Source organism: Esox lucius, chromosome 12 (genome assembly GCF_011004845.1).
Source record: "Esox lucius isolate fEsoLuc1 chromosome 12, fEsoLuc1.pri, whole genome shotgun sequence".
In the NCBI taxonomy this organism is placed as follows: domain Eukaryota; kingdom Metazoa; phylum Chordata; class Actinopteri; order Esociformes; family Esocidae; genus Esox; species Esox lucius.
The window spans coordinates 8,529,515-8,774,063 of NC_047580.1; the positions used below are offsets into that span (position 1 = coordinate 8,529,515).

General features: G+C 43.6%; 9 protein-coding genes across 37 annotated transcripts; 5 read left to right on the forward strand and 4 right to left on the reverse strand.

The window, feature by feature from the left end:
* Positions 1-1,198: 1,198 nt before the first annotated feature.
* LOC105024972 (interleukin-17 receptor C) lies at positions 1,199-15,101 on the forward strand. The gene is made up of 17 exons (XM_020051474.3): positions 1,199-1,572; positions 5,049-5,064; positions 5,189-5,287; positions 5,607-5,710; positions 5,823-5,900; positions 6,377-6,485; positions 6,605-6,774; positions 7,352-7,420; positions 8,805-8,871; positions 9,645-9,835; positions 9,951-9,998; positions 10,097-10,142; positions 10,230-10,381; positions 11,864-11,932; positions 12,019-12,070; positions 12,168-12,275; positions 12,723-15,101. The coding sequence occupies exons 1-17, from the start codon at positions 1,474-1,476 to the stop codon at positions 13,547-13,549; spliced, it is 2,304 nt and encodes a 767-aa protein (XP_019907033.1). The 5' UTR covers positions 1,199-1,473; the 3' UTR covers positions 13,550-15,101.
* A 6,226-nt stretch (positions 15,102-21,327) lies between these two features.
* On the forward strand, positions 21,328-32,317 carry wu:fl23c11 (interleukin-17 receptor C). Of its 3 annotated transcripts, none has more exons than XM_029123875.2 (16): positions 21,328-21,829; positions 23,466-23,490; positions 23,615-23,743; positions 23,958-24,068; positions 26,843-26,949; positions 27,099-27,201; positions 27,311-27,352; positions 27,495-27,643; positions 27,794-27,856; positions 29,670-29,727; positions 29,806-30,104; positions 30,214-30,264; positions 30,403-30,454; positions 30,758-30,853; positions 31,039-31,077; positions 31,206-32,317. In XM_029123875.2, exons 1-16 carry the CDS (start codon positions 21,713-21,715, stop codon positions 32,006-32,008), a joined length of 2,244 nt encoding a protein of 747 aa, XP_028979708.1. In that variant the 5' UTR covers positions 21,328-21,712; the 3' UTR covers positions 32,009-32,317. The 3 variants fall into 3 exon arrangements, with proteins under 3 accessions (XP_028979708.1, XP_010893587.2, XP_028979709.1); XM_010895285.3 differs by having other exon boundaries at positions 21,330-21,829; positions 29,806-30,044; positions 31,206-32,316; XM_029123876.1 differs by having other exon boundaries at positions 21,753-21,829; positions 23,438-23,490.
* Positions 32,318-32,377: 60 nt separating this feature from the next.
* On the forward strand, positions 32,378-40,943 carry LOC105024953 (protein disulfide isomerase Creld1). Of its 7 annotated transcripts, none has more exons than XM_010895283.4 (11): positions 32,378-32,542; positions 33,338-33,462; positions 36,085-36,167; positions 38,937-39,047; positions 39,219-39,310; positions 39,378-39,557; positions 39,647-39,742; positions 39,832-39,915; positions 40,080-40,175; positions 40,279-40,419; positions 40,502-40,943. In XM_010895283.4, the coding sequence occupies exons 2-11, from the start codon at positions 33,346-33,348 to the stop codon at positions 40,720-40,722; spliced, it is 1,221 nt and encodes a 406-aa protein (XP_010893585.1). In that variant the 5' UTR covers positions 32,378-32,542; positions 33,338-33,345; the 3' UTR covers positions 40,723-40,943. The 7 variants fall into 7 exon arrangements, with proteins under 7 accessions (XP_010893585.1, XP_010893581.1, XP_010893580.1 ...); XM_010895279.4 differs by having other exon boundaries at positions 32,379-32,542; positions 33,334-33,462; XM_010895278.4 differs by lacking the exon at positions 32,378-32,542 and adding an exon at positions 32,549-33,001 and having other exon boundaries at positions 33,334-33,462.
* An 829-nt stretch (positions 40,944-41,772) lies between these two features.
* LOC105024951 lies at positions 41,773-44,473 on the reverse strand. 3 transcript variants are annotated; one of them, XM_020051671.3, is made up of 7 exons: positions 44,350-44,473; positions 44,097-44,155; positions 43,846-43,976; positions 43,494-43,621; positions 43,295-43,354; positions 43,012-43,201; positions 41,773-42,173 (listed from the first exon to the last, which is right to left on the reverse strand). In XM_020051671.3, the coding sequence occupies exons 2-7, from the start codon at positions 44,104-44,106 to the stop codon at positions 42,063-42,065; spliced, it is 630 nt and encodes a 209-aa protein (XP_019907230.1). In that variant the 5' UTR covers positions 44,107-44,155; positions 44,350-44,473; the 3' UTR covers positions 41,773-42,062. The 3 variants fall into 3 exon arrangements, with proteins under 3 accessions (XP_019907230.1, XP_019907228.1, XP_019907229.1); XM_020051669.3 differs by having other exon boundaries at positions 43,846-44,155; XM_020051670.3 differs by lacking the exon at positions 44,350-44,473 and having other exon boundaries at positions 43,846-44,336.
* Positions 44,474-44,551: 78 nt separating this feature from the next.
* Positions 44,552-48,367, reverse strand: mbd4 (methyl-CpG binding domain protein 4). The gene is made up of 8 exons (XM_020051668.3): positions 48,147-48,367; positions 47,618-48,037; positions 46,467-47,311; positions 46,231-46,290; positions 45,986-46,120; positions 45,751-45,900; positions 45,360-45,463; positions 44,552-45,040 (listed from the first exon to the last, which is right to left on the reverse strand). The coding sequence occupies exons 2-8, from the start codon at positions 48,016-48,018 to the stop codon at positions 44,966-44,968; spliced, it is 1,770 nt and encodes a 589-aa protein (XP_019907227.3). The 5' UTR covers positions 48,019-48,037; positions 48,147-48,367; the 3' UTR covers positions 44,552-44,965.
* A 39-nt stretch (positions 48,368-48,406) lies between these two features.
* Positions 48,407-75,554, forward strand: ift122 (intraflagellar transport 122 homolog (Chlamydomonas)). 4 transcript variants are annotated; one of them, XM_020051666.3, is made up of 30 exons: positions 48,407-48,556; positions 48,964-49,030; positions 49,146-49,230; positions 49,319-49,397; positions 52,634-52,710; positions 52,808-52,874; positions 53,042-53,188; positions 53,656-53,919; positions 54,161-54,236; positions 55,556-55,747; positions 56,194-56,332; positions 56,802-57,004; positions 59,934-60,071; positions 60,420-60,584; positions 60,774-60,971; positions 61,094-61,234; positions 61,434-61,487; positions 63,090-63,251; positions 64,327-64,493; positions 64,800-64,971; positions 65,943-66,045; positions 67,689-67,829; positions 67,930-68,027; positions 71,501-71,601; positions 73,035-73,200; positions 73,281-73,392; positions 73,474-73,602; positions 74,285-74,361; positions 74,480-74,644; positions 74,922-75,554. In XM_020051666.3, the coding sequence occupies exons 1-30, from the start codon at positions 48,498-48,500 to the stop codon at positions 75,006-75,008; spliced, it is 3,831 nt and encodes a 1,276-aa protein (XP_019907225.3). In that variant the 5' UTR covers positions 48,407-48,497; the 3' UTR covers positions 75,009-75,554. The 4 variants fall into 4 exon arrangements, with proteins under 4 accessions (XP_019907225.3, XP_010893578.3, XP_028979707.2 ...); XM_010895276.5 differs by lacking the exon at positions 53,656-53,919; XM_029123874.2 differs by lacking the exons at positions 74,285-74,361; positions 74,480-74,644; positions 74,922-75,554 and adding an exon at positions 74,205-74,259 and having other exon boundaries at positions 73,474-73,621.
* Positions 75,555-76,263: 709 nt separating this feature from the next.
* Positions 76,264-81,662, forward strand: LOC105024950 (rhodopsin). 2 transcript variants are annotated; one of them, XM_010895273.4, is made up of 5 exons: positions 76,264-76,958; positions 77,639-77,807; positions 79,494-79,659; positions 79,915-80,154; positions 80,650-81,662. In XM_010895273.4, exons 1-5 carry the CDS (start codon positions 76,598-76,600, stop codon positions 80,782-80,784), a joined length of 1,071 nt encoding a protein of 356 aa, XP_010893575.3. In that variant the 5' UTR covers positions 76,264-76,597; the 3' UTR covers positions 80,785-81,662. The 2 variants fall into 2 exon arrangements, with proteins under 2 accessions (XP_010893575.3, XP_010893574.3); XM_010895272.4 differs by having other exon boundaries at positions 79,494-79,654.
* Positions 81,663-89,035: 7,373 nt separating this feature from the next.
* On the reverse strand, positions 89,036-158,740 carry plxnd1 (plexin D1). Of its 2 annotated transcripts, XM_010895269.4 has the most exons (36): positions 157,245-158,740; positions 153,753-153,929; positions 147,715-147,846; positions 146,934-147,034; positions 139,714-139,843; positions 138,433-138,610; positions 138,213-138,321; positions 133,369-133,468; positions 130,051-130,149; positions 126,631-126,720; positions 126,400-126,493; positions 125,827-125,984; positions 121,035-121,180; positions 118,171-118,291; positions 116,433-116,572; positions 115,982-116,161; positions 115,341-115,425; positions 114,496-114,768; positions 113,106-113,255; positions 109,300-109,414; positions 108,657-108,764; positions 104,540-104,652; positions 103,366-103,470; positions 100,716-100,846; positions 100,075-100,273; positions 99,738-99,884; positions 97,991-98,147; positions 97,741-97,841; positions 97,053-97,116; positions 96,144-96,178; positions 94,977-95,081; positions 94,506-94,669; positions 94,263-94,410; positions 91,418-91,558; positions 91,165-91,239; positions 89,036-90,211 (listed from the first exon to the last, which is right to left on the reverse strand). In XM_010895269.4, exons 1-36 carry the CDS (start codon positions 158,472-158,474, stop codon positions 90,095-90,097), a joined length of 5,718 nt encoding a protein of 1,905 aa, XP_010893571.2. In that variant the 5' UTR covers positions 158,475-158,740; the 3' UTR covers positions 89,036-90,094. The 2 variants fall into 2 exon arrangements, with proteins under 2 accessions (XP_010893571.2, XP_010893573.1); XM_010895271.4 differs by lacking the exons at positions 146,934-147,034; positions 147,715-147,846; positions 153,753-153,929; positions 157,245-158,740 and adding an exon at positions 140,933-141,035.
* Positions 158,741-162,087: 3,347 nt separating this feature from the next.
* On the reverse strand, positions 162,088-219,740 carry tmcc1a (transmembrane and coiled-coil domain family 1a). Of its 14 annotated transcripts, none has more exons than XM_020051898.3 (8): positions 219,654-219,740; positions 218,108-218,192; positions 211,412-211,459; positions 210,220-210,527; positions 172,443-172,700; positions 171,269-171,963; positions 168,662-168,797; positions 162,088-164,613 (listed from the first exon to the last, which is right to left on the reverse strand). In XM_020051898.3, exons 3-8 carry the CDS (start codon positions 211,416-211,418, stop codon positions 164,299-164,301), a joined length of 1,719 nt encoding a protein of 572 aa, XP_019907457.1. In that variant the 5' UTR covers positions 211,419-211,459; positions 218,108-218,192; positions 219,654-219,740; the 3' UTR covers positions 162,088-164,298. The 14 variants fall into 14 exon arrangements, with proteins under 14 accessions (XP_019907457.1, XP_010893566.1, XP_010893565.1 ...); XM_010895264.4 differs by lacking the exon at positions 219,654-219,740 and adding an exon at positions 219,100-219,201 and having other exon boundaries at positions 211,416-211,459; XM_010895263.4 differs by lacking the exon at positions 219,654-219,740 and adding an exon at positions 219,100-219,201.
* Positions 219,741-244,549: the final 24,809 nt, after the last annotated feature.

Consider the following 244,549-nt stretch of genomic DNA (forward strand, 5'->3'; position numbering starts at 1 on the left):
AATGCAGTTTGGGAAAACCGTGCTGCGCTGCTCCTGTGTATGGAGGACATACGCACACAACAAGGATGGGATGAGGCCACCAAACGTGAGGCATATGGCCTGTCAGGAAAACTCCCGATTGTTTTTTCTTCCTTATGCCAGAAGTTGATGTTTTATACAACACTCTGCAAAAACGTAGCATCGATGTATCTGGGATTAGCAATGCACTCACCCGTTTCAAGGAGAATGTTCAGAATATGCAAACTGATGAATGGACTGCTACCATTCACGATGGAACAGACGAGCCAGGTTGACGAGTAACTAACACAGCGCCAGTGATGAAGGAGGCAAGTGACACAGTCATCTCCCAGGTGGAGCAGAGGTTATCACAAAGTGACCACCTGATCGCTGCCAAGCTGGTTGACAGCTCACTCTTCCCACAATTTGTCCTGTCATTCTCTACATCTGAGCTTGACTGTAGGGTGAAACTATGGCCTCTAGGAAACAAGGAAAGGTTGAAGTCTGAGCTGACCACTCTGTACCACCACACTGAGCTTCACACTGGTAAGACGGCCCTGTCTCTGTTAAGATCCATCCATGAGAACAACCTAGAGGAGGCTTTTGCTGAGACCGTCACTCTGCTGAAAATTATCATAACAACACCTATGACTACATCCAAGTCAGAGAGGAACTTTTCCACTTTGAAGAGGGTAAAAACATTCCCTCGCAATACCATGGGACAGCCACAATTCAATGCATTGCCACACTGTCGTTAAAAGTGTTTTGTGGACCCAAGCTGTTTTGTTGATGAGTTAAATAAACACATCAGTAGCAAGAGGGAGTTTTGTAGCTTTACTGGTATGGATCCTACATTTTGAAATGGTTTGGGTCCTGCCAGTTTTTTACATATAAAAATGCCACTGTACTTATTGTAGCAACCTTTGTACGGCCATTACTCGTTCCACCAAATATGTCACCCCTGCATGGAGCAATGGGAAGGACGCCCATCTGCAGAGCTGAACGTCGCTGGTTTGAAACATTTTGTGCAAATTCGTAATGTATGATATGTTTTAGTAACATTAGTAACATATCATACGTTTTAGTACCATTTATAACATTTGATTAAATCGGGTGTCATTGATTTCCGTAAAATATCTACGTATTCCAATGAGACTAGGTTGCACTAAAAGGCAGGGGAGGTGAAGCTGTGGCAAAAATGAGTCTGCGATTACTGAGTCACCCAGCACAACTTCACGCGTGGAACTATTCGTAACAAGTCATGTTCGTTGAGAACATAACAAAACGACATACACTGCTAAGTTTCGGTTTAATTGGATTATAGTATTTTACTTTACGATGTAGGCTTTTCTAGGTTATGGATCCAGTCTGTTGGCCCGCAGGATTTTGTGCCCCGCAACGTCAGATACGCTGTGACTTTTTCAAGTGTTCATTACATGCTAGGCATCGGCAGCCTGCTTGTAGTGACCAGTGGTCATGAAGCGCTGCGTAAATGGACCATCGTGTTCTGTGCTGCTCCTCTGTCTGCTGCTGCTCCTACGCGCTGCGGATGAGATAACACTTACCGTCAAGGAGGTAAAGGTCTTATCATATACTTTCTGTGGATTGTCTTTGGATATATGTAACTTTAATTAAAAAAAAAAAATCCAGTAAGTAAAATGACGGTATTACATTTTCCAGGAAAAAATAACGTATTTAAAGTTTCTGTCGGTAGAATCTTTTTTTCCTTTATTATGACTAATACGTTATTATTGCACGTTTCGTTTCTATAACGTTCGGTTTCGGGATGATGCATTGAGCGTGCTACTCAATGCATCATCAATGTGATTGTTTGAAGATTAAGTCGAATTGCTTGAGAACACGATACCATTTCTAAAAATCACAATCAATTTGTAGCTAAAGCACTTGTCATCATTTTGATGTCACCAAATACATTTTAGATGTAGTGTAACGCTATTAAGGGGTCATTCCACGAAACGGATGCTTTTTGCGCCGCTCTGATATATTTGGATATAAGTTAAGCATGTTTACTTTCAGGTAACATCACATGTTTTGTTTGTCATTATGTTTGTCATTTATATGATAATTAATAATGTGTTGCCATCATTTGGCATTTAAAACATCTTCAAAACATGCGTTTCGACCTGTCCCATTGAATAATTCTCTCTTCTAAAGACTGGCATATGAATACTTAAATTAATTATTGATTAAATATTTAGTTTTCTTCCTACTTTGTCATCAAACCTGTTACTTTGATAGATCCCCGTTATAATATCAGAATATTGATTAAGTCACATGACTTTCGGGAAGCGCTATTAATGCCTTTTTGATACAGCATGGCCTGTGGGGATGTATTTGTCTCCAATAAGATGTTTGACAGAGGGGGACAAGCTTAACATGTCAACCAGACTTGGGGCAAGGCCGTAAGAGGATTGGGAGCTTACAAAAATAATGGTTATAAAGCTATTGAATAAATAACTTTAGGCGTGTATTTAGTTGACTGTCCCTAACCATAAGCAGACCGCTGTTTACGTAGTTCGATGCACCGGGTTATGTTGTGGCTGAGTCCGGGAAAACAAGAGCTGATTTGATTTAACTAAGCACAAAAAAGTCAGCTAGCTATCTATTGATCAATTATTAAATAGCTAACTAGCTTGCCTACACGTAGTCCGTTCTTGTGTTTCTCAGTTGCGTTCCTGCTAGTGCCTTTAAATTATGTGACGTGTGACGCTGTTTCTAAAATCATCAGTGATATTGATTGGTTGTCCATGGCGAATTCGTCATTCTGTGCAAACTAAGATGTAATTTTAAAGTTTGGTTTAAGACACACTTTACACCTAAACTTACGAACAAACAGACCGACTGCTGACCGTGGGATTTTGACAGTAGCAGGAGCACAAAGACCATGGTGGCCGTAGAGCCTGCAATGATTTCCGTGGAATCACGGCCAGAGCGATGGGCAGTCGCAAGCCTGATGTCAACCCTGTTACCCTGACCATGTGGTCTCATTAAATGTATCACTTGGCTAGTAATGGCTTGTTGAGGCCTAAAATGCTTACCAGCCAGTTACTGTGTCACATGGAAATTCAAAGAGAGATGTGGAAACAAGTAAAGGAACCAGGCAAGCCTAGTTCAGCCGGCGCAATTAGAAGAAATGAATGTTGTTGCCCTTGTTAAATTTGAACCAGGGTCTCCTATGTGACACGCTGTGTCTTTAACCATTACACAACTAAGCAATACATGTGCAGAGTGTTCTGCGTTGTTAAAATAATTATTTGAAACTCTATGCTCTTGAATCTAGTTCCCTACATTAGCAAACATCCAAACCAACAACAGGTATAACAGGGTTGATACACTACATTCAATGTGTTAAATTAGAAAGAGATTACTCTAGGGAACGATTGGGACATACCTCGTCATAAAATTGTGTCTCGACATTAGATCATTTTGTCACGCATTAACATCACGCCAAGTTTGAATATTTAGCTAGACTCCATTATGTATTGTGTTAAACTGACTAATGTTTCTTATTTTATAAGTTTACTTCCACCACAATTAGCATCTATGAACTGTATGGCTTTTGCCACTGGCCGTTTTAACAGCTTATTAGCCAGTAATAGGCCTACTATCAGGGGTGCCGCCATGAATTTTGGGCCCCATGACAAAAATTGGGCCCCCTCTGTGCAGCTGTTACCTATTTTTTGGGGCCTCTGTCAGTGATGGACCCTTGGAATTGTCCTAACTTTTCCCCCCTAAACAGCGCCCCTGCCTACTATCTACTTACTACTTGGAATAGCCATAAGAATTGAGCAATTGCTAGCGAGACTGAAGATTAACTTGACACTGACCATCTGTTTCATTTCATGGTTCATTTTTCTTTCATTCGTGAATGACATTAACAATAACTATCAGTATACAATAGGTGACGATAACTGACTTTTTCATCAAGTGAAAAGACGAGAGAATCGTGGAAACCTCTCCTCTTTTTCTGCGCCAGGGGTTGTTACTTATATCACCCCAAAATCCACAAGGAAATAGTTGCAATACAACCGTACACAATTTTAGGCTTCCTATATAACGTAGCTACTGAAGCGTTTAGCCAGCGAGGTTTCTGTCTATCCTGAATAAATCCTAATGCATACTTTGTTCAGCCCAAAACCTTTGGGGAAAAATAAAAGACCCAGAGTAAGTCTGGGTACACCAATGGCACAAAGGATTTACATTTTTCAAGTAGAGGAACATAACGAATGCAGATGCTTCCATAGAGGTGTGCTGCATGATACATTTAAGCAACATCCTGTCATGCTCTGTGGTGTGTATAGAAATGCTGAGCAGGCCCTGTTGACCTGGATTTAGGATCAAGATTGCAGGAGGATCTAAGTGACCTGAAAAGAGGGTTCATAATTCGGTCTCTTGCAAGATGGCAATGCCTTCATCAACAGGCAACAAGGAGTTACTGAATGGCCTTAGGAATTTTATGTGATCATAAGCTGCAGTATACATAGTCACCAGATCTCAACCCAACTGAAGTCCTATAGGAGATTTTGGATCGAAGTGTTAGAGAGTATAACCACCGTTATAAACAAATCAAATGAGAAGATCTTTTGGAAGACTGGCGTTCCATCCCTCCAGTAGAGTTCCAGAGACAAGTTAGAATCTATGCCTAGGCGCATTGAAGCTGTAAATATAATTATAAAAAGACATGGCACGATACATTTTCACTATAGTTAAGGATGTCCTCTCTCCAACAAAATAACTAAAGGCAAAATGAAAGGGCCCCCGTTTCATAGAGTGACCCAGGGGAGTAGACCAAAATTTAGCAAGCAAATTGAATTGCTAGCTATTCTTGACTAACTGCTACAAGATTGTCAATTTGTACATTTGTTTTTATGATGATGACTTGGTGTTTTCTACTAAACATTAGCATACTTTGGCCATTTTTGTAATTCCAAGCCCATGTTGTGTAATATAAGGAAAAAACAAACTCAAAACAACATTATTTTCTTTCCCACTTTCCCTGTTTGTCTGTGTTCCCTACATTTCATCCATAGGTAATACACCAAAATGGTAAGGATTACTTCAGTTCATGGTCCCGCTGTAGAGCTCATCCTCTACACAGTATAAAGCAGAAATTGTGTATTTCAGCAATTCCAGACTCAGTTTTAACTGTTCAGATTTACTGTTTCTGTAGAGAGTGTTCCCCAGATGGAGCTGTCAACAGTCCGATCTTCTCCATCACAAGGCTCCTGTTCTGTCTGTGTTCGTCTGTTTGTCAGAATGAGACGTGAGGGTAAGGCCTTTAAGTATATTTTCTATGTAAACCAATTACTGCTCCATCTCCTTTTAATCCTGTTTAGAGACCATATGTTATGCCACAGAAATGTCATTTTCTACCTTTTGGACCAGGAACCAAATGAAAGCTTTTTTCACAATATAGAATGTTTGTGTGTGATTTTTGAGCTTTGACTGGACGCAGTGCGAGACAGTTATAATCAATGGTTGAGTTTTGATGGCAATGCCTGATGCCAGTGGCGATAGTGTTGAAAATAGGTGTTTTTCAACTTTTAAGTCACTCCCATTATTCTTTTGTGTCCAATTTTGCTCTCTAGATTTTAATGGGACGCTGAAAATTACCTACCTGAAACTGTCAACTAATACCCTCAGAAAGATCTTCATAACAAAGTCAAAAGGAGTGAAAAATGACACTTTGCAGGTGACATTTTCTGAAGTTCAACTTTTCACGCTTCCACTCTATATTGCTTTAGTTATTAAAGTTACGAGAAGATAATGTAACATTCTTACTCTCTATTTATTTGTATTTCAAGTGGAAGGAGAATAAGCAACGATCAAAAACCATCCAAATCAAACGTTTGTACCGCGTGGGCATTGGTCAACAGATTTTGGTAAGATCTAATAGTTTCACATTTTTTTACACACACACACACACACACACACACATTATGGTGTGTATTTGGGTGTTATCCTGGTTTTACTAGACATGTGAGGACCAGAAGAACCTAATAATAGGGTAAAATTCTCCTCAAGTTTTTTTTAACCAGTTCTCATAAGAATAATTTTTATTTCTGGTTAATGGTTTAGGTAAAATTACATTTTGGATTAGTGTTAGAATTTGGGTTATTACCTTGTATAGACACAGCTGTCATTAGAAAGACTGCTTGTATTTGTATGAGAAATCATTTATTTCTCAGTTAACTCAATTAACTCATGTTCAATTTCTCATTTTATTGTCTTGATGAACCATGTAAATAATAATTACTATAATTTGGGTCAATCGGTTTTCTGGTCCCCATAAAGATAGAAAAACAATTGTATGTGAGATAGTATCTGATTGTTTTTTTGGGTCTCTTGCTGCACCTAGTGGGAGTTGGTGTTAAACTGTTTCCCAGGTGAAGCAGGGGGAGAAGTGGCTGTGTTTTTGTCCTCCATACCTCTGAGAGAAGTTTACGTAGTACAGAACATCTGTCCAGGTACTGAGCCTCACGAACCTGGCCTTTCTACTTCCATTACTCATCCCCTTGCCTCAGCTGTGATTGGCCATTTGTTATAATATTGCTCTTACTGCGACTCCTCTCTGTCTGCACTGCAGATCCAGTGCCAATGTTCAACCTGTCTGTTGATGAGCTGGCTCGATCCTTGACCGTGACAATAACAACTGGGAACCCGATAAACCAGCCTGCTCCTTCGCTTGACGTGGACACCAGGGTGTGCTATAGGCAGGGAGGCTTGGCGTGCTCTGGCATCTTTCCTCTTACTACCGTAAGCTCACTTGTGTGAATGTGTGTGTGTGTGTACATGGGTAGAGCTTTGGAAATCCCTTCTATACCGACCAGAATCCAACCATTTTTGCTTTGATCATGACAGACATTTTGGTCTTAAAGGGGTGAGGGAAATAAATACATGAGAAATAAAAATCCACCTAAAGACTTAGTTGCTATTTCTACATTATCACACACCCTGTAACGGAAAAACAGGGATTGGGTTTTTGTGAATAGTTCTCTGCTGTTTTCAAGGTCAAAGACACTTCCATTGTTTAACCACATTCTTACCATCCGGAAAAAACTATGTACCACTCAATAACAATAAACCTACTTATCAAATAAATCCATCTACTGATGGATCAAAATAAATGTATCTATAAATGCATCTAACTAACACATGCGTATAGATTAGATGCTCGGCAGGTGCGTTGATGTTCGACAGTCTTGTGGAATTCATTACAGCGTGAGATGGTGGTAAATCAGAGGTTGTTGGAAAGGGGACTTATGTTTTATAATTATGTCAGTATGTATCAGAGGGGTAGATAATCAGCTCATGGGTATGTCGTTCTTCCTAGATTGACACCAATAAGTCTCCGTCTGTGAATCTCACGTTCCCCTACCTGTTGCCGTGTGTCTGTGTCCAGGTAAGGCCTCGGAAAACTACCTACACTGGGGAGAACAAGTATTTGATACACTGCCGATTTTGCAGATTTTCCTACTTACAAAGCATGTAGAGGTCTATAGTTTTTATCATAGGTACACTTCAACTGTGAGAGACAGAATCTAAAACAAAAATCCAGAAAATCACATTGTATTTGCATTTTATTGCATGACACACTCAATCAAACAGACTCCAACCTCTCCACAATGGCCAAGAACAGAGAGCTGTGTAAGGACATCAGGGATAAAATTGTAGACCTGCACAAGGCTGGGATGGGCTACAGGACAATAGGCAAGCAGCTTGAGAAGGCAACAACTGTTGGCGCAATTATTAGAAAATGGAAGAAGTTCAAGATGATGATCAATCTCACTACGCCGTCATGGATTAAAATCCTGCAGCGCACGCAAGGTCCCCCTGCTCAAGCCAGCAGTCCAGGCCAGTCTGAAGTTTGCCAATGACCATCTGGATGATCCAGAGGAGGAATGGGAGAAGGTCATGTGGTCTGATGAGACAAAAATAGAGCTTTTTGGTCTAAACTCCACTCGCCGTGTTTTGAGGAAGAAGAAGGATGAGTACAACCCCAAGAACACCATCCCAACCGTGAAGCATGGAGGTGGAAACATCATTCTATGGGGATGCTTTTCTGCAAAGGGGACAGGATGACTGCACCGTATTGAGGGGAGGATGGATGGGGCCATGTATCGCGAGATCGTGGCCAACAACCTCCTTCCCTCAGTAAGAGCATTGAAGATGGGTCGTGGCTGGGTCTTCCAGCATGACAACGACCCGAAACACACAGCCAGGGCAACTAAGGAGTGGCTCCGTAAGAAGCATCTCAAGGTCCTTGAGTGGCCTAGCCAGTCTCCAGACCTGAACCCAATAGAAAATCTTTGGAGGGAGCTGAAAGTCCGTATTGCCCAGCGACAGCCCTGAAACCTGAATGATCTTGAGAAGGTCTGTATGGAGGAGTGGGCCAAAATCCCTGCTGCAGTGTGTGCAAACCTGGCCAAGAACTACAGGAAACGTATGATCTCTGTAATTGCAAACAAAGATTTCTGTACCAAATATTAAGTTCTGCTTTTCTGATAAATCCTGATAAAATGCTAATGAATTACTTAAGAATCATACAATGTGATTTTCCGGATTTTTGTTTTATATTCCGTCACGCACAGTTGAAGAGTACCTATGATAAAAATTACCGACTTCTACATGCTTTGTAAGTGGGAAAACCTGCAAGATCGACAGTGTATCAAATACTTGTTCTCCCCACTATATCATAATGAAAACAGATCACTATCAGATAACGTGCAAAGGACATGGGACCTTACTGCATGGTTTAAACTGTCTCTCTGTATGTCTGTCTTCAGGTATATTACACACATGTAGATGCAAAGAGGACCACAGTTTGCCCCTTTGTAAACAGCTCATTAGATGGTGAGTAGACGTTGGAGGTTGTTCATTTGTTTCTTTTTCTGTGAACCAAGAGAATCAAGAAATGACAGAGTGAAAGCTCAAAGCTGCACACTTACTCTGGGAAAACAAAATCTCACCTCAGTGGGTTACCTAGTTCCCCACTGTCACAGGTTATCCTGGTTAAATCCCCTTAAAATGTCCTAACAATAAATGTCCATAGACAGTTCTATACATGACACCAATATACATAAGCAATTCCATAGCTAAGCTTATTGTGTGTGTTTGATAATCAGTAGTGTCTATGCTTTATGTGTAGTATTAAGAAATCAGTTCCAGTGATGTCGTCACCCAGCTCTCTCTCTTCTGAGAAGTTTTGTCCCAGAAAGTTGGGATTTATCAGGATGGAATCTTTAGAGAGATCCAGCCTCTTTTGGACAGACTACAGAAAACCTAGATAGTATCATAGATATTTAATGAAACATTGATTTCCATAATATTACAAACAGCATTAGTTCTTTGAAAAATACTTAATTTGCAGGTGTTTGCATCTTTCTGATTTTGGAGGGGAAATGTAGCCCATGGACTTGTTGGTAAATTCTAAAGTGGGGGGAGGGGTGCTGTGCGTTTCTGGTTCCGATTTAACCTCTTAACAGCGATGGACTGACATCTTAATTGAGCATCTGAACAATAACGGCAGGCTATACTTCTGACTTCACCAAGGTCATTGAAAACACATCTGTTGGTGCTCAACCCTCACACTACTGTGAGTAACGGTGCGCTTTCTGTGTGACCAGCGGAGAACCGAGACGTGTGGCTCTCCGGAACCGTGACGTTGTATGGCGAGTTGGGTTCCAGCCTGGCTTGGGCCTCCCCTTGTCCCCCGTCTGACCTGAAGCCCTCTGCCTCCCTCTGCTGGAATGACACGACCCACTGCACTCCCATCTTCAACACCACACTGGAGGACACCGTGGAGAAAGGAGTCCTGGTGAGTGACGGATTAGGGTGGTGACGGTGAGGAGGATGACGATGAAGACAATGGAGGTGGCAGGAGAGCGACACCATGGCTGACGATAACGTGATGATTTCTTTCCCTTTGTTAGAGGTATAATGTTTCGGCCGTGGACAGACACCCTCAGATGTGTGTGTGGGTAAGTCTGTTTGAGCAATGATCAACAGTGATCTGACCGCATAATACAGTGCATGGAGGTTATAGTCAGAAGTTTTACTATCTCTCTGCTTTCTGCAGTTCTCCTATCAAGGCAGCCATGATGTCCAATGCCCTTTCCTGTCAGGTAAGAGCCCAGGTCACCACAGTGAAGGAAATGTTGAACTTGATGTTGTTAACAATGTTAACATTTCTTTCTCTCTTTCTCCTTCAGATATGTCTAAATGGGAGGCACATGTTGGTCCTGGTTTGAAGCGTCTCATTGTCTATCTCACCTCCACTATCCCAGCGTCCTTTGCTGCTCAACTCTGTGTCCAGGAAAAGAAGGGATGTGTATCCAGGGGAGCTATCTATTTTGTAAACATGGTGAGGTTAAAGTCTAGCTTCACAGATCTGGTGGGCTTTCTGTCACCCGGTCGAACTCTGAAGAATCAGGATGCACATTAGCCAGGCTAAACCAGGCTGGCATTCTGAAGATTTTTTCATCGATAAAGCAACTGGGGCCATATTCACAAAACATCTTAAAGCTGGAAGTAGCTCCCAACTTGCTGATTTAGGAGAAACTCTGTCCTAAGGCGTGTTTATCCTATGTTTGGGACTAAATCTAGGTAATGTAAGGATTAGTCAAGAGGACTCCCAAGTCACAAAGACCAAGTCACAAACAATCCTAAAAGGACTGCTGCTGCCGGCAGCAGTTCACCTTTCAGCACGACAACGACCCAAAGCACACATCCAAGTCCACAAACGCATGGCTTCACCAGAAGAAGATAAACGTTTTGGAATGACCAAGCCAGAGTCCAGACCTGAGTCCAATTGAACATCTGTGGGGTGATCTGAAGAGGACTGTGCACAGGAGATGTCCTCACAATCTGAAAGATTTGGAGTGCTTTTGCAAAGAAGACTGGGCAAATATTGCCATATCAAGATGTGCAATGCTAATTCACTCCTACCCAAAAAGACTGTGCTGTAATAAAATCAAAGGGTGCTTCAACAAAGTATTAGTTAAAGGGTGTGCACACTTGTGCAACCAGGTTACTGTGAGTTTTTTATTTTTCATTTTCCCCCTTCGAAGACTTCACATTTAGGTCATATTAAGAGTGGAAAAAGTTCTGACATGATTTATATATTTGTCTCATTCTTTTACATCAGAAAAGCCTTCCATTTTAACAGGGGGGTGTATACTTTTTATATCCACTGTAATTACAAGAATTATTGCACCATCAAAAAATTGACATGCATTTATTTATGAGCTGCCAGACATGTAAGAGGCTGATAATTAGCTGAACATATCCTGACCAGTCAGTATATAATTCTTGGTTTCATGTTTGATCAGTAACACTTAGCCTACATTTTTATCTTTATTTCAATATGGCAACATGACACATTCTTCTACAGTATTGCAATGAGGAGTTCATTGACAGAGACCCGTCCCCTATCAGCCAATCACTGTGGGCAAACGGGGTCAACCCCACCCTTTCTCTTAGCTTAACATTTCTCCTCATTCCTTGGTTTTAGCAGCTTTGTGAATAGGATTTAAGAGGGAACTCTTAGCTAAAAAACATTACTGCTGTTTGGGAGGCCTCTTAGTGGTAAGATAAAATGTTTTGTGAATATGGGCCCATATCTCTATAGTTTTCTGTTCAGAAAATGGAATTTGTCAACTGAATGGATTAAGTCGTTTAGGCTTTGTCGAAGTTTGTCTAATAAGTTTGTCAAACTGCAGATTCAGTTGTTACATTCACCTCTTACAGAGTTTTAGTTGTTTACTTATTACAGTTGACCCCTTCATTTAATTGCACTGTAACCACTGTTGTTTGTTTCTGCTAAGTGCGGTTTTCTATTCTGCAGGGTGGGCGCGGTAGAGAGACCCAGCTGGACCTGCCCATATCAGTTCTGGCTGATGGACTCTGTGTGCAGGTATGACATCCTAAACTGGAATGTCTCCATATGATGTATCCTACCTGTAAAGATTCCTTCACACACACTCTTGCTTTTCTCTGAAGGTGTGGCGGTCAGATGTGTTTCAGTTTGGGAGGAGACTACTCTGTCCTGACTGTGAGTTTATCCAAAGACACATGCACACACACGCAACCGCTCTCTGGTGCCAACACGCTCACCTTACACGTGTATTACTGTCTTTATTCCTCCTCAGATTCCCACAGGAGATGGGGTCTCTATGCTGTTACAGCCATGGCTCTTCTGCTTTCTGCGGCTATGCTGGGAAGCCTGCTCTACCATGTGACCATGAAGGGAGTCACGGGTCAGTGTTTCTCATATAAATTAATCCTTTCATTTCACCATGTGTTGCATTTACCTCTTCTATAATAAAATAACTGTCTTTGACCTGTCTTTGTGTCTGGCTGTCTCAATTTATCCTTCAAACTGAAGACTTTGAATTGAATCCATATTTGATTTAGTCTCGATCACTTATTGGCCATCACCAGTGAAATAACACCATAATCAAGCAATATGTTACAATAATTTCCCTCTCTTTTGTATGTCTGTCTGCCTGTCTTTCTTTTACTGTCAACCCACTCTACTCGTTCTCTCTCTGTTTTCATCTGTTTGTCATCTGTGTGTCATTGTGTTCATCTTTATGTGTATATTTGTGTGTCTGTGTGTATGTGTATGTATGTTTTTCTGTCTGCCTTTGTGTCTATCTGTGTATGTGTTTGTCCTTCTCTGTCCCCTCTCTCCCTCCCTGCAGGTTGGCTCTCCATCCAGAGGCCTGTCCTCTTGGTGTGCTCCTCCGGGCATACAGCCCATGTGTCAGCTGTGTGCTCTTTGGCTTCGATCTTACAGGGGGAGTTGGGCGCTGAAGTACGCATGGCTCTGTGGGCCCAGAGCTCTAATGGGGCCAACCCTGGGACTTTGGATAGTTCCAGGACTGGGGTGTCTGAGCTGGGTCCTTTGCCCTGGCTTTATGGACAGTGGGAGGCAGTCAGAGAAGCAGGAGGCCGGGTTCTGATCATCTGGAGCCCAGAAGCTAAGGAGTCCTACAGAATCTGGAGAGAAGAGCGAGAGGTGAGAAAGACCGGATGGGGTACAGGTGATGAAATGAGACAAGAGGAGAGCGGAGAAGATTGGGAAGGACATGAAGAAAGAAGAGGGAAAAAGGAGCGAACAGGAATGAAGAGGGAAGAGGTTTGGAAGGATGATGCCTGGGAGCCTACCTCAGTGACCGGGCCGGTGTTCCGGGCTGCCCTCTCCTGTCTGCAGGGGTCACTACAGGGGGGGGGTAGGGACCACAACTTTGCCCTTGTCTACTTCCAGGGCCTCGGTCATAGCAGAGACATCCCCAAGGACCTCAGAAGTGTCCCCCGATACTGCCTTCCTTGTGATTTTGGGGGTCTAATTCGAGAGCTGGGCGGGTTAGCTAGAGGGGGGAACACTGGGGATGACAGCTGGCACTGTTGGTCCAGACTCTTCTCCAAAACTTTGTCACTTTGGTTGGCTAGGCGACTAACTCACAGGTTGAACTGTCACAGACGAGCCCTCAGAAAGACGAGAGTCCGAAAATGTCCCAGAAGTTGAAGTTGAAGGGAAAACTAATAGGGCATGTATCACACCTGCTTGACTGTCTACATGAGATAGATGATACAGGTGGTGTTGTGACCAGGGGATCCTCTCACATTGCCTGGAACCAAAGTCAACAGAGGATATTCATATAGTATTCACCCCCAAGTATTCATACTTCCCCACTAAGATAACTTACCACTTGATTTGCCAATTACTGTAGAATAGTTCTATATTGTCCTCTGGGCTACAGATGCCATATTTCTATTAGATCATCCTGTAAATTTGTCCCCCACCTGCCTTCAGTTTGCTGTTTGCATAGTATACTTTTAGAATTGATTTGCCCTAATGAAAATCATATTAACCCCCCAAATGTATTTCCATTCATTAAAATATAGTTCATATTTCCTATTGCATTGGGATTCTTTTCCTGGTGTGAGAAACTGGGTCAAATTAAGACACGGCATCTGTAAAAAAAGAAATTATACTAAGTGGGGTGTGGCAAACGAACCATGAAATCACACATCAGTCTAACCTCTGTGTGTTTGCCTGAATGTCAAGCTGTGTAACTCCGGATAGTTTAGTGTACTGTGTAAAATGTAATACCATCAAAGTGTACTCTAAATACTTATTAACTGGAGGGATTGGACATCTTTTAGAGATGCTCCACTTCACCACTAAATATCAAAATAATGTCTTATTTGTTGACAAACTGTTCACAAACATTGTTGGTCCTGGTTAGCCTCCAGTTTAAACATCCATTCCAGATAATTTTATAATAAACCTTGCAACTGAATCCACAGTATTAATATGCCATAACTTAAACCAGCACAGGTCCATTTAACTAGTTGGCTGCACAGCTGGTGTATGTACAGTGCCATAATGGACTAGAGAGATGCTAAACTATGGTTGCCCAAATCTGTTCATGGGGAGCTACCATCCTCTAGGGTTTTTCTACAAACACATTTGTTAGGAGGCTGATTTAACTTCTGATGCAGTTAGATATTAGAATCATCTGTGCTAAATTAGGGTTGGAGCTATCCAGGAACAGGGATGGGCAGCCCTGTTTATACTATGTCCAGGCTCTGTCCCAGACATAGTATACCACTCCCACTCTGCACTGAACTGAACTAAACCAAAATAGGTCCTGACTGTTTGTCTGGACAGTCCTGACTGTTTAATTACCCAAGATTTGCTGCATAGTATTTTTTTTAACAGGTATTATATGCTGAAATATATGGATGAATGGATGTGTCATTTGTTTCATTTATGAGATAATAGATATGATGCCATGGTATTGTTACATCAACCATCTGTTCCAAACTGACTTGAATTGTATATGGCATAGCTGTCAAACCTTTGAATTAAACTGGCATGTTTTATGGTTTCTTTATGTCATTTGGCCATGTTTTGATTGGTGTCATATAAAACTTATTATGTCAAACTGGCATCACAGGGGTATGTGGTATATGGTCACTCTATGGTCCAGGAACTCTGCTATATTGGCCATATACCACATCTCCTTGTCACATATTGCTTAACCCTCATCCTACCAACATGTTTAACATACACAGACTACCAACTGGGGTCCCTGCAGACCCAAAGAATAAACTACTTTAATAAACAACCAAAGTGGTCTTTGGGGGGCAAAGTGGTCTCAGGGGAGGAGCCAGACTAAGAATGGTAAAAAAAAAACCTATGCACAAACGAGGAATAGGAGGAGTTACCCTGCCCGGAGGAAGCCCGGGGCCCCCGTCTGGAGCCAGGCCCAGAGGGAGGGCTCGCCGGCAAGTGCCTGGTGGCCGGGTTTGCCACGGAGCCCAGTCGGGCATAGCCCGAAAAAGCAACGTGGCACCCCCCTCTCCATCCTATGGGCCGACCACTCATGGGAGGAACCGCTGGGGTCGGGTGCGCTGCCATATGGGTGGCAGTGAAGGCCAGGGGCCTCGACGGACCAGACCCGGGTGGCAGGGGCTGGCTCTGGGGACGTGGAACGTCACCTCTCTGTGGGAGAAGGAGCCGGAACTTGTGAGGGAGGTGGAGCGCCATCAGTTAGATCTGGTGGGGCTTACATCCACTCACAGTCTCGGTTCTGGAACTGTACTCCTGGATAGGGGATGGACTTTATTCTTCTCTGGAGTTACCCAGGGTGTGAGACGCCGGGCGGGGGTTGAGATACTCACAAGCCCCTGGCTGAGTGCCGCTATGTTGGAGTTTACCCCAGTGGATGAGAGGGTCGCCTCCCTACGCCTAAGGGTTGTGGTGTGGGGGTATCTGACTGTTGTTTGTGCATATGCCCCGAACAGCAGTTCGGAGTACTTGGCCTTCGTGGAGACCCTGAACGGAGTCCTGTATGGGGCTCCAGTAGGGGACTCCATAATTCTGCTGGGGGACTTCAACGCACACGTGGGCAATGATGGAGACACCTGGAGAGGCGTGAAAGGGAGGAACGGCCTCCCTGATCTGAACTCGAGTGGTCGTTTGTTGTTAGAGTTCTGTTCTAGTCATGGATTATCTATAACGAACACCATGTTCAAACATAAGGATGCTCATAAGTGTACGTGGTACCAGAGCACCCTAGGCCGAAGGTCGATGATCGATTTTGTGATCGTGTCATCGGATCTGAGACCGCATGTTTTGGACACTCAGGTAAAGAGAGGGGCGGAGCTGTCAACCGATCACCATCTGGTGGTGAGTTGGGTCAGGGGGTGGGGGAAGACTCTGGACAGACCGGGAAAACCCAAACGGGTAGTGCGGGTGAACTGGGAACGTCTGGAGGAGGCCCCCGTCCGAAATTTCTTCAACTCACACCTCCGGCTGAGCTTTTCTCACATCCCTGTGGAGGTTGGGGGCATTGAACCTGAGTGGTCGATGTTCAAAGCCTCCATGGAAGGAAATCTTTGAGGAACTCCTAAATCTCACTAACACGCCCTCTATAGTGGAGGCAGAGCTGGAGGCTTATTGGGAAGCATCGTCAATCTCCATGGCAGAAGTCACTGAGGTAGTCAAACAACTCCACAGTGGCAAAGCTCTGGGGATTGATGAAATCCGTCCAGAAATGTTGAAAGCTTTGGGTGTGGAGGGGATGTCTTGGATGACACGCCTCTTCAACATGGGAGTCGGGGAAAGTGCCTAAGGAGTGGCGGACCGGGTTAGTGGTTCCCCTGTTCAAAAAGGGGTGACCAGAGGGTGTGTGCCAATTACAGGGGTATCACACTTCTCAGCCTCCCTGGGAAAGTCTACTCAAAGGTACTGGAAAGGAGGGTTCAGCAGATAGTCAAATCTCAGATTGAAGAGGAACAATGCGGATTCCGTCCTGGTCGCGGAACAACCGACCAGCTCTTTACTCTTGCAAGGATCCTGGAGGGGGCCTGGGAATATGCCCATCCAGTCTACATGTGTTTTGTGGATTTGGAGAAGGTGTATGACCTGGTCACACGGGAGATACTGTGGGAGGTGCTGCCAGAGCCGGCCTGTCCATTAGGCAATATAGGCGGTTGCCTAGGGCCCCACCTTTAAAGGGGGCCCCCCAATCTGATGACATTCATAATAAATATTTTATTAATAATGTTACTAAAAGCTCGGGTGAGCACTTTTAGACGAATCATTGCGTGGACCTTACTAAACATGATACAGTTCACAAAGACGGTAGCTACAAAAATACCCAGACCCACTACATACATTAAAAGGATAGCTCTGTAGGCTATAGTTCATACATGACAAATTTCAGAAAAAGATGATAAATACATAAGAACAGAATGAATAAAATACAAAAGCATAAGAAATATACACAGTAGCGCGTCACACACTAATTTGCATAATGCCACCCGTGATATAGTGGGAGACCTCGAGTACGTAATTATCCCAGTATTCACACAAAAAAGACTCCACCCAAATGCTCACTTATTAGAAACAAGAGACAATTTATTTTAATTTAACTTTAGTAATGCTTTGTTGCTTAGGCCTATATATTAGCCTATATACAAATATTATATTTCTAATATTATATATTAGAAAATTCATCCGAGGAATAAATTACATTTTAAAATATATAAAAATAGAAAAGTCATTTTAAATGATCATAATATTTCACAATATTACTGTTTCTTTTTTTTCTTTCTTTTTAAATGCAGCCTTGGTGAGCAGAAAAGTGTTCTTTTAAAAACATTAAAAATCCTAACCGATCTAAAACTATTGAACAGTGGTGTATATCATTTATATAATTTTTAATTAATAGATTTTATTTTATTTATTTGAGTTTCATGTAAATATTTTTTCATATGTAGTCTATTATGTACAATTCATACATTTTATTGTATGAATTGAGTTTCATCGTGTAAATATTTTTACACGATGAAACTGTTGCTACACTTAATACACATTTATAAACTTAAATATTGAAATTGTCGTCTCATGTGCTTTCTCTTCCTTCATAAAATTGTAATGACAGTTTTTTACTCGAGTGGGGCCAATTGTCATGATCCTGGGAGGTGACTGTGTCGCATGCCTCCTTCCATCGTACAGCGGGGTGGCCTTGGAATGTGTCTCTGTGTTGCCTCAGCAAGTGTCGCAACACGTTTTGGAGTGCCATAGAAAAAGGTGGCAAAAGCAGTTAAATCTGAAAGAAAATAAATATCTGGATGCTCATCCTTGCTGAACAAAGTTGCTGCAAGGTCAGGTTCAGCTGGTGAGCATAGCAGTGAAAAAACTGTGCATGTGGGTATGTCTCTTTCATTTGCGTCTGTACCCCTCGGACGTTTCCACTCATTACAGTTGCACCATCATGAGTCTGAGTGATCAGCTTTTCTCACAGCTTCAGTGGTTAGGGTTAGGGTTATTAGAGAGGCCAAGTCCAGTTTTATCTTTGACTTCCACAAACTCCAAAAACCTCTCTGTCACTGTATTGTCAGGCAACATATATCGCAACATAACCACCCTTTGTGATTTACAGGAGACATCAGTTGTCTCATCTGCCTGTATGATGAGACAACTTCATACATATAGTCTAACAGTTCGTTTTGTAAAGTGCTGGATGTCCCTTTGAAGATGGGCTGAGCGTCATAGTGCCTCTGAAGTCTCAAATCGCCTTCACACATAGTATCGAAAATGCACCTGAATATTCCAGGATTCAGAGAGTCCACTGACTCATCATGCCCCCGCAGTGCGGTATCACATTTTCTACACAGTTTAATACATGTTATGATCCGACTGAGAACGTACCTCTGTTCCTCCACCTGTTTGTTATGCTGCTCATTGGAGCGCCTGTATGCACTGTCAACTTGGGCTGCGACATTTACCCTTCCAAGTAAGTCCAGTTTCACAGCATTGTTATTCATATTTTTTTCAAGTTATCTGGCATTTGTGAAGCTAACAAGCTAGCTCAGACAATCTACCTTCCTCGCTCTTCTTGACGACTAATGTTGGCGCCAGACAGACAGACAGCCAATCAGGTCTGAAATACGAAATGGCGCTGTAGTGGGGCTACCGGCTGTCAGCCCCACTTGGCATAAAATGTGTATGATCTACATTGATCACACTAACATTCTGAGCATACATATTAATATTTTCACACGTACAATGTACATTGCATTGTGAGAGAGGGGCTAGCCCCACATTCACGCTTAGCCTATGACATACTACTGCAAACTCGAATCGGCAGAATGCAGTCTTAAGCAGCAGGGACCAATGAACATGAAATAAAATCCTAACACAAATGATATGCAATTTAGGAAGATTCTATATTCATAGATACAAAATTCTAGGAAGTAATCTTCAAGAAATAAAAATAACATAATTTTGTTGCTGTTGACAGCCCCACCTGCCCCTAATGACCAGTCGCCCCTGGAAAACAACATGAATTGTGTTAATGGTATGGCCTGAACAAACCGATGTTAGGCTAATTGTGTTCAGTGTTTTGAAAATGTGACAATTGCTAGCAATTGTAAAAAAAAAAAAAAACTGTAATACCCTGCTATTGTATATCCTCAGTGTGAATGGAGAAAGAGTGACATGCAGGAGAACCACAAGGGAACCAGTATTATTCAAATTTGCTCAACGGCTCACATTCCTTAGTCAGGCTCCTGGCATTTCCCATCAACCCACTGGAGCCTAGTAAGCAGCACACGCCACAGAGGTTAACGGCAGATGGTATGCAAATCATCATGAATAATACCTAAAAATGCTGCAGGTACAATGGTACATGGTACATTAGCAAAAATTTGAGTTATTTTGTACATTTCATTGATGATTACAATATTGTCTGCTGGCCCCATTAAAAGAAAGTGCATTTCTTATATCTGTTAGATTTAAACTATTTCAGACGTGTATTTCTTGCTAGCCAGTATTACACGAGCACAATGACCCGTGCTTTTCAATTACACAGAACTCAGAGCAGGCCAAATTTCTCCTCTTCACAATCCAATATGTCAGGAAAACAATGAGCTAAAATAGCTGACACTTTGGGTCCACACCCAATGAACTGCAATTCATGTGACAATCCCACAAATGTTCTTAAGTAAATTTAACAAGAACTGTTCAGTTGTGGGAATTATTATATTGATTTATACAATCTGTTCATTAAAGGTCCTCAAAATGTTTAAGTAGGCTATGTGTGAACACGAGTATAAACTGCGGAGGCATCACGGACCTCATCCGTCCGTGCAGAAGTTTGACGTGCGTCATTATGGCCGTCGGACACTCGTCTCCAGTCCGGTAGGCTATCTATTCCAATTCTAACACGTGATCATTATCAGCACCCCCTACTCAAAAGGTTTCCAAGCCGCCATGTTTTTGAGGTGCTTAAATATTTAACACATTTTACTAGAACTTCTCCATATATGGCAAATCCATTATAATTTTGGATTATGAATATTGGCTAGGCTATTGTTCCCTGAGGATAGCAATGAGGTAGCAACAGCTTATCTCAAAACACCAAATATTAATGACATTCATACAATATTAAAATTGCATAAGAAATTGAATTAATGTGAGGATCATATTCGGTAATGAAGGGATAATCAATTATTTTAAAACAGTGTTTTCCCAGGATTGCGTCATAATAACGTGTGTTTTCAGCTACTCTGACAGCACACAAATAAGAGAGTGCAAATACACGGTTACTAAAACATTTCTGTCGCAAATAGGATTGTAAAAATAATTGTTCATAAGAATGCTCTCATGAGCACGCACTGAATGTTGTCTATGTCAACTTTCGACAGGTGATGTTTACATTTAAGTGACGCAAAAGCATAATAATGTGTGCACGTGGGTGCGTGTGTGAATTATTGATATTGGAAAAGCATAGTGTGTGTGGGGGTCGGGGGGGGGGTGTATACAGTGTGCATTGCCTAGAAACATTGAGCATGAAACAGCTGATGAACTATGGCCTCAGTTCTGTTTCTTCTCATGTCAATACCAGGCTCCGGGTTAATGTTTAGCCTACATTACAATGTAAAAAAATTCAACGTTGTTTAATTTCGGGCTGATTTTCCAGACGTTGTTTACCAAAGTGATGAACATTTGATCATAGCATTTACTGGACCGATCCTGGGACGTGATCACAAATTAGTACTTAAAACACTTAGTTAAAGTGTTATTATACCAGGGGTCTGTGGATCAACCGCACAATGTGTAACATAATAATTAACAGGAAAGATACTAACATGGGCCTGCAGTAGCTGAGTCACTAGGGTACGTCACTTATTCCAGTAAAAACAACGACTCCAAAGAATTGAAGCAGCCAAATGTAACTAACGGGTGTTGTTAACTGTTAGATCCCTCACCTGAATCCTAACTGTAATTCCAGCGCAACTGAGATATGCCTACCTTCAGAAAAAACAATCCCCTCCCCTTGTGGTGCTCCTGCCTGTCACTCTTTCCTCATTCACACTGGGAATGTTACGGAGTAGCTAGGCAGCCCACGCATTTTCTTACTTTCAGCCAGGTTTAAACCTGTTTTTTGCTTATTGCCAGTCCAGAATCGTTACCTTTTTCCAGAGAACTGTACGTTCGAAGACTGCCAGTAAACGAGGTGAAGTGACTAATATTGTCATCATACAGCAAGATAATGTGGGAATGAGGTGATTAGCGCAACCAGCTCCCGTGTACTAGAGGGTCTCGTCGGCCTGGGCACCCGCAAGGATTCCTGGATTCAGAAGCGCTGTCCGGGGTGCTGTCGTGGCGATGTCGCAACGGTTAATTTGCTTTCATTTCATCTCCCTCTTATTGATCCAGCTAAAGGCACCATTCGCAGGTGCTCTGGAGATTATAGACGGCAAAAATCAACTTACGTGTGGCCAGGTAAAAGAGGAACCGGATTGACATTATATCAATAATCAGTGGTGGGAAAAGTATCCAACTGTCATAGTCAACTTTAGAAAAGTAAATATAACTTAATAGACATTTTAAGTAAGAGTAAGAGAGTAAGATAAATAAATTCACTCTGCAAAAATACTACTAAGATTAGTTTTTTAATATGAGCTACTTCAGTGTTACTGGTGAAAGGATAAATCCTATAAAATGTATTGTTTTACGCAAAACTGACTTCGTGGTTTTATTCGCGGATAGCCAGTAGCACAATCTAAATAGAAAATAATAACTTCACACCACTGCAAATAATTCGTTGTTTCTTTACAGTAATTTCATTTGGGACTATTGCACAGACTATAATATCAATACTTGGCCTATTTACCACCAGTATGATTAAATAGATAGTTATTTGAATATCTTTATGAGTGAGTGTGGATTTGTACGCTGTTGTGTTACTTTCCTCGCCACATGCAAAAAATGTTGTTCCTGTCTGTGTGTGTCTGTCTGCATGTGTGTTTTTCTGCGTGGGGTGGAGATGCCTCATGCAAAAAGCCATTACACAAACAGGCCATTTGTCTTATCTAACATCGAAGTTGTTTGGTTGGAGAAAGCAAACATTCTAGTACTTGTTTTTTCTGTATTAACCACATTTGTGGTCCCTTCTGGTGTGTATAATATGATCAGTAAATACTGATAGGTCTGTTTGAACAAGCCAGTATATGTTTTGATGGATGCACCAGTTGAGTCTGTTCTCTTGCACACACACTCTCTCTCTCTCACACACACACACACACACATTCACACACACACACACACACACACACACACACACACACACACACACACATGTATGGTTATCCTCATGGGGACCAGAAAATATAAATTGCACGCTCCCTTGCCCTAATCTTAACCCTAAACCTAACCCTAACCTTTACCCTAATCCTAACCTAAACCTAATCTATCCCTAACCCTAACATTAACCTCAATAAATTAACATTTATGCCTAAACTTTACCTAGATGTAATGCCTAACCTTAACCCTAAACATAACCAACAACGCCTGGACCTTAAAGAAACCCCAATTCTAACTCTAAAATGAATTGTAAGTTTGACCCTAAACCTATACCCTGAGCCAGAAATTGACTTTTGCCTCATGGGGACTGGCAAAAGGTCCCCATGAGTCCAATTTCTTCTGGTTTTACTATACTCATGGGGACATTTGGTCCCCATGAGTATAGTTAGACCTAAAACACACACACACACTTGCTGAGCTTTAATGCTCATTACATATAAATGACCAGGCTGGAGAATGACACCTAATCCCAGGGCTCAATTGTTTTATCACCACTGCGGTTAACGGTTTCCAAGGATATGATACTACGAGCATGGTCACGAGAATTGACCTATGGAGTGGTTGTGTTACAGTCAGGGCAGTTCCGCAGTTGACCACAGCTGTGATGGTAATTCCATGTATCGACACTGGAATTACCATCACACAGCACACATATATTCGGTAATACTATTTGTGTTGTGTGTACCTAATGATTACATGTTTACCTAATGTTAGTAAATATAGTACTGTTTAATCTGCATGTTGTAGGACATTCTTCTGTGTTCTCTCTCCTTAGGGCCTGACTGACTGCAGTGTAAAAGGTGAGTCCATGCAATAAAAGCCTTTAGGCCTGTATCATAAGCCAAGACATTGTGGAACACTTATCCTGACATTGGTTTATCCTTTTCTCTCTCTCTGTCTCTTTTGGACGCTTTTGTAAATTAGATGTTGCCCTTCCTGGCATGAAGGGTCCTGTGAATGTTAATCAGCTGGAGCTCAGAGTGTTTCTGTGTTGCACCAACAATAAGGAATGCTTTCCCTGCCTGAGAGTCCAGGTGAACTTCACAATCAAAGGTAACTCCGCAACTTCAAGCATTCAGCTGCACTCATCTGTCATGTCCTAGGTACCGGGATGTCCTGTATCCAGATGGATGTTTCTGCAATACTGAGCCATAACTCTGCCTTAACCTTTAGTGTCTCTGTGGCTGGGACTTATACAAGTCAGACATTGACCTGTTATTTTGAGGTTATGGTTTGGTGTGGCTTTTATTCTCTCTGCTGTTCTCAGATCAAAATGAGGACCAGGAAATGTCCGGTGACCACAGAGAGGAAGATGTCAGCTCTAAGCAGACAGAAGAGGGACAAGGAAGTGCGCTGGGGATGCCACCTAGTCCTACAGGTACCTCAAACAGATTGAGGCAAATGAGATTAGAACACATACACACATTCAGGGACCGTCTAAACATTGAAAATGTGTGTTTTACATGGTTTCCTAACGAATCTTATTAACTCATTATCGTTACCTCTTTTTGCCGGACTGTGTAAGTGGAGGCGGCTAAGAAGAGCAAATGTCTCTTACTGAGTGACTGCCTGACTGAGTGACTGACTGACTGAGCTTTGTTAAATAAAGTAGTGGTTAGAGAAGCGGACTATAGGTCCTGAGTTCATATCTCCTCGCAGGCGAAGCAAAGTATGTGTTGTGAATTATTACATATTGACGAAAACTTTGCTGGCTAAACCTGAAATTGTTTATGGTTATATTGCAACTGTTTCTGGCATGGAAAAGTCCATCTTCAGTCTCGCTAGCAATTGCTCAAATTTTATGATTATTTCTAAGAAGTTAGTAGATACCAGTAAGCCTATTACTGGCTAAGAAGCTGTTCAAATGGCCAGTGGCAAAAGCTAACAGCTCTTAAACACTATTTCTGGTGGAAGTAAACTTAATAATAGTGTTTAGCTACTGGTGAAATGCGTAATGCCGTGATGTTATGGTTAAAGACAGTGCCTCTCACGTGGAAGGCTCAAGTTCAAATCTATTGTGAACAACAGCATTTATTTATTCTATTTCCATGATTCTCTTGTCGTTTCACTTGATGAAAAAGTTAGTTATCGTCACCTTTCTTTATAGTTATTGTATCAATGTCATTCACAAATGAAAGAAAAAAAGTACGTTTTTATGCCATGAAAGAATAAAATACATTCTTAGGCCATGAAATGAAATAGCTTTGTCAGACTCATTAATAATTGCTAAATTCCTATGACTATTCCTGTAAGTTAGTAGATACTGGTAAAGCCTATTACTAACTAATAAGCTGTGCAAATGGCCAGTGGCAAAAGCTAACAGTTCATAGACGCTATTTGTCATGGAGGTAAACTTAGTAAGAAACGTTAGTCAGTTTAACTGTATCAATATCATTCACGAATGGCCAATTAGCTGTTAAAACGGCCAGTGGCAAAAGAGGATTTGTTCATAGACACAAGAGGCTATACTGACATCCATCAAACGTTGAGCTCTGTGGTGTAGTGGTTAGCGACACAGCCTTTTAAGTGGGTGACCTGGGTTTGAATCTCAAGAGGACAATAATTTCTATAATGGTCCGGCTGAACTAGGTTTGCCTGGTTTCTTGTTTCAAAAGTTGTGGAATCCAGTTTATAGTTACAGTCTTGTCTCGTTTAGGAATTAAATATTTGTAATGCCTCCTCTGTTATGCCCCACCTGGCTGTGAGGTCTGTCGCCAGGACGCATCCTCGGCCATGCCCTACATCACCCGAAGACAACCCACTTCCTGCATCACTTGAACACTGCACACTCCATAGAGCACTATCACCAGAATTCTAAATACCTGTGCATGTACTCCTGTCAATCATCCCGGTCCTATATAAGTCTTTCCATTTGCCACGGTTGATTGCAAAGTATTGCCAGTTTATTTGCGTTTCCGAGCGTTCATAGTGATGATCGGTGTTTGAATCTCCTTGTTAGGACTTGTTGTTTATCTGTCTTACGACCTTGTCTCCAATATCTGCTCCTTTTGTACCGTTGCTCTCCGCGGACTAGCTGTGTTTTTGGATTACTACTGCCTGCCTTGTTGAGTTCGACTCCAGCCCCTGTGTTCGGTACCTTTGTTGATTAAACAGCGCTTCTGCGCTTGGATCCAACCTCCAGCTTTCGTATTCATTACACTGGCCATACTGCCTCTAATGATAATGCTTTATTTAATAAACGTATTGTGTATGACGACAGACCAGCCAATATATTGTGGATGAAAAAAATTATTTACATTATTTCAGTTCCCCATTTTATTTCCCGGTAGGAGAATCTGCATATACAGTAGGCCTATCTACTTCACACTGTTTTCATTGTGAGTATAATAGTTTACTACTGATACCATATTTATTGGGACATCAATGATCTGTTCCCAGCTGACTCAACTAAGTTTTGATATGGCCTATATGTCAGATCTTGTCAGACTTATTTTACCATATACAGTTATTTGGCACCGTGCCTAGTCTTTGATTGATGGCAGACCAACAATTCATTCCTATCTCTTTTGCTTAGTTGCCTTTTTCAGTTTTCTAGTAGAGCAGTAATGAGTTGCTTATGGTTTCATATAGAGCATAAATCTCAATATATCTTTGTTATTTGCTTTTGTACCATAATGCTTTTGTAACATAAATCTTTTCTTTTACTATATTATTTTAAAATCATCACACTTCCTGTGTCTGTTTGCTGTATCATTAAATAGTTTAGCCATTTGGTTTTCCTCTAGTACTTGGCTTTCCTCTTCTGTGGGATGAAACCAGCCCTGTAAACTTTTAGACAAGAGGACACTAACAACTGTTTGGTTGTAAATACACAAGAAATCTGCGGTTATATCTATAAGAAGGCAAAAAGCGTTTTCTCACACTGCTTGCTTAGACAAGAAATTAGCTGGACCACCGTGTCCGAAGAGAATGCTCCTATCGCCATCAACTTCAGTCAACTTGCAGGTCTTGAACCGTCACACAGACTCTTATGGGACTCCCAGCAGATACCTGTGTGGCACAGCCAAGGCTAAAACCTAAACTGTAATGGTGCAACCACACTTTAGTGTGCACTACAACAATTTCAAGGCTTTTTTCGCTTTTTAAATAGTAAATTACTTGCTCTGTTGTTTCCTACTTCATGTCTTCCAGAATATTCTGTAAGAGTGTGTTACAGCCACCCAGGCTTCATGGATCGGTGTAAGGAAGTGACATTTACATTGAGCCATTCTGTTCTAGAGGACCTGCAATCTCATGAGGTAGGCTAGATTCCCTCCATAACTTGTAGCTGAACTGTTGTCTATGAAATACACTGGGATAATTTAGTGTGACTTTGGGCAGCTGGGAGTTGTTTAGTGGACAGAATATAATAGTTCTATATGTAATATGTTATGTATGATTTGTGCAGATGTGGCTATTTTTGTTGCTGAATCCAGTAACATATGGCAGTCCAGTCAATGTCAAGTCCTCACCCAGGACAGGAACCATCACTTTCCCCTCCTTAGAAGAGGGTAACATCCAGTCTTACATTATGTAGTGTATATTATAACAATATACCATAAAACACATTTATTAGTACAACAGTTTGACCACCACTTTCTCTTTCTCTCTCTCTCTTAGTTTGTTCCCCAAACCTAGATGTTTTTGTGAAAGACTGTGATGGTAAGTCACCATTGTTTTGTTCTTGTCACCAGGGCACGGTTTTCTATGTCCACTTGTACTGTACTGCTTGCTTTAGCTCTATGCCACAATCTTATTTAATCCTGTATTGACTGGCAATCTAATGAGCTTATTCATGTCTCAGTGCCCATGCTGCGAGCTACGATTGATGAGAAGAGAAGTGTGGCTTTACTCCAACTGGACAGTTCTAACCAGACAGTGGTCATATGCACATTCATGTATACGCCATCCCTGACATTTGGGACTAAAGAGCCTGACAAATGCCATGAGTGGGTCAGTCTATCTGTTACCATTGAAAGTCTGTCAACTAATGAAGATTTTATATCATATCATCTTTCACATGTAGTGTTTTTATAAGGTCAAGCTGTGGCATTGATGTCCGTTGTCATTTTTCCTTTGTCACTTTCATTTTGGTTCTTTAAGCACGCGGGCCAGAGTGAGATGACAGTCCCCCTGAGTACTGTTACACCCTGTCTGTGCTTCAAGGTATAACCATTTTGCAGTCAGCTCATTAACTAACATCCCATTATGAAACAAATTTGAATACATGTTTGTTGATTAGATTAGATTGAACTTTATTGTTATTGAACAAGTACAATACAACAAAATGCAGTTAGCATCCAACCAGAAATGCAGTAGAAGTGGGCAGAAAATGTATTAAGCATATGTATATTACAAGTGGAATATACACTCACCTAAAGGATTATTAGGAACACCTGTTCAACTTCTCATTAATGCAATTATCTAATCAACCAATCACATGGCAGTTGCTTCAATGCATTTAGGGGTGTGGTCCTGGTCAAGACAATCTCCTGAACTCCAAACTGAATGTCAGAATGGGAAAGAAAGGTGATTTAAGCAATTTTGAGTGTGGCATGGTTGTTGGTGCCAGACGGGCCGGTCTGAGTATTTCACAATCTGCTCAGTTACTGGGATTTTCATGCACAACCATTTCTAGGGTTTACAAAGAATGGTGTGAAAAGGGAAAAACATCCAGTATGCGGCAGTCCTGTGGGCAAAAATGCCTTGTTGATGCTAGAGGAGAATGGGCCGACTGATTCAAGCTGATAGAAGAGCAACTTTGACTGAAAAAACCACTCGTTACAACCGAGGTATGCAGCAAAGCATTTGTGAAGCCCCAACACGCACAACCTTGAGGCGGATGGGCTACAACAGCAGAAGACCCCACTGGGTACCACTCATCTCCACTACAAATAGGAATAAGAGGCTACAATTTGCACAAGCTCACCAAAATTGGACAGTTGAAGACTGGAAGAATGTTGCCTGGTCTGATGAGTCTCGATTTCTGTTGAGACATTCAGATGGTAGAGTCAGAATTTGGCATGAACAGAATGAGAACATCATGCCTTGTTACCACTGTGCAGGCTGGTGGTGGTGGTGTAATGGTGTGGGGGATGTTTTCTTGGCACACTTTAGGCCCCTTAGTGCCAATTGGGCATCGTTTAAATGCCACGGCCTACCTGAGCATTGTTTCTGACCATGTTCATCCCTTTATGACCACCATGTACCCATCCTCTGATGGCTACTTCCAGCAGGAGAATACACCATGTCACAAAGCTCGAATCATTTCAAATTGGTTCCTTGAACATGACAATGAGTTCACTGTACTGAAATGGCCCCCACAGTCACCAGAACTCAACCCAATTGAGCATCTTTGGGATGTGGTGGAACGGGAGCTTCATGCCCTGGATGTGCATCCCACAAATCTCCATCAACTGCAAGATGCTATCCTATCAATATGGGCCAACATTTCTAAAGAATGCTTTCAGCACCTTGTTGAATCAATGCCACGTAGAATTAAGGCAGCTCTGAAGGCGAAAGGGGGTCAAACACAGTATTAGTATGGTGTTCCTAATAATCCTTTAGGTGAGTGTATAGATGTGCAATGAAGGCAAATGCAGTACAAATGGCAGTACTAAATGTGCAAATAGAGGAGGACAAAAACATTTGACATATTAACTATAGTGCTTGGTGCAAGTGGGATAGTTGTGAGGATACAAATGGCAATTCTAAATGGCATTCTAGATGTGCAATCAAGGCAAAATAATCGAGTAATGTAGCATGTGCAATCAGGATGCAGAGATAGCAGCACAGTGGGGTTCCCAAGGTAGACACATACCTCTAACTGGTGATGGGCTGGTGATGGGTCACAGAGTTCAGCAGGATTGTAGTAGATGGAAATAAACTGTTCCTTTTGCTACTCCATTCATAAAAAAAAGTTTTTCACATAATCGTCATCATGCCAGAGTTACATTCCTTATCTGTTACTGTACCTCAGGTTTGGTGGAAGGGAAAGAAACTACGAAGAGAGGTCTGCCCCTTTGTGAAAAATAAAGGTAAGGGACCTTCCCAACCACTTCAGCCTTTGTTTTGGTCATTCTAACACACACACATTTCCATATATCTTTTCTCAGAGCTTATCAAGAGGATGTGGCACGACAACGTGTCCATTTCACTGGAGGAGGCACAGACTAATGCGGAAAATGGCACAGCGCTGAGCTGGAAGCTGGCAACCCCCTGTCAACTGGAAGGGGAACTGTGGCTGTGCAGGAAAGCATCTGTAGAGGGGCACTGTGACGAGGTCAATGGAAGCCGCCAGAGGATGTTCAACCAGTCACACGTCAGGGGGACTTCCACGATCAACAGCCTCTGGGTAATGCCAACTATGGTGAAAGCTGACCCATGCCCTTTATTGACGTCCAGTTCAACGCAGGTGTACCTTTTCTTCCGGGTCACCGCAACAGTAATCACACCCACAACTTTAGCAATGATAAGTACCACAGGCTAACAGGGTGTATATGTTTGTACGTGTCTTTTGTCAGCTAGTGGGAGAGTTCTTCGATGTGAAACCCCATCCTGCTCTTTGTTTCCAGGTAAATCCTTTTATTTCCCTTCCCACTTCTCCAACAACCATTATTCAGCAATGCACATTAAAATAAATTCAAATATTTTTGTTATAAATCATAAATGTAAGCGTTTGTTTCTGACACTGTCCACTGCTTCTTGTCTAGATGGAAATACAGGGGATGGATACAAAGCTGGATCCCTTATGTCCATTCACAAGTATGAATTTAAGCCCTGGGGGTCAATATGCCATACATTTTAATTCAGTATGAAAAAATGTATTATTATTAAATGTATTATTATTATTTGGGCGCTAAATTACTCATTATCTGGTCAATCAAAGTTAATCATATTTTTCAGTGTAAATCAGTGTGATGACAATGCTTATTTATTCAATCTAAGAAACAGCACAGAGATTAGTTCTCTATTATCCAAGATGATATCAGACAGAAATAATGGTTCGAGTCATGATGCAGGAACCACTGATCCCTGCTTTTGTAATCAGACAGATTTCTCCTACAGCACCGCGGAACAGATGGAGCCTGATTGTCATGATCGGGATTCTACTTATCTGTCTGGCAATACTTGGTGCCTACGCTGTCCATAGCACTCTCAAAAGTAGGACCCTTAGCTATTATATATTTAAATATTATAAATAATCTCTGATGCTATCATGTGTACAATATGTACAATACCACTAATCTTGTTTCCAACCATAGATTTTAATTTAAAGAGCAAAAATACAAACCAATGAAACAACAGTGCCTTAATTAACAATATAATGATGTCCGTCTTACCCTCAGGATACGTTTGGAGATGGTTGAAGGATGACGACATAAGAGGTAATGGGTGCCCCCTTCTATTAACGGACTCTGATTTGAGTCTAGTTATACATTGTTTTCTCACTTTTCGTTCGCTCTACCTCCTTTCTGTTCCCTTTTCTCTTCCACCCTGTCTCTCTCTCTCTCAGGTGCAGTGGGAGGTGGCCACATTGTGTTGTTGTACCCTCCAGACAGGGACCAGGCTCTACCTGGGCTGGTGTGTCGTCTGGCCACATCCCTGTCCTCTCTGGGCTTCAGCGTGTCTCTGGACCTGTGGAGTCACACTGAGCTCAGTGTCCTGGGACCCGTTCCCTGGCTCCACTCCCGGCTGGACCGCCTGCAGAGACAGGGGGGCAAAGTAGTCCTGGTGCTGACCCAGGCAGCTTGGGAGAAGGCAGAGGAGTGGGGCAGCTGGGGTTGGGAGAGGGACACTCTCCAGAAGAGAGGGTGCATTGAGGATGCGGAGACAGTGAAGGTATGCCGCTCCACGTATTCAGATGTCTTCAGCGCCTCGTTCAGCTGCATTCTGGCAGACTACCTGCAGGGCCGCGCTGGCGAACGCTTCACCCTGGTGCAGTTTGAGTCTCTGCCGCCCCAGCCTCCCGGAGGTGGCCGCCCTCTGCCGGAGCTCTTCAGGGGCTTGCAGCTATTCAGCCTCCCCTCACAGAGCCTGGCCTTTCTGACTGAACTGGCTTTTGGGCGAGGCAGAGGTGCAGTCGCCGGGCGACGGAAACGGGCAGGAGGGCTCAGGGCGGCGTCGCGGGCTCTGGCTGGAGGCCTGAGGGAGTTTGCAGGGCGTTCAGCTGTGTTAAGGCTGACAGGGCTTCCACAGGACTGCGTTGGGGCGAGGGTGGAGGACCCCTGGGAATCTGTGCCTCTGCAACATTGTGTCACCAGCGCACCATCCAGCCCTGACACCTGCCCTATGGCCCGTGGGATGGATTGGGTCTGAGAGGACAGAAGGAGTCAGGGGCCTGTAAATCAGGGGCCGCTAAAAATACTGGACACAAGTGCTTATGGATGTCGGCTTGAAACAGTATCTCATCCTAGGCTTTTGGAGATTCAATAAAGAAAGACTTATTATAACACTACTTTCAATTCCAGCTTGGTGTTCATCTGTGAATGTGTGACATTAATTATTATTATAATGTACATTATGTTATGGTGCGTTATACTGCTGTGATTGGGTTATTCACTAACGTGGATAGGAATATAGTGGTTTCAACCATATGTTGTTGATTATTTATTTTGAAATAAAACATCTGTTGGAAGTGCAATTTATCTATTCTTAAAGAATTGTCCGGTCTATTTGTGCAAATGATTTTTTCACGTCGTTAAAGAACAAAGCACGCTCTTCTTGTCCTTGTCGAAAAACCATTGGTTGATAACTGCGGTCCCAGTGGGATTGGGCGGTCTCCTGCTGGCTGCGCCTCTGCCCCTGGTGCGGGAGACTGGAAGAAGCGACTAGAACCCCTGCACTGGTCAGGTGGGAACATGCTATTAACGGAACTATAGATAAGATAACGGGTAAATTGATGGCACGGTGGAAGAACTAAACCGGTGTACGACCGTGAAATTGCATTACGGTGCTTAGGAAGCATACAGTCTTTTTGCAGACAGCTGAAGGTTTTGCAGACAGCTGAAGGTAGGATGCAGCGCAGCATCATTCAGCTGACAGCTAGTTAGCTAGCTGGCTAATATTTGCTAACGCGTTGTCCAGCTAACGTTAGCGAACAGGCTAGTTATACTGCCATGCATAAAAACAAAATTTCTGTCATGTAATGTATACATGAATAAATAGTTTATTGGAGGTGGTATTTGAATGATTCTGCATTACTTGAATGCCGGTGGGTTATCAGAACAGAAGGGACTGCGAACGGTAATCCCGAGCTAGCAGACTATTCAGATCACTGCCTGGTTTACTGAAGACAGGGCATCGATTTTGGTGAGCTCCATAGCTAGTTACTGTACCTAGATACAATAGCTGAAAAGGTTGTTTGTTTTCTTCTCCAGCGGAAGTGGATTTAAAAAAATTATAATGCCTGACAATAGTTGGTTTATCTTTAACAGGATACTGGATTTGTCAATAGATAATCAGACATTATCAAGAAGTCAGTGACACTGCGTATTTTTAGACATTTAATTCTGTTGTCCATGTTTATACAGATCAGTTCTTAAAGTATTATTAAATACTACATTCAGCTGGCTTTGTATAACTTTTACATTTTTACATTATCCTATTCTGTCTAAATCTCCTGCCTCTGTGCTGAGTGATAGGTAGTCTAAGTCATGTGGTGGTCATGGCCTCTGCTCCCTGCCCTGGTGCTCTTCTCTGTACTGTCTGTGGTCCAAGTACAGACAGCACCATGCCAGACCTGCCGCAAGCTCACTGACAACTTCCTCAAGGTATGTCTTTCTTTCTCTCTATCTGTGTCTGAATCATTTAGGGTTAAAAATCTTACCTAAAATATTGCCAGCAATTACCAACCTTATCGGTATTCATGTTCAAGACATAATTTACATTAAAAGGGCAATACCAGAGAAAAGAACATGATCAAACCTTAGAAAATTGAGAAGTATACACAGTACCGGCCCTAGCATTTTGGGGGCCCTAAGCAACATTTGATTTGGGGGCCCCTCTTCCCTAGTGGTCTAGCAGTCCAGGGCCCTAAGTGACCGCCCTGAATATACACATGGATCAAAAATGTTATTTATTCAATTCAACTCAAATCTATCTTAAATTCTCCAGAGTATTTTGGTTATTTAAGCTTGTTTAAACTTAGAGCATTATTGTCAGTGTAAAGTTCGTCTTCAGTCTCGCTAGCAATTGCTCAATTCTTATGACTTTTCCTAGTAAGATACTAGTAGGCCTATTTCAGGCTAATAAGCTATTAAACGACCAGTGACAACAGCCAAAATAAGAAAATCTTATGTCTTATTGTTGCCGCCGAATGTATAAAATGTTTTACCGCATACTTTACTTTGAAGGCAAAATACAAAAACCGGAGGTCTTATTGCTGCTCCCAAATCTCTAACGTTACCTACATGACGTTAATCCGTAGAGGCTATCGATTTGTGAAAGATAGCTAGCTAACTGAGTGACTGAGAATAAAAACAGTAGACTGAGCATTAATAAATTACTAAATATATATTAAGAAAAATATGTTAGGTGCAAGAATTGTCCAGTTGAGGGTTGTGTGTGTATGTGGGGAGGGGCTATTTATTTGTTTAGTTGAGGGTTGTGTGCGTATGTGGGGAGGGGTTATTTATTTGTTTAGTTGAGGGTTGTGTGCGTATGTGGGGAGGGGTTATTTATTTGTTTAGTTGAGGGTTGTGTGCGTATGTGGGGAGGGGTTATTTATTTGTTTAGTTGAGGGTTATGTGGGTATGTGGGGAGTGGGCTATAGTCAGTTTGACTCTGGGGGGATGTTCATGAGGCCTACTGCTGTAGGAAAGAAACTGTTCTTGTGGTGAGAGGTTTTGGCGCTGATGGACCTCAATCTTCTACCAGAGGGGAGAGTTCTGAATAGTAAATTTCCAGGGTGAGAGGGATCAGCCCCAGTTATTGCCTCTTGCCTCCGCGTCCTGGAGGTGTGTAGGTCTTGTCGAGACGGTAGATTGCAGCCAATCTCTCTCTGCAGAGCGGATGATGCGCTACAGCATGCCCTTGTCATGGGCAGTGGCTGCAGCGTACCAGACGGTGATGGAGGAGGTCAGGATGGACTCTATGATGGCAGTGTAGAAATGCACCATCATAGTCTTTGGCAGGTTGAACTTTTCAGCTGCCACAGGAAGTACATCCTCTGCTGAGATTTCTTGTGAGCGAGGTGTTCAGCTCCAATTTGAGGTCCTGGGCGATGATGGTGCCCAGAAAGTGAAAGGACTCCACATAATTGACTGGGGAGCCACCCAGGGTGATTGGGGTGGGCAGCTGGGTTTCTCCTATCCACTGTCATCTCCACTGTCTTTAGGGCGTTGAGCTCCAAGTTGTTCTGACTGCACCAGGATGGTCAATCTCCCACTGGTTGGTGGACTCCTCTCCATCAGAAATATGTCAGATGAGGTTTGTGTAATCCACAAACTTCAGGAGCTTCACAGAGTGGTGACTAGAGATGCAGCTGTTAGTGCCTTGAGGGGAGCTGGTGCTGATGGTCAGGGGGTCAGACAGGTGCTTCCCCAGCCTCACATGCTGCTTCCTGTTGGACAGGAAGACTGTGATCCACCTGCATGTAGACTCGGGCACTCCCAGTTGGGATAGCTTGTCTTGGAGCAAAGCGGGAATTATGGTGTTGAATGTGGAACTGATGTCCAAAGACAGGATTCTGGCATAGGTTCCAGGGGAGTCCAGATGCTGGAGGAGGAAGTGAAGAGTCAATGTCCTTATACTTTCTGGCATTCATTAACATTTGTCAGCGTAAAGAGTAAATTACATTTCTAGCAATAAAGTCTGTGATTATCTCTTTAAGTGTTGTTACATGTTTATGTTTTATGTTGCAGCACAAAGTAAAAGTGAGCATTCCAGCCACACACACACAAAATGTAATAAATATTCAATAACATCCTTCTGCAGGACGGTCTGTACATTGTATTGCTGCTGTGGCATTCATTTTGGCAAAGTTTTGCCATACCAACATTTTTGGAATTTGTAAACTACCAGTAGCTCAAAAACTGGATCCAATTTTGTTACTGTATTTTAGTGAATTTTTAATTTGCGTGTAAAGTCTCGGAATGAACAGTTATGACAACCTGGTGTAGGTAAATATGATCTTCAACCACCGCACGCACCCTGACAGTTAATGATCATGCAGACAGAGGCAATAGGGAAGACATATTCAGCATTTCCATTATATCTCACACTTCACTTACAGCATTTATTATACATTTGTGCTAGATCTTCATATCCTGGCTGAGGTTAAACTCACTTTCTCACTCATTTTCTTAGTTTTGCTCTTGCTTACTTTCATTTTACTGTCTTTGCTGTTCCGTTACTGCGTTCATCTGTCGTTTTGTTGTTTTTCTTCCACCCAGGGACTGGAGAAAACATCCAACAAAAATTTTGGTGGTGGCAACACTGCTTGGGAGGAGGAGAAGCTGGCAAAATATGCTCGCAGGTACTAATGATTTCCCGTGAAGTCCTTTTAGCCTCTTAGACCAGACGACTATGCTACACTAGGACTGAGAAACTTAACTTGAACAGATGTATTTAGAGGTTGTGGAATGCCAGTGTAAATCAGTTACGTCTCACATGTTAACTCAATCAAATGACCCTTGTGGTTGGAGCTCCAAAAGACGTGGACTGGATTGGTGTTTTAATTTCAATATGTAATTTTCAGTATGTAGCTCCTGTCACACTCTTAAATATAAAACGCCTGGATTCCAACATGATAATGAATACAGTCTGAGCTTCACCTTTCTCCTTGTAGATATGCACAGCAGGGCGTGTACCCCACCCTTCTTGTGTGCCTTGAGGACGTAGTTTATAGCTTCAGTGGAACCTCGCTAATCCTGTATTCCAGCAATTCGGGCCTAAGTGTGACCGATGTCTCCCTGCCCCACACCCGGTCACAAACCTGCGGGCCTCGTTTTCGAAACACACTTAACATAACACTGTTACATAGGCACCATATGATACCTGGCAGTGATTTTACTAGGGCTGAGACATTTAGTTGTCTGGGTGATTTTTTGTTCAGGAACTGTTAGTTGAAGAGCAGTGGAAAATACCTATATTTTATGGTGCAGAAGACAGTAATCCAATTCTGGACTAATTCATTTTGTGTCAGAGAAATACATTGTATTCTGTAGAGAGTGGTAGCTACATTTGGAGTTCCAAATTTCACTCGACTTGCTAAAATAACCCAAAATGCTTGCGTGTATGTGTGTGTAGTATGTTTTACCAAAAAGCTCTGACAGAGTCTGGTGGTCATCCACAGTTGAATGGGTGAAGATGAATATGGTTTTTGGACACAAACATTAGTTGAAGTTGAGACAATTTCATTTACTCTGTAAAAAACCAAAGAAACATTGTGCACTAGGTGCAGAAGCAGGATTCAACTACTCAGTTTAATTAATAATGCATAACATGGAGCAAAGAAAAGTAGGTTTTTACAAAGGCCCATTGTCCTGCATTCTAGAGCAGAGTTCCTCAAATGTTTTGTGCCAAGGACCGGTAGCATAAGACATTTTTAGCATCACTTTTTATAAAAAACACATCACATTATAACAATTTCTCTATGATTTATATTACCCTAACAGTTTGAATTGTTTTGTCATAGTTACTGTTTTAGGACACTACAAAAAGGCTGTTTGGCCTTTGGACTACTCTCATAATGTTAATAAACACACATAAGTAGCATTAAACCAAACTGAAATCTGACTGTTAATAGTTTGTTGTTATTGCAATAATGCAATAAAATGGTTTTGCGATGTTCATGAAAACAAGGGAAGATCATTAAGTAATGATAGTGTAGAAAATATGACATGCAGCCACAGTTACTTTAGCTTGTCCTTCACAGCTATGAGCATTTTATAGGGAAACTGAAGTATTGTGTTCCTGAGAGTCAGGCCTTTAATTTAAGGGGTCATGATAACTAATGGCTCTGACAGTTCTATGTAGGAAGCGTCAATGCACCCAAGGAGCGATTTGCATGGACCGGCAGGCATTTCTCGAAACCTGCAAATCGAGGTTTGACTGTTGACTGTAGAAAACTTTAGAAGGTGTGTTTTGAATACCTTTGGAAGCTAGTCTTTTTTAAATAAACATTTACAGTTTGTGTACATATTGATAGTTTTCACATGATGTCACGGCACATGGGAACACCCACTTGGCGGGCAAAACAAACTCCTTCCATTGCCCTCCATCGACAACTTTTACTAGTTATACTTCAAAATGCCAGATAGTTGCAGTTCCTTTGGATGCGCTAACCCCATATATATTGTATTTGCTATCATATCTACATGTTATCATTGTAATGAATGACATGGTCTGTTTTCGTCTGCACCGATGCAACCAACTCCAATAGCCTGGCTAACGTTAGTGAAGCTAGCTAAAGCTATTGTTAAACATATTAAACATATAGCGTTAGCTAAGTTAATAACAAAGTTAATACAGGAGAAAATCGCACCAATCCAACCTTCTTCACAGTAACCCAGGCTGTCAATGGTTTACCAGACATTGGGAAAATGTTTTACCTGTACTTGTCACAAGATTCTGTGTTATGCTGGCTGCACTACGGTACACTGACCACCCATTGAACTAATGGTCATTTATGTAAATTAGCACTCATCTTCGCTTTGACAATGAAGAATATCCTTAACCTCCCAAACAACTGCAATTGACCCACCCTGGTTGAATGTACAGATAGCTGTCTGTTATTTTGTACGCTTTCATTTTGGTAGCAGTGTAAGGAGATGGATTCTCCACAAGGTATATGTACACATTTCCAAAGTCCAACTCCGGCAGGGATGTCTCTGTTTTTAACCAAACAACGCAGCAGGTGCTGTATATGGGTCACAAGTGCCTAAGACAGACAGTTTCTTGTGCATACCTTTGTTTTTCATGTTTTGTGAGGTGATCTAAACACTCATGGACTGTAAAAGTAGAAAATCTGACTGGCTTGTACTGTAGCTCTATAGAATACAAAAATAAAAAAACTGTGAAAACTATGAGTAGAGAATGCACAGTTTAATATTTTATCCAGTTGTTTGGTTTGAAGAACATTCACACTCATTTGGCCAAGAATAGTTGGGGACAGGCCTAGATGGAACTAATGTATACACACACACACACACACACACAACAAAGGATAACAGGGTCTGTGTTTTTTATTGCTACATTGTCTACGGTGGTGCTGTACGTCACACTAACCCTTCTTCCTTCTCAGTGAAACCAGGCTGCTGGAGATCGTGGAGGCAGCGTGTGAGAAGGCTGACTTTGACTGCAACAGACTCCTGGAGCAGATCGAGGACCAGGTGGAGACGTGGTGGTTCCACAGGTCTGTATCATGTCAGCCTGGTTCCGCGTTCCACCTCACCATGATGTGGCCCCGGGCGGCTGGTGGCACCCTCACTGGGGAGGACAGGCTAATGTGACCACAGCGGTGACGGACTGTATCAAACATATATGTTATGTGTGTGCGTGTGTGCGTGTGTGTGTGTGTGTGTAGGCAGCAGGAGGCACCAGACCTGTTCGAGTGGCTGTGTATAGAGGAGCTCCAACTATGTTGCCCTCCAGGACACTTTGGACCAGAATGCAAAGGTACTGAACGCACACACAGACACGCCCTCCCTGTGTGACGGTATTAACCCGGTGTGTTGCGGTGCAGAGTGTCGGTCCGGCCCCGGGGGAGTTTGTGGCGGTCTGGGCCGCTGTGAGGGAGAGGGCACGCGCCTCGGAGACGGAGAGTGCGTGTGTGACCCGGGGTACTTCGGGCCGCTGTGTCAGAGCTGCGCCGACGGCTACTACCGGGAGAAACGCTCTAATCACAGTGCACCTGCCTGCGCAGGTAACCTAGCAACCACCCACGGTTAGACTGGCCGTTTCGTTCGACCGGGCCACGGACCAGTCATCAGGCTTTTGGTTCTGTCTCCGCAGCGTGCTACCACTCTTGTAAGAAGTGCACCGGGCCAGAGGATGACAAATGCTTGGACTGCAAACCCGGCTGGCTCCTTCACAACAATAAGTGTGTTGGTGAGTACTTGGCATAGGTCAAAGACACAGGTTTCTTCATCGCGCCCTCCATCGCACATAACGCCCATTTTGTGCCGTGTGGTTTTCAGACACGGACGAGTGTGGCACCGAGCTGGCCCGATGTCCCTCTAACACCTACTGTCACAACACAGACGGATCGTACGAGTGCAGAGGTACCGTAAGCAACCCGTCCTCTAAGCAGTAGCAAGGACTCGTCCACAAGGACTCGTGCCCTTGAGCAAGGCACTTCACCCCTAATTTTCTCATGTCAGTCAGCCCTGTTGAGAGCGCGTGTGGCTCGGTAGACCCATGTTCTGACTGTGTCCCATCGTACCAGGCTGTGACCAGGCATGCGTGGGCTGCATGGGCAGCGGTCCTGCCCGGTGTAAGAAGTGCGCCCGGGGATACAAGCTCCGAGGAGCCAAATGTCTTGGTGAGCAAACGCTGCGCTGCCGTCACTCATGTCCGCACAGCTCCTTTTTGAGACGTTCGCCCAAGCGCTTTCTCACCCGCTTTCCGTTCTTTTACCTTCCCAGATGTGGATGAGTGCAGCGAGCGGGCGATAGCGTGCCCGGGGCTGAACGAGGCGTGTTTCAACGAGGAGGGGTCCTTCCGCTGTGAGTGTGCCGACGGCTTCGTCCGCCGGGACAGCATCTGTGTGGAGAACCAGCCGCTAAGTCAGTGAGACGCACTTGATTGGCTGTTTCCGAGCGCCACGCAAGCTCCTTGATGACGCTAACCATCCAGTCTCTCCAACAGGCGGTCCAGAGAAGGGTCTGTTCGACGACATGACGGACGATGAGGTCCTGGTCCTGCAGCAGATGTTCTTCGGCGTGGTCATCTGTGCCCTGGCGACGCTCGCTGCCAAGGGCGACATGGTCTTCACCGCCATCTTCATCGGGGGCGTGGCCGCCATGGCCGGATACTGGCTGTCGGAAAAGGGCGACCGTGTGCTGGACGGCTTCCTGAAGGGACGCTAGCCTGTCGGGAGGCAGGGATACGGGAAAGGGGCAGGAGCTCCTTGAATGCTGAGCCAACGAGGGTGGCAAAGGGGAGAAACGGCTACAGGAATGCTAGCCACCAATCAGGGATGTAACATACTGCTGGGGGGAGGGGCCTATACTGAATATAAACTGGCCGGGTACTAGTTGATTTAAGAACCCTGAAAAAGACACTGAGGACATTGGAGTGTCTGTCTGCACTGGGGGTGGGTGGGGGGGGGGGGGTCAGAGCACTACTGAATGTCACCACATCATTATGCATTTCTTCTATTGGGCTAAACGTCTCTCCAGACTAATGTCTCAACACCCAGACTCCTCCACAGCATCTCCTGTTCTCATTTCACCATACTGGAGAGCAGAGGTGTTTCAGGGTGGATGGGGGCAGGGCTGATGCCTACTGCGGTGATGGACATGGGACATTGTTAGGAAAGGATAAACATGTTTTCCTGCTGTGCCAGTGGTATTCCAGTGGGAATCCGTCCAAAGTTAAAACCTATTTATAATCCTGTCCCTATTTTTGACTTTTTTCTTTTCCTGCACAGACAAATAGTTTTTGTATGGATGCATGTCAGAGGAAACTGAGGAAGGACAGTCTGTCCTGTATTTATTATCCTACTTTGCTGGGCATGAAAGACTGAAACTTTCTAGAGCTGCTAGTTTTAACCGGTATAGAAAGATCAGCATGGCTGCTCCACCCGTAATGGTGTGTCCGTGTGTTTAAGTGAGGGGGAAAGCAAGAATAAAAGGTAGCCTTTGAAAATGTCACTTTCAATTGTTTTGCAATAATGCATTTCTGAATGCCTTTTTGCAAATACAGTACCTGATTTCAATTTGTATTATTTATTGGTGTGCTTGATAGACGGAGTTGGACCAGTACCTGGTAAAACAGATACTGTTGAAACCAACTTATTATATTTTCGCTCTATATTTTGTGTCCCTCTTTCTGAAAAGCTACTAGATCTATTATGGTTAGAATTATGTTTATTCAGGTCTGTTTATATTAAAAAATCCAGATATTGTTTTCAATTATATTCATTTTAATTGTTAATCATGTTGTTAGGTACTGGGCCGTGTGTGTGTGCGTGCGTGTGTGTGTAAGGATGTTTCCGCTGCACTTGGCATTATTAAAGAAGGACAAATTCAGAGTTTCCAGTGTTCAGATTTCTTTTACAGTACCATCTTCCATCAGTTTTCTTTGACATGCCATTGAAAACAGTTTGAACCATCGCTGAGGACCAGACACGGAGACGAAACACCACAGCTGCCAGACGTCCCACACAGAGCCAGCCACTGTAAGGGAGATGGAATTTATCTGACTTCTATTTCAGCGTGCCACTCCAATTGATGGGGTTGTGGCGCAGCAGGTCTCTTTCCCTCTTGGCCTCCAGAGAGCGAATCAGTGCCCTGTCCCTCCAGCTCTGCTCCATAAGCTACACAAACAGGAAAGACACGCGACAGTAAAACATTAGGACTTTGTGTACATTGATGTGCCCTCTGGTTGTTAGATGTGTCTGCGGGGGCGTTGGATGTGTCTGCGGGGTGTGTTTGATGTGTCTGCGGGGTGTGTTTGATGTGTCTGCGGGGGCGTGTTTGATGTGTCTGCGGGGGCGTGTTTGATGTGTCTGCGGGGGCGTGTTTGATGTGTCTGCGGGGGCGTGTTTGATGTGTCTGCGGGGGCGTGTTTGATGTGTCTGCGGGGGCGTGTTTGATGTGTCTGCGGGGGCGTGTTTGATGTGTCTGCGGGGGCGTGTTTGATGTGTCCGTGGTGGGCGTGTTTGATGTGTCCGTGGTGGGCGTGTTTGATGTGTCCGTGGTGGGCGTGTTTGATGTGTCCGTGGTGGGCGTTTGATGTGTCCGTGGTGGGCGTTTGATGTGTCCGTGGTGGGCGTGTTTGATGTGTCCGTGGTGGGCGTGTTTGATGTGTCCGTGGTGGGCGTGTTTGATGTGTCCGTGGTGGGCGTGTTTGATGTGTCCGTGGTGGGCGTGTTTGATGTGTCCGTGGTGGGCGTGTTTGATGTGTCCGTGGTGGGCGTGTTTGGTGTCTCCGTGGTGGGCGTGTTTGATGTGTCCGTGGTGGGCGTGTTTGGTGTCTGCGGGGCGTGTTTGATGTGTCCGTGGTGGGCGTGTTTGGTGTCTGCGGGGTGTGTTTGATGTGTCCGTGGTGGGCGTGTTTGGTGTGTCTGCGGGGGCGTGTTTGATGTGTCCGTGGTGGGCGTGTTTGGTGTGTCCGTGGTGGGCGTTTGATGTGTCTGTGGGCTTGTTTGTTACCTTCTTGTTCTCATCTCTGTAGTGGCTCATCTCTCTGCTGTACTGGATCTTTTGGTGTCTCTCTCTAGACAGAGCCAAGCGATCCACTTCCTGTAAGAGCTCGGCCTCCTCAGCCTTACTGGCTAGCTGCCGCATAAGCTCTGCCCTCTTTTCCTCCATTTGTCTCTTCAGCTGCTGGCGGACCTCTTCCCTGGGAAATGAAGAGAGGATGTATAAAAATGTGACAGAAGCCGGTCTAGGTATTTCAGGGTGGTTGAGGTATAATTAAGATGAAAGCTTTTACTTGTACTCTTCTCTCTCAGTGCAGGAGCCATAGAATGGCCTTCTCCAAACCTGATGATACCTAACACAGACCCGGATAAAGGTCTAATGAATGGATGAAGTTGGACATTCATATTACCGTTGCGCCTTCCAACACAATTGTCATACGTGATTGAAACAGCCCGAGGGCATCTGTGTTAATGGTTTAGTACCAGACTCACCTACAGTGGACCTTCCGCTGCATCACCAGCACCCTCTGGTGGTTGTGATGATGCACAGCAGGGGTCTCCAGGCTGACTGTCCGTTTAGGGACCCGAGGAGGGTGGAGGGGGTCCAGTCTGGGGACCGACTTGCCAACCAAAACAGGACTTTTCAGCTAAAGGCAGGCTACACCTATTATAAACACTTGGATTTGCTGTCTCACTGAGATCCATTTAAGTATGTTATAGCAAAGTTTAGGCAGTGTCTTTATGTACAATATATCGATCCACTTATTTTTCTGAGATGTAAAGGCATACATGTGAGGTATGCTATTCAGATTGAAATGAAACAAGCCTTTGAGTCATTGCACACCTGGCTGACTGTCAGCTCAGAGGCAGGTGAGATGTTTGGTAAAGTCAGGGGAGTGACCATAAGGTAGCGACCGTGGCGGACGGGCGTGTGTTGAGGGATTGAAACAGGTGTGGAATTCAACCGAACAGCAGCTATAGTGATGAATTGAACCAGAATGAAAACATCAAACATGCAGATTACAAACACGGAACAATTGAAACTATCGAATGCGTACAGGATTAAATCCACATTCATACAACTTGTTTGCTTACGAAGTTTCATTTTGTAGTCAGGGCTGTGCCTTGGGTTCCTTGAGCAGTGTTGACAGCTCCTTGTGCATTGAGAAACTCCTATCAGTCTTAACTTCAATAATACTAGTATCTTACAGCTATAACTGTTTAAAATATTTCCATTAGTAATAATGAATTAAACATGCTGCTAAATTGATTATACTGCATTTTTAAATTCAGGCATTTATAATAAAGACGTGGATTTAGATGCTAGAAATAAAACAAATACACTCACTTGGGTCGTTTGCGCTGGCAACGGTTGCCGTTGTCTTGGGAATCAGGTTACTTGCGTGCAGACTAAGAAAGCTGGAGCCAAGCATAGCTCAATGCACCGACGCACTTCTAAAGGAAATGTATTAGCAAGTACAACAGGCCTGGTCTAGCTACTGTCAGAGCACAGCTTCTCAGAGATAGAGACTTCATTCAGTACCAGTAAGAAAAAGGGCTCACGGTTTATTGTTGCAGTTTTGGAGGAATCTAGTCCATTTGAAAGGAAATTAGTCACATGCCTTAAAGAACATGATGATTTTTTTTTATTATATACAAAAGTGTTAAGTACATATTTTTATTAAACACAGAAATAAAAAGACAGAGATAACAGTTGTTATTTAATTATCAAAATGTAATGTTACTTAAGGGAGGTCATTGAATAATTTCCCAAGAAAATATTGGTAAGCTAGTCTGAGTATCAGCCTCTGTAGCTAACTTTCCAATCCCTGGCAGGCCAAAGACATGGTACAGGGAATAGAAGCTAGAGACCCGGCCGAGGTTACCAGTTTGTCAGGTTAAGAACAAGAAGATCAGTGAAACTGAACAGGTTGTGGTCAAATGTGTCATGATGTCGATCTAGTTCAGATTCCCAAGCTCTCACGGTTCTCCCACAGCCAAGCATGGTATTTGTTCAGCTTGTGGTCTTGGGGTTCCACCTAGAAAACAGACAGACAGACGTGTGAACAGTGGGTCTATTACTTATCTTTTCATGTAACGATGTTCGCCATCTTCTTGGCTAACGGGAACCATATTACCTTTATATTAATCTGCCTGCATTATTTCTAATCCCATTTTGGAGAGTGGTGTAATTCCAGCCAGCACGATTGAAACGAAGCATCCTTCTGTTTTGGTAATAGACGTGTAAATGACTTCGCCGTACGCTGAAGCCCTGTGTGCCTAGGTCTGGTGAAACACCTGACTCCCACACTATTTAGGATATGTTGCGACCTAGTATGGGATCTGTGAGTCACTCACCTGTGTCCACTCCTCTACACAGAAGATCCGGTAGGAGTCGTTGCCATACTTCCCAATCCCATGCAGTTCTATAGGGTAACGCCACTCCTTGGTCAGGTATTCGTCTAAGTAAGAAACATGCATCCAAGTTCATAAAAAATTCATCTAAATCCATCTGCGTTGCTTGCTCTTTGGGGGTTCAGGATTAGCAGACAAAAAATAAGTAGTTTGTGACTTATTGTAAAAGGTTGATCATGCAATTGTGGTTAACTGGTTAATGTTTTCTTAGATGCTAGCTAAAAACACACAGCTCTAACACAGGATGGGATTCCCCAGTCGCCATCCTTGATTCAGCTGAATGCTTACATTCTACCCCACCCCCAGGACCCACATGGACAGACAGTAGACTCACCGGAGAACCTGATGATGATTTTGGCTCGGAGTTCATAGAGGCCCAGAGGCTTCAGCAGCTCAGACAGGGGCTTCCACTCAGCCAGCCGTGTCTCCTCCGCTGACGGGTAACGCTCAAAGAACTGCCACAGCACCGGGATGGCCATCTTACCTGAAAAGGAAGAGAGGAGATCCTTTGTTTGTTTCTTCCTGTAAATGTTGCACAATGCTTGGAAAAGTGTGCGTTTGTCTCTCACCGCTGGTCTTGTTGAGGAAGATGGTGGCCACTAAGAGCTTCCAGGGGTCATGGAACAAGGTTTCCTGCACAAGATGGAAGGGGGAACGAGGTGGCGTCCACTTTCGGAAGGCTTTCCTCCTTGGGGGGCTGAGACCTGTGTGAGTGGACAAAAGGGCTTTTCATCATAAATGCCACTCCTCAACTTTTGTTTTCTTCCAAAAACAGCAAATTCTGTTAATTTGTAAGGAACTATAAAATGATTACCTTCTCTCATTGACTTTCTACTAAAGTAAGGACTGGTCTTCCGTTTGTCTCCTATAGGTTCTGGTCAGAACAGAAACAACAGGCTCCTTGGACATCAGTGCTACAATTGAGGTCAATTTACAATGACTATGTGGCTGATTAAGATTTTCTCAATCAGGTCGTCCTAATCAATGCACATTATCCTAACTCAGCACAATGAAGAGTGGAGAGAGTAACTGGAGGAGAATCATACATACTCTGGGAACTTTTCAGTGGTGAACAACAAACTCCAGAATTCTGAGGAGACGATGGCAGCTCTTCTTCCTCTCCCTCTTCCTCAGTCACCCACACACCATTTCCCTCCTCCACTTCCTCCCCCCCAGGCTTCCCCATGCTCTTAGAATCAGACTGCCCCCTAATGGGTGGGATGAGTAACAGTGAAACAGGAAGCTGCTCTATGGGGCCTATACTGTCTTGTAACGTAGTGGGCGGGGCCAGCCTGAGTAGCTTCTCTCTGAGCAGCCCCGGCCTCCTATGGGGGCTCTTCTCTAGTATGACATTATCAGCCACCAGTGCCGTGACCTCCAGGCATCTCTCTTTGTCGTCGTCATCATCATCAACATCCCTTTTTACAGGGGCTTGTATGTCTCCCTTTTTGATGTCCTCATTTGTGTTTGATGGGAGGTCCGTTTCTGTGTTTTTGTCAGCTACCTTTCTGTGATGACCCGTTGCCAAGAGAGTCTTGTCAGGTGTTAGCTGAGTGGATATCGCTTCTTTCTCTCTGGACCTGGTTCTCTGTTTGCAGAATTTGGCAGAAGAGGACCTTTTCGGATTATTTGGAGGCAGGCCTAATATTCTGCCGGCGTTGCCCATATTCTCTCCTGTGTCCTGCCTGTCAACTTTGACACTGGTTTCTGAAATGTGATAAGTGTGTTTCTGGTGAGACATCAACTGACTCTCCTGGCTGGGTAGTGGGGTGACAGCTAAACTGCCATGTCTGGCTGTGGTGAAGTCAAAGTCATCTATCTGTAGATCCCCTGCTCCATCTTTGAGGAGGAACGCTTGAAGAGATGCTCTGGACCGGAACTTCTGTCCCTGGGGACTACAGAGACAGAAAGGTCAGATAGTAATGTAAAAATGTTAGTCCTTTTGGCAGACACTGTTACCTGGAGAAACTAAAAAAAGCAATTATGTTGAAGTGCCTTGATCAATGGCGCAACGACAGATTTGTTTCACCATGATGGCTCGGAAATTGAAACCCAACGATGACAACTACGCTACCTGAAATTCTTAATCATACGACATCACTCCATCTGCAGTGCACTGAGCCTCCACGCCTGACAATTAGATATCGAAACACGAGTGATATTGTTGAATAAAAGTATCAAGTAAAATTAGACAGAATCACCTTGTTATGTATATGTCAATTTTGCCTGCAGTCTTCCCACTTTTCCTCTGCCTCACCACCCTCAGCCAACCTAGTGGGATGTTAGAAGGCTGGCATAACTCCTCGTCATCCTTTCCAGTAAGCGGACTCCTGGATTCAATGGGATTTGTCTCTTTGCATGTGTCTAAACCAGGGTCCACCATAGCGTTTGTGGGAGAAACAGCATTAGGGTGTGAATCATTGATCGTTTTCTCTGGGTTTAGGTTAGTGGTTTGGAGCCTGATCGCGATTGGGTTGTTGACTGGAGCACAGGTTGTTTCAACGGGCTCCGTCTCGCAGTTTGTAGTGATGGTGACTGGCCCCGACAGGGTTTCATTAGACTGAGATAAGGGTTCGCTACTGCCATCTTCATTCATGATCATGATGAGGCCATCAGGGGCTCTATATTGTTGCCAAAAATAAATAGATGGATATAGTCAGCTCGGACAATCTACATTAATAAATAATATAGATGATTATGTTTTGTAAATAACTACAGTAGCTGGATTACCTTCTTGATAGCAGCTGTCCTTGTTTACATGCCTCATCATGTGCTGTTCTGTTTGAATAGTCGCATTTTTTTGTATATTGGTTGAAGATCGACTTAAATAAAGTGATGCTATTTGGCAGACATAAAGTCAACACTGGCTTAAATTGTATCTGCTTTGCATCGATATATGCTAACTAATTTCTAAAACCTCGACTCACGCGTAGAAAGAGCACAAAAACTAGACAGAACAAACAGGAAACAGGATACTGCGTCTGCGCACACGCAGACCCTGTAAACACCACCAAGAAAATATAGCAACTTGAACTACACCGTAATCTAAACGTGAATCAGTTAAAATTGTAAACCGGCAACATGAGAGCCGTTCCTACGTGGATAGATAAAGTTCATGATCGTGACAAAGTTGAACAATGGTAACATTGCCTTCGTTTGCATTTTCTTTTACTGAATAATCAAATGCTCGTACGCTGCTGCACAGTGTGGATAGCAACGGCGGTTACTATGTAAACTATCACAGAGCCTATGTTGTTAGCCAGCTAGCTAATCTAGCTAGCTGGCTAAAATAGCTAACGTAACTTTCCAGCCAATTCCAGCAAACAAAAGCTTTGATTATTTAGACGTCTATCCAGTATGAATGTAAACGAAATTATCTGTCTAAATGACTAAATATACTGATTGAGAATTTATGTAGCTAACGTTAGCTAGATAATGTTTTGAATTTTAGCAGCAGCACACAGCTAGCAATCTATTTCGTTCCTACTCGTAACATCGTTGACATAGGTTTGCATCATATTGTGATTCCACTACATTCTCCCTTCAGTATCTACGATCTCGCCTTCAAACCAGATGGTAGCCAGCTTATTGTGGCAGCTGGGAATCGAGTTTTGGTGAGTTTGTTATTGGTGATGATGATGCTGCTGACAAGCCTGTAAACATTTGATTAAGTGTGGGAACATAAGTTAATCGGATTGATCCAAGAAGCGCTGTCTCTCCTCTTTCCAGGTGTATGACACATCAGATGGTACTCTCATTCAGCCTTTGAAAGGACATAAGGATACAGTATACTGTGTTGCTTATGCCAAAGATGGTGCGTATAGTATAGTCTGAACACAACAGTGTGGAACTTCTCAATAAACAAACGCAAATCCTTCACATCTCACACTGCTTCTCTTTAGGGAAGCGGTTTGCATCAGGGTCTGCGGACAAAAGCATAATCATCTGGACATCTAAACTGGAGGGTATTTTGAAATACACGTAAGTGGATCACGATTGTTCATTTTTGATTGATTGGACTTTTATTAGGTGAAACCATATTGCAACAGCTTTTCCTTCTAGTTTTTTACCCTTAAGGACAAATACATTATAGGCATTATATGTAATATGTATCTTATATGTGCATTTAGGCATTACATACATTAAAAAAAAAAAGCTACTTGAGAGATTACCAATCAGTAATGACATATGCCTGACTAACAAAGAGTAATTTCTATGTGTCTGTACATGGGGTGTCTTTTAGTGTGTCTGTTAGTGTGTTTGAGAGGAACTGTAAAGGGACCAGAGATACAGTACCAGTCAAAAGTTTGGACACACCTACTCATTCTAGGGCTTTCTTTATTTTTACTATTTTACACATTGTAGAATAATAATGAAGACATCATAATTGTGAAATAAAAGATTGAATCATGTAGTAACCAAAAAGTGTTAAACAAATCAGCTCTGGAAAAAATTAAGAGACCACTGCACCTTTTTCTTTCCTTTCCAAAATAGTCAACAAGGGAGATTTTGATTGAGGAACAGAGGGGTTAAAATTAAGAGACTATTGCAAAACTTTCCTTTTCTACTTTTTTGGAAATGATAGAAAAAGATGCAGTGGTCTCTTAATTTTTTCCAGAGCTGTATATTTTGGTTTCTTCAAAGCTAAAGTTTCTCTAAACTAGCTTCATAAGGAAGTCACCAAGAGTTATTTTCCAACAATCTCGAAAGAGTTCCTAAGTATGCTGAGTACCTTTTCGGCTTCTTTTCCTTTATTCTGAGGTTCAACTCATCCCAAACTATCATAATTGGGTTGAGGTTGGGTGATTGTGGAGGCCAAGTCAACTGATGATGCACCATCCCTCTCCTTTTTGGTCAAATTGCTATAAATCAGCCTGGAGGTGTGTTTTGGGTCATTGTCCTGTTGAAAAAAAAAATGATAGTCCTACTAAGCCATCACCAGATGGGATGGCGTATCGCTGCAGATTGCAGTGGTAGTCATGCTGGTTGAGTGTTCCTTGAATTCTAAATAAATCATGGACTGTGTCACCAGCATAGCACCCCCTCGCCATTACACCTCCTCCTCCAGGGTTCACAGTGGGAACCTCACATGCAGAGATCATCCATTCTCAAAGACAGGGTGATTGGATCCAAAAATCGAAAATTCGGACTCATCAAGGACAGATTTCCAATTTCCAGTATTCATGTTTCTTGGCCCAAGCAAGTCTCTTATTGGTGTCCTTCAGTAGTTGTTTCTTGCAGCAATTCGACCATAAAGGAGTCACAAAGTCTCCCCTGAACAGTTGATGTTGAGATGTGTCTGCTTCTTGAACTCTGAAGCTTTTATTTGGGTTGCAATCTTAGTTGCTGATTTCTGAGGCTGGTAACTATAATGAACATCCTCAGCAGCAGAGGTAACTCTGGGTCTTCCTTTCCTGTGGCTGTTCACATGAGAGCCAGTTTCATCATAGCTCTTGATGGTTTTTCTGACTGCTCATGAAACATTTGAAGTTCTTGACATTATCCATATTCACTGACCTTCATGTCTTAAAGTAATTATGGACTTTTTGCTTATTTGAGCTGTCCTTGCCATAATATGGACTACATTTCCTGAGCCTGCTTAATAATATGGACTACTATTCCTGGGCCTACAATCCGCACCAGCAGGCTCAGGAACAATTTCTTCCCATATACCATAACCCTGCTGAACTCTGTGACCCATCACTAAACATACCCCCCTGCCTCTCAGGGACCTTGTTGCACTACTCCCTTGTACTACTCTGACACTGCCTTGCTATTCCTGATAATGGAAGTTTTCAGTTGTTAAAGATACGTGTCTACCTCAGGAACCTCAGTGCTGCTATCCCTGCATTTCAGTTGCACATGCATCTTGTACATTCAATTTGCCTCTTTGCACATTTAGAATTGCCATTGTGCCTGCATTCTTACAGTTGTTACACACGCATGTCTACCTCAGGACCTGCTATCTCTGCATCCCGGGTGCACATGCTACCTTAATACATCACTCCTTCATTTTCCTTGTTTGCACATCTAGAATGCCATTTAGAAATTGCAATTTGTACCCGAATAACTTTTATCCCACTTGTAAAATACACAATACCTAATACTGTAAAATGTCTGCCCTCCTCTATTTGCCGTATTGCACATTTAGTACTGCCATTTGATGTGCATTTGCCTCATTGCACATCTACACATTCCACTGGTAATATACATATACTTAATATTTGTAAATACAGCCCTCCTCTATTTGCACATCTGGTTAGATGCTAGCTGCATTTCGTTCTACTGTACTTGTACTGTTTAATGACAATAAAGTTGAATCTAATCTACTACAGAACAGATATAATGATGGTCTTCTGACCAACCCAACCATGTCACAACACAGCTGATTGGCTCAAACACATTAAGAAGGAAATAATTCCACAAATAAACTTTAAACAAGGTAAACCTGTAAATTGAAATGCATTCCATGTGATTACCTCATGAAGCTGGTGAGAGAATGCAAAGAGTGTGCAAAGCTGTCATCAGGTCAAAGGGTGGCTACTTTGAAGAATCAACAATACGGAATGTATTTTGATCTGTTTAACACTTTTGGTTACTACATGATTCCATAGTTAGTTCATAGTTAGGATGTCTTCACAATTCTTTTACAGTGTGGGATTTAGTAAAAGTAAAGAAACACCCTTGAATGAGTTGGTGTGTCCAAACCTTTGACTGATACTGTATATCTTGTTAATTATGGGCAATTTACCCGAGAGATCCTTTATTGTTTTAGGTTGAGGTCTGGGGACTGTGCACACCACTGAACTGAACTGGGATTTGTCTGAATGATGCCAGAGTTTTCCACTCTCTAATTGTCCATTGTGAATGGCTGCTGTAACAGCCCTTCTGTGACGAAGACCGTCAGGCTATGTGTTCCAAGGTGCCAGTCCGTGCACCACCGTTGGACTGTTGCCATTCTTGTCCTCTTTCTAGCCTGCCTGTTAGTTTGCACAATTTTTGACAGTCTTCTTTGACCTCTGTCATTAGTCCTTTGAGTTGGTTAAATACAGGTTACTGACCGTCAGTAATAACTTCTGTTCAAAAACTGTCAGTTTACCAACAGCCAGCAGCAATGACTGGGTGGCAAATAGAGTGAGCAAGCAGTGGCATTGTATTCCACTTAGGGCACTCCCGTCTCTCTGTCACTACACTGTTGTTTTCCTGTTTCTCCTCAGACATAACGACTCCATCCAGTGTGTTGCCTACAATCCCGTCACCCACCAGCTGGCCTCATGCTCCTCTGGGGACTTTGGTGAGCAGTTCCCAGGTGTTGTCATGTCCTTAAACCGTTCACAGGGATGACATTATAGTGCCGTAGCACACACCATAATGTTTTTATTTGCCTCCAGGTCTTTGGTCCCCAGAGCAGAAATCTGTATCTAAGCACAAAGTCAGCAGCAAAATAACATGCTGTGGGTGAGTACTGAGCCTGTGTTGTTGCCCTCATCCTTTTCTTGTTATTTTCCCTTACTTTAATGTTGCCCTCATCCTTTTATTATTTTCCATTACTGCAAATGTTGCCCTCATCCTTTTCATTTTATTTTCCATTACTGTGACTGTTGCACTCATCCTTTTGACCGCAGATGGACCAATGACGGTCAGTACCTGGCCCTGGGCATGATGAATGGGGTGGTGAGCATCCGAAATAAGAACGGAGAGGAGAAGGTGAAGATAGAGAGACCGGGAGGATCCTCTTCTCCCATTTGGTCTATGGCATGGAACCCCTCCAAGTGAGTCACCCTTCTTCCAGTTCATTTGCCACATGAACCAGTTTGCATGACACAGGTTTTTAAGTGTAAGAGTGTCATTGCAGATAAACCAACTGGAATACATTTTTCAAAGCAAGGTTTCATGAATGTATCAAAGTTATTTTCACTGCCAATTCAAATTGTGAAACGAGAGCAGTCGATCAAACGTAAGTTATAAAGGCTTTTTAACATTAGCAGTTGTTACTAAACGCTTTTACAGATACCAGGCCTTAAACCTCAAATAGCAAGCAACAACAACAGTTGATGAACACAGCTTAGAAAAAGCTCCCTAAGAAACCTAGAGAGGAGCTAGACTTTGATAGGCAGGGTGGAGTGTCGCTAAAATTACTCCAACCTAGATGTGGTGAAATTCAGTGTAGGACGTTAACAGTAGGACGTTCTGTAGACGGCCTGCAGGTGTCAGTGTTTGACCGTGCAAGCTCTGACAGGGACTGGTGGAAGTGGATGCCATTCTGTGAGGGAGAAGATGACCAGGCGGTGGATGTGGACAGCAACTTGTCTGAGTTCCTGTGTCTGTTCACCGGCGCCACCTACAGCCAGGGCAGCGACAGCAGGGTAGAGAGCTTGGAGCCGGGCAGGCAGCTGGAAGTAGAGAGACAGACAGGGAGAAGAGGGACATACAGGTTTGGAGGAGAAGGGGAGTACATGCTTCAAGGAGTGCTCTTGGATCCAGACCTGTGCAGCCAGCTCGGGTACGCGGGGCAGAGAGGGAGGACCGGGGACATGTAGGAAAGGAGCTAGCGTTTTAACTCAGGGTAGATTCTGCTGGGGCTAGGCAGGGTGGCAGGTTGCCCACTGCTTAGTCATTTGTCTTTCGGCACCAATTAGATTTTGTGTAGCATTAATTTGAGAATAAGAAATCTTTTGAAATGCGGAGTTACTGACCGTTGGTTAAAGAGGAGAGACAAACTGTTCTTGATGTGTCTTTCTCAGGGAGGAGCACAATGACATCCTGGCTGTGGCTGATTGGGGTCAGAGGCTGTCCTTCTACCAGCTCAGTGGAAAACAGGTGTGTGTCTGCAGAAAGGCCATGAAACGTCTCCTCCAAACCAGACTTCAACCGTGTGGATTGAAATTCATGTTTATGTTCATTTCTTCTTCTTCCAGCCCATCTGGTTGGTGTGAACATATTAGATAAACATTTTGGGTTTGTTTCCACAGCATGAATAGGATACCTAAAAAAAGCTTTTTGAGTCAGAAAAAAAAAAGCAATGGGTGAAAGATCTAGAAAATGGGCTTTATAGAAAGTGTTACAGAAACTGTGATGATTGACAATCCAAAGTGCACAACCTTGTAGCGCAGTAATATACTCAGGGGTCGTTATATACAGATTAGGAGGCCGAGGTTATGACCGCCAGGGATGTGGCGGAGCTCCCAGGTGGGCACCGGGGATTGGTTAAAGTAACCCCATTGGCCTGGGTGTAATCACTCATCCACGTCGCTGGGGAAACGAATAGCCATAACTCAAATCTCACAAATAGGCCACCGTCTTAATCATATTGTTGTGGTAACACTTCACTAGGACACTAAGGCCTGCATTTCCTGATGCAATAAGCCTGTCAGACGCTATTGAAACCATAACACGGCAATGGAAGTGATCCGGTTTAGCGTTTAATAATGACCCCCCCCCCCCCCATATCCCCGTCATATCCCCCCGGGTAATACTCTAATTACAGAAAATATGCAATGTTTCATTATCCTGCCAGGGTCCTTCAGTCTCATGATGTTACTGGGCTGTTTATCGGTTTAGGCAAACGTGCTGTTTTGATTACCGAGCTAGGAATAGTCTTTATATAAAAAAAACTAGGAGGTTATCCAAAAAGGGTTCTATTTCAGGGCAAAAGAATGGACTGTCAGGCGGTTCTTTTCCCGGGTGAGGAGAAACAGATGTACTGACTAGGGAACTGATATGATGTTGCACAAATGGACTTGAAGTGCCTGCACAATTGAGCCTATTTAGGAAACAAGAGCGTGTGTAGTGTATGGGTTTGTCATGTTTTTGGTCAGGCGCTTCACGGCAAAGGACTGTAAAGCTTTGATTTGTCTAGTATGACGGGCGTCAAGGGTCTGGAAACTTCCGTGGTCCAGACTTTCTTATACTTAACCATTAGAGCAACGGCCATGTTCTTTTAAATGCTGAGACCATTTCTAAAAAAATATCCCATTCCCAATATGGCTTTAGTAAAAAAAAAAAAAGCTGCTACGAGAAATCATTTGAGATTTACGCCCAGTAAGGAGATTTGCCTAGACAAGCATAGCCCAGTTAAAGGTCAATAAATATGAAGTAAACTTCCTTGTTTTTTCAAAGACTTTTTCTCTGGGTCTTAGATTGGAAAAGACAGAACTCTGACCTATGATCCCTGCTGCGTAAGCTACTTCTCCAAGGGAGAGTACATCGTGATGGGCGGCTCGGACAAGCAGGCCTCCCTCTACACCAAAGACGGGGTACGGCTCGGTACCATCGGGGAACAGAGTTCTTGGGTGTGGACCTGCCGCGTCAAACCTGAGTCCAACTATGTGGTGCGTTTCTTTTAGTGACGTGTGTGTTTGTATATTTGAGTAAATGTGTGAGAGTGCGCGAGAGCAAGTGCACGTGCAGCAAACACTAATTGAAAAGCGCTGACTTGATGCGGAGAAGAATGAGAAGATGTGACTGACGCGAGCGCAAGAGGCGCCCGATCGAGATCGAGACTGTCAAATCGAGTGTTATATCATGCCGGGGAAAATTCACAGATCGGTTATTTTTAACCTGTGGGGGGAAATACTACACCAGCGAGCACCAGTGGAACAAGTGAAAGTAAAACCAGGTTGTTCTATTATATGAATACTAACGACTCATGCGAGAGCGTCAGGTGTAACCTCGCTGACATCCCCACATTGCCTCTCTAACAACGGGAGCGCAGCGTCTTTTAGCCGAGGTGTTGATGGCAGCCGTGGCTTCATTCTTCTCCATCTCCTCTGCGCAGGTGTTGGGCTGCCAGGACGGGACCATAGCCTTCTTCCAGCTCATCTTCAGCACGGTGCACGGCCTGTACAAGGACCGCTACGCCTACAGAGACAGCATGACTGACGTCATCGTCCAGCACCTCATCACCGAGCAGAAAGGTGCGTTCACTGAAACGTTGGTGCTTGTCAAGGCCTGCTTCATTGTGCTTCAGTGTTGGCAGATCAGATGGAAACCGAAAGGTGTAAGCAATATGGCAGGAGATTCTCTGAGCGCATAGGAAAGACTGGTAGAGTCCTGCCTGTACGCTCCCATCTGTCACGTCTGTTCAAATATTTAAGCTCTAAACCTGTAACAGTTAAGTTAGGCAGTTCTTCCACGCCGCCTCCCCGCTCTATTATGTCCTCCAGCTGATTTAATTTGAAGTTTACATCCAGTCAGTGCTTAAACCCTACACCCAGCCCACTCAAAGATGTTCCCTGTACAAGCACCTACATATCATAATCCCATTCACGTCACGTTAATTCATACATACCCAGAATTGTAATGGTAATATTGCTGCTGGTGGTAGACAACACAGAGGGACAAAATAAAAAAATTATCTATTTTAATTGTTACGTTTTACATTAGTGAGGATCAAGTGCAGAGAGCTGGTGAAGAAGATCGCAATCTACAGGAACCGCCTGGCCATCCAGCTGCCTGAGAAGATCCTCATCTATGAGCTGTTCTCCGATGACTCGTCTGACATGCACTACCGCATCAAGGAGAAGATCTGCAGGAAGTTTGAGTGCAACCTGCTGGTGGTCTGCTCGCAGCACATTATCCTGTGTCAGGTGAGACTCCTGCCCTAGTGCTCTAATACCCCCAGATACCCTAGTCCCTTAATACCCCCCAGATACCCTAGTCCCTTAATACCCCCCAGATACCCTAGTCCCTTAATACCCCCCAGATACCCTAGTCCCTTAATACACCACAGATACCCTAGTCCCTTAATACACCACAGATACCCTAGTCCCTTAATACACCACAGATACCCTAGTCCCTTAATACACCACAGATACCCTAGTCCCTTAATACCCCCAGACACCCTAGTTCCCTAATACCCCCAGACACCCTAGTTCCCTAATACCCCCAGACGCCCTAGTTCCCAAATACGACTGGACACACATCTAAATAAATGCTATTTGTAAACTTGCAGAGCAGTAGAGTACACTGTAGCCTGCATTGGTATCCGGCTCTAATGTGGTCAAGTGAAAAATCAGCCCAGTTTTTTGTCAGCCCAGTGGGTGATCCAACAGTGTTGTTTGTGTATTTCTTTGCCTCTCAGACAGAAGTGAGAAGCCTCTGCCAGCCATTAGGCATCATGCCCAGATCGGAAGAACATTTGAGTCATTTAGCAGATGTTTTTATCTGATGTGACTTACAGTGCCCATTATTATTGACACCTTAGGTAAATATTAACACAAAAGGATGTGGATTTGTTTTTGCTGTTGATCAGCTTGATATTACACTGGATACATTATATCAATCTAACCTATAATTGATTCAAAATTGATTATTTTTGTAACTTTTGTTTTACTTTTATTCCAAAACATGCGTGCCATAATTATTGACAACCTTACATATAGTGCTTAGTGCACCATGACTTTGCCAAGACATTAGCTCTGAGTCGTCTCCTAGAATGTTTTGTGAGTTGGGAGAACACCGGGTAAGCGATTTGAGACCATTCCATGCTATAGAAACTCCAGATCCTTTAGGGTCCTTGGTCCTTTATTGTGGTCTCTCCCACAGGTTTTCAGTGGGATTCAGGTCAGGGGACTGTGATGGCCATTTTGTGTGTATTTGGATCGTTGTCCTGCTGTAAGAACTTAGGACAACCCCGTTTTGCCTCCTGGCAGAAGCTGACACATTTTGGCCTAAAATCTTCAGATTTTTTTATTGAGTCTGTGTTGATATCCTAACATGGTTCTCAGGGTCTTTGGAAATAAAACAGCCCCACACAACATCACAGATTCACCATCACTTCTGGTGTTTGTTGTCAAAAAACGACCATAGAACCTGGTGCCAATCAAAGTTCGAATGACGTTTGTGGTTTGGGGACAGTAGAGGCTTTCTCCTGCAACCCTTCCAGTTACTTAATGGCAGAGAGGTAGTGTCTAATCATAGCTTTGTAGACTCTGACCCCAAAATGGAACCAACTGTTGCAATTTCCACCCCAAACTCTCCTGATGTTATCCTTGGAGATTCTTAAACCATTCTTTCCATTGTGTGTGACACACACGTCCTCTTCCGGGCAGGTTCATCGCAGCTCCAGTTGTTTTACATTTCTTAATGATTGCCCTAATGATGCGTATTTTCAGGCTTGTAGCTGTGTTTAACCTTTTGTCTTATTCCATTTGTGTGTTCTCTGGCCTTTCCCATGTTGATGGATGACTAAGGGAGTTCAGCCTGTGTGTCACCTTGTATTTATACCCCAGTGAAACAGGATGACATGCCATGTCAGCGCAATCTCGTATTTGTAAACTTAAAAAAACTGCACAGTGCAAATCTCCTATTTTGAGGTTAATATTCTATTAACTCTTAAGTAACATGGTTAACTTGTCCTTTTGTGGAAGAACATAAATTGGAGAATAAAACCACACACCAAAAAACACACCTGAAGCGTTTTCTCAAACGGGCTGTTTCAAAAGTGCTCAGGAGGATGATGTAATCCTCCTGAGGCATTTGAACCGGCAAGTCATCAGTCTAGAGAAGGATGAGAATGCAATCAACCATCTGCTCACAGAATGTTTTATTTTTTCCCCTCACTGGTGTACACCCCCATGTTGAGGTACACCCACACCATTAGTACAAACATTAACCATACTTAATAAAACTGATCTGGATGTAAACCTATATTACTCATGTTAAGTACAGGTCATATTTGGGCAGTTGCTTTAACATAGACGTATTAAAAACTTTAATTAATAAATGTTGTCTAGGGATTTGCTTTTGGCCTAAGGCCTTCTTCAACCACTTGGTGACATACATTTCCCTCAAGTGCAATACAAACACAAACTAATTAGCCAGTCTCAATAACATCGGCTCACTGCGCCGACATCGGCTCATGTAAAATGAAGCTTGCTGACGGATTGTGCAAAAACCCGGCAGAGAGACATTAGCATGCTGTTAACATGATGGAAACATGATTTAGTTAGCGGTTAGCTCTGCATCACTGCTTTAGAACACCCTTGGGTAGAGGACCAGAAAGGGATGATCTTAGTGGTTGTCCAGTGGTTTCTGCCTGTCCTTTTGAAAGCCTCCAGTTGTATCTGTGTTCCTTCAGCCTCTGAGCATCTCCCCCTCCTCCTCAGCCATCAGACAGCCTAAGAGACACTTGGAGAAGTGAGAGGTCACCGCCACTGCATTGTCTTTGGCGTAAGCCTGGAGGGAAGTGGTACTTTAGGAAGTGTGTGACAGAGGTACTTTAGATCTGTCGCTAATGGCCCTGTTTCTGCTGGTATGAATACTGTCTTAGCTCTGGCTTGTGGTTGGAATCCAATCCAATCAGACTTTATCTTCACAGAGAATGAAACATCTGGATTAGGAGGATATTCAGAGCAACTGGAAACTGTCATAAGAGTAGGCCACGTGGTAGTTATTAATTAATTGCAGTAGTGTCCTGACCATGCAGAAAATATACTAAATAGGTAGGTCTGTGTTTGATGTTCTGCTGTTTTAAGAGGGTAGTGTTGTATCCCTGATCCCCTTCTCTCCCTGCAGGAGAAGAGGCTGCAGTGTCTGTCCTTCACTAGCGTTAAGGAGAAGGAGTGGGTCATGGAGTCTCTAATTCGCTACATCAAAGTGATTGGGGGCCCGCCTGGTAGAGAGGGCCTTCTGGTGGGCCTTAAGAATGGAGCTGTGAGTGTCGCAGGCAGAAATCCACACAAACTAGTTAACCTTTAGCTAGCTAACCTGTAAAACAATCTATTACTGTAGCTAGCTAACCTGTAAAACAATCTATTACTGTAGCTAGCTAACCTATAAAACAAACTATTACTGTAGTTAGCTAGCCTGTAAAACAATCTATTACTGTAGCTAGCTAACCTGTAAAAAGAAATTACTGTAGCTAGCGAAACTGTAAAACAAACTATTAGTTAACTTACCTATAAAACAAACTCTTAGGTAACTTACCTGGAGTTATCCAGATGCATTACCCTGTGGCTCAATTTAACCTTTTGACTCAGTTGTTATTTTTGTTCTACCTAGATCCTGAAGATCTTTGTGGACAATCCTTTTGCCATCACTCTGCTGAAGCAGTCTACATCTGTGCGCTGCCTGGACATGAGCACGTCCCGTAGTAAGCTGGCTGTGGTGGACGAGCATAACACCTGCCTGGTTTACGACATCAACACCAAGGAGCTGCTCTTCCAGGTCAGAGGGCAGGGGGTCAATAGATATTAGGCTTGAGGTCGAGGGGACTTCACTTCCAAGTTAGAGGTCAAAGGTTCTGTTTGTGGGGTAGACTTTAGCACTCACCTCCCCTGTTGTCCCATTGTTCCCCATTTGTTTCTCCTTGTCCCCATCTTTCCTTCTGGAATCATCCGAAACCCTGCTACCCAGGAGCCCAACGCTAACAGCGTAGCTTGGAACACGCAGTGCGAGGACATGCTGTGTTTCTCAGGCAGCGGCTACCTCAACATCAAGGCCAGCAACTTCCCGGTGCACCAGCAGAAGCTGCAAGGCTTCGTGGTCGGATACAACGGCTCCAAGATCTTCTGCCTGCACGTCTACTCCATGTCCGCTGTGGAGGTACCTCAGGTGGGTGAGAAGAAGAGTACTTGAGGAACTTTACCATCCGCTGTTTAACTACAGTGTGTGTTTCTGAAAACAGTACGTGGGATTGACCGATTTCCACCCCATTTGCCATCCATTCTCCCCAGTCCGCACCCATGTACCAGTATCTGGAGAGACGGATGTTCAAGGAGGCCTATCAGATTGCCTGCCTGGGTGTGACTGACAGCGATTGGAGGGATCTGGCCACGGAAGCTCTGGAGGGACTCGACTTTGACACTGCTAAGAAGGTATTTGCATGCTATTTTAGCCGGTAGCCGCTGCAGTGCTAGGGTTCATCAATAGATGGTGCATCGTGATGGTGTTACTATGAAGAATCCTTCATGTGTGCTTGACCAGTGGGTATAGAATGAGTTCAGGGTCTGTTGTAAGTGGATCCTCTGGCTACTCTTCCACTCCACTTCATCCATGTGTCTCACCCTCTCTCAGGCCTTCATTCGAGTACGAGACCTGCGGTACCTGGAGCTCATCAACAGCATTGAGGTGCGGTACAACGCAGATAGTCCTCTGAAATGAAATAATGGATGGGTTAGAATTATATGAGACTTTGAGATCCTTGAGAGTTTGTAGCCGTGGAAAACAGAACACAAAGGTTTATTCAGAGTGGATGTACTCTCTCAACGGAGCTGCCTTGGAGATCATCAGAGTGAGACAGAGGACAGGAAACCGTTTCGGATTGCACACCTTGCCCTTATTAAGCATTTCATTAGCGGCCCAGTATAGGACTGACCACGCGTGCGCGCTCACGCAGGTTTTTGCTGTGCCTGTGAGGTCTCGCATGATTATTCCCCATTCAGAGTTGTATTTTCCTTTACTCTGCAGCATTTTGGGTCTCTACAAGCAATGTTCCCTTTAATTTGTTGGGTAACTGAGCAAATGTCTTGGCTGCTAAACAGAGAAAATGCAAAGCTGTGAAAAGTCTGTGCAACTTCCGGCATAATTACAGTGAACCCTGAGGCTGTAGCCACTTTAAGTTCATTTCAGACAGTAGCTAATAGGTTGTTATAGCTATTTCAGCAATTTACCCTTATAAGTGTGCCCTACAAACAAACACTGGATCAAATGATTATGTATTATTTCTGGACAACTAGCTATGTAGAAATTTGAATCACTTAACTTTCGCTCCTTTATACTGAGCTTATTTAATGACATCCACAGTTAGCTTATCTCTGTTGTCAATCAGATTAATTGGCATCGATGGAATGGGCTCCACAGTCAGATAGGCTGCAGTTCCTTTTGTAGTGTATGCATTGCAAATAGGTTCTTTCAAAATCTGACAGCCAGATGAAAATGTTGAGGGTCTATTTACTTTCCCCTCATTAATTTCTGTTAATCACTCTGATAGTTGATGTTCTTGAGTCCTGTATGTTGATGCAGGCCACTGAGGGACTGGTATTTTCCCAAATACAGAACTCCTATAGATTCTGCCAGTATCTACAAAATCACAGACCTACAGTACCTTGCTTAGTTAGATTCATTACTATGGTTTTTCTGTTGAAAAGTGTTCTGAGACTGTGTTGATTAGATCACTGATGTTTATATTTTCTATAGTGCAAACTAAACAGGGCGAGCTCAGTCAAGTAAAACCTCGACACACTGGGCCATTCCCACAGGAGGAGGGAAGAAAGCCTTATTTCATGTGAATTGATCTCCTGGGAATTTTTCAAACAGAGAATGAGAATTGGGAATAGAAAGGTGTTGGTGTGTTTTGATGGACATTCTTTGTGATTAGATAAGACCTTCCTCAAGGGCTGTAGTTTGACAAGGCAGTAGTCAGGCCTTGATAGTAACGGGTTCTTTCTGTGTGTTGAAAGTAGATGTGGAAACAATGGGTCATTGCATTCCACCGAACAGGCTTTCTGTGTGTCTGTGTGTCTGTGTGTGTGTGTGTGTCTCTGTGTCTCTGTGTGTGTGTGTGTGTGTGTGTGTGTGTGTGTGTGTGTGTGTGTGTGTGTACTGTGACAAGTTCAAATCAGGGTGAAGCGGACTATACAGTGGTTGCTCATCCCTTTATTTGTGTGCGTGTATGTATGTGCATGTATGAACTACGTGTGTGTGTGTGTGTCCACACTGATTTGTTTGCAGGAAAGGAAAAAGAGGGGTGAGAACGACAATGAGCTGTTCCTAGCGGATGTCTATGCCTACCAGGGGAAATTCCACGAGGCTGCCAAGCTCTACAAGAGAACTGGCTTTGACTCCAGAGCACTCAGCATGTACACCGACCTGCGTATGTTTGAATATGCCAAGGTGAGTGCGAGTGAAAGTCCCACACACTCTCGTATCAAAGACCTGTGGCCGTGTTCCTGGGCTGGAGGAGCATTGGGTTTGCTGCGCCAGCCGTTGCTGTGGATTCTGATCTCCCTGTTACACAGAAAAAAAAGGTGCGCACTCACAGAACGTCTGCTAAACGACTGGAAGGAATGCAAATGAGTGTGTTCAAGAATGCCTGAAGGTTTGTGTGTTAGTGTTAGTGCTAATAGACATAGACACTGGATGGTGTTTGAATGTGCCACCCACAACCTGTTGACCGCTGCCCACAGGCTCTGTAAACACGAGAGCCCTGCGTGAGTGAGTGTGCCAACATAACATCTTTCACAATGTACACACAAACTACACTACTTCGACCTCAAGCAGTTTTCCCCCTCAAATTCCTATTTTCCACATCCTTAACCCCGACCCCAGTGTTAAACCCCGACCCCAGTGTTAAACCCCGACCCCAGTGTTAAACCCCGACCCCAGTGTTAAACCCCGACCCCAGTGTTAAACCCTGACCCCAGTGGTCACCTTTACTCTAAACTTGTGGAGTCAAACCCTAACCCCTAAGACTGAAATAACCTTTGTCCTTATGGGTTTGATTCTTGCCTGTTTCACTGCCCTTCAAGGGACGTTTGGTCCTCACTAGTAATGTAAGACAAGGAAACAGACACAGTGTTAGTTGTTGGATGGGAATTCTTTGAGGAATGGGTCAACTGAAATGCAGGTATGTTTGGAGTGGGCTTTGATCAGAGATGTGTGTGTCAGTTCATGGTACTGAAGCAGATCACATGCCGGGCTCACCTCTCCCCTATGTGTTTGTGTTCCTGGTGTTTGTGTTTCGGGTGTGTGTTTGTGTCTGGTACGTGTGTGTGGGGGTGTGTGTGTGTCTGACGTGTGTGTTTAGAGGCCGCTGTATATTTACACAGCTATGTAGCCATCTGGTCCCAGGTTTGTTTTAGCGCTGGAGGACACCAGAGGGGAATCCTGTCCTGTTTGTGTGACTCACGTCGCTCATCCACAGGCTCTGACCCCCCCCCCCCACCTCCCTCCCTCCCTCCCTCCGTAGGAGTTTGTGGGCGCGACCGACCCAAAGAACTCTCGCATGCTGATGTCCAAGCAGGCCGACTGGGCTAAGAACAGCAAGGAGCCGCGGGCCGCCGCCGAAATGTACCTGTCGGCCGGAGAACACCTGAAAGCCATCGACATCATAGGAGAACACGGCTGGGTGGACATGTGGGTGACGCACGCACTCACACACGCTCTGTGCCGTTCAATCAGAGCTCCTGACAAAATGTCTGGTGCTGGTCACTATGGCCCACTTACCTTAACACAGGCCCAACAGAACCATTGCAGCTCTGGCCCACTCAGACTTTCATAGAGTTCACCACTGACTGTAGGATGTGACAGAGTTAGGCCTCTTTCCTCAGTGTGGTGTGATGCACTTATAGGAGATAATTATGTGATTTGTTATAGGTTCTCTGCAAGGTCTGACTTGCGTACAGTGTTATCTCATCTCTCCCAATCTTCGCCCTCAACCAGGCTGATCGACATAGCCCGAAAGCTGGATAAGGCGGAGCGCGAGCCCCTGGCTAAGTGTGCGGCCTACTTCCAGAAGCTGAAACACCACGGCTTGGCCTCAGAGACTTACACCAAGATGGGAGACCTTCACGCCCTGGTGCTGCTGCATGTGGAGGCACGGCACTGGGATGAGGTGGGTCAGAACCGCTCACATTTCACTGATGGCTCCGTTGCGCCACCCCTGAACCCAGGAAACGACGTGGCGTATTTACACGAACAAGACCAACTGAAACCATGTTCCTTAAATTACCAGAGCCATTTCCGGCCAAGGCTGAGATTTTCTCTGAATCCCTGCCTGCCTTTTAATAAAGCGCACAAACAAGTCCAAAGCATTTAGTAAGAAAATTCTGTTTCTAATCAACCACTGCCACCAGAGTCGCTTATAGGACCGCCATGGAGAAAATACTATATTTCCGAAATCCCTGGAGTGTTTTATCAAGAACGGCAAAAAAACAAGAACATTAAATCACATTCACATTGTATGAATTTGGCACGGCCTCTGAGGTGCTTTCTCTCCCGTTCATGTGACCCGAAGAGAGAGAGGGGAGAGCATGCTGGGTTGGAATGTTTTATGTCCTTCTTCCGAGGGGAGGCGGATGTTGAGGGAGGACAGTCTGCGTGGTCTTACGTATGGGCCAGAGGGTTGCTATTCCCTGCACTCACGCTTGTCCTGGTCCTGACCTGGGTTTGGCCTGCTTAGACTTGGGCTGAGGGGCGGGGCAGAAGAGGGGTTTTAAATTACTACGACACACACACGGTATGAGGACTGTGTATTTAACCAACGTCTTGCTATGGGACATTTAAGGTAATCAATCAACCTGACGGGCGGGTTTGTCTCTACAGGCGTTATCAGAGCATGTTGCTCTAGCAACGCGTGCAGCTGCACTCTAATCGACAATGACATTAACTCTTTCGGAAATGCTGACCCTAATATTGTATAGGATTGGTCGGTTTGGCTAAATCAAAGAGCGTGTCTGCGTCCTAAAGCCTACATTACTAATCGCTAACAATCGGCCAGTCATTTTCCCTGGCATATTGCCTAATGAAGAAACGCAATATTCCAAGTGTTTTAATCTGGTTATATGTGTGATGTCTCTCTCCCAGGCCTTCTCTCTAGTGGAGAAACATGGCCAGTTTAAAGACGACGTCTACGTGCCCTATGCACAGTGGCTGGCAGAGAACGACCGCTTTGAAGAGGCACAGAACGGTGAGCACGAGGAGGGAGTAGAACAGAATTATCATCACGATGTATAACAGTAGGTCAGTGGTTGATACAAAAAAAAAACGGTACACTTATTTTACAAGGTGAGTTGACTGATATCTCATTTACAGCAACATCCCTGGGGAGCAATTAGTGTTAACAACCCAGCTCAGGGACAGATTGACTCACTTTTCCCCTGGCCGGTTTTGGGGGTTCAATCTAACAACCTTTCGGTTACTGGTCAGATACTCTAAGCACTGGGCTACCTTCCGTCCCGTATTTGTTGTACTTTCCCGTGCCTGTTCTAGATAATTTCAATAGATATCCCATGTTGTAAGACTAATATCTAGCAGACATCTCAGAATGTTCTGGAATCACAACAATAGAAAGGTATAACAAGCTCTGTGGGGTGTCTGAATGAGTTTCCCCCTCTGGGGGATTTTAAAGTTGATCCTATCCTACCACAGAGGACTTGAAGGGCTATTTGAACAGAAAGGGTACATGTGGAAACCATATTAGGTTTGGCCTGTGTTCCTCTACCCAGTGGTTTTACACTACTTCCTCCGCAGCGCTCCCTGTTCTCTGTAAAACTTGATCCTTGGCTCAAGACGGAGTCCTGACTGCTGACAGTATTGCTCCATGCATGGTTTCAATCAGCCTTACAACAAGCGCTCCTAATGATGATTATGCCTGTGAGCTGACAAACTCAAATCACAGCGTGGATTTATAATTACGAACCCTGCTTGCATAGTTCTGTTCTGTTCGGCGTATGTGAACGGATCCGATCCGTCCTGGGGAACATCCGTCCCTGCGCCTGGCTGTCTGCTGAACGGGCCCGCTTGCGTCGCGCCCCGGCAGTGATCTGGTTCTGGTTCTGATTGGGTTTGAGTGGGTCAGTGATGGAGCATTGTCTAACGGCCACAGTGACTGCGGTGGTTCCGTTTCACTTGGCAGGGGGGGGCGAACCGGCGACTGTAGCTCGTCACAAACGCACGTGTAGCCGTAAGTAAACTGTGCCTGGAGTTGTGAGACCCCCGCTGGCGTTAATCATCGTTAGCGTAGTGTATGTTTGGGTCCTACCGCTTTGTCTAACAGCAGCTGACTTTGATTTTACCCACCAGGCTACGCTGATAAATGCTGGCCACTAATATGTCCTGACCCACACTACTTCTTGCAGGAACTATAGGGTCATGGACTGGGCCGCCTCCCTGAAGCTGTCTTTAATTAGCCACAGATAGCAACATGAAGAATAGGACGTATGTTTACTGGCTCTGCTCTGTGAGTGCCACGCTGTTTGACATTTGGGAGTGGGCTCGTTTTAGAAGACGTCTGTTTGTGGTTACTGGTGAAGAATGAGGAAAACATTGTGTAGTATACATTAAGTACAAATTGCCCCTGGCATGTAGAAAGAGCGAGTGTGTGTGTGTGTGTGTGTGTGTGTGTGTTTGATGCTGTTAAACTGGCAGCCTGAGAATCCTTCGAAGACCAATAGGAAATGTTTTGGCTCTGTTAAAGCCGATTTCTCAGACATGTCAAAGCATATCTCTGTCAGTGGAATACAAGCAGTGTTAGGTTACGTCCATGCTCGCTCTACCTCCTCCACGGCTACTCTGAACTTTCCTCCCGTTCCTTCCCTCCTCCGTCCGCAGCGTTCCACAAGGCCGGCCGACAGACCGAGGCTGTGAAGGTGTTGGAGCAGCTTACCCACAATGCTGTGGTTGAGTGCAGGTTTAATGACGCAGCGTATTATTATTGGATGCTGTCTATGCAGTGTCTGGACATCGCTAGGGGTAAGGGCACTGACCACCATGGATGTATTAGTGCTCCCTCAACAGAGGCTGTGCTGTCACTGAATCATTTGGTGTGTGGGCGTGTCCGTGTGTGAGACAGACAACCAAGAGAAGAAGGAGGAGATGCTGAAGAAGTTTAAGCGTTTCCAACACCTGGCGGAGCTCTACCATGTTTACCACTCTATACAGCGCTACACAGTAAGATGTTTACCACTCTATACAGCGCTACACAGTAAGATGTTTACCACTCTATACAGACGACACAGTAAGATGTTTACCACTCTATACAGACTACACAGTAAGATGTTTACCACTCTATACAGACTACACAGTAAGATGTTTACCACTCTATACAGACTACACAGTAAGATGTTTACCTCTCTATACAGACTACACAGTAAGATGTTTACCACTCTATACAGACTACACAGTAAGATGTTTACCACTCTATACAGACTACACAGTAAGATGTTTAACTCTCTATACAGACTACACAGTAAGATGTTTACCACTCTATACAGACTACACAGTAAGATGTTTACCACTCTATACAGACTACACAGTAAGATGTTTACCACTCTATACAGACTACACAGTAAGATGTTTACCACTCTATACAGACGACACAGTAAGATGTTTACCTCTCTATACAGACTACACAGTAAGATGTTTACCACTCTATACAGACTACACAGTAAGATGTTTACCACTCTATACAGACTACACAGTAAGATGTTTACCTCTCTATACAGACTACACAGTAAGATGTTTACCACTCTATACAGACTACACAGTAAGATGTTTACCACTCTATACAGACTACACAGTAAGAAGTTTACCTCTCTATACAGACTACACAGTAAGATGTTTACCACTCTATACAGACTACACAGTAAGATGTTTACCACTCTATACAGACGACACAGTAAGATGTTTACCACTCTATACAGACGACACAGTAAGATGTTTACCACTCTATACAGACGACACAGTAAGATGTTTACCACTCTATACAGACTACACAGTAAGATGTTTACCTCTCTATACAGACTACACAGTAAGATGTTTACCACTCTATACAGACTACACAGTAAGATGTTTACCACTCTATACAGACTACACAGTAAGATGTTTACCACTCTATACAGACTACACAGTAAGATGTTTACCACTCTATACAGACTACACAGTAAGATGTTTACCACTCTATACAGACTACACAGTAAGATGTTTACCACTCTATACAGACTACACAGTAAGATGTTTACCACTCTATACAGACGACACAGTAAGATGTTTACCTCTCTATACAGACTACACAGTAAGATGTTTACCACTCTATACAGACTACACAGTAAGATGTTTACCACTCTATACAGACTACACAGTAAGATGTTTAACTCTCTATACAGACTACACAGTAAGATGTTTACCACTCTATACAGACTACACAGTAAGATGTTTACCACTCTATACAGACTACACAGTAAGATGTTTACCACTCTATACAGACTACACAGTAAGATGTTTACCACTCTATACAGACGACACAGTAAGATGTTTACCTCTCTATACAGACTACACAGTAAGATGTTTACCACTCTATACAGACTACACAGTAAGATGTTTACCACTCTATACAGACTACACAGTAAGATGTTTACCTCTCTATACAGACTACACAGTAAGATGTTTACCACTCTATACAGACTACACAGTAAGATGTTTACCACTCTATACAGACTACACAGTAAGATGTTTACCTCTCTATACAGACTACACAGTAAGATGTTTACCACTCTATACAGACTACACAGTAAGATGTTTACCACTCTATACAGACGACACAGTAAGATGTTTACCTCTCTATACAGACTACACAGTAAGATGTTTACCACTCTATACAGACTACACAGTAAGATGTTTACCACTCTATACAGACTACACAGTAAGATGTTTACCTCTCTATACAGACTACACAGTAAGATGTTTACCACTCTATACAGACTACACAGTAAGATGTTTACCACTCTATACAGACTACACAGTAAGATGTTTACCACTCTATACAGACTACACAGTAAGATGTTTACCTCTCTATACAGACTACACAGTAAGATGTTTACCACTCTATACAGACTACACAGTAAGATGTTTACCACTCTATACAGACGACACAGTAAGATGTTTACCACTCTATACAGACGACACAGTAAGATGTTTACCACTCTATACAGACTACACAGTAAGATGTTTACCTCTCTATACAGACTACACAGTAAGATGTTTACCACTCTATACAGACTACACAGTAAGATGTTTACCACTCTATACAGACTACACAGTAAGATGTTTACCTCTCTATACAGACGACACAGTAAGATGTTTACCACTCTATACAGACGACACAGTAAGATGTTTACCACTCTATACAGACGACACAGAAAGATATTTACCACTCTATACAGACTACACAGTAAGTAAACAGTTAGGGACTGAGCCTAGTTAGTAGTTAGGAGTAGGTTCAGGTAAAGAACAGTCGAGACATTGGGCCAGGTTGAAAGAGTTGAGGGCCACAGCTTATTGCAGAACATTCTGTCAACAGGCCCAATGAGCACGGGTACAACTCGTGGCCATCACCACAGAAGGACCCTATGAACCCACAGTGACCTCTGTTTTTATTAGAACCTGTTCATTAAAGGATGATTAATCATGATAAGCCCCCCAGAAGCCCCCTGGGGGGCGCTGGCAGTACCCTGTTATAACAAGCTATGGATAGTTATAGGCCCTTTGTCTCTATGGATAGTTATAGGCCCTCTGTCTCTATGGATAGTTATAGGCCCTCTGTCTCTATGGATAGTTATAGGCCCTCTGTCTCTATGGATAGTTATAGGCCCTCTGTCTCTATGGATAGTTATAGGCCCTCTGTCTCTATGGATAGTTATAGGCCCTCTGTCTCTATGGATAGTTATAGGCCCTCTGTCTCTATGGATAGTTATAGGCCCTCTGTCTCTATGGATAGTCATAGGCCCTCTGTCTCTATGGATAGTCATAGGCCCTCTGTCTCTATGGATAGTCATAGGCCCTCTGTCTCTTTGGGCGGTTTTTTGCTGTGGCTGCAGCACTCATGGCCTTTGTGTGGCTTTCTCTTTTTCTCGCCCTCTTTCCTCACCTCTCTCCCTCCCCGTCGCTGTTTGTTTTTACAGCACTCTACCCCTGGTCACACCCGTGAAGTGACACCCCCGTGATTGAGTCCAGAGCAGGAACCTTATATATCTCACTTGAACTCCCCCGGGCACAACACTGTGCTGAGCTATCACACAATGTGGGAGCTAGCTAGCGCAGTACGCTAATGAACACCCCCTGCCTCTGAACGTAGCCCTTGGGGGAGCATAACTCTGCTGGTAAGGGAAAGGGTGTGGCACAGCTCAGACAAGCCAATTCTTCAACTTCAGACAGGAGAGAGAAAGAGAGGGGGAGAGGGGGAGTATAGCCAGGGTGGATAAGACCCTTAGAGACGAAGCCAGATCATCATTTCCTAGGTGCCCAATGATGTGTGTATCTGATGGACGTGGCTTCTCTCTTTTCTCATTCTCACTGCTTCTCTGACCCCCTTTCCCTGCCCCCCCCCCCCCCCCCCTATCCGCTGTCTGTTGTCCTCCTCTGTTCAGGATGAACCCTTCAGCTCCCACATGCCTGAGACGCTCTTTAACATCTCCAGGTTCCTCTTACACAACCTCACCAAGGATGTACCACTGGGCATCTCCAGAGTGTATCCTTCTACCGCGTGGGGAGGACTAGCCTTGTTAACGCAGGATGTTCAAATCCACATGTCCCAGGTCACCTTGGAATGTTTCTTTTAGGTGACACACTTTATAGGCTGAGACAGGGATAAGGTCAGGTTGGAAATTGTGGAGAAAAGAGGGACAAACAGAAAAGTCTAAAAATAGTGACAAAGTGAGAGGAGAAAGAGACAGAAAAACAGACATACAAAGTTAGAGAGAGAAAGCGTGAATTAAATATAGACCAAGTTAGAGAGAGTAGGGACAGAGAGACAAACAGTGACGGACAGAGAGAGAGAGGGAGAGTGTTGGTGCCAGGGAAGAGAACAGTACAGCAAACTGACAATCAGGGCCAATTGAAAGGGAGATGGGCAGGAAGACCCCTGGAAGAGATTGATCCTCACAAAACATAACAATCCCACTGATTATGACACACACACACACACACACATGTCCCCATCCTTCCAAGGACACAATGATGTGATTTCCATTCCTATTCTCTAAACCTAACCTTAGACTTAGCTCAAATCCTAACACCAAATTAACTTTTACACAATACCTAAAATGGAAATAACCTCACGGCAATAAAATGCGAACAAGCGCGCACACACAGTCGCGCACACACACAAACTCTGTCAGAAGGGGTAGGAAACCATGGCCTTCCAAAAGGAAACGGGGGGGCTCTGCAGCTGGAATCCTCTCCTCCCTTGCCACACGGTGCCGCTCTGAAAACTTGGATTAATGGATTTAACGGGCTCTGGTCAGAATAACACAGCACAATGTCACGGAACACACAGCTAAAAGACACACACCGGGAATAGATAAGTGTATTAACAATCGCAGTACTGGGCTGGCCGGAGGAGATGAGAGCTTGCGGAGTTGCTGGACAAATGCCAGTTCCATGGCTTCTACAGCTGCAAGTCATTGGCCGGGTGTCGCCTTTCTCCCAGAAACCCTCGGTGCACGACACCCTCCATCCGCACAAACACAAACCGCAATTTCCTCTCCTGAAACGCACACAAACACACAAACACACACATATGCAAGGGCGAATACACAAACACTTGCAAGTATACATTCCTCTGCTCAGACCACTAAAAATAACCAAACAAGAAAAACAAGGTAGTTGTTTTAAAGAGGATCAGTGGGCCCAACAGGACTATTGAATGGGACTTGTGGTTGCTGGCAGTGGCTGGGTTCAATATACATTCACAGCTCGGAGGAAAACAGTGTGTCATTATTTGTGCTCGGTGCTTTCTCTGACCTTTAATTGCTCTTCTGGAGCTGGAAGAAGTTGCCATTTGGTGCTGACCTAAGTTAAGTTTGATATGCCCTACCTTAATAGTTACTTTGGGTAGGCCGTCCCGGTTCGGCTGCTACCGCTAATTATTAGCACTTCGCTGTCCTTGACGTCGGCTCTCAGGAACACCCTGTATGCGCTGGCCAAGCAGAGCAGAACCCTGGGAGCGTTCAAGCTAGCCAGACATGCTTATGAAAAGCTCCAGGATCTCCACGTTCCCTCTCGCTTTCAGGAGTCCATGGACCTGGGCAGCCTGACTGTCCGCTCCAAACCGTACCATGACAACGAGGTACGTGTGTGCCTGTTAGCATATATCCCTTTATTAAGTTGTAGTTGTGTGTGTAACCTGTGTGTGTGTGTGTAACCCAGGACCTGATCCCCATGTGTTACCGCTGTTCCACCAACAACCCCCTGCTGAACAGCCAAGGGAGTGTGTGCGTTAACTGTAAACAGCCCTTCATCTACTCCGCCTCCTCGTACGGTAGGTCCCGTCTCATTCCCGATGTGAGTGTTTGCGTTTCGAGGTGTGCCCGTGACTCACGGTGTCTGTCCTGAACCACAGAGGTCCTGCCCCTTGTCCAGTTTTATCTGGATGCGGGCATTAGCGACGAGGAGGCCGTGTCTCTCATTGACCTGGAGGTTCCGCGAGTTGACCGGAAGGCCGCCCGCTGGCAGGAGATGAGCAGTGGCGGTATCCTTTGGCCCAAACGGTGAACACCATACCCGGTTTACCGAGTGCTTACTTGCTGGAATGTTTTCCATACGCGATGATTCACATTGTGTGTGTGTTTGTGTGTGTGTGTGTGTTTGTGTGTGGGTGTGTATGCTTGTGTGTGGGTGTGTATGCTTGTGTGTGGGTGTGTGTGTGCTTGTGTGTGTGTGTGTGTGTGGCCGTGCCGATGCTAAGAAGGTGTTTAGTATTTCTTGGCGCTGCTTGTGTTTCTGCCAAGGAGCCTAAGCTGTCAGGCTTAAGTCATCTAAGCAGAGCGAGATAATAGGGTTAGAGGGGATCTTCTCTCTTTTCTTAATGACATTAACACCCAGAGACACCCTCTTGTATGGGATTAACCTGTCTGCCCGAAGGGTACAGAGGTCACCGCTGTCCCTGGCTAACTCACCGACTGGCTAACTCACCGACTGGCTAACTCACCGACTGGCTAACTCACCGACTGGCTAACTCACCGACTGGCTAACTCACCTTTAGCGGGCCGCTCCCCGTTCTTTGAATGGCTGCGATGCGAAGGGTTAAACCTGGGACGTTTTAGCCATGGTGTTTTTTCTCTGGTGTGAAAGGGGGTGGAAGCGTAATGGAATGTGGCTGGAGGGTGTGTGAACACAGCATAGGGAGGAAGGGTTGTCCTTAACATGGTCAGAGTCCCAGTCCCTGAAGCTGGATGATGGCCCAGAGGACCCAGAGGAGGACCCGTTCCTGGCCAAACTCAGCTTCGAGGTGAGGAGGGACGAACGGCGGGAGCGTAGGGGTTGGGGACAGAGGGAAAGAGGAGAGAAAACGTAACACGAGAATTCGAATTAATGGGTCATTAAGAGTGCGTGTTTTCCCCTAACAGCAGGGGGGCTCGGACTTCGTCCCGGTGGTTGTGAATCGCTCTGTGCTTCGGTCCATGAGCAGAAGGGACGTGTTGATCAAGCGCTGGCCCAAACCCCTGCAGTGGGAGTACTACCGCTCCCTACTGCCAGACGTCAGCATCACCATGTGCCCCTCCTGCTTCCAGGTACAGATGGAACACACACGGTCACCCCTCTGTCAACCTGCACTCTCGCCCTCCAGTTGCTGTGCAACCATTAAAACATTCCACAGTATCCTCTCGCACACACACACACACAAACACACGCACTCACACACACACCCCTGGGCAATCCATAGCCCCTGTCAGAAACTCAGTTGTCTCAGTTGTGCTGCCGGCCTCTGCTCCTCTTCTTATGGGAAATCCTCCGCCGCTGTGCCCTCTGACCCCATGCTTCCTGTTTTCTCCTGTGCCATCCCTTTAGATGTTCCACAGCGAGGACTACGAGCTCCTGGTGCTTCAGCACAACTGCTGTCCCTACTGCCGACGGCCCATCGATGAACCCAACTGACCTCCTCCAACGTTCTCGGCATTAGTTACTTCCTCTCCCAGTTCATTCTTGTCTTTTATCACTATGTCTACCTGAACAGGGTCCAGTCACTAGATACTGACGTTATATTGTGTGCTGACCTAGAATCAGCTAACTGGCTTTCATAAAAATTCCAGTGTTAAAGAGAGCAAGGAAAATTAGCCTGAATAACTCCTGGTTTTCTGACCAATTTTTCATTTCATTTGCGTGAAATCTTATTCCGTTTGAGTGACGAGTCGATTACAGTCCACAACTAAAGTGCGCCTTCAGCCGATCATTCTGATAGGATTAACAGGATCACAGGATTTACGCCGGGCCTACAACACAGATCTGACATTCCATGAAATACAGTAACTACTCTCCTATCTTTAACAACATGTATTTTATGAATTCACAGTGGAAACCAGAATGCGTTCGTTATTGTTGTTACCTGACGAATACGTTGAATTACTTCGTCGTAATGGAAACGTTTTGTTTTCAGAGTTACATGCATTGTATTTTTATATCATTAAACTGTTTATATACGAACGGTTTCTAAATGCTCTTTGTGTGTTTTGCGTGTGATCATCTGACTGTGTGATTCATGGTTGGACATGTGTTTGCATGCCTCAGAGTGTGTCGACATTCTTCTCGGCGATCCACAGGAAGTCTGACAGCTTCACAGCTCCAACGCCCCGCTTTCTCACTGTCTCACACTGTTCCACAGGATTACTGTCTGCGAGCTGACGCGCCGTGATACTAAAATGAATATGCCTGACAGAATCTTTGGGATGTGTGTTGGTGCGTGCGTGTGAGGGAGGGAGAGGATGCGTGCGACAGTGTTTGAGAAATCACGGTGCATAAGCAAACTGGTGCATTACAACAACTAAAAGGCTGTAACAGGTTTTCTGGATGTCCCTGTGAAGTTACCCTTGTCGACTGCGTGCAGAACTGCCTAAAAATAGTGTTCCACCACAGGAACAGCCTTGGACGCCTTGTGGAACACTTCTTTTCTCGTTGAGAGATTAGCCTCTTGACATTTAGCATAATGCAAATCTCAGACGACACCCCAGGGCCCACCTTTTCTCCTGAGTCATACGTGCTATTAAAGGACAAGGCCATGGAAACTGGTCTTTCAGTCATTCTCCCGTAGCACTCCATTCATCAAAATACTTTGACGCACACACACATACACGTGATGACCAGACATAAAAGGATAACCCTGTCATTGAGGACACTGTCTACATGTCTTACCTCATACATTACTCTGTGTGTGGATGGGTGGGTGTGTGTGTGAGACCTTAATCTGTGTATGCTGACTCCATGCCGTGGTCACTGCACCTCCCTAATCCCAAGAGCGAGGCTCTTAAAAGGAGCAGCACTTGCCTCGGGGGGGCAGAGCACCATCACCTCTCATCGCCACGAGACGGCCATCCCCTCTATCTGTTCATCCGCCCAGTTTTAAGCAGAAAGGGGTCCTCTCACCTCTTGGAGAGACGGGGCTGTATTCTCTTTCCTTTCCTTGCGAAATAGCGCCGACAAACTCTTCTAGCAAACCCGCTTGCATAAACACGCCCGCGACACCTGCCGCCATGAACGGAACAGCCGGCCCAAACTTTTACGTGCCCATGTCCAACAGGACCGGGCTGGTGCGGAGCCCCTTCGAGCACCCTCAGTACTACCTGGCCGAACCCTGGAAGTACTCCCTCCTGGCAGCCTACATGCTCTTCCTCATCGTCACGGCTTTCCCCGTCAACTTCCTCACGCTCTATGTCACGGTGCAGCACAAGAAGCTACGGACGGCTCTGAACTACATCCTGCTGAACCTGGCTGTAGCCGACCTCTTCATGGTGGTCGGGGGCTTCACTGTGACCCTCTCCACGTCCTTGCAGGGGTACTTCTTCCTGGGGGTCACCGGCTGCAACATCGAAGGGTTCTTCGCCACCATGGGAGGTAAGAGTTGGCGTTTGCCCTGGGTAGATGAAGGAGGCGCGGTGGACATTCTGGTGAATGTGCTGTGAGCACAGTGTATGTTTGTTCCCTTAATTGGTAGGGTTGGGCTGGGGTAATGTGATCCTAGAACAATTGTTTGGAGTCTCAACATAAGCTGTTCTAACCCCATAGTCAAATGAATTCAGACTGGTCCTGGTTACTGTATAAAAACCTACTCCCATGGTGTCGCCCCACACAGGTAGGTTTTTACTGTCCAGGGTTAGAAATGTCTGGGTAGAGTATGGATATTTCAAATGGACACTGATAACACAGGTATGAATCCCAGCACAGATGGGTTGTTGCCAGTATTCTAATAGGTTACAATACCCTGTGTTCTTCTAGATTTCTGCTAGCCTGCGCACATTATGCAGTTCTCTGCCTGTGACCAATATTTCCTAAAGCCAGATACAAAGCTGATTCCAACTATTTTAATCCAGTTTTGGTAAATAAACACAAAATAGAAATAGGGACAAACATTGTACTGGATGGTCAGGCCTCGCTTTTCTACTTCCATTTCTCTGGACCTCTTCCTCAGCATTTTACCAAACACAAGTTGGAGTATTGCTTTAACTGGCTAAATCATTACTAAACATAAGCAGCTATCCTGTATATATATATCTGACTAGCAGTGTATCCGTCAGGTGAGATTGCTCTTTGGTCTCTGGTGGTACTGGCCATTGAGCGCTATGTTGTGGTGTGCAAACCGATGACCAACTTCCGCTTCAATGATAAGCATGCAGTCGTGGGTGTGGCCTTCACCTGGATCATGTCACTCTCCTGCGCTGTTCCTCCATTGTGTGGTTGGTCTAGGTAAGTCCCTTTCTAAATCCTCCTGGTACAGCATCTCCCCTACTAGTATTAACACTTTCTAAATCCTCCTGGTACAGCATCTCCCCTATTAGTATTAACACTTTCTAAATCCTCCTGGTACAGCATCTCCCCTACTAGTATTAACACTTTCTAAATCCTCCTGGTACAGCATCTCCCCTACTAGTATTAACACTTTCTAAATCCTCCTGGTACAGCATCTCCCCTATTAGTATTAACACTTTCTAAATCCTCCTGGTACAGCATCTCCCCTACTAGTATTAACACTTTCTAAATCCTCCTGGTACAGCATCTCCCCTACTAGTATTAACACTTTCTAAATCCTCCTGGTACAGCATCTCCCCTACTAGTATTAACACTTTCTAAATCCTCCTGGTACAGCATCTCCCCTACTAGTATTAACACTTTCTAAATCCTCCTGGTACAGCATCTCCCCTACTAGTATTAACACTTTCTAAATCCTCCTGGTACAGCATCTCCCCTACTAGTATTAACACTTTCTAAATCCTCCTGGTACAGCATCTCCCCTATTAGTATTAACACTTTCTAAATCCTCCTGGTACAGGATCTCCCCTACTAGTATTAACACTTTCTAAATCCTCCTGGTACAGCATCTCCCCTATTAGTATTAACACTTTCTAAATCCTCCTGGTACAGCATCTCCCCTATTAGTATTAACACTTTCTAAATCCTCCTGGTACAGCATCTCCCCTATTAGTATTAACACTTTCTAAATCCTCCTGGTACAGCATCTCCCCTACTAGTATTAACACTTTCTAAATCCTCCTGGTACAGCATCTCCCCTATTAGTATTAACACTTTCTAAATCCTCCTGGTACAGCATCTCCCCTACTAGTATTAACACTTTCTAAATCCTCCTGGTACAGCATCTCCCCTATTAGTATTAACACTTTCTAAATCCTCCTGGTACAGCATCTCCCCTATTAGTATTAACACTTTCTAAATCCTCCTGGTACAGCATCTCCCCTACTAGTATTAACACTTTCTAAATCCTCCTGGTACAGCATCTCCCCTACTAGTATTAACACTTTCTAAATCCTCCTGGTACAGCATCTCCCCTACTAGTATTAACACTTTCTAAATCCTCCTGGTACAGCATCTCCCCTACTAGTATTAACACTTTCTAAATCCTCCTGGTACAGCATCTCCCCTACTAGTATTAACACTTTCTAAATCCTCCTGGTACAGCATCTCCCCTACTAGTATTAACACTTTCTAAATCCTCCTGGTACAGCATCTCCCCTACTAGTATTAACACTTTCTAAATCCTCCTGGTACAGCATCTCCCCTACTAGTATTAACACTTTCTAAATCCTCCTGGTACAGCATCTCCCCTATTAGTATTAACACTTTCTAAATCCTCCTGGTACAGCATCTCCCCTATTAGTATTAACACTTTCTAAATCCTCCTGGTACAGCATCTCCCCTACTAGTATTAACACTTTCTAAATCCTCCTGGTACAGCATCTCCCCTATTAGTATTAACACTTTCTAAATCCTCCTGGTACAGCATCTCCCCTACTAGTATTAACACTTTCTAAATCCTCCTGGTACTGCATCTCCTACTAGTCTTCCTTTCACCTGTAAGAGCTGATGGCTGGTAGATGTATGAGATTGTACTTATTTTAAGTGTGTTTGTGGTGACAGGTACATCCCAGAGGGCATGCAGTGCTCCTGTGGCATCGACTACTACACCCCGACTCCTGAGCTGGGCAACTCCTCCTTTGTCATCTACATGTTCACCCTGCACTTCGTCATCCCACTGATCATCATCAGCTTCTGCTACGGCCGTCTGCTCTGCACAGTCCGTGAGGTCCGACCACTCACACCAACACTAAGTACCAGAAATCCTGCAGGACTACTGTAGCCGGGGCCGGTTCTAGGCTTGAGACATAAGCGGTCGGTTACGGCCCTGACCATTAGGGGGCCCCAACCGCTAGGAAAGGCAGCCCGAAACCAAATTTTGCTTAGGGCCCCCAACAAGCTATAACCAGCCATGCCTATATCACTAGTAAGGTTTCTTATTAAACCTGTGTGTGTGTGTGTGTGTGTCCGTGTGTCCGTTCAGGCAGCAGCTCTGCAGCAGGGGTCAGAGACCACCCAACGGGCAGAGAAGGAAGTGACCCGTATGGTGATAGTCATGGTCATCTCATATTTGGTGTGCTGGACGCCCTACGCCACTGTGGCCTGGTACATCTTTGTCAACCAGGGTGCCAACTTCGGCCCGGTCCTGATGACCATCCCGGCATTCTTCGCCAAGAGTGCTGCCCTCTACAACCCAGTCATTTATATTCTACTCAACAGACAGGTAGCACAGAGTGTGTGATTCACATCTGTGTTTGTAGATGTGAGGACCTGATGTTCCTGCAAAGATCGTAAAACCTGAAAAATAGGTCCCCCACCAGGGGGTCAGGATTCCACTAAGTTAAAGGGAAAAAAACTAACTGGGCTGAATTTTTTGATTTTGGACACTTTTTGGTATAAGCATTAGGACTTGTTCAAGTTAAAGCATAAGGGTTATTGGGTTTTGGGATATAATTATTCTTTGGGATGATGTGTAGGGTTAGGTTTAGGTGTAAGGTTATGTTTTTGGGGTTAAAGTCACAGATTGGCATTAGGAGAATTAGAATTTCGAGTGGGAATAATGTTATGGATGAATGGTGGTTTGATTTAGGGAAACATTTACAATTGGGTTATAAAATGTATGGGTTTTACAAAAAGGAAAAAAAAGGTGTGTATATGAAATGATAATTAACATGGATATATGTGTCAAAAACATTCCCATGTCTTCTCCTCTCTCTAGTTCAGGAACTGCATGTTGACCGTTGTTTGTTGTGGGAAGAACCCATTTGTTCAGGAGGAGAACTCCACCGCATCCACTGCCTCTTCCAAAACACAGGCCTCTTCCATCTCTGGCAGCCAGGTAGCACCTGCCTGATCTACCACCCTTTTAAACCGTGATTTGTTACCTGGCCCAGTCAATCAGGGGACCCACGGCCAAAGCAGCAGCCTCAATTCACCGCTTTGTCTACACAGCAGGGGTTTCTATAGTCTCTGTACGTATATACATCATGTAGACCAACAACATGATTTTAATAATAATAATAATTTGTTACATTTCTAGAGCGCTTTTCTTTATTTAGGAAAATCTCAAAGTGCATTAAATTAAATGTACAGTTCATTTCCAGCTGGGCTTCAATGTGAATGTTGTCTTGATAAATGCGGGAACATCGCAGATTAATAGTACTTGCTCTGTATATTAACATCTTGTAATTTTGCATACAGATTGTCTGTGAAACTTACAGGAACAATATGTCTGTCTATTTGCTCTAACTGCACCTGTAAGTAGCTCTGGGTGGACTTTTTCTAAATAACTAAAAAGTACATACATTTTTTTTTATTGAAAGGCAATTGAAAGGCGATTGAATTCACCGAAATGCTGGCTCAGTTGGAAATGTCCTTCGTTTCAAGTGTGCTATGTGCTGAATATCTGGGTTATGGATTGAATCGAGCCGTGGGTCTGTTGTTATGGCATTTACCCTGAGCACCATCTGCATCAACATGGTTTAGGACTGTCTGAACATATTTAATGGATTCCCCACCAAGTTAAACAATCACAAAAACGAATCCCCTAAAACACACAATGTAAAAATAAAACAATACTCACAAATATATTTTGGGTAAAATATTTTACATTTGTTTAGATTGTCTCCCTAGATTGTCTCATTTGTGCCCAGTTATTAGGTTGTATAGAAAGTGTGTGTGTGTGTGTGTGTGTGTGTGTGTGTGTGTGTGTGTGTGTGTGTGTGTGTGTGTGTGTGTGTGTGTGTGTGTGTGTGTGTGTGTGTGTGTGTGTGTGTGTGTGTGTGTGTGTGTGTGTGTGTGTGTGTGTGTCTCTTACTAAACTCATGGGGACCAAATGTCCCAATGAGTATAGTAAAACCAAAAAATTATTCATTGGGACCTTTTGCCGGTCCCTGTGAGGCAAAAGTCAATTTCCAGCTCAGGGTTTAGGTCTAGGGTCGAACTTACAATTTATTTTATAGTTAGAATTGGGGTTTCTTTAAGGTCCAGGCGTTGTTGGTTAAGTTTAGGGTTAAGGTTAGGCATTACATCTAGGTAAAGTTTAGGCCTAAATGTTACTTTATTGAGGTTAAGGTCAGGGTTAGGTTAGGGTTAAGATTAGGGCAAGGGAGCATGCAATTTCAATTTTCTGGTCCCCGTGAAGGTAGCTGTATAAACTTGTGCGTGTGTGTGTGTAAGAAACTGCGGGTGTATTTGTAAGAAAGTGTGTGTGTGTAAGCTCTGTAGGCACGACTAGTGTTAATATTGTAATATTTAGGATGTTATGTAAAATGGAAATAAACATCTATGTCCTGCTATTAAAATGTTCCACCTTTTGTTTTTTATATCTGCATTGACATTACTAGTGTTAGAAGGTTCCAGATGCCCACTGAGTCATGCAAGGTAGATGGCACAACCATTCAAGGTAGACGTTCAAACACATCCACATCCAAACCTGGCAGGTGCTGGCCAATTGCTCCACCCTTAGCATAAATATTGGGCTTGTCTGCTTGTGGTCCCAAACCCTGGTCTCACAGTGATGCAGGTCACTGTGAGGCAGTGACTTTATTACTCCACCCTTTAGAGGCCCAGGGGTTAGGGCACGGGTGTCAAACCGGGTCCATGGAGGTCTGAGTGTCTGTAGGTTTTTGGTTTTTCCTTGAAATTGGTTCCCAGTTCAGACCTAAACAACCAGGTGAGGGTAGAAACTAACCAATTAGTGACCTAATTAATTAAATACAAGGTGAGAGTGAAAACCTGCACCTTGTAAAAACAGACCAATACAGCGTAGATTCTACCGCAAAATTCTAAAGAGTGTGTTGAGATCCAGATTTATTTTATGAAACAAATGTAACATTAGTAATTGATACATTATGTAGTTCTGCTATGATGAAATGCAGCTTTAAGGTGATGGTTAGATTTGCATTTATTTTTTAATTAAGTCCCTTTGTCTTGCTATTGGTGACAGTATGCAGCTTTTTAGCCCACCTACGATCCTCAGACACTATACGCTAGCAAACAACCAGTCTATTTAGTTTTTCACAAATGCTAACCTACTAAAACTTCTATAAACAATATACACAAAGCCTTTTAGCAAAGTTTCAGAAATAAGACCATTTAACCTAACCAATAATACGTTGGAAGTGCAAAACAACCACTAATACAATTACACACCCCTGATACACATACTCCCCCCAATAACATTACCACAAAAACGGTGAAACACTCCCAAAAGAAATACTAGAAAACATTACCACAAAAACGATAACAGACTCCCAATAGAAATACTAGAAAACATAACCACAAAAACGGTGAAACACTCCCAATAGAAATACTAGAAAACATAACCACAAAAACGATAACAGACTCCCAATAGAAATACTAGAAAACATAACCACAAAAACGATAACAGACTCCCAATAGAAATACTAGAAAACATAACCACAAAAACGGTGAAACACTCCCAATAGAAATACTAGAAAACATAACCACAAAAACGATAACAGACTCCCAATAGAAATACTAGAAAACATAACCACAAAAACGGTGAAACACTCCCAATAGAAATACTAGAAAACATAACCACAAAAACGATAACAGACTCCCAATAGAAATACTAGAAAACATAACCACAAAAACGGTGAAACACTCCCAATAGAAATACTAGAAAACATAACCACAAAAACGATAACAGACTCCCAATAGAAATACTAGAAAACATAACCACAAAAACGGTGAAACACTCCCAATAGAAATACTAGAAAACATAACCACAAAAACGATAACAGACTCCCAATAGAAATACTAGAAAACATAACCACAAAAACGATAACAGACTCCCAGTAGAAATACTAGAAAACATAACCACAAAAACGATAACAGACTCCCAATAGAAATACTAGAAAACATAACCACAAAAACGATAACAGACTCCCAATAGAAATACTAGAAAACATAACCACAAAAACGATAACAGACTCCCAATAGGTAGTCCAGCTCCTCTAAGGTGACATACAGTTGTGCTCAAAACCCTTGGACAATTGGTAATATATGTACCATTTATAAAGAAAACATGAGTGAGCAGGCAAAACTCATATCTTATTTCTTGTGGGTCATAACAGAATGGCACATAAAACAAAACATGGCAAGAAAGAAAAAGAATGAACTGACCTCTGTTCAAAAGTCTGCAGACCCTTAGTTCTTAATACTGTTTTGGTCTTGTCACTCCAAATTACAGTGTGCCAGAAGCTGTGAGTGGTGTCAAGGTGTTGTCGCAGTAAAGGCTTCTTTCTGGCAACTCGACCATACAGCTAATTTTTTTTCAGGTATTGTCACATTGTGCTCCTTGAAACAACCACACCGTCTTTTTCCAGAGCAGCCTGTATATCTCCTGAGGTTACACATGGGTTTTTCTTTGTATCCCGAACAATTCGTCTGGCAGTTTTGCTGAAATCTTTCTTGGTCTACCTGACCTTGGCTTGGTATCAAGAGATCCCTGAATTTTCCACTTCTTAATAAGTGATTGGACAGTACTGACTGGCATTTGCAAGGCTTTGGATATCTTTTGATATCCTTTTCCATCTTTATAAAGTTCAATTACCTTGTTATACAGGTCTCTTTTGACAGTTCTGCTCAGTGCATCCACATGAGAGCTAACAAACTCATTGAATATTTATATGCAGACACTAATATCAATTTAAAAAGCCACAGGTGTGGGAAATTTCACCTTTAATTGCCATTTACACCATTTGGGTGATTTATGTTATCATATTGATTTAAAAAGGAGCCAAACAACTACGTAATAATAAATGGCTTCATATGATCACTATCCTTAAATAAAAGACAATTATTTTGCATGGTCATTCCTATTTTCAAAATCAATGCAAAAAATGTCACAATTTCTGCCAGGATATGCAAACTTATGAGCACAAATGTATTCATATGTGCCGTTGCAAGATTTGCTGTGTCCCCAGTACAGTCTCAAGAGCATGGAGGAAATACCAGGAGACGGGCCGTTACATGAGGAGAGCTGGACAGGCCCGTAAAAGGGCATCAACCCAGCAGCAGGACTGGTATCTCCTCCTTTGTGTGAGGAGAAAAAGGAGGAGCACTGCCAGAGCCCTACAAAATGACCTCCAGCAGGCTACTGGTGTGCATGTTTCTGACCAAACTGTCAGAAACAGACTCCATGAGGCTGGCATGAAGGCCCAACATCCTCTAGTGCAGCTCGATTAGTATTCGCCAGAGAACACCAGAATTGGTAGGTCTGCCTCTGGCACCCCATTCTCTTCACAGATGAGAGCAGGTTCACACTGAGCACATGACGGATGTAAAAGAGTCTGGAGATGTGGTGAACGTTATGCTCCCTGCAACATCAACCAGCATGACTAGTTTGGTGGTGGGTCAGTCATGGTCTGGGGAGGCATATCCTTGGCGAGTTGCACAGACCTGTCACAAAGTGCTTTTACAAAACACCTGGCCTTAAACCCTAAGGAGCAAACAACAGCAGTGTTGAATTTCAGTGGATAGGAAAAATAATGCATAAAATTTAGGAAGAATCCTCATGCTCTCCTAAGTTCAAAACGGGAGGAGACTGGGAAAAACTTTATGCTGGTTCAGTGGGCCCTGGGTTCAGTGCAGGACAATACCCGGTCTCATGTGGCCAGAGTGTGTAGGCAGTTCCTGGATGACGAAGGCATTGATGCCATTGATTGGCCCTCACATTCCCAAGACCTGAATCCAATTGAGAACCTCTGGGATGTTATGTATTGGTGCATCCGATGCCACCAAGTAGCACCACAGACTGTCCAGGAACCCACGGATGCCCTGATACACCATCCGCCGTCTCATCTGGAGCATGTTCAGACATTATCAGGAGTGCATACATGCATGTGGGGGCCATAAGCACTACTGAGTCATGTTATGAGTTGCCGTGATGAAATTTATGCCAGTTGGAACAGCCTGTGATTTTAATTGTTTACTTCGATTTTCGGTGTGAGTTTGAATCCAGCCCTGGTGATTTTGGTTTCCATTGACAATTGTTGTCATTTTTTCTCAACAAATTACACAATGTACAGTAAAGATTTTGATCTTTAATAAATTTACTTAATGGAGACCTGATAAGTGATTTAAATGTTCCCTTAATGTTTTGAGAAGTGTATATAAATACACTACCGTTCTGAAGCTTGGTGTAACTTAGAAATGTCCTTGTTTTTGAAAAAAAAACACATTTGTCCATTAAAATAGCATCAAATTGATCAGAAATACAATTTAGATATTGTTCATATTATAAATGTCCATTGTAGCTGGAAACAGCAGATCTTTTTATGGAATATCTACATAAACGTACACAGGCCCATTATCAGCAACCATAAATCCTGTGTTCCAATGGCACATTGTGTTTGCTAATCGATGTTTATCATTTTAAAAGGCTAATTGATCATTAAAACCCCATTTGCAATTATGTTTGCACGGCTGACAACTGTTGTGCTGATTAAAGAAACAATAAAACTGGCCTTCTTTATTTGGTATATCTGACGCTTCAGCAATTGTGTGTTCAATTACAGGCTCAAAATGACCAGAAACAAAGAACTTTCTTCTGAAACTAAGGCTATTCTTCTTCTAAGAAATTAAGGCTATTCCAATGTGAATTATTGCAAAGAAACTGAAGATCTCGAACAACGCTGTACAATCCCTCTTATACAATGAGTTGGAGGCCATGGTGCACAAGAACAAGAGGACAAATACATTAGTGTCTAGACGCCTCACAGATCCTCAACTGGCAGCTTCATTAAATAGTACTTGCAAAACAGTTTCTATGTCAACAATTCAGAGGTGACTCTGGGATGCTGGCATACTAGGCGGAGTTGCAAATAAAAAGCCATATCTCAGACCCTCCATGAAAAATAAAATATTAAGACAGGCAAATGAACAGAGACAATGGACAGAGGAATATTGGAAAAAAGTGTTATGGACAGATCAATCTAAGTTTGAGGTGTTTGGATCAGAAACAAGAACATTTGTCAGACGCAGACCAGATTAAAAGAGTGCTTGATACCATCTGTCAGGCATGGTGGAGGCAATGTGATGGTCTGGGGCTGCTTTGGTGTTGGTAACATGGGACATTTTTACGGGGTAAAAGGGATCTTGAGGAAGGAATGCTATTATTCCATTTATCAACACCCTGCCATACACTGTGACGGTGCTTAATTGGAGCCAATTTCCTCCTACAATGGGACAATGACCCACAGCACAGCTACAAACTATGCAATAACTATTTAGGGAGGAAACAGTCAGCTGGTATTCTGTCTCTAATGGAGTGTCTCTAACAGATCTCAACCCTATTGAGCTGTTGTGGGGCCAGCTTAACTGTACTGGACGTAAGAAGTGCCCGTCAAGCCAATCCAATTTGGGAAAATGCTTCAAGAAGCATGGGAGGAAATTTCTTTAGATTACCTAAACAATTTGACAAGGAGAATGCCAAAAGCCTGCAAGGCTTTTACTGCTGCAAATGGAAGATTCTTGGACGAAAGCAAATTTTGACGGACACAATTATTAGTTAAAAATCCTTATTTCTAACCTTGTCAATGACTATAATTTCTATTCATTTTGCTATATTTCCTATTCATACTCATTTCATGTATGTTTTCACGGAAAACAAGGACATTTCTAAGTGACCCCAAACTTTTGAACGGTAGTGTGAATATATATTTAATCAATTGACAAGCCATCTAAAATTGCTGTCATAGATCTGTAGATCTAAAAGTAGTCTTACTTCCTCATAAACCAGATGTAATCGCAATTAATACCGTTAAGGAGCAGATGTTCACGTCTTATACCAGTTTAGATTTTTCATGAAATGAGTTTACAGTTGTAAAGGGAAAGAGAAGAACTTTGTTTGTGCCATTTTGGGGATATTGATTTAGAAGCTTCACTGTCACCTGAAGAGTCTCAGTGGAGGTTTGTTTCAATTCATTTGCTATGGCCCTGTGCTGGTTGAGCGTTCCTGCTCAACCAGCGTTTTACAGTTGTGGGTGAAATTCTATCCTTTCTATTGTCCAGCCTATTCTGTTGTACTGCCATTGTGTTGGCAGTCATAAAAATCTGTATAGTATAAGGTTAGAGTATGGTTTGGGATGGTGGTTCCATGTTAAGCTGCTGCAGCACATTTCTTAACAACGGATTTGATATTGATCATAACCCATTAACACATGCAGAATGTAGGTACACTTACCCAAACAGTGATGTGTCTGGATGTGATTATGTCCACCTGTTATCATGCATGTGTACATGTTTAGACAATGGAGAATAGGATCGGGACACCTGTTCTATTGCACATGTATTTCTCAACCTTTCACCCCTCATACAATGCTCCTCTAATACATCCTGCTAATCAGCCAGTTTAAGCCTAGTTACTGCACTTATGACTGCTATCATTTTTGTATATACTGCTTAATGTTTAGCTCTTCCTCAACTAGCAATGGATACATTGCCCATATTGCTAGGTCTCACCCTGTGATTTGCCATGTTTAGACTCTAACCTTGTGTTATTGACCATGCTTATTATTCACCATATCTACCATCTTTGGAGTACCCCGTGTAATCGTTGCTATGCACCAATGCTTTTGCGTGACTGAAGGGCAATGTTTTATTTATATGCTAGGTAATATGATTTGGATTGTTCAGTTGTGTGAGAGGTCTGGGATTTGTCAATACTGTGTGAGTTTTGAGAAGTGTTTATAGTTTTGGGTTAATCTAGAACACATTCAGGAAATGTTTGTGGCACACATTTATGTACACTGTGTATACACTAAATATTGTACAGTTGTTTGTAAATTAGCATGATGCAAATCCACCTAATTGTGAAATTGAGTATTTTTTTGGTATCAATTAGGTTACACTGCGGCCCCTCCGTGGCGCCAAGCCTGGGGCTAGAGTTCCTGCTAAGCTGAACATGAAAACAAAAGACGGGGACATCCATAACCTAGAACTGACTAAAACGAATACTGACTGGTCAATCTCCTTTTTAAAATGTTTATGGCTATCCTTTAAGCCTCTACTTCTTGTAATTAAAGTCTTACAGGGACATAATCTAAAACCAGGTGTTAATGAAAAGTAATTCAAACAACATTTTCGAACATTTTATATTCCATAACTCTGTAATAGGATTTATTTTCACAAACTCTGACAACAGACCTAAGTCATTTTGGCATCACAAGTACAGTCATGTCAGACATTTCTCCCTCTTTGATTAACTGAAGGTCATAGTTTAACTCTACATTTTTCATTATCACTTACAAAACAGATCAATCAGCCTTCACATAAACTCTAACAATGTAATTCTTCCCAGTGAACTACATTCCATCTGCTCCAGCAGAGTCCAGACTCTCTTGCAAGCAGGTCTGTGGCACATTTAACATTACATAATTAAATCTTCTTGATTCTACTCTCCTTTCCTCCATAACTAATCTACAACCTGCAAAGCACATTGGGACTTGTAGTTCAAAGCACAGGTGGTGTTCTTAGCCATTTCCACCCATCAAAACCTGAGAACAGTGCAAGTTGAGAGGAGTCTCGCATTCACATATCGCTGAACAGGCCACTCGAAGCATTAAAACTCAACTATAAATATTGCTATGGACATTTATCATACAGTACAATGCATCATTGGCTCAGTGCGTTAGATAGCCGCCGGGGCTCCAGGTCCCAGAGGCTGTCACGTCCTCTAGAATATGACCCCTGACCCAGAGCCTCCCTGTAACTCCACTATGCTCCTCATTAAGAGCAGAGTGAAACCAGAATGAGATCCAAGCTAGGTGTGAACAGGCAGGAAACCACATTGGGTTTATATCCATGTGTGTCTTGGTCACCCAGACATAGAATCCCGAGATTAGGGACGTGTTCGAAGATATGCTTCTTAGATCATACTATATCCACGGTACAGTGCTTCCAATCTGTTTTCGGAGGCAGTCTTGGGTTTAGGGGTTCATTGGTCACGTTTTTTTTCTTCCAGTCTTAAAGCAAAAAAGTTCCATTCTGTCCTTGGCCTCTACAGACAGAAAACATATTTAAAGGGGAGACAGTAAGGGGGACTCCTAGGTCCTGGACCCCAGCAAGGCAGGATGCGGGCAGGATGGAAGCAGCCACCAGGAGTGGGGTGAAGTGGAAGCAGGGTAGAGGGAGACTCAGGCCTCACTGCTGCACTCATAGATGTTGTCCTCCACCAAGGCAATGACCTGCTCAAACTTGTGGTGCAGCTGAGTACGCTTCGCTGTGGGGTTGGACTCCAGAGCACTCACCACCTGAGAGAGAGAGGACGAGAACCCAGGTTTAGACAAACGCCAAGCCGGCAGCCTCGGCAAACGTACCCGTTAGAGAACGAGATGTACAGAGAAAGGAGGAGTACGTTCAGTGGCCTTGGAGCATTCATGCATTCTAAAGCACAGGACAGCAACTCAACCACCTGGCCATAGGGAGAAAGGGAAAACTTCAGCAGTTCTTCAGCCTTCATGCATGCCTTTCCCCTGACAAAAGGCCTTTTCTGTTAACATACTATTCACAAAACCCACATCTGCGCTGGCTTTCATGCCTGATAGTTGTCACGCGTTCGGGCGTTGTTACTGGCAGCATGGGCCTTGTGAGAGGGCTGAGTGAGAGAATGTGTAATCAGAGGCAATTCATGAGGAATCTTCTAGGAGCCTCTGAGCCCCTGCAGTCTGCTGGTACAGGAGAATGGCATTTATCGGCAGCTTAAAGCTGTTTTGATCAGGGTCCTCCATTAAAACACAGAAACACTGTCTGAACCACTCCACGGAACAGTAGGAGTGTGTTTGTGTGTGTGTGTGTGTATGTGTGTGTGTGTGTGTGTGTGTGTGTTTGCCCCGACGGGGGACAATGAGTTCTTATGAAGTAAAGGTGCGGGTTGTGGTGGCAGAAAGTTAAGGACACGTCAGGTCACAGGTGTTGATGCCTTTGGTTGTGTTTCAGAACAGAACATTAGGCTGACATTGAGAGAACGTTGTTTAGTCAGGGTCTCTTTAAAATGTTGGCATATAGGGATATTTTGGGTCTCTTTGAGTGAAAGACTTGGCCGTTAGATCTTTAAGGACTTGTGTGATCTGCCGCACTGACATTTCATGCCCTGATACGCATCTCTCTCTGAAACCCCATATGAAATAAACGCTGGTGATAAGATTAGCGTGAGCCAGTTTAAACATGTGTCCAAAAGACAATCCAACGAGAGAGTGATTCTTACCTGGTTTCTGTATTTCTTGGCATACTTGTAGATCTCTGTCAAGGCCAGGTTGGTGTTGAACTCATTTCGGTATTTCTGTGAAACCGACAACAACGTAAGCGTTTTGTTTCAGCATAGCTCCTGTCAAACGTATTGCTCACATCAAAAAGCAATTGATTAACATTGTAGCTGGGTTGAATGCAGTGACTGTCCATCACCAAGGCTAACAAAATTACAATCTATCAAATATTGATGTCATCCTTTGCTCCCTCACCCGTGACTCCTCGGCCAAATGGGCGTTCATCTCCTGCTCGCTCAGCGGCGCCATCTCCTGGATCTGCTTGTAGTAGCACTGCACCCTCTTTTTGTACTCAGGGATCTCCTTGGCATACAGCAACTTGTTGGTTGGAGAATCCTGAAGCCAAATTTAAAGTCCTCTTCAGTCAAAGTAAGAACATCTAGTGTTCAATCAAACCAGTCCGGTACTTAACCCACTCTCTTAACCACGACCGCTCAGTGTACAGGTAATATAAGCGCTGCTGTGGTTATGAATGCGACTTTGGGTCTGAGGTCATGGAAAGGTTTTTCTATGGTTGATCGGTGGTTGGTCCATGGTTAGAGTAGGCCAACACTCTCCTGTTCTAAGACAATAAAGGGTGGGCCCAGGGTTTCCTCACAATAGGAAAGATAAACAAACAGTCTCCACTGCCTCAGAGAACCAGGCCAGACATAACAACACTTCCTTCACTTCAGATTCATTTTCCCTTCTACTTACATCTGTTGCTTATAATTACAGGCAGAATTTACAATGGCACTGAGCACATTCAATCACTAAGAAAGGGCCACTTATAAGGCGTGTGTGTGTGTGTGTGTGTGTCGGGTCTAGGAAGACTCCTCTTGATAAGGACACCTCTCTTCCTGTCCACAAGGTCATTTCCTGTGGTTCCTCCATCTGCCTGATGACCCTGTGACCCCAAACCACCCCCTTTCGTTCCTACTGTTTATCTGAAGGCTACCAGATAAGAAGGTATCCGTGGAAACAGCTCAGTTTCTAGTCCTCTCACCCCTGCAAAGTAATGGCTAATACAGACCTCCTACCGTCCTGTCCCCTAACCACCGAACACACACACACACACACACACACACAGTTGATTCAAAGCTTTTAAAGCGTCTCAGACATTGACCAGTGAAGCAGAGCAACTGTTGAACACCTGTCTCCACTTAGGCTAAGGCATCTAATGTTTAACTACTGGTAGCACTTTCCGCAACAAGCAACTTCTGCATTACAGGTGGACACACACGCGGCACAGCTGAGGAGGCCAGGCCTTCCCAATGACCAAAGCAGAGAGTAAAGACGAGCGTCTGGCTGTTTCGCGTGCCATGGCTTTGTGTTTCAGTCCACCGCATGCTTGAGGTGCGTGCATCAGTTCTCTGGCAATGAACAAGTGGAATAATAAATCAGGAAGGTTTGGTTTCATCTGAAAGAGCCGCGTTATTTGACAAGTATCTCCAGGGAGGAAGTCCGTCTCAGAGGCAGGAAGCAGTGTGCATGCTAGGGGTCACAACGTATGAGGGATGACACTCACCTAGGGGGTGGTGAGGACACTGAAAAACATGCACACAGACAGATGCCGACACACAGACAGCACTTTGAAGAGAGGATTCCTGGTGCTTATGACCTTGGCTGAGCAGGCCGAGCTAGAATAACATGAGGAGAGGTAGACAGACACAGCTGACGGGTTGACGGGGGGGGGCTGGCAGGGACTGGGAGGAATGTGGAGATGGGGGATGACAGTGAGGGTCACGATGGGCGAGAGTGTCTGTGCGTGTGCCAGAAAAATCTAATAACCTGCATTTCTCTTTCCTACTAACACTGACTGATAACTCGCCTGCAAAGGGAAATATTTTCACTAGAATTTTGATGAGGGGTTGACTTACCTACTGTTGCTTAAAGGCCCAATGCTGTCAAACATTTAGATGTTCCTTCATTATATTAATCACATTCCCACATATAACAACCAAAACGTCAGCCTGTTTAGGTAGGACGGACCTTTTAGCATGCCACAATTTCAGAAATTTCAAATTCACGATTATAGCCTTGCCTCGTCTAAAATAAAACCACACCTGGTGTGGACAACTGAAAATCAAGATCCCTTTCATCCAAGCACATCTGGTCTTTCAAAACGCTCGCTCGACCAGGAACTTAGCACTGGTATACGCAGACTGAGGAGACCATATTGCCCACTGTACATGCCAGATTGACTTTGCATGCACCAGAAGAACCAAAAGGAGTCGCTAGAGAAGCCCTGACCACCAGCCACTTGTTCATCCCAGACATCACTGAGCCATGTAAGATACATTCTAATCCTGGCAAGGGCCCTTAACAAGTTAGAGGAGTTTCTATCGAGAACCACATTGGCTTATCAGGGATTATATTGTCGTGTTGGCAGGTTTATGTTTACCCCTCTGTATTACATGTGGATGTCTACCCCAACAGGGTGTTTATGTATGTCTTAAGTCTTTGCGTGTTTATGTATGTCTGAGGTGTTTGGGTGTTTATGTATGTCTTAAGTGTTTATGTATGTCTGAAATGTCTGGGTGTGTACGTATGTCTTAAATGTTTGCGTGTTTATGTATGTCTGAAGTGTCTGGGTGTGTATGTATGTCTGAAGTGTCTGGGTGTGTATGTATGTCTTAAGTGTCTGGGTGTGTATGTATGTCTTAAGTGTTTGCGTGTTTATGTATGTCTGAAGTGTCTGGGTGTGTATGTATGTCTTAAGTGTTTGCGTGTTTATGTATGTCTGAAGTGTCTGGGTGTGTATGTATGTCTTAAGTGTTTGCGTGTTTATGTATGTCTGAAGTGTCTGGGTGTGTATGTATGTCTTAAGTGTTTACGTGTTTATGTATGTCTGAAGTGTCTGGGTGTGTATGTATGTCTTAAGTGTTTGCGTGTTTATGTATGTCTGAAGTGTCTGGGTGTGTATGTATGCCTTAAGTGTTTGCGTGTTTATGTATGTCTGAAGTGTTTGGTGTTTATATATGTCTTAAGTGTTTGCATGTTTATGTATGTCTTAAGTGTCTGGGTGTTTATGTATGTCTAAAGTGTTTGCGTGTCTCACCTTGCCCAGCTGCAGGTCTGACACGGAGCAGGCATCTATAAAGGCTTGGGCGATAACAGACAGACAGGCATCCATGTGATCCGTCTTATCAATGTCAAACACAAACTGAGGGTTCTTCAGGATGTTCACCCAGAAACGCAGAGGTAAACTAAACCGAGAAGAAGACAGTTAGACATGTTGCATTTTTGGTAGTTCAGAATGCAACATTGAGGAATACGTGGTTAAATATATTTAGTTCCCCACCTGTTGGTCTTCCAAATGTGCAGGGTGTCTGGATCAGTGATGCCCCTCTTGTCTGCCTGCTCCTCCAGGAAGTCAAAGAAGTATTTGATGGCCAGAGGGGGGCGCTCCGCGGGAATACTTAGGATAGCCTGGAACAAGTCGTCTAGAAACTTCTGCAACGTTCCCTACAGAATCACAACACAGATGGATTCAGACACCGAATCATAACGGGGATCCAAATAGATTTTGTTGGAATCTCGGGATGATGCCATTGCAAATTAAACTCATGATGGATTGATTGAAAATGAGTATGGAATGCGGACTCTGCTTCAGCCAACGACTCTGTGATTGTCATGCCAATGCTTGCATATGAAAAGGCAGGGAGCTGGTTTACTGGAGCAGCAACAGACGGGCACCCAAACTGGCACTGGAGGTTGGCACTGGATTCTATCGACTGTTTCAAGATGTCTACCACATCGGTTTCTCTCCTACCTTAGTGGAAAGGAGGCGTGTCAGGTAGATCTCCGGGAGGACTTTCTTACGGTGACTCTGCCTGTGGGATTTCCTGTTCTCAAACAGCTCATCGTGAGGCAGGACCTAGAGGGGTAGGGGTCAGGGAACAAAAACAAAATCTCTATGTGGGGATATAATTTAAAATTGAACTTAGAATTTGTAAGAGATCCGTTTTCTGGGCAAAATGTAAAGAGTGCTTAAACCTAAACCAATCACAAAGCACTTCAGTCAATAGGCCTTCCATTATAAAGTGTTTCCTCTCATCCTGTCTTTGTCAGGAACCACCATGGGCCTTGCGAGCTGTGACCGACATAATCGTTTTATGACATGTCGCAATTTGGGAAATTCTGGAATGTTCTCTGATTGCATTGAACTACCAGTATAATGTGTCCAACATGCTCCTACAGGTCTCAGCTAGGAGGTGGAATAAAAAGAAAGGACCCTGGCGTCAACAAGCTCCAGGTCCACCAGCAAGGCATAAAATCAAGCGCTCCAACCAAAGGACTGAAGCTATTCCCTCAGTGAAATGTATCCCAGAGAACTCATTATGTCAAGCCCCCAAGTCATCATCATCAGAGGTTTTTTCATTGGCTTATGTGGTATTAGTGCTGTCATGTTCTCTCACCAGCTGTCCTCGATGCGTGCAGGCACACAAACGATTATGAACGTGTGTAGTCAGTGATTCATTGCTTAAGGTCTGTTGGAGTTAAATGTCTCTCTCTCTCTCTCTGAGACCCTTATAGCTGATGACCGAGGAAATGGGGTCAATAGAGGTGAATGAGACATGTTTCTAGCCGCGTGCGTGCGTGTGCTCGTGTGGAATTGCTTAAATGTAATACATCGGATTCCCTTTGAACTACAGAGACATCCAAAGACATTCCACACATTTTTGCTTATTTTTTAAAATTAACTTACAATGTTAATTATTAATGGTGAAACATTATTATGTTACATTAACCAAACTGCAGCCCTAAACTTCAAAATGAGTAGCATTGCAGGTATCAACTGTTGAGACAGTAGTCTTTTATAAATGTGTAATGGGAACTTACATTTATCATGAGGGGATTTCTCCTAAAGTAATTTCTCTCAGTCAACCTCAGCAATGTTTAAAAACACCATTCTACATCTGTGTCTGTGTGTACTTACCAAATGGACATATTTCTCTGTGTCCAAGTCTTTTGCTAAAGAGGGAGAGAAAAATCACAATGAAATAATGACCAATCGGAGAGTAAGACACCTGAGGGAGAGAGGGGAAGAATTAAAGATCTGACAGGGAAAAAAGAAGGGCGAACAAAGGGAGGCCGAGGTTTGTGGAAATCAAAGGGAGCACGTGTGAGAGCGAATGTTTTAGACGGTTTGGGGAGTCTGAGTGAATAACAGGAAAGCTGTGAGTGAAGGAATGAGGTAGGTGGACCTGGAGCCTATGATTGAGACTGGAGCCAGAGTAATGGGTGTTTAATGTGCAGGCCTCGTTATTAAAGCAGAGGTTTTCTCTCTCGGGTTTACACACACACACATCTAACCGCATGGGGACTGAGCTCTCATTACTCCAGACCCCTTGTCTTGGCAGACATGCAGGTCATCGCCCCACCTAAGCCCAGACCCTCTGAGTCGATCACAGAGAGGAGAAAGGTGTTTTACATTAGCACTTTAGATCCATTACGCCTGAGTTTTGAAGCGCCAGCCCGGTTTGGTCTGTCTCTGGCCCAGTATGAATGAGAGGAGAGGCCCTAATCACTGAGGTGGACGAGGGGCCCTGTTGGGATGAAATCCGGTTGTAGGTGAGGTAAGCAGAAAGCAGACCCTCCCCGACTGGACCGGAACCTTGATGTCCCAGTGGAGAAATCATCTGGGGCTGCTCATGCTAATGTGTGTGTGCGCACGTGTGCGTGTGTGATGGATTAAGTGAGAGTGTGTTTGTGTATATATACGCCAAGTAATGTGCTCAAGATGAAGTGAGTGAGTATTTTTACCATCATAACATCAGTGTGTATGTTTTTCTAAGCATGTAAGGGTGTGTGACAGTAACTGTGTGTGTGTGTGTTTGAAACCTACCTCTCCCCAGTGTGTTGTCTCTCTTGTCTTTCATGCTCATGGCAAATGACGCCCCCTCTGGGATCTGTGGGAGGGGTCAGAAGTCATAGGGTCAAGGGTTAGAGAACTGCATCATTAGCCGGTGTGTGTTTGTGTCTGAAGTGGCAGGAGGTGTGTGGAGTCTGGCTGGGCTCATTACCACAGTGAAATGGGCTGAACCCAGACTGTTCATACACGCTACGCCTAGCTGCCTCTGCTCTCTCCCTACAGCTCAGAACCAACCCAACACAGCACTTAGTAGCACGGGTAACAGGGCAAAGGTTAGGGGTCACCACCGCCTGTTACCAAACACTCATACACTCAGAATTTCTCTGACACATAACAAACAAACCAAGGTGCCAGCAAAAGAATGTTTAAACTTCTGGAGAAGACTGAGGAAAACCTACAGAAACAAAAGCAGAAATCCATTCTGTATGTATGAAAAAGGGCTACACACACACTGTCCGTATGTATGAAACAGTCACTGAAGGCTTCCTACATACACTCTCCTGTCACCCGTATGTATGAAACTGTCACTGAAGGTTCCCTACATACACTCTCCTGTCTGACGATTTCAGGTAAAACAGACACAGTACACACACACACCCTGCACATTTGGAAGACCAGCATATGTGTGTATGTGTGTGTGTTTGTGTGTGCTGAGCCTTGCCTGGTAATGTGTGACAGTGTTAAGTTTCTTCCTGCCATCCTCCATCACAGATGTGTTATCCAGGTCCTGGAGGATTCTGGTGCTACCACAGACAAACCACTCTGCAGAAGAGGGCAGACAGGCAGAGGACATAGCAAGAAGAGAAGGAGAAAATGTCAGGAATGTTTGTGTGAATTTTTGGCATTACGGCCATGTACTGGATGCCTTTATAAAAAGTAAAATGAAGATGTTAGCTAAAGGCTTTTCTCACCCAGCTCCACGTCTTCTGCTCTGGGCCACTGGGAGAAGGGCAGGTTCTTATAGAAGGCTTCTAGAATCTTCTCCTTTACCTGGCAGATGGTGTCCGTGTCCATCACCTTGATGGCCAGAGAGTCCATCCCACAGCCCTGGAATGACACGTTGATGTTCTGCACACAGAGAGGGCATACATTAATCACCTGATTGGCTGTCACCCCACAGGATTATTCCTTTTGATTGGTTAAGGCCGAGATCAACGACAAGCCCAACAGCACAGCTGGCTGTCCCAGGCGGAGGGCGGAGCCGGGTCCTTCTACTTCATCACACAGTTCACCCAGATGTGCACACAGACTGCATGTGTCAACGCCAGATCTCAGATTTTCAGCTATGACATGAGTCTTCCAGACACCCAGACACACACACACACACACACACACACACACATGCACACTGATTGGTAATTATCTTAAATTACATAGAGTACATGATTCAATGTAACTTTTATTTGGCTTGTCTAACATTGGAATTCCTCAGTGTAGCTAACTTTGTACAGCAGACTACATACACATTGAATAAAGTGACAGTTGGCAATCTGTAATCATATATGGTGTGAGGTTAATTCCAATAAATAGTTTGTAGTCCATTTGAAGTCCATGTTTGTAGTTTGCACGCCAGATGAAGAGGTTGTTTCAGAAACTGTTTTGTACTGTTTGAACTAAGTTCTACAATATAACAAGGAACACTCATCATACATGAGTTGTTGGGTTTTCTAGCCAAATTTGTCATTTATTTCTGTTTAGATCATTGTAGCTTGCATGAGATTAACTTTTGGTTTGAATGACAAAACATGATGGAATAAGTAATTATTACATTTTCCACTTCTCTAGAATGATCTGGCTGAATATAAGTGAACTTCCTGGTTAAATCATCCTTAACCACAACAAATAAATGTTAAATTGGTCAAAGAGTGAGACTACTTTCATTACGCCATTTTTTTTTTTGCATTTGTAGAAAGTCTAATATTAAGCAGGCCCTCCCAAACCTAACTGGAATGTTGATCTCCCAGCAAAGAAATCATCTGTTTCATCTGGGGCTGTTCATGCTTATTGATACTGGACATCAACAATGTTGTTGAAAGATCTAAACGAACTGTGTGTGGTTGTGCATGTATGTTTGATGGATTAAGTGAGTGTGTTTGTGTAACGTGCTCAAGATGAAGTGAGTGTACAGTTTTACCATAATAAAGCGTGTATGTTTTTCTAAGCATGTGTGTCACAATGAGACAATGAGTGTGTGTGATAAGACTTCATTCGTGTTAGATTTACACGCCAATATTTTGTTTCTATGATTTAAGACTTACTAGTTTTTGATTTAAGACTTACTCTTTTTTCAGAGACTGTGGTTTTAATATCACCTGGACTAGCAAAACATTTCCATCCCAGAGCTGTCTGTGTGAAACTCCACACCTGCCTGCAGCCTGAAAATTGCTGACCACGCCGCAATGATCTCTGTCATACACACGGGAACCCCCAGTAATTCACCACATTATCCCCAGTCTCATCTGTTTTTGTTTAAAGTAAATGATCGGCTAACACTGTGGGAGAAAACAGCACAGGACTCATGATGTGCTGATAGGGAATGATAGGGGGGGGGGGGCAAATGCGTTTGTTCTTTAAAGTAACATATTTCTTGTTGTAATGTTGATGAGCCAACCAGTGGTCGGTATCTGACTCCAGTGTTGTCGTCGCGCGATCACTGACCTGAGGCTTGGCCTCGATGTTCTCTCGGAGCAACCACTCCTCGTTCAGGGTATAGCGGGCCTTCCCTGTGATGGCGTCAATAGAGCCCTTGTTGATCTGCTGCTTGATGGCACACAGCAGCAGAAAGAAGGGTTCTCCCACAGTCTCCTGAAGAAGAAACACCAGAGCTTGGACAACGTGACAGAAACATTTCAGGACTGCGGAATAATGAGGCCTGAAGAATGTCGACTGCCCCGATGTTAGAAAAATCAAGGAGAGTCATTGTATTGTAATTGAATCTCAAGTATTCCTTCTGTCTCTTTCTCTCCCGGTTTTATATGTTCTCTTCATCCCTCACCTTGAGGTAGCTGTACATGCAGATGGACATCCAGTTGGTCAGCATCTTCTCTACCACCGACTCGGTGCGTCGCAGCATCAGTTTGGGGTTCTTGGCGGCAGAGGCGTCGATCAGGTCCACCAGCAGATCCTTCATAATGCTGGTGTAGTACTCCAGTTTACCATGGAGGGCGATGGTGAGCAGGGAGGCCAGGCTACACCTGAACAGAGAGAGGCGGGGGAAATAAGAGAAACTCACGCAAATGTGTGTGTGTGTGTGAGCAGTGACATATATACAACTCATCCAATACGATTTAGTCGCCACACCAGGAACGTTGACTTATGTAGTTGTATCAAGGGATGGAAGGGGGGGCGAAACGGTGGGGATTTCCATTACAAAGGGCCTTTCATCCGGGACAGGAGAGCAGGCAGAGGCAACGTTTGAGCCAAACCACCGCTCCGTTGCTGAGCCGGGACAGGGAGGGGAGTGCTCTGGCCTTGGGAATCTCCCAGGTGTTTGAGGACCATCCGGCTTGCCTTTATTCACTCACCGATACTGTGCAGAGCTGCCGTTGAATGGAGCTGATATATTCAGAACCTTCAACTGAGGAGAGGAGGATGTATTGGAGAATTAGCCACGCAGCAGGTGGCCGTCACGCTTACCTGTCGCGTATAGCAAAGTCTTTCTGCTGCTCCAGCGCGTGGACGAAGGTGACCAGGAAGTGCTTGTTGCTGAGGAGAGTGGAGAAGAGCGTGATTCCCTCCTCCATGTTTGGCTTTCCTGTGTTAGAGGGCTACCGGGAGAAAAGGAGAGAGAGAAAAGGGAGTATAGATGTGGTTAGAGGACTTTAGGGTTCAAACATGGGTAATGAAGCTGCCATTTTAATGTAGTTAACTGGGTGGGTCTTCTAACTTCCTAGTCATGTTATCACAACTCCAACTGGGTCATCAGGAGGGATCATCCAGTGAATTATACTGAATCTGACTACTTCAACATGGAGACAATGGCACTGCATAGAGTCTTTCCTTCTCCATGGTCTCCTCTGTAACTCAAATATAGCTTATAACCACATATTTCCACCTATGAGAAATACAAATGTCAGTTGAGTTGACTCAACAAATCACATCACAGATTTGTCGGTACATTTTCTTTTTAAGTTGCTGCTCTGAAAGAATTTTTGCAACTGCACATTTGTTTGTCTGTAAGGGTAGACAGCTTTTTAAATGCTGACACAAAATCATCCCAGAAGAGGGTTTCCAAGCCGGAACGGGCATTTCCCTCGTCTCTAAAGAAATGCAACATCTGAAGCGGGACTAAGGTCCATCACTAGGCAACCAGAACTGTCAATCAATTATAAAGCATATTTGCAGGCTACCTGCGGCTTGCAGGTCACTCTGTCCCACATAAAGACATGACGGTTTAAACAATGACCAAGACAATTAGCCTAATAATTGGATAAAAACAACATGGTAGTACATAAACCTTCTACATTGATAAGTAAGTAAGTGTTGTATATTTCCTCCAAATCTATAGAGGAATCACTACTAAATATCCTATACTAGAGCAGAATTATCTGACAGTCATCTGACGCATCTAATGCGCTGCTTTAAAAAATCAGAAAGGTCAACAAATGTCACTATAGACACTGTAGTCGTGTTACATGTCTGAAAAGCGTGTCAGTAAACTTTAAATTGCTGCCATTCCGCCTCTCATTATGCCATCATCATTAAGCCCATTCTGTGGTTTCTATTTCTGTGTTTTCATCTGCTGCTTCATAACGTCACCACAGTCCCCTGGCGCTCTCTAATACCGTCTACTAAACAGTCTCTGCTTAGTTAATGAGAAGATATTCTATCTAACGACGCATCTAAGCAGTGTTCTGATCAAGTCTTCCCTCTGGACTGGAGCCATATGCTCCTGTTTCCACAGTGACAGAAGGAGGGAGGGGGGCGTCCATTAAGATAAATGGCCGCCTGTGAGATTTGGGCTCTGTGACCTGGAAAACACTTCCCGGGAAGACGGTAAGGATCTGAAACACTTTATCACCCTTAGACAGGCTCCCCTGGCTGTTGACCCAAAACCGTACTGTTCTGCAATACTAGGGCTGTCACACGCGCACACACACACACACACACACGCAACACTAACAGAGATGGTTGTCCGCATGGTTACGGTAGAATGTGTACAGGGCTATTGTCAAGGAAACGGCGGGAAGTGTGTCAACATGCTGTCAGTGACTGGGTGGCCGAGGGGCTAGTGTTGGCCGACGTGAAACCTGACAGAACTACATAACCTGGCAGAACTACATAACCTGGCAGAACTACATAACCTGGCAGAACTACATAACCAGGCAGAACTACATAACCTGACAGAACTACATAATCTGACAGAACTACATAACCAGGCAGAACTACATAACCTGGCAGCTGGAGGAAGGATATCAAAATGCAACATATACACACGTCTACACAGCTAGAAAAACACGTGAACACACACTCATGTAAGCACAAATCCGTACACACAAACCTATGGTAACGTGCACGCAAGCACGCACACGCGCACACAGTGGTTTTCTGGTATAGGTCCTCCGAACAGCCTTGCCATGGAGAGTTAATCATCTTCACTGTGACCCAGTTGGGAAGAAAAGGAAGAGTATGGAGGTATGGAGGGGAGCAGAATGGAGGTATGGAGGGGAGTAGAATGGAGGTATGGAGGGGAGCAGAATGGAGGTATGAAGGGGAGCAGAATGGAGGTATGGAGGTGAGCAGAATGGAGGTATGGAGGGGAGCAGAATGGAGGTATGAGGGGAGCAGAATGGAGGTATGGAGGGGAGCAGAATGGAGGTATGGAGGGGAGCAGAATGGAGGTATGGAGGGGAGCAGTATGGAGGTATGGAGGGGAGCAGAATGGAGGTATGGAGGGGAGCAGAATGGAGGTATGGAGGGGAGCAGAATGGAGGTATGGAGGGGAGCAGTATGGAGGTATGGAGGGGAGCAGAATGGAGGTATGGAGGGGAGCAGAATGGAGGTATGGAGGGGAGCAGTATGGAGGTATGGAGGGGAGCAGAATGGAGGTATGGAGGGGAGCAGAATGGAGGTATGGAGGGGAGCAGAATGGAGGTATGGAGGGGAGCAGTATGGAGGTATGGAGGGGAGCAGTATGGAGGTATGGAGGGGAGCAGAATGGAGGTATGGAGGGGAGCAGAATGGAGGTATGGAGGGGAGCAGAATGGAGGTATGGAGGGGAGCAGAATGGAGGTATGGAGGGGAGCAGTATGGAGAGTGGAAAAACCTCAGGGGGTTAACTCTTTACCTGCCAATCCTGCAGAAGGGGGTGCGTTTCAGGTAAGGCTCGTGGGCCGAGGGCGTCGGTCTGATAGACAGGCTGAACGAGACTCCTCTCATAGTCAGAACACATCTGCGGCAGTCACAGAGACAGAATAACATCACTGAATGTATTTGGACTCGAACAGAGGAGGGGTTGGACACAGCGACCGCTGCTCCCGTTGTCGGAGCCAACTAAGTAAAAGACCAACATTTCCACATCGTAAAATCACAGCCAGTGGGTTGACAAATTCAGAAACATTTGGCTCTGTTTCACGACCTGTGCAGGAGTTTGGCATGAGAGTGAGTGTTAGAATGACCTACAGAGACATTGAAAACACCCTGACTGACCACGAAAGTCTAACAAGAGATATGACACCATACCAGCGCTGATATTAGACTTTGTTTTGGAGACGCATTGTACACAGTCCAAACGGACAACCTTAAAGCCTTTGGCCCCTCATAAAAGCTGTAGAGGAGGAAAGAAGGCTTGGCCCGATTTCAGAGTGTGTTTTAAGGTGTGTTTGTGTGTGTGTGTGTGTGTTGGGGAGAGACTGTGGTCAACCATTGTCTGATGGCGTTGAGTGAGTAATATTTTGTTGCACTATGTTTGTGTCTCTGTGGACCTGAATGGAAACAGCAACCAACTGAGGTAACAGCACAACTATTCATGTGTGTGTGTGGGTGTGTGTGCGTGTGTGCGTGTGTGTCCAAAAAGGCTACAGACTCAGTGAGCGGCTGTGTTTGAGTGAGTTCAGAAGATTGTGCTAAAGACTGTGTGTATACAAAAGTGTCAAATTGTGTGTGTGGGTGAGTATTGGAGTGTGTGCAATGTGAAGCAGTGGGTTTGAGTAAGTGGGGAAAGTTTTCTTGTGTCCGTGCCCAGCATTGTTCTGTCTCCTTGAAACTTAATGCTTGTGGTTTAAACTGAAACACACTGGTGTGTCTGTCGACAGAAAACGCACAAGCTCAGAAAACACTAGTGCTCCAGGATGGCTAGCAAATAATCAGCTGTAACAAACATATATTCTCCTTAAGGGAGAAAAACCACACCATGCTTTTGAGATTGTAATATCTTGGAAATGGGAAAAACAATTTAAAATGTACATGGTGAAGATATCATCAATCTCTCTCTATAAAGGCCTTGGTAAGGTGAGACTCACCTTGGGGAAGAAGGTGCGTGTGACAAACTGTTTGTACTCCAGGAAGGGAATTCCTTGGCTGCGATTCAGCTCTTTGGTGAGGTCGGTCATATCAGTCTGTAGCTCTGCAAAGCCTGGAAGGACACCCAAGGGTTAAAGGAACACATCTCATCGCCATTCACAAGACGTGCAAACAACATTCATTCTAGAACACCTCACACAACTCTCACTGTTTTATTCGAGAACCCAGGAACAGAACCAGGCACTTTACCCACTTCTAGAACATTCTAGAAAATCCCAAATCACCGGCTTTTCTCTTACGCTGTTGAATATCCTAGATCCCATCTTAAATTGCATTAAGTTTTAACATGTTCTTCTGTCATATGACTCTGCTAGCTTATACACTCCAACATTACATGGAGCAAAATATTTACCAAACACAATCTGAACCGTCAGATCCAATCTAACAGTCTCCAATCAGAACCATGTGTGCTAGTTGGGTTCACACGGGTAACACACCAAGTAACAGGATGATAGTATCTAGGCCAGCAGAGATGGGCTCTGGTGAGCCTGGGAGAACCGGCATGGTAGATGAGTGGATTATGTTCTCTTATTGCAGGCTGTTATGAGACATAGAGGGGCTGTGTTTCTTCGTTATGGGACATAGGAGACCTCTTTATGGACAAGCACTTCCTTCCTCAAGTTTGTTCATGCTTTATCCACCGATTCCCAAGGATACGTTGTGCAGGCTGGTCATAAAGTCCAAAAGATTACGGGCTGAATCTCCTGACAAGCAAGTCACTCGGCCAGGCCGTACCATCAATGACTGACCGAACGGCCCAAATCCAGCGCTCCAAATGCACCTCATTCAGTGTGTTGACATCCTCCCTCCCCAGACCCGTCCCTGAAACACTCCCATATCTCCCTCCCCTGTCAAACCTCCCTCCTCCTCCACTCTCTAAACAGACACATGGCCCTGACTCTTGTCCCCCCCCCCCCCCCCCCCTACCTATCTGTCCTATTAATCTGGTTTCTCAGACATTCAGTGGCCTTCAGTCTGGCCCGCGGTGACCCCCCCTACAAAAAAAAAACCTATAGGGTAGACGCAGCAGGGCATGGCCACTATGTGTGTGTGTGTGTGTGTGTGTGTTTCTTAAGGAGAAATGTTTCAACTTCTGCCTCCACATGTATGTCCGGACACACAGGTCATAGTAAGGGCACACACAGTAAAAGCATAGAACATAGGTCATCGGTGTCCCTCTACCCCCCCAGCTATTGCATCATTACCATTTAACATGTTCTGCATGGACCAACAGGTGATTTAGTCTATCCAGTAGCTGTGAAAATCCAATCAATGATTTCGACCCCTTTTCAGATCAGTGAAATACTGTCACCTTTGGTGTGCATGTTCAGGCTTAGCCACTTTCTCACTGCTTGTGTCCCTTTTTATGTTCTACATTTCCCGTAGAACCTTTTCTTGAATTTGCACATTGGTCAACAGACGTTGAATCTCTGAAACAGTCTCTAGCTTCACGACCACAGGCCGAGGGGCAATCATTTGTAATCATGTCAAGCCTGGTTGAATCCTCACAGCCAAGCTCTTCAACTTTCCGCCTCACTCGCTAGCAACATTAAACCTACGTCCAAGGTAGAGTTTTCCACCCACATCTGGACCATCCGGCAACACTACCAACAGGCAAGCAGCGGTTACAGTTTTCCAAGGAAAGGGAAAGCCTGTGACACTACTTCCTCTCGACATTAGTAAGGAGGGAGTCCATCTTAACTCCTACCCATTTACCGGAATGGGAATCAGAAGAGAACCTCTTATTCTTGTCATGGCCCCTATTTGGAAGATCTAGTTTTGGTGTTCTTTTGAACACCTGCTGTGAGGTTGTATGTACGTGCAAGCTGAATCCGGTTCACTGCCTCGTAGGACTGAAGTCGAGGTCCCTCCATACATACAAGCATCACACACAAAATCACTGACACTATTTTCAAAATAATTGGGCGAATGATGGCTTTTGCCTTACAGATCTGGCAATACATAAAACTTTGGGATATAACGAATGACAGATGATTTGTCCCAATGTCACAAAGCCTGGTACATAGATCCCTTTCCACAAGGAAAATATTTGCCTCAAGAAGAACAGATTAGGTTTGACATGGCAGATTTTCCGACATTTGACTAAATGCTACTCTGCCAGAAAATGACAGATATTTTGACAAAGGTTGCTTACGGCATATTTCTCCGATTAGAATCAAAGACAAAATTGCCTCTATTGACCAAACAACATTGATGTGGGAGGGTTGTCAGGCACATCAATGTGTATAAATCAGTCATGGATTTTAATACTGTAACCAAATGTGGTACACATCATAAAATATGTCAAGGCTCTGCACTGTGATATTATAGCATGTATATGTTTATACATCTTTGCCAAAAATGCTCAGGGAAATATATCTTGTTGACCCATATAATTTAGACTAAACTTGGGTGAATAATACTTCTTGTCATAGAGAGCCAGCATTCAAAGAACAACACTGACTTGCCCAGAGGATGTTGAATAATTAGTAGGGGGTGGGGACGACACATTTACAGTTGCCTTGTTCTTTAGTGTAATGTCATGTTGGGTCTTGTTTAGTTGTAGACATTTATCAGCAGTCAGTTGATTTGGTTTTCATCTTCAATACCGCCCTGCACATTCTGTCTCCTTCAGCTCCATCCTGGCCCATTAAAAAATTATCTGTGGGGGAGCATACGTTTGATAACCACCTCCAGTGAGGATGTTATCGGCATTACCCTGTATTGGGTTTAATAACGGCACGTGGGCCGGAACACACTGGAACAGCCATTTGGTCGATGAAGTTAACGTCACTCCATAGGCAGACATCTTTTTATGCCACAGTAAATTTCAGTTTTCAATTCCAGTTTTAGGGACAAAACCTGCTGATTCATGCCCTGTCTGTATAAATATGTATTTTGTTTGGTAGGGAGAATGCCTTTATCTACAAGCCACGGTAGTATCCGCACAAGTAAATAGTTCAGGAAAACCGTATTGACAGGAGGTAACGGAGAGATGTCATCTGGGACATTGTATTTTTGGAGTAGACTGTTGATGAGGGCACCTTTCCATGAGTCGGGTACTTTTGTATTATTCAGTTATTGATAACACGGAGGGTATGAAGAACTACAGCATCGCTGCATTAGATCTGAATCGCTCCAGTCGGTCGATGAAGTCGCCCTCCGCTCTCTGCTGGGTACTCCTTGAGCCTATTTCAGGAGTGGGGTTTTGAAGCAAAAAACCTTGCTGCAAAAAGCCCCCAATCAGCACAGCCGCAGTTGTATTTCCATTGCCTCGGAGAGGGTGAAGTTTATTTTCTTCAGAAGCTGTTTACTGTCTCAGCTTTTTCTATTTCTCCATCTGCCTGTTGGACTGGGGCTAGGTCATGTATAACCCATTTGTTTGTAAACTTAACCCCTGATTAGAGCTTGCTTGAAGTCACATCCGTACCAAAAGGCGTCCAAAACCCTGTCTGATCGTTACCGCATTGATGCCAGGGTCAACAGATTTGTGCTTAATGTATTTGAGTCAATAACGTTATGACAGAGAGCTGCGGAACTCCCATTCGCTTCCTGTGGGCAGGAAGAAGCTGCAGCAGACACCTGTGTGGTCATGGAAACATCTGTAACTTGGAATCACGTGGGCAACTGCTGGGGAAATGACCTTTGGTCATAAAGCAAGGATACATGTTTTACAACTAAGTACAATATAGCACTCTCTGGAACCCTTGATCCGATCTGTATCCGATTATGTCAGCATGTCTGAGCAGTCTAGGCTATAGATGCAGGCTTGTTAGACTGGCTGTACGTGGCCTTCAGATTGCATAACTACATGAGACTTAAACCAAGGAGCTAGCTAGGTAACACTCCGTGTCAGGGGTCATGGGCAGCCTAGCTAGTTAACACTATGTGTCAGGGGTCATGCTAAATCCTAACCCTGAACTTAACCTCACGCTAACCTAACCCTAACCTCAATAACCTAGCTTTTATGCCCTACCCTTACACCTAACTGCTGGTCCTCACTAAAATAGTAAAACAGGAACACCTGTGTGCCCGTGTGTGTGTGTGTTTCTGCACCTTTGCGGATCTCCTCTCTGATCTGGGATTCCATCTCCTCCATCTGCAGAAGTGTCTTCTGCCAGTAACGCTCTGCTCTCCGGCTCTTTGTACAGTACACCACCAGAGCTGAGAGACAGAGACACAAGGAGGGAAGGACCGACAAAGGGTCAGAGGGACCCAGAGGGAGAGAGAAAGACAGGACCAGGGAGATAGTGAGGACGAGCAAAACAGTGAGGAAGACAGAGACAGAGAGGAGAAAAGGGGAACGAGAGAAAGGAAGAAGGACAGAAAGACAGAGAGACATAAGACTCATTAAGTAGATGTCTTTGAAGCCACATCCTGTTATCCCAAGTTGACATGCTGTAATAAATCAGGACGAACTACATTTGTTAAAGCTCCATACAACTACAGTCCTGAAGACACACACTTGTCGAGGACATACACAAATAAAGAAAAACAGACAAGCGCGCACAACCGCATATGCACAAACACACACGCACACACTCATGCTGGGAGCAGTGCAAACAGTGGTGTCTTTGTGCCGTGCAGACTGGGAGAAAGCCTGACCCCGGAGGGCCCTTTTATCTCACATCTGGAGCGTCCACGGACAGGCAGCCCAGACGTTCAACCCCCCGGCGACAACGGCGGCCCTGACACTTACCCACGGTGCACAGCAGCAGCAGCACGCAGCACACTACGATGGACACCACGATGGCCAGCTCACTGCCACCCAGCTGGACCTTGGCTATGACTCTGCGGAAGTTCCCCACCTGAACCTAGAGACAGGAACCGGGGGAGGGGGGGCAGGCGGAGAGGAGAAAGAGAGGTGAGAATGGTTTCCAGGACACCTGTTTCAGTTTACAGATTAAAATAGGCTGTACATTTGGTATGCTCTGAGGCCTTTGTAAAACAGAATAAGAAAAAAGGCACAGATTAACACAGTCACAAACCATTCGGTTGAACTCAAGCGGACACATTCAACACATTTCAGAAGGTACTGTCACCTCAAACGACAGTTGGTAGCTTTTGTATAGCTCAACCTGTTGGAATGTTGCCATAAGGGGCTTTCATGTTGTAATGTATTCTGATAACTCCTACGCAAGTAATGTTGGGAATTTATTCTCTGGGTTTTTTGGACAAAGATTCGATTGGAAAGAAAACGCTTGAAAAACCCCATCTCGAACTGAACTTTTGACAAATGCACTGGAGGATGATGCAGTTTGAGCATGCCAATCAGCTGTCTGGAGAAGGGAGAGCTGGCCAATCAGCAGTCTGGAGAAGGGAGAGCTGGCCAATCAGGGCAATTCACTAATATTCAAAAATATTCTTTGCCATTAGACACCAGTCCAACATAAAAATGTCATCTAGAAACAATCGTCAGTTACTTAAATAACGTTATTCATCCATAGAGGTTGGTTAAACAGTAATGCTCTAATTCATGCCAACAGACACATGTGACTTTCACTTCTCCTTTCTCTGATTGGCCGAGGAAGTCTCTAAACTTCTGTCCAATGAGTCCTGCCCTGTAATGTAAAACACTTCTGCAATTCACTTCCTGTCACTGAATAACCACATTCCCCATTACAACATATAGCCATTACATATCAATCATTTAACAGACATTCTTATCCTGAAAAATCTACAGGAGCAATTAGGGTCACCTGTCTTACTTACAGACAAAACAGCAAATTCTTCACCTTATCGGTTGAAAAACTGTTGGGGAGTCGATGTAGCAAAGGGCCCTATCTGCTGGCCCTATAAATGTAAGTGATCCAGACATTTGTATGTATTGTAAGTTATTCAGCAGACCCTTATAACCGAATCCCTAAAATATGTATGCTTTAACAATGCTGTCAAACAATTACAATAATGAATCACTTCAACTTCTGTAGTTAATCATGGTTAATTGCAATTTTATATGTTCAGATTTGGCCCTAAATAAACAATTTTCTTATCAAAAATGTGTGCATTATGTTAAAGAAATATTATGTTTTATTGTAAACTATGGACAGTGCTTGATTTGAAATTAAATAAAAGCAGGAGCTGTCTTTTACTAAGTTGGTTGGCATGTCATGTCATGGCCCTTAAATGTCTCCCCTCAAATGATTACAATGAGTGACAGAATCTATTGGTATCCCATGTAAATCTAAATAGAATGTTGCTGGTCTCTGATCTCATAGTTCTACCATCTCCTACCATTGTGCTCTTGATCAAGGCACCAAGTACAAGAAGGGCTATTTTAGGATTCTGTATAAAACACCCATCAGCCCCCCTGTCTGGAAAGATGCAGGAATGTTATCCCACATTGAATCGCACCTATGTTTTGTGGTATTGTCCTTAGATTTTTTGGTTAAAATGTGGTTAGAATGGGGTTTAGGTGGGGGCTTACAAACAAGTTGCTTTTCTGTTTGGCTACAACCAAATACCTATCTTTATTAAATTATTTCCAAATATACCCAAATGCATAAGGTTACTTGAAAATGCTAAGTAGTCTAGTTTAGGCTATCAAAAACATGAAATAAGCATAACTTACCAAGCAAAAAGCAAGATTAACAGATGTATTCGCGTTCACACAGTGTCTCATGACCAGTTTAATAAAATGGTCAGAGGGGAGGCAGGTCTTCTCGTAAATATTCCAATTTCTGACAACTTGAAACAGATTGTGTGGTAGCGTGTGAGTACTAACGCACTATAGGCAGAATTCACAGAGTAAACATGATGCAGGTCAGGAATGCCTAGGCTACTCACCACACGTGAAACGCTCCGTACAACTCACAACACAAGTCAAGTGCCAATACAGCAAATCAAAAAATGACGGCTCCCGCCCAAGACAAGCACTAACGAAGGATGGTTCTGAGGCTCAAAACATTTGGGTGAGACTACATTGGCCACAGTGCCACTTCAAAACCTCCAGGGAGTACTGAGTTAGACGTCTGGTTTTAGCCAGGTCAGGAACATGCAGTAAATATAAGAATTAGAAATGACAGTGCAGATTGACACAGTTGGTCCCATGCCGCCTGTTCCGGCCCCTGACAGTAACAGACCCTTGGTATCCTATAATGTGACCACCCATCTAAACAGGAGGAGATTCCAGGAACGCTGTAGAAACACCATCCTCATTTTTTAAATCACACACAAAATCTAAGCATTTTTGACTACAAAAGAATACAAACATGCACAGGTAAAACATAGAATTACACACACACACACCGTCCCAGCAGAGATGCCCACCCATTAGTGTTATAACATCCTGTGTGACCCTTGTCCTCTGTGTTTGTCTCTGGTAATTGCGTGCGTTTATTTATGGATATCCTGAGAAAGTGCTTTCCCTCCCCTTCCCTCCATCTCTCCCTCCCACCTACTCTCTCTGCTACTCACCGTCTGTGAATGACACAGACACATGGCAGACAGACAGGCAGAGAAACAGACAAAGACACACAGGTGTACAGATGGACGGGCAGACTAACAGACAGAAAGACAGGCTAACTGGCACACAGACAGACAGAAAGACAGACAGGTGTACAGATGGACGGGCAGACAGAGAAACAAAGACACACAGGTGTACAGATGGACGGGCAGACTAACTGACAGAAAGACAGGCTAACTGGCACACAGACAGACAGAAAAACAGAATAACTGACAGACAGACAGACTAACTGGCACACAGACAGACAGACAGAAAGACAGACTAACTGGCACACAGACAGACAGAAAGACAGACTAACTGGCACACAGACAGGCTGATACGGCCATTCTAATCCAGTGCCCAGGTTAAATATAGTAGTTTGTTTTACCCGAGGCCTCTCAAACCAGGCTGATATGGGCAACAGCCGAGACATAATGGAGAGAAAGAGTGAGGGGGGGGGGGGCTCTTTATCAGAGCCATGCAGAGTTTGTTTGTGTCTTGATTGAGTGAGTCCTTCCATTACAAAGAGAGAGAGACTTGGAGATAAAAACTAAATCATGTGGAAAAGACCCAGTCCCAGGATCACGCAAGAGAGCCATTTAAACAGGAGCTCAGTGTGTGTGATTCAGATGGACAGAGAGGCAGAAGATAAAAACTTTACAGATACTAATTCGATTGGTTCACCCGTGCATTAGAGACGAACAGATACCAGATTGGTTTACTCTGAGATTACAGATGAACAAACCTGATTGGTTCACCCGTGCATTATAGACGAACAGATACCAGATTGGTTTACTCTGAGATTACAGATGAGCAAACCTGATTGGTTCACCGGTGCATTACAGAGGACAGATAAAAGATTGGTTTACTCTGAGATTACACCCGGTTACACCCTTTGCCAGTCTGTTGTCCGGCCCGTCCCTGTGGCTTCCAGCCGGATCACGGTGGGTGGCACGCTCGGTGGTCGAATCCGAACTGCACGCCGATTTAAGAACAAATCTAATAAAGTGGTTCAAAGCGAGCAGTCGCCGTAGAGTGAAGACAATGATGAAGTTACTCACGACGACTGGCAGTTCTCCTTCGCTGGAGCCCAGGGACCCGTTGATGGTGCAGTGGAACAGCTGGTCGTTGTGGAAGCTGATGTCACATGGATAAGGGCCAATCATCACAGAGTACTCCTCCGGCGCCAGTTCCAGATCGCTCAGTCCTTTCTGCGTCAGACCCAAAGAAAAACAGCCGCCTGTCAGTCAGAGCGCCCAGGAAAATTGGCATGGCCCGGATAGGCAAAGCGGACCAGCGCTGGCACGCACGCACATACACACACACACACACACACACGCACACACCCTGTGCAGTGCATATTCACATGTACAGACCTGTCATAATCATTCAGCTGTCCCACTGAGTGCTCCTTGGCTAGGCTCATTGAGTTTCACAACATTCCTCCACAATGGGCAAGAGTTCAGCTTGACGAATCAAACCGAAACCCAGGGAACCTCATGACTGACAATGTCCATCAAAACCCCGGCCTCGTCTTAGCCGACACACTGCATATGGTACGTACGCACGGACACACACACGCACACACGCCAGTGCAGTGACATGGTTCTACAAAGGGGTGGGAGAGGAAGAGAGGAGAGGAGCTCATCCCCAGTGTTTTCTCTTTTTGATTACAGCCTAAGGAGCCTGTACTGTCCTGTCTCCTCTACAGGATGTCACCTCCTGGGTTTCTGTCAACAAACACTTCCCCTCTCTCTCTCTCACACACACACACACACACACACACAAATGCTCTGGTATAAACATGTAGACCAACGAACACACAGACATGCGTTCAACATGTACACACTCAGACACAGATATGCACGAGAACGAATTCCGATGGCCAAAACAGGACGAAAGCAAAAAGGACCCACCCACATTCCAACACTCATCCTTATTATGGGATCTAACCAAACAACAACCCCTATCGAGAAAACACCCAACCTTCTCTCAACCTGTTCCAGCCCGCACACATGGTGGCATGGTCAGTGTTCTTCAAACCTATTCCACCCAAATGGACATCCACCTTCGTTAAGAACAGGAAGCACCACTGAATACCCCTTTCCCCTTTCAAGGCAGAGACAGCAATTCCTTTAAGGGCCCCATCCTGGCACCCACACATAAACTTCCACAGACACACACAGAGTGCAAAAAAAGAGAGCGAAAGTGGCAGAGAAAGAGAGAGGAACTCAGATGGACCATGTTCAAAGATACATTTCTGAGGGACACACTATGAATACAGAGACGTTTTTGGATTGACAGGGCCGAACAATTCCTGGAACAAGTCATCTCCCAACAGGCTTTTCAGTTCTCATCCGGCTCCACCACCTCCCATTATCGGCCAGGACTGTCACTCTCAAGTCTCCCCACCCCTATCCTCTTTGATTGGTGCACTGAGCTGTCACTCACATTAATGATGAGTGTGAGTGGTTCCCCAGGATGGTGTTTGATTAGCCTCTCCTTGTTGGCAGTCAAGAACTGAGGATCCTCCACATACTCCAACAGGAAGTGACCTCCGTGAAGCTCTTCTACCTCTTCTTCCTCCTGGCCTGGGCCGTAAAAGGAGGGGCTATCTCCCGTGTAGAGGACCCCATTCAGGAGGAATTTCACCGTGGCCAACTGAGATTGGTTGGAGGCGGGGGAGGAACATGTGATCAGGGAGGGAGAGCGAACTTTACAGGCCTGGTGAGAAACCATAAGGATGAGGGAAAAAAACTGTTTAGACACTGTGTAGAAGACAATTCTTCGGTTTTGTCTTATGAGATGGTAGCTACTTTCATCAACAATATATAAATAGTTTCCTACCCATGTTTAACTCCCAAATAAGTCCAATTCAACAACAACAGGAACTTTTGGGAAGTCGAAAGTTGAGACACGTGCTCCAATGCACATTTTGACAAATCTTTCTTCTATCTATTTACACTGCTTGCTTAACCAGGTGGTATGTGCGGGGGGATGCACATTAGAGAAGAACACACTCCCCGGCCAAAGACCCAAACTGAGCTTGCAGGCGCCCGACTAACCCCAAAGAGTCAGTCGCTTAAGTATGATGAGACGCAGCAACCCTGTTTGACATATGAGACAATTTGCACTGCATGCTTCGGGAACCCCAGAATTTATCGTTACACAGCGCCCGGGATTCAAACTCCTGGCCGCATGATGCCGCCGTACTGCAAGGCACTGAGATACACCACTGTGCTACTCAGATTAGTAATGAATATGTTCAAACTGCAATGTTGCTGTCTTGGACTCACCGCCTGTCCAATGTTCAGCACTTTCATACTGACACTCTGCACCAGTTCAAAACCCTGCCCGGCCACTGTGATAGTCCGACCGCCACTGAAATACAAACACACAGACACGGTCAGAAAGATCTACACACTCTGCTGAGAGTCAGAAAGCAAACACACACACACACACAGCACACATCCATACATCAAGCAAACATGAACCCACACAATGAACATTTCTAAAAGTTACACATGCTCAAAGTGACACACGCGCACCCAACACACACATCCACAGGCCACAGAACATGAGGCATACATTAAGTGAGTCTTAATTCCCGCCGCCGGGTGGGAAAGGAGAGGAATTCTCTGAGACAATTTGTGGTTGAATAAAACCAACTTACAAGAGCCTTGTAATGAATGAAATCATGTTCTCGACATTAAGTAAAAAGTCTCATTGGTCTGTGTGGGAACGGAGGAGTTTCGACAAACACTAAATACATGGAATCCACGGAATGTCACATTTATCAATGGAACAGTGGCCTTGGTGTTTTCTACTGGGTCTTTCAGATAAGGTTTAATCAATGGAAGAGTGGGACTGATAAATGTTTGATACGAGCCAATGTCAAGCACAAAGACATTCCGATGCAGGGTGTGTGTGTGTGTACCTGAGGAAGCTCTTCTTGGGTTTGATATAGCTGATGCTGGGGTTCTTCTCGTAGGTGTACGTGGTGGAGAGTTCAGCGCCCTGACAGGGAATGTCTTCAAACTCCACACACATCGACACAGCCTCAGTGTGTGCGTGTAGCGCTGCAGGCATGGTGCACTCGATGGTGTCATCTCGCAGCCTAGAACACACACGCACACAAACACGCACGCACACACGACAGGATACAAAAATAACACACCATCACAAAACCACATACCTAGACACACAAACATCCAAGAACATAAACACAACCTGGGAATCAACTAACATAGCCCACGATCATCTCATGCACAATATAACGGAACAACAACTGGACCATCTCCTTTAGCATTCCGGTCGCGGCGCCACGATACGATCAGAACAGTCAACGTGACGTTGGAACCGTTCGCACAAAACGCGGCGAGACTCACGTGACGATGCTGCAGTCCTGGGTGCCGTTGACCTTGACTCGGACCTGAGAGCCCGTGTTCAGGTGCTCCCCACTGAAGGTCACCCGGGTCCCCCCAGAACGAGAGCCTCTCCTGGGCTCCACGGACAACAGCTTGGGGTCCTGGGGGTGAAGGTGGGACATATGTTATTCATGTGCCATATGGCTGCCATTATGCTATCAGGTACTGCAGAACACTGAGCCAGCTGGTTTGGAGTCGCGGTAATTGGACCATTCAAGTCAGCCACGTGCACACTGCATTAGCCTAACGTATCAGGCTTAGGAAAGAAAACGACATCCTACATTTCCGGTTTCCTCCGGGTGATACTTTATAGGTGTCCACTGTAAATCCTGTAGGCCATATGTTTGGTTTCCTCAGCTAAATAAGTTGCTGACTGAAACACATTTGAAGTTGAAGAACTTGTGGACAGCATAGCCCTGGGAAATGAACGTGGACTAGCCTATCCCAGTGGTTTAGTATTGTTCTGCACTGAAGCCTTGTGGCCCTGGGTTCATCTCATCCACATATGACGGGTCCCTGGGGCTAAGATATGTTATACTATCCAGCTATATTGCAGCAGGGCAACACACACCCACACACACACACACAAAAGATCCCTGGGGTTAAGACCAATATCCCAACACGGCTCTACAGCATCAGCATTCCGGAGACTTCCGAAGCCTCTCTCCCCTCTGTGAACCTTGCCTCCTGGGAGGACCTCTCATTCTCACTGACAGAACTCACTTCCTGTGTGTCTGTGAATGAGGCAAGGGTGTCTATTGTCTGTGTGTGCGCGTGTGTGTGGGTGTGTGTGTGTGCCGGCCGGCGTACACTTGTGCGTCTTTGTGTGTGATTTTAACAGCGAGGCAGATGTTTCCGGTACGAGGTCCGAGGAAGGAGGTGCAAAAGATGTGTGCATCCTGTCTCCGTTCAGAAACCCCGTCTCCTCTCCCCTCCGCTCTATTCTCTTCACTTCCCACAACGGGGAATATCCCAGAAAGCCGTAGAAGACAGAAAAGGGTCCCAACAATCCCTGCAAGTGTTTGTTGTTTGGTATTTTTAACACCCTCGTGTCTCCAAGACTGCTAAGTCTCACTGGGATCATCACACAGACGGGCAGAAACTGTTTTTTAAAAGTGGATGAAATGACCAGATCCGTTCAAAAAATAATAATAATCAGTCCTTGAACACAAAGAAACAGGGGTATTTCCACAGACTGTGTAGTCCTAATCCAAAAAATGAGACTGTACGAGGTCAGGGTCACTTAACAGAAGAAGCAGCCAGACTCCTCTGCTGGTAATTAATTCAAAGAGAGGGACGTTTCAACAAGCGGCCATATTTATTTCTGCTGGCGCCAAGTTCTGGATGGCAACAATGTGCTTAGTTGCAATTCTGATGAACCTTTGAAGATTCCCACACACTTGCATTCCTAAATATCATGAGACGCATCTGTTAACATTCAACAGACACATTGGGAACACTTTCCCAGTGTGAACAAGGACCGAGAAGTGGGGGAGAGGGGAGGGAGAGGGGAGGGAGAGGGGAGGGAGAGGAGAGAGGAAGGGAGCAGAAAAGAATGAGGGGGTTGTGGATTTAAATAGTAAGAGACAGGCTGTGAGCAAAAGATATACTGTTAATAAACAGGAGGGAATAAATGGAAAGACAGGTCAGGGAGAACGACAGGAAAGAAAGGGAGAGGGAGGACAGCGGGAACACTCACCACGTATGAGAAGAACTCTTTGGACACCCCACTAGCTGACGTCATGCTGCCGTTAACTGTGATGTCAACTCTGGCGACCTCCTTGGTGGTTTTCGAGGTTGTCCCGGTGACACACACCAGCCTGTGAGAGGAATGAGAAAAGGCGAGATGAGCAGACACCTTTGACTTCAGCCAAAGTTGTTCAAACCTCTTCACTTCAGAGGCCACCGGGGGGGGGGGGGGGGGTGTTTCTGTGTCAAATGTGGATGACATCTTTTAACTATTATTTTGAAACGAGTCCCACCATGTTCTTTAACAGAAGACAGCACAGCAGAAATGACACAATAGAGGATTCTTTAAGGTTTGGTGAGCACAGTTCAGAGTAGACCAAACCCAGTAGACAGGGGACATTGATGCTGTGAAGGGCTTAACGAGCTGACTGGATGTTTGTTTAATTACCTCATGGCTTTAATTAAGACTAATGTTATCACATAATGTTGAGCGACGGGGACTCGGTTGGATTGTTCAGACCGGATGACCGGGGATCAACAGACCCATTTTCTCAAAGGTCAGATCTCAGATGATTCCATGTTGTTCGGATTGGGGACTGGACTGTGATCCACTAACTCCCTGCTGAAATTAACCACAGGACAACCAAGACCCACCTAAACCCAGCATGGCTCAAAGCTCACCTGTCCACCCTCTTTATGTTGGGCAAGAGGTTTATTTAGTCAGGTGTCTAGCTGTTCTTGCGAGGCGTGGTTCTCTGATAAGAGGCATGGTTCTCTGATAAGAGGTGTGATTCTCTGATAAGTGTCTAAACCTTTGACATGAAGCAGGTGAGGTACCTCAGAGATTTAGGTCTTTTAAGAGTCACAGACAAACCAGAGAGAATAGCAACAGAGATGTTTTGAAAAAGCAGCTGCTGTATATTCCATCCAAGTCCGCATTATAACAGTAAATAACTAGGGATATTAGTCACTGTAAACCAAGGATGTTGGGAGGCTTGTTTCCTCCTGCGACTCTTAAATCAAGAAGCTTTTCAAGGATTTGCAACTGGCTCATATAATTACATTCAGAAACAACTCTTCCACATGAAACCTAAAGCCATACAAAAGTCAGTACATGGTTCTGTCAAATCTTGAAACAGATGTAGCCACCCGATTAAAAGGGTATCTTCATACAAGTACCTAGGCCTGTGGTTTGGTGAAAAGTAACATTTTAAAAAGCACGAAAAAACCCCAAAAGTAACGCATTGTTCTTCTGTCAGTTCAGGAAGGGTTTTTGCCGGGGCCTTTTACCAGGACTGAACTTTGGGGACAATATTATATGCCGCTATATATCTTTGCTCCTCACTCCTCAACAACATCACATATTCAAAGTTTGAATGGAAAAACAATCCTACTAGAGCATTATTCTCGCCAGTCTTCGAACCAGCTCCAAACATTTTCAAACTGGAGGAGAGGGTGTCCCTGAGTTCAAATCTCGGGTAGAAGTAAATGTCAAAGACTGTTTTGAAAGTTATTTGATTGTTCTTGTCTTGTTCGTACACCCTGGTTACTGCCTGCTGACCTCATGCCAGGTCCCCCACGTAATAGAGATTTCTAACCTTCTAAGTAAAGGTCAGAGAAATAAGAAAAATAAGAACTGTCTAACAGGTTGTTGATGCAGGGCGATCCAGAGTGGAGGCCACCCTGTCCCTAAATAACCACCCCAACCGACAGAGAGGCACAGATTGACCCTCGATCTACATTCCTCTGCCGCCCAGAGAGGAAATATTTTGGGTTCCAGCGAGTGCTGTTTTGGCTACTAAGGGCGATGTCAGTGGATATTTACCAAGGGAGGAGGTAGAAGATAATCAGCAGTGAAGCCTGAGAAATTAGGTGTGTGGTGGAGGTGTGTGGTGGTGGTTGTGGAGGAGGTGGTGGGGGATGTGGTGGGGGAGGTGGTGGTGGGGGAGGAGGTGGCTGGGGGGGGGGGGGGGTCAGAGCCTGGAGGACACTTAAGGGACACCCTAACCCAACAGACGTGTCTAGGGTGGGTACACTGAATCAGCCAAGCCTACTCCTTCCAGATAATTAATTAACACTGAAGGATTGACATATTTTTAGTCCAGCTCTATCTCCCGTGTCCCTCTGGCATTCAGATGGAACCTCTGACCTCTCAGCACGACGGGCAAACTTTTTCAATAACCATGGTGTGAGGTCACGCATTCAGGTGTGTGTGTGTATTCAGGTGTGTGCGTGGGTGCGTGCGCACGCGTGTGTGTGTATTCGTTGCTCCTGCTGTCAAACACACTGACGTGTTTTGATATGTCAGTACCTCGCTCCCTCCGAAGAGGGAATGTTTAGCTGTCATAACAACCAGCTCAGGGAACCAATGAGAGATGCACAAGCAGAGTTAGGTCATAGCGGTTGTGATATCTGATTGGCCAGTTTCAGAGGAATCGGGAGCATGTGTGTGAGACATGTTTGGTGACAGGTGAGGGTTGCAGGTCACCCCAGCGCTGGTCTGCATTCTAATATTGCCTGATTGGCTCCAGTGGAGCGGGACCAGATAAACATCACCATCCAAGGCACATTCTGGAAGTTGGTATGGGCGTTTCGATGCGGTTCTTGAGTTAGTGTTTTCGTGGAATAATATGCGCAGGTGCATTTTATTTTGGTGATAGTGATGTTTCTTTGGCGACAGCATTGTAATGCGAATGGGAAGTTTTAAAATGAGAAAATATGTCTCTTTATTTTTGCTGGACAAAGAAACTCCGATAGCAATATATTTTAAAAATATTTGAGCATTTGAAACATCTGCCATGTGTCCTAACATTGAATTAAATAATGAATTTATTAATTATTAATCAGTCATGAAAGTGTAATGCATTTACTTACTCCATGGAGACAATGTAACGTTCAGGAAGGATTTTACATGAGACCCCCCCAATGGAGACGTCCACCAGGTCAGCCCTGCGGCCCATATTCTTTCCCTTCACCGTCAGAAGAGTACCCCCGCTTCGCGGCCCATTTAGGGGGGAGATCTGTGGAGGACAAGAAAGGTGCAAGGAGAGAGGGAAGGAGAGGGAAGGAGAGGGAAGGAGAGGGGGAAGGAGAGGGAAGGAGAGGGAAGGAGAGGGGAGGAGAGGGAAGGAGAGGGGAGGAGAGGGAAGGAGAGGGGAGGAGAGGGGGAAGGAGAGGGGGGGAGAGGGGAGGAGAGGGGGGGAGAGGGAAGGAGAGGGGAGGAGAGGGGAGGAGAGGGGAGGAGAGGGAAGGAGAGGGGAGGAGAGGGGAGGAGAGGGGGAAGGAGAGGGGGAAGGAGAGGGGAGGAGAGGGGGGAGAGGGGAGGAGAGGGGAGGAGATGGGAGGAGAGGGGAGGAGAGGGGGAAGGAGAGGGAGAAGGAGAGGGGGAAGGAGAGGGGGGGAGAGGGGAGGAGAGGGGAGGAGAGGGGGAAGGAGAGGGGGAAGGAGAGCGGAGGAGAGGGGAGGAGAGGGGAAGGAGAGGGGGGGGGGAGGGGGAGAGGGGGAAGGAGAGGGGAGGAGATGGGAGGAGAGGGGAGGAGAGGGGGAAGGAGAGGGGGAAGGAGAGGGGGGGAGAGGGGAGGAGAGGGGAGGAGAGGGGAGGAGAGGGGGAAGGAGAGGGAAGGAGAGGGAAGGAGAGCGGAGGAGAGGGGAGGAGAGGGGAAGGAGAGGGGGGGAGAGGGGGAGAGGGGGAAGGAGAGGGGGGGAGAGGGGTAAGTGCCTGTTTCCATTGGTCTGCGGCTGAAGAGTCTGACGTAACTGAGAGAGACACCGTCACTCATCTCAGTCTGGGGTCAGCTTTTATACAGACGGCCCTTCAGTCGGTACCTCGGAGAGCTACAGGCATCCATCTGAAGCTGCACTTTAGTCAAGTGCAACCTGAACAGTTCTTCAGGGACGTCAAGTGAGACGTAGAGAGTGGTGTCAGTCAGATGGGAGCAGCTCATATACCGAGGAGGAAGGAGGAGGTGAGAGAGGAGTAAGGAAGAAAGATGGAGATAGATAAATGGATGTTATAGACAGATGTTGTGGATTGGTGTTCTATATAGATGTTATAGATAAATGTTATATATTGATCAATTTTAAAGGCAGATGTTATAGACATTACAGATATATAAAGAAGATTTTACCGATAGACGTTACAGATATTATAGATTGATAGAGATTAAGGACAGGTGTTAGGGACAGATAGATGTTTTACCTATTAAGATGTTTTAAACAGACAGACTGAATATATCCTACTGACCTTGTCAGGTCGGATGTTTGAACTACATAAACCTTTCAGTGACTTGCTCAAGGCTCTAACCAGGCAATATGGCCACACTCCCCCTCGGTGCGGTCACAGTGACTCAGGATCAGAAGCAAGCTCTCACGCAGCGTTACCACCCTGGTCTTTCTTCTCCAAGCGTTCCCCCTCAGCAGCCATGGAGATGACGGACACAGTATTTACCTATTCCATCACCACGGGAACAAAGACGCAGAGATAACCATCTCCGGCTTACAGGAGGGTTGCTCCTAGAGGCTGATCTGAGGTCAGCTTGGAGTTTCCCCCCCCTTTCATTAAAGTTACATTTGGGTAGGGAAACTGGTCCTAGACCTCTTTGTCAACTTTAAGAGGCTCCAGGGTTTCCAGTCAGCTTGGCATCATGCCCAGATGAGTGACTCTTTCCTTGGCTGTCGCGAGATCGTTGTGTCCCCTCTGTGTGTTTTTAGACTGGCTCCAGATAGCTGCAGCTCTGTCACGCATAGGTTTTGAATAAAGACTTAGCTTTCATTTGGCCTGGGTGAGAGGGAAGGGGGTGTGGCCTAAGAAAGGCATTCATATGCTGTGTGATTGACAGCTGGGTTAAACAAACTTCAGCTAAAGTGAGATATTACAACAGTGTAGGTGTTCAACTTGTATTACCACGCAAAAGCAAACAGTTATAAGCCCTCCTATAACCAAAATGTCTACGGAGGAGGTTGATGTAAGTGTTTTGTAATACAAAGCGTTTAGCCCTAAAATGTCTTATCCTGAAATGAGTCACATTTTAAGCCTTTGAATGTGACATACATCCACTTCCAAACTTCTACACGAACTCACGCCCACACAAGCAGACAGACAGGAAGACAGACAGACATACAGACAGACAGACAGACAGACAGGCAGGCAGGCAGACACATAGGCACACACCTCCAAGCTCTTCTTGTTAAGTACAGTAATTATCACTATGTATCTCTGAGCAACTCTCTCTAGCGTTAGCGTCTATGTGGTTAGCATGTCTGGCTTTAGTGATAGCTTCAGCTGCAATGTTGCTCATTTGCACCTCTCACTCATCTGTGAATGAGTACTAAGCTGAGCGGAGGAAGGTAGGCCACAGTACATTAACGTCAGAAGCTTTCATCCTCTAAAAATGTTCAACAATAAAATCAAACTCAAAAGGATCCTGCCTCCAGATTTCTATTAGTTGGGTGTATAGACCAACAGAAGACAATGGTTTTAGACTGGGCCGTATTTTGCAGTCCAGCTTGCCTCCTCATCAGACTGTCTGCCTCAGAATCCCACTGATGAAGGAGGAGGACGTGAAGACAAAAACAGGAAAAGGAAAGAAAATGTACTTCTCTGAACCACCCCCCATCCCTTTCTCGCTCCCCTCTTTCCTCCCTTTCTTCACGTCGTTATCTCCTCTCTCTCCATCTCTCTCTCTCTTGTGTCAAGAATAAAACGAGTGAATGTTTGTTAGTTCCTGTTTTGGACAAGGAGTAACAGAGTTTTAAACAATGGGGCTTGGCATGTCTCAGGACGAGATGCAGGCTCGGGACTGACCAGAACAGCATTTGTTATCTGCATTACGGCAAGAACACAGAACTCATGACTGTATTTAATATATTATAACATATTCAAATTTGTTTGAAGACTCAAAGAATACACCAGACGTCTGACTTCCAAACCATCATGGTTTGGAAAGAAAGACCAACCACCTCTATACATAGTTACAGACAGTGGCAGACTGTTACTGCGATAATATTGATTCTGTGGGAAAACAGACACTTCCCTAAAAGACTGAGAACTACCACTATAAACTAACTCCTGGTGAAACTTGTTCTGGGAAAACATGGCTGCCAAAACATTGCATCACAATCTGAAAACCCCAGGCCCAGTGTCTTGCCTTGGACTATAACTGCCTCTCCTGAGGCAGCTGTTTCTGTGTGTGTGTGTGTGTGCGCGTGCAAGCTTCTCCAAGCTGCCCACGCATTGAGGATTTCGACACAGCTAAACTCAGTCATGGAAGTGGGATACATACAGTCTGTGAGTCATGCCTCTGACAGAATTGCTGGACCATAGAATCATGCTGGGACACTGACCGTAATAGAATTGGTAACTGCCGCTAGACTGTGGTGTATAGCTATGAATCATAGCTGGCTTAAAAGGTGTACCAGTGTAAGTTACTAAAAACCTATTGAGGTAAAGTGGGTACATGAGAGTGTGTTCTGAGAGTGTGTTCTTTGTTCCACTACTGAGTCCAGCAGGTTTTTATCTACAGGAAGTGTTTAGGCCGACTGGGCCGCATGTGAGCCGTACTTCCTGTCTGCGACTGTAGCACAGATAAAGGCTGTGTTCAGTGGAATCAGAATGGGCTTCAATGCAACTCTAAACAACCGTTTCATGCCTGCCAGTTCACGCACAGCGGCATATACACGGAGGTTCTAAAGTACCAGTACAAAGGAGCCCGGTCCCTCTAACCAATCCCAGTTCACTGTTGAAACCATGTGTTACCAGCAGTCAGTGTTACCAGCAGTCAGCTGACTGGGCTAAACGCCAACCAACAGATGACCACATACCTGCAACCAGATAAACACTAGAATTCCCTCGACCAATCTGGTGGTAGATCTCTGATTTAGTTTCCCAGGGCCGAACGGTGGGGAAAGACCAATGCAAAACTTGCTATGCACAGAACTCCACACATGACACAAGCAGCACACACACACACTGGGCAAACATGCCCACCCCGGGCCAGAGAGAAAGAGTTGCACTGCGGTTAAGTGTTCCCATGGCCTCTGCTCTGCTGTTCCTCCATAAGGGCCATTGGCTAAGTGGTGCGGCAGCGCTACAGACCGGGCCAGTCAGGGAGTCAAAGTATGGCACTATACTGTGTTGTTCCAGAACGACTTGGTTTAACGAGGCTCTGTGAAAACACTTCCCCTTCCAAAATAAACCCTGACCACAAGACAGGGGAATGCCCAGGAACGGGGCTCCCCCACTCCACATCGCAGGGCTTGTGAGGCCCTACTTCTTCCTGTTCTAAATCAGAGACAAGATCAATAACGGCTGGTCACGTTCTGGTACTGGTTTCTGGTGGCTCAGATAAGGACTGGTACATTAGCAGTTGTGACTGATGTTAGACTGCTGGTTCCAACCACAGAAAATATCCACAACAACTCAGTTGTTGGCAAAGCCTGGCTTGACACCAACGATAATGGGTTTTCTAGCATGCAGAAATAAGTCACATATTGCTCTCCTGAGGGACGGCCGGAGTGCGTCGCTAATTCTGAAAGAGTGCTTCTCCTTTAATTGCTGCTAATAGCGGGCTTTTGCGGACAAGCCTCTAAATTTCTGGCGCCTCTGAAAAGGATACTGCATATTTGATGTGATTTGAGGTGTTTAAAATGAGTATATATTTATTCCAACCTTGGTGATCTCTGGATCAGGACACTGGGTGCTCCCCTCCTGGCAGTCAGTCCCCATTCGGCAGCTGTTGTCGCACCAGCCGCAGAGATGTCCCTGGTCCTGGCGAGCCCAACACTGGGAACAGTCCCCGCTGCCCACCCCACAGTTGTACACCTCCACTGTGAGAGAGAGGGAAGAAGGGCGGGAGGCAGAGGTCTATCACAACACAGCCTGCTGGCGCCACATGAGCTGTTTGAGCGTGGTTACGTAACGTAAGCAGCAGGGGCCGCATGTCGTAGCGAACCTACGCTAACACGCTTCGGGTTACACCTAGATCTTCGAAAGTACATATAAATAAACCCGGAGGAGCCACGCAGGAAAGACACAAGAGAAACAGATGAGCCTGTCCCGGTTCCAAAGTCTCCCGTGGAGAAACCGTGGTGTGTTTTTTTCTGATGCAGTACCATGGTGTTCTGGCACCGGGCCGGTGGGGATCCTCTGCTCTCAGGGCTCACATGGCAAACACATGGCTTGTCAACGTTTAGAATATACTGGCATTTTCAAAGGGGCTGGTGTGTTTGTGTGTACTCATACCTGTTATGGGTTCAGGGCTGTCAATGTACTGGTCCGGTTGACCTTTCCTCTGCAGGCTAAGCTGAAACACCTGAGTCTTCTCCGTTGTGGTCAGCTACGAGACAGGAGGAAAATATTTAACCCATGCACGACTGGTAGGTGTGGCTTTGAATGGACGTATGCTAAACAGCTCATTTGTAATTGGCCCTTTGCACAGGTTGCGCTCCATGAAGGTGGGTTGGTTGTACTCACCGTCACTCCACTGCACTTCACTGAGCTGTCCTCTGTCCATGGGGCCTCATACTTCTGCTCATTCCCAAAGTAACACTCCAGCTCTTCCCTCTATGGAGTGAAATAATGCAGGCTTGTTGTTATGACAATTGCATGTTTTTTAAAAACCAATCAGAGGGCAGCCACACTCTGCAAGCACCCTTGGACACAGGGGAATATGGGCACACATTTTGGGAACATATTTTAGAAATCTTGCGAGGTCATTAATTTCCTTGTTCTAGCTACCCCTGCAGATTAGGTGCCAGTTTGTTTCTACTTTAGCCAACTGCTTGGGAATGCGAGAATACACTAGTACGAAAGTTAATTATAGCAGCCTGCATGGCATTAGTACTCCATGTTTTCCCAGCAGTTTTTTATTTTTTATTGGAGCTACTAAGAGATCATCTTCCTAGTGACCAAAATGTATTTAAAATATTAATTGTAAAGATACAGTGGGGAGAACAAGTATTTGATACACTGCCGATTATGCAGGTTTTCCCATTTACAAAGCATGTAGAAGTCTGTAATTTTTATCATAGGTACTCTTCAACTGTGAGTGACGGAATCTAAAACAAAAATCCAGAGAATCACATTGTAAGATTTTTAAGTAATTAATTTGCATTTTATTGCATGACATAAGTATTTGATACATCAGAAAAGCAGAACTTAATATTTGGTACAGAAACCTTTGTTTGCAATTATAGAGATCATATGTTTCCTGTAGTTCTTGACCAGGTTTGTACACACTGCAGCAGGGATTTTGGCCCACTCCTCCATACAGACCTTCTCCAGATCATTCAGGTTTCGGGGCTGTCGCTGGGCAATACGGACTTTCAACTCCCTCCAAAGATTTTCTATTGGGTTCAGGTCTGGAGACTGGCTAGGCCACTCCAGGACCTTGAGATGCTTCTTACGGAGCCACTCCTTAGTTGCCCTGGCTGTGTGTTTCGGGTCGTTGTCATGCTGGAAGACCAAGCCACGACTCATCTTCAGTGCTCTTACTGAGGGAAGGAGGTTGTTGGCCAAGATCTCACGATACATGGTCCCATCCATCCTCCCCTCAATACGGTGCAGTTGTCCAGTCCCCTTTGCAGAAAAGCATCCCCAAAGAATGATGTTTCCACCTCCATGCTTCATGGTTGGGATGGTGTTCTTGGGGTTGTACTTATCCTTCTTCTTCCAAACACAGCGATTGGAGTTTAGAAGCTCTATTTTTGTCTCATCAGACCACATGACCTTCTCCCTTTCCTCCTCTGGATCATCCAGATGGTCATTGGCAAACTTCAGACGGGCCTGGACATGCGCTGGCTTGAGCAGGGGGACCTTGCGTGCGCTGCAGGATTTTAATCCATGACGGTGTAGTGTGTTACTAATGGTTTTCTTAGAGACTGTGGTCCCAGCTCTCTTCAGGTCATTGACCAGGTCCTGCCGTGTAGTTCTGTGCTGATCCCTCACCTTCCTCATGATCATTGATGCCCCACGAGGTGAGATCTTGCATGGAGCCCCAGACCGAGGGAGATTGACCGTGATCTTGAACTTCTTCCATTTTCTAATAATTGCGCCAACAGTTGTTGCCTTCTCACCAAGCTGCTTGCCTATTGTCCTGTAGCCCATCCCAGCCTTGTGCAGGTCTACAATTTTATCCCTGATGTCCTTACACAGCTCTCTGGTCTTGGCAATTGTGGAGAGGGTGTTTGATTGAGTGTGTGGACAGGTGTCTTTTATACAGGTAACAAGTTCAAACAGGTGCAGTTAATACAGGTAATGAGTGGAGAACAGGAGGGCTTCTTAAAGAAAAACTAGCCGGAATTCTTATTGGTTGGTAGGTGATCAAATACTTTTAGAATCCGTCTCTCACAGCTGAAGTGTACTTATGATAACAATTACAGACCTCTACATGCTTTGTAAGTAGGACAACCTGCAAAATCAGCAGTGTATTAAATACTTGTTCTCCCCACTGTATATTCAATGCCTCCTTAACCGAAAGGCATCTTATCAACATATTTTCAATATAATGTGCTGATCCCCTGGTTACAGGGGTGTGCTTCTTCTAGATCCCTTATCAGCACAGGGGCTGTTTGGTTTAGTTTATCTAAGATACAAATTAGTTAAATCAGGGCTTATGTTACTAAGCTTGTAAGTGAACTGCACAGCTCGTAGGGTGTTGTTTGAGAATTTATTACAGTAACATGATTGGGAGCAAAAGCCTCTTGAGAACTTCTGGTAACCATTGACAACCCTGGGAGGGAAGGAATGCAAAACATTTAAGCAGCCCTGGATAATTGTCCCTGCCAGGCAGAAAATGAAAATGCATGTATAATGCCTATTCCTCATATTCATCAACATCTGGACGGTAAAGACCTCAGACACTCATCTGGGAGGCAGAGGGGTTTATTAACAATTCAAATCAGAGCTAAAACATGAGGGCCTACGACCACACCCAAGCAAGAGGAGTGACGTTAATCAACTCAAACATGCTTTTAGTTATGATGTGATATAAATGAACAGTCACATATGGATGGAGTGAACAGGTACTTGTAGTCCAGCATACATCGTTGGCTGACATGACTGTAATGATTTGAACTTTAAAAACAAACACTTCCTTGTTGCATTGTTTATACAACAGTTTGCCTTTGGCATTTGTATCTCTGATTCATTAAGACCGTCTCTGAATGGTCATTGCTTCCTTCCCATGAAAGGTCTACAGCTGTGTGACAAAAATGCTATTTTCTAAAGAATGCTAGTGAAAGCTAGTTTAGTCCCCCCACTTGAGTTTGAGACCTACTTTTGCATACTTCACGACACATTTCCTGAATATACATACATCTGACTTACAGCAAAGCTGACAGCGTTAGAAAAGCTGAAATTAAATCTAATAACAGCTATGGTTGGTTGATTACATCAACCAGAATTACAACATTTGCGTGTGTGTTTGTGTGTGTGTGTGTGTGTGAGACTCTCTGTCACCATAGAAACCTAGTCAGAGAGTGTGTGAAAGGGCACAAGGTTATGGCTATAACTGGCCAGACCTGGCAACCAGTCTGAGATGGAATGCAACAAGTTAACAGATTCTGACATGCATCACAGATTCAAGTTAGGAATTAGGTTATGCAGAGTGATCTGAATTTAGAGTTCGAAGGTAAAAAGAGGGAAAGATATATGAACAAATAATACTAAAGACAGCTGCGTATCTACTGAATGTGTGCGAATGTTCCGTATGACTAATGTGAGATAAATGAACTGAGAACCTAGTGGAAACAAACGGCTGAGAAGTGTGTAAAATTAGTGCATTGCAGAAGTGTCAGCGCACCACCATGGTTGGCTATAATTTCCAACAAACGTATCTGGCTGTACCACATTCAGGATAGTATCCAACAGGGCTAAATGTACAGTATAGCGTACCTGCTCCACGTTTCTCAGAGACAGGGTGAAGTCCTGCGTCATCCCCGAGGGTGAAGGTTCAACATCCACTGCCACAAGACTCGGACAGGAAGCAGCATTCTGTGGTGGAATTGACAGGTGTTAAAGAAAACAATGGCCCGCAGCACTCATCCGCTTCCAGAAATACCTGTCCTGTTTATGTAGCTGAGTGGAGGAGGAAATATGAAGCACTGCTTTTTTGGCTCAGAGGAAAACAAGAGCCCAAAGTGGAAGGGCCAGTGAGGGATTTGAAGAACAGACACAATGGATAGCTAAGATGGCAGAATGTTAGCAGGATGAGGTTCAACATGGATAACTTAAGCTTATGTTCAATTATTGACCCTCTTCACAGAACATCACCCAGAACTTTTAATTAAAGGGTTAATCTCGACCGAATTTCGGCCTTTGTTAAACAAATTCATTCAGGTGAAAGATGGTTGGTGGGGGGAATTGCTGTGAAATATTTTGTTGAACAGTGTGCAAACTGCAGGAATTCAGATTCATTGCCGATACTCCTCCATTGCGTTTGACAGCGGAGTACCTTTGCAAATCATAAATTTCAATGGCATACAGGTGCTGGTCATAAAATTTGAATTTCATCAAAAAGTTGATTTATATCAATAATTCCATTCAAAAAGTGAAACTTGTATAACGTATACATTCATTCCACACAGACAGATATATTTCAAGTGTTTATTTCTTTTACTTTTGATGATTATAACTGACAACTAATGAAAACCCCAAATTCAGTATCTCAGAAAATGTTAATATTGTGAAAATGTTCAATATTGAAGACACCTGGTGACACACTCTAATCAGCTAATTATGCCAAAACACCTGCAAAGGCCTTTAAATGGTCTCTTAGTCTAGTTCTGTAGGCAACACAATCATGGGGAAGACTGCTGACTTGACAGCTGTCCAAAAGACGACTATTGACACCTTGCACAAGGAGGGCAAGACACAAAAGGTCATTGCTAAAGAGGCTTGCTGTTCACAGAGCTCTGTGTCCAAGCACATTAATAGAGGCAAAGGGAAGAAAAAGATGTGGTAGAAAAAAGTGTACAAGCAATTGGGATAACCGCACCCTTGAGAGGATTGTGAAACAAAACCCATTCAAAAATGTGGGGGAGATTCACAAAGAGTGGACTGCAGCTGGAGTCAGTGCTTCAAGAACCACCACGCACAGACTTATGCAAGACATGGGTTTCAGATTTCGCATTTCTTGTGTCAAGCCACTCTTGAACAAGACACACAGCATCAGAAGCGTCTCGCCTGGGCTAAAGACAAAAAGGACTGAACTGCTGCTGAGTTATGTTCTCTGATGAAAGTAAATTTAGCATTTCCTTTGGAAATCAAGGTCCCAGAGTCTGGAGGAAGAGAGGAGAGGCACAGAATCCACGTTGCTTGAAGTCCAGTGTAAAGTTTCCACAGTCAGTGATGGTTTGGGGTGCCATGTCATCTGCTGGTGTTGGTCCACTGTGTTTTCTGAGGTCCAAGGTCAACGCAGCCATATACCAGAACGTTTTAGAGCACTTCATGCTTCCTGCTGCTGACCAACTTTATGGAGATGCAGATTTCATTTTCCAACAGGACTTGGCACCTGCACACAGTGCCAAAGCTACCAGTACCTGGTTTAAGGACCATGGTATCCCTATTCCTAATTGGCCAGCAAACTCGCCTGACCTTAACCCTATAGAAAATCTATGCAATATTGTGAAGAGGAAGATGCGATACGCCAGACCCAACAATGCAGAAGAGCTGAAGGCCACTATCAGAGCAACCTGAGCTCTCATAACACCTGAGCAGTGCCACAGACTGATCCACTCCATGCCACGCCACATTGCAGCAGTAATTCAGGCAAAATGAGCCCCAACTAGTGTTGAGAGCAGTACATGCTCATACTTTTCATGTTCATACTTTTCAGTTGGACAACATTTCTAAAATTGGTCTTAAGTAATATTCTAATTTTCTGAATTTGGGATTTAATTTGGGGTTATAATAATCACAATTAAAAGAAATAAACATTTGTGTGTAATGAATTAATATAATATACAAGTTTCACTTTTTGAATGGAATTACTGAAATAAATCAACTTTTTATTACCAGCACCTGTATTTTAACCATGTAAAAAAAGTCACTTAAATTACTAGATGATTGATTTACTAAAATACCCAAATATACAACATTTCCAACAATGTATCAAAATGAAGAACTCTTTCACAAAACCTAAGCCTAAAACATTGGGTTTTCTTTAAAAGAAGGGACTTTTAGTGGTAGTTACTCGAAGATGAACCCTTTATTTTGAAGTCAGAACTTTCATTTTTTCAATGGTGCATTTAGCTGACTAATCGCCTACCAGAGCCTCTATCTGACTCACCTAATCACAATCCTCCAGTTGAGTACACTAGTCTCCATGGACCCTATCAGACCCCCTCCTCCCATCTCAGAAACAGCTGCTTGTGAGTTAGGTTACCTAACAGTGGCAGAGGGAGTGTGCTGTGTGCTAGCAGTTTACTTTTGGCTCTAACACCAAAGGCAGCAAGTTCCACTGCAGTGATGCTGTCAGGACCTAGGTATGCTCAGAGGAGGCAAGGACTGTGTCTAGGGGGCTGTGATAACTTAAATGAACTTAATGAGCTTGTCCTGCCATAACAACAAAGCATAAAGGGATAGCTCTTCTCACCAAAATTAATGTTTTTCAGATGTTTGTTTTATATTTTAAGAGGTCTGGAAAAACAAAGAGGTTTAATCTAGAGCTCAGTCCTCCATTTGGGCCATTTTAAAAACATAATTACTAAAATACATTTTAGAAAGCCCCTTAAACAGTGGACTCACACGCCATGAAGACACCAGGGCACCATTATAAAGCAGTACAGTAGACAGGAAAAGCTGTGAAACAGTGGGCCTATTCTTCACACTGGTTCCAGAGGGCCTATCAAACGGCACCACCATGAAGAACCGGGAGAAGGTCAGATGCTTTAACATGGCCATTATCGCGTTAGGAGTCCGTTAACCATGTTTCCTTGAGTTTGATTGGCTGTTAAAACACTGGGCTGTGACATGAGCCCCAATCACAATGCACTGAGGTCATCATAAAAGCTTCTAGAACACGCTGATGCTTTCCGCTTTATTATTTTAGGATATTTTTGACCAAGCTTGCATTTACAGAAGCAGCTGAATTCATGCTATTTGTTCATAAGTATAAACATTTTTGATGTGAAAATAATTGATCAAAAGGTTTGGGCTGCCAGTGTGAACACAGCCTTTGAGCTGATTCTAGTAATGTACCCAGTAACTTACCTCTAGCAGCTCGTGTCGGGAGTCATCTTTAGTGGAGAGACAAGAGTGGCTATGGATGTCCCAGTAGCATCTCCACTTGGTGCTCAAACAGCTGAGGCATCTGACCAACAGGAGAAGAAAGCACAGAGAGAAGGGTTACACCATCTGACACTGGCCGAACACACACAACACACACAACACACACAAACAGGTGACACCTGGAATCTGTAGTAAACCATTAAATACATCTAGCAGATATATCACAGTATAAGGCAACATGATGGGTCATACAGGGTTACACTGGCACAGAGAGAAGATTCTAAACAGAGTTCTGATGTTCACCAGGAGTAATGGCAGGAATCCCTGAGAGAGCTGTGATTGGTCGTGTCTTCCCAGATAGCATTCCAACTTGGAACACCTCCACTGTGCCTGTGGCCCGACAGCCTGCGGGTGGGAGACAGATGTTCCCACACCGGGAGGGAAACAGCCTCCAGTGATACCATGTCTGTCTCCGTTATGACCCAGGAGCTTGCCGTTTCAGATCGAGGAGATGGAGGGGTTTGCAGTGTAAAGCAATGTGTGTATGAATGTGAGTGTGTGTGTGTGTGGGCGGGGGGGTTGACTGGAAGCAGATGACCCTCACCAGGGACTTATCAGAGAGAGACTTTTTGTTTTTGCTAAATGTCTCTCGCTCACATAGACACACAAGCCCCCCCACACACACGTGCGTGCGCAGTCTTTCTCCCTGTTTCACGCTGCATGTCCTTTCTAGCTGCTTGTTCTATAGAGCCATCCTGAACCCTGCAGCCCTGACCCCTGACCCCCACACACTAACTGGACACACCAGACACTGAGCACACAGAGGGGCTCCTGCTCTCAAGGAGCACTGTGGTTAAACATACACACTCAATCATGTCTCCGTCAAGAAAAATGCAGTTAGGTAGAAAAGACGTTTTAAAAATCGTCAGAGGAGAGGGGAGGAGAGCGAGAAAGGGAGGAATGCGAGACGGGGAGTGGTAATGAAAGTAACGAGAGACAGAGGAGAGCGAGGTGATGGTAGAGGAAGACAGATACAGACATTCGGTCTAAAGTAAATTCGGTCTGAGAAGAATGCTCCTGTCTGGTCGTCATTAGCACTTCACCTAGAAACCATGGACCTGACCGTGGGACACAAACACTAAGAGGGCTGTTTCAACACAGACATATGTCCCACAGAACCAAGGATCCAGAGTACACTCTAATGAATACAGGTTTTGTGTGACGATGACACCTGTAAGCACTTTCAATCTGACGGGACTTTCTGGACCTAAGCAGATCAACACCAGGCAGCTTCTGTTGCCTAATTTCAGCCACTAGCCATAAACTGGGCAGTTGCGTTTGCCTCATCCTGTTCACAGGAACAGATTATTGCAGATTGTTGACATTCATCTACTTTAGACATTCTTAACAATATAATTGAGCAATAATATACAAGGGGTGTGGGAGACAGGCCTACCACAGCTTTAAGCTGATCAGCATAAAGGATTCAAACTACATGGTTTAAAATTAAGCAATATTGCATGATGGGGGTGTGGTATATAACCAATATACCATGGTTAGTTGCTTTTGGACAACATGTTGAAAGCTTTGAATCCCTTAGCAACGGTATATTGGCCATATAACCCCAATCAAGGGCTGGGCGATATAAACAAAAATCAGTATTGCAATAAGTGGACCAGTTACCTTGATAACAACATATTTTGTTATTGAAGCACTTCTTAAGGTTAATTAAACTAATTTAGTTAGCAGAATGTCTAAACTGCATTGAAATATGGCACAAATGTACTGAGTCTTTTTTAACACAAAGTTATTGCGATATTTATTGTTATCAAGGTAATTGTGTCCACTTATCGCAATACTGTGATTGTTGATATCGCCCAGCGCTACCGCAAACCCTGAAGGTGCCTTTTTTCTATTATAAACTGATTAGCAAAGCAATCAGTAAAGACAATGTTTTACCATACCACAGAGAGGAAAATACATTTAGGTTACCCTCAAGACGAGACCGTTACAACGGCCGCAGTACCTCATTCTAGAGGAGTGTTTCACCTTGAAAGGTACACCTTTACCTGAATAACCTTCCTTCCCTGACATTGAAATGTTTGGATGTGGCAAAATATACAATTTCCACATTGACAACAAAAGAGCAACATGGTCACCTGCAAACATGTATTGAGGCAAGTTTGTTCTTTTGGTGCTACTCTTCCTAGCTTTAATGCTACTCTTCCTATCTTTGATGCTAATGTTCCTAGCTTTGATGCTACTCTTACTAGCTTTGATGCTACTCTTACTAGCTTTGATGCTACTCTTCCTAGTTGCGGTGCTACTCGTCCAGGCCCTGGTGCCACTCTTCCCAGCTCCTATTAAGCTCAGCTGCTTTAACAATGGATGTGCCCAAGCAGTCATTCTTTTCTGATGGTGAAAGATTGCTCTTTTATTAGTATTCTGTGGGTTCATTGTCTTGTAAACTGTGGTGTATTGCTAGGCTAGCTAGCCGGTTATATGATTACAGGTAGGCAATTTACTAAACTTGCAACTGCAAATTATCAGCGTAGTTAGCTATGTGTTTGAAGCCACTGGCTGAACCATTCCATGTAAATACAAACCATTGTCATCTTGCACCCTGATATGTAAAGGTCAATAGATCCTTGTAAGTTTACATAAAATGTAATAAATAAATAAAATAATGTCATAACAGGACACAATTTGGTTAAGAATATATTTGCTGACTTTAAATTCTAAATTTCTAAATTCTGACTTTAAATTGTAGTGAATTGATTGGCTACGTTCCCTTCAACATAATAAATGGTAAATGTTAATGCCGTCAAATGGGAAAAATAATTAATGACAATTACTTGCATAAACCTCTGTAGTTAATCCCAATTTTATAATGTTTTTTTGCAAAGTGCATTATGTTATTGACATTATGTTTTACTGTAAACTACGGACAGTGCTTGATTTGAAATTAAATAAAAGCAGGAGCTGTTTTTCCAAGTAAGTCCATTAGAACAGGGCATGTCATGGCCCTTAAATGTCACCCCTCAAATTCCCACAATGACTGACAGAATCTATTTGTAGCCCAAGTACATCTAAAAAAAAACACTGATCAGCCCCTCTACCTGAAAAGCTGCAAGCATGTTATCCAACACTGAAACACACCTATGTTTTTGTGGTTTTGTACTTGGATTTTTAGTCTAAAATGCGGTTAAAATGGGATTTACAAACAAGTACCTTTTCTGATATGAGTTTGGCCACAACCAAATTGGTGTCTTTATTAAATTAATTCCAAATTAAACCAAATGCACGAAATAGGTTACTTAAATAGAAAGAGCATAGGTAGGCAAGGAAACTAGAGATTTGTTTTTCCACAAGCATTAATCAGGAGAGATCTATAACTATTTATACACAGCATAGACGTTTTTGAATTCCACCATTATATATGTTTTAGTGAAACGGCGACGACATTAATGCTTAGCATTAACCAAACACATGAAATAAGCATAACGTACCATGCCAAAAGCAAGGTAGATTGTCTGAGGTGTTCAGCTAGCAGCCCTGTGCTATTCCTGAGAGACTGGCTCTTAGCTCATTATCGCCTTCAACAATATACAGTCTAACTTCACACCATCAGCCCAAAATGAGGACACAGACACACATATATACTGTATACACACACACACACACACACAGTATACACTTACTTGTCTACACACAGACATACTAGATAACAGTCAGTTTCACAGCTTTAAACCAGTCAGACAAAGGGGATGGATTAACCCACCATAAGAGTTTGCAACTGTTAATGTACACACGTACACATTGTCATTTAAACGTGCACACATTATACACAAGTGTATTTCTACTTTTCTACACCACCAAAGCAATCGGTCAAGTGTGCAGAGGGACACTCCCAAACATTGTACAAATCTGAGCACCAATTACACACTCAGACTCAGACTCACACACTCAGACACACATACACAGACACACACATTCAGTTACACACACTGTGATACACATTTTCAGATGTACACATTCAGACACACACACTCAGACACACACACTTAGGTTGCTACAAGTTGCGTATTTACAGTCTCTCATTTAACTCCTCACAATAATGTACATAATAGGATTTATATAATAAATGGTTCATTAGATATGGATGAAAATTGCCCTCAAACTGAAAAAGTTCACATTTGCACTGAAAAAGGGGCAAGCCCTGTTGCAATATGCCTGGACATAAGCATTTTAAAACAATAAATACGAAAAAGTTGAAACAATCCTGCTGTAGTGTTAAGGCAAACGACAATGAACAGACTGACATCAACAACACAGCACGCCTCAGTTACACCACCAGTGATTTCTACAGCCCCAACACCCTTTCTGATTGGAGCTGCGAGTGAACGGAGAATGCCAGTGAGACTAAGAATGACATTTGGTCGACATTTGAGTGATGCCGGGGGCTTGGCAGAGAACCGCGTTTAGGGACCGGGCTGGTTCTGCCTCCAGTCTCCACGCTTACGATCCTGTCATATTGAGCTATATTTGAGGCAGATTTGTCTTGGTGGATCCACAAAGAACATTACTAATTTGAAGTCCTGAAATGTGTGTGTTTGTGTGTCTTGTACAACAAGTAATAATACACACACTGTATATAATAATAATATGTTGTCTTAATACAAATTGCTCCCTGGGAAGAAAGTTTCTAGCAAGTGATGCAAATGTAAAATACTGCTTAGGAACCACTTGCTGTAATTGGGTCCTGTTATTAGATGCTGGATCAGGGGTAAAAGAGATCACAGATGACTCAGACAGGAAACACTCACGCAGTCTTGGGGTGTATCACTCCAGTCCTTTCGCAATCATAAATGACGAAGCTTCCAGAAACAACAGACGTGCCATTCACTTTAATTGCTACGGGAACCGTCAGGTGATCTGTCGAAAGAACAGAAAATATGGACAGATCTCAGCATATCTCAGGATTTGCAGGGACATCAGGGGAAGAAATCCAACTTGTGTTTTACACCGGCGCTTGTCAAGCCATACCTCGGCCTGGGGGGATGTCAGGGTACCGCTCCCGGGGCAGCAGGGGGCATGTCTGAATCTGGGCCGGGCCGTGGTCAAGATGCACCGTGGCTGCCGTGGCGATGCCCAGTCCGTAGTCACACTCCACCGAGGAACCAGCCAGATCAGGGACACTGCCATTTATCAGAATCCCCACATTCTGTTGGAATTTTTTTTTAAATGGTAGGTGAGGGAGGGAATAGTAAATAGGCATCTAGCCCAGCGATCAGAGCATCTGACCAGTAACTGGAAGGTACAAAAACTCTTTGACATGTGTCCTTCTGTCCTTGAGCAATCCCTAAGTGACCCTAGCCATTCCTTGCAGCGGATTGGGTACCTGTGACTCAGTCAAGTTAGAAGAAGCCTGAGTTTGCATTCCTTTTTGAGCATAAGGATTTTGGTCTAGACCTCCAGGTTGACCAGCGCCATGACAACCAGAAGGTATCAGATGTGCTTCAGAGGACATGCACATTGTCATCAAATGTCCCAGGTCCACTGGGAGTTGTTGCAATATCACCAATATGGAGATTCCTTTGTGTTAAAAAGGACAAATGTAAACCCTTAATTCATGTTTTGCTATTGTAATTGCATCAAAATAAATATTTGAGTGATAAAAGTCACAGACGATCTTTTGCTGAAACACAATTCCATTGCATCTTATTGTTTGTCAATCCCACTGATCTCACTGATCCCAGAATCCCACTGATCTCGCCAACCCCCCTGATCCCACAATCCCACTGATCTCACTGATCCCACTGATCTCGCCAACCCCACTGATCCCACAATCCCACTAATCTCACTGATCCCACAATCCCACTGATCTCAAAGAGAGAGAGACAGATGAACATGAGGATGACATGGCTTTAGACACACTGGTCGGACAGCCGAGTGAGACATGGTAACACGCCTCGCTAAATTCCATACTATTGTCTTTGGAATAGATCACTTCCTGGCTGTGGTGCCGACTTCCTCTTTCCTGCCTGCTGCTTCCTGTTTGGGGTGGCGGCAGTGGGCCCAGCTTCCTGTAGCCTTGAGTGATGAATGAGGAGTAGACAGCTGCAGGACTAATCACAACCAACCTACACGACACAACGCTGTCTTACTCATGTTAACATATCCAACATAAAGGGTTAGAACTACTCAGTACTATAAATAGACTTGGCACTCAACCTAAGCCCTGGCAACTAATGCACTCAACAACATTTGAATTTACATACACATCCCGTGACAGTACAGGAAGAGTTATGATGTCATGTCTGGTACCTTGATGTCCGCGGAGAGGCTAATCTCTGGGGGGGTGAGGGTCATGGACGGACACTGTTGGGAATTGTCCCCCATCCCGATCCAGGAGCGCATCAGAGACCCCTGGGTACACTCTCTCTGGATGGAGCATCTGCACATGTAAAAAGACCATGAATATTGGTAAAGATGTATGAATCAGACGTTTCTAACTATGTTAGTTTATAAACTCCCTCCTTGGTATGATAGGTCAGAGTGAAAGTAATTCATAGCTGAACTACTACTATCTATAGCACTGCTTCTTAAAACAGCTCGTCCACTGACAATAGCAAGTGAGCTTGACGTTGCAAATTCTGCATCCTCAGTTTTCCCCACTACCACTAGTTACACTTTATTTCGTCCCAATTTCCAATCTATTGATGTTCTGTTGACGGTAATACTATCAACAAACATTTAACAGACTATCTGTCGATTAGCAACTGCCTTTCAAGGTCAGGGTTAGCTTCGGGTTCAGTGAAAGGGTTAAGGTTAGCGTAAGGGTTATGTTAAGGTTCAGTAAATAGTTTGTTAACATGTTACTGATAGTCAGTAGATAATCTGTAGAGCATCTGTAGACACTTTTGGGGACACTCAAAATAAAGTGTTACCATTCACTTTACCCGTCAGTGAAGTTAGCAGATGAGTGTGTATTTTTGTCCTCATTCAATCTCAATGTAGCATTCAGTGTGTCTGTTTCCTAGAGTTTCCATCAGGCTCATCATGTCATTGTGTCACATGACAAGGCCTGGGCTGTCAATCAGTAAGGACACACACACAACACACTGTTGTACTCCTGTGCCTCTGGCTCCAAGATCAGGGGCCAGCTAATGTAATTAGGCACCGGGACAAGTCTTTATTTATTCATGCGTGTGTGCAACTTCCTCTGTGTAGGTTACATGTGCGCGAGAGACAGAATGTGGGAAAGTAGGCATTTATCAGGCAGCGTAGGCTCATATTATGACTACCGATTCACTAATAAACAGCCCCGGTTCCCTACAAGCACGAGGCCCGGCCAGAACTGCTGCAGAGCGCGATAGAGGAAGGACATGCCGACCTCAACCTCGAGATGAACTAGAGGAATGGCATCGCTAGTTAGAGTCACCACCATGTAATGACGTGCCTACGACACTTAAAAGTCTGTTCTGAAAAATGTGTACTTAAGGCAGTGAATGGATGTGTGTGTGCATATAGACATGCTTCTTACTGTGGGTGTGTGTGTTTCATGGTGCTAAGGGAACAGAAAGGTCCACAAGGTCATCTGCTCTTCTAAGAATAGAATGGAATAGAAGGCTCTGCAATCCAAAAGAAATTCCCTTCACACATACACAAGTCAAAGAACAAAAGCAATTCTGACTAACTTAATAGCCTCTCTGGAACATACAAACACTTACAACCAAAACACACAGCACACATTGATGAGTAAAGAAATGCGCAAACACACACAAACTCTAACCCTTCAGATTAACCAGGGTGAGAGTGTTGGGTCATTAAACATAATGTCGACAGTTTGAATTCCAGAGCCGACAAGTTCACAAATGTTTGTTCTGCCCATGAGCAAGACAGTTAAGCCTAATTGCTCATAGGTTGTTGCTGTAAGTATCAATGTGTTATTTGCATAGATATCTGGTAAAATAATTGTTGAATAAAATAACATACAAAGACAGATCAGTGATCAGTGAGTGCTTGCCCTCTGTCATACCCAGTGAGGCATAAGAATGGAATTTTCCTACTTCCCTTTCAAACAACAAAACATTAACAACTAGTGCTGCTCAAGAATAGGTTTATATATCATTCACGTCATCGATGAACTCCAGGACATTCAGTCATCATTTACTCAAGTGGATAAACAATGCTCTTCCTTAAACCCATGCATGCGCACACACACACACACACACACACACACAGACAGCTGCAACATTCATCACCTGTCAACTACTTTGCTAAAGCAGTTATGTTACAGCTCCCAGACCTAGACAGCTTGTAAAAACTGCTAAAATATGATCTGAGAAGAGAAACTCATTCCGCACTAAGAATCCATGTCTGGAAGGTGATAAGGAAGACATGATCTGATAAAAATAACGTTAAACATCTTTGAACGTAAAACTCTGTTGCACACTCAGACACTCACAGGCCGACGATAGACAGAACAACAGACAGACACTCACAGGCCGACGATAGACAGAACAACAGACAGACACTCACAGGCTGACGATAGACAGAAAAACAGACAGACACTCACAGGCCGACGATAGACAGAACAACAGACAGACACTCACAGGCCGACGATAGACAGAACAACAGACAGACACTCACAGGCCGACGATAGACAGAACAACAGACAGACACTCACAGGCCGACGATAGACAGAAAAACAGACAGACACTCACAGGCCGACGATAGACAGAACAACAGACAGACACTCACAGGCCGACGATAGACAGAACAACAGACAGACACTCACAGGCCGACGATAGACAGAACAACAGACAGACACTCACAGGCCGACGATAGACAGAACAACAGACAGACACTCACAGGCCGACGATAGACAGAACAACAGACAGACACTCACAGGCCGACGATAGACAGAACAACAGACAGACACTCACAGGCCGACGATAGACAGAACAACAGACAGACACTCACAGGCCGACGATAGACAGAACAACAGACAGACACTCACAGGCCGACGATAGACAGAACAACAGACAGACACTCATAGGCCGACGATAGACAGAACAACAGACAGACACTCACAGGCCGACGATAGACAGAACAACAGACAGACACTCACAGGCCGACGATAGACAGAGCAATAGACAGACACACTCACAAGCCGACGATAGACAGAACAACCGACAGACACTCACAGGCCGACGATAGACAGAACAACAGACATACACACTCACAGGCCGACAATAGACAGAGCAACAGACAGACACTCACAGGCCGACAATAGACAGAACAACAGACATACACACTCACAGGCCGACAATAGACAGAGCAACAGACATACACACTCACAGGCCGACAATAGACAGAGCAACAGACATACACACTCGCAGGCCGACGATAGACAGAGTAACAGACAGACACCCACAGGCCGACGATAGACAGAACAACAGACAGACACTCACAGGCCGACGATAGACAGAACAACAGACAGACACTCACAGGCCGACGATAGACAGAACAACAGACAGACACTCACAGGCCGACGATAGACAGAACAACAGACAGACACTCACAGGCCGACGATAGACAGAACAACAGACAGACACTCACAGGCCGACGATAGACAGAACAACAGACAGACACTCACAGGCCGACGATAGACAGAACAACAGACAGACACTCACAGGCCGACGATAGACAGAACAACAGACAGACACTCACAGGCCGACGATAGACAGAACAACAGACAGACACTCACAGGCCGACGATAGACAGAACAACAGACAGACACTCACAGGCCGACGATAGACAGAACAACAGACAGACACTCACAGGCCGACGATAGACAGAACAACAGACAGACACTCATAGGCCGACGATAGACAGAACAACAGACAGACACTCACAGGCCGACGATAGACAGAACAACAGACAGACACTCACAGGCCGACGATAGACAGAGCAATAGACAGACACACTCACAAGCCGACGATAGACAGAACAACCGACAGACACTCACAGGCCGACGATAGACAGAACAACAGACATACACACTCACAGGCCGACAATAGACAGAGCAACAGACAGACACTCACAGGCCGACAATAGACAGAACAACAGACATACACACTCACAGGCCGACAATAGACAGAGCAACAGACATACACACTCACAGGCCGACAATAGACAGAGCAACAGACATACACACTCGCAGGCCGACGATAGACAGAGTAACAGACAGACACCCACAGGCCGACGATAGACAGAACAACAGACAGACATTCACAGGCCAACGAATGTTAAGAACCCCAGACAGACGGGTTTTGACATCGGGGGGCCGATGCCCAGAAATATCCTGTCATGTCCTGTTCATGAATACAGGCAGTAAGACACATTCTACAGCACATACATGAGATACACAGCGGACAAATCACACCTGCTCAGACTTCACAGGCAGATAAACCCTACTATAACACAGACACAAACAGACAGAAAGACACATGCCAAAGCATACAAATACAGTTTTGACACACTCACACACAGACAGACACACACACACACACAAAGAGAGGAGCAGATTCTCCAGTCATGAGATAATCCTGCAGTAGTCATTATGTTCCACTGTGTCTGTATGAGAGAGTTGGGGGAAACGACAATCCACCCCCTGACACCGACCCCTGATGCCCTGATAACAGGCCCTCCCCCTGGGCACATCTGCCTTCGAGACCTGGGATCCCGGCCACACAACCAGCAACAGCCCAGCGTGGCCGCCCAGACACACCACCCTTCATACACGCTCATGACATCTGCCCCCCTGGACCCTCACACTAACACACACTAACACACACTAACACACACAAACACACACAAACACACACTAACTCCCAAACAGAAGCACAAAGACATCACACACACGCGTAGGAAAGCGTGCACACCCACACGGGGGCAGACTCCGAGGGACAGGGGAACACGCATGAACATATGTACGCAGACAGTCACAATGACGTTCCCAGAAGCACCCTGACATTCTCCCATCAAAGAAGCCAGTGTGTGCTCTCCCTTTCACCATCGCCACAATCAACCCGCCTTTGTGGAGGTACAGGGAAAGACGTTGAATGGACAGAGAGAGGAGAGAGAGAGAAAGAAAGAGGAGAGAGAGAAAGAGAGAGGAGAGAGAAAGAGAGGAGAAGAGAGAGAGAAAAATCAAACACTGATGGTGTCCCAAATCTGGCAAAATGATTCAATGCATGATCACAGCAGCAAGATTTGTAACCAGTTGGCGTCCATTAGAGCACAAACAGCATTTATCTTTTTATATAATTGTTCTTGTTGTTACAAAACTACATAGCGAAAATAATATACTTTGAATCTTCTTTGTCCTTTTAAAATGTTTCTATGTGTATTGTGGTATTTCATATTCTTTGATTCACTTTTTTTTTCCATTATTATTATTATTATTTTAAAATAATTTCCTCACTTGGTTTGGCAATGTGAACAAATGTCATTAAAGCCCCTTTGAATCAAAAAAAGGAAGTGAGAGAAAGAGAGAGGGAACAGAGAGGGAAAGAGATCACAGGGCAAGAGATCATTGGAAAAGAATCACACATTGATAAACTCCCGTAAAAGTTAGGGAAAATTCCTCAATGTGCAATCACAGAAATGCTATTTGTGATTGGTTGCTATGACAAATAAGCAACAAATGGAGCACAAACAACACTGTAAACAAAGTCTGTTTTTTCCCCATAATATTCAAAGTCAATTTGCACATTGTTACAACACTGTACATAAGTACTTTATAATGACATTTGAAATGCAATACTAACTTAGAACATATCAGTGTTTATTTACTTAAATGTTTTATTGTTATTTTACTGTTAGGAAGACACATTGTCCTATTATCCCATTGCTTTAGTAATATAAAAATACTATGTTAACCGTTTCAATACAAATGTTTAACGCTATGCTTATAGAATTTTACTCGGGTATGTCCAAATAACGCACCCAGAGCAGAATTAAGAAAATACCCACAAATGAACAAAATCCAGAAATAAACCATAAATTAAAGGAAAAGGATTCTCAAACCTACCATTTCAAAGCCCTCATCTACACAGGAACCACCTAAACCTACTGGACTTTGGGCTCTGTTCCTAAAGGCCAACAGACCCTACAGAGCCTCAGGAGAGCAACACAGTTAGAACCAACCAAATAAGAAGACAAGAGAATTGTTTCAACTTGATGTGGATATAGGAAACCATAGGCAAGCCTGACTCGAGAGAGGATAGACTAGGCACACACCGTCCCAAAACATTTGGTGGAATCTAAGCTCCACTTCACCAATCTCCTGCCAAGCATATGACCAGATTAGAGAAACATATTCCCCTCAAATCACCAACCAATGAAGAAAAAAAAACAAGATGAAAAAGGCAAAGGGCAACCAGTGTAGTATATACAGCACAGTAATTGTAACCAATGTTAATCTGTTGATTTAAATTCCTATTTCAGCCATACATCACCTAGTTGCTATTGCTACTAGACTATATATACAGACACTAATTGTATAACATTTGAAATGCCCACCATTTAGAAACTTCTTGTTCGTGTAATATTTCACTTGGAATTTCTAAAGAGAGAAGGATGACTCAAGTTGAACACAAAGAGAAAAGGATGACTCAAGTCAGAGAGAGACGAGAAAATGACAGCATAAAAAGAGAGCAAATTAGACAAAACAATCCCGATCAGTAACCAAGAATGACAGACAGATAAATAATGAAAAGAGGCGAGACAGAGATGAAAGACGGTCACACTGTTTTAGAGTCTGTCTCTGTTCCTCCGTCTGGATAGTGGCCACACAGAACTCTAGCCTCAGTCGACAAATGCCCGCCTCTCTCTCTGTCCCTCTCTCTCTGTGCCCCCTGGCCATGTCTGTCCTGCCAGAGCCCTGGTCATCCAGCACAGCCCATAACCAAAACTGTATCTCATCTTTTGGTCTGCTTTTATCACCCAACTACAAGCAACACAGCCCTCAGACATATGGAAAGGGGGAGATAGTGAGACACACATTTATCTTACTACACTCTCAACTTTCACAGCAATTACCGTCAAACTCTAACACTGCTCTGAACTAATCTTAGAGTAAATGACACAGCCACTCCTAACTAAACTCTTCATTATGATATGAATTGTGTGCTCCTCCTAAATATCCCAAATCCACTGAAATCACTACAGATGTCAGATATTATTTTGAGCCATTTTCACACAGCAGGAAAATAATCTTGAAATAAAAGGACATTTTCATTCTAAATGGTACTAGCATTTAGCATTATTTTTAAACTCTGAATACACTGCTTGTGCTTTCTTTGCTGTGCACAAAATAATCCTGGATGATAAAATAAAGATACTTTATGCGCAGTAGAACATGTAATATACACGACTGTGCGTTGTTGATTTATTTAGTCACTGGGTGATTTTGTTACATCTTTTTTGATTTGTGGATTAATTGATTGACATGTATGGGTGGGAGGGGTTCTTACCTGCTCTCCAGGGTGCACCAGCCACAGTGGGCGTCTCCAGCCCCCAAACAGTCACTGCAAGTTCTGTATTGGCCACATGATGCTACCTTGACCCTCAGCAGCTATGGACAGGAGTACACATATACCATGTTAACACGGGCACTACAAATTACATATTTTTTCCAATAATTGATTGTTTGCCCAATCACGTAAGATTTTTGACATCAACTCTTTTTCTGAGCGGATGTGATTGCTCAAAAGACTATTGTTTGTTCATATGGATTGCACAAATAATGTGGCTAGGTTTCCATACACATGCTTTGTCAAACCAGAAAAGTCTTGCTTTTTTATACACCTACAAAATTTCAATAACATTTACTTAAACTTTACTACATTTGTACAGAAACCTTTAGAGTACTTTTCACTTTCCCCTGACATCCAAAAGTAGTTGCAAATGTCAAATACTTAGCAGGATATTGAAAAGGTCTAATTTCCAATTTTATTAAGAAAACTTCCCTGGTCATCCCAACAGTTTCTGACCTGATGGATTCATTTTCAGATGTATTATTATTACTTTAAATCAGGTCTGAAAGTTGGCTACTTTTTCCACCACTGAAAAAGAAAATGATTATCAAAAAGTAAACATTATTTTTATTTAAAAACATACGACCACTAGAAAACACAAAATCTCAGAAATGCAGAAACAAAATGCTTGATGGGTATCAAACAGTCCAACTAAACCACTGTTACGGGGACTGTGTCTAAACCGAGTTGAATGTTCTAAAGATTCACACCCACTTACATGGTGAGATGTCATGATGTATAGGTAGTTCCTGTCCATGGGATCAAAGGTCATGATGTGGTGCACTGATTCGGCACTCGGGAGCTTCAGAGACCACTGATTGGCCACGGTCATGTTCTTCCGGAGGGTCAGCTATAGAGGAAATAAAAACAGTATTTTAATACAAAGACTGCAACATACAAAGTATTTAGAACATATAAAACAACAAGTCAAGTCATGATTATTTAGATTTTCTACTATTTAGGTTTTTGTAACGGGCCTATTACCTTGCAGTCGTAGAAATAAATATATACAATCCTTGTGTTAATACAATTAGTATTTCGCTACACAAAAGCGGACTATTTGGCAGTGCAGATGTGCAGTAGTCTACTTCTCCAAGGTAAGCAGATTCATTAAGTCAACCATCTGTGCTCCTTTCTCTCCTGTGAGAAAAATTACTTACTGTTAATGTCACCCTCACTCTCGTTTCCTGTCCTACACCTACACAGTTCCATTGGGCTGTAATTCAGTGCTTAAACAAACATGACTTTAGTCAAATAAAGCTCAAATCACCCCTGAAAAGACTGTATTGGGATACAGGAACTGTCTTTCTCTCCCCCATAAAGACACAGTAAAACTTTAAAGTCACTGTAAGTCATGAAGTGTTAGATTTGAGTAAGAGGGACCCTAATCTTTAATATTCTACTACTTGAGCTCCTGTTCCTCACAGAGAATATTAGCACAAAAATACTGCAGAGCAACTGCAATTAAAATAAACAATACTGGTAAATACTTGGTACCTACTGAATTTCGCCAACAATATTTTAGTCAAGCACTAAGCCATTAAAATAAAAAAAGATAAGGAATACCCCATTCACACACACATTCAGACATACGCTCACGCACACAAACAAACTCTGTGGCTATGACTTCCTTGTCACACAAGACACGGTGAGACAGATGCAAGCGCGTTTCTGCGTTAGACTTTTGTGGCCGTCCGGCCCTCCTGACGACACCAGCCTTCTGGCTCCATGTCAGATACCCACCAGAGACCAATCACAGATCCATAACAGTGATGGAGCTAAAATGCGATGATAAATCCCATCGCATCGTTTTACAGCATCAATATACCGTCCTCCATTCATATTATTAAACAGAGAGCAAATCAGATTAACGTTTTTATCTTCATGAGTGATCGAAACTCATTTTCCCAAAGCTTTCATGTCCAAGAACACTCACAACCACACACGCACGCAAACACTTGAGCAATCTCACACAAACCCACACGCATGGAAAAAGGCCTGCCAGTAAAGATCAAACATACAGGGTCACAATGGAGAGGCGTCCAACAGACCACACCTGGGCAGATATCAGGGAGTGGAAGGCACAGCCAGGTCAAACAACAAGACACCTGCTGTATACTGGCGGGTCCCACACGGCCTCACTCTCTGTCTACCACAACATGAAAGACTCTATTCAGCTCAGGAGTACTCAGCTGCCCCAAGCGCTCTCCCGCTCTCTGTGTGTGTGTGTGTGTGTGTGTGTGTGCGTGTGTGTGTGTGTATGGAGTGTGTTTGTGTGATGTGTGTGTTTTGGGGGAGGGCAATGGATGAGAATAGTGTGTGTTTGTTTCCAATATAATGAAAGGACCTTTTTTATGGTTGAGATAGGGAGCTGAGAGACTGGTAGAGGGACAATGAAGGAGAAAAGGGAGATTGAAGACAGGGAAATAAATGAGAGGAAGAGGGAGGGAGCCAGACTGAGAGGGAGACGCGACTGAGACAAAGTGGAAAACCGAGAGACAGTGCTGCTGCTGTAGTGAGGGGAAGACTTAGTTAGACAGGTCTGTAATGACTTCATTGAGGGTCTCCTAACTCCAGCAGAAGAGGTCTAACTCAATCTCTCCTGTCTCCCTGTACTCTGTAGCTCACAGCCTGAGCCGAGCTCACAGCCTCAATTGCATTACACACACTACAGCGCCATTAGCCTCTGTAATGCTGCTTTCCCCAGGGCTAACACACACATGCTGGGCCGACTCTATGCATAAGTGACCACGTAGGCCGGTAGAGGACCCTTGACCCAAAAATATATTTATTTTGAGGAGAGGACCCCTAGGAGCCACGGGGCCCTAAATGGTTGCTTCTGTTAAAAATGTGCAGATATGGGGCCTACAGTCTAGCCGCTGCCACTGGTATATAGATACACCTCTCACAAAAGTGAGTACACCCCTCCAATTTTTGTAAATATTGGAGTATATCTTGTGACAAAACTGAAGAAATGACACTTTACTACAATGTAAAGTAGTGAGTGTACAATTTGTATAACAGTGTAAATTTGCTTTCCCCTCAAAATAACACAACACACAACCAATTAATGTCTAAATCGCTGGCAACAAATGTGAGTACACCCCTAAGTGAAAATGTCCTCAAATATGAGTATACCCCTAAATGAAAAAAAACTCAACTATTTTCAAAATTGTGAGGGGTGTACTCACTTTTGTGAGATTCTGTATAAATATATATATATATATATATATATATATATATATATATATATATATATATATACCCCTGCACATACTGTATAGCACTATAGAATTGGTTACATTCTGGCACACACTTATTATAGTGGACTCTCTTCCTTAACTTTCCCATTGTCTCTCCACTATCAGTAAAGCAGAAATAGCATATAGTTGTGCTCAAACGATAGTTGTGCTTGCATACCCTTGGAGAATTGGTAATATAAGTACCATTTGTAAAGAAAACATGAGTGAGCAGGAAAAACATGTCTTTTATTTCTTATGTCATAACAGAATGGCACACTCATAAAATTCTTGCAGGTGATATAGCTGCCCATTTGTCTTGGCAAAATGCCTCCAGGTCATGTTTGAGAGGTCCAGGTTTGATTTCTCCCCAGAGTGGCTTGATGATATTATGGTCAGGAGACTGTGATGGCCACTCCAGAACCTTCACCTTTTTCTACTGTAATCACTGGAGGGTCAACTTGGCCTTGTGCTTAGGATCATTGTTGTACTGGAAAGTCCAAGAGCGACCCATGCGCAGCTTTCGTGAGAAGAATGCAAATTGTCTGCCAGTATTTTCTGAAAACATGCTGCATTCATCTTGTCATACATTTTCACAAGATTCCCAGTGCCTTAGAGCTCACCCCCCCCCCCCCCCCCAAACATCAGTGAGCCACCACCATGCTTCACAGTGGGGATGGTATTCTGTTCACTATAGGCCTTGTTGACCCCTCTCCAAACATAGCGCTTATGGTTGTGACCATAAAGCTCTATTTTGATCTCATCACTTCTACATTACAGTGTGCCAGAAGCTGTGAGGAGTGTTAAGATGTTGTCAGGCATATTGTAACCAGGCTTTTTTGTGGCATTGGCACAGTAAAGGCTTCTTTCTTGAAACTTGACCATCTCATTTTTTTTAAGTATTGTTGTATTGTGGTCCTTGAAACAACCATACCGTCTTTTTCCAGAGCAGCCTGTATTTCTCCTGAGGTTACCTGTGGGTTTTTCTTTGTATCCTGAACAATTCTTCTGGCTGAAATCTTTCTTGGTCTACCTGACCAAGAGACCCCCGACTTTTCAACTTCTTAATAAGTGATTGAACAGCACTGACTGGCATTTGCAAGGCTTTGGATATATTTTTATATCCTTTACCATATTTATAAAGTTCCATTACCTTGTTACGCAGGTAATTTGACAGTTCTTTTCTGCTCCCCATAGCTCAGTGCATCCACGTGAGAGCTAACAAACTCATTGACTATTTATACACAATAATTGCAAGGGTGTCACCTTGTGTCTCTGTAACAAGGCCAAACATTCAAGGGTATGTAAACTTTTGATCAGGGCCATTTGGGTGATTTATGTTATCATTATGATTTAAAAAGGAGCCAAACAACTATGTGATAATACATGGCTTCATATGATCTCTATCCTTAAATAAAAGTCATATTTTTAAAAATCAATGCCACAATTTCCCTAAATCTGCCAACTGTATATACTGAATTTCTCTACCCCAATAGAATTGCAGGAAATGTGCTGTTTTTTGTTTTGCCCCACCCCACTGCCCCATCGCGCACAAAATTAACTCCAAAACAAGAGAGAAGCCCTAAACTAAATGTTGCTTATGTTTAACGTTAGGGTTCAACCTGCACACACACACACATCCACACAAACTTATTTTCCTATACTTGTTGTGAGGACTTCTTTAGAACCAAAATGTATATCCATTCAGATCTTGTATTCTCTAACTCCTAACCCTAACACACACAAAAACAAACAGAGGAAACTAGCATAAAACACAGTTAGATGTACTGTTTGTCCAGCACACACATCCTATCCCCGGGCGACACATACTGCATGCTTCAAATTAAAACCTACACACACAAACACACCATCCCATACTGAGAGATTTAATGCAGCTCATCATTATAATGCTTGAAGTACACAACCTGGATAAACATCAAACCACTTTCACTGAGTTGCATGAGGACACAGTCAGACACTAAATCACATCTGAAACCTAAATATCAGCAACCAGGCCAGTGGACACATCAACACACATACCGTCCTCCCCACCATACATCCTGCACGAAAACAAAACACCCCAAAATCCAATTACTGTCAGAGGCAAGAAAAACAGTCCCCATATCCTGGCAAGCCAACAGAAAGGAACTGTATTTTAAGAGGTCTAAATCATGACCCCCTCCAGCAACATACTTCTAATGTTGTAAAATGTCCCGATTTCATGCAGATGCATAGGAACACACAGCTTTCAGACAGGATTTTATTGGTTTTCCTTGGGATGCGGATGTACAGCTCGTGGCGCTCTCGGTATGGTAGGGGTTCTAGTTTTTGGCTCAGTCAGAGGTGACTTGGCGAATAGCTCACACACAATTAAGGAATTTCATAATTGCAGGAGGGAGTTTTTTCGTGAGCTGTAGTGGCTGCAGATGTTCTGCAGCTGATCTCCGTAACTGCATTGAGACAGAGGCTAAAACCCACATCGAGTGACAATGTTAAACCTCATTTATGGATGACCACCTTCAGAAGCATCTCCGGTGTGTCAGTAAAGCAATAAGTATGGAGTTTTTCCTAGCCCCTTAGGCTGGCTATCTATTTAAGCACTTTGTGACTGCAGATGTAAAAAAGGCTTTATAAAAAGTTCCTGACGTGGTGTGGTATATGGCCAATATACCACAGTTAAGACTGTACTTATGTACAGAACATGGAGTGCCTGGACACAGCCCGTAGCTGTGGTATAGTGGACATCTACCACAAACCCTTAAGGGGCCTTATTGCTACTGTAAACTGGTTTATCATTTTGAATACCCAGATATGGTAGATGAATATTGATTGTAAAATGGTTAGACTGAAAGGGCGGTGGAAAAAATAAATACATGTAAATTGAATTGTTGATTTACAATGGCTAAAGTTTATTCATAGTGCAACACTGTATCCTTGAACTTCACTCAGAATGACATGATATTCTCTTAACCCTACACACAGTTCCTGGAACTGCTCTGAGGCTCTCACATATGACAATCAGTCATGCCATGCCATGTAACACATTTTAAATATCTGATAAATTAGCATTTTATTGTCATTTCTGATTGTATTTCTGAATGTACTTTGTTTTCCATTTTCTATGAGTTTATATTGTTGTAATACAGAGCTCAGCAGTAAAAGAGACATTAGTCTTAATTGAGTTCTCTGTAAAATAAAGGTAAATAAATAGAAATGTGACAAAAGTTTGATAATAATGTACTTTAGATTTAGATTCTTTAGAGTGCTTGTAAGACCTAGCTCTAAGCTCTTTCTTGATTTTTACACTGTCTCATCTTTATTTGTCGCCTCCAAAATTAACTTTTTCCTTCTGTTTAATCTATTCTGTTAATTTACACCTGACACTTGTCTATGTTCCATAATGTTTCCTAAAAATAGAGCTGCCGAATATTTCTGGCATATTCCATGTAGTTTAAATGATCATCAAAACGGTTCTCTACTCATAGAAAAATTAGGTCCATAAAGCAATTCCTCTGACCTTGCGTAGTCGACCAGTGCTGGTGCCCAGAAACACTACGGTGTGGTCATGTACGTTGTCCACGGCAACTGAGCTGAGGCCCAGGGACTCAAATAGAGGTTTGGCCCTTAGGGGCCTCCGTAGGGCCAGCGGGTGCTGCAGGTGTGCTGCTCCGCAGTCCAGCTGCTCCGGTTGAAGCTGACAGAGTGAAAAACAAATGTGATAAGTCTATGTTTACAGTTCTCTTCAAATGTCTCAAATAACAGGAGACACACCCAGGCACACACGTAGACATCAGGCAGACAGGAAAATAAACTTCAAATTCATTCCGGTTACATCATCACCCCAATGAAGTCTCTTTCTGGCTGAAAAGTCCCACCTTACAAACGTAATAGAAGACAAAATATTTGCGTCGTTGTTAAGAAATTGGTTTAGAAGACTGACTTTGTATTCTAACCAATTAAAACAGAGAGCGCTTTGCATGCCCCTCCCAAAACGACTTGCTGCACACCTGAACCACTTCTGTTTATTGTGATTGTGATTGGCAGAGATCTGTCTGAGACAGGGTAAGTTCAGTTTTAGACCAAGGTGAGATTTTTTTTAAAACCTTGTTTTTAAAGGACATTGGTGATTTATATGGGTTGACAATGAGACAGGATTGCTCCTTTACAGAACAAAAAAAAACTTGTATGATTGGACACAAATAACCATGTCATTACTATAAAAACCTAAATGCTATATCACCTCTAAATCTTAAGGCCTGATGTGGGTCTGTGATACAGTAACCTGTTGACAAAAATTTTATAAAACTCCACCCCCATTCCTTTCTAACCCTCTGATGACTTCACAAGGGAATGTTTCAGGGTCTTTTTTGTGTGTAGAGCTAAGCGCTTGAAGAGGAACACTGTGAAGTTGATATTAACAGAGGGACCTTTCCCACGAGCCTCTCAAAAGTTGGCCTCCATGCTTATCATAAATTGTGTATTTGGCTTTCTTTCAATGGAGGGCCTTCAGACACGCTACAAAAAGATCAGATTTCACCGGTCAATTCAACCCTCCAAAAAAACGAGAAAAAACGCTTTCTTCTTTGGGCAAAGCTGGCTTTCCTCACGATAAAACTCAACTCTAGTCACAGACAAAAATACAGACAAAAGTCTAGAGCTGGTCATGGGATCTGAGGATGTTTATGACCTGACTGACAACATAGAGGTCTCGAGACAGTCTCTCTGTCACGAGCGACCTGTCAATCTCACCACAATGAGAGTATGGAATTTCTTTGCATTCTTCACAAACCGCGAGTGGCATGAAAACATTTCAAGAAGGTTTTTTTGTATGTTTGAGAAATGGTATTTAACGGTCTTTAATGAGACAGTGTATATATATTTATAGAGTGGAAGTATGTATATATATATATACACACACACAATACCACTCAAAGGTTTGGATTCACTTAGAAATTGTCCATTAAAATAACATCAAATTGATCAGAAATACAGTGTAGACATTGTTAATATTGTAAATAACCATTATAGCCAGAAAAATATTATTTTTTAAGGATATCTACATGGGCTTACAGAAGCCAGTTATCAGCAGCCATCAGTACTGTGTTCCAAAGGCACGTTGTGTTTGCTAACCCACATTTATTATTTTAAAAAGCTAATTGATCATTAGAAAACCCTTTTGCGATTATGTTGGCACACCTGAACACTGCTGTGCTGATTAAAGAAGCAATAAAACTGTCCTTCAGACTAGTTCAGTATCTTCAGCATCAGCATTTGTGGGTTTGATTACAGGCTCAAAATGGCCAGGAACAAAGAACTTTCTTCTGAGACTCATCAGTCTATTCTTGTTCTTAGAAAAAAAAAGCTATTCCATGCAAGAATTTGTCAAGAAACTGAAGATCTTGCTCAACATTGTGTACTACTCCCTTCACAGAACAGCAGAAACTGTCTCTAACCAGAATAGAAAGAGAAGTGGGAGGCCCCGGTGCACAACTGAGCAAGGGGACAAATAAGGAGTGTCTGGTTTGAGAAACAGACGCCTCACAGGTCCTCAGTTGCCAGCTTCATTAAATAGTACCCACAAAGCACAACTCTCAACGTTAACATTGAAGAAATGTCTCTGGGATGCTGGCCTTCCAGGCAGGGTTGGAAAAAAAAATCCATATCTCAGACTGGCCAATGAAAAGAAAACATTAAGATGGACAAAAGAACATGGACACTGGACAGAGGAAGATTGGAAAAAAGGTTGAGACTGGTGTTTTGCGGGTACTGTTTAATGAAGCTGCCAGATGAGGACCTGTGGAGGATCTGTTTCTCAAACTAGACACTAATGTATTTGTCCTCTTGCTCAGTTGTACATTGGGGCCCCCCACTCCTCTTTCTATTCTGGTTAGAGACAGTTTTCTCCGTTCCGTGAGGGGAGTAGTGCACAGCGTTGTAGGTGATCTTACATTTTTTGGTAATTTCGCACATGGAATAGCCTTTTAAGAACAGACTGATAAGTTTCTGAAGAAAGTCTCTGTTTCTGGATATTTTGAGCCTGTAATCGAAACCACAATTGCTGATGCTTCAGATACTCAACTAGTCTAAAGATGGCAATTTGTATTGCCTTTTAAAATTATAAACTTGGATTAGCAAACACAACATGCTATTGGAACACAGGACTGTTGGTTGCTGATAATGGGCCTCTGTATGCCACTGCCCATATTCCATAATAAATCAGCTGTTTCCAGCTATAATAGTTATTTACAACATTAACAATGTCTACACTGTATTTCTGCTCAACTTGATGTTATAATGATGGACAGTGAAGTGTTCTTTTCTTTTGAAAACAAGGACATTTCTATGTGACCCTAAACTTTTGAAGGGTAGTGTGTATGTAAGGTAATATGTTTGTCCTTGAAATACATGCGTAAAAATGTGGATTAATTCATAACTGCTTCTCATAAAATAGCCTCAGCCAATGCTAATATATTTTTACAGAATTATGCAGTTTGTATAGTGGGGCAAAAATATTAATTGGTTTAGGAATTGTTGGGTCATGAACGACAAACAAGGATAAAAATGTATACAAATAACTTAAATCCATTCTCCCTCTCCAACATGCCGTTTAGACCTAAAAGCTTCAGTGTGTCACGTTCAGGAGTTTAAACAGACCGTTCCCATAACCTTCTCAAAACCCTTCATATAATCCATGCGCGCTCTTGGGAGCTTCCCCCAATGCTAAGAGGGGAATCATTATTCACTGCCATTCTAAGTTGCCAAAAGCAATACATTAAGCAGATTTATTTATAGTAGTAACACCAGTAAAATCACAAAGGACATTTTTTACAGGATGTTTTGAGTTAAAATATGCAAACTGGGAAGAACGGACATTATGATACGCCTCGTTCCGTGCGTAATCAAGGCTCCTAACTTGACCTATATTAAATATTAGGCTATAAAAGACACTTATTTCCTAGCATGTCTCAAATAAGTTTTAAACAACTGCAATGATACTGTTTTTGCTTACCACTAGATTCCCTTTCTGGATGCATGCTGCGCCTGAGCCCTGGATAACGCTGTCCAGCACCTGCACATCACTGCTGGGAGAGTTGGAGCAGTTCCTCCGGCCCTGGCGGATCTCCTCCTCGATGTCGGAGAACCGAAAGACACAGAGTGCAGACTTTCTGTCTGATTTTGTGAACACTCCGAACAGGTACGACTCCAGACCCTCTCTGTTCCCGGAGTGGATCTCCGCGGGGTGAACAGAAACCAGACGGTTGTAAATGTTCCCGTTATATCCACACTGAAGAGGCATTTGGATAAAAGACTCCGTGAGCTTTCGGCTCTCCGAAGTGGATTTTCGGGGGTTCTCCGTGTCAAGGCATATTCTAGCTAGAATGCTATTTGGCTGGCTGTCCTTGTGGCCCATCTTTGCGTCATTGTTAATAGCAATATAAGAGTAGGTCTTTTGAATGAAGGCATGAACGAAGTTGAGTTTATTTTTCTGTTTTGCCTCCTGTTTGATCTTGAAGACGTTATCCTCTGACGGGTTGATGTCATATGTGAACAGCTTAGATATTTCATTTATATTAAGGGAACGAATCGCGATTTCGGGTGTATTCTCGAAGCGCAGGTCCTCCTTGCTGTGGTTCTTGGGGAAAAACGGGGTCCCAGCGCCGGTGTAAGTAGCCCCGACAAGGAGCCGGGTGTTCCCCCCATGGGTTCTGAATATGAGCCCAACGGTGGAAGCATTAGGGTCGTTGGCAGCGATGTTTAGCATGCTGGGGAACACGGTCTTCTCGCCCTGGGGGGGAAACTCCACGGCTATCTGAGAGATGTTTTCCATCTTCCTGAGCTCACAGAAGCCCTGGTACACCGAACCGCACACCACCAGTACCCCTTGTTCCCGATCCAGCTCGAGTAGCTTGTTGAAGTTGTCTGTGAGGGATTTGGGGTGCTCGCAGGGCGCCTGGGGCAGCTGGGGCGCATGGCACAACAGGTTGTCCTCCACTGGCCCGGTTCTCTTCTCCACTTCCACGCTAAGCGTCCCATTAAGCTGGTACACCGAGTTTACCGTAGCCAGGTAGATTGTTCTACTCACCCCATCCACCACAAAGTTATTGGTCTGGTTTGGAGAGGCGAATGCCTGCTGGATCTGTAGCGCGCTGGCAAGGCATGGGATGCGTTGGGCATTCCACGGAGATTTCAGCACTAGAACGCCGAGAATCAGAACAGCTATCTTCTCCGAAGAAGGCATTTTTCCTTCTGGCCGGTTTCCGCGTGTTCTGTGCCGAGGGGTGCATTGAGTTAGAAAATAATGTTGTGTTTGTTCCTACTGCGACAATCCGAGAGGAAAGGCTGTTTCCTGCTCAACGCCTAAACGCGGAGTGACGTGATAAGAGTCGTGCTTCCTTTCCTCCGCGCAGCGCCTAGCACAGCACAGCAGAGTTGAGAGCGCAGAGCTTTTGCTGGCTGCTGCCCTTTTTCTGCCTTCAGCACTCCACCCTACAGCCCAGCGCACAGAGGCAGCACTCACAAATCTCCAACGATTTTTCGCAGTCTTAAACGCCTTCAATTTCGTTTATGTGTTCAGTCAAAGTTTATTGTAGTGATCACGGTATGCTAATTTTAGACAATTCTGCTTCATGGATATACACCAAAGCAGAACAATTATTTTGTTCACTGTTAGTTGTCTATCTATAAAACAAGAACTCCAAAAACGATCCAAACTACATATCCTGAGGAATATGAGGGGTAATAGTAATTAGAGAAGAGAATATACTCTTAAAACCTACAACAGACTAATTCAGATGGCCCAGATGATGTATTATCCGAAATCAAAGTGGTTCCGCTTCTCATAAGGTTAATGACGGGTGCAACTCTCACCTCCTGCGGCCAATGGTCCCTTGGTCCTCAAATTAGTTTTGCAGATACGCAGAGGGCTCCGTCTGCTCTGCGCACATACGGTGGGGTAAGCACCGTGAAAGTGCTACCAGATGGGCATTGCTACTCACCTTTCCGGTTTTTGACATTCACATGTATTTAGCTTTTGGGCTCTGAGCCTCATACATATTTAAACGCAGCACATGTGCAGTTCACAAACATGAATGCTTAAACGGTTTAGTTTTCCAACAAATGGACATGAAGTGCTTCGTTCGTACCACTGTAACGAGAAGACACGGAGGATCTGAGTTGGAAATTGGCAGACAGTGACAACGTAAACGCGTCATTTTGGATTAAGAACATCTCAGTTTACACGAAACATAAAGTTATCTATATAGCTAACACTACCCCAAGTACTCAAGACCACAGACCTGTAGAAAACAAAACTAGCCTATCTCTCAAATTAATGAGGAACAATCTAATGTAATGGCCATCGCTGTGTTCTATTGTCAGATTACCGTATTCTATCCTTTGGCGGTCATATGGGAGCATTCCTGTCCCATTCATGTCCGTGCGCGCGTCCCATCACCACTTTGCGCGGTTATTTGCGCTGATAAGAACCGCCGGCGTCTACGCATGTTTACGTTGGCCCTAAACAAGCGCATGTAATCGGACAGTGTGAAGGGACAGGAAGTCTGATAAGGAACCAGCTGACGACTGATCGCCATGAAGTAGTCTCCACCACACGCACACCTAATGCCCCGTGTCTCCATATTTCTGAGAGTTTAGTTGAGAGAGGGGAGAGCCTAGCACCGAGGTCACGACTCTCCAGGATCAGATGTCACTGAAAAGGTGTGACTGAGTGCTGCGCTCTGGTTATGCTCGATTATTCGTGACACTTTATAGGAGCGTGTGCTCATTGAGGGGTAGGCCTATTTGCCAAAGGCGTGGGTCACGTAATATTTTCAATGGAGCACTGATATAATATTGTAAAATTTGAACATAATTGGTCTGTGTGTGAGCATTTAAGAGTGAAAGAGACTGCGCTCCCGTACATGCCAGACAGCCAGACTATTCTCTGTATAGCGAGCTGTGGGTGTCTGGCAGGAGAGACAGCTACCACTCCCATCTTCGTGCGGCTCAGACTCCCATGGATCGGTGCTGCGTTCAGCCCATCCAACCTGTTTCCTACCAGATAAGAAAAAAACACCACCACGAGGCAGGCATCTTCAGCACTTCACAGCCTGTCCACCCCATCTGGACAAACAATTTCACATGAACAGTGAACTAGAGAGTGGGGAAAACGATACATTATGACAACACACACACGCACAATAAATAAAGGCAAATAACATGCGCATGCACAAACAATTACACACACACACACACACACACACACCAATGGTATGCTACTTTTCAAAATCCACTTTGAAGATGGTATATGAAGACATTGTTTAATGGTTTTCGCATAGGCTAGACCACTTGGCAATTCTTGGCAATGCCACATCAGGCCCTTGGAACTACAAACAGGTGATTACTGCCATCTATTGGTGTAAAGTATGACCTGCAACAGGACTGATTCAGTCACTCCACAAAGGCAACAGAAAATAACATCTGGACTCTTGTTCCTAGTTATAGGCCCAATAGAACCGCACCTATTTTGATAATCGATTAATCTGTCGATTATTACTTTGCTTAATCGACTAATCAGATATAAAAAATAAATTCCCAGAATTAAGCGCAAAAGTTTAATTTAAAATTAATTAAAGGTTTCAGTGTTTTTCTCATCCTTTTACAGTGCCTTAATTAAAACAATAGTTCAGTGTTTCCATTGTGGACGTTAACATTCGCCATGCATTTAAGATTAACTATTCCTCAATTAAAAACTTAACTCAATGAATACAAGCCAAAATTTATGACAAACCTGTATTATATCAACACAGTGCTGAGCCCTCATCGTGTGTCATCAAGGCTCCTACACATTTCTCTTTAAATGTTTATTCATTCTCCCGTGCCATGAGTTCTGCTTTGCAAATCTGGCCACACATTCTTCAAAGTAAAGTGGCTCCGAACTTTTGATGTTTTTGGTAGTACGAGACTTGCCTTCGATGTAACCTTCGCCATCCCAGCCTCCTCTATCTTTGAAAATGTATTTTTTTTGCTGCGTCTTGTGTAGACCCAACTAATCGATAGTGACATTCATTGCCAAATGATTTTTATGAACAATGTTAACAATTTTTATCGATTAGTTGTTGCAGCCCATGCCCAGGGCTATTTACCAAATGTAATGTCTAAGTTAAACAGGGTAGGGGGCATTTCCTTGCAAAGTGATCATACTAGTAAAATAATCAGTGTATTTAAAAAGAAAAAACCAAAGCACTATCATTTCCTACACATAGTAAGTCATTTATGTGATAGGAAAATGACACGTGTGGTAAAAAAGTAATCAGCGATTGGATTGGATCAGATCATCTCCAGCCAGGGTGTTAAAGCCAGTTACACATTTTCCTAATCTTGCTATAGCCACATGTTCTAGTTCTGGCCCAACCATTGGTGTTTAACAACAGGAACACATTCGGTTCTGAGTACAACAGAGCATTTTGATATTTTTTTTACTGTACTAATCGTTGAAACATAGCATTTTGCCAGAGCAAGTAGTTTGGGTAGAAGGGCAACCGATCCGTTGTCCTTTCCCCAATTTCATCATGCACTTTGCAATTTAAAATGTTAAGCACAGTGGTTAGTCCAAAATTGTGCTTCAATACCAAATGTCTCTGATCCACATCCGCTTTAAGAATGTATATTTCTATGACTTTGCTTTAAATGACAGCTCTTGTTGGCGTATTTGGTGAGCAATTCAATGGAAAGAAGAACAATTGAATGATCCTCAATCAGAAGCATGAGCTGACACACATGGAGATTACTGGTTACTAGGTCCTGCAAGAAAGCAAGGCCGTCAGACAGACAGAACAAGCATAAGCCAGACGTTAGTCAGGAATGCACCTTTATTATTTCACACTTAGAAAATGACACCAAAAGGCACAGGAGTGGTTCTAGCACCCATCCCTTCCAACCCCACCAAGCTGCAGAGGTCCTGGTCAGTCCCATCACAGTCAGAAGTCAACTCAAGAGCCAATCACAGGGCACGTTCCAGATCCAAACAATGAACAGCATCTGTAGACGGACCAGTGCGCCACACAGTCCACTGAGCTCAAATCATTCCCATTCTGTGATCAGTTCTTGGTTGTTAAACACGGATCCCAACCTTGAGCCTAAAACCCACCAGAGAAGGCTATCCAGCTCCGAACACTTACCAACAATCCAGTTTTCGCTGTTAGATATTACCTTAAAACAGTCTTCTAATGCAGCTGTTGACAGCCTCATTCCTGCTAGGTCGATGAATGGATGAGTAAGAGGACAAGATGGATAAAGAGCCAGCACGTTCAACCACACTGAAAGGCCAGGATTAGGAAACGCACCTCAGATCATTAGCTGCGTGCACCTCAGAGCAATTACCCAGAAGCAATCTTGTAACGGTGTTGTAGAAAACCTGATACCATGTCAATTTGTACTTCAGTATGCCGACTCTTCAGTCATGTCACGACCATGGCAGTCGGGGGGGTTGGCTAATACAGCAAATACGGTGACCAGGCTAATATTCATCATCCACCTCAACTCCAAGCCGAGACACATAGGCAGGTGGTTGATCAACAAACAGTCTTACCATCTCTTTTATTATGCACAGTAGCAGTGGCTGTGAAGGGAAAAGGTTGTAGTTGACATCAGGCCTGCTTTGACCATATGCTCTGCCACTCTCTTCCCCTCAAGGCTAGAAGACCTCTCTACATACAACCCCCCCCCCCCCCAAAAAAAAAAGAAAGAAAAAAACCTGTCTGTGCAACAGGTGTCATGGAAAGTTTTGGCACATTGGGCAGGATGTTGATGATGGAGGGGGAGTGGCAGTGAGTGGACCAGTGCAGGAAGTGATTCATCATTCTGGCAGTGCGTTGGAGAACAGTAGTGTGGCAGGGAAGACGGCCATCCTTGCCTGGTAGAACTGTCACTCCTTTTCCACATAGACATCGGCCAGCATGATGGGTGAGTACCATCGAAGGCAGTATCGTGGCGATGCAATTTTTCCTGTTAAAGTGGCCTAAAGTGGCTGCTCTGTGGAGAGCAGTCCTAACTAACAGTAATCATTTATTCAATTGATAAAGCGCTTTTCAATGAGTCTCAAAAAGCAAATTGTTAAAAAAAAAACGTGTCTAGTCGCACTTAGTCATACCTCAGTTCTCTCTTAATTAAAATCATTTATCCTGTCATAACAGAAGGTTTAAAATTAAGGGACCACTGCAAATTGAACGCTTCTGTTCCTCACTCAAAACATTCCTTTTCAACTTTTTTGGAAAGGAAAGAAGAGGGTGCAGTGTTCTCTTAATTTTTTCCAGAGCTGTATATATGAAAACTTTATAAAATACATAAATCATTGCTAGTAGAAATTGTACGGAAGCACGAGGAGTCTCTAGGAGTGACACTCAAATGTAATGTCTGTCAGTCTTTTCCTCCGAGAAACAAAGTATTCTCTGTAGAAAGTTTTTTCTCTTATCTCAGAATCCATTGCTGTGGGAAAAGTGCGAAGAAGGCATTCATTTACCTTGATTTTCTACCTAAAACAGCCAGGTAAAGCCCTTGTGTTTTTGAAGGGCAGCCAATCAGAGCAGCATCTCTCAGCAGAGGGCCTGAGCCTCTGAGGTGATCATCCAATCAGTTTCCTGACAAGCTCCTCTTTGTGCGGAAGGAAAGGAGCTTAATGCTACACAGTAACTGAATGAAATAATGTAAAAAATTTAAAAGAATAATATTAGAAATAATATGAACAACAATAAAATATTTGATGAACTCCTAGAAAATAAAAACAGTATGACAATACATCATGTGAAAGAAATAAACACTAGTTATCCCCCAAAATGTAAACAAAAGTCTCATCCTTCAAGAGTCACAGCTGAGAGAGGTTGACAACTTCATTCTCCAACTTTCTCCAAAGTCCAGATCCAGCCTTACTGAGCTAGACCGATAGGCTAATTGCTCAACGTCCTTCAAAAACAATCACTGCATCCCATTGGCAGTTAGGCTTCCTATCAGCGTGGACAGAGTTCCACCACTATGCACAGTCAAAGGAACACACAGCGTCCACACGGTCATCTGGGCGGCTGAAGAACGCGGTGGGTGTAGCCCGACAGCGCCTCCCAGTTCCTCCACAGGAAGGCAAATAGGAGGATGAGGAGGAGGGTGGAGAAGGAGCGGGAGCGCGTCTTCATCAGGGGCACCACGCAATTGGCCACGGTGGAGACGAACACCAGGAGCACGGCCATGAGGGCCAGGAGGACGTTGATGAGTTTGCCCAGCAGGGTGCGGGCCGTGGCGTTCTCCAGGCCCTCCAGCTGGACCACCTGTTGCTGCTGCTGTTGAAGCTCCATTTTAGAGATACGCGTCTGACAAGCCTCCAGAGCTTCCTGTAGGACAGGAGCAGAGATTGTTACACCTCATAGTACAGACACAGTCAAGACAGTGGCCACCGCAGTAAACATGAAGAGCTCTACCACCACCTACTGGCAGCAGAGGGAGGTGACGGTTGAAGACAAAGGCATGTTTTTCTATTAAGAGTTTTTTTTGGGAAACTTATACACTGTTCAAAAACGTTAAGGGAACTTTTAAATCACATATCGGGTCTCGATGAGGGAAATATATTAAAGATCCAAATCATCATTGTACATTGTGTAATTTGCTGAGAACAAAATGACGTAACAACGGTCAATGGAAACCAACATTTCCAACCAATTGAGGGCTGGATTCAAACTCACAATGAAAATCAAAGTGATTCAATTGAAATCCCAGGCTGTTCCAACTCAATGTGACTCAGGAGTATGTTTGGCCCCCACATGCCTGTATGCACTCCCAACAATGTCTGGGCATGCTCCTGGTGAGACGGCAGATTGTGTCCTGGGGGATCTCCTCCCAGACCTGGATCAGGGCATTAGTGAGCTCCTGGACAGTCTGTTGCACTACTTGGCATAACATCCCAGAGGTTCTCAATTAGATTCAGGTCTGGGGAACGTGAGCGCCAGTCAATGGCATCAATGCCTTTGTCATCCAGGAACTACATACACACTCTGACCGCATTAGGCCGGGCATGGTCCTGCACCAGGAGGAACCCAGGGCCCACTGCACCAGTGTAAGGTCTGACGATGGGTCTGAGGATTTTATCCTGGTACCGAACAGCAGTCAGGGTACCATTGGCTAGCACGTGGAGGTCTGTGCGACCCTCCAAGGATATGCCTCCCCAGATCATCAATGACCCACCGCAAACGGGTCATGCTGGATGATGTTGCAGGCAGCATAATGTTCACCACAGAGTCTCCAGACTCTTTCACGTCTGACACATGTGCTCAGTGTGAATAGAACGGGGCGCCAGTGGCAGACCTGCCCATTCTGGTGTTCTCTGGTGAATGCTAATTGAGGTCATTTTGTAGGGCTCTGGCAGTGCTCCTCCTGTTCCTACTCAAACAAAGGAGCATATACCGGTCCAGCTCTCCTCGTGTAACGGCCTGTCTCCTTGTATCTCCTCCATGCTCTTGAGTCTGTCCTGGGAGACACAGCAAACCTTCATGCGATGGCACATATGGATGTGCCATCCTGGAGGAGCTGGACTACCTGCTTGTATCGCCTCATGCTACCAGTAGTGACAAGGACACTAGAAAAACACAAAACTAGAGAAGAATCAGTCTGGAAGGATGACATTTTTTGGGGGGGGGGTTGTCTTGCGGTTGCCTCTCCAGTTCATCTGTTGTCACTTTCATTTGCATCAAAACAGGTGACATTGATTGACAATCCTTTATGCTTCCTAACTTGACAGATTGATATCACAGAAGTTTAATTGAAATGGTGTTAGACCGTGTTGATTACGTGTTCACTTTCTTATTTTTGAGCAGTGTATATTCCAGTCGAAAAAAATCATATTTCCCCTAAACCTAAAACTAACCTTCACCTTAACCCCCCAATTTCTTTTTTTACCCTAAATCGATCAATCTCAATGAAACTGAAGAGAGTTGATATGTCGGGGTTAACGGTACACAAAAGTCACCGTTCAGCACGTACCTCAAATTCTAAGTCAGATTTTAAGTCATGGTTCGGTATGATTTCAGTACAGTGGAAAAAAAGACATGCACAAATTATTTTAATCTATTAAAGATCCTGTAAACAGTGGCTAATTGGCCATAATTCCCTGAACAAAGAAAGGCACATAAAGGTACATATATTTCTTTCTTAAAGGGATAGTTCATACAAAATTCATATTTTTCTCGAAGTCCACTTACAAAGAGATATTCCAGATATTCCAAGCCCAGAGCAATTAGAGCAATTCCATTATTCAGCTCTGTCCCAATCTGTTGTTAGCCTTATTAGCATTGTCCAAATTTATGAATGGAAACAGTTCTTACCCCTATCGCAAAGCTGCATTGCAAGTGGAAAACTACTCTAAAACACATCAAAAACGACATTCAATAATCTGTTGCGGTAGCAACAGCTTTAAAGCTTTAAACTGTACACTGACGAAAAAGCCGGCAGAATTGGCTGAATTCAAACTGGCACTAGCAAACTATTTCCTATAGCTACCATACAAAGCTTCTGTTCTTTGGTAGTGATGTCAGAGGTGAGCGTGAACTTTATCCTCAACAAGCTATGTGAATATAGGTTGCTTCACCTAGCTGGCCCATTTTCGTTGGTGGACATCAGAATAATATTTGTAATTGTGGGAAATGCTGTGGTCATAAGAAAGGTACAAGGGACACGGGGAGAGGAGGCTTCAGGTTTCACTCGTTGCCATTTTTGTAAGGTCTGTTCACAGTTCCATCTCTCAACCAAATCAACAGGATGACATATAGCCTCCAGATCCCAAGATCCTCCAGCTCCCGATCGCCGAAACACTAACCTTGTTCAAGAATTTGTGATAGCTTTTTTATCCTAGTGTTAGAAATCAGTCATTTCATATAGTGGTTGAAATAATGATCACATACCCGGTCGTCAAAGGAGAGAGTAATTAAATTATTTATTGCAGTATTTAATAGTCTATTTTTCATGTTATAGACTCGATACTCTGTCTTACAAACTCAAGCTCATCTCACTCAATCTCAAAGAAACATCCGGTTGTCCTCTTTATAGACATCCCATAAGCCCATTGGCTATTTACTGTCGCGCTTGAAATTAACGTGACTTCCTGTGTACGGATAAACAGTTGATCTTTTGTTATCTAAACAAAAACAAGCATACATTAATATACTTCAACACTAGCATGCCTTCCGAGTTTACGATTTAGCTTATCATAGTCTGTCCATTTGCCAGAGCATTTCTGACATAGGCACTTGTATTTTGGATTTTGCCTGCTAGTTTACATAGTAATGTATCTTATTGCTATACTCGCTATATCTATATTATTCAATACTTTTTGATTTCCTTTGTTTGGATCGACTTGAACACGTGGATTGATACAATTGTGAAATAAAACTGACTCGTTAACACAGGAAGTCTCCGTTTATTTGAAATGAGAATTATATCGCAAAAATTAAAACAGACAAATATTGGTCATGATTTGTGATTTTGGGTGTAAACAAATTGGTAATAAGTGTAAACAACGTAGATAATCTCACTTAAAAAAAGAGACCATAGCCCACATAATGTGCTATTACACTGAATAAAAATCAATGTAAAGTTAAGTACATTTTTTATTTTACACTTGTGTCAAACTGTTCGTTTAACACAGCCTGTGTCAAACTGTTCGTTTAACTGCTCATTTAATGCAGTGGCGTTTTCAGCGTTTGATGTGTTTGTGCCGTTGCCATAGCTGGTTAGGCAAAGAATTCTCAACCATTGAGGTATATTTCTCCCATGTTACGTTTGTTTGCAGGCACCGACATTGAAGCAGAAAATTTTAATAACCATGCTAGCTGTTGTTTATGTGGGACAGTATCTTGGTGCCACTTACTAGCTTGAAGCAGATGTCTTCGCTAGCAGTTGCAGTGTTGTTAACTCAAACTAACATTGAAAAACCATCAAGTATTAAAAACAATTATTTTCCAGCTATACAAGTAATCTATAAGCACCCGTTAGAAAAACAACTACGGACATACGATGCATGCTCATTGCCTCGTGTGTGGTGCATATCATTCACCTTTTTTGGAGCTGAAAATCGCGTGAGTTGGTGATTTGGATATTGCACATGTCAATATCGCAATTTCGATTATATTTCGATTAATTGTGCAGTCCTAGTACTGATACGTGTACTGTTACACCCCATCTGTTACCATCACATAATTTTAATATGTGATAAACAAAAATGAAATCTAAAACAACCGGGTACTAATAAAAGATGACAATGCAGATGACATAATTCAGACCTTACTGTTCATTCTTCCTCATTCCTCACAACTACACTTCATCCTGTTTCACTTCAGATTAAATGATTCACCATCAATGTCGGGCTGTCGTGTGTGTTTGTGAGAAACGGACCTGTATGTCTCTGGCTCTCTCATGGGACTGGTATGCAATCTTCTCCTCCATGCTAGACAGCTCCTGCTTAAGGTTGAGGATCTCATTCTGATGGAGCTCAGTTAGATCGTTAAGCTGCTCCTCCAGACGCTCACACCTAGAAACAAACCAGCATAGACAACAGTTACTCTAAAGCACACACACACACACACACACACACACACACACACACACACACACACACGTGCCCCAGAGACAAACTCAGGTCCCAGGTTTTCCTGGAATGTGCATAAAGAGCTTTCAGGTCAAAAGACACCTAACTGGACTAATGAGTATCTGTGAGCTGATTAACGTGCTTACTCATTTGCCGACAAGTCTGACTAAGGACGGATCATCCCCAACGAGACAAATCACATACTCTCGGCAGGAGGGTGAGTGCGAAGACCAGGAAGAGGGCATGGATGTTTGTATTCGCACCAGAAAGCAATTAAACAGGCTAAAATGTAGACAGCTGTAAAATAAAGGTGATTATTTTTGTGTAATACAAAAAGAGTGGGTGTATGTGATCAGCAATCTGATCTCTTGGTTTTTGGCCTAACCTGTTTAAGAGTTACACTGGAATATGATCTACAATGATCTACAACTCTTGCCCTCTGGCGTGATTAGGTGTTGACAGCCAAATCAGAAACCTAGCCAGGAAGCTGATGTTAACACCCATTCTCTCACCATAACCACAGGTAGCCTGTTTTACAGTCGCACCCGATATGTGGCACCCTGCCCAGGGCAATGTCGCCTTCCCTGCCCTGGGGCACTGTGATTTGCTATTTGACCCAGAGGAAAGAGTGCCCCTTTCTGGCCCTCCAACCCCTTCCTGCAGCATGGTCTCCCATCTAGGGACTGACCATGCCAGACCGCTGACCTTCAGAGACCAGCCTGCAGTAGGATCCAGGGCGAAATGCTGTTGGCCAGACTGAAAACAGAAACCTATGGTAAAGGTCAGTGGGAGGTGCAGTAAGAGATTAAGTTTGACATGTTGGTCGAATAGACTATTGGCACATTTGGGCAAAGGTATTTGGAAATGAAAAGATTGAGACGGTTGTTTAAGTCCAGCCTGTATTTGCATGCTTTCTTTCACTAACATTAAAATTCTCCCTTCTCTTAAAATATGATGTTGTCCATTAGAATATCATGGTCATCAGCAGCAGACAAGGTCAAAGCTTATCAGTGTCATTTAGTTCTGATGGTTCTTATTTTTAGCCTGAAACACAAACATTGTTGGCACATACAGGCATTTTAGGGAGAAAAATGTCTCCCTTTTATTTTCCTTCCTCAGCACTCTCTCTGCCCTCTCCTCTAGGAGGAATGCTGGTGGGTTGTTTTCTGGGTAGAAGTCACACACACATACGTATTTTTTTCCTAATTCACTGAGTAAAAGTTTCAAATGCAAAACTTGTCTACCAACAAAAGACATACTGTTCTTCTCCATACGATTGGCTTGTGAGAAAGTGAAGAGCTTATTACTCAGTGTCAATGGACCTTCACATCTCAATACACATTTAATGACTTGTCTTCTTTTTTTTAAGAGAGGCTAAAAATACACTGGCACTGAAGATAAAGTGAAAGGAGGAAATAACCAGCATTGTAAGTGTAACTCCAGCATAATGCTGAGTATAAAGGTAGTTGATTGACCCATGCCCTCATATCTTGGCCATAGAAATCTGTGCTTGAGACTCTAACCAAGAGCTTCTTCTAGAGGGACTTTTCCCTGGCCACACATGGCACACTTGGCAGGCTTCAAGGGAGATTCGGAATTTCTGCTTTTAGTCTCTCAAGCCAGCATTTTGAAACTCCACGAGTCAATGCTGTTGTTGTAAAAAGAGCCAAATGCATTGACTTTAGTCGAAGAGTATGGTTGTGGGGCCTGAATGCAATCCCAACAACAGTACAAAAGCATAAACTGATCACATACAAAAACACACTATGAAAAGAAATCTCAATAGCTTTTGTGGGCATAGCTGAAAAAACATTCCCATATTATACATTTTTCACAAAAAATAAATGTTTTACCTATGGTACATAACTGACTTGCCCCACCTGCTGTACTGCCAAACATATAAGTCATCAGTTGAGTAGTCTATAAAGTAGCTCTCTCTGCCTGAACGGTAATGGCAGGTGATCATAATGGCTTCTGTCACCACAACAAACATGCACACATCCATATAATTTGACAGAAAGCCTTATACATGAAAGCGTATTTATCTCTGTATGGGTGTTTCTCTACAGGGCTATCTCTTGACTGTGGCTCACTCTCCTTCCTCCCTCTATCCAGTGTCTCTGTACCTGAAGAACATACTCAACCAGGCCACTATCTATCCAGTGTCTCTGTACCTGAAGAAGATCCTCTACCAGGCCACTATCTATCCAGTGTCTCTGTACCTGAAGAAGATCCTCTACGAGGCCACTATCTATCCAGTGTCTCTGTACCTGAAGAACATACTCAACCAGGCCACTATCTATCCAGTGTCTCTGTACCTGAAGAAGATCCTCTACCAGGCCACTATCTATCCAGTGTCTCTGTACCTGAAGAACATCCTCTACCAGGCCACTATCTATCCAGTGTCTCTGTACCTGAAGCGTTCCTCCTGCAAGGCCTGCATGATGACCGTGTAGTCCCTCTGATAGTCACTCTTCAGCCCCTCCAAGCTCTCCTCCAGTCTCACTTGGCCCTCCCGCAGCTCCTGCACCTCTTGCAGCAACATGTCCAGACTGGAGCTCTGACTCCTCTCCAGGGTGTTCCCCTTGGAGCTTGGCGGGCCTCCGGGGGCCCCTGTGGTGCTGTTGGCCCCCGCCGACCCTGACGTAGCGCTGGAGCAGTCGTCCTCGCTGCCGAACTTGGGGCTGGACTGCAGGTGGTGCCCGGCGCCAACCAGAGACCTCCCTCCTGCCGCGGTGACCCCTTCCTCGCCTCCTGATGGGTCATCCAGGGAGTCCTTCAGCCCGGGGATGTTGTCGGCGCTGCCGAACTTGTTGCGGAGCAGCGAGGCGATTTCCCGCGGCTTGGAGACGACCCCGACGGCAGCGGAGTGCGTGGCCTGGGAAAAGCTGGAGAGGCCTCCTTTGACACTGTCCACCACGCCTTCGCTGAAACCGGTGACCTTTGCCCCGACGTCCTTCAGGCCCTGCTGCATGTCCCTCAGGACGTCCTTGGGCTGGCGAGGAATGCCATTGTGCTCCACCTCTTTAAGCTTGCGATGGTAATGTTCCAGTTTTCTCTGAAGCTGCTGGATGGTCTGGGCTGACTTCTGGTTCTTCTTCTCAAACACCTGCAACAATATAGAATCATATATTTATATCACTGTGTGATGCATATATATGATGTCTAACCATATCAACAGTCACAGCAAACCCGTGTAGACAAGAGAATGCCTCTGAAACCCATTTATTATTAAGTTGCTTGAGGTAAAAAGCTATACTGGACTGACAGGAAAAACGTTTCCAAACCCTTCCAGTGAGTTCTTTCGACTGACCCAAAAAGCTCATCTAATGGGAAGTGTGAGCACAGGAAAACACAAATATGTATTTACAATAATCCACCCTACCAGCTTTAAAATGAAATGGAAGGAAACATCTGGACCCCCCCCCTCCCCCCGATTGATCTGTGCCAGAATCCTGGGTACACCGAGGTGATTTATATTATGCTGTAGTCCTATATCCCACCATTTAGCAGTGAAAGGTGTCCTGCCCAATGCACAGCCAATGAATAGTTGCAATCAACGAGGTGTGGCGGTGAATCGATGCCCACCTGTTTGATGCGGGCACTTTGCTGCTTGTCGGCGTTGTTGGCCAGCTTGAGGTACTCGGCCACATTGTCGTCCCGGGCTGTCTGCTCGATCTTGATCTGCTCGGTGAGCTTGAGGATCTTCTGCTGCAGCTGGGCAATGGCCTGCTTGGTGCGCTGGGGGTCCGGAGCGCCATCGTCATCCCCAGGGAACGACCCGTCGGGCCCGCACGTCACCACCTGGGACGTCTGAGCCAAGCCGCTCACCTCCAACCGCTCGATCTGGAGGTGGTGGGGAAAGAGGGTTGGGGGGGGCAGGTGGAAAGAGCAAGTTAAGATTTAGGAGAGAGTTAAGTTTCGTTTTTGAGGAAGCTCTGTAATTTGTGATGTTTTCTGTAATGTTGCCAGTCTGGGGAAAAGAGAGACGACTTCTGCATTCCTCTCTGCCAAAGTACAGAATCAGTCTGTGTCAGCCGAGAAGACCGCTGTGGGTCAGCTCTTTTGGAAGAGTATGATTCACCATTTCGATTTCTACACTGTGGGCTACAAAAAGAAAGCAGAAAATAGGAAGCAGCTGAAAAATAAGCCATTTCCTTCAATATACCAAGAGACAATAGTGTAAATGCGGCATGTAGACTGAACCATAGAGGAAATCCCAAAAGGTCTACTCACTAAACAAAACAGGTTAATTGCGAGTGGTGGTTGATAACATCCTTAAACCTAATCATTTAAGTGTGCCTGTTGCAATATAGGTCAGGACATCATGTTTGACAGGATGGCGGATTTGTGATTACAGCACTGACGTCGTTTCACAGATTAGGCCTACCTGTCTCTGGAACACAGGCAACATTTGCTTGGACGTTGACCTGGTTAACAAGCACCAAAATAAAAGACACAAATCCTGTCTAAATTGGAAACTGGTATTCCAGTAGCAGTCCATGATTCGATATTATGAATGTGAAAACCTATGTATTTCTTTGACTGGAAATCTTGAAGGCAGCTTTAAGAGGAAAAGGGGCAAGCCAGCATTATAGATGTTACATGTTGACTGTAAGCCCTGGCCTGAACCCTACATCTTATTTGAAAATGATACCCCACTTTTTTCTCTAATTCACAATTATGGCCTGCAGGTTTGGGAAAGTCAAACATTTTGAAATGTGTGTTACAAAGCACTCACAATCACACTGACCACTCAACTAGGAAGTATTCACTTGCAAATATGTGATTGGAGGAGAGCGCAATCTCTGACCAACAACAATTAAATTCTGCAGGTCGCTAGTGTCATGAGAAAAAGTAACCCTGTCAGACATTGTTTAGTAACAGAACTACTGTATGGTCAAATCTAATTTAGGTCTACAGTAAGAATGGTTAGTCATCAATAAGGCACATGTAGTACCTGAAATAGTCAATAAATGGATTGACGAAACATTGGTCCCCCTTTTTACAGAAATACATGATTATGAATGTAATTGTCTTTAGGAAGCATCCATAGCCGGTATAACAATATAATGTCCTTATTTGGGTTATTCTACATTATGCAAATTTAAAAAAGAGCTGATTTTAGTGGTCAGGGGTTATTTACATCCAAGTCCATTGCACGTGTTAAACCAGAAATCAAATAATTTGCTTATTCTAAATGTATATTTACATTTGAGTCATTTAGCAGTCTTATCCAGATCGATTTACAGAAGCATTTAAGTTAAACTGGTCTTGCCGCTTAACTCTCAGAATCCTTGAATTTATTTTACACTTTCTTTTAAACTATAATAATCTTATATGCATTTTACGTTTACATTCATATGTACTTTAATTTACATGAAAGTAGCACTAGCCAGGCTTTCAATAGACCCTAGGGTATTCTCGGCACAGGGGACCAGCATTGGCATAGCCCCTAACCGACTTGCAATAGGATGGGGAGACCCTGTTGGGGATAAATATGGTTGACTCCGGATTATTTTCTGTCACTGCCTATTTTGAGACAACTGTCGAAACCACAATAAGGCCGTGATTAATTAATCTGTCAGTCAAACAACAAGTACTCGCAAGCCGACGTTGGGAAATCGCCTAAAAAACAGGACCTGCCGGCAAACAACTACTGTAGCCTACCTATGTACAGTGAAATCACGCGATTAAAAACCAAAGCGTTCCGTAGCTGAGACAACACCTATAATAAATGAATAGCCAGCCTATAGAAACCATTATGCTTTTAAACAGACCTCGGACAGCATCACTGACTTCGTTGAACACATTTTTTTTTTTTTTTTACAGAGAACGCAAGGCAGCGAAAACAATCATCTCCCACCTTGCAATTCTTCAATCGGAGTACTTGTTCCCAGTGCATTTTCCCTTATTCCCTTAATCAATTTTCATCTGTCCAGTGACATCATCAACATCACTGGATAACCCTTTTCGAAGTTCCGTCCTCCGCTGACTCCCAGTCCTAACTTCTGGTCAGTATTTGCTACCTGAAACTGGCTCTAAGACTCTTCCCGACGCTCCTCCCCCCTCCTTCCCACTCTCCTCCCCCACCGCGCGATTGAGGTGACATCATCCTCTGACTCGCAATCCCGCCTCAACCCAAGTGCAAGAGGTGTTCAAATAATACGTTTAGGCTATCTGCTCATAAAAACTTGACTCATCGTCAGATAGCAACATTTCAAGCCGTTCGCAATCCGTAGGCACCCAATAATATGATGGTTATGATATCAGCAAAATCAGTTTGGGTAAAATGTTTTGGTCAATCTTAAAACACCAGGCAGGACAAAAGAAGACAGGATGAGAAAATAATAGTATACTGCGTAAACAACTTTTAACCTTGACACGTACCCTTTTTATAGAACCTGAACCTCTGGAGATAAAACTATTTATGTAAACAGCTCCTTAATCTGGGTATAATCTTTTGCATTCTGTAAACCGCTTGAGATAAAACATCAATTCATTTAGAAAGGAGAAATGATTAACCAGAGTGCAGTAAGCAGAACAATACAGCAATGACTTGTGCGTGTAAATTAGATCGTATCAAATGTGTGCCTGTCAATCCAGCCGTTACTAAAGAGAGCTCAACTAAACCAAATTGTGCTCAACTAGTCCTGTATCGGCTGAAATGATGCCATGCATGAGCTCACACGCACGCGCACACACACACCTCGAACAACAAAGTGTAAAAATACCCCGGCAAGTGACGTTGATACCCATCATGTTGAACCGACACATTGAGATGCCATGAGCACGTCGTTATTGACGGGTCGAGGCGAACATGAATCACCAGTGTGGGGAATAGAAAATGATAATTGCGATTAACCGTAAGATGAGTAGGCCTACTTCATAGCCGCTAAAAGCAAACGAAGCATCTGATTCTCCACTCAGAATATAGGTTGCAAACATATGTTGTTGTTTTTTTTACTTGGTTCCCTGACGTCTTTAACGTTAATCAGTGCTGCTGACCCTAGTTTTTAGGCTACGCGACTATTAGAATGTGAATTCACTAGCAAGGAAATTGTTTTTCCATTTCTGTTGTGTTGTTTCATTAAGCCACTAGGGACACATGTAACATAGAGCAAACGTTAACAGCTCAATTACTCACATTCTGAAACCCATATGCGAATGCGTAGATAGTGTACACTTCTGAGAAATATTAGAGATTGCTTAACCATAAGTAATAGTGTGTAATTAGGGGGAAAAAATAATTCAGGTCAGACTAAATATTCTTGTGGCATCATTGTTATTTACCGGTGGCACGCCCTGGTATTTCATATGATATTTGGACACATTTGGATGAAACACTTCTTTACAGTCACAGTACAACTAAGGGTATATATTTTGAATGAGTATCTAATATACAAATTGAGGTTATTCAGTTTCCGCCAGAAGATAAAACAAATGTTTTGTCAAGCTAATGTATTTTAATGAACAATGTGTTTCTTTTTTTAAATAGATTTTTTCAGGCATTTTACACTCCATTGGACAGGAAAGTGGTGAAAGACAGGAGAGAGTTTTGCTGAAAGCAACATTTTAACCAACACTGCAGCAATATATGTGCTTAGACCTCAAGACCACACACATTTTTCAATCAGCACTGGTGTTTCATGTCACTTGGCCTAGGAAAACCATGAGCCTGAGGCTTGGATGTAACAGCCTCTTAGCACCATATGATAGCCTAAACATACTCATAACTTTTCCATTATAATATAGAAAGCTTCTTGTTGAAACCGAACAAAAGCCAGTAAATCAGTTTTTGAGAAGGTTAACTACATAGAAAAAAACAACGTTCAGAAGGATTGTGTCAATTGGTATTTTGTCAAGTAAACATGGATTCCTTAGAAACGACATAGAATTACAGTCAAAACATTTTTTAAATGCTCACATTTTATGTGGGAGGATTCTCCACTCTGACTTCAAACACAAAGGCAGAACCCTGTGGATGACATCACGGCACCAGTAGAAAACAAGCCTGTTTTTTCAATTGACATCTGAAGTGAAAAGTCCCTACTGACAAAGAAATAAACAAAAGAATAAGAACAGGAGGGAGTGCCTTTTATAGCAGTCAAGGCATGAACGGACTCATTGGACTGGTAGCACATTTCCACCTGTTGTTAGTGGCTGCTGAGCAGCCCCCGGGGCCTTTGATGAATCTGTGTCATTATTCAGTGGCCGTGGGTGTTCTGGTGTTGTAAGCTGCTGCCTCCCATGCACAGATACTCCTGAAGCATGGGTCTAAATCTGGCCAACTGCTTTCCCAGCAATCTCACTCCTCGCTTTTCCACTGTCTTTCATTTACACAGTAAATGCCAAAAGTAAATCTCAAAAAATACTTACAAGATGTGATCTGGGGAGAATCCATAATCCTATATTCATATCCATAACTACGGAATGTCCAAATAAGTCCAACATCCATTATGAACACCATTGAGACTACATCCCATCACCCCTGCTTTTCACCAGCTGCTCCACTTAGAATTGTTAGCCATCTGGAAAAATGATCACTAGGCCCAGACATACTGTATCTCTTACACTACATTGTTCCCTCTGCATCTCGTAGACCCAATATGCATCAGCATTGATAGGACCTGGCTTTAATTTCACTGATATCAGAGATATGTTGTCACGGGTTACCTTTGACCCGGGAAACAGCCCACTAAAACAGCTATCTGACGGAGATTAAGGAAAGAGGCCAGGAGATAGCTGAGTCAGCAGTGTGGCGAACTTGAGTGAACCGCCATTTAAACAGCACAGAGATACCCTGAGACCGGCACAGGAGTCATTTATCAACCCCCATAAACTGTGTCGAAAATGCACATTAGCCAAGGATACACACGTGTATGGGTACAATGCAAGAATTCAGACAACCCCACCAACACACAGGCACACACACACAATCCCTGCAAACGCACAAACTCGGAAGGTGTGACCTAACTTTCATCTTGATAGAGTTTGAGCTGTAAGCGAGGACACTGATAGGCTTCATGAAGACAGGCTGCCCAATGCCTCAGAGACCCACACTCACTCAGAACCCGTTACCATGGAGACTGTGTTCCGTCTAATCCACAGAAGCCAGGTCAAAGTTTATGAAGCCAATCTGGAGTGTGAAATCTGAGTCTGAGCATACATCCCCTTAGAGAGAGGAAGGCAGGGAGAGATGAGAGCGAGGTGTGAGAGAGATACATTGCCACAAAAAACAGACAAAAATACCCCAAATTCAATACACGTCTTCAGAGCACACCGTAATGCTAACACCTAGAAGGCGAATATTTCTTTCATGTTTCCTACAGTATAGTATATACAGTATAGTACCAGGACTTGCCAATATTGCCCAAAGGTCATATCTCAACTTTTTCAGAGGTTTTGACAATTACCAATTTATATATATTCTTCTCTTAAAAGGCAAACAGTTGAACACATAAGTAAATTACAGAGTATACCAGTTGTGGTGGAAAATTATGACACATCAAGCATATTAGGAGCTATCGTGTACAGCAACATTACAATGGTGGCTCCTTCCTTTGCAAAAGTCTTCTGTTTATCATCTATTAGTTAGGGTCAATTGTATTAGGTAGGTTTTTAAACTGGGCCTTCATCAGTAAACAGGAACCATATATTCAGCAATATAGCGTATCACTACATCCGTTATCTGTAGTAATTTATCTGTAGTTATTCGTCAGTTACCAGTGGTTTGTGAAGTGTGACTGCTCAAAGCTGCAGCTTCTTGATTTTTTCCATGATTTATCTTTCACAATCTCCCCATTCGGCTGCGTGATCGTGCCTCAGGGAAATGGTTTGTTGTCCTAATACCTTTTTCAGCAATTGTCTTATGACAGTTATTCACAGGATAGTGGATTGTTCAACATTTGGTCTCTTAAAACTAAACAACCTCTACTGTTTCTGCATATTATTTAATCTTTATGTTTCAACATCATCCACTTTGAGACTGACTGCCTCTTTAGGCTAATTCATGAGTGATTTGATGGGAAAGGCTGTTCAGGAATATGATATAATACAAATAATGCTGTACAACATACATTGTCTATGTCATCATTGGAGCTACACCCTGCAGACCAAGGTCAACTGTATGTCCACTTGTGATAAGTGCTCATATTAGTAAGAGCAGACTTCATTTAAGTGAATCGCGGTTCACCAATTCACAGGCAAGATCGGCGATGGCCCTGACCATCTGCTGACATTTGGTGCAGGCGGATCACTTATCTGGAGTCAACCAAGGTGTCGGCTCCTAAGGTAAACCATTTAACCCAACTCCCCGAATTACAATGGAGATGAGCTGTGATTAGTGTCGGCAGACAGGAGCTCCTGTTGTCACAGCAAATGTAGTTTATAGTGAATATAACAGATTATAGTACTCAAAGAAAAGCCTGTGTTAACACATGACATTGTCCCCGTTAGTTGACGGCTGAGCTTCAGTCCTTCAACTGTAATCGCCACCTGACTCCATCACTGTTTGGGAGTTCACTGAGCTACCCATCAGGTGGCTGACTATTCTCATTCACCTGAACGGCAGGAGGAGAGGTGAATAGTAGAATACAATGAAAGCCTGAGTGTACGGTAAGGTGGTGCCAAAGGGTCGTTGTGCCATTGCTGCATATTAGAAAACCCCAAGGAGATAATACAGGACCCAGAAACTGAGGGGCTACTGAGGTACAACTGTTAATTAAAGATAAATATTCATTATCTTAGGGCACATCTTACTGGTGGAGAGGATGATAGGGGTCTCTCTCATTCTATGCCTCATTCTAGGTTGACAATGTTTACATCCCAAACAGCATAAACCCAAGTGTAAAGTTGCCCAAAGCTGTCCGTGTTTACTCAAAATATGTCTGCAATGAATAATACAAGTTTTGTTCAATCTTCATCACCCCATTTTAAATATATCAGAAGAAAACCCGACTTCATATCAATACCTCGAAATTCACAACTCACATAAATAAGCCAAGATCAACAATGAAACATAACCGACAGTTCACTTCAATCCACTAAAACCTGAACACCACAGATCCCAACCAGAAACATGGTCATGTTGTTAAACAGTGTTTCTGTCTGTAGACACAGGTCACGGTGGAGGGGAAGGTGAAGGAATGAAGGCCCTTCACTTAAAACAAATAATGAAAGAAAAAAGAAAGTGTCCCAAGTATAAAAACAGTCAGTGGACACCAGCCAAAAGTATTCCAGGTAATGGTACTATAACTTTTAGGACCTGGCCAGGTATAATGTCAACGGAGTCCTTTATTGCTTCTCTTAACAACAGAGGTGCAGAAGACAATGAACAAAGATGACAGAGCTTATGGGGGTAGCTGCTTCCACAACAGGATCACGACTCCACCCCTGAGACGCTGAATGGAAGAGGCAGTCCTGATCTCAATGACTGGCATATGGTCAGCGGGAATGGTGTGTGTGGTTGATATACATGTGCGTTATAAAACTGCATGTGTGTGAGTGCAGGATGTGGATTTGTGGTCAATCTTGATAAGCCAGTCCCAGATCAGTAGGTACGCCCTTGTTAAGAAGAACGGGGGTGGGGAAGGGATTTTGATTGAGGGGCAGGTTTTGGTGAAACCCCACCCTACAGATCAATACTAAAGTGTCCATACCTGTTGAATTTGCATGTTCTTTCTTTCTGTCTCCCTTATTTGTCAGCTTGCATGTCCCGGTCTTCATGAGCGCTAGTGAGATTCTGTCACTTGGTGATTCAAAACACTGGTACACATGTGAGCTTCAGATTACTGTGAAAGTCAACATTGTCATGTGGATCTCTTGGAAACCCTGCTTATTAACAGAATGACTAATACAACAGAAACCTCATCACTCAGCAATGACTCAAAACGACAAGAATGGGCCAAAAGCCTAGATCAGCGGGGTAGATTACTCGTTATATGGGACATATTCTGACTTTTAGCTCAAACTGGGTAGATATCCCTGTGCATTCACTGAACATAAAGACATTTCTGTACATGCACCTATTCATCTAAGGTTTCCATCAAAACAAAGAAGGTTTACAAGAAAGATTCATACACACTCTTATATCTGCTTTAATTACTCTAAAATTGTGGACATACTCTATGATGGTGAGAATGACCTCAGGCCTGATAGGACTGATAAGTGACCTGACTGATGACTCGGAACAGAGCCTTATATGGTAACATCCTGTAGGGCAGACCTGGGCAAGATAAGGCCCCCGGCCGGATCCGGGCCCGTTGAGTCATTCTATCCAGCCGGATGTACATCCAAAACTTTTAAAATAATAAAAAATAAAAAATACCAGACGAGGTCTGCAGATTTCGTTACTTTATTTACTGTTGTATTTTATTTTATTTTATTAGAAGTCCCGTGGCACTACCAGTAATAAGTACAGCAGTATCATACTGTCTATTTAAAATACCTTTAAGTTGAAACAAGGTATTTGCGTTGCTATGATACGTAGGGACCTGCTCCACAATCCACGCGCGAAAGTTATCATTTGTATGTACTATACACAATTGATGGCTAGCGATCTCTGGAAATGAGCCTTAAAAAGTTGATAACGAAAGCAGGGTATTTAAAAAAAACTACTGACAGGAAAATATTTATTTGCAAATGTCGCAGGTAAAGATAGAGAGTACAATTTGCAGAGGAAGCATGCAGCGAAATACAAAAACTGTCACCCGATGCTACAATTCAACAAGTCCAAGCACAGATGCAGCCTCACTGATGAACATATTGCAACAGTACCGCACACTGCTTCCACAGAAATTACTCCTGACTTCACCTCACTTGTCAACGCCCATACGAGGCTCTCCTGTTAATATTGAGTGAGTAGTCCTAAAGTAGATTTCTTGGGTCTGGCCTGCTGGAATCGCTGTCATTAAAAGCACGTAGTACCAACAAATAAACTGTATGAAGTTAGATGACGGCAATTATACCAACATTTGCTTTGAGTGAAAATCTTCATATACTTATGTCTGCCCTAATAACTATTATACCTATATAACTGTTATACACTATACCTTATGTAGCATACTCTGTTGAGTTTAAGTTAAGTTTTAAGGCAAATATGTGTTGCAACATTTCTGTTTAGTAATAACCCTAAAAAGTTTTTTTTAGGCCTTTGTCTGCCATAATAACAGTTGTTAACAGAAAATAATAATAAAAAAACATTGTTAAAGTAAATTAAGTTCAATTATGAAAACAGTGTTGCATGAGAAATAAATATGCATAAATATAATATGCAAGTTAACAGAGTTAGCTATGTTGTGTGTTTATTAGGCATGTTGGTTAAAAAAGTAATCTGGCCCACGGTGCTCTCTGGCATTTTCAGTGTGGCCCCCCAGTGAAAAATACTGCCCACCCCTGCTGTAGGGCATTCTGAACAACTACAGTCACACCCTGTGGAATTCCACTTTACTAACCAGTTTGGAGGCTGTCCACACTTTTTGACACCTGCATTAAAGATGCACTCTAGTACGATTGTTAAATTCAGACACTTGTTGAGAAAGTGTGCTATGTTATCAAACTGTGTACTACATCACCCATGTAATATGTTGTAATTCAGGACAAAGACAATGTATGTTGTACCATATAATTTACATCATATCTAGGTTTATAAAGGGTCGGAATCGTTCCTGAAAATGTCCAGAGTTTTTACAGAAATCTTCCATGGGAAGTTAAATCTGTGAATTATTAGCCGGACAGTGAGCTATCCTCAACAAGGTTGTTAAGTGACATTGAGGATTAGGCCTCAGAGGCTGATGTTCAAGAAGTGGACATGGAGGAGGAGGTACAAGGAGAAGACATGGAGGCTGGAGAGGGAGACAACCAAAGCTTCAGATGTACAGTATCTCACAAAAGTACACCCCTCACATTTTTGTAAATATTTTATTATATCTTTTCATGTGACAACACTGAAGAAATGACACTTTGCTACAATGTAAAGTAGTGAGTGTAAATCTTGTATAACAGTGTACATTTGCTGTCCCCTCAAAATAACTCAACACACAGCCATTAATGTCTAAACCGCTGGCAACAAAAGTGAGTACACCCCCAAGAGAAAATGTCCAAATTGGGCCCTAAGTGTCAATATTTTGTGTGACCATCATTACTTTCCAGCACTGCCTGAACGCTCTTGGGCATGCAGTTCACCAGAGCTTCACAGGTTGCCACTGGAGTCCTCTTTCACTCCTACATGACGACATCATGGAGCTGGTGGATGTTAGAGACCTTGCGCTCCTCCACCTTCCATTTGAGGATGCCCCACAGATGCTTAATAGGGTTTAAGTCGGGAGACATGCTTGGCCAGTCCATCACCTTTACCCTCAGCTTCTTTATCAAGGCAGGAGGTGGGTTTGGGGTCGTTATCATGTTGGAATGCTGCCCTGCGACCCAGTCTCCGAAGGGAGGGGATCATGCTCTGCTTCAGTATGTCACAGTACATGTTGGCATTCATGGTTCCTTCAATGAACTGTAGCTCCCCATTGCTGGCAGAACTCATGCAGGCCCAGACCATGACACTCCCACCCCCATGCTTGACTGTAGGCAAGATACACTTGTCTTTGTACTCCTCACCTGGTTGCCACCACACACACTTGACACCATCTGAACCAAATACGTTTATCTTGGTCTCATCAGACAACAGGACATGGTTCCAGTTATCCATATCCTTAGTCTGCTTGTCTTCAGCAAACTGTTTGCAGGCTTTCTCTTTAGAAGAGGCTTCCTTCTGGGACAACAGCCATGCGGACCAATTTGATGCAGTGTGCAGCGTATGGTCTGAGCACTGACAGGCTGACCCCCCACCCCTTCAACCTCTGCAGCAATGCTGGCAGCACTCATACGTCCATTTCCCAAAGACAACCTCTGGATATGACACTGAGCATGTGCACTCAACTTCTTTGGTCGACCATGGCGAGGCCTGTTTTGAGTGGAACCTGTCCTGTTAAACCACTGTATGGTCTTGGCCACCGTGCTGCAACTCAGTTTCAGGGTCTTGGCATTCTTCTTATAGCCTAGGCCATCTTTATGTAGAGCAACAATTATTTTTTTCAGATCCTCAGAGAGGTCTTTGCCATGAGGTGCCATGTTGAACTTCCAGTGACCAGTATGAGGGAGTGTGAGAGCGACAACAGCACATTTAACACACACCTGAGACCTTGTAACCCTAACGTGTCATGACACTGGGGAGGGAAAATGACAAATTTTCACTTAGGGGTGTACTCACCTTTGTTGCCAGCGGTTTAGACATTAATGGCTGTGTTGTGTTATTTTGAGGGGAAAGCAAATGTACACTGTTATACAAGCTGTACACTCACTGCTTTACATTGTAGCAAAGTGTCATTCCTTCAGTGTTGTCACATGAAAAGATATAATCAAATATTTCAAAAAATGTGAGTGGTGTACTCACTTTTGTGAGATACTGTATGTTGAAAACATTTTTCGAGGTGCAATGAATCATTGGGAACATATAAAATATTCCCTTTTTGTTGTTCAGTGAAATCATCCCATGTGATTTCCTATTAACTCCTGACTAAATTGTTTTTTTTATTTATATTGGAAAGATTTAATCATTTGCAATTGCATCTACTTATGATAAGTTAAAATGTTTCTGTTTCAGTCTGCATATGGTAAATACATCCAATGCAAAAAACATCTACTTCTAAATGGTATTAATAGTAATTTGCATATATTCCCCTAATTCCATATATTCTTGTTAATTTCCACTGAAAATTTCCACCTCAAAATATTCCCAAAAATGTGCAACCCTAATCCAATCACACTCCTATACAGCCTGTCCATATTGTCATTTCAAATCCTACAATACAGATTTGTTGAATTTATAATCCCAGAGTGAATATTTAAGGCAAGAAAGGACATAACCATGCTCTGGTGTTCTTTGTGAAAATGACCTAATTCAATCATCCATCAGTAGGATGCAGACAGCAACGTTAATATTGGGCTGTCATCCTACACAGCTAACAGTATGAGGTGACAGGATGGGAGTTCTAATGGGATATGGTCCTGGAATTCCCATCTCTAGAGCAATGAAAGCCCAACCAACGAAGACGATTTCACAAAGCCTCTTCTCTCCATATCTCCTTGATTCTTCTTCTCCATCCCCTGTATGCTCAGTCTCAGTTCCCACCCAGCTTTGCCAAATTAAGTAGCTCTGATATTGACAAAGGCAATTTTTCTATGGAAATCCGCTTTTTGTGTTTAGGAGGTTCCAATCTAGTAACAATGAGCTTCTTTCAATAGTTGTGGACAATTACATAACTCTGTGTGACGCTCAGTAAGAAGCGATTTAGTAAAAACTAACACATTCACACACACACACACACAAACGCAGACCAAGTTCGCCAGTAGCTAACTTTTGTTGTATGGAGGAATTCGGGTCTGGAAGAAAAGCCGGTTGTGTCCGCTTCCAGCACGAGAAAAAAAAAGCACACAGTCCAAACTAAACTAAAGCCCAATGAAACACTGTGGAGCAACAAAGCCCAGGCATCACAACACAATGCTTTCAGTCCCCATAAAACCAAAACAAAGTCCTGTCAAGCCCAGAACAGCCCTCTGGTCTGTTCTTAAAACTCACAGGTCTTATGTCTCTTTAAAGCCATTATGGTTTCAACAGGGCTGGCTGTTGTTTTCTGTACACTGCAGACAGATTAACAGTCATTCATGCCATCGATAGATGAACTCAGATGAACACACACACACACACACACACACACCGTACAGGTGGAGACTCACTGTGGCGGGGGAGGGAGGCGGAGAGGGGTCAGCAGTTACCAGGTTGAGGATGACCTCCATGGCGTGGGGGCGAGGGCGCATGGAGCCTCACACAGCCTCACACCGGGGGAGGGGCTTGGGGAGAGTCTCCCTGTCCCATTGGAGATGGCCACAGCAGGGAAGACGAGGACTGGGTCACACGTCCGCTCGTCACAACGGTCCCACTCCAGTCATGGGGTCAAGAGGTCACCGGACAAAGGGAATCGAAGACAATCCACACGACAGAGGCCGGGGAAAGAGCCGGAGCTAACGGGATCCTGTCTGAGGCCGGGGAAAGAACCGGAGCTAACGGGATCCTGTCTGAGGCTGAGAATCCGGTTGAGTCCAGTGTCCAGTCTGTCCATCCGACAACTCATCCGCCTGAACAGCTACTCGGTCCAGTCCACACCGGCGAGTCCAAAGCCCTACATGACCCAGCCATTGGCCAGCCCTGCCAGCGGCCACGGAGACTGATTGGGCACCGCCGATGCCTGGTCCACTCCACTGATCACACGCCCCTATGGAGCGGAGGGGTAAGCCTAGGAAGAGCGCGCTTCAGTGAGCGCCAACTCCTTCAGGCACGGCACTCCTGGAAGAACAAGGGAGCCGTTGAAGCGTTGGGTCGGCCTGACGCCGGCAGGGAATTGCAAGTGACAGTTAAGCAAACGGCGCCGCCCCCGGAGACTGAATCCAGAGGGGCGGACGTCAGGGTTTAACGGGAGAGCAGAGCGGGGTTCCAGGGGTTAACCGGGGGGAGAGTTGAAGGCAGGGTTACATTTTAAGAGTCCACTGGGTGTCAAATTCACAGAGGAAGAGAGAGGAGAGAAATAGAGGGACGGATGTGAGGGGAACGAGGGAGCAGGAAAAAGAAAAGAGCCCACCAGGAGCTGTCAGAGAGTGTGTGTGTGTGTGCAAGAAAACAAGAGGGAGGAAAGGAGGGAGGGAGGGGAGAGAGGGGACAAGCACTTTCTTCCGTCACCCTGTCTGGGCCAGTGATACCACAGTTGGTTCATGCAAAAAAAACGTCAAACAAGAAACCAAACTGTCAAACTGGAGCCTTATTTTTCACAGCTTGAATGTCACAGCCAATCAGTGGTGACGGCCGGCACACTGAAAACCACCAGTCTCACGCAGCCGTCCCGACCCGACCAATGAGCGTTGACTCGGCGCAACCCGCAGCCAATCAGCTCTCACAGTTAGAACGCCCTGATTTCATTTTGACACACCTCTCAGCCAACGATCACACCTCTGTTTGTATCGCTCACACACTGTCGAGCACATGGAGTCTTAAAGGTTTTCAATGTGAGGAAAACAATCACTTTTAGCTGGAAAGCAACTCTTCCATTCACCCTTATCAGATTATATGGTCATATGAACAACAAGACAGCAATACAGCGTGTCTGTCCGTCTGTGTGTTTGTGTTTGTTTGTTCCGGCTGCTAGCAACCAATTAGAGGATGAAGCGTAAATCGGGACACATAGGAGTAAAGCAGGGCGAGGGCTGGCCAAAGAGCTTCTGTACAGGAATGAGAGGGGGGAGAGAAGAGGATGAGGAGGGGATGAATACTGGCTTTAATGAGGAGGCTGTGGGGAGGGAGGGACCCAGAAAGAGAGGGGCTGGAGTGTAGGGGAAAGGTGGCTTACATAAGAGTACGCCTCAGTCATTCTGAGGGTTCTGGGAGATGTTTGTGTGTCTGTGTATCCACTCGACTTGACTAATTCCCATAATGAATGAAGGGGCCACATGGCTGCCTGCTGGCTTTCTAAATCCCTCCCCGTCACTGTTAACTAAGAGAAAGAAGCCGGTTGTCACACTGGTCGTCAATAAAGCCATATTCTTTTTATCTGATACCATCCATTCAAGCCTCCATAGCGCTGTTCAACACCATTAAAAGGACTACATGTGTTAACCTCTTTGGGAGCTAGTCTGGCACAAATGACCCACTTCAAACACACACACATACTTACGCAAACACAGACACAACACACACATTCACAGACATACCCGGAAATATAATGACAAACGAACAACAGCCTCAAGAAAAAGCTTTATCTTTTACACACGTAAATCAAGAAATGATTTCGGGAAGAGCCGGTGTCTCCTTTCAGGTCTAACAGGTTTTCAGGTGCTTTCAGAGGTGACATCATATACATTCTCCACCAATGAGCTCAGTGCAAGTGCATTCCCAGGTCTAAAGGATCTCGTAGAGGCCCAAGCTACCCAAGAGTCTATAACTGTAACCCAGGGAAATTCCAGGCTGACTCTGGAGGTCTCTCAGCAAAACAGATACAAAACAGAATCCACACGACAAGACATTATTCAGTGACATTATTAGCAGCATATCGTAACTGGCAGAGGAGCCAGGCTACCTGGGTGAAGCGTGTGAGCGCTCCTGAAGCAGTGCACTATGGGACACCTCCCTCAGACACTGCGTGAATAGGAGGGAACCACTAACCACCAATGGAAGGTTTAATATCTTCCATCTTAACAAATAAGGCTGTTTTTAGAGGAAAACAGATCTGTACATTTGGGCAACTTATGTTTAGAGCTACTCTCAGGTGCTTTTTTGAGCACCATGCTGTCCACTACCGTCTAGGTTCGAGCATTCACTGTGGGGCCGGTTGATGAGTGGCCCGTCGAAGGAAGAATCCTCAGTGAGGATTACCTGGTCTTATCGCGCCTTTATCAGGCAGCTGGGGGACTTGCAAAGCTAACAGGTCATTGGACAAGTAAGCCATCTGTTAGAAATAGCAGTTTGGGGAGGGGAAAGCTAGAATAGCTTGATGTATTAACTCTATTGGAAGCGACTGAGGTAGAATTTGATAGAACAAAATAGGGCTAGGAAGAAAAAAGTGATTTTATAAATACACACACACACACTGTATATATAAAAATACAGATATTGGCAACAAATAAATAAGCCTTTTGTAGAACAGAATAACCTAAAACCAGGCCTGTCAAACCAGTGATCCAGTTAGTCATGTTTTGTTTAATTGGTTAGTGGGATATTTATACTGGACACGCACACCAAAACACACACACATCAGTGAATGCAAATGCATGGGTCAGAACAAGCTGAGCTAGAGCTGTACTTTAATAGACCAAAGAACACAACATGAAATCATCTGACAGATTTAGGTCAGATGTTCATGTGGAGAAAAGCGCCAAACATCTTTGTCACAGGCTATAAGATTACCACACTGTCATGACTAAGGGGGTGAGCAGAGGCTAAATAAACCACTGTGGGAATCCAGAGGTTTTGGATTCCAGAATAGAAAGTTCTGGGTCATATGAATTCCAGGGGGTTGCCCTCAGCAATGGGACAATCCTAGGATGATAATCTCACTGTCATTCCAAAGATGGACACAGGTCCTGAGAAGCTGTGAAGAACAGTTATGAACAGTTCTCAAGGAATAGAGGAACAGCATAGACAGAACAAATACACAGTAGGCCTTAGAGATAATCCATTCCAAATTGAGAACAGGCCCATGTCAGCCCCGGCCCTGCCTCCCATCAATGGGCTGCTTAGGGTTACATAAAGCACTCGGCAGACTATTAATAGAGGCCAGGCTGAATGGCAGCCATGGTCCTAATGACAAACCAAACAACCAAAACAACAACAACAAAAACGACAAAAACAGAAGAACTGCTCAGTCACCAACCAGCCAGTTTGTGTCTGTCAGTCATTCAATCAGTGTCTGTCCATCAATCAGTCACTCTCTAACTCTCAGTCAGTCAGTTTGTGTTTGTCATTATTTACCAATGCCAATTCAGTTTACATCCACCTCATCCAGATTATACAACACAGAGACTGAGGGAGCTCTATCTCAGAATGCTGTTCTGATCCACAACCCGGTATGCCCCAGGGGAATGCTGTTCTGATCCTCAACACGGTATGCACCAGGGGAATGCTGTTCTGATCCTCAACACGGTATGCACCAGGAGAATGCTGTTCTGATCCTCAACACAGTGTGCACCAGGGGAATGCTGTTCTGATCCTCAACACGGTATGCACCAGGGGAATGCTGTTCTGATCCTCAACACGGTATGCACCAGGAGAATGCTGTTCTGATCCTCAACACAGTGTGCACCAGGGGAATGCTGTTCTGATCCTCAACACGGTATGCACCAGGGGAATGCTGTTCTGATCCTCAACACGGTATGCACCAGGAGAATGCTGTTCTGATCCTCAACACAGTGTGCACCAGGGGAATGCTGTTCGGATCCTCAACACGGTATGCACCAGGGGAATGCTGTTCTGATCCTCAACACGGTATGCACCAGGGGAAGTGTTGGCTGCGACACCCTGCCAGCCTATTCATGGGTCGGAGGATGGGGACTCCTGCAGGACAATCAGTAATAATGGCCTTTTGCTCCTACACTGTTTAACAAGCCCCTGTAGACTTTCCTGGCCCACTTGGTGCGCCATTCTTGACCCATCTGCCTCCTATTCATTAGCAACCCCGAGTGGGGTGTTGGGAGAATTTGGAAAGACCGGTTCTGACCAGTTCAACCTGTTATTGTGTCAACCGAGCCACCGGGAAAACCAGGTCATTTGAGTTGTGCACCCTCTAGGTCTCACTGTAAAGTACTGCAGCCTACCGCCAGGAAAGTGATATAACTGATTTCTCTTTTTTTTGGAGGAGTAAACCACCATGCTGTTCAGCCGAACTGCATCACTGGTATGATGCGACCAGGATTTGAATTCCAGGCTGAAATGACACAGTTGTGCTGCAAGCCAGTGATGTAGGCGAACACACCACTCGGGTGACCTGTACTGTGGAAGTAGCACAGAAGTTTCCGATAGCAGCTGTAGATGGTTTGGTTCTTTCTTTAGGTATATAATAAATTAATTTTAAAAAGCAGTGAATGTGTGTGTGTGTGTGAGAGAGATAGAGAAAGAAGGCGTGGCCTGGGGTTATAGAGAAAGAACAGAGGGGCAATTGAGCGATGCGTCACCATTAGTGACCACTAGGCGGTGCTAATGCAACATCACTGCAGACGGTCGCTGGGAACGAGCTGGTTTCAATTCCATCTCCACCCACACAGGCATACAGACCCACTGAGGCTACATGCCTTTGGTACATTCTAGGATGCCTTTGGTCTGTCTCACTGACAAAAGCCATTTCCTATGCCATTTCCTGGCGGCATTCCTTTTCCTTTATGACATTCTTCCATTAGTTTTCAACCTGCAACAGATCTGATCTGATAACTAAACTTCAAACCCCTTTAGGTAACCTGCTTGAGCGACGGCGTGTGGAACTTAACGGCATGTGAGAGTGGTTGAGATGATTTCGGACTGGCAGAGCAGAGAGGAACTATGATAGTGAAAGGAAACGAATGGTAAAATGGGCTTGGATGATTGACAGCCATGGTCATAAGCCAGGGGTATCACATAGAGCTAGGCCATACAAGTTCTATATTAGAACAATCTGTGGTAGAATCAGTGTGCAAGAAAATGTCATATGTATTTATAAAAAAGCAGAAGGAGGATCTCTGTCGTAGTAAAAATCCACATGGTTATTAACCCTATTCTGTCTGTCCTAAGCTATGGGCTTTGGGGAAATTATACAGCTCTGTGATTGAAGGGGCGTGAGAACAGGGTGGGATGGAATCTGATTGGTGGATACAAGACGTCAGCATGACAAGTCTGACCATGGTTGCTGGAGACATGGTTTTGCCATGTGGGATCTTCTGTGTGTTAACTGGGTCAGTGGAGCAGAGCTGCATGGCTGAGCTCAGCAATCCATACCCTCATCTATTATTCATTAAATAAACACACACACACTCTATTACATACACTCAAGGAGTAGCAGAACCCTTTCCCAATCTCTCCTTTGACAGGGAGTGGCTGGGAGAGAGAGAGCACAAACATGCGTACAAAGAGTGGACTGGAACAATGACAGTTAGTTGGCTTTGACACAGAGACACCGTAGACCAATCGCAGGCGAGTAGTCTTTGCCACAAAGACGGACTCAGCCAATGAGAGCAGAGTGCTCTCACCGGCCCGTGTTATTTGTTAACTGCGGCCATGTGGGTGAAGGTTGACCGCCACATCCTCCCTGGAGAGCAGAGATGTGGCAACTCTCAATGACTGAAGAGGAAGGACCAGCTGTGGGTCCTGAAAATAACCTCACAGAGGATGACCAGCATGGACTCACAGAGACTCCACAAGCACACGCTCAAAAAAGAAGGGAAACACAGAAACAAGAGTGTCATCCAGTGAGTCAGTGTTCACGACCTGGGCCGGGAGCTGGGAACTGGAACTAACTACTGGACAGTGAGGAGATGCAGAAGGCAGCCACCACCATTCTGGCCCTGATCAAACAGCCTTCAAAACAGGCAATACTGGGGCAAGTACCGGACTTCCTCCGGACAAGTCCGTCAAAACCCTCGGCCCCTCTCTCACTCTCCTATTTACCTCACCCCTTCACACCCCTCTTGCTTATACGTTGACTTCTCCACTCATCTACACAGTCCATCTCTTGCCTCCCGATCTGTACTCTCAAAGGCTGTACACTAGTGGTAAGATGCATTGGGCCAGGAACTGAAAGTTTACTAGTTCAAATCCCTGAGCCTAAAAGGTAATAAAATAACATAATAATATTGTTCACTGTCTGAGGAAAACAGTTAAACCCAACTGCTTTCTGGGTCACCCAAAATGCAGGCCACACCACCCCAATGCAGAGGGGTAAGGACTAAAAGTGGAAATCAAATTGTGCTGTTGGACCTTGTGCAAACAACCAAAAACAGTAATCCTTTGATCAATCCTTTGATCCTTTGTGACAATAGCCATAGTATGTCACCCCCAACACTCCCCAACCCTTTCACTTCTAATGGCAAGTGCTCACGTTAGGGTTCATTATTTACATATTCAGTGACACAAATGTGCATCATTACAGTGAGTGTACAGTATGCGTGTGTGCGCATAATCTACCACTATGGTGCTTTCATCCTAATGCAGACTGTCCTGTCTAGAGAATTATGGGTAATTACTGTTGAATATTCAGCAGCCTGATTAAACACTTCAAAGACAAAACACGTGTATATACACACACACACACACAAAGGGATATGAGAGGTGAGAATATCCTACAAATTGATATCCAGTTGTAAAGACATTTACAGATGTACAGTACCAGTATGAGTGTGTCTCCTGCTCAGAGCAGCTTTTTATTTAATATGTAATCACATCAGTTCTGTGGAGCAGAACCCTCCAGGTTCCAGTGGACCTTATTTGTTCTCACACCGGCAATTAAAATGTTCCAACATTTTGGTATGTGATACATTGGTATTTTAAATTAAATCTCTCATATTTCTTCGCTGTCTTTTCTGCCAACAAGCAGCCTATGTTTTAAGACAAGTACTGTATTATTGGTAAATTATCAAACAGTAGGTAATTTGTAAATGAATAAGGGCTCCATTCAACATTTATCGACACCTACCAAACCCTGACTTCACTGCATATTGATTTTTGGTGACATCACAATAGAATTCCTCATAATGAAAGAATGAGGCAACATAGACATCATGTCATACACTAGAACACACAAAGCCACGCCCATATTTGGGGGACCCAGAAACAGCCATTACAAATGTTGTTCTTTCAACACTACTTTTGAAATAGTCAGATAACAAATACAATGCCAAAACGTGGTGGTGTCACAGGGTTTAACTCTATGCACAAATAACCAGACCTTGGCTTTTTTGCAGCACCAAACGTGTGTGGTAAACACTTACAGATAAAGAACGTCAATAATGTTCACATTAGAAAAGATAGAGATGTGTACTGTTTTTTCTGGACGGAATCGCAGAATTTGGTAATAAAAATGTAATCAACAGACAAACATGGAATATTGCAGAATTTTCCATTATTTGCCTGAAATTGATACAAATAATTATAAAAATAGGGCTAATTATTGAAGTAACCTAATTTATTTAGAAAAATTAGGCAACAGGCGAGTAGGCCTAGAGAAATAATTCAGGTCGGTCGGGTGAGTCACCCTTGCGTCACCTCACAACTGGGCTTTCACTTTTGGAAACGTGTCGGGAAAAGGCTGTCTCAAGTAAAAAAAATATATAATAATTTGAACCTAACCACTAAATTCAGAGCTGAGCAATACCCAAAGGAGTAGGCCTATTGAGTGAGGCAATGAACTGTTTTACAAATTCTGCCAACATAGCCTACTATTGATTGGACGCGTAAAAATACGTGATGACCCCTTAAAGTCTAAAGCCCATGTGAAGAACAAAAGCACGGTTAGCCAGAGCATGCCTCTTCAAATGACCATTACTAGTGCATACACATCAGCAGATTCAAGACAAGAAATTATTCAGGACTGAGAGCTGTGTGTGCCGAGTCCAACATCCCCTTAGAAAAGCTACAGCTAAGGTTGTTTCTAGTTAAGGTTTATACAGGAAGAAGCGCTGACCGAAAATGAGAGGAGCCTCGGTCAAACTCAACAACTCTAGGGCGATAGTTTCTATTATTATTTATTGTAAGGTTTATTTATTTATTTTAAGTTACTACCCACTTTCATGCTGCTAGCCTTTCCTCCAGTTCACTCAACGTCTTTTAGCACGGGTAGGATTTAGGGTTACTGAACCAGTTCTGAGCGTGATGTCAGGGCAGAGCAAAGCTGTGGCAACCTTCCTATAACCATTTACAATAATGTCAATGGGCCTCATTCACCAACCGTTCTTAAGAAGAAATTCCTTCTTAAAACCCACTTACGCAGTTTCTACGAAGGCTCAGACATTCCCCTGTTTTTTTTATTTGGGAATTGCTCTTAAGAACATAATCTACGCACACTCAAGAGCACACTTTCACACATTTGATTAATAATGAGCCTAGTTATAGCATTCGATTGTACACTTTTATAATATATAGTACTAAAATGACAATCACTTTTTTTTTTTACTTCCTCATCGTGCGCCCTTCTCCAGATACTGCATTCAGTGAACCAGTAATAGCATCCCATGCATCTTTTTTAAAATGTTATATCCACTACTGACGGTACTGAATATGAAAGCTTGTTTGCTGTTCACTTCTGCAGCAGTAACCTACCTCCACTTTTTACGTCTGGAGTCCGGTGCTCCACCGTCTTTAGATTTTGGTTTGGACATTCTTGACGTCACTCTCAGCTAGGGCTGTCACAATTGTGACATTTTAGCTGATGTTAAATTGTCACACAAATAATTGCAATTAACAATTGAATTGTGTATATTGCTAGTTTTCTGCCACTATTAGCATAACCTAATATTGAAACGATGCAGAGATCGTTCTACAGATGTGTGGTGTTCGCCAAATATTGTCTAATAGCCAACCGAAAACTGCAGACAGTGCCTTCCAACGCGATTAACCTGCTTTAATAAATCTAGATGTTTTCGGCATAGCACCGGACACAACTGCAGCAGACACAACTGCAGCTGACACAACTGCAGCGATCTGTGCACATTTTGGTTTTAAGACAAATTAAGAGGTTTTGCGCCAGAAAGGTGGCTTTAAAAAGGTGGTGTTTTGGCGAACACGGCGTAAGAGGAGCCGGGCCAAGAAGAGCGAATGTTTCTTGCTGAGTGAGTGAGAGAATTATGCATTAGGATTTGTTCCGGATAGACAAAATCCTACAAAATGGCTACAGCCTCCAGTAACTACGTTATAGTTAGCCTAAACTAAAACTGTTTACGGTTATTCAGTATTGCAACTATTCCTGGTGGATTTTCGAAATACGCATCCATGCATGCTTTTTGGATCAGGATTGACAAGAACTTTGCTGGCTACAACCTTCAGTAGCTACATTATAGTAAGCCTTAACTAAAACTGTTTTACGGTAATACAGTATTGGGACTATTTTTGGTGTATTTTCGAAGTACGCATCGGTGCATGCTTTTTGGGGAATATGGGCTAGATCAAAACCCCTTCGGCAGGAAAAGAGTAGGGTTTTCCACGATTCTCTCGTCTTTTCACATGAGGAGAAAGTTCAGTTATCGTCACCTATATTGATAGTTATTGTATCAATGTCATTCACGAATGGAAAAAAAAATTTTGCCCCATGAAATATATAGCTTTGGCAGTGAAAAGTTCATATTCAGTCTCGCTAGAAATTGCTCAATTCTTATGACTATTCCAAGTAGTTAGTAGATACTAGTATGCCTATTACTGGCTAATAGGCTGTTAGAATGGCCAGTGGCAAAAGCCGTACAGTTCATACATGTTGTTTGTGGTGGAGGTAAGCATAATAAGAAACGATAGTCAGTGTAACACAGTGCTTAATGGTGTCTAGCGACATGGTAAATGTATAGCACGGTGGCGTTGTGGTTAAAGACGCAACCTCTCACGAGGGACTCAGTGAGGGCGACAACATTATCACTTAATTGTGGCCTGGCTGAACTAGGCTTGTCTGGTTCCTTTTCTGGTTTAAGAACGAAGGAGAAAAACCTTTTAAAACAGCAGTTTTTTGGCCTTTCGTCCACACGCAAACTCTGTTTAGGTCACTAAAACTGACCCGGCAGACTAAGAGATACTTCCATTTCGTAATTGTCTGACCCACTCCTCCCAATTTCAAACTGTTGTCAATTGAGTAACATTAGTAACGTTTGGACAATTCCACCGTTGTTTACTTGTTTTATAATCTCCCTTACATCTACTTCTTGCTAAAACTAGCTTGTTAAAACCATTATTTCTGTTTAAATGCTTGATGGATTTTCAATGTCATTTTGAGTTAACGCTGCAAATGCTAGCGAAGATGTATGCTTGCTAGCGAGTGGCACTAATATTGTCCCATACACAATAGCGTGGTTAATAAAGGTTTTGGCCTCAATGTCGGTGCCTACAAATAATACTTAATTTGGGAGAAAATATACCTCAAGGCTTGATAACTTTTGCCTAACTAGCTACGGCAACGACACAAACATAGCAAACGCCAATTAAATGAGTAGTTAAACATTACATTTTTTATTCAGTTTAATATAGCACACTATGTAGGCTATGACCTCTATTTTTAAGCTAGATTATCTATGCTGTTTACACCCATGTTTGAAAATCTCAAATCAAACGTAATTGCAATATTTGTCAAATAAATATTGGAATTATTGTTCATTATTTTCTCCAAATCGTGCAGCCCTACAGTACATGTAAAACCTATATCTAAATTATAACAACGTGATTTAGAATACATTAGCATAGCAAAATATTATCACTCAACCCACTAACAATATCTATAGAATCCCTTCAGACAGACATAAAACAAACTGTTTCCCATGTTATGGCTATCCCAGTTAAATATTGTGTAATGTTATTGACTATGAATATTACATTCACATTACTAATATTATCTTACCAACAGTATCTCTTGAACACTTAAAAGGCCATACCAATTTGTAGTTGTACATCGACATTGATTATATTATTTGCATAGATAAGCCATAATGACTTGTATAATAATAACAACAAAATAATAACAAAAGCCTAATACAGTCAACCCTCCTGCCCTAAAATTTACATTTTGCAGGAATTCAGGAGTCTGAAAAATATCCCTAGAGAACCCCACACTTCCCGTTACTGGATTATCCCACAGAGTCTTTAAAAAAGCATTCTCTGCAAATTAAAAGCACAAATGGGACATAATTTTTTCTCTTTACAGCCCTGGGCATCTTGTTGATGTTCACCACACCTTAATCAAGAACTACTACCAAAGACAACATAATACATGAAACAGGTGAAAAGCTACCAGCAGACAGATTACTGTCATATATCAATAAGACTGTGATCTAACATTATAATGCTGTTCCTCTGCCGCCCCGAACAGAAGTTTGATAAGTGAATATACTTTTTATTTCTAACTTACATTTAAATTGTCAAAAACATTTAATTACACTTAACAGTATAGTAAGATAAGTGTTTATTGGTACTTGAAAACTGATTTTGTTTTCTCTAACTATTTAGAAAATATTCATGAAGACTCTTCAAATACATTTATATATTCTATTTCGACAGTTTAATTCACAAACATCCAGATTTTTTTCAGAATAACTAAGGCCTTAACTAAGTAAAGATGCCATTAATAGTTCACTAGTGACAATCCCATGATTAATATTATTGTGTACAGAGTATTATTTGGATAATGATTGCTGTCTGGCTGTTTAAGTGTGAGATCATGACTACAATCGTTTTTATCAAAGCTAACATAAACTTGTAACTACATAACTTACGTTTATAAATAACAAATAGCTACAGTACTATGGCTAGCTACTGTATATAGCTTCAGTAACAAACTTGAAACACTGGTCAGGTTTACAAGTTATCTGACACAGTACCTTGAAGACAGTGTTACTAACTAGCAAGCTATTTTGACAGATAGAAATTGTGTATGTATTTGAATGCTGACTATAAATCATCTAAAGTTTAATCATTTTCGTACCAGTGTCATCTGTGAGGTTTCTACATAAGACTGAAATGGAAATGACGAAACGTAAGTATGAGTTTTAGTCAGACGACTTTTAGCCAGCCGAGTCTGCGAGGCTGCAGCTGGATGCCTCTGAACACTGGCGCCATTGTTGTTAGCCTACCAGAACGATAATCACTTTTTCAGGCTTCTGATTGGCCAACATGGCTTTCGACACCTCTTGGTTTGGCATGCTCTTGACAGTGACAGTGAGATTTTTTCCATACAAACAGTGCCTGTATGGAAGGGATTTTTAAGAATTTCTTTATAAAATAAAACATTCAAACTGACCTAATGTCGTTTAGACATGTTTCCTCAAGTCTCCTGTGTTCTTTGCTCTTATGTGTTTCTCCCATGTTTACTGTGTTTCCTCTCCTACAGATAAGAGGCACTACCAGAACTACAAGTCACTGGGGCTCCCAACAACCGTGTCAATGGAGACCCACAATAGAGATGCCTCTGAGGCCGAAAGGCCTCCGCGGAAGTCTCGGATGTGTGTTATGAGGGAGCGACTGGAGAAGCAGGAGGCTGAGGAAGAGTGAAGGACAAAGCTTGAGAGAGTTGAGCTTCGGGCCTCTGCCCTGGAGAAGGACCTGGAGAGGGAAAAGACTAGGGCTTTGCTTCTGAGCGGACAGCTGGAAAACACCAAGACCCTTCTTAGGAATAGCTAGGTTGCAGCAGCACAGCAGCAGAGGGCCATTCAAAACTGGCAGAAAAAAGGGAAGGAGTTGGTGGTTCAAGCCTCAAGGCTGAAGAGCAGACTAGGGCCTCCCAGATGAGCTGTTCTATAAAACAGGTGGAGTCAAAGCTTAGCAAAGAGGAGGCTGAGACCAGATACATTTTTGACAATGCCAAGGCCAGAGTGGACCGTGATGAATGCAGGGCCACTCAGTTAGCCAGTGCTCTGGAAAGGAAGAAGAATGCCCACGACCAGACAATAAATAATCTGGTAAAAACGATGCTGCAGAAGATGGAGCTGGAAAATCACCTGGCCGGGGGAAAGCTCGATTTGGAGACCGTTAGGACCGACTGCGAACAGCTGCAACAGGAGAACCAGGCCAATGTGTCCGAAATGGAGGAGTTGCAGGCAAAGACAACTTCGTTTGACAAGCTCACGGCTGAGCTGGAAGGAAAGATGGCTGCCTTGGAGAAAGAAATGATGGCCGAGAAGACTTCCTGCAACCAGGATGAGCTGGCAGAAGCCAAAGAGAGAAGGCTGGCTGAGAAAACTGCCTGGGACAAAAGCAACACTGAGCGGGCCAAAAAACCTTTCTGAAGTGGAGGAGAAGCCCCGGCAGACTGTTGCAGCCCAGCGTCAGACTGAGGAGGAGTGGGGACAGGCCAGAGCCAGCCTCCTGGAGCTGGAGAGGCTGAGCAGTGAGGCTGGGCAGAGGTGGCAGGCCCTACTGAGGGCAAAGGGCAGGAGATGGATGTTCTGGAGAAGGCAAAAACTGAAGCTTGAAAAGAGTTTCAGATAAAGATTAAGAGTCAGATTAAGACTGAGGTAAAAAGTATGGCCTGGTTAATTGCTGAATGAATTGAGTGTGCTAAGAAATAACAGATTATTTTATATATTGATATACCAAAGTTGGGTAAATACTATATATTGCTGTATGTTTTCATGCATTATACATTGAAAATAGTTTTATATTCTCTTCCAGATGATTGACAATGGCAGGGGATTTTTCAGCCTGAAAAAGAAAAAGAAGAAAAAAGAGAACAAGCTTAGAATCAGCAAGTTGGAATCCTTTCTTTTTTTCTAAACAAGATCGTTCTAGCTTATTATCCTCCTATGACAATTCGGGAATTAATAATGTTAATAAATTGCATAGGCTAGATTTATTGTTTATTTTTTTAATATGCACAGTAACACCACATACTTAGCGAAAGTATTCTTAGGGAAAGTATTCGGCCCAAAGCTGGGCTACATTTACCTCAGTAAACAAAGATTTACAGACAATTTAGAGACCTAATCACAAACCCAACTTCTGAGGAAGTGGTGACTTTAAAAGATGACAAAATTGTGTTTATATATGAAATACATTTTCCGGTACTAAACATATGACAAAAGTAATTACTTGCAAAGGCTATCAACACTTTGTGTGTTTTTGAAAAGCAATGTTCATGTCAACAACTGAGCCTAATTCATCAAGCAGCCTATGCTTGAAGACTGGTATTAGCGGTGAGTTCTCAAACAGTAGGTCACTTGTAGGACAATTGAGGCTCCATGCCAGGTTTACCCATATCTAATGTCCATTGCGTTTTTAAATAGCATTGTTTTGACGCAATTTAATGGATTAAGGGTTAGCAGGATTGACAGAATACTCAATGTCCAAAACAGTCATTAGTGATAGCCTGACATAGCATTAGCACTGAGTGTTCTTGTCTTGTGAAATGTGGCTCCGCCTTTAAGGATCAGTTTCTATTTTGTTCGCTTGCATTCATCTTCCCCAGTGATAAATAGTCTAATTAACCCTGCGGCTCTCATCAGCTCCATCATCCACACCCCCTCGTATTCCACACGCCTAATAACATGGTCTGGTTTAACGTACATGAATATGCAGTATGTGGTATGTGCTTCTGAGAGAGGTGGGGAGAGGGGATGAGAGAGGCAGAACGAGAGCGAGGTGAAGAGTGTTACAGCCTAGAACAGCAAACCCTCTGTGCTACTTTATTCCCAGGCGAGGTGAATAGTGTTACAGCCTAGAACAGCAAACCCTCTGTGCTACTTTATTCCCAGGCGAGGTGAAGAATGTAAAAGCCTACTACAGCAAACCATCTGTGCTACTTTATTCCCAGGCGAGGTGAAGAATGTAAAAGCCTACTACAGCAAACCCTCAGTGCTACTTTATTCCCAGGCGAGGTGAAGAGTGTAACAGCCTAGAACAGGAAACCCTCTGTGCTACTTTATTCCCAGGCGAGGTGAAGAGTGTAACAGCCTAGAACAGCAAACCCTCTGTGCTACTTTATTCCCAGGTGAGGTGAAGAGTGTTACAGCCTAGAACAGCAAACCATCTGTGCTACTTTATACCCAGGCGAGGTAAAGAATGTTACAGCCTAGAACAGCAAACCCTCTGTGCTACTTTATTCCCAGGCGAGGTGAAGAGTGTAACAGCCTAGAAAAGCAAACCCTCTGTGCTACTTTATTCCCAGGTGAGGTGAAGAGTGTTACAGCCTAGAACAGCAAACCCTCTGTGCTACTTTATTCCCAGGTGAGGTGAAGAGTGTTACAGCCTAGAACAGCAAACCCTCTGTGCTACTTTATTCCCAGGTGAGGTGAAGAGTGTTACAGCCTAGAACAGCAAACCCTCTGTGCTACTTTATTCCCAGGTGAGGTGAAGAGTGTTACAGCCTAGAACAGCAAACCCAAGGTGTGTCTTGTAGAACTAACAGCACTGCAACTCCACCACAGGAAAGAGGAAACGGCAGTGTCTTTCTCACATAGACATCAGAGAGCGGATGACGAGGCACACACACTCAATTTATAACATCCTACAGCGAGTGTTCTCATCGGCGGCAAACGCTCTTTTAACCAGTTCATTAGCAAGTGATGAGTTTGAGAGCAGAGAATGATGAAGAACACAGATAATAGAACATGGTGCTGACCCACTTGAAATTCACTACAACGAAAGTGAAGAACCCATGATGAAACTCTGGCCATATGAACCTATGGCCATTTCCTCGTCTTGGGGTGGTTTTCTGCTGAAATTGGCAGCTGGCTCTGTTGCCAGTGACGTGTAAGGCAGGCATCTGTGAGCATCCAGCCGAGTTAAACCTGTTTGAATATCCCTCTGTTACTATGGAGACGGGCAATCAGTCCCTCTGTTTAAACCATGGGCTGAAAATGGAGGAAAGACAGGGAGAGGGGAGAAATGAATCCTGGGAGTTCTCAGGAATGACAGCGGGAGAAAGAAAGTAAGCTAGAGATTTAAGGGAGGAAGAAAGGTACCAGAATCCTGGTGGTTAGAGTATTTGGCTAGTAACCGAAGAGTGGCTAGTTTTGAATAACAGAGGGGAATTACCAGTCAAGGTGAAAGATGTGCCCTTGAGCAAGGCACTTTAATTGCCATAGAAAGATCACAGCTTGAGATGGGTTAGTGGAGAGGGGAGCTGCGACACAGTTTTGGCTTCACCAAAGATTATTTTCTAAGGTCCTGCGTAGTCAGATCAACTCAATAGCGCTGTATTAATTATTCTGGCTTCCAAAAAACATAGGTGACTACAGACGTTAACTCGACAAAAACCTTTGAAAGACTGCACTTCTCATTTACAACACATGCATGAATGGGCACTGGCCTGGTTTGTATGTTAACTACAGCTAATAAGCTAAAGAATCTGATGAACATTTGTCTGTATAAAAGGGGAATATACAAAAATCTCTGAATTAAATTAGCTTTCAGGAAAAACAGAGCAAGTACTATCTGAAGAGGAAGATGCCACTGTAAATTAGACTAAAGACAGAGGACCACATTAACAGTCTTAATCCAACATCAGTACTAGTGTTTGCTTTTGTAATCAATAACACCTGAATCAATAACACCTGAATCAATACACACTCCCAAAGACAAAACAAAGAGATATTGGAAAACCTAAACAGATATGCTGACAACATCTCACACTCTCATTCACTCACAAACACACACACTCTGCCAACTGAGTGCAACAGCAGCCCACAGGCAAATAGCAGACAAGGAAATATTTACACTTTCAGCAGAGAACTTCAGCGCTCTGAGAGAGAAGGCTCCGTTTGTTTGAGAACAAAAGAGAGAAAACAGGATGAGAGAGAAGAGAAATGAAGAGAAATAAAGAGAAATAAAGAGAAAAGGGGAAAATAAAAGATATAGTGTGGGCCGGGGGGGGGGGGGGGGGAATTAGGACTGAGCCTAAAAAAGAGATGTGGGAAGGGGAGATAGAAATCGACTCGATTAAAGGATGATGTGCATCTCACATTTTTTTATGAGAGCAATGTTCTGCAAAAACGACAAACCACAAGACCACGAAGCCTGCAGAGTCATCCGCCCTGACGACAGCCTTCATCCGCTACACGGAGGTGGGGCCACTGACGGTGGTCATGCCAGGGTGGGGGAACAAAAAAACAAACTTTAAATTCATCTCATATTCATCGGGAAACTAAAACAGAAGCAACATCCGTGCCGCCATTTGATTGCAGGTCCTGGTGAGACTGCTTTAATAAAAAAATATGAAACAACACACACCTGTCTGTCTGTACTGAATGTCAGTCATAAAGTTGACAATTCATGTCTGTGTGTGCACCTGTCATAAACACATATGAAGGTTAACAATGGCAGCTATACTTGTAGGGGAAATGTGATTTAACAGGGTGAAATGTTAAAACGCTTGGAGTTCCAGCCTCAATCACATTTAGGTCTCTGGACGCGGAGCAAATTGTTTAGTCCAATCAGGTGTGTTAGAACTGGGCTAGGACCAAACCAAGTCTGGCACTTAATGACCAGGTCCATTCAACCCACTCTACCTGCGTGACAGCGTTACACAAAACAATACCTAGCCTTTATTTCTGGACATCATGTTCTCTTCCTAATAAGAATAATAATAAACAGAAGAAAACAAGCCTGTGTTTGTATAACTAACATCTAAAATCTATGCGGGGGGGGGGGGGGTAACTTATTCCTTTCTGGGTATGACCACATACTACAAAAAGCTATTTCAGACAACACCACTGACACCTGTACATGGCGCAACTGGTAGACAACTGCACGGTCCCTCCAGGTTGGTTGGTTTGATCCCAGGGGGCACCTGCACATAAAATGTACGGCAATATTAAATCACTATTAGTTAAAGCATCAGCTAAACCTGTTGTAGATAGACATGCAGGAGGGTAGGTAGAGAAGTGGCCTAAGAGGGGGGGTTCCTAACCCCTCCGTCAATATTTTCTTCTGTCAGAGGGGCGAGCAGAGCAGACGTCTGAACCCCCCCGCCCAGCCTGATGGACTGACTGCTGTTAGAGCGAGACAGTAGCCTCAAGGTACGACTGGCTTTTCCTCTGCTCAATAATAGATGGTTACTCCCTCCCAGCCGGCTCCCGAAGGGACCCTTTCCCCCCAATCCACCCCTTCATCCCCCCACCCGTCCCTCGCTCCTCACACAGCTCAGGAGACCGGACCTGGAGAGCCAGCCTAGAATCCTCAGCTGCGTTGGGTGGCGTGTGTTTAGTGTGGTTGGTATGTGTTTAGTGTGGTTGGCGTGTGTTTAGTGTGGTTGGCGTGTGTTTAATGTGGTTGGCGTGTGTTTAATGTGGTTGGCGTGTGTTTAATGTGGTTGGCGTGTGTTTAATGTGGGTGGCGTGTGTTTAATGTGGGTGGCGTGTGTTTAATGTGGGTGGCGTGTGTTTAATGTGGGTGGCGTGTGTTTAGTGTGGTTGGCGTGTGTTTAGTGTGGTTGGCGTGTGTTTAGTGTGGGTGGCGTGTGTTTAATGTGGTTGGCGTGTGTTTAGTGTGGTTGGTGTGCATATTGTGTGGCTGGTGTGCATATTGTGTGGCTGGTGTGTGTTTTCTGTGAAGTGTGTCTTATGAGGTGTGTTGTGTGAGCTTGTGCCAGGCCCAAGATTCCCCCGATATAGATATATATAGACAATAGTCAATCAATGAATCGGCGCTGGACACATAGTAATCACTCCCACATGGTCAGACGACATCCACGCATCAGAAGGCTATTACCAAGGCCAATGCTATGGATGTGCAGACTTTATCTGATCACCCTGAGGTGGCACAATGTACCTGCTTGAACATGCACATTCAAAGGTGCAGCTTGTTTAAGACTGGCTCAAACTGAGATCCAGCATCTGTTGCACCTAACACAACAATCGCATGTTCCCTCAATCATTTTGCATTACATATTTTTGACCTGAGAAAATGTAGGATATAATCAACTTGTGGTTACAACTCCTTACAGAATATAAACCAGGAAATGAAACACCTGGACATATGGAGGAACGTGAAAAATCTGCTTTATATTGGAGACACCTGACGCACTTACATCATATACACCAGCCATCAGATATCAATTCAGAAGTTAATAGTGTTTGTATATGATTTATATGTATGTATACTGTATATCACACATACAGAATGTTTCATTTGATCTATTTTTATTGTTGTTATAAACACCGATCAGCCATAACATTATGACCACTGACAGGTGAAGTGAATAACACTGATAATCTCGTTATCAGGAAACCTGTCAGTGGGTGGGATATATTAGGCAGCAAGTGAACATTCTGTCCTCAATGTGTTAGAAGCTGGAATAATGGGCAAGCGTAAGGATATGAGCGACTCTGACAAGGGCCCAATTGTGATGGCTAGACGACTGGGTCAGAGCATCTCCAAAACTGCAGCCCTTGTGGGGTGTTCCCTGTCTACAGTGGTCAGTACCTATCAAAAGTGGTCCAAGGAAGGAAAAGAGGTGAAACGGCAACAGGGTCGTGGGCGGCCAAGGCTCATTAATGCACGTGGGGAGTGAAGGCTGGCCCGTGTGGTCCGATCCAACAAACAGGCTACTGTAGCTCAAATTGCTGAAAAAGTGAATGCAGGTACTGATGGAAAGCTGTCAGAACACACAGTGCGTCGCAGTTTGTTGTGTATGGGGCTGTGTAGCCGCAGACCAGTCAGGGTGCCCATACTGACCCCTGTCCACTGCTGAAAGCGCCTACAATGGGCATGTGAGCATCAGAACTGGACCACGGATCAATGGAAGAAGGTGGCCTGGGCCGATTAATCATGATTCCTCTTACATTATGTGGATGGCCGGGTGTGTGTGTGTGTTGCTTACCTGGACACATGGCACCAGGATATAGTGTGGATCACTTTTGCATTTGGCAACACTGACCTTGTCATTCTTGTTATTGAGTGAGAGATGGAAATAAATGTACGTTTAAAGTCTCTAGCAGACTGTATCAATAGCATCTTAATAGTAATGAGTGCTCACATTTAAAAACCAAAATCTAACCCCACTTGATTTACCAAGGATGTGGGTTTGATTCTCATGAGTCTTATAACACCAACTGAGCTACACAGGACCCAAATGAGACAGGACTAGGACAGGATGCAAAAGGGAGACATTTAGCAACACTATCTTTAATGGCTGAAGGTTTAGAGAGTGATTGACTACTTTTCTTCTATTCTTTAAGAAAAACATGTGGAAAATTCCTAACCACCAAACAACCTACTATCTCAGTATCCACTTCAAACAGACTCACATAACCCCAACAGACACGCCATGACGGGTGTCTTCACTAAATCCAAACCAAAAACAGATTTCATCTATTGGTCATTTACATGTAGAGCCACATCAACGCAGAATGCTCGGCCACAAGAGGTTATTCAGGCAGAAGGACAGTTCGTTTTTTAAAAGTATGATTCAAAAAATATATATATTACTGCGCCTATCCCTTCATAAATGTACTTTAAATGTCCTGTAACAAAATATAATATAAATATACAGAATAAAAAGATAAACAATACGTAAATAATATATTGGCTGTTTGTGTCTTGTTACTCAAATTTAAATATACAGAAAACATACATTTAGTGCATTTTAATTGAACGCAAGATATTCGATGGGATGTTGTCTACGACAGTCCTGTACTCTGTCGTGTGTTTGACATTCAGAGTCGTGGACAAGGAGCTAATGGAGGTAAAGGTAGATGCTAAAACTAAAGTAAATCTACAAGACACACTTGCTTTACACACGAAATACCACACCGACGGACACAATAGCAAACTTCTCCACCACCCAGCAGGCACTGCATTAGAAGCACTTACTCAACGGACTAATGGAAGGCTCTGTGTGGAGGTTGAGGTCACTGAACAGCCCAGCGGGGGTCGGTCAGCAGACTCACCTTAGAGTACTGCCTGCGTAGACTGAACCGCTGCACCATCGTGACTGACGGGTGGACTGAGGGTGCTTTCTGTTCCGCTCCACACACACCCAGGTCTTCTCAGTGGGAAAACACACATCCAGATCCAGAACCCCCACATAACCCACAGACCAGGCACACAGGCTGGAATCTACTTCACGCAAAAAGGAAATATACGCGTGAATGTGCGCGCGCACACACACACACACAGAAAACCACACGTGAATACACTCCTCGGTTTCCAAACGACTCTATTCCAAGCTGGTTCATCTAGTGAGCAAACAACCAGTGAAGAGAGGAGAGAAAGGGAGAGGTGAGGAGCAGGGAGCACCAACAGAGAGAGAGTTCTCATCTGGGCTGCCCTCTCCACACACCCAGCATGGCTTCAAGCCCTCCCTCCCTCTCCACACACCCAGCATGGCTTCAAGCCCTCCCTCCCTCGCCACACACCCTCCCTCTCTCACACCGATCCCTCCCTCATCTCTCTCTCTGCCTGCGCTCACTCCTCCCCTAGTCCATCTCTCTCTCTTATCTCTTCCCCTGTCTCTCTCGGTCCCTCTCACACATAAAAAGAATAAGACATACTCCCAAACCCGGTTTTTACACACACAGGCAGACAGACACACACGCACACACTGACTACATCTCCGTCACATTTACTGTACGAACAAAGGCAAGGTTGTCTCACGCTTCCTGTCAGTCAGCGCAGAGGCAGGACTTGGGGAGGGGCTGTCTGAATGTCTGTACTAGCCCTCTCCGGGGACCACAACAGTGGAGAATGAGAGAGAAAAGAGGATGAGAAATCAAAAGAGGGAGGAGCTGACAGAAAATGCAGTGAGGGGAGGAAGGCAGGAGATAGATTATAGGAGAGAGGTGGTATTTGGGTAGGGTGTGGCTTTAATCAGACCTATTGTGTGCAACGTGGAATGTTAAGCGCACACACATACACACACACACACACACACACACGCTTTACTCTTCAAGCCTCTTCAACAAGGCTGCACCACAATGGACCGTCAGACAACAAGAGGCCTGACCTCTGACCTGTTACAACTGGGGGGGCGGGGCAAGACCCCGCCAAGGTCACCCTGATCGTTCCCATGGAAACTACAGTATGGCATCGCACCATGCTGCTCACTGTGTGCTTGAGGGTTGCCACGACGACAGCTCAGGTGACCTGAATGACAGTGCTTTATTGGTTGAGGCACAGACGTGCATGTTTGCGTTTGTGAATAAGTAACAGTCTGCATCTAAACCTACCTTGTATATATTAAGGAGAATCCATAATTAACCAGGTGTTTCAAACCCTGAATGCTGATTGGCTGAAAGCTGACAGGTTTACAACAGGTTTCACATCACTTTATACTGATGAAATTCCGTCAGTAACCAGTTTAGTAGCAATGAGGCATATACATTTCCAATATACCGCGGCTAAGGGCAGAGTCCAGGCACCTTGTGATGCTTATACTGGCCATACAGCATGGCCCCGAGCCTTTTCACTTTCATAAACGGCCCTAGACAGGCCTGAAGGGAAATAAGGTTCTTAGAGGACATCCCAATATCATTCTCTCTCACTCCGCTGGCACTGCCTTGTATAGCAGCTTTCAGTCAACATACAGATGAATTGTCACTACAGTGTGAACGAACTGCTGGTTTCATCAACACTCAGTTCAGCACCACTACACAGAATACGTTATCTGATACCACCATCTGGTGGTGGTAAGGACACACCACATTACACATTACAGCTGCACTGCAAAGCTATGGTGTTCTCTGAACAAGAGCAGAGCACGGCTGAACAACAATATTACATACACACCAGAAAATTATTCTCCCCTCTGGCAGTTGCTCCTTGATACCAGCAGTTTTTTCTCTTTTGATGTCTTTCTTGGACACAAGAAATAGCCAAGTTGAATGACAAAATTATCTGCTGCCTGAACCAAATACAGCTGTTCACTAGATAAGGTCAAGTGAACACAAATTAGTTCTCTTCACACATATTTTAACAGAGAGGCAAGTTAACCAGGAGCTATAAAAAGAACAAAGTGCACTAGATAAGCAGGAGAATACCCTACGTATTACACCCTCCTCTGTAGCAAAGCTCCATCCTGTCAGACACAAGAGGTCTGTTCTCACACATTGTCCACTGGGCTCTGAGTGTGTGTGTGTGTGTGTGCGTGTATGTGGTGACAGCAGGGCATGGGACAAAATGCATCTATTACCACAGCTGGACAATCATCCCCTGCCTGAGAGAAGTTAATACAATCATTTGACCGGCTTTACAGATGAACACAAAACCCCACGTGGCAAAAATAACCTCCACATTTTGAGTGATGCAGCAAGTCAAGCATTTCCAGTTCCCCAAAGAATGACAGAAATTCTCATTAATTCTCTGAGCTTTTACGACTCAAAGAGCTCTTCTTGATGGATGTCGTTGCTGGGCAAAGTATGACTTCACTTGTCAGAAATCTCATTAATCTTCTGGATGTGACAGAAATGTGACACATTTAGAACATTCAGCCCTAGTTCTTCCTTCAGTGGTTAATTCCAGACATCTAATATTATATTCAAAAGAACTGCAAAGCAATTACAGTGGAACAATCCATTCTGACATTCTAAGAGGGGTGTTTGGATTTCTGGCAAGGATAATCCATATCTGACAGATGGCTAGATCCAGTTGTATTAAGGACAGTCCTTGACTAACCAGGACTTAGGAAAACCAGTTTCCAACTAAATCGAGTACACACACGTGGGCATATTTGACCTGAGCATGGATTAGCTATGCTCAGGAGTGCTGTAGGTCAGAAACACTATTACATATGGGGATGATGGCATCGCGTCAGACCGCAGAACTGGAGCAGCTTTAATTACATTTCAAAGTCAAATATTTCTCAGCATTTCTACAAAACTGTAGAACTACATGAGCCAAATAGCGAACGGGGCTCATCCACTTCTAGGCCGCAACTCCTAAAAGTAGGAATTACAGTGTATTTGAAATGTACTGTTGGTGTTTGAAGTCAACATTACCTGCTATGATTAAACTTATAAGGCAACATTTCTGCTGGGCGCTTTAATTGTATAGTACTTATTTGTAAACACTGGATTTACAGGGTTGGTTAAAGCTCTTGTCAATATATAAGCGGAGGTTCGTATGATCAGCCAGGACCAGTCAACGACAGGATTGCGTCACATCCCCACCCAAAAGGAGACAGCTGACGTCACTCACCCGGTCTGGCTCCTCCGATGACTGGTGCCCTGGCGACGGCGCAGCGTCGCCCAGCATTGCGTATCCCGGGTGGTAACCGGGGGAGGGGCTACTCGGCGTGGTGTTGTCCGTGGTGGAGGAGGAGCGCGGCCGGCCGGCATGCTGCTGGGTGTCGTGGGCAGGGCGGCGGTGGGGGGCCTGAGGGCTGCCTCTCGGAAGGGGCTCCCTGTCCCCTCCTGCCGCCCCGTTCCCCCCCGCCCCCTTGCTGCGCCGGCTCTGCAGGCTGGTCCCACGCCTCATGGTGCCCACCGGGCCGGTGCCCTGACCAGCTGGGGGGGCAAGGAGAGCACCAGACGGGGGGTCAGATTCGGCACAGGCCAAGGGGGCTCGGGCGGGGGCAGGGCAGTCCTCGGCGGGGGGGCCACCCACCGGGACCACGGAGGAGGACAGGGCAGAGCGGGAGAGGGGCAGGCGTTGGCGCTGCTGCTGGAACAGGTGCTTCAGACCCTGGCCCAGGGCCCCCACGCTCTCCCGGGCATTCTGGGTCATTTTGGAGAGGGTGTGGTGGTCCGAGGGAGAGGGGAACCTCCTAAAGCCCAAGTTGTGCAGCGTTCTACTCCCTCCCGACAACCCCGGGTGCTTGGCGCTACCCCCTTTCTGCATACAGGGGACAGGAGCGCCCTCTGGCGAGGTGTTTGTGTAGGGGGGCTGTTTGGTTGGGGCAGGAGGACAGTGCTCTCCCTCTGATAAGCATTCAAACTAGACTAAGTCATGTGTTTCTGTTTTCCTGTCAGCGGGGCAGGATGGGACGGGGCGGGACCGGAGTGGTCAAAGTCCCGCCGCAACCAATTGGAGTCCATAAAGGCGCATGCATCTGCCAATCATCTCAAAGATCATGCTGGTCTAGTGGTCTACCACAGAGAGAGGGAAAACGGATTAAGGGGGGTGGGGGGCGGCATAAATAAAGGACAGACAACAGATAGCACACAGGAACATCGTGATACTGCTTGAAGTTGCCCTTTGACTTGACCCTGGCCCAGATGTCAACTCCTACTGACACACATACACACACCACACACCCCCCCACACACACACACACACACACACACGCGCACACTTCCGTTTGTCAAATAAGCAAGGGGAAGAGGTACAACAAAGAGCAAATGATGCAGAGATGGAGAAATAAAATAGAGAAAGAAATAAAAAGACCCACCTACCATCAGCCCAAAGCTGCCTAGCCTGATTCAGTCTGCAAGACCAACTAGAGGGGGCAAAAGAGAGAGATAATATTATCCCAGGTTTATAAAGTATATATTTATACTATCTTTTCATTCAACATTTCAATTACATTTATTTCCTTTTTGAAAACTGTAACTAAAATGTTATTATTTATAGATTTTTATATCATTTTAATTTATTTAAATGTATTTCATTTACAACCCATAGGACCACTGGTTGTCCACAGATGGCGATCTCATCCACCACATTGACACAAGTCATCCAGGGGAAAGGGAATCAAGAGAATGCTGATTTTGTTCAAAACAAATATATTCCAAAAAAAACTTACCGAAACAGGATCAATTTTCATTGAAACAAAAATAAATCTAATATCTCCAAAGGCCATAATGTATATTTCTATGTGTAACATAGAACCCCATAATAAATCCCCTGTGAGTGAGTCATTCTCAGGCCAAGGGAAATGCTTCAGCTGTGGTGATCTTAATTACCGGACTGAAGAAGAACATTGACACCATTATAACAGACATACAAACACCAACATCAGCATTCTTCTCTCCTCAACCCCGCTAGGCCCCTCCAAGATGAGGAACTTACAAAACTGTCAAGCAACTAACCAACCACTCTGTGGATCGCTGAGACTGAACATAGTCAACGGAACGCTACAACGATATCCTTCAGGATACCTGTCAGGTACAGGAAAAGACTGACTGACTGACTGATTTGCCACCTTGGGGAAATCAATCTGATGGTAGCGTCTATCAATGTTTGAATGTATCCGACTGTGTGTCTGAGAGTGTACACGGGTCAATTACTGGATCCTCCGGGAGCTCATTTGGCATTAGTAAACACTTCTTTTTCTTGCAGCCGTAGTGTCTGGAGAGAAAGGCTTCCTGGAGAGAAGGGTTATCTTCAAAACAACACAAGCAGCAACACAAACAGACCTACGCCAATCCAAGGTAACCAACATGGTTTCCAGTAAAGCCGAGAAGCAAATGTCATGTCCTTAGACAGATCCCTGGAAAGAAGGCAGCCTGACAGAAATACAGTGGCTTCTCAGGAAAACAATTCCGGAAAATTCCAAGCTCTGGGGAGTGACGGCTAAACGTGCGAACCCAAAATCCTCCACTGAAATGTCATTAGAATCGACTCTACACACACACACACACACACTTATCTCTGCAAATGCAGCTGTGAAACGCTGGGGCCAAGTCACGGCCAGTTAGCACAATCAGCTGTTCAGTTTGACGCCGGGCCCAGTGACAAGATAGGTCAGCCCACAGCAACACTGGCACATTCATAGCATAACCATTGACCAACCCACTGCAGAACAAACGAGACCTCACCCAGAGGCACATGACTGGAGCGTCTGAGCGGGGTTTTGTTTTAGTCCGGCAGTGACACATCTGGTTTGAATAACTGTGACGGGCTCGATCAGCACAGCCGAAGTGGTTAGGATCAGGCCAGTGTGCGCCGGGGTGGAGATGGTAGTTAGAAAAACGGCCTGTCTGTGGGGCGCCGGCTTCCAGCGTACAACTCGCAGAAACGTCACGGCGTTGAGGAACACACAGTAACGGACACACGCGACCGGATAGAGTCTCAGCAAGTGCAGGGTTTTGTTTCAGCCCAGCAGCTCTGTCCACCTGCTTCGGGTGACGGTAAACCCAAATTGAGCATGATCAGTAGATTCAGTCGGGCAAGTTAGCATGGTAGAACGCCCGATACGCGACGTGTGGGTCTCTAGGCCCAGAGCTGGCCACCGGGCTAGTAGGGTATCAATGAAACTCAGCGCCGAAAAGCTGTGCGTAAGAGACTCAGGCAGCAACTCTCACAGCCAGTCATTCTCCTGTCGCTGGCCTGGCCCTGACACCATTACAAACACTGAGTGAAACACACTGAACCATTCACACCTTCAACGCCCAAATACTCTGAATGGTGTTTACACTCCATATGACTCACAAAGAAAGAAATCTCCAAGAATCTTAAATAATCAGAAGAGAGAGAGACAGGGAGAGAGCTATGTCCCGTCACTCCTTGATTGCAAGAGGTCTTACACGCACACTAAATCCCCTTCCAGTCGGCTTTAGAGGACAAAGCTCCATTGTATGGTGGCGAGGGTGTGCAGTACGCAGTCAGAAAGCATCATTTCATAAGGCAACGCCGTCGGAAAGCTTTGGACATTAATGTGCTCATGAAGCAATAACTAAACCAAATGAATCAGCCACTTTGCCAGATGGACCGATGAGTGACACGACTGTTCTGGTCTGACACACGAAACCTTAGAACAGGCACTGCTGGAATCACAGGCGGATTCGGCACGGAGTAGAGAGACCACAGCCGAACCGAGACCGTCCAGGGGTCGGACGCAGGGGCCCCACCCGGACGTGGGCTAAAGCCGGCGCTAAAGCGCAGCGCGGTTCAACAAAACAGGTGTCAGAGAGGCGGCTTTGGGGCATTGGCACGGCAGCAACGATGAGTCAGCTCATTTCTCTGAAGCATTGCAGCTGCAGATCAGTAAAAGGTGAGCGGGCATTGAGCACAAGGACAATGACCCTTCTGGAAGCCCCTGCCACGCGCACACACAATGTTAGCTTCACAGGCACAGATTAAGCCTAGTCAAGGGACACATTTTTTTTTTTTAAATCCCACACGCTGATTTTTTTGCAGCCAGGACCCTTCTTAATGACTCTAGGTGGTCACAATCTGTCTACTTGGTCCTGTACATCTGCCAGGACGGTGTTCCCATCACGGTTGTTAACAACATTGTCTCGGCCAGATGATTTATACAGATGGAGACCGGTCTAGCTTGATTACTATACAGACGAACAGACATCTCACAGATAGCCTGCCTCTAACAGAAGTAATACATTCAACTGAATATTATGAAAGAAATGAAAATGAATGAAGAAAAAAAAAAAAGGATGAATCACTGCTAGTTACTTGGTTACATTTCACTTAATGTCAAATCAAGGGTTTGGTTATTCCAGTAGACAGGCTGGCCACATTTTTGGTTTGTTTTCCTTTCGTTGGTCAATCTGGACCCTGACTGGTGGCATTGAGGCGCAAATATTGTTGGTCATTGTTGAACATATAGGTTCACTCCCCAGCAGACGGAAACAGGCCTTTACAGTACCATAGGAGCTGGGAGGTGACATGGAACAGGCAGCTCTTTGTTCCGCTCAGAGCCACACACAGAGCCTCACACAGAGCCTCACACAGAGCCTCACACAACCCTATCTCTGGCCTTTGTGCTCGGGCTCTGTCACTGACACACACATCAATAACTGAGGAATTAGGCCAGAGAGTTCTGGCAGTGCTACTGTTCATGGATAGAGGGAGAGTGAGAGTGTGTACTCACTAGCCAATAACGGAGCAGATCTCATTCTGCCACCCCATGACAGCACAGGAAACAGGAACAATCCCTATTGTATCTGTTTACATTGTCTGGGTGTGTGTGTGTGTAAAGAAAGGAGAGTACACCATACAGAAAGCAAGGCAAGAGAAACTGAACGTTTGGTATCATTGCTATAAGTGCCATCTGTGTGTGGATGTGTGTGTGTGGATGTGTGTGTGTGGATGTGTGTGTGTGTGTCAGTGTCACTACCCTCATTTCACAGTGGGTCTAACTTCTGAAAAGCTGGAGTCAGAGCTATACTCCATTACGAACAAATTCTTGTCTCAAAAGCACGTTAATACACGTGAATGATGAAAGGTACAGGCCTGGCCTCTATCCTCCTGAGGACACCAGGTGGGACGCCCTCTACTAACACACCAAACCTACAGGGAGCCAGCTCCTCCCCTTACCGGGAACAAGAACAACTGGAAACACTCATGTTGACAACGCACGGACACACACACTCACTCCCTGGAGAAAACAGGTGCAATGGGGAACCGGCAGTGCTTCATTCTTATGGGACACTACCCACCCAAACCCAGGTTGAGATTTAGGATCCAATGTCAGCCTGCTGTAGTTCTCACCAAACACACCCAACAGTTGTTAGCGAAAGGGAATCAACAACACCCTTTGGATTCCTTGAAGAAAGAGACGTAAGCGCATGTGTGTGCTCAATAATGGCAGAAAGACAAAACAACACCCGCGATGTCGCGTGGCTATTTTACTGACTGTCTATTTTGTACCAGGCGCCGGTATGGAGGTGGTAGCCACAACACACTAGTGGTTAGATAATGGTCTGTTATGTCATTCCACGTCCAACTACTTCTCAACGTCTCTTCAATGTTGAAACGTGCACATCCAGCACAAGAGTCAGGACAGGAACCAGGACACTCTTGACCTACCGCTCGTTTGATGTAAAGCACAACACCCACACACCCACACACCCACACACCCACACACCCACACACCCACACACACACCCCTGCGCGGTTCCAATGCCTGGTATCCAGGGGAGCGTTAAGCATCGTTTAAGGAACACCAGGGCGTCACTGATAACTGCTGCAGTGGGCATGCATTATTCAATAGGGTTAAAACAATGTACACTGAGCCCTGTTAAACAAAGGGTTTGAAACACAGTGCTTCCCAGTCAGAAGAGCAAGGGCTCTACTTTATGTGAAGACCAGCAGGTTAGTCACACTCCTCACTTCAAGCCACCGTCCTTTAGACCCTCACACTTAATTGAAATAACCCCACAGACAGCCAGCCGGTCAGAGCAGTCCAAACCCAGAACATCTGACTCACCAGTCAACCAAAACCCTCCCCGGAACAGCACATTACATAACAAAGTACCAGTTCTGGAGCATACATGAAGTCATCTTAACTAGAGCGAGCTCTACAGACACACCTAAATCTCCCACTGACATCAGTACCTAATTTAAGTCGGGGTTGTATCCACACTGCAAGTTATGGTCCAGCCCAATAGGGGAGGAGTCTAGGAATAACACCGATACAGATCTGTCATGATGGACCGTAGGAACCACATCAACCGGTGGTAGGCAGAGGTTAGCATGCCACCTGTTGCCCTTAGAAACCACATTCTGTCACCAGAAGGAATCCATCTCACCACGCACTGACAGCAGCTGCTATAGGCGACATAAGGATCTCTCGTCCTAATGACATAAGATATTTTAACCACAGACTTTACCGTCTGGACATTCAAAAGTTTATTAGTCTTGCTCATTGGCTTTGCACTGCTGAAACTAAAGTCCATTCAACCGAAGGCCAAGCAAACCCAGTCTAAGTAAGCTGCATTTACTCACAAGGAACTACGAGAAGAGGGGGGAAATATTATTTCAATTTACATGTGCACAAATTGACCACAAGTAAACCCATAAAGAGATTTAAGTCGAAAAATAACAATTTCAACATTGTGACAGAATCCCATAGGATACAAATATATGTTTACAATCGGGGAGGTAATCCTTTGGAAGAGATCTCCTTAATACACATTTTGCACGGCATTACAGCCTGGATGGGGCTAAAATAAGTGTGGGTTAAGGCCCCCATGTAGACATCTCGGGACTGTGTGAAGGTGACAAAATGTTGTCCTTTATGAAAGGATTGCATAAGAGTTACCAAAGTGTGCCAATTTTTCTTTTGTCGCGTGACAAACTGACACGGTTCTGTTCTGAACAGATGAATGTTTCCTCTCAAAGAGACACCCCTTCCTCTCCAGCTCAGTCACACACAGCTGGTCACGGCCAGGGACCTTTGGCAAAGAAAGACAGTCGAATCACTCTGGAAATGACGCACGTCCATGCAAATTTAACTGGATCCAAGTGAACTGAACTGATGAGTGACTATAAAAGGTTCTGGAGGCTCTTTGTAAGAACGCGAAAAAACTTGAAAAAAAGGGTTGAAAAAAGTAACAGGCCTAAACATATAAGAGAATTGTGTATTTAGTCATCTTGTGTTTCACAAGATGTTTTCGGACTTGGAAGTGAAGATGTGAGGAAACGTGACACTTTAAACAACGGCAACGTATCTGTTCCGGATCTAACCGGATCCCACCCCTCTTCCATCGTAATCCACACGCTGAAAGGTCAGGGATTTAAATGAGCAACCCTCCATTATTGGTCAGAAGCTCTAACCACCGAACTGTCTCCCACTCCGCTAACTGCAGTTTTTATGAATACAGTCACACACCAACGTCAACATTGACATTTTCCCCCCTATATCTGAACCACACGCTAGTGCTGCTGTTGTGTAAGAGGCAAGCTCTGTGTACACACGCTCCATTAATCTGGCCAGATGACAGCCTGGTAAATGCAACAACACTGAGGCGGAACACACTCACACAGCCATAAGGACAGTCCACGGTCGGAGCACATCAGATCACAGGTCCCCAGGCTAGCATGGGCGGAAAAGCAGAGCACACACACAGAGATACATACCGACCACGTTCCCAGTACCCAGCAGCACCAGGCCAGGGAGACACAATGTGATAGGAGCAGAGCAGGGAGTCTGAGCAGCCCAGTGAGACATGAATGGCTGTGTCTAATGCGGCCAGAAGGGGCAGAAATGCTCTCAGCCACTTAAACAAGTGTATCCAAACAGATAGTGCTGTACTGATCATTTACGCCCACTTCTGCCTGTGGTGGGTACAGCCATGTGCGTGTAAAGGATACAGAGAAAGCGAGAGGGAGAGAGAGAGAGAGAGGTGTGAGAGAAAGAGAGAGACACAAATATGGCTTGAAAATATGGCGATCAAATACAAACCTCAAGTTCAAATCATCATGGGCGCGTGTTTTCTTCCTTCTTTGTGGAGCAGAACGAGAACAGCTGCACCCAACCCACAGGTCCTCTTGTAAAATACAGAAGGAAAAGAAATACATTCAATAATCCTGTAAATAATTCCACACTGTCCCTCCTTCTTGCACTAAGAGACATGCCAGCAATGTCACCCACATAAACACTAGTTTCATAGTTGTGTCTAACAAATTACTTTTTGAAATGAGTACACTGGGCATTTAACACAAATACACTATACAAATTCACAAATACACTATAGTGGACAACAATAGCTAGTTGTCATGATGTGTTGCAGCTCAATCCAGGGCATGCAGCTATCTGTAGACTGTGTGACGAGGTAAGTAAAAAAAAAAGTAACATAATTACATAACTAATTTTTTGAAAGAATTTCCTAAAGAAGCCGAATAACTTTAATTATTTTAACAAAATAGCAATTACATGCGAAAACACACATTGAGTGTAATATTTTAGGCTACGAACAAATTTGTAGTCTGCAGTAGATATCAGTCTGTAGTTTATATTTTTGGCATGTGAAATTATTAAAACGTTATAATGTGGATTATAATCTAGGATTCGTTTCATGATGCCACAATAATTGTATACCCGTAGTGTCAATGGGAAATGTTACTCCTGTATTTGCCTACAAGTGTTACAAATGTACATCATCAGCATGCACCAAAAGCTAGCCTAATAATGGACAGGCTGTCAATAAACTAGAAGTTTAAATAGAGCTAGTATACGAAGGGACAATCTGTATCACTCAAACAGACACCGATTGACAGGTCTAAAGTACTATTGGATTGTGTAATTATAAACCCCATTATGAAAGGTTTTGTTAAAAAAAAAAAACATTTATGTTAAATATTTTTTATATCGCACTATGACGAGAACAACAACTGTCACACAACGCAGTTACATCATATTTAGAGATGATAACTTTGGCAGTAAATGGGACTTACATGGGCGATGAGAAAAACTGTTACGGCCGACAAACGTCGTCTACCCCTCATCTAATCTAATCGGCCACTCTCCCATACTGACGTCGAATGCGCGTTTCAAACAGAGTGTACTCTACCACTGCGGCGGTCGGGTGGAAGGCACGGGCATGGCCGGACCAAACCATTTTTAGTTAATTTAGGGGAGTTCCCTTCAAAATATGCAGATAGAAGTGATGGGACGTTCGATTCTTTTTATTCACTCAGATCTTGTGTTGTTCAGTAAAAAGAATGAATCTTTCGAGTCATTTCCTTTATTTGTGTCAGTAACGCCCGGTCAGAGAACGTCGTCAGACACCCCCGTTGGTGAACGACACATTGCTCATCGTTCAAACGCAAGATTAAATTGAACTACAGACAACAGTCGTTCAAAATTATTTTTTACCTTATGCAACTGCTCGATAGTAGGTTCTATAAATCGGTGTATATTATATTATTCAATAATCAATACATTGCATTAATTACCGTCCAAATATCACTCTTAAACATGCATTTTAAGAGTCAATGCTATTTCTCACCTCGCACGTGAGTCAAATGTATTGGTGAAAGGCTGCTTTGGAGAACAGCGTATGAATCCTGCAGCGATATTTATTAGAATTCTGCTGCCAGCGGGTCGGATGAACGAAACAATTTAACGAGTCGTTTCGAGTCTTTAATTTAAGCAAAACCTGCTTGATTTGATTATTTTAATATGTCTATCATTGTAATCAATAATCAACGAATTATCTGCATGCATTATTTTACCCTGTTTACAACTGTCAGTTACAATCACGTGTTCTTATTCTCAATCAGCCGTAGGTCGGAGCAGTGAGCTAGAGGACTGCACATAAAAACAATGATCATGTAAAAAATCGCTGCCAGCGGTTTGAAAGAACGATACAGTTGAACGAGTAAGTGAAAATGACTCGTTACTCTTAAGTCAGTAAAAAGAATCGTTTGCGAACTAGAAATCTCTATACCGTATGAGCGCGGTTCGCGCACAGACATCTAGGTAAATTACTTACATAATTAGTAATTGACTCGAATAAACTAAATATGTTCTACTATTGTGGCATTTTTTAAAATACTTTTTTCATAGTATACTAAACTAGAGAAAAGCTTTAGAACTACTGGTCATGCCTAGTTAAGTGGAAGCAATAGCCACACTGACTGACTACAAGAGATTATCTGACCAGAATCCTTCATAAATATTTTTTTTTATTTGTAGGTTGCTCTGTATGTCATAACACTTGCACAATGCCCACGTTTAGAACAATCTGTCAGGTAAAAGTTATTAAAAAAAAAAAATTTCAAAATTTGGTTTCAGGAATCTTATGAACATTTTATGGCTACATGCCAGAGTGGTGACATGACAATTTTTGTATTTTAATGTACCATCAAACCTGGAAAGGATTTTATTTTATTCACATCACAACTATCCAAAGTCTTCACACTCATTCCCAGAGCATAGAACTCATGGTGACATTTTTCTCTACAAAAGAACCAGTAAATAGGACCCTAAAGTGTACGGCTCCTCTCTTGAAAGAAATTCCATCTTTGTAACTATGGCAACGTAGATCTTTTGTACAGTACATTGCTCTGTGTTAAAAACCTGTTGTGGTCCCACTACCAACCCCTCCTGTCTGGAGTGGTTTTTACTGCATTCCACCCTAGGTGTGGGAGAACCCTGGGGAAAGTGGACCTATTCAGACTAAAAACAATTTGTTTAAGTGTAAAATGGTAGATTTTATAATTACACTGTTATAATTACAGTTCCCAGGTTTGTATGTTGGCTGTACCTCCACATATAACTTGAATTTGCATAAAAGCTCTGGGCAAACATACACACACACTCAAAATCATTGACAGCAATAACCTGGTACTAAACTCTCTAATTACTATATCAAGACTGCAAAATGAATTCTTGACAGTTTCTGTAGTGAGAATGTTTTTTTCTCTCTAAACAGTAGAGGGCAGCGTGGGAATGAAGATGAGTTGCACGTCTAAACCATATGGCAGGTTCCTCCCCAGGACAAAATGAACTCAGGATTTTCCTTAATAGGTTTCAGTCTCTCATCACTTTCTTTCATATTACAATGCACAGGAGACTGAATATGATATTATGAAATTAATGTATGAATTAATGCTCAACTACAGAAGTGTACATGTAATACCAACGACACCCAACAGAGGGCAACATTTTTAAAGATATACAGCTGATGTCAGCGTCCCCTCCCAAATCACAAGAGGAGTAAAAATGACTTCCTGATGCTTCAGATTAATAAAGTTAGGTAAAGAAATAATTGGTTATGTTATTTTGGCTGTTTACCAAAATGTATTCAAGTTACAGTTAAATGAATATGAGCTAAAGTGTAGACTCTCAGCTTTAATTTGAGGGTGTTCACATCCAAATTGTATGGTTTAGGAATTACAGCTCTTTAATAAAGCCCCCTCTTTTTCAAGGGACCAAAAGTAATTGGACTATTCACTCAAAAGCTGTCTCTATTATTTCTTCATCAATTAAGCAGGTAAAAGGTCTGGAGTTTATTCCAGATGTGGCATTCACATTAGGAAGCTGTTGCTGTGAACCCACAACACAAAGGAGCTCTCAATGCAAGTGAAAAAGACCATCCTTAGGCTGCAAAAACAAAATCCATCAGAGAGATAGCAGGGACATTAGGAGTGGCCAAATCAATAGTTGGGTACATTCTGAGAAAAAAGTACGCACTGGTGAGCTATGCAACACAAAAAGGCCTGTATGTCCATGGAAGCCAATAGTGGTGGATGATCTTAGAATCCTTTCCATGGTAAAGAAAAACCCCTTCACAACATCCAGGCAAGTGAAAAACACTCTCCAGGCGGTAAGCATATCATTATCCAAGTCTACGATAAAGAGAAGATGCCACCAGAGCAAATACAGAGAATTAATTGATGGTTTATTGATTGATGTGACAGAAGACAGAAGCAGCCAGATTAATTTTGAAGTGTATAGGGATATATTTTTCGTCTCACATTCAGCCAAATTTAGCTAATTTGATTTAATGGTGCCTAACTTTACAGGACAATGACACAAAACATAATGCGAAAGCAACCCAGGAGTGGAATATTCTGCAATGGCAAAAGTCAATCAATTGATCTCAACCAGATTGAGCATGCATTTCACTTGCTGAAACAAAACTTAAGGTAGAAAGAAACATGAACAAACAACAACTGAAGACAGCTGCAGTAAAGGCCTGGCAAAGCACCACAAAGGAAGAAACCCAACATTTGGTGATGTCCATGCGTTCCAGACTTCAAGCAGTCATTGCCTGCAACTGTAAAAAAACAACTGTGTTTTAACCCTTCAGGACCAGAGATGAAAAGCGCCAACTTTTTTGCTAACAAACAAATCTATAAAAGGCATGATCTTCATTCTCATTACCATCATTATAATCGAGCTGTTAGACAGAGTCCTCTAAATTCATGGCAATTCATTCCCACAATTTTCTGTCCTCTTTGCCTTGTTCTGTTTGTGATTAAGCTGTTGTAAAAAACTAACTTTCTGTCTGAAAGTACTACCAAAGCAAAAATAAACGTTGTGCTAAATCCATCACTCATGATGCTGTCGATAGAGTTATTTAGTATGCAAATTGCAATTGCCACCCTGCAAATTACTTTAATTTTATAATTAAAGTCTATTAGGGGTACGAAATTGATTTCGATATAAGTAAATATGAATGAAGGGGTTTCATGGTCATTGAGTGACCCCCTAGAACCTGAAGTGACTGCATTGCTTATGATGGTCTCAATTGCTCAAAACAACTACCATCATGGCAGCTTGTTTTTGTTCAGCCAAGCAACCTAACGTAATGATTATGGAGGGCATTTAGTGAATGGTTTCATAACCATTGAAATTGGCATGCATGTGTCAAACAATCGTTAGGTGCTTTATATAAAAACATGATTCCACCATGACATGAATTTTTTCTTGTTTTAAATCAATAATTCTAATTAGTAAGTGGACTTTCACGTTTGTATTTTATATTGAGTTATTTTATTTAACATTGTTTAGGAGCCGAGACTCAACCATTCCCAACACCCGAAACAACATCTACAATAATGTTTGTGTGACCTGTAAAACTTTGAAACTTTAGTTAGATAAAACACGAGCAGTAAAAGCTCTGGATGAAAGCTTTCTTCTCCTCTTAATATGACCAGTGTCCATGACACAACAGGAACTACTTTGCCAAACTGCTGAGTGACAGAAACACTCCACCTGACAAGCAGCTTAAATAACACAACAAGGATACGGCTTTCTACCCAACTGTTTTTCTCCTCACAAAAACCTGGCTGATAAGGATCAAAAGCTTTCATCTTCCATACCCCAAACCTCCACTGTATACAGTATATTTCTCTATATTCTGACACACACACACACACACACACCCCTCCAGTGGTCTGATTTTCTTCCTCTCACTGCATCAAAGAGGTGGATAATGGGAAATATTAGTGTGAACGGCTGCTGCCAGGCAACTCTCTCTCCCAGAGCACGGCAGACTTGAATGCTACCTCCCCACGGCTCCCGACAATTACTGAAGCCCCTCTACCTGGCCTGGTCTAATGAAGAGCCTGGAGCCTGGTGCGAGAGGTGAGCAAGTAGGGTTCAGTACCTCAGCCTCATGTGGGCACAGCTGTAGAGCCCACTCAGGAAAGCCTGGAGTCCCTGGGACTTTGCCGGCCCTAGCTGACCCTCTGTGGAAAGTTACAATATCCAGGTCAATGTCTTTTCTTAACTGCCTAACTTCCTTATATTTACTTCCTGACATGTTAATGTAATTTTCAAGACAAATTACACTTAAAGGAGATGATGATGACATGCAAAAATGTCTGTCAGACCCATGCATATAAGTCCAAACATGACGGAGTCAGATGGTTTTGGTTGGACAATGTTTATTTCTGCCGTTTCTAACCATACACACTCAAAAATAAAAGTACCGGGGTGTTCTTTTTCTATTTATATACTTCTTACCATTTCTGTTAATCTTCTGTCCCCATAAAGTCCAAATTAATAAAATGTTTGAGGGTACATTCTTCAAAAGTGTACCTATAAGTACAGAACTGTTCTTGTTTCGTACCTCCATTTTAGAGTGTGTACAAGGACAGCACCAAACCATGAATAGACAGACTGAACAGGACTAAATAGGGAGTGATAGAGGGCCGACAGGTGGAAATAATCAAGAGTGACAGGAGGCAAACCAAGTACAGAAATACAACCAAGCGTAGAAATGATCCCAGAAACATACTACAACAGAAAAAACTAAAAACACAGAATGCAACACAACAACAACCCCAGGACATTACAATTGTAGTTTTGTTGCAAGAGGATGAGTCTGTGTGATACTTCACTGTTTGTTACAACAAATAGTATAAGTTAATGAGTGTACAGCAGAAATATACATTTGTCCCAATATTTATGGAGGGGACTGTATTTTTTCCAAGTTCATTTGAATCCTTAGGAACTCATTCATGTCTTCCTGTTTCCCTGGGTATAAATGAGGTGACACAATGCCAACTCCCTTTGTCTTCTATGATCATTAGGAAGATCAGAGAACACAAATTAAAAAGGGACAAATGCTTGTTATAAACAAAGAACAAAGCAGAGGAATGGGGTGACATAAAAGAAAGCTTTGCATTCTGGACAAGTTGCAAGGGGTTTGATGGCACCAGTAAGCAGCCCTATCGACAGTGAGTTGCAGTAGTCCAAACGTGTCAGCTACACCGGGTCCTGTGTGAGGTAAGGTGGTACTCCACCCATGATGAACCTGCAGGACCAAGTCACCGCCGTGATGTTTGCTGAGGACGACATGGTGACATCAAAATTCCCAGTCTGGGAAGAGGACACAGTGGTGTGGTTAACGGTAATGAAAATATCTTGGAGATGAAAGGTCGTCCCCTGGAGGAAGGGCAGCTCCCTCTTGTCCCGGTTGAACTTGTGGTGGTGGGGGGACACCCAGGCAGAGATGCCAGCCAGGTATGCAAAAATGAATGTCGCCAGATGGGTGACAGAAGGGGATGAGGAGAAACGTAGTTGAGTGTCATCCGTACTGGAATGAGACCATGTGAGGATATGATGGAGCCAACCCAGAGACGGAGAGGAGGGTCTGATAGTTTAGTGTTAAAGGTCACAGAAACTCTGATCACCATGAGTTGTCTGCACTTTTTCTTCCACAAGTATGAGAAGACTTGGGGAATGGTGAAGATGTGGGTCGAATAAAATTTAGGTGGGTGGCTCAGTGGGCATGAATCACACATTTATACACACACGCAAACACGCACGCACACACCCACACACGCACACACCGTAAATAAAGTGTTGGACATGTAGAATGTCTGTGGAATGTGGTATCTCAAGGCTTATGATCAACACACTGAACAATGCAAGGCACAACATTCACTCGCCATTAAAAACAGCAAATTTGTATTGTAACAAAGTAAATGTAACATTCAAAGTAAATTACCTCATCAACCCTATGAAGTCGGCTTCATCCGACTTATCATACAAAGACAATGTTCAGGTATTTATAGTGTTCTGATGGACACAATTAGGTATTTGAAATGGATTTGAAATGAAACAACCGAGATGCAATTGAAGTGCAGACTTTCAGCTTTAATTCAAGAGGTTGAACAAAAATATTATATGAAACATTTAGGGATTGCAACCATTTTCATACACAGTCCCCTTATTTCAGGGGTTCAAATGTAACCAAATGTAAGTCTTCTCTTTATGGTAAACTTGGATAATGATATGCCTACCTCCTGGAGAGTGTTCTTCACTTGGCTGGATGTGTGTTGCAGAGCTCACCAGTGTGTTCTTTTTTTCTCAGAATGTACAAAACGTGATTTGGCCACTCCTAATGTCCCTGCTATCTCTCTGATGGATTTTGTTTTTGCAGCCTAAGGATGGTCTTTTTCACTTTTAGTGAGAGCTCCTTTGTGTTGTGGGTTCACAGCAACAGCTTCCAAATGTGAATGCCACATCTGGAATCAACTCCAGACCTTTTACCTTCTTCATTGATGAAGACATAACTAAGGAATAGCCCACACCTGTCCATGAAACAGCTTTTGAGTGAATTGTCCAATTACTTTTGGTCCCTTGAAAAAGAGGGGGCTACATATTAAAGAGCTGTAATTCCTAAACCCTTCCTCCAGTCTGGATGTGAATACACTCAAATAAAAGCTGAGAGACAGTTTAAGCCCATATTTATTATTTAATTGTAATTTGAATATATTTTGTTAAACAACCAAAATAACAATCTGTGTCAGTGTCTTATTTCCGGACCTAACGGTAGGTCAGTGATTGCCATCAGATCCTCATGTGGTACATAGGCTGCGTCGGAGGACTCTGGAATGTTTTCTAAGGCCTTTAATCTGAAAGAAAAATTGGCAATTTGAGTGTAGATGGTTACCAGCAGGATGGAATTTCTAACTTGCAGGGTGGCAGCCATGAGCACAGAGGACGTGGTTTCAGTCTGTCCCATTTCAGAATAGGTCAGAAAAGAAGGGGTTACTTGTTTCGGTGATGAGCACGTCCAGAATGTCAGGATGTTCTTGTTCTATTGTAAACTGCAGATTTCCACTGAGTGAATTCAGGAATTCATGAAAAGACAGAGAGGTGAGGTAACCCTCAAAGTCAGCAAAAGGGGTTGGACAATTCATTTAAAACATGGAATTTTTCAACACACCCAGGTGCAAATTAGCAAAGCTGGATGCCATCTTTATACCAATGTCAGTCCTGCTACACTGTAGGTATAATAAATGTCAGCTTGACATTTTTTTGTGAGCGCCAATCTGCTAAGAAAGAAGAGTTTGGAGAAAGCTTGGATCAGGAAAATGGAGACATTAAGTTCCTGTGTAATAACTGTATACAGTATAAAGATTAAACATCAAAGGACACTAAGAAAAGCCGTGCAGAATCTATGACCCCCAGTTTTGTTACTCCATAAACACTGCAAACGATATATTAATTAGATATGATATGCACCTTCCATTCCAAAAAATTGCCCCTCAGTTATTTCATCCTGGAGCCAAGCCTGTTCTTAAGCGGTGTCTGGGAGAAGTAAGGACCCTTAGGTTTGAACTGAAACCCCTCAGGGGGAATTCATTTGGTCTTATGAGTGAAGAAGGTCATTGGAAATGTAAACATTTTCTGAAGGACGGTTGTACTTATGACAGCACAGTCACGATCAATAGGCTTTAGCAACCCTGTGTCCAACTCAGGACGATGTTAAATATGATTGTACAGCACATATCTTTCCTACAGCACTTTAGTTTTCCTCTTGTGTGTTCTTTTTGTCTGTATTCATCGAACAGGTGGAGTTACTGAGTACACCCTTAAGACAGAGGACTTCTCTAGCAGTCTACCACACCCTCTCATTAAGACAGCATTTTAACTGTGCTACAGTCAAATATTGACTGATACATTTTGTATCTCAACCACAACTCACTTCGGTAGAGCGCTCCCCCCTTCCTACAGGGAACACCCAAACCACCTCTCAAACACACACACACACACAAACAGAGAGAAACATACACACACCTTGGGTTCACCACATTATTTGTCTCTGACTTTTCATCCGTAGAGCATCTAGAATGCCTCCACCTCCCCCCAGTGCTCCTGTAGAGGCAACACAAACTCTAATGAGGCTAATTACAGTCTCTGGTGCGGAATTAGCGTTTACCCTGACAGGTTACCCATGCCAGAAGGCCAGGAAGGGAAGAGCGGAGCTCAGAGGTGCCTCAGCCCAGCCTAGAACTGACAGATGCTAAGATGTTAGGAAGATAATAGGATAAAGATCAACTTAATTAAGAAAAAGCATGTAAATAAAGAATCTATTCAAATTAAAATAAATTAATATTAACGCAAGTTCCTGTAAACAAGATGTATCCTGTGAATTCCAGCCACAGCCCAAGCTTCTTTGTTGGACATCACTCCTGTTTGCTATTTTCCCTATAATTGGCAGAGGTACTAGTGACTAAATGAGTTAGAATACAGTGGTTTATTCACACAATACGGTTCATTAACACAGAGCAACAACACCAGTTCTATAACAACATTCTAACCATCATCGTAAGTCCCTCAGTAGCAAAGCTCTTTCCTCTTTCCCCTATTAACGCAAGCTGGGCTGAAGTGCATTTGTGTGTGCTTTCATTTTAACATCAACTATATCTGTCACAACAGAACCTGCTTACAGACCCTGTCACTAGCGCCAGAACTGAAAAGTGAACAGGGTCGTTGGCAGTATTAACATCTGCCTAAATCTGATCTTTTGTCCAGTCATTGGAGGAAAATCTAATTGGTCAAAAGACAAACAGCCACAGACATCTCCACACTGATGTGAAGGTAATGGGACTGGTTCAGATAGACCCGAGTTTCAATCGGTAACACTACATTACGCTGTTCATTGCAAGCAGTTGGCATATAGCTGTTTCCTAAGTAGATAGGCACAATCCAAGAGAGAATCATGCAAGATAATCACTCAATCCACTACAAAAAGATGGAAAATAATGTAATGCTATTATTACTATTTGGTGAATGACCTGACAAAAACAACCATTGTTAGCAATGGCTAGCAAGAGTAACCACTTCCTCATGATATTGATTGTTTAAATAAGAAAATGAGCTACTGAGCACCCCTACTCAAAGGCATATGTTATCTAAACAATACAGAATAATGAACATGGTGTTTGACGGATGTTGCATTGATTTTGTCTCTATATTAAAAGACTGAACTGTAGATCAAGCTGTCAAAACAAAGAGACACTATGTGAACTTGAGTAAGTCTGTTTTGCCAAACAGCAAGGAAATGTGTATTTATTCTATATGATGCTTTTCCATCTATCAACCTGTCATCCACCAATTCATTCACTGGGAGGTGAAAACCTGCACATCCAACAGGTCAGATGCAGGACAAAAAAGCTGGCAATGATAGAAGAAAGTCCACAACTCTGGGAGTGCTCCAACAAAGAAATGTAAATACATTAAACATAATATTTAGATAACAAAAGGATCAGGTCATATATTCCTGGCAAAATACACCCACATCAGATTTGAAAGATGGCTTGGAGTACATTCATATGCTCAAATCAATTCCAGACAATGCCTCATGCAATTCAAGATTATACATTATTTGAATTTTATCAGGCAGTGTCTGAAATTGATTGGCAGGAGAACTATCTGATGTTTATTCATGAAAAAAAAAAAAAAAGTGGGGTGCGGGGGGGGGGTCCCTTAACTAACAGTACGTTTTGGGATGAGTTAGAATGGCAGCTGGGCTAACCGTTGGAGCATCTGTAACCAAAAGGTTGCTGGATAAAATCCCTGATCATGGAAATCTAAAAAAGTATTTTGTTCTTTCCATGAGCAAGGCAGTTAATCCAAATGTAACCCTAGGTGGTCATTGTGGCAACCCCCCACACCTCTAACAGAGATGAAATAATTGATTCAGAAATGGAAAGGGAAAAAAAGAGGAACAAATATATTTTTGAGGTGAGAAAGAGGGAAAGAAAGAGGGGTCAGCTTAACATGAGCGGTAACATGATGGGAGGTTGATGGCAGGACGTAAGCCAGACAGCCATTCCCCAGCAGAGACTCACAGTAAGTCATTCCAGAGGATGACATTACTATGCTGTGGACTATCCACCACAAGATCCTTGTAATCTTTTCACAAATATACACAGACAGTCTGACTGAGCCTTTTTATAATACCCTATAAACCCCAGAGAAGCCAGGGATTAACTGCACTGTTAAAAGAAACATCTTGTTAGTAGCACCAAGAATTTATCATTCATTAGGTTCCTGTAGGGGAACACGTTCCTCAGCTGAGGAGAACCTTTTTATAATTATTCTTCCATTAACCATCTGTGGATGATTCTACTAGGAACAAGAGGGTTCTTAATGAGAGGGGTGTATGTAGTACCTAAAAATATTCCCCTGCAAAGACAAAACAAAGAACCCACAACGGATCCACATGCATGGGTTGTAAATGGAACTCAATGTTTACCTTACACAGGGACAAATCAAAGAATTCAATACAGTCCCTAAAAAACGTTTCCCCCAGTCATTTTAGCAATAAGCATTTTACAAAGACTAGCAAATAAATGATGGGGCAGGAGATGGCCTAGTGGTTTGAGCATCAGACAGTAATCAAATCCCTGGGCTGACAGTTAACCCTAATTGCCCCCAGAACATTATAGAAAATAAGAATGTCTTCTCAGTCACGTAGCTATCTGGTAGCATAAAAACGTTTTGTTTTTTAATTAAAAAAAGTCCATTAAAGCACACTACTTTTGGCTACAGCTACCGTATGTTCAAAACATATTACTGTATTTGTAACACTCGAACTCCCCTCCCGCACCGACGTTTGGCGTCGCAGGTCTTCTAGCTGCCGCTGTCCCAATGCCCTTTATTGTTAACACCTGGACTTGTCGTAATCATGCCCATTACACACACCTGGTTCCCATTCCCTTAATCTGTGTCTGTATGAGAATCCCTCAGTTCCCGCTTTCCATTATCGCTTATTGTAGCCTCGTTACCCATTTCAAGTGCTACTCTCGCAATGTCTTCGCCGGTCGTTTTAACCTTTTTACACAGGACACTTAAGAGCTCTATTGCGCAATTGTTTTTGCCACATTAAAAGTTATGTTTTTTCCTGCATCTGATTCCTTGAGTGCCATCACTACCGTTACACTATTCTGGTTCTTTAGCTCCATTTGTGATATTCTATCTCATCTCATTGCTAATTATAGTAGCCTGTTTCATAGTATAAACAGGAGTCATGGTAAATAAGCGGTGGGGAAGAACAGAATAGTTCCCTTTAAACCATTGCATTAGTAAAGATCCCATTCCAATACAATATGCCCCCACCCACCCAGACTCGATCTGGACGCATTTTTTCCGAAGTTGTCTGCCTCTCTCATGTCAGCCAGCTGAACTTCTCATTACAAGAATAAAATAAACAAACATCAGAATTTGAAAGCTGGCTGCCATCATTACAGTTACCGGTTGACTGCAAACTGTCAGAGATCTCAATCATGTCTTGTCTGTCTAAAGATGTTCAACGTCTGACATGATCATCTGGAGTGCCACAGCATCAGCAGTCAGGATGCTGGCCAGCCTCACCCTAGGTTATAAACAACATTTTGTCTGCTTTAGACAACAAACATTACTGTCCAGTTGTTTTCATTGATTTGGCTAATACCATCCCATCCAAATTTATACACTCAGCAACCTAGGATTCTTTGAACTGTTTTGTCTGGTTTGAAAACTATTTATCTGACCGTGTACAATGTTTCAGATCAAGGTCTGTCTACACCTCTGCTAAATTGTTAGGCCAAACCTATGTGTACTGTATATTATGCTTGCTGGTTATGTTGATGAAGCTATCCTGTAAACCACTGTCCACCCTACAACATAAAAGAACCAGTATACAGACTTTTATGTTGCAGGACGGTAGGAAATTAACAGCTCTCAATCAAAAGTAAGGGGATTCTTGTTTTATTATCTGATCGATTTCAATTAACAAAACCGGATTCACAAGGCAAAAGCTAAGTGAGAACAAAAGGAGTGTCCAATATTATCCTCATTTGGAAAAAACAATGCAAAAAACAAAACAACACCGTGTCCAAACAGTTCTTCTTTCAAATGTATAACAGACATGACCAAGGATAAAAACAGGAACAGAACTTAAAATTGCAGCTGTGCTCTAAATTATTCAGGAGAAGAGCATGATAAATAGACACAATTGTAAAAGCTTAAACTAAGAGCGAGCTAGTACATAAACAGCCATGTTGGGACGGGTGAAGACTTGATGTGGAATGTTCAACTCACTCTCATGTGAACTGTCTGATTGGGTCAAAGTTATAGTAATTTGACCGATGTTGACACCTTTTATATGGCTGAACAACTCACTCTCAATAACCATATTACCCACCTTAAATCTAAAATTACATATTGAGAATTATTTTTTTTGTTCAGCAATAAGTAATCCAACACACACACTGATATGAAGACCCTCATAAAAAAAATCACCATCCTGCCAGTCTTTGAATTTGGTGACATATTTATTCAAACAACCACTAAAAAGCTCCTCTAAAATAATGTATGCAATTTACCACAATGCCTTCCAGTTTGTCACAAATTTTTCAACTATACACCCGGTTGCCCACCCTCGCTACTTACACAACACAAGACTCACTAGAACCAACTCATTTCCAGGCACCTTTTGGGCAATCCTCTGGCGGTATATAGTGTAACTTGATGTTTGTGTTTTAATTCACTTGCGTATACTTTCATCACTGAAAAAGTAACCGTAAAGAATAAAACATTTAATGTATTCCTTGCATTAACTGGGGAAAGAGCTATCATTCTACATGTAGCCTAAGAGAAGAGCACTCCAGGGCTACCACACCAAACATGTACACCATCTATCGTCACTTCCCACTATTTCCCTGACAACTTCACACCTTTTAATTCCTTTCAATTACAACAAGGTCACGTCAGATCTAAACTCTGAGATTCAAGCACAGAGAACAAAAGTTTTGTATAATTACACTGTGTGAAAGAGCACCACAAGTTTAGATAGAAATGACTAATGCAAAGTATATGGATGAGTCAAGGTGTCTGATCCAGGTAGCGATGTGGAGGAATAATACCTGTTTCTTTGTGATTTACTTTCATTTGAATCTCCTTTTGGGCATGCAGCCCCGAGCCCCGGTTGGATAAACTTTAATTCTGTCAGTCCTCAAATTCCCCTAATAGGACATGCCACTGATTCTCAGCCACTTTCCTTTTTATTAAATTGCACCTCCAGTTAAACCCTAATGGCCACCTCAATTATAACAATCCTGCACATTTGCCCCCGGGGAGCTCTAGAAATGACTGTTTCTCCAATTTGTTAATTGTTGTACCAATGTCTGTGGTATTCTCTCCATCCTAAAATGACTGACTGTGAAAAAGGATGTAACCACTAAAGAGGAATCAGAATACATTGCTCACATTACATATGTTTGTGTTCATTTTCCTTCGCTTTCTTTTGTTAAACACTTTGTGACTATCATTTGCTAGTTTTTTTGTACAACAGTGTCTACAGTGTATTTTCTATAGACATTATTGTACTGCTTGTCTCAGTCTGTCCAATCAAAATATTTTTTTACAGAAGATAACTGAAATGAAATGTACTGAATGAAAGCCTAGAGGAGTGTATCCAAAAATAAAATTACAAACAGCTGGAGGATGACACTAAACCTGGATTTGACATGATACTCTGGACAGTTCCTCACACTGGTCTGATGGGGTCAAAAGACCATGGCAACACGTCGAAAGTGGAATCGTTGCTCCAGTCAGAGGTTCAATGCATTCTGGATATTTTTTTTTTATTGGTTAAATAATTTTAATTTTTATTTTTAAGGTGCACTATGTATGATTTTTTCAGTAAAAAAAAAAGAAAAGAAAGCGGTTCCGCACCAATGCCCGATAGAGAATCACATTCAGAATAAAAATATGAAAAATTGAATTACCTGTTCCAAAAAAGCGCTAACTCAGAGTTATTCTTGCCTTGCTAACGTTAGCTTAGTGTTCCTGGTAGCTAGCTACAGAGAGTTGGTCTAAGTCTTCTTTCGCTTTGCCGTTTTAGTAGTATGCTGTAGTAGACAAGGGAAGAACTGACCATTTTGTCGTCCTGGTCTCTAGCTGCCGATACATTACAGTAAGCAAACTTCGCTCCTTATGGTATACTTCTGCTATATATCATCAAGTTAAAATGCCCGTTCACAAAATAAGCCAAGGAGGAAAGCCTGCCTAGTAGAAGGCGATTGGCTGGAACAGGATCGGTTGAGAAGTAGCAGTGTGCCCCAAAAATTATAAAATGACATTCCACCTGCACTTAACTTTTTTTTTTTACTGAATAAATCCTCATTTCTAGTGCAGCTTTAACAAAGTTATGTTGGAGCTAGTGTTTGGGGTATTACCCTGATTAGCTGTTGGTGTTAGGGTATCACTCTGATTGGCTGTAGGTTGTAGGGTATCATTGATTGGCTGTTGGTAGAGCAAAACATTTTACAGAAAAAAGTTTAATCATAATGCCGTATAAAAAACAGCAAGGAGTAAAAAACATGAATCATTTCATCAATGCAATTCTTCTGTTTAATAACTGTTAACCTTCTTGATAGTACAGAATACTAACATTGACAAATTAATAATCTGTCATGTCCTCCCTTCCCTGAGGTGCTCTGTCTTGGGTTGCTCCAGGTTGTCAGGGCAACGCATTAAGGGGCGTGGCGTCACTCTTTTGAATAGAGCCGGTACCAGCTGTTCCCTATCCCCAATCACACACCTGTTCCCGCTTGACTCATCACCGGCTGTATATCTGAGGAGCCCTGACGAACCGTCCCTGCCGGATCGTTGATCCACATCCGTATGTGTCACGGCTCACAACCAAATCCCTGAGATACTTGCGTGTCGATCCTGCTAATTCTGTTTCCCTGTGTTTGTAGGAATCTCCTGACAACCTTTACCAGCCCGTGTATCGACCTCCTGACTGTCCAAGACTACTCTGCCTACTCCCTGCCTGTACCTCTGCCGCCAGCCCGTGTACCGAACCTCTGCTTGTCCAAGACTACTCTGCCTACTCCCTGCCTGTACCTCTGCCGCCAGCCCGTGTACCGAACCTCTGCTTGTCCAAGACTACTCTGCCTACTCCCTGCCTGTACCTCTGCCGCCAGCCCGTGTACCGAACCTCTGCTTGCCCACGACTACTCTGCTTACTCCCTGCCTGTACCTCTGCCGCCAGCCCGTGTACCGAACCTCTGCTTGCCCGCGACTACCCTCATATTAAATTGATTTTCACCGCACTCATCCAGTCTGCGTTTGGGTTCCTTTCAGATCTGACATAATCATATGTAAGCCAACCAAATTGGCTCTCCCCAGGTTGTCCCCCCATGTCGGGGTCACTGCATTTAGGTCTAATGGTTTGATAATGGTCTCCTTAAACCAGGAAATCCTTATCCTCATGCTCTTTATCCTCATGAGTTCTCCCATTGCTACAGAGAAACATTTGAAGCTGGCCAATGGCATCCTGGTCATCTCCCCAAGGCTTTTCTTGCCTGGTTATTTAGTTTGGTCGGCCCATCAGCTCTAGGATTACAGCGTAATTCCGTATTTCAGACCTGATTGGCTGTCTGTCTGTCTGTCTGGCGCCAACATTAGTCAGCAAGAAGAGTGAGGAAGGTAGATTGTGTTAGCTAGCTTGTTAGCTTCACAAACGCCAGATTACTTGAGAAAATTAAAAAAGTGGATTTCATTCTCGAGCACCGGTTTGAAACCCTTAATTTGGAGGAGAAACTTGAAGTAAAGCGACTTGTTGCCCATCAGCCACGGGATATTGTCATCACTCAACCTGCTGGTAAAAGTAACTGCAGGTTTACCGTGGAGTGTTTTTTGAAGAAAATGTGGCTAACGGTTAGCATACAAAAGAAGGCACTCTTCTGTTTTCCATGTCTGTTATTTGGTGGAGATGGTACTTGGTCGAGGACGGGTTACAAAGATTTGAAACATCTTTCTGAGAGGATTACAAAACATGAGAGCAGCGGGAGTCATCTGGACAATGCTGTGAAATTGGGCTTACTTGGAAGGGTAAATGTCGCAGCCCAAGTTGACAGTGCATACAGGTGCTCCATTGAGCAGCATAACAAACAGGTGGAGGAAAACAGGTACGTTCTCAGTCGGATCATAACATGTATTAAACTGTGTGGAAAATGTGAAACCGAACTGCAGGGGCACGACAAGTCGGTGGACTCCCTGAATCCTGGAATATTCAGATGTATTTTCTAGACTATGTGTGAGGGCGATTCGAGATTTCAGAGGCACTATGACACTCAGCCCATCTTCAAAGGGACATCTAGCACTGTACAAAATAAACAGTTGGGCTATATGAATGAAGTGTACAGGGAGGAGATAGCCAAGCAAGTGGACGAGACATCATTTGTTGCCATAGAGGCAGATGAGACAACTGATGTCTCCTGTAAATCACAAATGGTGGTTGTGTTGCGATACATGTTGCCTGAAAATACAGTGACAGAGACGTTTTTGGAGTTTGTGGAAGTCAAAGATTAAACTGGGCTCGACCTCTCTACTGCATCAAGGGTGTGCTGGAACCACTGAAGCTGGGAGAAAAGCTGATCGCTCAGACTTATGTTGGTGTGGCTGTAATGAGTGGAAACATCCGAGGGGTACAGACGCTAATGAAAGAGACATACCCACATGCCCAGTTTGTTCACTGCTATGCTCACCAGCTGAACCTGACCTTGCAACAACATTGTTGAGCAAGGATGAGCATCCTGAAGGAGTTTTTTTGCAGATTTAATTGCTTTTGCCACCTTTTTCTCTGGCGCTCCCAAACGTGTTGTGTGCTGTACCATGGAAGTTTAAAACTGCGCTGCGCTGCTCCTGTGTTTGGAGGCCATACGCACACAACCAGAATGGGACGAGGCCACCATAAGTGAGGCATACGGCCTGTCAAAAAAAATCTGTGACCAAGCCTTTCTGCAGCTGCTGGAATGTTTTTACTTCCTTATGCCAGAATGGAGCATCGATGCATCTGGGATTAGCAGTGCGCTCACCCGTCTCAAGGAGAATTTCCAGAATATGCTGAAGCAAACTGATGAATGGGCTGCCACCATTCACAATGGAACAGACGTGCCAGGCCGATGAGTAACCAGCGCCGGTGATGATGGAGGCATGTGACACAGTCATCTCCCAGATGGAGCAGAGGTTTTCACAACGTGACAACCTGATCGCTGCCAAGCTGGTTGACAGCTCGCTCTTCCCACAATTTGTCCTCTCATTCCCTACATCTGTGCTTGACTGTGTGGTGAAACTATGGCCTCTAGGAAACAAGGAAAAGTTTAAATCTGAGCTGACCACTCTGTACCGCCACTGAGCTTCACACTAGTAAGACGGCCCTGTCTCTGTTAAGATCCATCCATGAGAACAACCTAGAGGAGGCTTTTGCTGAGACCGTCACTCTGCTGAAAATGATCATTAAAAAAACCTATGACGACATCTGAGTCAGAAAGGAACCTTTCCACCTTGAAGGGGGTAAAAACCATCACTCACAATACCATGGGGGACAGCCACGACTCAACACAATGGCCATGTTGTCCATTGAAAGCCAGCTGATTCAGCAGCTACATGACTTGATTCCCAAAGTCATCGAAAGGTTTGCCCAGAGGAAGAACCGCCGTGCTACCTTTCAGTTCAAGTGAACCCTCAGCCTGGGTGAGTGAAAGCATATTTTATCATCCTGCCTTTTGTGGTGCTGGTCCGTGCATTGGTCATATTTTTGTGCTGGATCGATTGATATAGATGGTGACGAGTGTCAGTGTGTCCATGCTTATCTATTAAGGTTGTTGTCATCGAATGGATCTGTATACCTAAAAAGTTGTCTTTCTGCTTCGTTGTGGCCTTCAGTGGTGTTGAGCTCATTGCTGTTCCTGCATGGCCCTGTAGGCACATTCCTGGTTGCATTCCTAATTTAGGTTTGTAAATGTGACAGTGGTAATTTTACATGTGTGTGAGAGAGAAGGAGAGCAATTACACAGGAAGGTCTCTCTCTGTTCCGGATGCCTCCTGAACGCCTTCCCGGGAAGGTGTTCCGGGCCCGTCCCACCGGGAGGAGACCCCAGGGAAGACCTAGGACATGCTGGAGGGACTATGTGTCCCCCGGAAGAGCTGGAGGAAGTGTCTCTTGACCTGCATATATTGTTTAGCATTAATGGTGCCTTCACAGATGTGCAAGTCACCCATGCCATGTGCACTAATGCACCCCAATACCATCACAAATGCTGGCTTTTGAACTGTGTGCTGATATCAAACCAGATGATCCCTCTCCTCTTTAGCCTGGACGAACTTGTCGTCCGTGATCCCAAAAGATAATTTCACATTTTGATTCGTCAGACCACAGGAACGTTTTCCACTTCACCTCAGTCCATCTTAAATGAGCTCGGGCCCAGAAAAGGTAAAGTCTGAATGACTCATCCTTTCTGGGATGCTCTTTTATACCCAGTGATGTTACTGACATGTTGCCAATAAACCTAATAAGTTGTGAGATATTCCAACATGTTATTTTTATATTACACAAACTTTCCAGTTTTTTGGTGCCCCTGTCACAGCTTTTTTGAAAAGTGATGCTGGCATCTGATTCAAGGTCGGCATATATTTCTCAGTTTCAATATTTGATATTTTGGCTTGGTACTATTTGCTATTGAATATTGGGTTTAAATGTTTTCCACATCCTTGCATTCTGTTTTTCTTTACACAGCGTCCCAACTTTTTTGGAAATGGGGTTTTTTGATGGTGGTACAGGGTTAAGACAACCCATTATTGTAATGTTGCAGACGGAGAACAGGAACATGAAAATAGAACAACATACAGATCAAAATCTAAACAATCAAAGACAAGACAAATGAGGAAGAAGCAACATAAATAGGCACGTGATCAGGAACACATGAATAACGATAATGAAAAGTGGAGAGAGGTTGGATCTCTTTGGCACCGCACCTGGCAATTATTATCTATGACCTGTATAACTAGTTGACTGAATGACTCATATCGTCTCTGTTAAAAAAGCATTTACGGGTTGGGACCTGCGGTTTAAATGTGTACAGGTACAACCATGAGTGTTTGTGAGTTACAGCGTGTTGTCTTTCAGGTGAGAGCGCGTGTGTGTGTGTGTTGTTAAGCCTAAGGGCTAGACAACATCACGTGTCCACGGTGGATTGGTCTTCTCTTCTAGCATCAGTCTCTTTTGATAGGGCGAGGGGCAATGCCGGGCTCATCAGGATGGCCAAGCTCACCAGCTCTTCAATCAAATCAGACAAGTCAGACGGCTTGTACTGAGAAGCAAACACAGATGCACACGTACACACACACGAACACAAGTGCACGTACAAACACACACACAAAGTGAAACAGCTCTGACCTTTCCTCTGACAGAAGGGAAGACCTGCTCCATGTGCAGTCAAAACACTCCTACAAATGAAGTCTCTGTGTGTGTGTGTAATCAGACTAATGAAGTACAGATCAATAGCACCACTGCTGATATAACAGCCACACTCATCTTTATTGATTGTTTCAGACACACTGACATCTATTGAATCGTACTCACACAGATCAAGGCTGAACACAGTCTAAGAACTGCTTAAGAGAAAGAAAAGTGTGGAAGAGAGGGAAGGAAGAGAGTGAGAAGAAGAGGCTTAGCTACAATGGGTACAATGGGTGTGTGGCACACATGACAGCCAACAAGTGGGGCCCACAAGGATGTCTGAAAAAAATAATTGCATGTGGAATAAAAATATGTATGAGGATTTCTTTGGTTTATTTTTTTGCTATATTTATTTAGTTTAGAAAATAGTTATTTTTGTATTGGTAGGTATTTTGGCATTGATAAGGGATTTCCATTTGTTTCCTGAATTTTTAGAATCAACCAATCTGTGACTGCAGGGGTGAAATGTCACATCTATAAAATGGGCAGCAAATTTAACATAAAAATATAACATAGATAGGTTCGGCACTCAGATGTGAGAAAAAAGCAAGAAAGGTATAATATACAGTAAGATATAAGACAATACTTTTCACAAGTTTGGGGTTACTTTTCAAAAGAAAAGCAATTTTTTTAAATAACCTCAAGTTGATCAGAAATACAGTTTAGACATTGTTAATGTTGTAAATGACTATTGTAGCTGTATTTTCTAATGGAATATAGGCATACAGAGGCCCATTATCAGCTACCATCACTCCTGTGTTCCAATGGCACATTGTGTTTGCTAATCATTATAAAAGGCTAATTGATCATTAGAAAACCCCTTTGCAATTATGTTAGCACAAATAAACACTGTTGTGCTGAATTAAAGAGTGTCTAGTTTGAGAAAGAGACGCCTCACAGGTTCTCAACTGGCAGATTCATTAAATAGTACCCGCAAAACACCAGTCTCAACATCAACAGTGAAAAGGCGACTCCGGGATGCTGGCATTCTGGACAGAGCTGCAAAGAAAAAGCCATATAGCAGACTGGCCAACAAAAACAAAACATTAAGATGGGCAAATGAACACAGAGAGAGGATGATTGGAAAAAAGTGCTATGGACTGACTAAGTTTGAAGTGTTCAGATCACAAAGAAGAACATTTGTGAGGTGCAGACCAAATGAAAAGATGCTGGAGGAGTACTTGAGACCAACTGTCAAGCATGGTGGAGGCAATGTGATGGTCTGGGGGTACTTGGTGAGAGTTGTTCAGGATAAAGGGTTCTTAAAGAAGGAAAGCTTCACTCCAATTTTCCAACACCATGCCATACATTATGGATAGCGCTTGATTGTAGCCAATTTCCTTTTACAACAGGACAATGACCCAAAGCACAGCTCCAAACTATGCAAGAACTATTTAGGGAAGAAGCAGTCAACTGGTATTCTGTCTGTAATGGAGTGTCCAGCACAGTCACCAGATCTCAACCCTCTTGAGGTGTTGTGGGAGCAGCTTTACCATACACATGATGTGCCCATCAAGCCAATCCAACTTGTGGGAGGTCCTGCTAGTTTGAAGGACATAAATATAATTTCAACTAAAAATCATTATTTCTGACTTTGTCAAATACTATTTCTCCTATTCATTCTGCTATATTTACTATTCAAACAAATTTCATGTATGTTTTCATGGAATGCAAGGACATTTCGAAGTGACACCAAACTTTTGAATGGTAGTGTATGAGCCCTGGACAAATGTCTAGTCTACTAACAGTGACAATGACAGCAGCTGGAACTGAGAAAAAGAGGGAAGACCTTGATGTTCCAGGTCCCACAGCAGCAAGGTCTTTTAACTGTAGGTACAGGTTTTACATTTTTGTTGCCTAATCCTGTTTATCATGGTAGATCTTTGTTTTAAATAATAATGAAATAATTCAACTCTGATTGGTTGAATGTTACGGTAAATGCAAGCAATAAGGTAAGAGAGGGTTTTGTATAAGACCAATATTGGGAATGGTCAATGTCATGTATTGCCTCATTGCTCTTATAAACCAGTTATGTTTGCCATAGTCTTTGTTATATGGTCTCATATACCACACCTATCATCGTTCAGGATTCAATCCCCCCGATTAACAAGTAAGCAATAAGGCATGAGGGGGTATACACCACGGCCAATACACATTGCAGAGTGTCTGGACTAAGCGCTTAGCCGTGGTATATAGGCTATATACCACAAACCCCATTATTGCACTGGTCACCAACTCAATTAGACCAGTAAAAAGTGACGTGCTGACACAAACGTGGTATACAGTCTAATATACCATGGCTATCAGCCAATCAGCATTCAGCATTCTAAGAACCTAGTTTAAAGGAGACCGTACACCACAGTTATGTCATCACAACATTTTACTGTTCTAAGGCATCTCCGGAGTATGTGGTGTATTGGCAATGTACCACTGTTAGGAGCTGTATCCAGGCGATCTGCAATTCCTTATACAACATTTTTATTAGGGGTTTCCTTATACCAAACCCCCCCATGACTTACTACTTAAAAATACAACTATTAAAACATTTAAAACTAGTCAAAAAGTGGTAGATCTGCCTAATAGAGTAGGCAGTTGCGACAGCAGTGTGGAATGTTTTCATGTTTTGGGTATAAATGTCTTAGAACTCCATTTCAGAGTAATAAATTATCCAAGGTATCTCAATGTTAATTCCATATATAGTAATTGGAAATGTGTACACATTTTTAATCCATAATTAAGGTAAACCACTAGAAATGCTAAGGATGTAATTACACATTCTGTTGGAAGAAATCAGAGGTAAAAGTACTTTTTAGGAATGACCAGGTGAGGTAAGTTACCAATTAAAACACAAATTAACTCCCTTGACATGGTCGTTTATATCTATATTTGCAACTTCCCTCACCTGAGGAACACAGCCTAGTAATTTTACTTGGTACGTTTTACATAAACACTCGCACACACACACACGTACACACGCACACACGTGTACACACACCAACAACAGACACTTAATAAGAGCCATCTTGTTATCATTTGCCTCTAGTATTCATTCATTCATTAGTTGGATCCTAAACAGAGCCCAATGGACAGTAGTCAGCTCAGAGTTCTTCCATTATATAGACCAAACCCCAGCTACTAACAGAGATACATACACAGGGGACAAGGGGTGAAGAAAGGAGAGAAATCCATGGGGAGCACGGATGGACAGTACACTTCATCCCCGTAGGTTCATTTGAGGGTTGTGAAGAAGCGGTAAGGCAAAAACTAGTTTGATGTTCTGTGTTTCTGGGATGGGGGATCGAGTAAATGGCTTGGACTTTTTTGACAGGAAAAGAGATCACAGACTGATGAAGGGTGATTTACTTCCAGGAATCTGCTTTGGCGTTGGACAGAATCATGGTGGTGTGTGTGAGACTATCGGGTTGAACGAACGCGGCCATAGGTGAATGAAAGGAAACAGAACACATGCGTCCCTTGACTGAAAGAGGAAGTTGTCTGAGGAAGACAGAAGAGGGGGAATAGCAGGAGATGGAAATACAGTTGAAACTGAGTGGTGAAAGAGACTTGGAGACAAGGAGACAGTGGGAAGGAGAGAGAACCAGACAAACAGGAACTAGGGCAAGGAGAGAAGTGAGAAGAGATGTGAGGAGAAAAGCAGGAGTTGTTAGTGAGGTCTAGAGAGGAGGTGTGATCCATCCATCTCACTGTTGATTATAACAAAAGGCTATGTGGATTTCTATTACATCTTGCTGCTGCCTGAGAGCTCTATGTGCTGTTTCCGCTGTCAGCCCCATTAACACACATGCACAAGCACACACATACACAAACACACTCACAAAAACACACATACACAAATGCATGTATTGGCGCACACTCGTTGGATTCTTTTTTTATTCTTTTTTATATTTTTATATCAACGTGTTATTTCTCATTTCTTAATGCTTATTTTCGCTCTCACACCTATATACAGTGCCTTGCAAAAGTACTCGGCCCCCTTGAACTTTTCAACCTTTTCCCACATTTCAGGCTTCAAACATAAAGATATAAAACTGTAATTTTTTGTGAAGAATCAACAACAAGTGGGACACAATAATGAAGTGGAACGAAATTTATTGGATATTTCAAACCTTTTTAACAAGTAAAAAACAGAAGAATTGGGCGTGCAAAATTATCTAATTTAGTAGCTATATTCTAATTACATGTTATCTATAATCTATATCAATTAGATACATATTATCTATCTCAAATCTTTTTCTTGAAAATATATCAAACTCAAAATGTTTTCTTTTAAAATATATTATCTATTTATATCTATTTTCCTTTTTAGGTAATGGGTCCCGCAGTCAGGAAGCCCTGGTAATTAAATGCAGCTCTCTAATAACAACCTGCAGGACCCATGCTACTCCAATACACCTTCTCTGTCGGAGGAACACTGCTTAATGGCATGACCCCAGTAATGCATCATCTCACAACCCTTCAGACAAGCTGTGATAATACAGGACCCCAAAACACTGTTCACAGAACTTCTGAGAAGAGATGTGTGTCACATCTAGACTTCAAACCCTAAGCGCAGCCCACACTTGCAAGACTTCAAACAAAAGCAGGCGGGAAACAAGACTTGGGGGCAAATTCACATCACATATCTAGCGCTCGAGACCCCCCTCGATACAGATCTGTGCCGGCCACATCTGGTCGTGTCGCTTAGGGAACTGGGAGCTTTATGGGAGTGAGGGGGAGTGAGAACAAACCTGCCTGCTTGTGTTTGATCATGGCTGGCTGGGATGCCTTCTGCTCCCTGCAGGGATAACCACGCCACAGCAATAGATTGAATCCCAGTAGATCAGTCCCAGATACTGTAGATATCACTCACATGTTGACATGTCCATCACTCAAGCCTGTGACTGTAGCCTAAAATGTGACTTTTTTAGTTTACAATACATATTACAATTATACATATTACCCTGGTTTTAACCACACTGTGTTGCTATTGTCCCTATCGCAATACATTTTTGAATATCGTTTCATGAAAAAATCTCTAATGTTTATATGGTTCTCTTTTATATAGACATTTAAAAATGTGGACAACAAATGACTTTTCCACATTTTTGTTGTGTTACAGCTTGAAATGTAATTTAGATTTGAGTTTTTGCCACTGATCAAATAAAGGTTTATAATGTAATTGAAATATAGAACTGCAAATATTTCTAAGTAAGTATAACACAGAAAACTACTGATTGCATAAGTATTCACAACTTTTTCAATGACAAACCTGAATGAGCTTTGATGCAACCAATTACAATGGTCTCTGGGAGGTCCCACAGTACAATTCACAACAAAAACGACATAATCAAGATAAAGGA

Excerpts from the sequence above, each read along its gene's own strand:
- LOC105024972 (XM_020051474.3), top strand. The coding sequence starts at position 1,474 with ATGAAGCGCTGCGTAAATGGACCATCGTGTTCTGTGCTGCTCCTCTGT. Across the intron at positions 5,901-6,376 it reads GCATTGGTCAACAGATTTTG|TGGGAGTTGGTGTTAAACTG; the intron begins GTAAGATCTAAT and ends TGCTGCACCTAG. Across the intron at positions 9,999-10,096 it reads ACCCTCAGATGTGTGTGTGG|TTCTCCTATCAAGGCAGCCA; the intron begins GTAAGTCTGTTT and ends TGCTTTCTGCAG.
- wu:fl23c11 (XM_029123875.2), top strand. The coding sequence starts at position 21,713 with ATGTCGCAACGGTTAATTTGCTTTCATTTCATCTCCCTCTTATTGATC. Across the intron at positions 23,744-23,957 it reads GGTGAACTTCACAATCAAAG|ATCAAAATGAGGACCAGGAA; the intron begins GTAACTCCGCAA and ends TGCTGTTCTCAG. Across the intron at positions 24,069-26,842 it reads GATGCCACCTAGTCCTACAG|AATATTCTGTAAGAGTGTGT; the intron begins GTACCTCAAACA and ends CATGTCTTCCAG.
- LOC105024953 (XM_010895283.4), top strand. The coding sequence starts at position 33,346 with ATGTGGTGGTCATGGCCTCTGCTCCCTGCCCTGGTGCTCTTCTCTGTA. Across the intron at positions 39,743-39,831 it reads TCACAACAATAAGTGTGTTG|ACACGGACGAGTGTGGCACC; the intron begins GTGAGTACTTGG and ends TGTGGTTTTCAG. Across the intron at positions 40,176-40,278 it reads CCGAGGAGCCAAATGTCTTG|ATGTGGATGAGTGCAGCGAG; the intron begins GTGAGCAAACGC and ends TTACCTTCCCAG.
- LOC105024951 (XM_020051669.3), bottom strand. The coding sequence starts at position 44,106 with ATGAAACTTCGTAAGCAAACAAGTTGTATGAATGTGGATTTAATCCTG. Across the intron at positions 43,202-43,294 it reads ACTGAGAGAGAAGAGTACAA|GGAAGAGGTCCGCCAGCAGC; the intron begins GTAAAAGCTTTC and ends TTCATTTCCCAG. Across the intron at positions 42,174-43,011 it reads ACAGAGATGAGAACAAGAAG|CTTATGGAGCAGAGCTGGAG; the intron begins GTAACAAACAAG and ends CTGTTTGTGTAG.
- mbd4 (XM_020051668.3), bottom strand. The coding sequence starts at position 48,018 with ATGATCATGAATGAAGATGGCAGTAGCGAACCCTTATCTCAGTCTAAT. Across the intron at positions 46,121-46,230 it reads TAGAAAGTCAATGAGAGAAG|GTCTCAGCCCCCCAAGGAGG; the intron begins GTAATCATTTTA and ends CCACTCACACAG. Across the intron at positions 45,901-45,985 it reads CTTCCTCAACAAGACCAGCG|GTAAGATGGCCATCCCGGTG; the intron begins GTGAGAGACAAA and ends CTTCCTTTTCAG.
- ift122 (XM_020051666.3), top strand. The coding sequence starts at position 48,498 with ATGAGAGCCGTTCCTACGTGGATAGATAAAGTTCATGATCGTGACAAA. Across the intron at positions 64,972-65,942 it reads AGGCACGGCACTGGGATGAG|GCCTTCTCTCTAGTGGAGAA; the intron begins GTGGGTCAGAAC and ends TCTCTCTCCCAG. Across the intron at positions 71,602-73,034 it reads CCACTGGGCATCTCCAGAGT|GAACACCCTGTATGCGCTGG; the intron begins GTATCCTTCTAC and ends GTCGGCTCTCAG.
- LOC105024950 (XM_010895272.4), top strand. The coding sequence starts at position 76,598 with ATGAACGGAACAGCCGGCCCAAACTTTTACGTGCCCATGTCCAACAGG. Across the intron at positions 77,808-79,493 it reads CCATTGTGTGGTTGGTCTAG|GTACATCCCAGAGGGCATGC; the intron begins GTAAGTCCCTTT and ends TTGTGGTGACAG. Across the intron at positions 80,155-80,649 it reads ATATTCTACTCAACAGACAG|TTCAGGAACTGCATGTTGAC; the intron begins GTAGCACAGAGT and ends TCCTCTCTCTAG.
- plxnd1 (XM_010895269.4), bottom strand. The coding sequence starts at position 158,474 with ATGCCTTCTTCGGAGAAGATAGCTGTTCTGATTCTCGGCGTTCTAGTG. Across the intron at positions 153,930-157,244 it reads TCCAGAAAGGGAATCTAGTG|CTTCAACCGGAGCAGCTGGA; the intron begins GTAAGCAAAAAC and ends TCACTCTGTCAG. Across the intron at positions 116,162-116,432 it reads CAGGACTGCAGCATCGTCAC|GCTGCGAGATGACACCATCG; the intron begins GTGAGTCTCGCC and ends TGTGTGTTCTAG.
- tmcc1a (XM_010895262.4), bottom strand. The coding sequence starts at position 212,404 with ATGTTGGTTACCTTGGATTGGCGTAG. Across the intron at positions 210,528-211,415 it reads TAGGCAGCTTTGGGCTGATG|CTGGTCAGGGCACCGGCCCG; the intron begins GTAGGTGGGTCT and ends TTGCCCCCCCAG. Across the intron at positions 168,798-171,268 it reads TTGCAGGAGGAACGCTTCAG|GTGTGAGCGTCTGGAGGAGC; the intron begins GTACAGAGACAC and ends GTTTGTTTCTAG.